The sequence below is a fragment of the Ochotona curzoniae genome, unplaced genomic scaffold (genome assembly GCF_017591425.1).
Source record: "Ochotona curzoniae isolate NIBS_2020 unplaced genomic scaffold, NIBS_Ocur_1.0 scaffold_3890, whole genome shotgun sequence".
Lineage (NCBI taxonomy): Eukaryota > Metazoa > Chordata > Mammalia > Lagomorpha > Ochotonidae > Ochotona > Ochotona curzoniae.
In genome coordinates, this window is record NW_024467115.1 from 11,243,433 (window position 1) to 11,531,790 (window position 288,358).

The 288,358-nt window shown below is 41.1% G+C and overlaps 2 protein-coding genes across 2 annotated transcripts; both read right to left on the reverse strand.

The window, feature by feature from the left end:
• Nucleotides 1-906: 906 nt before the first annotated feature.
• ARHGAP18 (Rho GTPase activating protein 18) lies at nucleotides 907-128,081 on the reverse strand. Its single transcript, XM_040965220.1, has 15 exons — nucleotides 127,874-128,081; nucleotides 59,103-59,299; nucleotides 53,760-53,995; nucleotides 49,944-50,007; nucleotides 44,248-44,423; nucleotides 36,068-36,233; nucleotides 33,256-33,347; nucleotides 29,522-29,599; nucleotides 26,191-26,350; nucleotides 24,495-24,577; nucleotides 20,532-20,738; nucleotides 17,578-17,718; nucleotides 7,083-7,207; nucleotides 2,960-3,021; nucleotides 907-1,135 (listed from the first exon to the last, which is right to left on the reverse strand). The coding sequence occupies exons 1-15, from the start codon at nucleotides 127,984-127,986 to the stop codon at nucleotides 1,044-1,046; spliced, it is 1,992 nt and encodes a 663-aa protein (XP_040821154.1). The 5' UTR covers nucleotides 127,987-128,081; the 3' UTR covers nucleotides 907-1,043.
• A 117,508-nt stretch (nucleotides 128,082-245,589) lies between these two features.
• Nucleotides 245,590-269,371, reverse strand: TMEM244 (transmembrane protein 244). The gene is made up of 5 exons (XM_040965652.1): nucleotides 269,270-269,371; nucleotides 254,397-254,482; nucleotides 251,863-251,936; nucleotides 248,229-248,354; nucleotides 245,590-245,669 (listed from the first exon to the last, which is right to left on the reverse strand). Exons 1-5 carry the CDS (start codon nucleotides 269,369-269,371, stop codon nucleotides 245,590-245,592), a joined length of 468 nt encoding a protein of 155 aa, XP_040821586.1.
• Nucleotides 269,372-288,358: the final 18,987 nt, after the last annotated feature.

Genomic DNA, 288,358 nt, shown 5'->3' on the forward strand with positions numbered 1-288,358 from the left:
ACTCTAAACGCATAAAATATTTAGCAATCCTCTGTTGCTTCATTTGCCTTATTTACAGTATAGACACTCCTTTCACAATACGATTGGTGAATTAAAATTCCTGGGGCTAGTGCTGTCTGCAGCATATTAATACATTTATTCTGAATTCTTCCAGTTGACTTATTCAAGAGTTAAAAAGGAAAAAAAAAAGGCCCTCTTTCGGTAGAACGCATTCTCCAGCCATGACTGGGTTATGTATTTTTCTCATGCTAACATGACAATAAGTAAAACCAGTTATGACTTTCTGATTCCGTTCGGCCAGAGTGCAGCATACACAAAATGATTTGCCTTTCACTCTCCAGTTATCTATAATCCAGCTATTCCACATGGGTATATTCTACGCATTCTTAGTATGTAGTTAATGGTTTGGTAATAATTGTCAGTTTCAGACAGTTCTATTTTCTTGACTGTGGATATGGTTCTGTGCACACAGTTGATGAAATGAACCAAATGCGAATCATCCCAGGGGATGCAGCAAGGAGCGGGAGGTTATTGTCTGGATATGAATAGGAACACTGGATGGTGACCGGAACGGTGCCAAACTAGGCTTGTTTGAGTTTGTGAGCTCTTGACAAACTGACTTATCTCATATTGGACGTCTTTTTGGTTAAAAGCAATCCTAATTGTGGGAAAGCAAATGTGAGGAGGTAAAGAAGGAGAGAGAGCAGTTTTAGAAGAAAATAGGCAGGAAGAGAATATACTTTCATCTTAAAGATTGAATAAAAAACACTGCTGCTGCATCTGGGTATGTTTACAAAGTATACAGGAGCAGTGCACGAGCTGGGGAAATCTGTCCTCATACTTCCGAAACACTTCCTAATAACAACGATAAGACGACGATGCTGGCAGCAGCACAAAACCATAGGCTTCAGGTTTGAGAATGTCGCTTTTTAATAGTTGGGTACAGGTAGTCATAAGAATGTCGCCATTTCTCTTATTTGCACTCTTGGCCCAGCAAGAATGACCACGCAAGTCTTCACGGCTGTGTGCTGTTGGGAAGTCGTCTACGATGGCCTGGACTTTATAACCCACTCAGCGTTAGGGTTGAGCTGATACAAGTCCTTCATGTAAGTGTCCTCATCCAGGCAGCGTTCCCCTGTTAAAGACACATTTTTATCAGTGTGATACAATGGCCAGACTGGGGTGCAATGTGAAATTTAAGCCCAATAATTGTTCTTTTTTTATGTTAATTTTGATGATGTTTACATGTAGCCGATGATGGTGGGAAGGGTCCAGAAGTAGGGGAAAGTGGGCGAGATCTTTATTTCCACATTTGCTTTTCTCTTTTCTTTTTTTGTTCCTGTATCTGCAGGAAGGGGGTGGGGAAGAATGTGCACCCAGAGTCCCAACCACCCCAGTCCCCAGGGAAAGGAAACAGACACCCAATGTCATCCCAGGGTCCCTGGTGTGGAGCATGCTCTGAGGGTTCTGCTCAAGTGGTTTTCATACTTCAGTAGTTCTGCGATGCTGTTTGTCTCGTCAATCAACTCTGAATTCTGAGGCCACAAAACACTCATCTTTTCCTGCCTCTCATAATAGTATTAGAAGAATCAGCCAAGGGGCCAGGATCGTGACAAAGTAAATCAACCCACACTTACAACACCAACATCCCAAATACGAGAACCTGCTTTGTGTTCCCGCTTTGCTAACATGTTCCCTGAGCTAACGTGCTGGCATAGCAGCAGAGGCAGCCAGGCTGTCAGGGCTCCTCCCAGCAACCTGGGAAAATGGGATGGAGGCTCAGGCTCCTGATCTCAGCTTGGCAGCCCTGGCAATCGCAGCCATCAAAGGTGCGAACCAGCGGATGGAAATACATCTCTAACTGCCTCTCAAATAAATAAGAGCATAAAGATTTAAAAATATTGACTATTATATTTGAAAAGCCAATTGATTGTATTTTCTCTAAATGAATATGTTGCAAATTAATTGAGGAAGCTAAAAATATTATGTGCGGTAGATTTTCATATGGTTCCACAGAAGTTTAGTCACTTTCATTAAGAGAAGTTAATAGCTTTGAATCCACCTAGGAAAGCATACTTAATTCCTAAGATCTAGCAGTAAATTTAAGAAAATATTTTAATATTTAAATATCTTTATAAACAGGGCTATGAATTCCAGGTTTCTAGTGCCATTGTGGTTAACCTGAATTTTAAGAATGAGCTTTTCACATTCTCATACTCAAAATTCTGTGTGTAATTACATTTTAAGGTTCCGGGCAAAAATAAAGTTATATCTTGAAATTATTTTCAATTAAATATAATTTTAATGATTTCACTCTTGTCATTTTCAACAAAAGTTTATTTTCAATTTTAAACAGGAGATGAGTTAAGCCCCTGATAATTGTATAAGTGTAAATAAGATACAGCATATATTCAAAACGAATTCATTTGTCCTATTTCTGTTTGCTAAATTAACAAGTATGAATCTATATGTAAATAGATAAAACTTTGTAGGAACTCAATTATATATTTAAAAAAAACCCTATTTTTACTGAAGCCATAATTCTAAAGACAAAATAAATCAACGTTTAGCTTTGTAACATTAAAAACAGTTAATATCTTAACTGCCCCTAATAAAAGTCTTATCTTGGTCTTAAATATGCTTAACAACTTCCTTCGGTAGGATGTAACTCAAGCCTTTCAGAGTTACGACAAACCTCCATCATTCACCGTTCTAGAAGTTATTCCTATTAGAGGCCTGTCTGTGCTGAGGCTGGACACAGATGGGTGTGGGTACAAAAACACCGCACTGAGTGCCTGAAGAGTCGGTCATTAAGCAAATCCATGGTATCCAGCCGCAATGTAACATTGGATGCATTGTACTCCCAAAGACCTTTCCCCCCCCACAGATATAAATAACTACCATTGGCAAGGTCAACTCAGCATGTGGAATGCAGAGAAAAAAAAAATGGTGTGCTTACCAATATTTCCTCCAATTTCATACAAAAAAACTTCCTCTTTCTTGAGAGTCTGGGCAACCCCACTATTGGGAACAAAGCAAACTGATTAGTTGTACCGTTAAACAGCTTGCAAGTAAATCACTTGAACATGTTTGGGGAATGCTGGCTGGTACGGAAAATTCCTAAGTTAGACACAGTGTAATCATCTACACATTTGTATTTTCCCATCTGCTAAATGTGCCAAATAGGTAATAAAAATGTCATACCTGTAAATTAAAATAAACAAGTGGAGTCATATATCTGAAGGCAGATAATAAATTAGTATCTAAATTAGTAAAATTAAAACATTAACATTTTAATTGCCAATCAAATTATTAATACGATTATCTACAATGCTTAGGAGCCAAAAAGATCCTCATTAAAAATTGTGAGATGTCCAGCTTAATTTTCACACTGCATTCACTTAGTAAGTATTTATCATGGATTTTCTGCACTTTTTCACGTGATGCCAGATGAACGTTAGAAAGCAAGGCATGATTCGCAGTTGGCTCTCCCCCCACCTCCAAATGCAGGAAACCCGCACTGTCAGAGACAACACAACCATTACAGGGACGACTGGACTCAACTGTGCGGATGGCATTCACAAGCTCCTGGTCTCCAAAGAATGAACTCTCCCAGGACATTAGGTTCAAACATGAAATCTAGTAAAACTCCATGGGTTTCAAATCTGTTAAACCAGTGCATGGGAAACATCGTAAATATTCAGACTCAAAACTCTGTCAACTCTAATGGACTACACGAAGGCCAAGAACCGGTTTTGGAAATGGTCCACGGAGCACAGGAAGCACGAGCAAGTTTGTGAACTACTACAATAAGACCGTAAGGCACTGTCTCTGGATTGTCTCTGATGTAACTTGCATTCGAGCCACCCGGATGCGGTGCGCGTTCCTCACCAAGCACTCCCAGGGGCACCCAGCTATGCAGCCTCGTACACCTAGCCGCCTTCTGTCGTAGGACAAGATGAGCAGGCCTACAGGCATTCTCACACTGAAGTTCCACCTGCCACTGCATCCTAACCAGAATTCACATTGTTTCCCACCAAGTGTATGCTTAATCTTTAAATAATTTAATAACCATCCTATTCATTTACAATATAGCACATGACCCGATAAATTATGAGATAATAAGTGTCACTGTTGCTATGAAAACAAAATTGAACATTTCAAGAAAGCGCATTCAAAAAACGAGCCAGACGTTGTCCTGATTTTCAGGATCTGTATTGCAGCTCTAAATGAAAGCAAGCAGAGTGGGGTCCCTGGTATATGGCAAGCTTTCATATAATGATAATCAACAAGTTTATGATTAAATGTAACAACCTTTATCGTGGACTGGTGAGTGTATATGTAACTTACTGCTTCATTTGAATGCCTATGTTTGTTGACTTCAATAGAGAGAGAAGGAAGAAGTAGGAAAGCTGGTTTCCAACTGCCCCTAAAAAAGTGAAACACAAGCAAAACATGTGCACCATAGTGTGTGTGTGTGTGTGTGTGTGTGTGTGTGTGTGCATGTACTCATTTATTGCAAATTTTATTCCCACTGTGGCACAGACTGCTGAGTACATGCTATCATGGTCACTTCCCGAGCTTATTATAGTAAGACAAGAGGTGGGTCTCTTTATTGTCCATAGTTACAGGGATGACAAATAAGGAACTGGACTTAACAGAGATTCTAAGGGATTTTCTACAGTGAAGTTGCTAGGTGAATCTGGATTGATAATGTGTTTCCAGCATCCCCCACGTATTAGGACAGGGACTTGGACTGAGGGGGGCTGGGCTGTACTGGGAACAGGGGGGAAAAAAGCAAGGAAAAGTTTGCCAGGCCTCCCTCTGGGTGAAGTGGAAGAAAGGAGTGAAGAGGATGAAGATGGGGTCTAAGGGCCGAAGGCAGCCATTGCTTACTAATGAAAATCATTCAGGTAGAAAATCCAAAACTGCAGAGGACAACAGTCAAAACACTTGTGCTTGCCACAGCAATGTGCCTTCCTCCATTGCATGCTGTATCCCCAATAATAAAGTCATGAGCTGTGTAAATTCATTGTCACATCTGAGATTATCAACAGGTAGAGAAATCAAAGTACACAACACATTGTGCGCTTGAGTCCCAACAGCGGATGTTGTGTAAATTCACCCGGTTTAGTCAGAGCTGCTCGCACCTGCAAACAGCAAACTTCAGAGCAGGAGAAGACAACAAGTGCTGACCTCACTGAAACGGACACTCTTAGGAAAGAGCAAAGACATCCAAGAAATGCCAACTGCTGCCAGAATTTACTGTAGAGCAACTCAACTGCTGCAGTTCTACAAATTTCCATCTACTCACCCTTGGCACCACTGGCTCCCAGACCTGTAATCATTTCTAGACTCTCTACCCAGCGAGGAAACTTTGTTCAACCAACTTTGAAGGCAAGCACGTTACGCCGCAGCTAGTGTCCCGTATCAGAGTACCTGCTTCACATCCCACCTACGCCATGTTTCCCATCCAGCTTCCTGCTAACGCTTATGGGAGGCCCCAAGTGATGCCCCAAGTGTTGGTTTGCCACCACACACAAGGCAGACTGGATGGAGTTTCTTGTTCTTAGCCTCAGCCCCACTTACTCCCAACTACTATGGACATTTGGGCGAGTGAACTAGCAGATGGACTTATGTGTCCATCTCTCATCTCTGTCACCTGGATATTCAAACACACGAATGCATAAGTCTTTCAGAAAGAAAATAAACTGCATTTGGTGGCAGAATTTGAGCCCTGCTAACATGAAAAATGGGTGACACTGCACATTTCACTTTTCTTATTGGTAGTGTTTGCCTTGGCGTGTTGTCAGAAGGAAGGTTTACAATGATTTACTGAAAGCCCAGGGATTACCACTCCATTACAGTCTGTCCCGCCTACAAATTCATCCTTTCTCCCAACTTACTAACCCCAAGGGGAGGTACTTTAAAATACATGCATATGGCCCTGTTGACACCTAGTGGAGGGCATTAAACAGAGCAGAAACATATCCACTGCATGTGATACTGTGTTAGAATTAGAGACATATTGGCATAAAGCTTGACTGAAGCCAGCAAATGCAATAATGAAAAGATTAAGTTCAATAAGAGCAAAACAGAGAATCATTCACCCATAAGAGCACCGGTTCATGTCTCAGCTGCTTCACTTCCCACCCAGCTCCCTGCCTAAGGCCTGGGAAAGCAGTCGAGGATGGCCCAAAGCCTTGGGATGCTGCCCCCAGGAGAAGGGGGTATCTGACCTAATGACCTCAAAGAGGTCAAAGGGCTTGGTTTCCGCCAAGGGGAGAGTGTGTTCTCTCTCCATGCACTTACCACTTGAGGGGCAAATAGCCCTCTCAATCTTTTGCTCTTTCAAACAACGTGTTCACTTATTTTAAGGGCAGCACATCAGACAGGGAGCTACAGACAGAAAGAAATCTTCATCTATAAGCCCCCAAAGGGTTACATCAGCCAGGGCTGGGGTAGACAGGTGTTACATGGCAAGAACTCCATCCAGTCTCTCACATGGGTGCCAGGGACTCACTGCCTTCCCACACACAACAGCAGGGAGCTGGATCTGCAAAAAAAAGCCGCTAAGACTTGAATCAGTGCTGCTCTATGGGTTGTGGGTGTTGTAAAAGCAGCAGCTGGCTTAACCCGCTGTGCCACAATGTTATTCCCACTTTCTGCTTTCAAGGGGACATTTCTTTTATTCATGATATTCCACAGAAAACAGTTGCACCTTGTCATTGCTTTAATCCCACTGCAACCTAATTAGTAATTTTCCTACATGCCTACAAATAACAATTAACCTCACATCTACATATTCTGGAAAGAATATTAAGCAGCCTCATTTGCCAAGCCCACTGCAGGCACAGTGAAGAGACACTCCGTCATCCTGCTTACACCGAGCTCAACTTAAACTCAAATAACATCAAACAAACTCAACTCATTCCAACAGTCTCATCCTTAAGTCTGCTCCTCTCTCCTTCTGGGAAGATGAAAACTCTAAACATCTGACATCAGCCCATAGTTAAAATAAATAAACAGAATGCATAAAAGTAAGTACGTTATACCATGGAATAATTAAAGGAGGTCTCTACCTTTCTTGGCTGAGAAACCTGGCAAGTACATCACTGGCTTTTAGTTCTTCAGTTAGTTGGATTGCCATGGAAACTTTCGAAAGATGAGGAGCTTGCACTCGAATCACTCCCTGAGGAACGTCAGCCTGCAAAGCAATAATGGCATTGGAACAAAGCTGGCAGCAGCTGGGATGTGCAACTCTGTACAATGCATTATACGGTAAGTGTGCTTAACTACTATGCATTTTACTTCACTACATAAAAACCTTAACTACTGTATAATGTAATTTGCTAAATTACCTCAAACCTCAAATATCCTCTTAATGGTGATAGGGGAACTTTATAATGCCGGTGCAGTAATGCTTAATTATTTTTAAAGATGTAAAGAATGACAGCAATAACCATTACTGCCATATTAAGTGCTGATTTCTGAGTATTATCTACTGGAGGGTTCTTCTTCATGTAGCAATTTATGAAATTGAATCAGAAAGCAATTATTTCATGTGCTATTGTGATACGTGCATTTAAAAACTCTTTCCATACATTTACAAAATTTTTCCAAAAAATTGGTCTCAACCAAAAAATATATGTTTTTTCTAATATATCTGTGTCATGTCTGCTCCCCACTTGGTTAATGACCTTATGCCTTTGACCATAATCGCTGAACCTAAGAGGACTTAAGTGGAGGTGAAGACCACTTTGTGAATTAAATATCAATGAAAGATCCTGAGGTTTATAATATCAAAATGTCAACTGAAATGTTAGACACAGTTAATTCCTAAATGATTTTGCTAAAATAAATACTGATTTAATATTTATAACCATATGTCTTAAACAGACTTGAAAACAGCATGCCCAAATTATGCCTAAAGATAAAAGTTTTAAGTACTACAAATAACAAGTTCAAGTCAATTGAAATGCACTAAGCACCTTCTGAGCACCAAACAGCTTTCAAGGTCTACTTACCTGGTAGGCAAGGCACAATGCTTTGAAAGGCAACAGCATGCATACATTCACAGTATCACATCATTTGTTTTAAAGGTCCTTTTTTAACATTAGACAGAGATACACTATAGGAACCATTAACTTAATTTCTTTCCAAATGACAATTTTTTTTCTAAGTCATAACAATTTCTTTCTAAATAGTAACATGCCTTGGGAAACTGGGCAGCACAAAAATGTAGCTGCCCACTAAAGATCTGAAAGTCCTTCTCGTCACCATCAGATCTTTCCTGTGGAAATGTCAGAAATGAAGCAACATGGTACTGATGGAAGATGGTCCAGGGAGCTCAAGATGATAGGCCACAGACTCTCAACAGCAACTCAACCATGAAGACACCTTTGAGGTCTGACTACAACCTTGGATTTCTGGCGCTAGCGGGCCACACCACACCTGCAGCCTCAACTCTTCGCTTGGGGAAAGGTCCCAGAGTGCACTTACACACCACGCAGTGATTCCACTGCTGCCAGAGGAACTGTGTTCATCACATTCCCATCTAACTTTTCTTCCACGGGTACTAGGTTCAATACTATTCTTGAAAGTCACCCCAGTTCCTATCCCCATCCAAATCCATGCCTGGACCCTCAGTTTCTGCATCATCTCTCTATTCAGACTGGACCCTTGGTTTAGGTTTTTGACTTTTACTTTCAAGGCCTTGTAATCGGTCTGATTGCCCTAGTCTGGTCTCTGACCTTGACCTCTATCTTGTCCTCAGGATTCAAGTCTAGTACAGCTATTTATTTTCCCTTGATGATACAACAAACTATTGTACTGGTTACGTTCTGGGAAATATTCTTTTTATAGATATGGAATTTCATGTGCTAATGTTTCCTTCTTCCTTTCAAAGCAGTTAAGTCAGTGGGGAAACCTGTAATTTAGGGGCCACATGCACTACCACCTGACCTTGCCCCCTGGGTTTGAGTTCCAGCTTCTTTCCTAATGTAGCCAATCAAGTTGCTGATCCAGCCTTGCCAGTTTTCTTTCAGGAAACAGAATAAAAAGCTCTGGCTCTGACATTAACATTTCAGTGAAAACAACCATCCAAAGCATTGGTGCTGCTTAAAAATATTCTACCTTGGCTATTCAGCAAGCAAGGCCAGCACATTATTTTTGTTAGAGGATATGATGATGACGACAATGACATTGTGTAAGGACATAAAGGGGCGAGGCCTTGACAATAACCAATACTTTCATGTCAACATTAAAAGATAGGCAATCCTTGTCAGATTATGATGCCAAAACTATTTACAAAAAAGGTTTTGTAGGGTGACAGTAATCATGATAAAAATTGCTTACATATAAATCTTACTCAGCCCTGGAACCCCAGAAAGGCAGTGAAATCCATGTTAACATAGAAAGTGAAGAAGATATAATTAGATTTTTATATACAGAAGGACCAGGGTGGGTTTAGTGGCAAAGCATACCAATTCTTCCGCTTTAATGCTGGCATCCCATATGGGCACTAGTTCAAGTCCCAGATGCTCAACTTCTGATTCAATTCCCTGCTAATGGGCTGGGGAAGAAGTGGAGGATGGCCCAAGGCCTTGACCTACATTGGAGACCCAGGGGAAGCTCCCTTACTCCCAGCTTTGGACCAGTTACATGTATGTGTGTAGTAAGTTACAGTAACAAAATGAACCAGAAAAAGTAACAGCCATTGAGAATTCATAGATATTTCAAATCTCCAGAAACAATTTTTCCAATAAAACATTAAAGCAAAAAAGAGAATTCATAGATATGACAACCTAGTCCGCTCTGTCCTGTCATATTAGATTGCTTATTGAAAAGCTCAGTCAACATTAATTACACACCCAATACTTTCCAGTTTCTGTGTGTGTCTTACCCTCTGTTGAAACATGTCTGTTATCACGTTTCAGGATCCTATGTAACCACTCAAATGTCATAAAACCTTAGCTTTCCATGTTTCATAGCATCAAAATGAAACTCTTCCTTCCCAAGCACCCTCCATGCAATCTCCTTGATGACGAAGATTCTACTATGTAATATATATGTGTGCTCTTGTTACTGGTCAAATATTCAAGTGATATGGACAGCCACCCTTCAGTGTCCGTGATCAAATAATCACTCAAGATATTTTTCACTAAAGATGATATACTAATGATAGCAAAGTTTCTATAGAATAAAATAAAATGCATTAACGTACACTCCCTTAATGGGAAAAGGAAGGAAGGAATGGAGGGAGTGAGGAAGATAGTTTCTTCTGTCATATGATGCTTCCAAAATAACTAGGACAGGACAAAGCCTGGAGGGAAGGAATTACAGAGGCTAAAAGAGAGAACTCAGTTATTCCTGCAGGGAGCTATGGGAACATGCCAAAGTTAGGAACATTAGCATGCACCTGCTGAAGATGTGGCATCTGTTTCTTAGACCTCCTAGGAAGACATGAAGAACTTCAGTAATATGGCCACAGCTCCATGTTGGAGAAAGCACAGCTGTGCAGCAGTGTGGCTCACTGTGGTGGCAGGACCAGTGAGGCAGCCTTACACCCAACACAATAATGCAGATCACTTCTTACAGTTACACGTCTGAAACAAAATGTCCCCAGCACTAATTTAAGAGGCCATTGGATTGCTCTCTGGTATAGCAGGGCACTTCAAAGATTTTGTGGAAAGTTGAATTACAAAATCAATTTTGGGCAGGCATTTTTTGAAGCAAATTAAACCACCACATGGGTCACCTGCATCTCCTGTTTAGAGTGGCAGTCACTCTGTCTGGGATCTGACTTCCTGCTGGTTACACGTTCTGGGAGGCAGCAGGTAACAGCTCAAGGACATGGGTGACCTCTACTGGGCTCCCGCCTGCTGTCTTCAGTCTGATCCCGGGATGTCTGTGTCTGTCCATTTCTCTCTTGCCCAGCCCATTTATTCTTTCAAAATAAATAATGTTAAAAGACTAATTTAGTAAAGCACACTTTGAAGTCTATACACAGAATTTTCCATAACATGCATCTTTATAAACTTTTGGATGACCACTCTACGTATGGAATTTTAAGAGCTTTTTTTTTTTTATTTTTTGGCTCTAAAATAAAGCCATGTTTTAATCTCATTTTTCCACGAACTTTTTGAAGTACCCTTGAATGTGTTATGCTGCAGACTGCACCTTTCCTTATGGCATAGGTGTTGTCATTTACCAAAATGGAGAGCAGCATGGGTACTCCCCCACTGGCTATGAAATAAAGCATTTCCACTTCTTTTTCCCTCAATGAGCAGGGGAGTCCAGACCAACCCAGGTTCAGCATCAATCCTTCCCAAGACATCGATTCATTTCACAAGGTGTTCGAATGTTAGTTCTCTTGAAAAGCCTTCATTAGGTCAACAATGCAAAGCCACTTCCCACATTGGCTAGCCTAGCTCCCTGACAATTAGACACCCTTTATTTTAGGTAAGGGTGTGTGTGTGTGTGTGTGTGTGTGTGTGTGTGTGTGTGTGTGTGTGTGTGTGTGTGTGTGTGTGTAGTGGCTAGGGATGATCCTCACTATTTCTGCAGTGACACATCCCATCTGAACTCTTAGGACACAGACATCGAGACCCTACCTTCACACAAATCTACCATGGTGTTCACCTTGGCAGAAAAATGAGTTTGGCCAGTAGACACAATGACAAAGATGAAGAGGTTACAACTCGAGTCTAGGAAGATTTTTACTGGATAGGTCAGCAAGAGAAGCCCAATGATATTTATACAAGGCTGGTAAACCAGCAGTGGTGCCAAAGCTCTTGTTTAAATGGTGTTCGACAACCACTATTAAGCTCCGGAAGCACACTGTCTCAACTACGACGCTATTAGTACACTAATTACACCGAGCTGCCAAGCTCTGCAAAGCCAGTCTGTAGTCAACTTAACTCATAAAATGTTACATAAAAAGTCAGCAACTCATACACAATGTATTTTTGCAATTTTCCAATTTTATAATTTTTCTCCCAACAGCTGTGATTCTGACCCCTACTGTTTTGATACTGAATTATTTGCGAGCTTAAGTTATGTAAAGGAAGAGAGGACTCACGGGGCAATCCTTTACTAATGCCTGTGAAGTTTGTCACAATTTACAACTGAAACAGGGTGAATTTCTTCTATATGAAAAGACTATTGTGAAAGAGAATGATTTCATCAGATATTCACATGTTTTACATGCAGTTCCATGCATCTAATTCTACCTCATTATTTGGCTAAAGAATAATTTCCATTATTTTCCCACAAAGTATATATAAACACACTACCCATTCTTTTGCACTCCAAACATTAGAAACTTAATGTCAACCCTTCAGAAGAAACATGAATTTCATGAAAAAGCCACTTTTATTTTCAAAAGGGCAAATTGGATCCATAGTTTTCTCTGAACAAATGCTAGATAGAACACTTACTTTGTAAGATTGAACAAGGACATTTTAGCAGGGTATCTTAAACTACAAGGGCATGCTCCTCACCTTAGTCTGAACTGACAGTGTCAGGAAACACTAACACAGAAGGGATTCTCTTCTATCTGAACAGTCTAGGTCCTGATTATAACTGGTTCTTTGTTATTCCAAATGCCTTAAACCTTTACCCAAGTCACAGATTCAGAGAATTTTAATGAAAGACCTTAAATAACTTCCATAGTTAATAAGCATTTAATCTCCAATGAAACAAACCCTGATATTTTGCTTTTAATATGGTATTTGTACGCACTATAAAAAAGTCAGAGAATGTCGGAAAAAGGAACAAGATTTTATACTTGATATTGTAATTTGATTTTCCACTTGGGTCCCCAAGTAAATCCAGTGACTGCGTCCAGACCTAAAGCAGGCGCTTGGAAACAATACCTGTGACACCACAGTGGACTGAACGCTGCTAAATGAAAGCAGAGATGGAATTCTAATAAAGCTGTGATTACAGGCATTCAAGCCAGGCCACCAATAACCCAGCGCCTCCACTGCAGCGCTGCCTACCAGCCCCAGCATTCTCCTGCCAGTGGCAACAACAGATCTCTATTTTGTGTGCTGTCAGGTCACTCTGGCAAGTCACTGAAGCTCTCTGGAACTTCTGTTCCTGTATTGTGAATGAAGGCTGGGACACCACGTTATCCCAAATCAACACAAAAGTTAATTATACAGGAGCAATCTTGCACTTCATGAAGCAGTTAGGTCACAAATAGTGAGCGGTGTGGCTCTGTCACATCATCTCAGAGCATGGCTCAGGTCTCCCGTGGTCCCAGATAGCTACAGCTTCCACTGAGGAGGTGAGCTTGACCGGCAGAAGTAAGACGGTCCAGACCTAAGTCCACAATGGACCCTGCAGCCTGAGGAGTCAGTGATTTAATAAAGGCCCATCACAACCGCTCTTCCACCCCGGTTAGGTGGAGATACCATCCTAGGGAACCATGAGCAAAAGGATGGGACACCTGCGAGCTTCTGAATGCAAGCACTCAGAGAAGAAAAGTGGTCTGGGGAACAAGACCAGAAATATGCATCTGACATTGGTGATGGACTTGTGGAGCCCATCTAATTCTGTCTCTACTTCTGTGCGCATCAGAAAAGCTCCATGATAAAAGGCCACGGGTGTGCCTTTGGTATGTACTGATCTGGGGAGGGAGGGAAAGTCCCCGACAGTTTTTACTTAACACATATTCTCAGATTCATGACTTAAAGGGTCCCAATAGACACCTACTCATTTTCTTTGCTTTCTTAAAATTTAAAAAAAAAATACCATACTAAAAATATTTTGCTGCAGACTTCCGGATCGTCCCCTAACATTTGGGGAAACAATCTGAAGAGTGTAGGATTTGGTGCAGTTAGCATGCTGCCTGATGCCCACACCGTGGATTACTGTCCCAGTCTCTGCACAGTCCAGCTCTCCCTCACACGCACCTTACAGGGCACATGACCGCTCCTGCTGCCCACACAGATGCTCTGGACGGACTCCCTGGCTTTGGCCTGGACTGACCCTGGCTTTTATAGGCATTTGAACAGTAAACCGGATGATGAATGATCTTCCCATTCTCTCTTTCTCTGACATTTGGCAATTCCAATCGAATGAAAAGTAAATCAAGGAATCCATGTTTCAACGTGAGCGGATTTACGTTTAAGAAGTTAGAAACTGAAGCACAGAGAGATAACATGAGCAGAGAGGCTCATCAGCAACTGAGAGAGAGCTAGACTCGCAAGTTTCCCAGGTCATGTGACTTCCAGGGTGTATGAACACGCATGTGCAAGAGATTAACCCCGACAATAACAGTGTCAGAAAGTGCCTATCTTTAATGGTCTTTAATTTTGTTATTTTCCTCATCTTTCTTTTGATTACAACTAACACATACTACTTGCTACTATGTAAGAGCATCTACATTTGTTCCAAACAATTCTTACACTGTAGTGATGAGAAACATTTGCTCTGGATTTCCACTGTTGCTTAATGTGAAGAAATGGCGTTCCTTACATCCAATCAGTGCCCATGGTTTGTGGGCTCTCCTGTTCTAAAGTATTTCCCTTTCTCGATTGGGCCTTGGTTCTTTTGAAACATTTATTTTACATATTTGACAGGCAGAAGGATGAGGAGAGAATGAGAGCAAGTGAGTGAGTGAGAGAGGAGCAGGAATCTTCTAGCCATTGGTTTACTCCAAAGGTGAACACAACAGGGCCAGAAGCAGGTCAGGCTGGAGCCAGTAGCCAGTAACTGCATCTGGGTCTCCCACATGGGTGGCGGGACCCAAGAACGTGGGCCATCTTCTGCTGCTTTCCCTGGACCATTTGCAGGGAGTTGAACTGAAAGCAGAGAAGCTTGCATTTGTACCTACTTTGCAGATAGAGGCTTAACCCACAGTGCCACAAAACCTGCCCCAGACAGCTTTTAAAGCTACATATAAAATGGGTTTTATAACAGTAGTTCTTCATATTTATTGCAACACGGTTACGCCATATTGAAGGCAGGGCTACCCACAGGGTTTAAGCCAGCTGATATCCCTGCTCCTGCATCAGGCTGACCCAGCATTGGCAGTTCTGGGCAATTAGAGAGTAAGCCCGCACCTCAAAGATCTTCCCCACCTCCATACATCTGCCTCTGCTTTGGAAATAAATGATAAATCTTAATTTAAAAAGATCACAGTCCAAAATTTTACAGTGAATCTGTTAACTGTCACATTTTGGCATCAGATGGAAGCTCACACCCAATCCTGATACTTTAACGCCTTTTCCTTATCAACAGCACTTGACCTTAGCTGCCACTCACATTTGCTGTTCTGTAACTGTTTTCTGAGTTTTTTTTTTTTTTTTGTACCTAATAAAATGAAACCAAATCAAAGCCAAATCCTGGAAATGGATTCAAATTGTTCGGCAACTATAGCAGGCCTAATGCATCTATGCTAGGGTCTTGGGGCTGGGCCACTTCCCAGTGCAGACTAAATTAGATTCACACAGTCTGGGTTAGATCGCTCTCTCCCAGTGACATGCGGAGATGTCACTACAGGGTTTTCACATCTCAGCTCGGCTCCCCTGTGAAGCCCGTCTGGGTACCTCCTCTTTCTCAGTCACCCACTTTTAGACAGCGGGCTCTCCATCTCTCCTGCACATCTCCCGGGCTTCCTCACGTCCTCAGCCAGCTCTGACTCCTTCTGAACAGCCAGCCTCGAGGGGGGGTCTTGGCACAGAGGCCACGCTGAATAACATTTCATCAGCCACTGGCTGAATTTCCCCCAAGAGAAAAACCCAACTCTGGAGAGATACACTTACAGCCGATCACTATAAAACTCAGATTTAAATCCCAACTCTTAAAGTGGCAGGCAGTACAGCATGGTAACTGCAAAGATGAGGCTCAGATCAGCTCGTGTTCATTCAGTCCCACGCGCAAATGAAAGAAACCTGAGCTAATGACTATTTATCTGGAAAGGACAAAAACCAATGAAGTATTTTAATTTCAATGAACACTTTGAAGTGTCTTATTAAAAGAAAAAAGATAACACTACATTGTCATGTAAAATACATGGGTAATTCAAAAATTTCTTGCAAAATAGAAATAAAAATATGTTTTGGTGCAAAAAGATTGAAAATTCATACATGTAAGCAATCTGCAAAAAGTTCATGAAAATGTGAAATTAAGGAAAAACTATGCAAGGATTTCAAAATGTATTTGCACCAAGGGTCTTAATAGTCCCATGAAATTTTTGAAGTGCCTCTTCTAAATAAAGTGGGATCATAAAGCCAAAAAATATTCACATTAAAGGTCAACAACATTCTAAAGTTAGGAAAAACTAACATCTCATTCATTCTTTTTAGCCTTGTGATAACACCAACACCTTTCTCAGGAATATAGATATTTATAATTTTGCTTTATTAAATTTTACATTTCTAAACATAGTAAAAAATTGATCTTGAAAATTTCACAACTCCTATCAAAGTGTTATTTTAAAAAGTAGGAATTGGGCCCGGCACGATGGCACAGTGGTTAAGGTCCTCGCCTTGCACCCCCGGGATCCCATATGGGCGCTGGTTCTAATCCCGGCAGCCCTGCTTCCCTTCCAGCTCCCTGCCTGTGGCCCGGGAAAGCAGTCAAGGACGGCCCAAAGCTTTGGGACCCTGCACCTGCGTGGGAGACCCGGAAGAGGCTCCTGGCTTCGGATCGGCATAGCATCGCCCATTGCGCTCACTTGGGGAGTGAATCATCAGATGGAAGATCTTCCTCTCTGTCTCTCCTCTCTGTATATCCGCCTTTCCAATAAAATAAATCTTTAAAAAAATAGGAATTATAAAAATTTAAGAGAAATAACTATTTCAAAAAGGAAAAATGAATTACTGAAATCCTTCAATTGGCCAAAGCAAAAAAAAAAAAAAATCAAAGGCCGGCAAGCGCATTTTCACATGACGCCACAAGATGGCAGCATGCACCTGATCAACAGGAACAGCGGTAGTTGGGCGCTCACTCCCTTTAACAGAACAATAGAAACCAGTTCATTTCACGATCTTGCTCTAGAGCTTTGATATCCCTTTAATGTATTTTCATATCTCTTCTATTCATGTGAACCTACTTCCTAAAATAATCTCACAGTAGTTTGAAAATACTAACACGATCAATTTTTGGAGATGATTTAATTTTCTTCTAATATCTCTCTCAAAATTCTTGTGATCAAATAAATGAACTTCAAATACACACTGAGGTCCAGAAAGGACGCGTCTTACACCATGAGCTTTATGCTGTTCGCTCTCTCGATTTTCCCCATCTTACTCATGAACAATGGTTCATGCAATGAATTCTTTACTTGGACAATGTACATTTGGTGCGCAACTAGAAAGCAAGTGCTGTGTGTGTGTGTGTGTGTGTGTGTGTGTGTGTGTGTGTGTGTGTGTGTGTGTGTGTGTGTGTGTGTTTTCACTTGTCTTCCATCATTCCCTATTAAAGAATCCCCTTGCTGAGTTTCCAACCTCTGACTAATGGCACTGACCACAGGACTCACGGCCTAGGAGACGGTACCAAGGGGAAGCATGAAACATTTTCAGTTACAAAAAATAGAGAAAAACATCTTCAAGAGTTCCTCACGTCATTTGTATTCTTCTCTGGCTTCTCATATTTTTCTCGATCGTAAGCCATTTTCTTCAGCAATTTCTTCATGGCTTTTTTATCCTTCCTATGATTTTCCGTGTTTAGCTTCCTTACTTGGTTGACAATGAACTTGGGAATCTACAGAGAAAAGAAATGATGTTGGGGAATGAAAAATGCAGCACCATTTTCAACTACAGAAATAATTACCTTCATTTGTTAAATCTCAAAATAAGTAAGGTTTTCTCTTCTGGATGAGTATGCCATTTCTAGGCACAATTCATTAAATGTGTGAAAAGAAAGGGCACCGCACGCTCCACGTAGCAGGTGCACAGAGCATCTTCATGATGCTATTTATCCCGTTGTGAAAGGTTCTTAGAGGTTTGCAGAGTTCAAGGCAACAGTAGCCATCCTCCAAGCCAACAATGTCAGGATGGGAGACTGCCTGAGGTGAAGGGCAGGGGAGGCCACCCCTGGGGCTGAGTGCCCCCTCAGCAGTGACCTTCCCACAGCCCCTTCCTCAGTCAGCTTGACCCTTCACAAGAGAAGGAAAATCTCACCAATTAACCAGAGCCAACGGCGCCAATCCAGGAGGCATTCAGCTCAGAAGCCATGGAAGCAAGAACCAAGTATCTGAAGCGTTAGTGTATCAATCAAATAATTATCATCAAATAATGTGGGCTTTTCAAAACTTGACATTTAACAAGTGCACATTATGTTTTGAAAAATTTTTTAAATTTAACACACTTAGTTACCCTTTATATAAATTTTTTATTACAAAAAAAAAACAGCATTCAGAATCTAGATATCATCCTTTTAAACAATGTAATAGTTTGCGGTCCCTCAAATAAGAGAATGAAATATAAGATTATAATTTTGCTTGGGATTTCTTAATATGTATTTTTAAATGCGTAAAAAAAAAACACCTCACTCAAAAATTCCCCATTTTCCAGGCAAAGAAAGCCTTAATCAACCAAGCAGCTCATTTACCGTCACACTGTTCCGACTCTGCATCCAAACTCCAGCTCGGCCATGGGTGTTGGGCAAGTGGCTAAGACTGCTCCCGGACATCTGCATTCCACAGTGAAGGGACAGGTTCAAGGCTGGCCTCCTGCTGGAGTGTTGTGGGAGGCAGTTGTACTGGCTCCTCTGCTTGGGTCCCTGACTCCTCCACGGCAGATTCAGACTGGATGCCGAGGTCATGGTCCTGGCCCAATCCCAACCATTGTAGGAATTTGGGGAGTGAATCAGCCAGCCAAAGACTAATTGCTCTTTTTCCTTCCACCCCCTCTTTCTCTCTCTTTGTAATTACCTTTCAAATAAAATAAAAAGCAAAGCAAAACAAAACCTCGAGCTCAAAACAGAGATAAAACAGAAATATCCTCAGCATCCCGGGTTCAAATGGAAATGTGGCACCTGTGACTACACTATCGAGATAATGCAGGGGAAATGGCAGGAAGGGATCGCAGGGATGGAGGGGGCGCGGGGAGGGATGAATTCCTGTACTTGCAAAACTGTGCTGAGGAAAACTAAAAAACAACAAAAAAAATCTTTTAAATCTATGAAAAATAACTGAATGATCTGAGATCAAAACAGTGTTCACTGTCAGAAAGACAATGGAATTCCATATTGAGAACAGTAAAACTGGCCAGAATAAATAATGAGTGAAATACTTCCTAAAGAATATCTTTTCATGACATAATGTCAGAATTTTAAAATTAACGTTTGAGGGGCCAGCACCATGGCTTAGTCATATGGGCACCAGTTCAAGTCTCAGCTGCTGCACTTCTCATTGAGCTCCCTACCTATGGTCTTGGAAAGCAGTGGAGGGTGGCATAACGTCCTGGGCATCCACGACCATGTGAGAAACCTGGATGAAGCTATGGCTCATGGCATTAACTTAGCTTAGCCCAGCCACGACAGCCATTGGGGGAATGAACCACAGCCACCTGCAGAGTAAGCCAGCACATAGATTTATCTATTTTTTTTTAAGATTTCTTTATTTATTACTGGAAAGTCAGATATATAGAGAAGAAATCCATCTGCTGATTCACTCCCCAAGTGGCCTCAATGGCCACAACTGAGCTATCTGAAGCCAGGAACCTAGAGCCTCTTCCAGGTCTCCCACACAGGTGTAGGGTCCCAAAGCTTCGGGCTGCCCTCAACAGCTCTCTCAGGCCACAAGCAGGGAACTGGATGGGAAGCAGGGCTGCCAGGATTAGAACTGGTGCCCCTCTGGGATCCTGGCACTTGTGAGGCGAGGACTTAAGCCACTAGGCTCTCATGCTGGGCCCTTTTTCTATCTTTGCAGTTCTTCCTCTGAAGCAAATCAAATCTTTAAAAAAATATAAACATCTGTGGTGGGTGTTGGTCTACAGAGGGTTGAGTTGCTGCTCGGGGCCCCTATATTTCAGATTGGGGTTCAGCCTGTCAGCCAAGCACCCCAAGAAGCCGCAAGTGACAGCCACAGTGCTGGGGCTCATCCATGTCACCGGAACGGGAGCTGTGGCTGGAATTTTGGGTTCTGTGCTTCCGCCCGGCTCCGTCCTGGTTGCTGCAAGCATTTAGGGAATGACCCAGCAGATGAAAGAACGGTGTGTGTGTGTGTGTGTGTGTGTGTGTGTGTGTGTGTGTGTGTGTGTGTGTGTGTGTGTGTGTGTGTGTGAATCTCTTTCTGTTTTTCAAGTCAATGAAAAAATTAAGCAGACATTTAGAAATGACTAAGACCCTTTAGTAAGCAGAAATCAGAGGATCCTCACCTAACGGAAGAGGACGTCTTTAGTACCTTCTGCTCTCAAACTTTCCCATGAAGCTGCTGTAATGACACAGTACGTTCCTCAAGCATGAAGAAGAAAGTACATTTTCTCCATCCACTTTAGGAAATTCTGTTCTTAAACCGCTATGTACAATCACAACAGGAAGTCACAGGGTCATTAACAGAGCTTAATACTCACCGTCCAGAGAAGTTTCTGATACTTAATCAATAAGTGCATGATATTTGCCGTTCCGGCTGCCATCACGAATTCTCGCTGTTCGTTGGATTTCAAACCCAACGCGTGACACATGAAGAGATTTGGGGCCATGACCATAGCTACATTCATGACTGTCATCTTATTTTGGTCTTTGTTATCTACGACTCTTTGGAGAAATTCAAGCAGCGCCTGAAACAGAGATGATGCTTTGAGATTCCGAACATACATGAGGAGATGAAAGCAGTGCAGCATACAGGATTTTTCTCAAGTCCTTTAGAGAGGCGGTCGTGCATGAGGACAGAGAACTGGCTGCATCCATCAAAGCGGCTCCCTTTGGCTCACTCGGGAGACGGCCCTTTGCTGCTCTTAAGGATGCTGCTGGCCCTGGTAACAGAGGCAGCGAGCGCCTCGGTCTGAACAGGGAGCGTGGGAGACACAAGGAGCGGGGGCCGGGAATTCAGAACGCCATCAAAACACCCACCTGTGTCAGGATGTACTGTCCTTGCAGAGATTAAAGTGGAAATTGCTTCCAAAGGCTCAATCAGCCTCAGTTTCAATTGCTTTAAGGCATCCAGTAGCTGGCTGACATGGCAATTACACAACAGGAAGATGGGTTTCAAAAACAAGCCAGTGGAATGAGTGGAAAGGGTTTTACCAGAGCAGGCTAATCAAATTGGTAGCAGCACACCTCCACATCTCCAGCTGAAACTCCTCCTCTGAGGCTCCCCTGGGGCCAAGGGCAAGCTACGGCCACCTGCTCTGAAAGCACTCCAGGTGACAAAACGGTCCTGTGCTCCCTTCAACTACTTTGGTCCACAACAAGAGTGACCATCATTACACGGGCATTCGGTGTTTTCCGTCGTGACCCACATGACAGAGATCATTTCACTTACTCCCTCCGAGAGGCAGATGCTCTAATTATTCCCATTTTTCAGCTGACAAAAAAGCAACTTTTAGATAATGTAAGTCCATCAGTGGAGGCCACGCGGCTGGCCAATGGTGGAGGAGGAGCATCACTGCAGGTGTCTCTGGCATTTTGTTGCTGAAATCCTGACCACTGAGAGCGCCAACGTGTCAGGGCTGGCCTAACATCCCAACCTGCAGAGGCCAAACGGACTACACTGACACGGAAAAGCAGAAACGACAACCATTCTTTGGCCAGATTCCTGGGAAAGAAGAATTCCTCTAAGACAAGGATGTTGATCTCCATTTAACTGGAGCTGCACTACAGGCCTCCAATATGTGTAACTACTGCACGCCAGAGCCTTAAGAACTACCAGTGAGATTCTTTGTTCAGAGAGTTTAATTGCAATGTAAGCCTAAGTTTATACATGACCAGTACGTGCTCAAATGAGGACAAAAGATTAATTGGTGATGTTTGAAAATATATATATATATTTAATTTTGTTCCACAGAGACCAGAATAATTGTTCAGGGACCACACTATCTCTTTTTTTATGAGCATAAACAGATTATGTAATAAACTATTTTTAATTGTGGTGTGCATATGCAATAGATTATTCAAATTGTTACCACCAGAAAGCCAGACATAGGGAGAGTAAACATAAAATCAATGAGATGTTTGCCAAGCCCTTGCTTTCTCTTTGCTGGGGCTTCCTCTTCTCCAGAACTAGCAGAAATGGCTCTTTTTAAGAGACTGTCCACGTTAGCACCGCCCTGATAGGCGTGCGAGTCATTGGACATGCACAAAACTCCGATCTGAGTGGCAGCAGTTACCTAGTCACTAGCAGTGATCTTGGAGGAATCTATCTCTGTTCCCGGAAGTCTTCTCATTGGTAAAATGGGAACACTCATCTCCCAGTCCGCAAGACTGATGCAGTACAAATAAGCCATTCCTTCCAACCACGGACAGGATCAAGATCAACAATGACACCAACATGGTTCGCCTCTGGAATTGTCCTGCTCAGTCTTCATGCAAAGTCAGACGGGGAATGGGCACCGGTCCACAGGGTACCACCATCCCTGGTAACACATTGTTCTGACTTTGCAGCTAGCCCAGAGACACCCTGCACCAGGATCTGGGGTTGGGCATGGCACCTCCCACCTGTTTGTTGGTGGAACTCCTCTTCCCTACAGCACAGCGGAAGGAAGGCTAGAGAGGCTGAGCAGCCTCGTTTTCAGCTCCCTGACATCTTATGGTGATGCAGTTTCCACTCTTTCTTACAGAACTAATTTTTTCTTGTTGATTCTCTTGTACATGGTCACATATTCACTAAAACGTTGCTACTTTGAGAGTTCTAGTTTGAAACTTTCATCAAAGATGATTAATTAAATCAGTGAAGCTTAAGAAAATAAGCAAAACGACTTGCCTATCCCACAGTATTTCCTTCTGTAATTATGAAATTATGCTTCCAGCAATTTCAATGCAAAAGATAAAATAATCCTAAATTTAAAAAATATTTTCTAAACAGAATTGTCTAAAATATGCCCTAGACTAGGAAGGAAATGGCCAAAGATGAATTGTTGACAGGTCTTGTCCAACTGCAATCCCAACGCACTCAATGCTTCCTCTCTCATCCTGATGATTTAAAGTGACCATAGCTATGTTTTTTTTTTCAGCTCCCAAACTACACTGCTCATTCAGGCAGTAACTTTATGTGAGGAAGAAAAGATATGCCTTCTGCTTTCTGGGTAGTTGAAGCCCCATGACCATGAGAGCATGGCTGTCTAGCAGAAGACACACTGGACATCATCCCCTCTTTGTCCTGGGCCACTCAGCCACGGCCTGATCACACATGTGCTCAGTATGGTCCTTTCTGAGGTTGGCTCCCTTTCAAAAACTGATTGAAACAAAACCATATTGTTTCCCAAATTACACATTCAACAACAGGTGAATAAAAACCCTTTAACTTAGCAGAGGAACTAGCTCTTTGGAAACTCCCCTGTTTGATGGTGAATGCAGTGTTTCAATCCAGCAATCCTCATAAGCTGCTTTAGCAGGAGAGGTTGAGTCCATCAACAGCAATCCTGTGGACGTTACAAAGCTTTCACTCCTGTAGGTATAGTTCAAGCAGTTTTAATGAATTATAGGAAAGTGTTCTAATATTCACTGCTTTTTTTTTTCTTAGTGTAACTTTCTGTTTTAAAGCCAAAACAATGTAGACAGTATTTCAGCAAAGGCCCCACCCTACTTATGCGGGAAAAATATGAAGGTGAAGGAACACTTGAGCAAGTACTCCTTCTAAACCACATAGTAACCTGCTCTCTTTTGTCTTATTAAAGTTTATGAGTCTTTGTGACTACTCTATCATCTTTTCTATTAGGGAAAGGAAGTCTGAACATTAATCCGCTGTTTATAAAGTCTCTGATAACATGTATAATAAAAAGCAGGAGGTCACAGATACTAAAACAAAAATAAAAAATTACCAATGAGAAACTCAAGCTTTTAAAAAAGTACCTAGACTTGCAGTGGGTTTATCTTCTAGCTAACAAATATTTAAAACCAGCATTATGACTTATCTTGAACGTGTAACCTGTAAGTATAAAACACAACACCTTGAGCCATCAGTGGTCTGTAGATAGTCTGTAGATTTAGTAAGCTTTAGGATTTACACTGTAACTGTTCACTTTCACCTCACAGAATAACATATTAAATAAAACTTAGAAAATGTAGAAGAAATTTTTAAAACTACTCAGATTTTGATTAATGAATGAACTTCAATAATCAACTTTTGATAAGAGAAATTTTATAATGGAAAGCAAAAAATAAGCAACCCCCAAACTCTCAATTTCATTGATAACACACCCAACGTCATCGATTAACAAACAGTTCAAGACTTTCTATGATTATGGGCCCTTAAAAGTGGCCCTTTCCTTATAGATTTTAGCACCACTTCCAACCTGAACATCACATTGCTTTGCCACAAACCATGAAATACCATGTTCAGCTTTAAGGAAGGCTTCATGTAAATGAGGCCAGCTGACCTTGAGCGTGTCCCTGTTTGCGTCAGGCAGGAGGATGACCAGCAGATTCAAAGCCTGCAGTTGCTGCTTCTTGGATGGCAAATCTACAACAGAGCACATGAACCTCAACTCATTTTCATTGAATGTCTTCCTTTCCTCTTCCTTCTCCTCTCCCCCAACCCCCATTTTGTAAGAAAAGAAATGATTTCACATCAACATTCCTGGGGAATGGAAGACAGGATGGGTGAACAGCCTGCCCTGTTGTGAGAGTGTTTGGGGGAACTCGGAAGCAGCAGCTGCTCTGAGGAGCTGTCTCCGGTCTCAGAACGCCTGCTCCAACTGTGATCACATGACGTGCAGCCTAATGTTTGCAGACACACAACACAGCTTTGGAAATCATTTTCTCTTCCGTGTCACAATAGTTAACCAATGGGAAGCCGCAGAAGATGAGACCTTTCACCACAAGGTAACAGGGCGCCGTCCTAATAGGGAGGTTTCTTTCATTTGGCAGGGACTGAACAAGTCATGCCAACAATCCATTAATTCCAATGGCGATATGGACTGCAGGGCTTAGAACATGTTAGGATTTCAATAAATGTTCGTGGAATGAGTTACAATGCCAAGCGATAATTAAGGAGTCTAAGAGATGTGTACCCCTATTAATCTATTTAAGTAATATTCATAGAGTGCCCAAATCATTCCAGCATTTCTTTACCAACAATAAGGTTGGTTCCTTAATCCATACCCAGGAAACACATGCAAAGTGGCCCTATTCAATAATTAAAAAAAATGTTTTAAACAGAAGGTAATATTGATTTCTCTTTCAAGAGAAAAACATCTGTTAAGAAAAAGGTAATTTAAGCGGCAGATAATTTCAGTCATAGCACTACGTGAAATTCCGAAGAAATGTTATGATAAGAGATGACTCATGAAATTATCTCAATATTGCATGGAATAATTCTGGCTGTCACCATGGCTCAGTAGCTCACAGACATTTTTAATAGCGCCTCTGCTTCACTCTCAGAAGTGTCCCAGTTTGGAAATTAAAGACATGGTCACTTGAATGTGGTGATGGCTTTCTCCTTCCTGAGTTCCAAGAGCAGAAGGGACAATCATGTCAGTGCATAAACCCTAGAAGGTTTCTGTTGGCTGGAACAGGAATCAAGAACCATTAGAGACATTAACTTGGAAATCGCCTAGGACAGCAAGAAGGCAGCACATCAGAAATTTGCACCTCTCCACCTCTAAGGCAGCAAAAAGCTTTGTTCTAGGTCTCGGTGTGAGAGTTGCAGAATTTAAGTTTTACAAAAAGCTCACAGACTCCAGCCTGTCCCTTGTTTTTATGATAACTGTTGATCCACAGCTTCTCCGGTAAGTGTTGCTTGTAATGCTTGGCATGGAACATGTGGCAGGGCTCTTCCATGAGTCACTATTGTAAGAGAAGCGTGAAGTCTCCAGGCTTTCGCTCTAAAATACACTGTGCTGCTTAAACACTGGGCAATTAATCTAGCCCCAAAGAGAACATCCTGTTATCTGTTGACTCAGAGATGTAAATGTATGAGACAGGAGAAACAAGGCGTGGTGGTGAGCACTCATGAACATCAGCGAGTCCATATGGCCATCCAAATATTGGTTCTACTTCTTGGGGAGGACAACTGTCATCACAATTTGTGTGGACAGCATCGGCACCAGGGCTGCTTCAAAAGCTGCCACTTACACTGAACAGCCTGGAAGGCTTTGAGGTACTCTACGCTGAGCAGGGGCTGGGGCAGCTCCCGGACGAAGAGCTTCAGCAAGCTGGCTGCGTCATGTTGTTTGACACTTTCCCAATTAAAAGTCCCTTCATAAAACTTTGTTTCCAGTTCTTGGCAAAGATTCTGAAAGGCAAAAGGAAAAGAATAAAAGAAAAATCCGTGAATTTTCCTTCAGAATGAGATCAAATTTCCACTTCACAAGAATCCTCCTCTATAGAAAACATTGTAAAATACTCACATTTAGTATTTGCTGTTACTGAGAAAGAAAAATAACCCCTCCCAACCATGACTGGATTTTACCAAAGAAATATACCTAACCTTGTAAGATTTCTTTAATGTATACCTTTTACTGGATACTCAACAAATCTTAAGTGGTAGAGGAATCATGAGACAAACTGTTACAGTAACCTTTCTATTTGGGGCTTCAAGCAGGCAATCAGGTCTCCATGAGCAAGAAGGGCACCCAAAACAATCCTGTTGCGGCACTGTGCACAGGGGGTTGCAACCTGGGAGTCCACATCCCACACTGCAGTGTTAGGGAGCCAGTGCTTCTCAGGCAGCTGCCTGCTACTTTGCCTGGAAGGCAGCAAATGACAGCCCTAGGAGCTGGCTTCCCACCACACTCGGGAGCTAGGCAGAGTCCTGGCTTCCTGAATGCATCCTGGCCCATCCCTGCTGCTTACAGACATATGGGGGCGGTGGTGGTGAACCAGCAGATGTGTGAGCGCTTTCTTTCAATCACTTTGTCTTTCAAATAAATAACAAAAGCTTAAAAAAAAGAAACCATGTTTCAAATTATTTAGAACGTTCATACATAACAAAATACATAAAGCAGCTGTGAGTCTACTGGAGAAGACTACCAATGATTAGTTTCCTCTGGGAGATGGAAAATGAAATTCTATCACCAATGAGCCATGAAAATGCATCCACATCGCTGTCTGTAGAGCCTAGCCTTCCCTGCTTCCAGCTGCAGAAACAGCTTGTGTCCACGTAGAATCAGAAATACCGAGTGCCTTTACCCCAACGGCCTTACGACATTTGCAGAACAAACTGTTACCAATACGTCAATTTTGTTTTGTAATTACTGTTTTCTATGTGCTACTTCACTGCGACATAAATCCTATCATGTTAGAAATCTTTTCAAGTTTGCGTCACTTCCTTCTGTTATCTGAAACCATTCTGCTAAAGGATGTTTTTGGTTTTGTGGGTAAGGTGAATTTATCACAACAGGACCACAGTGGTCCAATCCCGCACTCCAGCTTTTTCTGTAACTGATGAGCTACATGAAGGAATATGAGGCAGGAAGATGGAGAGAGGTTAGAAGGGATAAAAGGAGGGAAGAGAAGAGAGAGAAAAATAAGAGGAAAAGATGAAGTGGAGGAGGGGGAGATAAACAGAATCAGAGGGAAAGAGAAGAGAATGAGAAAGAGGGAGAGAAAGGGAAGAACATGAGAGAGAGATGGAGAGAGGAGGGGAGAACAGGAAAGGAGAGAAATAAGAGAAATATAAGGATGCAAGGAATACAAGAATACAAGGAAATCTGATGAGTCAGGGAAAAATAGCCAAATTTTTTGCATGTTATCCTTAAATTATTTATAATGGACCAGCTGCTGTATAATTTGGTGCACCACACCAGACTGGGCCTACGAGTTGAGCCAGCTGAATCTGTTTAATTAGGCTTCTTAAAAATTACATTCAGTTGAACTTGTCTTTCTGACAGCTTTCAGGTCACGAAGTAAAATTCACTTTTCTGCACCGTGATTAACCTGCTTTTAACCCCCGTGGAGTTGGCCATGACACTCCGCGAGATCCCGAGCACCCTGCATCCAGGCTGCAGGAGAAGCTGTCATCCAGCAGACCCGGGGAACATGACGTCACCTTGTCTGTTTCTAAGGGACTATTTCCTGGTAGGAGAATAGGTTGCTCAGCTTATCCTAGGATCCTACACGCTGTCCCTGACTAGTGCCAAACCTGCCATCGGCTAAGTCGGTGGAAGTTTGCCAACTTACAAACACATCAAAACAGTCTCAGGGAGTTCTTAGAACCAGACACCCAACTCAGGAGACACAAGCTGAAGTTTGTGAACAGAGTATCAGCTTACTTGAATCCTATTCAAATGAGATCACTTAGGAGAAAGAGTCAAGTGGGATGGAACTAGCTGTCTCAACTGAAGAAACTTTTCACTAAGCTGCTGATGCAAACGGTGCAATGTGTAGCGAGCCACTCGGCTCTCAGCAGCACCAAAGCCTGGCACTCATGGAACATCCGCCTCCTATCTAGGAATAATCATTTCATCCTGACCCAGCTCTGAATATTTCCTCTGGATGAAATGGACAGAGAAGATCTCTTCCTTCGACCCTGTTTTTGAATTCCAAGATATTATAGGTTGGATTTGGGTAGGATTAAAGCACAAGGATGAAGTGCTATGCAAAATGCTCTTGCAGAATGGGAAGGAAATGCTACTCAGAAGGAAAAGGAGAAGGAAAGTGGAGAGGAAGAGTTCAACCTAGGAAGTCTGAATCTCCTCACCTGTTCCAGTGCCCTCCTGGGTGCACTAAGACAAAGGACCATACACACCATGAAGGTGGCTGCCCAATCATCTCTCCACTAGGTCACTAAAGACAAATACCACATGGGGACTCAGGCCAAAGTGCCTCATCTGTTCCCTTCCAAAAGTCTAACGTCTGCCTTCTACACAACACCAAATTACAATTACTCGTCTAGATCTATCTATCATGAATCCCCAATACATATTTTAACTCATCATGTTTTCTTTATCACAGAAAAGAGTAGTTTTGAAAAATCAAAACCTACAAATCAACAAAAGACAATATAGAAGATCTAAATATCAATCCAATGTTGATGGATTTTACTTTAAAAAAATTTATTTTTATTTGAAAGGCAGATTTTACAGAGGGGTCTTTCATCTGTTGGCTTTTTACCCAAATAGCTGTAACAACCAGAGCTGAGCTGATCCAAGGCAAGGAACCAGCAGCTTCCATTAGCTCTTCTATCCAAGTACAGAGGCCCAAGGACTTTGGCCAACCTCCACTTCTTTCCCAGGCCATAACCAAGAAGCGGGGTTGGGAAGTGGAACAGCCAGGACACTATCCAGCATCCATATGGGATGCCAGTGCTTGCAGGTAGAGGATTAGCATGCTACACCACAGTGCCAATTTTAATTTTATTTAGCCACTTTCTATAAGAGAACAAAGGGGTGGGAAAGATAAAGCTGGATTTTAAAATGCAAAAGCATAAATCACAAAATCTGACATTAAAGAATTAAGAAGTTACCTTGATTCGGATGGCAGCTCCAGGGACTCGCAAGAGGCCTTCTGTTTCCAAGCCTCCATCTTCAATTCGAGAAATCAGCTGTATGTAAAAAGAAAAATGCTCTGACTTTGATATTTGTAACACGTACAATTCCAAATTTTGTATCTATTTCACATTGAAATAAATGAAAACCTATTACAGGGACAGAGAAATTGGGATTTATGAAGTTTCAAATGAATGAATGATCAGCATCCTTCAAAACAATGCATCACAAGTTCCTGTTCTGATTTTGAGAAGTCGGATCTTATTCTACTTGTGACAAAAAAATGTGTAATTTCATACAACAGCTATAGAAGTCCTAACTAGGTAAAGATGTTCCTGGTTGAAAAACCACAGAGGACATTCATTCCTTCTGGTTTTTCTGAGACATCAATTTGAAATCAAAAGAATCCTATGAAATCCTAGTTTTAAGCCCGAAGAATCTAATTTTTAGTTTTTCTCCAAAAAATAATTACATTTGACTCAAATTAAAAAAAAAACCCCAGTTGCAAATATTCATTTTTAAGCCCTTAGTGGTTAACCAAATTATTCTTGTACAGGGTCTCCACATTATATCTGATACCCAATGAATACATACAGATTTGTGGATCTCTAGAACCCTGCCAAACTCACCCACACTCAAAGGCAAATGGAAGAATTACCAAGACAAACTGAAACAAAGAAGATAAAATTGTTTCTTGGCAGAATCATCTTCCAACTGAATATGCTATTCCTTGGGCAGCACACAAACCCTTACCTGGGGGTAATCCACTATTTCAAGGAAATCAATTTCATGTTCTCATCTTAAAGATAAAGCAATTTACTAGCATTTTCCAGCTCTCCCTCCTTATCACCCACCACCCTCTTTCCCAGCAGCTTTCTCCTACTTTAGAAACGCAGAGCTATTTGGTCTTCAATCATGCACCAATTTATTACCATACTCTCTGCATATCCTGCAGCATAAAACCTTCCAGAATGCCAAAAGAACGTAAGATTTTATTCTTTTTTTTCCCAAGGCAGCCTCCTTTAATGATTTACCAAAGCTCTATAAACTGCATGGAGCTGATTTTTTCCTCTCTTCATAAAAAAGTCCATGAGAAGAAAGCATGGCATCACAAATGAAGTCTTCTGGCCTTTGCCTAAATATTCTAAATTTAGACAAGGTGCAACATGTAGACACTGGAAAAGATGGCAGGCTTTTCCTAAGATCTTACATACTCTAACCCGGAATTAGATTATTGTCAAGCGAAGCACTAAGGGGAAGGGCCTTGATTTAAACAGACTGCACTCCACTTTTCCCAAATGATTTATTATTAGCCGAAAAAGGAAGCAACTTTGACCAGTCAAAATAGTACATTATTTTTTTTTCTAATTCAACTGGAATATTTTCCAACTTCATTTTTAATGTTACACCAGAAAAAAAACTACAGCCATACTTTAACATGAATTAGTATAGATCAAATTGACATTATGCAGTAAAGCATGTGAAGTCAAATTTGTAAGCAGACTGTGCACAACCAATTTTCATTTTATATCACCTTTAAAATTTTAAATATTTCTATGTTCAGTTAACAAAAAATAAAATGTTAGATAGTGGAATAAAGTAATTTTCAGTAACATATGCCTTTTGCTTACATTAAATATAGAACAATTTATTTTTACTTTTACATAGCCAAATGACCGTATTTTCTGGACATTTTTTGTTTGGGTCTTTTTATTTTATTATTATTCTTCTTCTCTGAAGCTGAATGCCAGCACCTAAGATAGTTATTTGGATAGATGGGAAGGAAGGTCAAATATTCTCTCACCTTTCTCAATGTGAAAATAACATTTTAACACAACATGTTTGGTTTATGTGATTAAAATGTACATAAGACTTAATATCATTCCTATTATTTCCAAGTCTTGACATAAAAATAGAAAGTAACTGTATTGACTATCTTAACTACTCTGTATTAATTCATCTTCTATTCTGTAACTTTGTAATTTTAATAGCATTTCTCAAAGCACATATCAATCACAACAAATGAAAAATAAAATGAAAATGAAGTCAGACTCTCTGAAACAAAGTATGTCTGATTTGAATGATTAGTCTGACAATAAGAACATTGGATTTGCTAATGAGATTATAAATCAGATTTTTCCATGAATTAAATTTAACAAGATTTTTACTTCCTAATCCCTACTGAGAATATGATTGGAACAACATGCTTCTGAGAAAAAAAACAAAAACACATTCCATCCATCGATACAGAGAAGCTCTGCTCCTTGCATATTCTTCCTAAACAATTAAAAAAACAATCCTCCAAGCCTACTAATGATACTGCGGGTCACACTCCCCATGTATTGTCAATCAGTACTTTCTAACCCATTCCTTTTTATAAAATTGAGGGAAGATATAGTTGAATTTTCAGCTAATAATTTTTTGAGTCTTGCGTAACACACTGTGTGATGTTTTGCATTTAACTCCCAAGGGACGCGACAGAGAAGCATCACCTACGAGTCAGTTCTTTGACATCCCCCTTGAGTTCTATGGAATTAGATCTTAAGGATGTCATCAAATAGTCCTCACTGGTGGATGGCCACGGTCTCCAGGATACTGAGTGCATACCGCAGTACTGAAATACTAATATTTCAAAAAACTCAACAATGATTTCAAGGAAAAATGAAAAGCGAGATTATTCTCGAGGGATCAAACATAATCTCTTCCAGGCTAAGCAAGTCATGGAAACCAAAGCCGACTGAACTTTCCTGGCTTCATGGTGAACTGTGTGTGTCAGCAGGGCCAGGCTTCAGCTTGCAGCCATTTAGTTATAATGCCCATCCTAGCTGTGACAATAATATTTCTACAAATGTGAGACTGCACAGAACAAAGTATCTTCAGGAGAAATAAGGTTGGCACATAATGGTGGGCATGAGGAAAGCTTGGAAGGCAAGACAGGTGGATGCTGGCTGGGATAAAAGAAACAGCACCAAGTAGACTATGCTTAGCTTTAGATGTCTTTGTTGAGTCAGTCAACTGTAAATCAATTTCCACTATGCCTGGACATTGTAGACATTGGGATGTTGCAACAATTCTATAACTTAGGTGGTCTACAACTGACATGACTCCTTCCTCACTACACTCTCTCTAGCTTTTATCAAATGTAATCTGGGTTTCCTAACACCGATGGCTCAGAGGTTGGCCTGAAGTTTTTTTATTACTGCAGATAATCCCTTTATGAATAATTGAGTGTTGACTGCACAAGTGAGTTGATAATTTAGCAATCATCTTTTAATTCCACGTTACAGTTTCTTTGCCTACTCTAGAGTAGGCACTGGTAAATTAAATTGGACATCCTCACTGTAAATAGGAAAACCTGGGAAACACACACAGGCATGAAATATTCATGAACATTCAATTCCCCAGAAATTCATAAGCAGTTCCCACTCCCTATGTATTATAGAATTGAAATCTCAATTATACAAAGCCAGTTGATATGAGACAGGAAAATGATGCCAGGTAATCACAGCTAGAGTAATAACACAGAAAGCATCACCCTGAAATAAAAATTATGAGCACTGGAAACAAATTTGCTTCATGAATAGAAAATTACAGTACAAAAATACAAGAGCATACCCATTGGAAAACTCTATTATAATTGTACAATCTCAAAAAAAAATCACTGTTAGTTCAAGTGTGCTCTCTCCACACCGATCAGTTCAAGCCAACTTACTTTCTGAAAGATCAAGGGTATTCGAGTTCCCGGTACTCTCCTCTGATCTTGCTCTAACAATACCGTCAATGGAACACCAAAAATACCAGAATCTGAAACACGAAAACAAATTCTTCACTTTGGTCAATAAAATATCTATAAAACATTCATACCAAAATGCTTAAGCATCAACTTGGCATCGTCAGCCAAACAGGTCCTCAAGTAACTACTTGGTGGATGACATCATCTAAGCAACACACACACTTAGGCCAAACAGAAACATTCTGGCTATGCCTCAGAAAGATCTGGCAGGGAAAGGCAACTAGAAAAAAAATGCTGTTTCATAAGAGAAATAGAAAGTTGGGTAAATGTAAAAAATACCCAACTGTCTTTAAAAAAAAAGATTTATTTATTTTTATTACAAAGTCAGATATACAAAGAGCAGGAGAGACACAGAGAGGAAGATCTTCCTTCCAGTGACTCAGTCCACAAGTGACTGAAATGGCCGGAGCTGAGCCAATCCGAAGCTAGGAGCCCAGAGCCTCCTCTGGGTCTTCCACGTGGGCGCAAGGTCCCAAGGCTTTGGGCTATTCTTGTCTGCTTTCCCAGGCTACATGCAGGGAGCTGGATGGGAAGCAGGGCCACCAGGATTAGAACCGGTGCCCATATGGGATCCCAGAGTGTTCAAAGCGAGGACTTTATCCACTGGGCTACTGAGCTGGGTCCACAAATAATTTTCTAATGCAAACTGCACCTGTTGTAGAAAAAGCAGTATCACTCATCTTTTCCACACTAAATGCACATTCAATATTCGACAATATACAAATATGTCAATATTGGGTTTTTGAGAAATCAGTTCATAGTGTATTGTTCTACAAACTGTTCCTGCAAAATGTGGCAGACACTTTACATTTAAAAAATCACAGTTCTACATGCTTGACAACAGCTCCAGAGAAAAATGACACGTAATGTTTATAATCTCTCCGCATCACCATCCTGTAACTTGAGTCCTGTGTGAGCACAGCTTTCACGTGGCATGTGTACTCCATCCCTAACACTGCGTGGATAAATAGCACAGCAGTGATGGGTACTTCCTTAGGACACAGTCATCTGGGGAAATAAAAATCATCCAAGAACGCAGAAAAGGGATTACCTTGTGGTGTGAGGAACACTGGACAATGACACTGAGTTCAATACTGTCAGCACTCTGCTAAATAATTTGGTAGTTCGAGGATTCAGAAACATATCCTCAGAAATGCCAATAGTGTAGTGTTTAAGAGAAATATCTCGGATTGACACAAGCAGCTTCAAAAAAAAGAAAAAAACAAAGACTCGGTCCTGTTAACAGTGATCAACTTAATGAGAACAAGCCAAAATTTCTCCATGAGGATGCAATTTAAAAAACATTTTTCTAAGCCACTTTAAAAATCTTGAGCACTGAGTCATGGCCATTTAAATTACACATCCTCCTATTTGTGAAGGCTTTGGGATAAGTTTCTAAGACAATTCAACATTTCATTCCCCATAACACATTTATGGAAAACCAGAAAGACAATTTAACTTGGGAATTTACCCACCAGCCTTTAGGGGCAAATACTAGCATAGAATGAGGGACAGCAAGACAAGATGCCATGAGAAGCGGCACACCTCAGCCCTGCAGGAAGCTGCCTCTAAAACTTAACATCAGGTGAATACTTGTCTTTGCTAATGTTACCATAGCAACTCAATAATCCTCATTCTTGGGTATCTCTTTAGGAGTTTCCTTTAAGATGAAAAAAGAGGACAGAGATTCTGAGAGTCAATCTTCGCCAATAGACAATCATCGGGGTTTCCAAGCCAGTAAAATCTTGAAGAAACAAGAACTGAAAAGGTGTTTGTTTTTTATCATGTTATAAAAACTGAATTCTGCTGATGTAAAGCAAACAGCTTGCAAAATAAAAATTACACATTCTCAAGATGAATATAATCTAGTGGCACTACGTGTCACAATGACATTATTTTCTAGGGGAAAGAATGTTCTTGCAAAACAGTTCAAAACAGAATGTAAATGAAAAAAGGCACAGAATGGAAACTATTCCTATGCATTTCTTATCTACCAAGGAAGCCAAGTGATCGGAGTCAACCACGCTGGAGTCATTTTTTTAAGAACTGATTTTGGAAATATATGTGTATGAAATGCATCTTTTAAAATACAGTCAGCCTGTGTATCCAGGGCACGGGTTCCAACACTGCCAGATTCAGCTAACAGATCGAAAATAGGGGGAAAATTACATCTTTACTGAACATACAAGGACTGGTTTTTTCTTATTACTGTTTAAATAGTCTAGTATAACAACTATGTACATAGTATTTGCACTGTACTTTTGTACTGTATTAGAAATGCTAAATATTGAGAAATAATTTAAAGCACATGAGAGTACATGCATACTCTAGACCATTTTGTATATTGTACTTGATAATGTAAGGATTTCATTATCTGTAAGGGCAGTGGGAGAGCAAATGTTCTAGAACCAATTCTGCAAGTGAACCAAGGCATGACTGCAGGTTGTTTGCAAAGGAGAGGGAACAAGAGTAAATTTTCCTTGATTCAGATTTTCTTCTCAGTGAGTTAGATTATTTGGCCCTCTTTTATTTTCTGTAATCTAGGATATTTTATATTTTCATAGAATGTATACAATTTATGAAAGTAGTGATTTAGAATCTGAATGTCAAATAATTCCAATTTGTATTTAATTTTGTGAGTGCTCCCCTGGCCCTCCAGGACTATCACTAGGAAACCAACTCTATCCCTATTATTTTAGAAGTGAAAATGTTTTTCTCATTTCCAAATTACCTTTCGTTTTCATTTTCACAGCTTTTTCTTGTTTCAGTTCAACCCCCAATACATCATACAGGGCAGTCAGTTCAATTAGTGCTAGAGAACAAACTTTCTTCATATCCTGGGGTGCAAGGTCGCCAATTCTTGTCGTCCCCGTTTTATCCTTTGGCAATCTGTAATTCTAAAATAGATACCATTAGCAGAGTAGAAGTTTACAGTATCTAACTTCTTAATGCAAGAAGAAAAGTTGCATTAGAAATAAGTCAGAATGAAGAGCGATCCTGCTACAACACCCCCAAAGCTGTGGAGAGCTTAACAGGCGACACCGTAAGTCTGGTTGACAATGGAATCTGACCATGCATCCAAAGCACTGATGGCCTAATTCAGAGAACAAAGAGACACTGAATCCAACGACGCAAATGACTTATGCTGAATGAACCTTAGAATCAAAAGGGAAGTTGGCCACGAACAGGAGGGAAGAAAAGTGGGAAGGGAGGAGGAAGATGGCAAGACACAAAGATCAAGAGAAGGAAGGGAGAACGGAACGGGATCCGTGAGCATGTGCTCAGAATGTGCCAGCCCTCTCACTTTTTCACACGTTATGTACCAAGGCACACTGGCACAGAAAGGCTGTGGTGCATGGAGTAGTGGAACTGTGCAGAGACCGACACGAAATCGCAGTCATCTAGCTACTGATTAGCTCCATGACTGCTAGCAACTGTTTAACCTTTCTATTTATAAAACAGGTGGAGGGGGCAAAGGAAGGAAAAGAAGAGGGGAAGAAAAAGAGCAACTTTTCAAAGTCGGTGATACGCTTATACTTCTAAAGGTTTCTCAAGCACTCTGATATATTTGCCACTGCTCCTTCTATCACTGCTGAAATAAACCAAGGCATACAGATACTACCCAAGTTCACGGGCCAGGAAGTAGCACATTGGGTGTTTTTCAGTTTTCTCAATTATCTTAACTACCAAGTCAACCTCTATTCACATTAAACCACAAGAAAATACCCTGTGGTGTAAAAACTAGGAATATCTCTGAAATATTTAGTGCAAATTTTGGTTCCATTATGTTTAATATAAATAATGGTCATTCTGTAATAATCAGATAAAAATCATGACTAGATTGTATCTTTTGGGTTCACCCTTGATTGTCTCACTTAATTTACTTGCCAAGCATGTTCTGCTGAATCCTTTGTCTTTGGAGTCTTAGGTTAATTTTCATCACTGTTATGAGTGGCCTGCAGGGAGCAGTGCATAGGGGTTAAGAGCATGGAAATAAACTGCAGGGGGCAAATCGGGTCTCCATCATTCGCTTGGTACATCACCTTTGGCCAATACAAACACTTCCTGTACCTCAGCTTCTGCATCAGGAAAATGAGCAAGTCAACAGAACCACCTTGTAAGATTATAGTGAGGCTCAATACTCACCAAGTATTTGGTACTAGTACCTGATTTACTCAGACAGCTTTTAAAACAATTTCAACAACTCATCGCTATCTTTATTTCCCCTAAATTTTATGGGAAAGCAAGAAAAAAGATACACAGCCAGTGACATTCTACGAAAGCAAATGCAGATTTTCTAAGTCCTAAATAAAGTCACCATTCTGTGCTATTCTGCCGACCCTGTCCCCAACAGGCAGGGGGAATCTAGGTTGATGGGTGCGGATTTGCGACTATGAAGCCTGAAAGGAGGGCATAGACCTTAATCACCTTTGCAGCCCTGTTGTACCATGAGTCTGGCACACGTCAGGTGTTCTGCACGGTCCACTGACCAAGGCAGACACACAGCCTACAGGGAGAAAAACAGAGCCTCAAATCCAACAAGGCTAAGGGCTGGTGGCTTCTGCCTTGATTTGTACTGAGGTTAACTGATCCTTTTTTTCGCCCTAAACTTTGTTTTCTTGAAAAGGAGTTCAAAAGAAGAAGGGAGAAATAGACCTTCCCTCTGTTCCTTCATTCCCAAGATGGCTGCAATGGCTCCAGTTGGCATAGGACTTGGCAAGGAGCCTGAAGCTTCTTCTGGATCTACAGCACGGGTGGCAGGGACCCAAACACTCGGGCCACCTGTCACTGCCTTCCCAGATGATTAGCAAGCAGCTGGATCAGAAGTAGAGCATCCAGGACATCAACAGGCACATAAATAGGATCCAGCGTTGCAGAAACAGTTTTACCCACTGTGCCACAATGCCTTCCCCAAACTGCTCGTTTTTAAAGTGATTATTTTTTACGGAGAAACAGAATTCTTCTGTCTACAGATACACTCTCCAATAGCCCACAAAGAGCAACTAGAGCTGGGTCAGGAAGAAGCCACGAGCCAGGAGCCTCAATCCAAGCCCCCTATGGGGCTGGCAGGGACTAAAACACCTGAGCCAGCAACTACTGCTGCGCAGAAGGCAAATCATGCAGAAGCCAGAACGGACAGCAGAGCCCGTTCAAAACCCTGGCTCTTGGAGATGCGATGCAAAGGTCCTGAGCGCAGTCTCAACCACCATGTCAAATGGCTGCTCCTGTGCTTGATTTTAAAATGAAAAAGAAAATCTAATGTCTTTTCATGTGTGGTCTCATATCTCTGCTAGTGGCTTTCTTTTCTGAAGGGCTGAATCAACCGGATTTACCAGCAACTTCAAAATTCCTTTGCTTTTTAAGAAATTCTGAATGTTTCATTAACAGCAGTTGCTTTTGGTCTAATAAGATGAACTCATGCAACACAATTATTTGAAGTATTTCCCAAGGTAAATATTTAGAGAACGTTGAAATGTTATTAAACATTTGATTTACCTAGCAATATGTCATGAACTTATTTGTCTATTTATTTATTTATTTAAGCATTGTGCTTAATGAAGGAGTTAGTTCTTTCTCCAAATGTTTAATTCATAGCAGCAGTTTTAAATATTCAGTAAATTTCCTGTCGTTTTTGTTTAGTTAAAACACTGGGTTCTTTGGCTAAGAGAAGGCAATAGAATTTCAGCAAGAAAGATACTTTATCTTCCAAAAAAATGTGTTTACAGGAAAAAATGAAATAGAATGTCTCAAAAACTGTAAGGGCCTGGATCCTCTGTGTTCCCATAGGTTAACAACGGTGCTTTCCCAAACTGTGTTTCTCTGTGACAGCCAAGATACAGGAGTGACTGCGAGAGGCACCTTATCACCAATCATCAACTTGTTACTTATCACTCCAGCTCCAACAAAGAAAGCCAAAGCGAAACTTCCAAAGTCCAGTCCCTGAAGGGAGGCTTCGTCTCCCTCGGATGAGGAAGAGGGACAGTGTGGGCTCACTTAAGAGCTACACGAATTGCAGAACACAGCTTGTGCAATACGTGTGTGCACACCATCCCTAGCTGTCAAATCTCCAATCGGAGTGCTTCCCAGGTTTATAAAACTCAATCTCTCAATGTCAGAGGTGAAACCCAATTCCACCATGAGTGATCATAAAGGATTAACAAAGATCGCTCAGTGCCTAAGAAAACAGGAGTGACTACGCCAGGAGGTCACAGACGGTGTTCTCACACAGAGTCACCTGCGCATTTACAGAAGCAGGGAAGCATGCAGTAGCAACAGAACTCCAGGTTTTCATCTGCTTAGACGCCTACTGTAGAGTGCTGCGTATCAATACTCCTCTAGCCCTGCTAAGGACTTGCTCAATGTTTACAACATATCCACAATTTCTACAACACAACGATTCTAACAAATGGCTGTATAGTGGATGGATCCAGATAGATACACAAATGCATAGATTAGTGAAAAGGATGAAAAGCATGTATCTCAATTGTAAAAGGTTGACTTATATTTTTATCTAATAAAAAATATTCAGGAGCCTGACTAGATAGCATAGCAGTTACAGTCCTTGCCTTGAATGCGCCAGGATGCCATATGGTTGCTGGTTCTAATCCAGGCAGATCCGCTTCCCATCCAGCTCCCTGCGTGTGGCCTGGGAAAGATGTTGAGGATGGCCCAAAGCCTTGGGATCCTGCACCTGCATGGGAGACCTGGAGGAAGCTCCTGGTCCTGGCTTCGGGTCAGCGCAGCTTTAGCCATTGTGGCCGCTTGGGGAGTGAATCATCAGATGGAAGATCTTCCTCTCTGTCTCTCTCTGTATATCTCACTTTCCAATAAAAATAATGAATAAGTCTTAAGAAAAAAAAAATATTCCGAAAAGACTGTCTTTGAGTTAGTTACTAAAGGGTAACTTAAGCATCCTTGGCAAATACAGAACACTGGGCCAGAAACAGAGAGGTCATTTTGAATTGGGAACAGCACAAACTAAATCAAGCAAGTGGATGCACCCAGGATAGTGTGTTAAAGAGAATAAAATGGGGGAGGCAGTGCTGTTTTAAAACATCTCCCAAACATAGATTGAATTATTTTATCCCTTTGTTTGAATCAAAAGTCAAAGGTCTTCATTTTCTTTAGATTCCACTGACTATATTCATCTTTCCATCTTCAGAAATGAAGATATCACTGTGAAGTCATACTTTCCTGAACAGTCTGGAAGGGACAGAGATGTGGCCTAGTGGGTTAAGTGACCACCTACAATGCCAACATCCACTAGGGGCACTGCTTTGTGCCTCACTGCTCCACGTGTGATGCAGCTCCTGTTAAGGTGCCTGGGAAAAGCAGTGGCAGATGACCCAAGTTCCTGCACCCTTCTACCCATCTGAGAGACTCAGAAGTTGTTCCTGGCTCCTGGCATAGGTCCAGGACAGTCCCAGCCACTACAGCCTTTTAGGGAGTAAACCAGCTGATGTGAGATCTCTTTCTGTAACTCTGCCTTTCCAATAAATAACTCCTTAAAAAATGGAAAAATGGACTATCAGGGAATGCATCTCATCACTGTGGGCCAAGTTTTACTTTTTCCACTAGGTATAAAAAAAAAAAAACGATCCTTAAAATCATATGAGAAAGCCTGGAACTAACTTAGTTGTCTGACATTGGGGAACTGATTAAACAATATAGCAGATCTTAAAAAGAGGTTTGGTATTGTGATACAGTGAAGTAAATCTATTTGCAACATCAAGATCTGTTCCCAGGGCTTAATTCCAGCACACATTGCCTTTCTCATCTAGATTTCCTGTTCCTGCATCCTGCAGGGCAGCCACTGGTGACTCAAGCACCCGAGCTGCCGATTCACGCAGGTGACCCATCTGGCTCATGTGGGAGTTAAAAAGGGAGTAAAAAAGCGGATGGAAGGTTTCTTTCTCGCAATGTATCCCTTTGTTCTGCCTTTAAATCAGATGAAAATAAATAAGCAAAACAGCTACGTGTGTATGATGTCCAGAGTACATTGCTAACTCTGCAGTAATGAAACTCAACAAGGTAGAAAAGTATGTGTGAGGGCTACCCCGAGGTATGGATTTAAAGGATAATGGCTCATGAATGGAAGTTTAACTTTTAATATGCCTTACTTTTGTATTTGACTTCTGGACTATATACCTATTTTATACACTTATAAATAGTTTAAATGTCAAAAAAGCAATCTTTAAAAATTGAAAATAAAATGAGGGAAATGAACTCGACCATGTATGCAGGTAGTGGCTTAGTCATACAGAGAACATTCCATCTGAAGCACTGCAATTTTTACCATACAGAATTTGAGAACAGTTCTCCTCAGCCAAGCAAAAACAAGTCTAACCCCTCTTACAATAGAAATAATCACATGGTTGATGGTGTTTTGGGTTAGCATTCTTATTCTGACGGAATTATGCATTAACACAGGTTATGCCAAACAAGTAATTTCTTAATATTGTAGATGTATCATCTGTATTTCCTGAAGGTCATAATTCTCATCATGAAAGGAAAAAAAAAACCCATAGATTTCTGTCCTCTAAGCAGGCTTGAAATTAATGACCAACTCAGAAATGGACACTTGCAGTGTCCCTGCATCAGGAAAATGTTCTTCTATTTAATGGAACTAGGCTTCTTGCAGAAAGACAATTTTAAGTCTGGAGCAGAAAACACATCAAGTAAGCATGGGAAATCTTGTCTAAGGTCATATCAAATGCGCAGAAATCCATCTGTTAAGATGCTATTTTTGTCATATGTATATAGACATTAACCTGCTAATAGTGAAAAAATGCTGAAACAAAGTTATTAAAAAATAAAACAATGGTGAAAACTGAGCATTCTGAGAAAGTTTGTCTATCTGCCTACCCCCCCCCAAAAAAAAAAACAAATCTTAAGAAAACATGTTAGGACACAATGACTTCATATCTATTAATAAATTAATGAATCCAGGTGTTCAGCAGCAGCAGCAACTGCTAGTTTAAACAACAAAAAGGAAATAATCAGATGTGTCTCCTGATAGAGAACCCACAACCACAGATTCAAACGTGAAGTACTCTACATACAAAAAAACTGAACTAAAATGTGCTACATTCAAAGTCAACCAGTTGATAGGAAAGAGAAGTTCAAGCGACCAGAGAGAGACAAAGGAAGAAAGTGCGGTTGTGGCAATGGGAAGCAGGAAGAGAGAAACGGGGGAAGCAAGTAAAAGAATCTTAGAAGACATGTGCACAAATTCCATACAGGGATCATATCTGGCTCATGACTGCAACAGTACAATTCCAACACTGTATGTGACATGAAGACCTGTTATCCATTTCTTAAGAGACAGCCATGGCAACGTGGAAGTATGTTTCAGAGTCCCCTTCATCTTTCTGCAACAAAAATACTTATCGATGAGACAATAGGATCAGAGACGTGTTTCAAAAAAACACAGAGCAGCAAGTCAGATGTGGATATGGAAGGGTTAGGATCGGCTTGGGTTGATAACAGTGGGGTGGGTGCCAACTATTTAGTGGTTCATTCTATTGTTCTTTGTGTGTGTGGAATTCTTCAAATAAATGTATAAACATTTCTAAACAAGTAGATGACATTCAGTGGCAAAGAGAACACTCAGTACACAGAGCTTGGTTTCTAAATATAATATGTTGCGTGAAAGAAAAGTGAAGTTCTTGAAGACATAGATATCGTCTGTCCCGAGAAGAGAACATTACCAGGTGAGCCACGAACATTTTGTGCTGCAAAGTAAGAAGTAGCAGACTGATAAGCATGTGAACAATGAGACAGGAACCAACTCTGGAAGGGGTCACTAATGGTCGAATATATGTAAACATTAACATCAAAGAGAAATGATGATGATTTATAAACACCGAGCCAAAAGGCAGCCATCAGTCTGTAGAAGTGAAGCGAAGAAGCAGAAGTGGAAGAAAAGCAATTGTTACAGAATAAAGAAGAGTAGATTGGAAAAAACCTTTCACAGACCTCAATCTGCTGTTTTAGGCAAGATTTAAAAATGGAAGGTAAAATACTGGCTAATGACAAAAAAGATTTTTGCCCAACCCTGGGGCTACAAAGTAACATGAACTACACCTAGAAATCGATCTTTAGATGTGAGATGCAGTGAACATCTTAGTCAACATCTGTCGCCAAGAACTTCTTCCGGGGACACAATTAGAAGTATGTTCACCACTGATGCAGTAATACAGCTCCTACGGTCCAAAAGATTTAACTGAAACCAAGTCATGAGGAAACAAAATCAGAAAACTGCTTTGGACTCTGACCTTGTGGTCAGACATCCACAGATGAGATTAGAGTACCTGGTCTCAGTACATGCTGCCACTCCTTAGTCCAACTTTCTAATACAGACCCTGATGGGCAAGTTCCTGCCACCTTTAGGTGTGACGTGGAATTATACACTGGCTCACGCCCCCAGCTGGCAATCATTACAGACATTTGTGAAGAAAACAAATAAATCCAAATGATTGCTAGCCTATACTCAAATAATTTTTTTAAATATGTGTGTATATATGGAAAGAAAAACCAGGGGACCTAGTTTCAAGGACATCAGAAAGATGAGAAAAACCAATGTGATGTGTTCACCTTGTTTGAATCCCAAAAAAGAATAGAGAATTTTAACACAGACAAATGGAATTATCACTTCAATGCCTAACTTCTTAAATACTGTAACTGAGCTTTGTTTTGTGTTTGTATCTGATAGCACAACATATATAAAGTTAGGTGCAAAAAGAAAGGAATGGCTAAAAAGTGTTCATCACGGATAGATCTATCTGTGAACACTAAATCGTGCTCACCAATTACTCTTTCCACTTTTCTGTGTGCTCTAAATTTTAAAAATAAAAAGGTGGTAAGACTTAGGTTCCGTTGTTGGTCAAAATCATGCGTCATGTAACGTACAGGCAACGAGGAATCATCAGCTTTGCGCTTCTCGGTCTTATCCTTGATGCTCTCCTGATTGGCTGCTTGCTCAGCAAATGATACTTCCAGGTTGATGTCTGTCTCAGAAGTGGGTGCATCTTCAGCTGTTGGGAAGATCAACTTCTTTGGCCCAACCTCAAGGTTAGATGAATGGTCTGAGGAAAGGGGAAGATGAAATTTATATTCTTTGTTTTATCTCCTATTTTTTTTTTACTTTGTACGTATCAACCACATGAAATCTTTTGGAAATTTGTTTTTTGTCCAAACAATTACTACTATTTTTTTAAAATTTGTATACACACACACAGAATCCTGCCAAGGTGATTAGCCAAAGGACAAAGAGATGGTGGTTAGCAGAAAGCTATAATTCAACTGTGAAATTACAGCTCTTAGACTGGACCTAATTCCAAAACATTTCCATAAGATACAAAATTCTTAATGAAAATCTTTGGGCCTGGCTAGATAGCATAGCAGTTAAAGTCCTTGCCTTGAATACACCGGAATCTCTTATGGGAACCGGTTCTAATCCCGGTGGTCCTGCTTCCCATCCGGCTCCCTGCCTGTGGCCTGGAAAAGCAATTGAGGATGGTCCACAGCTTTGGGACCCTGAACCCACATGGCAGACCCAGAGGAAGCTCTTGGCTTCAAATTGGCTCAATTCCAGCCACTGCGGTTCTTGGGGAGTGAACCATCGGATGGAAGATGTTCCTCTCTGCATCTCTCTTCCTCTCTGTATATGTCTTTCCAATAAAAATAAATAAATCTTAAAAAAAAAAAAACAAAGTCACAGAATTTTATAGATTCAAGTGCTGTTTTAATCTACACTGGAGAATTGACCAAAAAAAAAAAAAAAAAAAAAAAAGAGAGAGAGAGATGTGATCAGTAGTACTTGCTCTTAAAACTTTGGACATACTATATCATTTCCTAATACCAAGAAACAGACTTCTGGACCTAATCTCTTATCCACCCTACATTTCCTTGATGGAATGTTATCTGCCTATCATAGCAAAAATTCCAACACAAGAGTTAATGCCAAAACATCACTGTGGGAGTCAAAGATAGAGGTACCTGGTACAGGAACCAATAAGTTTTGCACTTCATTCCAGTAAAGACTACATTAGTCTCCAAAATTATAAAATACCAATTAACTAAATTTCCTGTTTACATCAACATATCAAGGGCACACCTTAACTGTTTGGTACTTTTGGTTTACTCTTTCTCTTTTGGGTAGTTTCGGCTTTGTTACATTTTTTATTTTCAAAAGGCTAAGTTAGAGAGAGAAAGGCATCCCATCAGTTAGTTCATTCCCAACAGCCAGGGCTGGGCCAGACAAAAGCCAACAGCCAACAATCAGGAGCTTCCTCCAGGTCATCCACATGGGTGGTAGGGGCCCAAGGACTTGGGCCATCTTCCACTGTTTTCCCAAGAACGTTTGCAAGAAACTGAATTGGAAGTAGAGCAGTCAGGACAGGAACGGTTGGCATATTCCACAATATGACACTGCCAGCCCCATTTTTGGCTTCTTCATTTAAAATCCTCTAAGAATGAACATTCAAAAACTTCAATTCTGGAAACACAAGCTTGGGGATGGGTGTTATGAGCAGCAACTAAATAGAATCTTGGAACATTCACAGCCATGGCAGAAGTGCGTGCTTGTATGGAGTCCCCCTACTACATCCAACATAACTTCTCACTGATGTGCACTTTGGGAGAAACGACGAGGTGGCTTGAATCCTTGGGCTCCTGCAGCCACCTCTGGCACCGGGAGAAGTTCCTGTATCGTGTCTTCGAACTTTCCCAGCTCTGGCTGTGACAGGTGTTTAGGTAGTCAATCATCAAATGGAAGAGGACAGACAGCAAAGAGGAGAATGCTGTATTTAAACTTGGAAAAAAACTATTCCAAATGTGATTGTTAAATTTTGGCTTTCATGCAACAAACATCAGAAAATTCCTGGAACCGGCAACCAGGAGCACCAACATTTTTCTCATTGCAGACGTTCTGACTCATGGTAGTAAGCTCTGATTTAGAAAATAAATTCACATGGCCCATTTACATGCTTACCAATTAAGATGATCACATAATAACACAGCAAAGTGATAAATGATACATTTGAATATTTGGCAATATGTCACATATATTATTAAAGTCTTCTCTTGAGATAATAAGTATTTTGCTTGAGATAAGTAACTGTCATTACCAAAATAAAATTAAGGAAATACAAAATTTCACTTTATTCCATCCAATTAAAAAACAGAATAGGACTCACAGACATGTGAGCTATAGAGTGATGCCTGGCTGAGAGTCCAGTAGGTCCCTATGCTGGCCTTAACGCTCCAATTTGGAGCAAAAAGTCTGAACACAAGAATCTTACATTTCAGTTTGTGCTGTCCTTGCCAATCACATGATTGAAGCTAACAGTATCTCATAGTTAAGAAATTAGCATGTGCCTGTGTTAGTTCCAAACATAAGAATACTTGATAATATTTATGTTACCACCTACGTTACATGTATGTTTTCAATCTGTGCTAATATTTGAAAAGAATGACAAGACTTCCTTTTCAGGACTTAATTTTTAAATTAATAAAAAAGGTCAAAGTGCACTTTGACATTTGTGTGGTTTTATACCGCGTTGTTCTGGTGGATGTGTATATTGGTTTCCTAGGAAAGTGCTCTGAAAGGAAAAAAAAACTATTTAACCCCTTTCTGAAACTAGAGGCTATCTTTCCCGTGGCTGAGTGCTTATTGAGAAGAATTTGAAAACTGCTTAGCAGGTCCGTATCAGACACCTCCACAAATAAGTTTGGAACTGAATAACAGTTGCAATTAAGCTAGCGCACATTTAAAACATATCAACAACCTTTATAAACCATGGTAAAAATGAAACATACACTATACAGAACGCTGAATTTGACTGCAAATTCAAGACAAGACAGATATTAGGAAAAATAGTTGGCCGGCTAAGGAGATGTTGCAACAGAAATGGGCAGGTCCCTGGATAATACCACGCGGAACCAATGATTCTCAGCGAGACTCACCAAGAAGACAGCTGGGGTAACACTGCCAGTTCTTAACCTCCTCAAGTATAAATAATCTGATTTCTTTAATCTCTGATCTTTTGAATTGGCTAAGAGCATTAGGTTATAAAGACTTCACAAAACCCTAAAGCTTCCAAGTTGTTCAAAGTGTCCTGAAATACCTTTATATAAAACAGATTTTTTTTCTTTCCTCATAGAAATCAAAAGAAAGTCTATCTACTAAAGGAACATTAAATAAATCCTTTCCATTTGCAATATATCTAAGTACAGTTAGCCTTCTGTATTAGTAGGGTTCACATGTAAGGATTTGGCCAACCATGTATGGAAAATACTGAGAATAGAGCAGGCATCTTTTACAGTAACGATTTATTTTCAGGAAAAAAATGTACTGAACATTTACAGATGATTTTTTCCTAGTCATCACTTCCTGAGAAATACAATATAATAACTACTTACATAGCACTTATGATGTGTTAAATATTATAAATATTCTAGAATTAATTTCAGTTCACTTCTGAAGAAGTATATGAATGTGTTACGTTGATGTAGTATGGGTTAGATGAAAATATTAAGGGACTTGAGAATTGATGAGTTTTGATCGCCATAATGGATTCACAAACCACCTACAATTCTGAGAGATGATCAAACACACAGACAGAGCCTTCATAAACAGCTACGTGGTTTGACAAAAAGCTAAGGTTGAAACTTGGAAGTGGATTAATTAATTTAAAATGCAGTAATCCTTGAATCGTTAAAACATTGTAACTTTTTCAATTCCAGTAGCTATCACTGATTGAACATGTCTGGAAATCCAAGTGTGTGAAAACATCTAAAATATATTATGTCATTCAAATCTTTGGACTTTAATCACAAATCGTTCCACTCCAGAACTTCAGAAGCTGTGTCCATCTACTTCATACTGCATCCTCCTCAGTGAAAATTCACTGCTGAGGGACAGAGCCCAGCATTGCCCGGAACAGGTGCAGAAGCCCCTGTTTCTGGGATTGCCGGCATCCCGCACACATATTCTCTTGTTTTGATTGAAGGCCCTGTGTTCACTTCACAACATTCCAGCAAAAGCAGATGTAAATCAGGCAGCAAGTGTGTCACATTTCATTTGCCTGCTGGAAGTTAATCCGGAAAGAACCCATCTAAATGAGCTTGTCTTCCAGAACTGTTGCGGATACTGCCTACATCATGATCTCAGGCCAGGGAGGAAAGCACCAAGAAACGACAACGTTTTACTCAGGATCCATTAACCAGCTGCCAGTCACTCTTCCCCAAGGCCCCAAAGCATATTGACGTTGGCACAAAAGACTGGTCTGTGTCTGCCGAGGACCCAGCTCTCCAGCAGGCAGAGGCCAGCTATGCCAGCTTGCCTGCCACTGCAGTGTCTGCTGATACCAAAACTTGAGGAAATACCCAGTAATCGCACTCTGCTGTAACAAGAAGCCTGCACAGAACAGTGAAAAAAAGCAAGGGTGTTACAAACGCAGAGAGAGCTATTCATACACGAGGGTAGGTCAAAAAGTTTGTAGAAAAAAAATGAAATTATAGAGAAAATTTATTTTGGTTTAATATTTCTTTAAGGTCTTATACAGATCTTTCATATTATACATTTTCTGTGGATTTTCTGAAAATCCCCGATGTATACTTGGGTGTGTGTACACACCCACACATATACAAGCACATGTATTTTTTTCAAAGTTGGGGTGCTGGGGATGAGTTCTGAGTAAAGCAGGGAAGGAAAAGCAAAGACACTGGGCCCTCCAAAAGTCCACAATGTTCCATATTATCTGGTCTTAATGCACAGTTTTCCCAGCTAGAATGGAGCCAATTTCCGGGCCTCAAAAGCTTGACCCTTCATTCTTCACTAACGACTTTCAACCCAAATTCTACCCTTTTCACGGCAAGAACACCTCAATTGTGAAGTTTTAATAATTAAGCAAACAATTAAGGTTTCAGTTATTAAGTTTAACTATATGGAATTAATTTTGACTACTTCTTTTTCTAAAGTGTGTAAGCTATATTATTTTCTGGTAAGTACTAGGAAAGCCACAGTAATAATTTTTATTCATGTCTCGAAGTTATATATCATTTATGAAATATAAAAGACACAAGTATGAAAAGAATTCTATTCAAGTGTTCAAAAGAATTGTAATTTTGGTATTGAAAGCTTTTCTAAACTAGCTGAAAATTAGCCCATTGACAGATTACTAACTTGTAACGTGGGAGCAAAACTTTCCCTTTGCTGGCTGCATTTTATAGCTCTCTGACCTTGGAAAGGTGACTTTATCTCTCGAAACCTCGGTTCTCTTATCCATAAAATGGGTTAAGAAGAGTACCTACTACACCGAGTTCCTGAATGCATTCAATGAGGTGGCCGTCTCTGCGCAGTGCCTAGCACATGGTAAGCACACGGGCAGAGGCAGATCCTCCCTGTGGCTGTCAGGTCAAACACAGATACACATGAAAACAAGAAGGTCAACTATATGCAAGTAACACCTTGGGAATGCATATTAATATTTTAACAGATTTTGCTTAGTAGAATGCAAGGTGAATGTTCTAAAGATAAGAAATATTTGTAAGACTAATTAAAAAAACACACACACACACACAAGAGACCAGGTCCAACATACCATCTTTTCCTCGGTATTTGTTTTCATTTGTTCCGACTGACTGCAATGCAGTGCCATCTGGAGCCTAAACATAGAAAATGGGCCATTTAGTCATCCCCAACTCACAACCAGAGAAAGTGGAATCGTGCATAACTATTACCAACATGGAGAGGACAAAAAATGTAGTCAGAATTACAATATACACAGTGGAGGAAAAACACATGCAATTGCTATAGTATAGCGAATATTTGATGACCAGCAACTCAAAAGACCCAATGCAATGTAAAAACGCTGAAAATATCCATAACATGAGCTCATCGAGTGTCATCTCCATTCGTACCATGGAATACTATTCAACAAGAGAAACTGAAGCAGTGATGCATGCTAGAATCCAGATGGATTCTGAAGACATGCTAAGTGAAAGGAGCCAGTCACAAAGGGCCACATATTTTTTGATTCTGTGAATATGAAATGTTCAGAACAAGTAACCATGGAGACAGAAAGATTGCTTTAGAGTAGTGAAGGGAATGGGAAGAGTGACTGCTAATGGGCATGGGCTTTGTTTTGGGCACAAAGAACATGTGCTATAATTAATTGTGATGGTGGTAGGAAATTTGTAAGCATACTGAAAACCTTTGGATTATACACACCGAATGGATGAGTCTATGTCTGAATTATATCAATAATGCAGCCATAAAACCAAATTACAGGCTGGCATGCTGGTTGTAAAACAAAAAGTATCCAAATACAGAAAAAGCTAATAATAATGAAGGTGAAATTAATTAAGACTAGATTATCACAAAGATCTAACATGTTCACAGGAACTCCCTCTGTCAAGAATTAGCGCAGCGACACCTACAGAATGCCACTCTCCAAGGGGTTCATGGCCATGGTAAACACGGCTGGCCCCGCTCTCATGTGCTGCCAGACAGGACTTCTCTCTTTCCAGGACAGGCTTTGGAAGGAATTCAGAGTTCAGGTGGTTCGGGCTGAATCAATCACACAAAGAATAAATCTGAATGCATTATTTTTAAACTCCATCATTTTGTTGGATTTCAACTGTACAGAAGGAAACATGGGCTTTCTCGTCTCCTCAGCATGTATTTCAGTTCAAGCTAGCTATTGGATGAAAAGGATGCTCTTGTCACCTGCAATCTTAGATGCTAGAAAAGCATAGGAGCAGCAGGTAGGTAAGATCAACAGTACCCACCACAGTGGACTTGGTGCCACATTTCTTCTCTTTCAGGATATAGAATATACAATTCTGCTCTCTCCCACAAGCCTACAGGGGGCCACGCTTGCAAGGGACAATGAAAACAGTGAGTGATTCTAACCGTGCATTGGAACACATATTTTCAAGCATGTGGTCGGGATTGTTTTCCTTAGCAATAGAAGATGGCAGTGCAGATGGTACTCATTTCTGTATCATATTTCCTAGTGTCAGCAGGAGATTCATGAGAAAGCATTTTAAATGGAATGGCTGAATATGCACTTATTTGCGAACAGAACAATTGCAACTGAAGATGGCCAGCCCATGCTTGCTTCAGGGATTGGGGACGTAGAGTGAATTTCTAATGGGTAGCGTGTTTCAATTAGAGGCATGCAGTGTAAGCAAGCTAACATTATTTTAATTTATTTGTACTATTTCTTAATGACTCCATCAGATGATACAAACTACCAACTCTTAGACTCAAACCTTATGTTTTAGACATCATCAAAAATTTGCTCAAAAAGACTGCTTCTAGTACTGAGTAGCAACATTCTTTGGAGCCAGACAGGAAGCCTACTGTGTATATCTTGCTTAAAGTTCAGCTTGCTGCTCCCTCCCGCTTTTAGCTTCCTCTTTACTCCCTTAGGAGTTAAGTTTTAACTGGGAAGGAAGTGTCATAATATTATATTTCTTCCTTACTATTCATTTTTCTACAGCTGCACTTAGTCAAGTCCTTCCAATAAATGGTGGTCCCAAGTGACCACTGGGTGGTAAGCGAGTGATTAACTTGAGCTTAACTGCATTGTCTGAAACAATGCAGATATCCCAGAATTCACCTTAAGTGGACTGCAATTGATTTACAATTGGCCATGCAAATAGAATAGCAATCTGCAGCCAAAAAGGATTTCTTAGAAGCAAGGGTTGTCTGCAAAAAGCCAAAAGCCCCTATATGACAGAAAGATAACTGAAGGCCTTTTATCTCATTTTTCCAAAACAAAGGATCATAAACCGTTTATGATCCTTTGTTTACAAAGTGCCAGTCAGACCAATATTCAGAACATTTAACATTGGAGTCATGTATGGAAAGAAAAATACAGCAAGATAGAGGGTAGTTAGAAGCAGGCACTTCAGAATGAGACAAATCTGGGTTTACTATCTATGGAACATTGAACAAGTTGCTTAAAGTCTATGAGCCTCAGCCACAGAATGGAAATGCTAATACCTCCCTCTCAGGACAGCTGTGAGGATTTAATGAGATGCAACATGGAAAGCAGTTAGCCCAGTCCATGTTCACTGGGGGCAGGAGCAACTGCTATTGTACAACTACTGCGCAAGTCCGTCTCCTCTGTTGCCACTCTAACCTCCCCACTGGGTGTTCGAACCCAGAGCTATTCAGGGCAGAATGCAAATCAACTTTGACCTGAAGAACACTGGTGAGTGCATTTGACTTCTTTGGTGTTTTTGGTAGCAAGCCTTTTTTTTTCTTTCTTTCTTTTTTTTTTAAAGCAAGAAGGAATGACAATTTAGATTATGTGTAAGTTTTATTATTTCCTCCAGGATAAAAAATAACCAACAACCAGCTGTTTTAAGTAGGCCTCACAGGTCTGATACTTACACCATGCTTCTCATGATACCTTTTATTCATCAGTTCTTTGGATTTCACCTGACTGCAACAGCTTCCATTCACATGTATTAATCACCGTCTAAGTGCTAGCCACAACGCTAAGCATCCAACACAAAGGGGAAGGTACTTCATGCACTGAGCTCCTCCCACTCCACTTGCATCTGTCTCTAGATGAGTCTAAGGAAAAGCAGACAGTCCTACAAGTGTTGACAGATAAGAGAAGGAGCCTTCTCTATCAGCCCTGGGTGGGTTAGAAGAGATTCCAACACCCGAAGGACAATATTCCCGACCCAGGATCATCACACTGAGTGTTAACAGCCACACTTTTCTGAACCATTCTATAGAACTTTCAGAAAGGCAAGGGATCCAATCTTTTGTGCTCACTGTCGATACAAAGTATTGGTGACTACTATGCCAGGAACTTCCAAAAGTCTGTGGAAAATGGGAATACAAAGAAAAATTGAGGGACTGGCATTTGGTGCAATATTTAAGATACTATTGGGATCTCGGCAAACGGTGCTGGAGTGCCTGCTTTGGAGTCTGGCTTCTCCCCTTTCCATTCAGGTTCCTGCTGACACTGATGGGGCCAGCAGGTGATGGCGTACGCCAAACTCCAGTCAAATGGGACACCAGGAACAAGTTCTTGGTTCCTGGCTGCTGCCTGGCCCATCCTTCCCTAATGCAAACACTCAGGGAGTGAACCACTGGATGGAAGATGTTTGTGTCTTTGCTTTCCACATTTAAAAAAATGAGGACAATGCTGAAATCTATATAATTTTTCAGTACAACAAGGAACTTCTTAAAAACTCCTCATCTATGATCTCACAAAAATATCTGCACCAAAATAAACTTATCTTTTCATTCCATTTTTCTGTGAATGTATCTTGACGTAGCCCTGTACAACAAAGAGACACACCAGCATTTTTTAATGAGTGGAACTAAACCGGAATGGCACAGAGGTTATCAGCAAGCATTTCCTTTAACATCCAAGAAGACCACTTACCTTTTCCTTGGATTCTTCCTGTTGAGCAAATATGTCTCGGACATCTGGGATCTGATGCTGTTTATTTTTTTTCCTCAAGGTCTGGGAGACCGTCTCCACACGTTTCTGTACCGCTGCGGCCTGGGTGCGGGTCAGCGTTGATAAAAGGAGTATGCTTTCTTGAGGATCGTCTGCTGACTCCTCGACGAGATTGGACAAGCCGGCCTTCTTCAGCCACTGTTCTTCCAACTCTCCCTCTAAGACAGCGGGCAAAGGAGCACTGAAGTCATACGCCAGAAGAACGGTCGCACTTTCAAAACTGCCAACTGCTTCTTGTAAAACCCTTCTATCACAACCAAGCCACAGTGCTGAAAATCATTATCTCAAACTTGGACAACTGCCACCTGCTTTAGCCACAATGATACCGAGTTTTAACTTGATTTCATATATGTGCAATTAGGATTCGTAAATGGCTTCACTTGTAGTAAACCTCCATAACTTCCACACAGATTAAGTCATAAGGATGGCACTGTTCCTCTGGCTGAGAAGAGCGGGCAGTCAGGGCTGGGAAGGCAAGATGAAAGCCCACGTTTTTGGCTTATGCTCAGCATTATCTCAGAGTCCAAGAGCAATTTATGCAAAGATTTGTTTTCTCTGTTCCCGGCAGCTGACAGGGCGTATGGCAAAGAAGCACAACTGGACATCAGGAATTAATCAATGCCAAGCGAAATAATTGCTTGTTTATTTGAAAGGCAGAGAGATACAGAGAGAGGGAGGAAGAAGAGAAGGGACAAAGAGAGAAAGAATCTTCCACCTGCTGGTTCACTCCCCCACATGACCACAAGGGCCAGGCTGACTACAAAAGGTGAGAATTCCAACCAGGTCTCCCCATTAGTGGAGGCCCTGGCCAAGAACCTGGGGCATCACCTGCTGCTTTCCCAGGTGCATCAGCAGGGAGTTGAATCAGAAGCCGAGCAGCCAGGGCTGGGACCAGAGCTCCTGTATAGGATGCCAGTGTCAAAAGCAGCTTAGCCTTCTGTGCAAGCCGCTCAAATATTTTTGATCTGAGGATGGATGAACCCATATATGCAAAAGATTGCCTGTATCATGTGAGACATGAGGAAAATTACAAAAAAAAAAGAGACAATAGAATAAACTGATTCCAAAAACCATGTGTATAAAGCAACAAAAATTAATTTAAAAAGAGGATGGAGCCCGGTGTGGTAGCTTAGTAGCTAACAACCTTGCCTTGCACACACCAGAATCCCATATGGGCACTGGTGTGTGTCCTGCCTATCCTGCTTCCCATCCAGCTCTCTGCTTATGGCCTGGGAAAACAGTCAAGGTCAGCCCAAAGCCTTGGGATCCTGCACCTGCGTGGGAGACCCAGAAGAAGCTCCTGGCTCCTGGCTTCGGATCAGAGCACCAGTGGTTGTTAAAGCAATTTGGGGAGGGAATCAACAGACAGGAGATCTTTCTCTCTGTCTCTCCTATTGTCTATATTTCTGGCTTTCCAATAAAAAATAAATATTTTTTAAGAGGATGGGAAAAATGATGTGAGAGATAAAAACCTGAGTCTTTCCCCAATCTCTATACCTTGATAACTAGGTCATGTTGGATAAGCACTTAGCCGCATGCTCAGGCCATTTTCTCAACTACAAATAAAAGCAGAGCGTTCGGGGCTGCAATGCTGGCGTACCAGGCTTCCTCCACCTGCAACACTGGCATCCTACATGAGCACAAGTTCATGTCCTCATTGCTCCATTTCCAATCCAGCTCCCTGATTTCAATCTGGAAAGGCAGTGGAAGATGGCCCAGTCCTTGGGCCACTGTAGCCACACGGGAGACCCAGAGGAGGCTCCCGGCTTCTGACTTCAGGCCAGCACAGCTCTCGTCATGGAGCTCATTTGGAGAGTGGACTAGCAGATGGAAGTTTTCTCTTTTTCTATCCTTCCCTCTGTAAATCTCCGTTTCAAATAAAAATCAGTAAATCTTTAAAATACGTAAATAAGAATAAAAGCAGAGCTACAGAGGCTATGTAATAACCAAATCTCAGAGTGTGATGGGGAGGGCTTGGCAAAGCACCGCATCACGGTGCGGAGCACGACCTTGTGCTGCGTGTTCACTCCTTGGTGGCAGAAATCACGTCTGAACTCGGCTCCAAGAACCGTCACCTGGTGTGGGGCACTCTGCACCTCAGCACACAAACCCTGCTCACTGACTGATGGCAAAGGCAAGTCAGCCGTTACTATTCACGCTCTGAAAGCAGAGCTCAGTGTAGGTCAGTAAACACAATTACCAGGAAAAGGAACCTGATACCGTCAACACAAGTGACTCAAGACTATTAGACAACTTGCTCCATTAAAAAGTAACAGGCAAAAGATAACTTCACGTCTAAGAAAAAACACGGGCATATATAAACTTTTCCAATCTTTCGGGGATCACATGTGTACACAATCTTTTAGGAATCTAGCCATGAAGTTCAGAGGATTATTAGAGATCTCATTATATGTTCCAATGTAGGAGACATACATTTTGTTTTCTCCAGTAATTTCTCTTCTTACTCAGTGGACTACCAGTATGATGTTTCTATCCCTAAAACTGAGAAAGAACAGCTGAAGTGTTCTTACGGTACAGCAGGTTAAACAGCTACCGAAGACACCCATACCTCATCTTGGCAACTGCTAGCGTCCTGGCCACTCCATTCGTGGCCCAGTGGCTCACTAATGCACCTAGAAAGGCAACGGAACACGTCCACATACTTGGTCCGCAGCCACCCTTGTAAGAGGCTCAGATGGAACTCCAGGCTCTTCATTTTGGCCCAGCATAGCCCTAACTTTGCAGCCACCTATAGGATGAACAGGTGGATGGGACATTTCTTTCTCTCCCTCTCTATTCCCTGGCCATTTTGGCTTTCAAATAAATAAATATCTTTTTTGTAAGAAAAAAAAAGTTGAATAATACTGTTAAATATCTCTACTAAGCTAGATCAGGGAAAAGCGAGGCTGGGCTGATTGTTCCTCCTGGTGCAAAGCATAAAATGGAGTGGGTGAGGATTAGTTGGACTTTCCCGCAGCATCAGTTGGCAGAAGCTGGCACTGGGGGCTAATTCTGTCAAGTTAAACTGCAGAAACACCCGGAGAGTGCATAATCCGGGAGTAGGAGTGGCCTAGAAGGGAAATAGTGGGCTCCTATCTCTTGGGTTACCACTCTCACTGGAGAGCATGAAAACCAGGACAGGCGCAGAGGTGGCTAGACAGAAAGGCACCCAACAGCATGTGTGCGGCCTGGATCGTGGAGCTGGTTGGGTTGAACTAGGCTTCAATGCCTATTCACATGTATGAGAGCTGAATGGGATGTGGGACAGACTGGATGACTCTGCTGCCCATAATGGCAAGCTCGGGAACCAGGATAGTGGGCAGGCCTGGTGGGGGTTATTGTGGGTTGCTCTGACTAGGCTGTAGCTCCCACTGGTTTATGTGAGGGCCAAGAATGTGCTGAGCAGAACCAGGCTGGACTGCAACACCCATTGGTTCCAGTGGAAGTCGTGAGGGAAAACAGAACCAACCCAGCAATTGCAACCACCAGCTGATCGTGGTGATGGACTGTGCCGGGCCCTGTACTTGCTAGTACATACAAGAATCTGGTCTGGGAACACCTCAGACAAAGTTTCTTTGGAGATCCCCTCAATTGAACTACCGGACTTAGATCCCTAACCATGAAAAGACAGAGGACAGAACAGATCAATCAAGTACCCCAGCCATATGTTGGCAGTAAAACATAGGGCAAATGGAGACTCTAAGATGGACTATATCAACCAGTAGATTCTGCAGCAATTTCTTCATGCTTAGAATAGCAAGATTGGCAGTAATTTATAACTGTTGAACTATCCAAAACACTTGGGCAAGACACTCGGAGCATGCCACACATCAGGGACTTGGGATGGGTGGGAGACTGGGTGGGACTTCCCCTTTTACCTCCCCTTTACCCCAGATATAGAAAAATGATAGTCTTTTTATGTTATGTGTAAAAATGATAGTTTTACCCACTTTCCTGTAGCCCTTGAACCTTTGTGCCCTAATTAACTATGTAAAGATTGTCAAAAATAAAATTTAAAAATGGAAAAAAAAAACAACATCTCTGCTAAGCTAGATTTTAATGATCACATTCCTGGGAAAGAAAGATGAAAAAATCAGAAATCAAAAGAATGAGGTTATTGCAATTTGCATTATAAATCCTAAAGCTGTTAAGAAAAACTCTCAACGCTTTTTCCTTCCAAGCAAAACTGTAGCAAAGGGCAAAGTCCTACTTGTGCAGATTTCTCTAGATCAGTCCTAACCATTGAGTTAAGCATGACGCTGCTGAGAAGGAAGTCTCACTGGCTCTCATGTTCTCTGCCATGTATATATACATACAAACTTAGAAATCAAAGCATATGTACAAATTAATGGGAGACATAGGACACAAAAACAAGGTTAAAATTAAAAAATGACAGATTTGGGCACTAAAAACTGAGAGTTTCCCCGAATTTTAAGATGAAAAGAAACAACATGAAATTTAAGGGGATTAAAAAAGGTCGAATTTAACGTTCTTTACAGTGTATCAAGGTGGTAAATAGGGTATGGCTGAGGAGACTTGAGTACAACGTGGACCAAAGACAACAAAGAAAGCAAATTTAGAAGCTCAAAATTTTCTGGCCAAATCCATATATCTGTGGATTAGTTAGTGAATCAAGTGGCATTGCACACCACCTGGGGTACGATACTATGAATGATGCAACGGCCAGGACCACAGTTTGAAAAATACCCAGAAAACTGGTTACTTTTCCTCCTGGAAAATTCCTCCTAGATGTGACTGCTGATCGGATAACCATCCTTACATATTCAAAATGCCATCAACCAAAACAGGACATGCTTGGTCTACCTAGAAGCACGAACTCCAGCAAGAAAAAGTTCAAGTCAAAGTGAAAAGATAGCAGGTGGTAAACCAATCAATAACAATCCAAGCAACTCAAACAGCCTGCGTACTGGAAGAGCAGGCTCGCTGCAAAGTCATGTTCTTCCCATCTCCACCTATATTTCCCCAAGATCAGAGGACCATGCAGCCTGGGTATCACTAAAGAATTCCAACACCAGGGCTAATGTTGTCTTTGATCCAGTTAGCTTAGCCCATGGTCTAGTTGTATGCATGACCAAGTAGATTTACTCATTCCACTTGTATTTAGCAGCTGCATCCATAAATCTATCACAAATAAGTAATTTTCAAGTTGAAGGGCAACCATCAGGTTTGTCTTGGTTGCATTTCTCTCCCTTTCCGTGCACCTATTTCCTTTAAACATAAGCCATCAAAGCTATGTTTATTTACCATCAGGCTCCTTGACAACCACCACCTCCTGATCTTGTCTGTTTTCATTGGATTTCTTGATGTTTTCTAGTTCTCTGAAGTAGTCATCCATGCATGCTTCATCCAAGGAATCCTGGGAACTTGATCGATCATACGGAGGCTTCTCTGGAACTCTGGTGCTGCTTTCCTGATTCATGGTGTACTGGCCACATCTGCGGCTACAAATGCAAAAGAAAACATACTTCATTTTGGCACCAAGGAAGTAGTACCATTTTTCAAATGCCACATAATTGAGCTAGATAGTTTGGAAATTCCAGACATTTCTCTAACAAAGGCAAAGAGACATACACATTTCAAAACTGACTAAACTGATAAAATATCTGCAGAGTGTACCCTCCTATGCTCTGCAGAGAAATACAATGTAGAACAAATGGCAATGCGGTAATTCCTTCTCCACTTACATAACACTTCGGTTACTTGAACTTGGGTTTTTAGAAAGGAACAAGATGGTTCACAACGATTAAATACTAAGTAAATAGGGAATGGATTTCAAATTACCATTTATCATATAGATTTATAAAGCAAATTCAATCAGTTCACACAGCAAATATTTATAATCAATAAATTCAGCACTAATTTCCATTTTATTTTTTAAATAGAAATAAAAGGATAATTTTTTAAACTTTTCTATCATGTTCTATGTAGAAATTACTTTTTAGGGCCCACCCAATAGCCAGTGGCTAAATCCTCGCCATGCATACACCAGCTTCCCACACAGGCACCCCTTTGTGTCCCATTTGCTCCATTTCCCATCCTGCTACCTGCTTGTGGACTGGGAAAGCAGTAGTGGATGGCCGAAAGCCTTGGGACCCTGCACCTGCATGGGAGAACCAGAAGCTCCTGGCTCCTGGCTTCCAAGTGGCTCTCTTGCAGAGAGAACCAGCAGATGGGAGATCTTTCTGTCTCTCTCTGTAAAATCTGACTTCAATAAAAATTCAAAAATCAATATATTTTTAAAAAAAAGAAATAACTTAAATTTCTACTTATAAATATTCCAAGGACATGTATGCATTATAATAACTTTATAAGTATTCATGTTTTGTCACTTCTGCAAAACTTAAAATTATTTAAAGTATTTGTTTCTTAATTACTATCTATAAAGAAAGTAAATTAGATAATAGTATTTTATTAGTTGAAGATAACTTAATTTTTCCTTACAATTTATATCTCACCATTAAACTGAATTACAGGAGGTAATAGCAAAAATCCATATACAAAGGAAAGACATTTAATTTATTATTTATACAAAAAGAAAAGAGATTACTTAAAAGAAGAGAATTGACAGACCTGGGACCTATCCTTTATAGTCCACAAGAACTTGATTATTTTAAAAAGTGTAGTTTGAGTGGTGACAACAATTGGTAAGTATTTCTATATTCTAATTTTAGATTCTTTTATCTTCCAAAAAGGACTTCTAACAAATACTTTTCTAGATTATTTTTACTTACTGTACCCATCAAAAAGTAAAATGACTGTAACAGAACTCTATCGATGTATGAACTGACAATTAAACTACCCTTTCTGGTAATTGCTTAAAATACTATTTTAATGTTACACAAGAGGGTCCTAAAACACTGGGACAATCTCCAAAACATTTTTTAATAAGTAAACTTAATTGCTTATTATTACATATAGATGCAAAATAATTTAATATGCTGATATAATATACTAATAAGCTCACTTTACTCAGTAGTTCTCCTTTAAATATTTTACTAATGATAGTTTCCTAAGTGAATAAACAATTATAATCTCTCCTGTACTGCAACCTTGGGATAGAAATTGGCGGATACCAGGACCATGACCATGTTTGTGAATCTCCTTCCAGGGTCACCATTGTGCATTGTCTGTCTACTCCATCCCTTCATTCAAGGGCTACTTCCTCTCCCCTTCGCCCTTAATATCCTGTTGACATCAGTATCCCATAGTGGTCCCTTCATATGCCCTAATGGTTAATATTGAATCAGTTATTTTATTTTTGATTCTTAAAATGCAACTGAGAAAGTCATCTCCTAGAAATGAAAAACAACACGTGTGTGTGTGTGTGCGCGCACGTGTGTGTGTTATTTCTGGGATCAGTAGTCTAAGTTTTCAATAGCTAACATTCTATAATCCTGCCTTACCAGAACAGCTAAATCTAATTTGCAGGATGTCCACCTCATACCTGTTTTGTGTAATTTATGTCAAGTATATAAATGCCCTATCCTTGCTTTTATTCTGTTCTTTTATCATAGGATAAGGTTGTCTACCTGATTTGTCTCCTGCAAGTCTTAAACTCCACAGGAGATCACAAAAAGCACTCTGAACTATGTGAAGTGTAATAGCTAATGCCAAATAATTTGGTTTATCTGCTCCCAGGAAAGAGGTACAGTTGAACTAGAAGTACATTAAGCCTTTCAGTTCTTAAGGAATGTGTTTATTCTGGCAAGAATTTTCCAGTAAATTTCCATTAAGATAGCATGTGCAGAAAAAAGCAAGGCCATTGAGTAACAGCATTGTTACATAAATATACCTTCTATATCAAGTTCTGCTTTCAAAACACACATAAAGCAAAAATCTAATAGCTTAGTGCTGATGAATTGACTCAATATTTTGACTTTAATAAGATTCAGAAACTGAATAGGTTTATGATAACCTGAAAGTACTGAGTCATGAAAAGTAAGTACTTTGTTTTTGGGGGAGGTTGTTGGGGAATGGCTGGTAAATACTGAAAAACAGTGTTTTGGGTTTCAAATACTAGAAGATAAGGAATGCAAGGAGGCAAGTGTTCTGTAATTGACCATTATTTCGAACCACTCTCCGCCATGTATTTTTACACCTTTCAAAAACATCAACGGACATTCTTTCAGTTAACATCAACTTAAATGCTGCGTCACTTCTTTTTTTCAGAGCATATACTCTACTTCTGTACTCCTGAGAGGCAATGGTTAGAAATTCCAGACCTGCTAAAATCTGTGTTGGTCAGAGGCCAGCTAATTTCTTTCCTCTTTTCTATTTTTAGCAATGTGTTTTTTTGATTGCATATTCATTCTGCAAATTGGGTTCAAAAACATAAAGCACCATGTGTTACATCCATGAGCTAGATGTAATAAAATGTAGAGAAGAAATATTTTCCTATTTCCAGAAGAGCCACACAAATACAGTGTTCAAATCAAACAGTTTATACCACAGGCAACTACTAATTATTCTCACCTGACCTACTAGCAACTGGCCGTTCCAGGTTTTCTCCTCTCAGAATCTTCTGTGGCAATCATCACATGGTCATGCTTCAAAAGCTCTTATCATTTGTCACTTTTCGCAATCAGGATGCAGAGTTACACCCTGTGCTTGTGTTGCTCTACAAAGAATGCATCTTGGGGCAGTATTATGTCATATCAAGTTAAGCTACCACCTGCAATGCCAGCATCACAAATGGGCACAGTTTTGTGACCAAGGTACTCTACTGTTGATTCAGCTGCCTGCCAATGCACTTGGGAAAGCAGGGAAGGAGGATCCAAGTCCTTGGACCCCTGCTACCCATGTGAGACCAAGACAAAACTCCTGGCTCATGCCAACATCTGGGGAGTGAACCAATGGATGGAAAAACTTCCTCTGTTTCTCCCTTTCACTCTGTAATTCTGCCATTCAAATTAACTGTTCTTTTATAAAAGAGTCGCTCTTTAGCTTGCTAAACAAGATTCATCCTTTTCTAGTAGATCACAGTATTACCACTTTGCCTTCTTTCAGATTCTTATGGACTTTCATGGAATATTTCTTCTTTTTCTAATAGCATGTCCTCCATGATATGTACAAAAATTAGGGGCTCACTGATTGCATTTTTTCTGGGTATGTTATCCCTCTTTCCCATGATAATTTTTCCACCTGATCAGAGATTTTTCGAAGGTATTACTCATAGTATTATAATTCATGTGCACCCTTTACTTTGTCACAGGGACAAAGCTAGTCTGACCCATGCTATTCTTCACTGAGATCAGAGTTGCCATTCTCCATACTGTGGTCTGAAGACTTCACGCTGACTGAAGATTCCTTCTAGAATCAATGCTGTCAGGGAAAAATGGAAACATGGAGCTGGGATTTACAAGAAACAGATGTTCCAACTCTAGGTAATTCTGTGGACTGTCAATTAGTTTCTCCTAAGGTCTCCTATCTATAAAATGGGGTGAGTAGCAAGAGCCTCCACTGCTTTGTGTCTTGTGAGCTTTCAAATGGGAATTGCTGCAAAAGTGCTTCACCAGGCACCAGGAAGGGCACAGCTGGGCTCGCTACTAACACTCAGCTGCTCACTACACATAAATGCCCCTCCTAAAGTTCAAAAAAGTCACATCCCCCCTCTTGTAAAACTCAGAGGAATCATTTGGCCTCTTGGACAGTTCTCAAAGTTTTTGTCTCTGAACTCCCTTATTCAACTGAAATTTCTGATGAACCCCCATGAGCTTTTGCTAATATTTACAGTATCAGCTGTTAAAACCAAAAAGTATCTTAACTATTATTCATTTGGCAAACACACACACACACACACACACACACACACAACTAAACATTTTAAAACTTTTTTTTTTTGATGGGGGAAAACTAGTTTCCAGACCAAAAAAGAAGTGAGATGAGTAGCATTGTTCTACATTTTTCAAAGCTCTCTTTAATGTCAAGCTTAATGAAAGACATCTGGATCCCCACATCTGCTTTGGCACTCAATTGTTTGTGATATTGCACATCACTGTCTCTGGGATACGCCACTATATTTTCATGAGAGAATGAGAACCAAAGGAGCAAATAGCATCTTAAGGACAATTTTCATCTCCAGGACTCCCAACAGGGTCATGAAGCCCCCAGGTGTTCCTGAACCACACTTTGAAAGCCCCTGCTTTAATATTTCTTTAACATACCATCTCATGGATCTGAAAAAGAGCTTTTCAATCCTGTAGGCAACACTCCAGAAAGCCCTACTAAAGCAGATACGCTTTCGCGGTGACTCTTGACCTACTTCTTTGTTTATTTTTGTTCAGTTTTGCAGCCTTTCATAAAAACTGGGACTTGGTCCAATGACATCCATATTGCATTTATACTATAACGACGAAGAATAAAAATATCATATAAAAAGACCTGCCTTGCCAATGTCCTTAATCATTTGCTCAGATCCAGCACGCGTGGTGGGGTGGGGTTGGGAGATCTTTCTCAGCTTCCACTGCTTGTCAAGACACTTGAAAATGCCCATTTTCCTCAATGCTCTGTTGTCATCTATACCTCCCTGCTTCATTCAGCTCAAGGCAGGTTTGTAAGGAAGATGTGTCTTTTCTCCTGCTTATCTGTCCATGTTGACACCTGTGTATGCTGTTTTAGGAGTCTATTGGGACCCAGAAAACAACATCCCCATATACAAGAGGTTGGCATCCTGAGCATTTTCCAATGGCAGGAAACTGAAATGGACAACCCACAAGAATAAAAAGAAGGGGCTCACCTGAAAGTACCCAAGTCTGAAGAAAATTCTTCCCAAAGAAAGGCAATTATCTTAAACACCCTCTTGCAGGAATCTTAGCAATCAACCAGGAAAGATGAACAAGATGGGTAATGGGGTAATGGTCTTTCTTCTCTCTTTCTTCTAAGCTGCTGAGGGCAGGCCTGGGGGATGACCTGGGAGTCCCAGTGTGATGGTCTGCTATACAGTAAAGCAACAGCGTTCTGCTGCTTCCCTTCCCCACCTACCTACCCACAACTAAGAGGAACCTTTCAATTACTACCTCTTTAAAACTGTCTATACAATTACCCTCACCTGCTCATTTCCCTTTTCCCCATAAAGTTATTTTGTATAGCCACTTTGCACACATGCACATAAAGCAAATGCGTATATCTTTCTCCTAGGACTCTATCTATTGCCAGTCATTTCCACAAAGCGGCAGAGGATGTAGGGGAAATTTCTTTCACTGCTACAGGTCGCAGTCTAAGACTCCGCAGGCTACATCCTGACTTTGCCCCTTCCAGAAGCATCTCTGCACCCCCAAAGTCTGCATTCTTGAAGTCTTCTCATGCTGGGAACCTCCGTATTTGTTTTTCTACAAGACCTTTTCAAAGGACCACCATTTCTTTCATGTTCCTTATCTTACCTTTATTTCTGTGAACGAGAAGAAGTAACTGGCTGGCATATACAAGAAAGAATAAGGCTTACTTTTGCTTTAACATGAAAGAAAATTCAGAATAAGAAAAGTTCTTAAATCAGAACTTACCATCATAAACTACAATGACTAAATGGATGTTGGATACAGTCAAATTTACTGAAGCATAAACTTCAGAACAGTGCTGGATCTTAAAGATAAAAACCCATCTCATCCTCCTCCACATAAGGTCATGGAGCCCCAAGATTAAATCTTCAAATCACCCAGCCAAAGCATGGCGAAACTCAGGCCATTTTTCTCATTTCTTCAATGTTATATATGTCATTAAATCCAACAGATTTACAAGAGCAGAACTGATTTTTCTCTCTGATCGAGTATTTCCATAATCTAAGTTTACATTACACAGAGCCAAGCCAGATAGGATTTTATTAATATCTACAATCAATGTTTTCAGGTAAACCATTACATTGAGAAAGAACAGTAATAGTAGTCACAGTGGCCACTGCAGCAGTAACAATATGGACTTAGGCAGGCAGCTAGTTCAGGGTCAAGAATTTGGAAGCCACACTTTCCCCACCTGCTGAATTCTTTCTGCCCACCTGTGAGTCAAATGATGCTTATCTGTCATTACCTGGGACTTGAGGAGGGCAGTGTTGCACAACCACTCCACTCTCAAGCCCCATAAAAGCTCACGCCCAGGAGGGGTTTGCTCTCTTATCTCCCAAGGATGGACTATGAGGATGGACTCTTACCCTTCTTGGCCCACACTCCCTGAACACAACCCATGTGTGTGTCTGTATCCTTCACCTTCTAAATAAACCTTACCACTTTCTTAAGCTGTGTCCATGTCTGTGCTTTAAAAAAAAAAAAAAAAAAAAAACACTAAGAGACAGGAACCTAGGAAATAAATATTAACCTAGATCACAACAGTAGAAGTATTAGCAGAAGAAGAGGAACCTTTGTAAAACATCACAGCACATCTCTTGACAAGCATGAGCCATCTTTCCCAATATACCCTGTAACACAGTTTGTGTCACACTGGAGCCTGATTACAAATAGAACCAACTCAAAAATTATTTTGCCTAGTAAATGTTTAAAATTTTAAAACAGCTTTAAAAATCCACTCTGGCTCTTCAATCTCTCTATATGGGGGCAGGGTAGGGGAAAACTGTTTTCTGATGTGTAGATTTTCTTTTCTCCCTTTTCAGTAGCAATATTAAAGAAGTAATCACTACCTTGGTGAGATGATAAAGCTATTAATACTGTGTAATGGCCCTGTCCATCAGAATTCATTTAATTTGAATGACTGAAGAGCTGCAGCCTGTGAGTGACCCCATCATTTGCTTTGCTTTGGAAGTGAATGCCCATTCTTATTTAGCTGAAAGCAGTAATTAGCAGCAGCTCTGACATCAGGAAGAAAACACTGACAACACCTGAAGGCAGAAAGAAGCTAATCAGAAAGCAGAGCCACAGTGCCCCTCCCCACCTCCCACGCCATCCAGAAGGGATTCCCATCTCTGTTCTCCAACCCAAAGGCTATAGTTTCAAGAAAGTATTAAGCTAATCTTCACATTTTTTTTCCTAAATTCCCTTTACTCTTTACCAATTTCACTCTTTTCATTTAGGGGTAGGGACATATTAAACATGCTCATTTCTTTTGGGCTGAACAAAGTCACTAGACATCTTGCATCTACATTTTGGTTTTCCAAAGAGTCCGCACCCACGTCGGCACACAGTAAAACACTGAGCAAATGAAGATGTGACGATCCTGTTTAAACTCAACCGAAAAGAGACACCCATAGGCAACACTGTTGATTGCTACCTTTGAACTCTAGCATGTTTACACAAGAGTATGGAGAAAAAAAATCAAACCTATGTGTTGATTTTGTTCATTTTTATACTGCAGTTTTCCCATGCTTTTTAAATAAAAATAATGAAGTTATAGGCACCAACGACTAACAAGTCTGACTCGAAAAATGGGAAGGAAATCAGAGGCCAGAAAAGAATGCAATAAAGGCGGGCATCAAAGCTCACACTGCTACCAGGGGACACTGGCACAGAACCTCCCTCTGGCTCAGGGGAGCTTCCAACTGCTCCAAGCTTTCTCGGGCGAGTTTGTCCTCCTTCACTGAAGATAACACTCACCATGTAGCTACATGAGAATCATGGAATCTTAAGGTGAAATTTCCCTCTAAGGTATCCGCAGTGGCACTTTGGTTATAATACCTTGGGATTCTGGAATGTTGTTTCACACTGAGGTCACATATCCACTTCACTATCTCTTACCATGACTGAAACCACCTGACATTCTGGACCTGATGCATCACCAGGATTCCTTTCCTTTTCGAGTTCTGACCAGCTGCACAGCCACCTGGAAATAAGCACTTGGTAGCTATTTTGCATTCTGAGCATAGGGGGTTCTCTAGCATAACCTGTTTCCAGCTGTCATTACTCAATTTCATGTTGACACCTTTCACAGAGGGGATCGGATAACTTGTATGTAACAGCCCGCCCACAGCCCTTACCACATCCTGCACTGAGATGGGTGTCCACCAGCAAACTCTGTGATCCTTGAAGCAAGCATCTACTTTTTAAAATCTTGGTAACGTGTTTGACATGGCAGATGCTTGTGTTCTGTTCAATTATTAATTGCTGAAACATTGTTATCTCTGAAATAATGTTAGCTTCTAGTGTTGCATGGCATGAAATTATAAAACAATGAGATAGACACATACAAAGTAGACAACAAAGCAATCAGTCAAGAAATCCTATCAATAAGGCAATTGTTCTGCTCTTGGGTGTTTCACCTAAAATTAGGCGAAACAGAAACAGAAGAGGCTGATTTTCCACCAGAATTGAACTGATGCTTACCTAACAAGCAAGCTCTGGAATGTATGTATTAAAACATACACTCCATGGTTCCAGTCTATTGCCTCAATCTCTAAAATAAACACAAATGTATTGAACACCTGACCCCATGAAGAGCATATTATGAGAGATGTCTGTTTAAGCATCACCTTCAAGTCTTTAATGTGAGCTAGCAGCGATAACACCAGTTATAGGTGGAACTTTCCAGATCTTCGCTGAGCTAGGGCTTCTAGACCATAACCTCTGCTTCAGCCTTGGTCCTAACAGCTCATGATTCCTTCCCCACAGTAATTTCACTTCCTCTCTGCGACTTTCATGCTCAACTATTTCCCTAGGCTTAGAAGATTTTTTAAAATATTATTTATGTAAAATAGATAAAGAGGAGACACAGACTCTACTGATGGCTGCTTTTTCATTAGAAGGAAATTGAACTATAACAGGTGGGACATGAACCAGTACCCATATGAAAAACCACTGACACAGGCCAGTTTTACTTACCACATCACAACACTGCTCTACGGTGCAATCATGTCAGGTTGCTTCCATAGTCCCTCCCTATGGTCAAAGATTTGTGGCCTCCCCTCCCCCTAAAGTTCTTATATTAAAAATGCAACCCTCAATGTGCCAACATTGGCCCTAAAGAGGTCCCTTTGCTTTTTCTGCCATGTGAGAACATGGGAAGACACATGATTAATGAAAAGGCAGGTCCAGGTCACACATGTAATCTGCCACAAGGCTCACCTAGACTCCCCAGCCTCCAGAATGGCTTTCAATCAGCCCAATCAGTAGCATCTTGCTACAGCAGCACTAATGAGCGAAGGGCAGCCCTCCCAGGGTCCCACCGTCTCCCCTGGTGTTTCACAAGTTCCCTCATGTTTGGCACAACCCAGTCACTGCCCAACATCAAAGCCATGCTTCTGTTTTCATCTTTCCTCCCATAGGCTGTCTACTGCCTGCTTCTCATTCCACAAGAGTCAGCACCCAACATTTTCATGAAATTTTTTAACATTTTGTTCTTGGCAAATCAAAATTTTTGCCTTTTCAGTTTCGAGCCTGTACTCCCGTTTCCTTGCTTAGGCATCTACTAAGTTCTAAAAACCATTTTCAGAGATGGAGAACAGGATTCACTAAGGGAAATCCAATGTCAGTCTTCCTACTTTCTATGATAACACTCTTGAAACTTACCACTCAGAAGTAGCCTATCTAATTTTGTTAGCTTGCCAAATTCCCTTACCACAGTTTACTAAGCATGGATTATTACACACACACACACACACTTACACCTAGGTGCAAAATCTCTCAAGATGTTAGCAATACAATTAGAGATTTCAGACCCAGATAAAGTACTTAAATGTCTAGAATTTCACTAAAGAGTCTAAAGATTAACAAATTATATTATTGTGATCTCTCTAAGGCATAAAGAATGTTGTTATTGATTCATAATACACAAAGATATAGACACAAAATATTTGTTGAAGTGACACAAAATTACAAATAATACGTTAATGTTGGAAAAGTACTGGCTATAAAAGTACTGAAGTACTGAAGAAAATAATGGTGTGACTTACAGATAACATCAACTTTGCTCAGATAATAAAAATATGGACACAAGTTGGATTTTTAAAAAACTATAGTAACTAAAGTTCAATATTTGGGCATACTGTGGAAAAAAAAATAATTGTCATTCACCTCTTTTGGTTCTCTGATTATTTAGTGCAACAAGGCAGAAAAATAATTTCCTATTTCAGTGGGACTATAGGGGTATAAAATCAACCTTCTATCAGCAACAAAAGGAAAACCATAAGCAAACATTGGGCAAAAATGTTAGAAATATATCTGAAACTATCTTAAGTATTAAGAGGCAAAGGTTATTTGAAAAATAATGTTCTAGAATAATAGAACAGTTAAAAACAGTGTGGCAAAAAAAATCTGAATAGGAAAATAAACTTGTTTTCTATAAGCTGCAAATATATTATAAAATTCCAAATGACCTTTAAAGATCATCATATCAATAAGGTGTACATATGTACATCACAATGCAATTTTTCCCTTTAAAGTGAAATTATCTAAGGTCACTTTCTTTTTAGTTCATTTTAGACTTAGAGAGATCCCAACACAAATGTGAATGGAACTTGTCTAAAACATGAATGAAATGCAAAATAAGAACAATTTAAATGAGATTAAAAATGCCTATGAATTAGTTAGTTTAGTATACTCTTAGCTTTGGGTTAAATAAGAGATCTTGGCTATAAAATGTACAAGAAAATTGATGTAAAGAAATTGTACAAATTGTGACACATGTATCTTTTGCATTTACAAGCCTCCAATTACCTTTGTCCTGGTAGTTTCCAAAGGTACTGAGTTTTGTTGAAAGATGGATGAAAAGTCTAAAGAAAAACCTTTGCAATGAAAACAACTCTGAAGTTTTAAACATCAAATGTACCAAGAGCATGGGCTGCTTTGCTTGAGGAATGTTATTAAAGTGCTTTACTCAATCTAGTTCAAACTATTGCTGGACGCCCATTATAATGTTCCACTAAAAATGGTGGAGAGGCAAAAAATTACACTACAGTCATATTAAAAAAATGAAATATAACATAAGAACATAAAGACAATTTCCAATTGCAAGACAGTGTTTGGGATGCAGGCACGAATAACATCTAACAGTAAACAGAATTTTTTAATCTCACAACAAACCTACCTAGTAAGAACCACGAAGCACTGTGTCAAGGGCAGGACCAGGAGTCACAGGGCAGGGAGAGTGGACCTGAGCATGGGGGTGGGCAAGGGTTTTATAGGAAGTGATTAGGGGAACCTGAAAAGGGTGTGATAAGAAATGCACAAGGTAGAGAACATAGCACATGCATAATCAGTATGATTTCTGAGAATGACTGCATCCTCTACAAGCAGCAACATACACTAAGGTCTAATAAATGCCATCCACAGACACACCAGAGTCCAAGAGGACCCAGTTCCCAAGGGGAAAACCTCGGGACAGGGCACTGCGGTGTCACAAGTGAAGTCACCACTCAGGATGCTTTCATCTCAGTGCTTCTTTTCTGACCCAGCTTTGTGCTATTGCATCCTGAGAGACATCAGTGGAGGCCTCAATGCTGGGCACCTGCCACCCATCTGGGAGACCCAGGTAGAACTCCAGGCTCCCAGCTTTGGCCCGAGCCAATCCTGACTGTTGAGGATATTGGAGTGTGCCAGCAGATGGAAGATGTTTCTCTGTCATTATGCCCTTCTAATAGATGAAAACAGATAAATAAACATTTACAAATTGAAAATCTATGAAGCTGCCCTAGCTTCATTTTTCATCCGGGCCTTCTACAAATACTGCCATCTTTCATGCAGTATTTAGCATTCATCATCAGGCTTATTCCAGCCTACTATTTATCTCTTCTTTTTATAAGGAGGGAATAAAAAAAAATCTTAATTAAAAGCAACAAGGCATCCAGTTCCAACATACCCTTGCATCTGATACAAGATAGGAAGTAGTTTGTACCCTTAATAGCTCCCTTGCCATTCACAGCAAGGCTGGTTGATACTCTGCAATCAGTGCCCTGTTCCAGGAGGTTCACCTTCAGGCTTCTATTTTCCATCCCTCCACAGCTGGAATCTCCTCTCAGTCCATTTGCTATAAAAAAACAATCCAAGCAGACTGACGCTGACTTCTCCCCAAAATGTTACCTAGTATATCACCTTCAGGAGCCCTAAATTTCATACTGGCCAAAACTTCCAGGCCCTGATACTGTTGCTGGGTTGCAAGGGTACACATGTCCTCTATTTGGTAAGAGACCTCAAACAAGGAACTGCTGCATCAGAAAGCCATCATGTCAAGAGATTAGTCAGCAAACTCTGGAATAGAGAACTGATCCCAGAACAGCCTGTGTACCAAAAGGAGAAAACACATAGGTTTAGAGCAAGTAATGGCCACGAGGAAGAAGCCATATTTGTGCCATGGGTATAAAAGCAGAGCTATCAGCTTCATAATGGCACCTAGTATGGAACTTCCTATACTATCTGGCCAGATTATGTCTACAAAACGGGGTATGCTGTCAAACACTCAAAGATCCAGGGCTTAGAAAATCTTTCTGCACATCTTTCTTTTCTTTTTGGTTTTTCTTCTTAATTTAGGTGTTTGAGGGATAACTACATTATAAAAACTCTTGCATTTTTTGCTATAGTGTGGAGCTCTAAACATTCTTACATATGCCTACCAAATAAAGAATGATAGATTTTTTAAAAATCTAATGCTAGACAATGTCAATAAGCCTATCTTTTTAAATATCTATTTTTAATTTGAAACAGTTACAAAGAGAAGAGAGACAGAATCTTCTATCCACCGGATCACTCTACAAATAGTCACAATGGCTGGAGCTGGGCCAGTCTAAAAACCAGGAGCCAGGAACTTCTTTCAAGTCTCCCATGCAGATATGGGGACTCAAGGATTTCAGCCAACCTTTGCTGCTTCCCCTGGCTACCAAAAGGGAGCCGAGTCACAGGTGGAGCAGCCAGAACTCCAACTGGTGCCCATTTGGAATGCTGGCCCTACAGATGGAGGCTTAACCTGTTACACCAGGGCACTGGCCCCAGAAATACTACTTTCTGAATCCAACAGGTTAATCAATATTAAGTTTCACTAAACAACAGTATCACATTTATTCAGTGCTCTTCTATATTTAAAAAAATAGCAGCCAGAATGGCATATTCTATTCAGGTGTATTTTTTAATCATTGTAGCCATGACTTTAAAAAAAAAAAAATATTCTCCCTGTGGCCAGAGTTTGGAGTCCCGTGTTCTAATTGGGGAGTCCCAAGAAACCTCACTTGAGGTGACCTCAGACCTGACTCTTGCTTGTGTCACCAACCTATGCACACACTGGTGTTTGTGGTGGCCTGGGAAGCTCTGCCTCTAGCCCCATGTTTCATGCACATCAATGCGTGCTGTGACCCAGCCCAGCCCAGTGTGTCAGAGACCTGGCTCTTGCATACATTAGCATGAAGTGCAATCCAGTTGTGGCAGCCCCCAATAACCCCTACTAGGCTGGCCCAGTCCTGGTTCCTGCACATGCCAGTATGTACAACAGACTAGTCCAGTCCATGATGCATTCCTATAGGCTCTCACATACATCTATGGATGTTGCAGTTTAGCTCAGCTCACCCCACCACATGAACCAGTCCACACATATGCGAACAGGTGCTGCCACCTTGTCCAACCTGGCCTGCTCCCAGCCCTGGCTCTCATGAACACCAGCAGGAACCGCAGCTCAGCAGAGGAGTGCTCAGTTTTCCTTCTAGGCCCAGTCCCCACCCTGCATCTTGCACCTTCCAGAGTACTGTCTTCCAATCTGACACAACTTGTACCAGCACTTAACTGGCACTTGTTACCAGATGCTGCGGCAAAGCCTGGCCCATCTACACTTATCCGGGATTAGGCCACCTCAATTGCTGATGCCTATGCAGTCGACAGCATGCCCAGGTGCATTAAGAGGGACATGATGGCCAACTCAGTTGGGGCCTGCAGAGAACACTGAGTGTCATGTCAGAAGATGGAGAGTCCAAGAGACTGGACAACTCTCCTGGCCAAGCTTTGGTAGCAAGTGTCTGAGTGAGAGGATGCATTAGCATAGACTTTGTCAGCAAAGGGAACTTGGAAGGATTTTCTAAACCTTCTTGGAACAGTGAAACCAAGAGTGACGTGGAACTATCAGAACCACTCAAGCAATACCCCTTGGAACACTTTCTCCACATAGGTGTTTCTAAGATGGTATCAAGTAGACATCTGCATGATCAGGTCCTGATACAGTTTGGCACACCTCTTTCCAAACAGGAGAAAAGGAAACAAAAGCAAAATTGGAAGCATTTGTCCTATCTGCCTTCTCCTATACCTCAACCCTCCTAACTCTATTCAGTGGTCCTCATGGGCGTACATTCTTAACTAAGCAGCATCAAAAATAAATTTTTAAAATATTCACAATTACATATTTACCACCTGTATACCACTTTAGATAATGAAGGGAACTCTTAAAAGAACAGAAGTGGACTGGATTCTGTGGAGTGATGCTACAGAACCTGAGCTCTTGCTTGTTAATAATAAACAAACCACTAAGTTGTGATTCACACATGCATTCATCAAATACTGACTCGCCTTTACATACTAGCATGCTGACGTCCTAAGTCCAAAGTAGCACTGGCTTTCATCTTGGATCACGTGCGTCTACATTCTAACACTGAAGATAAAACACTGGAAAAGAACCATACAGGGCAGCAGTGACTTCATCCTAGAAGAGTGGTACAAACAACAGGTGCAACAGTGCTCCCTTCTAGTTAAACACAAGGATACCAGAAAGTGTAAACAAACCAAAGGTGTTTGCAGTACAGTAAGGAGAGGTAAGAAGGGAAATTCCACTCCCTTACTGTGCCTCATTCTAATTTTATAAAGCTCTCTCCAGAGCCAACAATATCTTCCTGTTGTTTGAGTTGATTTTACTTCCCTCTAATGTAAGCCTACTTCCTCTTGGCAAATAAAGAATTAATCACACCCTCTTTGTATTAACCCCCTTTTCTGGAAATAATTATGTCAGTCCTTCACTACACCTTGAGTTGGCCAATAACTATTACTCCTTCATATTTCCCTCATGTATTTTATATAACATGGTCTTAGAAACACAACCTATATTATATAGTCTTGATGATGGCTGAATCCAAAAGAATTACCTACAGCATACCATTTTTGTTCAGCAGTTGTTCCTAGGAGCTGTTTTAAGACTGGCTCTAGCTATGAAAATGAAAGCTCCTAGCTGACACTGATTTTAGAAACAGATACCTGTTTAGATCAATGTGGGAGGTTCTTGGCACAGATACCAAAGTTAAAAGCCTAATCACACATGCTTATTTCTTTCATACTGAGGAAATGAGCATTGTTATTAATTACTTTCTATGGTTCTGTATTATTTTTAAAAGCCTTTACTGATCATTTGCATTAATATTATGTTAATAAAAGTAAGAGGATGCTAACGAATTCAGTCACTGCAGTAGTAACCAAGGATTAGAGAAAGAGAGGTAATTTGCATATTTCCTTGATTGGAGTGATTTGGCATTTAAATATCCATTGTCACAATTTCTGAGAAAATAATAATGTGTTAAGCCAGCCTGGGCAGAAGTAATTTCTCCAGTGGAATCATCTCAAACCCAAGTAATTCGAGAGACATTTTGCTTCTAAGCATAAATCTCAGATGACAAGGATGAGCATTCAAACACAGGGCGACCATCTGCATCACACACACAGTTCAGTTCCCCCTTGCAGAAGGAATTCATTTACTGCTGAAGGCCATTCACTTCCACTTCTGAGTGCTTATTCCTCAAAAAGCTTCCAAGTATTGTGAGAACAATGATTAAAAGAGGATCTTTCCATCTGTGCCACATTAGGCTGCAAGACAGCCCCTCCTACACAAACAGTTTTTGCATAATTCATTGTGCCATTTTAAACCCTAATCAGTGAATTGTGAGCAGCGATGAAGTCCAAGTGCAGATATTTATTAGCTATCTTCCAAGCATTCATCTAGTCCTCACTTGCAGCTATTGCTCCACGAATCAAGTTATATGAATGCACATCTTATCTCCAGTAGGTTCTTACTCACATGTCAAGTGTCGTCATCATTCTTATCCCATAGTAACACCCAAGGAGAGTATTTCTTAAGTGACATTAGTTACAAGATAGCTTTGGAGAGAAGATTCTACTAGGAGCAAAATAATTTGGCCTGTCGCCAGCTCTACTGCCCCATATAAAAGCTTGGAAGATAGATTCCCCCCCACCCCATAAAAGGACAATACCTAAAGTCCCATCCAGTTCTGCAAACTAAATCTGATAATACTCATCTTTCACCTATGAAACCTTAATTAGCTTGCCACTTCGCCTTTGGGCTACATGGTGGTTGTTTTTTTTTCCAATGGGCAAGCCCAATTGCCAGGGAAGGTCCTCTTGGAGTCTTTACTTACCTTTGAGCCACTGTAGCTTTGCTTTGATTTATTGCACTTGTATTTGAGATGCACTGGCAAAACAATCTATAATTACAGAAAGCAATGGCCTTAGGCATCTGTATTTAAAAAAATTGTTTGATAGACTCTTTAAGCGTTAGCCTTTAAACACTGAAAATTGGTAAGAAAGGTATCAACATAGATATCAAACAGATCTGATTCTGAAGCAGCAACAATGAAGGTAAAGGTAAACTATGCAGTTAGAATTAAAAATTTATGAATTGAAACATCTTTCCCCAGGTTTCTTGATTAGGTCTTCAGTGTAGTAATCAACACTTGCATTACACATCGGGAATGTCTGGATTCAAGTCCCAAACGTACTCCTGATACTAACTTCTGCTTCCACCCTGGGAAGCAGCAGCTCAAGATCTTGGATCCTAGCCACCGATATGCACCGATATGGCAGACCAGTATTGAGCTTCTGCTTTCCGGCTTCAGCCAGGCAACCTGGGCTGTTGTAGAAATTTGGAAACTGGTGCAACAATGGGGATCAATCACTCCTTCTCATCTCTCCACCCCTCTTTCTCTGTTAGTATGTCTGTCTATCTTTCAGATACATTTAAAACTTTTTAAAGGTATAGTTTCTCACATTCAACTAATTAAACAGTGGATTTTATGGGGCAAAAGAAAAATCTTGAGTTTTATATTTATAGATGACATCACTATCTGACACATGGTGAGATTTGTCTGCTAGTTCAGTGAGAACCAATAGGAATTCTTACAGACACAACTTGAAGGACTAAGTTCCCTATTAGTATCTTCACATGAATTTATTTACAGATCAATAATCCCAAAAAATAGAAACATAACATTATTAACAGTAGGGTTGGGGGAATCCTCCTGACCAATGTCAAATATGACTAGCAAATTGTTACTTTAAAACATGACAGGCTGGGCCCGGCGCGGTGGCGCAAGTGGTTAAGTCCTCGCCTTGCACGCCCGGGATCCCATATGGGCGCCGGTTCTAATCCCAGCAGCCCCGCTTCCCTTCCAGCTCCCTGCCTGTGGCCTGGGAAAGCAGTCGAGGACGGCCCAAAGCTTTGGGACCCTGCACTCGCGTGGGAGACCCAGAAGAGGCTCCTGGCTTCGGATCAGCATAGTATCGGCCCGTTGCGCTCACTTGGGGAGTGAATCATCGGATGGAAGATCTTCCTCTCTGTCTCTCCTCTCTGTATATCCACCTTTCCAATGAAAAAAATAATAAAAATAAATCTTTAAAAAAAAAAAACAAAAACATGACAGGCTGATAGAAATAAAGAAAATTTTAAATTTTCTAGTGGTCACATTAAAAGTGACAGGTAACATTTATTAAACTCCTTAATCTTGACATAGCCAAAGTATCACTGTAGCATTGACAATAAAAAATTTGAATTTTTAGAATGTGAAGAATTTTGTAAGTCTTTAAAGTCCTGTGTATAGTTCATATTTCCATTCCAACACAGTCTGGAAAGAACACATCAAGGGCTTCGTCAGATGCAGAATGCATCAAGTGATATGCATGGTCTCATCCACAGCCCAACATATCCAACTGATTGAATTCCCTCTGCTGCTAACACAGAAGCTCCCTGCCTCCTTGCCTACAGGATGTTTCACTGACTTAGCAAATGTTGAGTGAAAATTCACTTTCCTCCATGCTGTGCAAAATATGGAATGCACGTGTACTTTGGATGAGGTAGGGCCAGCGTTTGGAAGGCAACAATGACATCTGCAGCTCAACACAATATCCCAAGTGGTAACTGCTATGGAAGTCCAAGTTCTAGAGGAGAGAGCAGGTGAAGGGCAATAGAAGCTGAATTTTCAAGGCTGATTAAAGGCTGGCTGGGTAGAATCTGGCAAGAAAGGCATTCGTGACCATAATCACCAAAAAAGTAAAGATAGAATCACAGACCCCAAGCTTGAAGAACTGTGAATGGGGTGACATGGGCCTGCGGGAACAGAATCACAGACCCCAAGCTTGGAGAACTGTGAATGGGGTGACGTGGACCAGCGGGGACTAATCAATGCTACTCCAAAGCATGGTATTCTGGTGTATTGAGCACTTTGAACTAAAGGAGAACTAAGGCACCTCTGATGGTGTCCCAGCCACCCTATTCCTCTCGTTCCTCTTTCCCTTCTAAAGCACAAGAAGGGGTTTTCTGAATTTCCCCTTTCTGCCTACAAGCAGGATGCTCAAGGACATTAACTCACAAGAAAGAAATCTGGAGGTGATGCCACCACACTCAATAACGAGGCAAACGATGTCCCAGACTCTTACACCCAGTTACCCTAAAAATCATTTACTTCACCTTTTTAAAAGAAATTTTCATTTGGATAGAATGTCATTTGATAGAGGGTTTTTAAGACTTATTTTATTTAATTAATTAATTAGTTTATTTATTCATTGGAAAGTCAGAATCACAGAAAGAAGGATCTTCCATCTGCCTGTTCACTCCCCAAGGGGCTGCAACGATCAGAGCTGAGCCAATCTAAAGCCAGGAGATTTTTCCAGGTCTCCCGCTTGGGTGCAGGGTCCCAAGGCTTTGGGCCGTCATCAACTGCCCTCCCAGGCCACAAGCAGGGAACTGGATGGGAAGTGGAGCGGCCAGTATATGAACTGGTGCTCACATGGGATCCTGGCACATGCAAGGCAGGGACATTATTCACTTCATCTTTAAAAGCACCTGCAGCTCCCACCTTCATCTCCCCCATGAAAAAGAGTATACAGTCTTTTCCATTTCATTGATTGTTTGACACTCTTCTCTGATGTCCATTCTCAACTCCATAAACAGGTGTACCTTTTCTCTTGTTATCTGCCCACTGTCAGATTATTTCAGTGGACTTAATTATACAGCCTTCACAGAGGAAAGTTCCCTGAGCCCGTACAGCTAAGCAGTCCCTGACATAAAGGTTATGAGACACCCCTCACCCTCCAACTTGCTGAATCCATGTGATGCTGACACACACTGAAGTTAGAGAGGCACAGCTGCAAGCATTTGAAAATGATCAGAAACTTCCAGAAAAATTATTGGCCAGAGGGCAATTTTTTGAGCCATTATGATAAACATGAGTTAAAATTGTGGGAGTGAAAGAGTACTTCCTTGCAGAAAACAAATTTACATAGGATAAAAGACTGTGTGTGCAGTGTGAACAAAGTTGCCTATTTGGAACTGAAACCCAGAATGGCAGAATCATAAGGTAAACAACACTCTCTTGGTATGCATATTAAATTAAAGCTGAACCAAGCACAAAAAAAAGAAGGAAAAGGGTAAATAAAACCTTTAAAATAACAATCACAGCAGGGAGTCCCCATTAAAGCTATAAAGAGCTTCTATTGATGAGTAAGACAAGCTTACATTCAGGCTTCTTAATATTCAGGGATGTTAGGCACAAAAAACAAATTTGATGTGAGTGGAGGCAGAAGCAAAAGCAAATTCAAAAAGATGTAAGACGACCATGACTTTGCCAATCTTAAAACAAAATGTTAAGATATCAAAGGGGGTCAGATCCTTGGCACAGAGGGTTAAGCCACCAGGTGTAATGCTGATATGCTGTAACACTATGTAGGTTAGAGTCAAGGCTATTCCACTTCTGGACCCAGCTTTTTACTGCTGCACCCGGAAAAACAGTGGAAGATGGCCCAACTATTTGGGTCTGTGTCACCCATGTGGGAGACCAGTGTGGAGTTCCTGGCTTCTGCTTACCTGGGCCAAAAGTAAAAGGAAATAGAAAACAAAGATCAAATAACCATAACAACACATGTCTTCATTAAAGCAAAACAAAGCCCCTATCATGATGGTTTTCCTGTGGCCATTAGGGGAATAGCCCAGTGCATAGAAGTTTGTTTTCTTTCTTTCTCTCTCTCTCTTTCTCTCTCTGTGTCCCTTTCTATGTTCCTTCTCCCCTTCAAAACAAGAAATCTTTAAAAATGGGAGAATATGAGGCCCAGCTCAGTAGCTCGGTGGCTAAAGTCCTGGCCTTGCACATGCCAATATCCCATATGGGCACCAGTTCTAAGCCCTGCTTCCCATCCAGCTCCCTGCTTGTTTCCTGTGAAAGCAGTTGAGGACGGCGCAAAGCCTTGGGACCCTGCACCAGAGTGGGAGACCTGGAAGAAACTCCTGGCTCCTGGCTTTGTATGGGCTCAGCTCCAGCTGTTGCAGCCATTTGGAGAGTGAATCAGCGAATGGAAAAATTTCCTCTCTGTATATCTGACTTTCTAATAAAAATAAATCTTTAAAAAAAAGGAGACTATGAATATAGTATTCGTGGTTAATTTGATAAAATGATGGGTGACTTTCTTCTTTCACTTCAGTATTTCATTTTCCTGATTCACCTTAATAAATGTGCACTTTAAAAAAAATCTCTGCTTGGGCAGAGGTAACAAAAGCCAGGAAAGAATCAGAAGGCCTGACTTTCAGGTTGGTTTCATCCAAGAGCTATCTGGTTTCTGGCAAGCCTTTCACCCATCAGTCTCTCCTCACCTGTAGCAAGAAGAGATTGCGAACAAGATGTCCTTTTCTAAGAGGATCCCCAGCTGTGACAGCCTAGGTTCCAAGTTGGTAGCAAAATGACACTCATCGTTTGCTTCCAGACTCTCCCTCGACAAGAGCAGGAAAAATATGCACAGCAGCTCCCCCATTCTCCACCTCAACCCATCCCAACCTCCTCATCCCACCTCTCACCCAGCAAATAACTTTGCTGAAGTTCTGTTCACGGCCCAGGAACGGTCTTCAAGTCCACCCGGCGGACATCTGTGTCCTGTCTCCCAGGTGACACTGTTGGTGGCTGCTAGGCATTGCACAAGCACACGCCCAAAACACTGCTGCCTTGCAGCCAGGGCCGCTACCCAGACCCATGCTAGCCACTGCTCTGCATGCCCCTTAACCAGGCTCTGTGAGTGCTTCTTGCTTGATGTCAAATGGTTAAAAACCACAGTGCACCGTTACGAGTAAAAGCCTGGAAATGCTTTTTTAAATTCCTTGTTAAAGCCTGGGAATGCTTTTTCAAAGGACTTCACCACGGCTGACAGAAGCACAGGCAGCAATGGCCAGCTGTGCTCTGTCACGTGGAAGATAGCACATATGAATACAGATGTGGCAGAAGATGGAAGGCAGCTGACAACAGCAGGCTGCTCTTGAGGTGCAACAGCAACCCCACGTGAAGGCCGTCAGGCTGTGATGCCTACTTCTCCGCTCCTTGGAGCAGATACCGTGCAAGCGCACACTTCGCCTTTTGAAGTGGGTGTGATTTGTCTGTTGTCCTCCGCTAGCCTTGAACTGTGCTCCCTATCAGGTTTTTCTGTTCTTCCATTACAGAAATCCTCCACATTAGCCCGTGAGATCTCAAGCAGCAGCATCTCCTTCCATAAAAGCCGTCAGACAAGCCTCCTGAGTGATGCCCCAGCTCCATGCTCAGTGCTCCTCTGCGCAGCGCAGGCATTTCTGCCCAGCCACATATGCCAAGTTTGCTCTTTAGCAAATGCCTACCACATGCCTGCCACAGTCACTGGTCTCTGTAGCTCCACCAGATGGTACTGTTCAAATAAGGAGAGGCACACTAGGTTAAAACAAATGTATCAATGAGGAACACTGCTGATGAACTGTACCAACCATGAATGCCAACACATTTCAAATCCTAATGAGAAATTTAAAAGGCTAAACTCTGCTGGGAAAGGGAAAAAGATACTAACAGTGCATTTCAAATATACATGTGAGGTTTTCATTATTTATGTCATGTGGAGGTTCCATTATAAAAATAAAAGGAACTTCTGATCATTTTCCATGAATAATGGCTGCCGCTACAAGACATGGAGGCAGTTACTATACTAACTCCCTTGTCCCTATTTTAGGAGTAAGGACACTGAGACTTAAAGAAATCAACAGGGTCACAAAAGCCATGTGGCCCTGGACCTATGGCCTCTGAGTATGCATGATCTGAAACCTGTCCTTCACAGGAGGCAGGCAAGAACAGCTGAAGCTCGGGCTACAGTGACCCTAGAGATTGCCGAGTCCTCCAGTCACGTGCTATCGAGGTGTGGCAGCTGGCTCACGAGAGGAGGCGCAGCCACTGCACGTGGCCATCCATGTGCTCCAAGAGGCCACTGATCAACACCAGGAAGCCAACCCCCATTTGATAACACGTATTGTTTTTATTTCCTAGAAACCAAAAGAACCAGGTTCACATGCCACACCAAGTCCCCTACTCCTTATTTCCACAGACTCATAGAATTCAATGAGGCTCCAATGATCTAATGTGGAAATGACAACAGAGAAAAACTGGGGGATTCATTCTGTAGCACCCAGAAAGCCAATGTTTAATGATTGGCTATCAATTATAGAAGGGGCACATAGGCAATTTGTTTTATTTTGTTTGAAAGGCCAAAATACAGATTCTTTTACCCAGGTTCACTCTGCAAATTCCTGCATCAGGCAGGACACTCTCTGGATACCCAGTCAAGAAACAGCACAACCGAGTAGCCTCCGTTGGGACAGATGGCATTCTCACTGAGAAAACGCATTACTCTTGAACTTTATCACCAGGGCAATAAAGGCAGGTGATAGAGACGCTTTTATGGATAATTATTTTTGCTTTGTGAACTTTGATAGCCCAACCCACAGGGCCTTGGGCTAGTGCAAAGAACAATCTACCCCAGCCACACACTGTTTCTGCAACATCTTCCTATTGACTGAAAATTACTCATTGGGGAGAGGAGGGAAGAAAAACAGGGCAGTTAGCATTGTGACTTCAGAGTCACAGACAAGGAGATCTGGCGTGTAGTGATGTGATGTTTGGCTAGCAGGGTGTTTCACACTGTTTGAGTAGAATGACAGTAACACTCTCTTGAAAGGTGCTTCTTTGAGTAGGTGGTAGGTGCTGTGGAGCTGAGCTTGACACATGCCCCTCTCCTTGCTACAGTTCCCGCCAGCCCTACTTGCATGGTATGCCACCTGCTGCTCCTGCGGGCATGTGAGCTCGCTGTCTGCTTCACTGTAGTAATATCATTGCGTTGGAAGAACATGGCTTATAGTCTCAAATTCGTTACTGATGGTGCCATCTGAAATCTGCAGCAAAGTGGAATATGATTTCAAAAAAAAATAAGTGAACAATCAGGCCTACACAAAACCGTAGGTAGAGCTTCAGTACCTAGATTCTGGCCCTTCCCGTCTCTCAGGAGCAATGCTACTTTGATCAAGTCAGCTGGATTCAGTGGAGCATGGTTATTTCCTCATTTGTAAGACAGGAAACTTGAGCAGCCTATTTAAAAGGGTTTGTTGTTGTTGTTTTGGTTTGGTTTTGCCCTAACTCAAACATCCCATGAGATGCCTCTTACTCAAAATCACAAACAAAGGAACCTGCCCAGGCAGGCAGACATGAGCGATGAGGGAACACAGCCGGTCGGTGTCATTGGAATGTCAGACAGGAGCAATGGATGGCACCAGCATCCCACCACATGGGCACCAGCTGCAGTCCCAGGCAGGGGGCTCTCCTTCCAATCCTGTGGCATGCTGATGGCCTGGGGAGGCAAGGGAGGAGGGCCTCTGCACCCACATGGGAGTCCTGCAAGAAGCTCTTAGCTTTGGGTTGGCACAGCTCTGGCTGGTGCGGCTATTTGGGGAGTGAACCAGGTGATCAAAGATCTCGCTCTGTCTCTCTTCCCCTCTCTAACTTTTCCTTTCAAATAAAAACAAATAAACCTCAAGAAAACTACACCAAATGTGTAGATATATTCTAATTGGGGACTCAGGAGTGAACAAAACAAAGTCACTATTACCATGAATTTTACATTCCACTGTAAGAAGACAGAAAAAGAAAATGATTTATAACCTCTCAGGCAGTAAAAAGCGCTACAAAAGTAAGTGGGCTCTGAGAAGGGCTCAGGGTCTGTTCCTGCAGATGGTAAGAAAAGCCATCTGATAAAGCAACACCTGAGGAGAGAAGCGGGCCAGGCAAGCCTAGCAGTTACCCTGGGTATGGCCCATGCCAGTAACGTAGCCAGTATCTGCGGAAATTCAGTGATGAAACTCCCAGTGGAACACTGGCATGCTTTAAGAGTGCGATAAATTCCATTCCTTCCCCTTCTTTCCCCCACTTCCCATCTTCTAAACATGCCAGGCTTCAGAATGTTTTTCACAACAGCAAGAAAGCATCCAAGAAAGGTAGACCAAGAACAATGTCACCTTTAGCTTCAAATTCTAACCAGTGGAAATCTACCCTGGTCAAATCCTGTATTTAGCTTTTGGTAGGGAAGAGAGTAAAATCTTGCCCATGCTATTGTAGCAAACAACCCACATAAGAGTTTAATATTTAATATCCTTTCTCCTTGAAAGGGGAGCAGCAGAGCAGAGAGGCTCAGCTTCTTGCAAAATCTCCATTGTCAGTATAACCTCAATTCAGTCACTCAGACTTTCTGAATCTCAGCTCTTACAGAAAAAAAGGTTTACTTATTTATATTGGAAAGGCAGATATACAGAGAGGAAGATCTGTCCACTGAATGACTCCAAGGGCAGCCGCAACAGCAAGAGCTGTGCTGATCCATAGCCAGGAGCCAGGAGCCTCATATGCATCTCCTACGTGAGTGCAGAATTCAAGGCCATGGGTCGTCCTCAACTGCTTTCCCAGGCCACAAGCAGGGAGTTAGATGGAAAGCGGGGCTGTTAGGATTAGAACCGGTGCCCATATGAGATTCTGACGCTTGCTAGACAAGGACTTTAGCTTCTAGGCTACAGCGCCAGCCTGAATCTCAGCTTTTTCACCCATGCACTGGAAACCCACCATTTTAACTTTTTTCTGAGCTATGATAAACTTGGAAAAAATCATGTACATAAGACACACTCAACTTTTTGGTACTGAGAAAAGGGGTTCCGTGCTTTATGTCTATGCATATCAGGATTTTTCAGAAATTAACAATGAATAAGCCAAGGAGCATTGCATTACAAGGCTTTACCAGGTGGCTCTGGGAACATCTAACAGCCTTCTTTGACAAACCATGACCCCATAAGGTCCAGGAGTGCCATGCAGCGGCAGGTGCTGCTTCTTGCATACCCAGTGTCTGCAGCACCAGACACAGCCTGAGATCCGCCCGGTAGCAAAGAGCAATAAAGTAGAAAAGTGCCCAGTCCCGAGTGCATGGACAGCCCATGGCTCCAAGGCTCCAAGCCCACCATCGTGACCAACAGTAACCCCTTGGGAGCATCAACTACTCTGCTTAAGTACTGCCACTCACCATGATCGTCCTCACGGCCTCCCCAAGGAAGCCCTTCGACTTAACCTCAGCACTTGCTTCCTCACACTGCAAGCAATTATCTCACAAGACACCTTTAACATAAGCTGACTTACACCATCACTATGCATACACGGAGAGTTCAAACACAAATCCTTTTGACAGTACTCCGGGTAGAGATTAAAAACAAATGCATACACAGTTACAAATCACACTGCTTGGTCCACTAATCATTTCACACACGCACTCATCCCACAAATGAAGTCAGAAATTCCTCTCACAGGAAACACCACTCTTTCCTCCTACACCTGTTGGAAGTCTATTTCCCACTCTGCTGATGTTTGCTACTTCGTCCTTTACATTTGGCATGAAGCACAGTAAACTGAAATCCAAATACGTAATTCATCTGAAAATACTGCCTTCTAGGAAAAAAAAAAAGAATTTAAACTTCCATACAGAACAGGTGATGTCAATAAATCTCACAATATTGAAGCGCTTGCCAATTACAAGAAATTGTTTCAACATTTTTAATCTCCTCGTTTTCAGATTTAAGATAAAATTCACCTCGCCGCTTAAAAGTAGAGACTTTCACAACACCTTCCCCCCCACAAAAAAAAAAAAAAAAGGAAAAGCAGGCTTTGTTCACCTAGAGTAACATTCCTGTGCTGTGGTACTCCAGCTGAACATTTTCAAAAATCAAGGTAGCATTTTCAAACACTGATCTCTCAATTCATTTTACAGAGGGGCAGAATTGAACTGTAACGCCTACCTGGCCCGTAAGCCAGAAATTCCATCTATATTTTAAAAGTACTTTCTGAACAAAGCACTTAGAAATATAAATAGGAGCCAGTATGCTGGCATAGTGGGGGAAGCTGCCATCTCACAGGGGTTTCACCTCTAGTCCCCCACTTCCCATCCAGCTCCCTGATTACGACCTGTAAAAGCATTAAAGCATGCCTCCAGTACTTGGGTCTCTGTACCCACATGGGAGACTCAGAAGATGCTCCTGCTTCCAGGCTAGCCACCTGCAGCCATGCGGCCTCATGGAGAGTGCTCCAGCATACGGAGATCTGTTGTCTCTCCTTTATCTTTCTGCCTTTCAAATAAAAAAATGAAGCTTTAAAAAAAAAAAACAAATTTTAAACAGTCAGAAAAGTCGACAACCTCTACTCAGCTATCAGTCACACACATCTGCACTAAAGGAATCTGAATATATATGTACACACATATATACATACATATACAAACACATAGACACTTATTTTCATTGACAGGTACCTGCAGAGAAGATTTTCTCAAGAAAAATGTCTTCTTTCCTGAGTAATGAACTCATTCAGGAAACATTTATTGAGTTGCAGAGTCTAGTACAGCAATGGCTATTTTCAGGTCAAGATGTGCCAAGCACAGGCAATAGATACCGGGAGGGCAAAGAGAAACTGACAAGAACTCCGTGGTTCCCAGCAGGCTGCTGGCCAAGGGCAGGAGGCTGATAATGTCTGCCTGGGCTCCTGGCCAAAAAGAGGAAGGTTACTGGGCATTCATAAATACACACGAACAAAAGAACTGACAAACAAGAAGGGAGCCGAGGGTGACGGAACAATGGAACAATGAAACAGCAAGGAGAGGAACCCTCACTGGTGTGCTTTTCATCCAGGGGAAGGAAGGACTCTACCCCCTCGTCTCTGGAAAGGAAGTAAAAATGGAAAGTGAGGAAAGAAGCTGTTCCCTTCTTCCCCTGTCACTTCAAATGCCCCTGGGAAATGCCAGTCAACCTGCAGCTTAGAGATACCGCGGATACTTCAAGTTCCTTGGCCTTATCTTGTTTTATTTACATTCATTTCTCTCAATCAAATAGTCCTTTTCCAGAGTCACAAGTGTTTCTCCCCAGTCAAGACATGATGTAAACACAGCGCTGTAACTTATTTCAGAATGACCTTTTTAGTTAACAAGGTTATCATTGCACGAGGAAGGCCATGGTCACTGTAAATGCCGCATCCTCGACCGGACGTTCCCTAATCATCAGTTTACCCAGATACTCGCTCACTCACTTAGACACCCGCGCACACACACACACGCAAAATTGTGAAAACATTCTGTGGACACAGCACATTTTATTTCTGAATTCTTTCAAATCCAAGAGCAGCGAATTCATACGCTGCTTTGTCCCTTACACCTCCAGATTCTGCAGTGTTGGGCTCCAGACCCCAAGAACCCTGCCCCAGCTTCCCTGGCCCAGGACTCACACTCATCCTCGACTGTTCATCTGGCAGCCCTGGCTCACCCAGCCCAGTGCAGGCCGGGCACACCCTCGGCCTCTAGAACCCGGCCTGCAAAATTCCCATTGCATTTCCTGCACCCTCGACCACCCCTTTTGGCCACCCCACACCACAGCCCGTATGCTGTGCTCTGAAATCCATGCAGCAACATTTGCTAGCTTGAAACAGTTTTCACAAAAATGCACTTTAATTTCAACACCTCAATATACACTTTAGAATTTCATTTGTAGCCACAGTGAGGGTTAATGTTGGGTATCAAGTTCAAACATGTGTGATATTAAAAGAGCTTTAAAAAAGGAAACAAAAATCTTAAAACTCCCTATTGTGCAGCTCCGTGGATTATCATTCTTCTGATACTCCTAGTTTTTCATATCGTGTCTACAGTCACCTGCAGTTTTAACATTAATATTTTAAATATTCTTTATTATATAGACTTAATGTTCAAGCAGAAGACAAATTTCTCACTCAAAACTAAATTGGGGGCCCGGCGCGGTGGGTTAAGGTCCTTGCCTTGCACCCCCGGGATCCCATATGGGCGCCGGTTCTAATCCCGGCAGCCCCGCTTCCCTTCCAGCTCCCTGCCTGTGGCCCGGGAAAGCAGTCGAGGACGGCCCAAAGCTTTAGGACCCTGCACCCGCGTGGGAGACCCGGAAGAGGCTCCTGGCTTCGGATTGGCATAGTATCGGCCATTGCTCTCACTTGGGGAGTGAATCATCGGAGGGAAGATCTTCCTCTCTGTCTCTCCTCTCCATATATTCACCTTTCCAATAAAAAAATAATAAAAACAAATCTTAAAAAAAAATAAAAAGGGAGCTCACATATCATAAATTTTCCTTTACATTTGGGTAGAGAATATTCGTATTAATGAGAGTTGATGGTATTATCTCCTCATTTAAAAGCAAAGCAAACCGCCAGACAGAAGGGATATGATCGAAGGTAAGTGGTTTGAAAGTCTCCGATACCCGCTACTACCACTGCCACAAAAAGAAAAGCATCCATTGGCTGGTACTGTGGGTAAAGATGAAGCCCCAGGCTGAGTTTCAATGGTTACACTCAGTGCAGGTGACTGGCAAGGGCACAGCTGGCTTCAGAAACAAGCAGTATCATCCACACACACGCCCTCTCTCTGCCTTCTTTCTACTCCAGGGTCAGATTTCTCACCCCCTGCCCTTTGTAACCATTACCCTTCAAACTGAAGCATCTGTGCCCTCCGACCCCACCCCTCAGCCAGTCCTCCCTCACGCCGTTTGCTGACTCTCCACTGCACATCAGTTCTGGCCGGTATGTCCACAGCCTGAGTTTAATGAATGCAAATAACAAAAGATGTTGAATGCAGTGTTCCTGTTCTTGCACCAAACCACCTTTATTATTGTTCGAGACCTTCCAGTTCCCAAGCAGCCCATGATGTCAGTGCCTCCCTCCCTACTGCCAACTCTCTCCTCTCCTGAAACACATTCCAAATGGCCCCATCACCTGGCATGTATCCTGAGTCTTTGCTAGCACCCCTGACTACTGGCTTTTTCCTTAGTGCTTACTGCACAGTAACAGGAAGTGTGTTAAATTCCATATCTAAGTATATCTTTGCTATTTTATATTCCTCAGCTACAGCACAATTCTTCGCAACATAGTCCTAGCTGTATGCAAGTTATTTTCATGGAGTGCCCCAAATATGCTGGGCCAGTCCCTGGGGGAACAAATGGAACATCTCCCATCCCTGTCTGAAGGCTAGAACTAAATAAAGTCTACTGAAATGATTTGGCAATTACCAGTTGAACAGAGAAACAGTACCCAATGTGTTTATAAACAGAGGTGCCAAAGGAAGGTTACCTTTCAACAACCGAATGAGGTTCCGTAGCTTCGCTGCCCTTCAATAGAAAGGTTAATAGGCTCTTTAAGTGGTGGAGTCAATTATTTCTGGAAGAGATGAAAGAGCCCCAGTGCAGACCAGGTCCTAGAACAAAGTGTCTCTGCATTTCTAGGCATGATATGTGACTTTCTGTCTCTTCCTTTGGGATGGGAGGGGTCAGCCTTGGTTCATAAACTTTCTCTAATACTGAAGGCAATTGTGTGGCAATTTGCCGGATCCAGTCTTCAGGCAGGTCAAAGAACTTGATAGTAAAACTCATCCTATCCAGCATCTGCCGATTTCCAAGTACATGTAACTGAAAGTAACTGGCATACCAAGGCACCACATTTTTGGTTAACAGTCCCTGAACCTCTTCATCATAATTCAATCCACTTAGAAGAAGCCAGTTAGCTTTTTTAATATAACAAAGAAGCAATAAATCATGAGGCTGGTTGCCTCCAGCAACAGCTTTTGTTCAGGTAGAATGTCTAGTTTTTTCTGGGAAACTGAGTTTTATTACAGGTGTCCAAATCCGGTTGCTGTTAATACTTTCAAGAAGGCTTCCAGGTGCTGAGCCCATACTGGTCCGCGCAGTCTCAACCATGAGCAACAGCTCCGTGGAGACAGACGGGATCAGCATCACTGATCTGTCCTGCTGGAGTACAGCAGAAGGACTCGGAGCAGAGCAGGCACCTGGGAACAGCACTCGTCCGTGCTGCTCTGGCCTCTTCACTCCCGCCAAGCGAGCTGCTTCATAACATTTACATACCATTCGAAATAAAAGAAAAACGCTTTTCTCTATGAGCCCACTTTTACACACATTTCATAAAATTAATCCTACTATGTTTCATATTCTAATCGAAGCAGTACTTAAAAACAGAATTAGTTTTCTTATATATCTTTATTCCAGATGGAAAGTTACTACAAATGCCCAGTTTCTATTTTCCAGGTTAATATCTATATTTCCCCATTCCCAAATTAAAAGAGCATCTTCTCCTTGTGTCCCAGAAAAAAAGTCAATGCCCAAAAATTAAGATCCAAATGAATTTTTTTAAATTTCTGGGCCCAGTGCCATGGCATAGCGGCTAAAGGCCTCGCCTTGAACACCCAGGATCCCATATGGGCACTGGTTCTAATCCCAGTAGCTCTACTTTCCATTCAGCTCCCTGCTTGTAGCCTGGGAAAGCAGTCAAGGATGACCAAAAGCCTTGGGATCCTGCACCCACATGGGAGATGTGGTTGAGGATCTGGGCTATGGCTTCCGATTGGCACAGCACCAGCTGTTCTGATCACCTGGGGAGTGAATCATCGGACGGAAGATACTTCTCTCTCTCCTCCTCTCTCTATATATCTGACTTTGCAATAAAAAATAAATGTTAAAAATTTGTAAATTTCTAAATAAACCAGGTATTTTAGAAGTATGTTCCTATTTTATGACTTTATAGGAAATATCAAATCACAATATCTGTTATTAATATCAGTCCATTTTAAATTCTAACATTTAATCTAAAATTTTTTTAACCTCCAAAATGTACCCAGCTTGCCTCAGCCAGGATTCCTTAGCCAACAGTGATCCCACAGTCTCCCTATCTCTGCTACTCCTCAGCTCTAAGCTAAACGGGTGACAAATCTCAGATGATCAGACAGCATAATTTCCCTTTTTTTCCACACCTGCTTTTTACCATTTGCTTCTCCTAACTTCCTGTACCATCAGCTAGCTCTTTTGAATAATGTCTAATAGTGAAGAGCACAGTGAAAACGCAGGGTGTGTCAGCTCATTTCACACCTGCAGGCACTTCTCACTGTACAGGATGAACTTCACCAGCTTTGAGGATCTGACATTTCTATCATTTGAAGTCATCTTACACTCTATGTAAAACACAATCAAAGCACAGAAAAGCAAAGTAGATTTGTTACCCCGGTCCACTCCATGGAAGGAGAAATAGGGAAGAGCCTCACAGTCGCCGTCTGAAGCTACATTTTCTCCTTTTCCACCTGCCGAGTTTTCTTTTCTCCCTCTCCTCTCCCCTACGCCACCCCAACACGCTCCTCTTGGAAAAGGGAACAGCTGAATAATCCATCCTTTTTCCCAGTTATGCTTCAAGCTTCTATTCTCTCCATCAGTAAAGAAATATATTTATTGGAATGTTTTACAAACTATCTACAAAGTTCCATTAAATATCTTCATCCTTACGAAGTCGCTTTAGAGAAACCTTCATTATTACAAATACAATGTCTGAACATGAATTAATGTCAGCTACGGGGCAGGCAGGAGATGCTCACGAGGATCTGTCACGCATGTGTGCCACTTAAGGAAACAGGCCTGCCTGGCTCTGTCATTAGTTGGGTAATTGTTGAGTACATCACATCACCTCTTTGATGGTCTATTTCCTTGCTGGTGTACCATGAGAATGGAGAATGTGAACATGTTACCTGTTTAAGCATTAAAATCTGTTGGTTCCCAGAAGTTATAGAAAAAATACTCAATTATTTTTCTTTAACATGACTAAATGAAGATATTGCTGTAGATAAACCTAAGTGACCACGCCCTCAACACATGGCATTTCCTAAGAACTGAACTTTGACTTGGATGTAACATCAGTTCCATATACATTAAGTGTGACCAAATGAAGCTATAATTTACAAATTACGCTTCACCATTCCAAAAATTCTGATGAAAATTGCATTAAGAGAGCAAAATATCCAAGAAAAAGTGGAGTGATAATGATGTTGATAGCACAAACAGAATTCTCACCATCCTCCAGACGTTCCCAAACATTCGCATGAGGATTTGCATTTGTATCTTGAATGTTTGACAAACAGGGACAAATTGAACAAACTTACCCAAGGTTAAAGCTTGGGCCCTAGGCCATGCACCTTCTGCTCATCGAGGGGCTAATTCATTCATCTTGCAGCCTGTACTTAAATGGCTGAGTGACAATTTGAAAGTTAGTCCAGACTATAGCCTATGAGCTATGTAAACTTGGAACTCACTTTCCATCTACTGGGAATGGGCAAAGAGAGAGTAGGAGCTTTCAGAGCAGTTTTAATATTTCAATGGTGGTGTCATTTGGAAAGCTCAAATACACATTTATCACTCTTATCTAAGAAAGACCAGCACATCTCTCTTCAGTTTTTCATCACTCCGCCATTTCTTCTTTCCCCTACTTAGTATAAATCAATCTATAAGCAGCCTTGGTTTCCAGACTTGAGATGATGAGACAGTATCTCAGAAGGAACAGGAAGCAGACTTTTCCTCATCCTTTCTTACGTAGGATCCATGAACTCATTCCCCTTCCCTAACACACTTTGCCTACTTGTGTAATAACAACCAACTGCAGACCAGCTTCCCCACCAAGCGCAGCCAACAACCTCCTCATTCTATGCAACTCCACCCCTCCCTGTTCAAGGTTGCCCCCAATTGTAAAAGCTATTGAGTCACCATTACCAAACAACAGTGGATAACACTAATCTGAAATGGCAATTCTTATTTCTACTGGCAATATAACACAGTTCCACCGAAACTCCTTGCTGGTTTCACTTGGTCTGGCACTTGAGCAAATCAGTCAAGTACACTCACATCCCACAGGGTGGCTCAGTGTTCCTGCTGTAGGAACTGGAAAGGTTGGGCTGGTGCGGTAGCCTAGTGGCTCAAGTCCTCGCCTTGCACGCACAGGGATCCCATATGGATGACGGTTCTAATCCCTGCAGTCCTGCTTCCCGTCCAGCTCCCTGCTTGTGGCCTGTGAAAGCAGTTGAGGGCAGCCCAAAGTCATGGGAGCTTGTACCCTCGTGACAGAACCAGAAGCAGCGCCTGGCTCCTGGCTTTGAATCAGCACATAGGTGTGAATCAGCAGATGGAAGATGGTCCCTTCTGTCTCTTCTCTCTGTATTTCTAACTTTCCAATATAATAAATAAATCTTAAAAAAAGAAAAAGGTGGAAAAGTAATGAGGCTGTGATTTTACAAGTCAATGTGAAAGTAGAACGGATCCTTACTTCTGCTTTCCATTCATCGGAAGGTTATAATAGCCCCCATAAATTGGAGAAGTAACACTGGATCACATATCACTAGAACCTACAAAGCAATGCAGTAAATACAGCTGAAGATAACAAGTCACTCACTGCTCCTAACTGTGACACAAGCAACAATTTCAAAATAACCCACTGGCTTTCTAAACGGGGCTGAGCTTTCTAGGTACACTGTGTGTCAGGCCATTACATGCTGTTTCTGAGCCCTCATAAGCTTAGCATCACTGAAAAACATTCCTTTTCCCTCCTTGGTGGAAGTGGAACAGAAAGACTCAGCTCATTCGTGGAGCTTCATGCAAATACTACACTTCATAGGCTTAGATTGGAAATTGTTGTGATAATAACAGCATCCTTTGAAGTGCCTGGAAAGCAGGTTGCGATAGCAGCCTCCTCATGGAATAACTTCATCAGACATTCTTGGCCCTGTTTGGCGCATATAACCTGGGTGTGCGTTACCTGGGGCTGTCATCTTACTTCCCTGGATCTTAGTTTGCTCATATGTGAAGGGGAAGGCAAGGACCAAACACCACCCAAAGTCCTTTTAAGCATAAAAATCTATGATGACCAAGTAAAAGTGCCCTTGAAAACTATCTACAAAAACGTGATTTATTTGAAAATGGATTAAGAATTACTTGTACATTCTTTTAAAGAAAGCAAAAAATATATTTATTTTATATACAATATGTATATTTATATGTATATATTATATATATATGCAGATGTATTATAAAGAAGGAAAACAGAATATACAGGGACAAAACCACAAGTACTTTCTCTACTCTCACACTTAGATAAACCACAAAGCTAGATATCAAACTAGAGAGACATTGTCAGATAATCTGTCAAAGGTCAAATGGAAAGAAAACATTACTTTTTGTGACTCAGATGTTTTCACTGTATATTTTTCTTCTTCCTAAAACTCAAATTTGCTTAAAATTTTGTGCTACTAGTTTTAGCCAGTTTGGGAAACACTCATTGTCATTAAACATGGCAACTTATAGTTCTGTCTCTAAAGTAACGAAGATGCTGCTTTACACCATTAAATACGAGCATGCTATTCAGAAACCTCCTGGAAATGTCCTCAATACGACTGTCCATGCTTACAGAGTACTCAGTGACAACATAAAACACCAACTGGTAAGCTACTTGGTAGGATTTTGTCACCACCAGTAATATAAAAGCATCTTGGTTCTCTCCCGGGCTCTTTTTCCTTTGTGGTGTCTTTTTAGCAATTCAAGACACAGTTTATTTCTTCTATTCACCTATCATCATTTGTCTTTGTACTTATAAAACCTTTGCTTCTAAGCCACACCAGTCTCACCACCAGCAAGCTTTTAAGCATCTTGCACAGAATTACCTATATGAAACCTATGAAAGATTTTAAGGCGTGAAGTGGAGAGCGAATGCAATACAGCAACAACTAAAAGGCAAAAAAATAAAACTTGAGTAGAAATGGCATCCCATATTTCCCTTCCCAACCATGCCTGACAATCTAACAAAGTACAAGTAAACTTGCTATGGCCACAGATGAGAAAAATTATATGTCTATAAGTATACTAGCTTACCCTGGGAGAGAAAGTGAGTTCTTCCATACACTGTTCAAAAAGACTGCAGGGGGATCCACACACAGGCCCTTCTGGGTCTTTTAGCAATGTTTACATAAAACATGAACTTAAACTCAACCTTATATCTCTGTCCACATATTTGAACCTAAATGCATTATTGATTAGAAAATAGCAGTTTTCCAGTGATCTGTTTTCACAGCCTACAACCATACAATTTTTGTGCCCAGAAAAAATCTGTGTAAGCAGTCAACAGGTGCTCAGCCAAATGCTGCAGCCCTTGGTGAAGTCCACATTGCCTACAAACAGGCAGTCTCATACGGCACCATCACATCTTACTTAGGCACTAGGGAGACTGCAAAGAACATGGCCTCAATGGAGCCAACCCCATCCCAACACATAATAGCTTGTAAAGAAAAGCAGTTTAAAAAGGCATTGAGGGGAGGGGAGGAGGATGTAAAAAGTTTAATATGGATTGTATAATAGGCCCTGATCATCCATGCTGTGATCATGGAATGCTCAGTGGTTGTTCAGCACATCTCCATATTGGAATGACCCAGGTTTACCACTTGAAACATTAACCAATGTCTGCAACTCCTGTTAATACTCATGTGTCTGGCCAGAGCTTTGGAACTTCACATTTCTTCTAAGTGTGAGACATTGAGCAGAGATGTAAAATTAACATACATACGTTTACCAGATGCAAAAATTCTTTAAAGTGCAAGCATTGGGAACCCATAGGGGTGCCAGTTCTTGTCCTGGCTGCTTCTCTTTCCACCCAGCTCCATGCTTATGGCCAAGGAAAGCAGTAGAGGATGGTCCAATCCCCTCCACTGGTTTGCTCCTTAGCTTGCTCATTCTGCCTCATCTTCTGCACTCACTCCAAAGATAATATGATTGAGTCTCATGTATGCCAATGACTTTCAAAGTTGTATCTCCAGGAGACCTACCTGAACTTCAGCTGTCTTCCTAATCTGCTATAAATGCAATGTGAGCGAGCTGGGTTTCTGATCTCTCTCCCTCTCCCCAAGAACTCTGCTTTTCCCACAATCTTGCATAATTCAGGGAAGAGTAACTCCATATTTCTAATTACTTAGTTTCCAGTTTTAGGTAACATCCTTAGTATATGAGGCCATTTGAAAAAAATCTGTGGAGAAGTTGAATTAAAAGACAACTTTGTATTTGATGCAGAAAACTTTTGAAATATATTCATAGTTTTTTTCTATATGTAAGATGTACTTCCATTTGTTTTTTCAAGGAATTGTAGCAGCCACAGCTGTAGCGTATCACATTAAGCCTCTGTCTGCAGGGTCAGAATGCCATATGGGTGCTGGTTTGAGTCCTGACTGCTCTATGTTTAGTCCTGCTCCCTAATGTACCTGGGAAAGCAGTGGAAGATGACCCAAGTGCTTGGGTTCTTGTATCCAAGTAGGATGCCTGGAAGAAGCTCCTGGTCCCTAACTTCAGTCTGGCCCAGCCCTAGATGCTATGGCCCTTTGAGCAGTGAGGCAGTGAATGGCAGATCTGTCTCAGTCTCTCCCTCCTTGCTTGTAATTTATTCAAATAAATTAAAAATCTTAAAAATTTTAAAAAGTGCTTAAATTTGTCACCAAAAACGTTGAGTCACATTATCAACTCTTTTATACATCAAACCACCTAAGCTATTGTGGTGAGCAGAAAACTCAGTATATCATAAGCAGCAAATTACTTCCAGATGACGGAAAACTAAGAATTCACAGGCAATTGCAATGTCTTGAACAGTTTCATATTAAACTTTGTTTCAATGCTTATTTTTTAATATTTTTAAAAGTTTCAGTTTAGTGCCTAACATCATTCTCAATATTAGGTGCTTCTTTAGAACACTGCAGACACTGAGGGTCTACTGAGGTTTCATCTATCTCAACCCCAAATCTATATTTGAAAATAAATCCTTGGGCCAACATTGAGGCACTACAGTTTAAGCTACCACTGATTTCAACCTGGCCCAGCCCGAGTTTTTGCAACTTAGGGTAAACCAGTAAGCAGAAGTTGGATTACTCGTGTACTTGGACTCCAATTCTCTTTCTGTCTCTATTGTTCTCTCTTTCAAATACATACATCTCAAGAAAATAAATCCTTAATACATATTTATTTTGTCACAGTTTATCTCTTTCTCTTAAAAGATGTTAGGAGAAATGTTACAAAAATGTTCCAATGAACATTTATTACTCAATCCGTCTATTCTAACACCATCTGTCATCTGGACAGTTACTCCTCATAAGGGGAATTGTTCCCTGACAAAAGCTTACAAAGGATACTGAGCAAAAATAGCTGAAAAAGCAGATCAGACCTCTGATTAGGAAAATATACCTAATTGAGCATGTGTTCATTCGGAAAATATTTACTGAGAACCTACTACATGCCAGGCAATGTGGATACAATCATAAATGGGCCAAACACAGTCCCACACTTAGAGTCACCCTGGGAATACAAACATGCATGACACAATTATATGGTTGCTTTTGCAAAATGATGATCAGAATTCAACTAAACCAGGCTTGCATGTCAAAGTTTCTACGAAGCACAAGAAAACAGTGTTCTTTCACGAAAATTAAATTTGGTGGCCAACTCCTCCTCACCAAGTTGTTTTCTGTTTCACTCCTACTGTCCTTCTCTCTTGTATTACGTTTCACGAGCTTGATTTTTCTTTTTGGATGATGTTCCAAAAAGTTGATTTCATGGGTTTAAGAGATTACAACACACCCAATGGCTTAAAATAATGAAAGTTCATTCCATCAGAGTTTGCAGGCTAAAAATCCAAAAACAGGATCTCTGGGCCTCTGAGACCCATTCTCCCATCTTGCACTGTCTGGTGGTATCAACTTTCCTTTGTGACCAAAGCATTCTGATCTCTGCCTCCATCCTGACACACTCCTGTGGTATCAGGCAAGCCTCTCCTTCCGCCCACAGAGACACTTACACATACATCCTGGGCTCATGTGGATCACCCAGCATAGTCACCCATTTGCTTAACTTAGTCACATCTCCAAGTGCCTCATTTCCAAATCAGGGAAGATTCAAAGGTTCATGAGAGTTGGACTTTAATTTTCAGATGTCCTTATCAGATGACCACACCTTCACAAAAAAATTGGAAGAGCAAAAATGAATCATGTAGGCGGGCTGAGCAGGGAAGTTGCAACTAGACTAAATCAGAACAGATTGTCCTCCCCACATGAATCCAAAGAATTCTTCCACTTTCACACAGGCTCTCACAGGCAAGGATATGTACTCCTGTTACTGCATGTATTTACAATGAAGATTTAACTAAATACTGAAAATATGTTTGTAATGACAATATGATTTCTGATGCTAATTTTATACACATTTTAAAGATCTATTTGGTAAAACAAAATAGAATGCTAGATGCACCAAGAACAAATACGCATCATCACAGTGAGTCGGTATTGACTGAATGTGGAATGCCTGGCAAGGATAAACAAGGAAAACAGCAGGTTTCGAAGTATTTAGGAGTTGATATCCTACAATGGAGGCAATAACCAGAAACATATCTGAGAAGAAACAGGAGTTTGAAAGCAAAATACACAGAGTTGGATTTTTTTAAAATCTGAACACAAAATGCATTTTTAATCAAAGACTGTTTTAAACAAAATTCAATTTTAAAAAGATGTATTTCTTTTTAATTGAAAGTCACATTTACAGAGAGAAGGAGAGACAGATCTTCCATCCATTGGTTAATTCCCCAAATGGTCACAACAACCAGAGCCAATCAGATCTGAAAACAGGAGTCAGGAGCTTCTTTCCGGTCTCCTACACAGGTGTAGGGTCCTAAGGCTTTGGGACCATAATTAGTTTTTCTCTTTTTAAAATATTTTATTTCTTTTTATTGGGAAGGCAGATATCCTAAGAGAATGAGACACAGAGAGAAAGCTCTTCCATATGCTGGTTCACTCCCCAAGTATCTACAATGGCTGGAGCTACCCCAGGTTCAAAGCCAGGAGCTTCTTCCAGGCATCCCACATGGGATGGCTTTGGGCCATCCTCTACTGCTTTTCCAGGCTACAAGCAGGAAGCTGGATGGGAAGCAGAGCAGCCAGGACACAAACTAGTGCCCATACGGCATACAGGTATTTGCAAGGAAAGGATTTAACCACTGAGCTATCACACAAGGCCCAATAATTCATTTTCTATTGCAGGACATAGCTTGATAATATCATTTCATATGAACTGCTTTATTTTGTTCTATTTCCTCATTTCTTTTTTCTATTCTGTTTGCCTTTCAATCTTCTCATCTTTCCTTCTCTTTTACCAAAAAAAAAAATAAATAAATTATGAAAAGCAGAGCAAGGCAGAACAAAGCCAGTAGAGGGAAAAAACGAGTGTCTTCCTTCAAGTTCCCTCTTCAGATGCCTCAGCAGCAGGGGCCAGGCCAAGCTGAAGCCAGAGGCAGGATCGCAATTCCAGTCTCCAACATGGTTGGCCACGACCCAGCTCCCCGAGCCGTCCATCCCTTCTGCCTTCCAGGACACACCTTCACAGCGAGCTGGAGGCACGAGATGGGGCCAGGCTGGACTCCACTATGATCTCCCGGATGTGACTAGCCAAATCCTATGCTGAACTTATGCTATTTTTTTTTCACTGCTATGGTTTCAAATTTGTTTTCAAATATTTCAAATTGTTTCAAACTTACAGACTTAGGAAAAAAAACAAAGACGAGCACCTTTGTTATCTGTCAAATGAGGACTTTAAAAAAAATTAAAACTCCACATATCAACTTACATATCTTCATTTTGTTAAAACACTTTATCACATAAAAGGACTTGCAATCTAATTCACTCAAGAATAAACTTTCAGTGCCATTCTGACTAGAGGTGTGAATTAGAAGCATGACTGCTACCAAGCATCAGAGGAGCGAAAAAGCCTGATATATCAAAAATGAAAAGGAGAGGTTGGAAACAACAAGGGCATTCCTTATTTCAGTGTTTATCTAGGGTCAGCTCAGCTCCCTGTTACGTGGCAGGAATCTCGCATGCTCTCTGAAGGCCAAGTGCATCTGCCCTGCACGGAGTGCAAGAGCTGAGAGCTAATGGAACAGCCATCAATAGCCTTAACAGGATCTAAGGAGACCTGGAATGTAACATGGACATGGTGTTGTCCTGGGCAAGTTACATTTTGAAAAACGAAAAAAAAATACAAGCAAACATTTAGAGAAAAAGACTAAGTGCAGATCAGAACAATAACGGCTGAAGGCCACGCGACACACACTACCCGCAGGAGACAACTGCAGGGAAGAAGAGCATCGGCTTGTGGCCCTGAAAACAAAGCCCAGACCTGAAAATCCACGGGAGAAAAAAATACCGAAGTGCAACAGCAGGCCTGAGGGGAGAGATGCGGGAGATGACTCAGACGTCACGAGGGGCAGGCCCGCGGCGGGTGTGCTGGTGCCAGGGGAAGCAGGAGAGGAAATGGCTGTGAAGCTGGGAGCTATGAGTGGTTACATGTCTGTGGTTTCTCCTGCAAGATGCATGTGTAGAAGGTCTGCATCCTCACCCGTCTGTTCAAATCTAACTGTGAGGACAACAGCATATGAACCAGGCGAACTGTAATTTTAAGAGGAAAACTCAAATTCCATAGTAGTTAGCTCTGGTGTAGTATTATAATAAAACCTAATTTTCTCTGTTGCAATGTTATCGTGCTTAAGTTTTCTCTAATAAGAATGTTATCTTGTTGTTCGAAGCTTTTAAATTTCATCACTCAATATGTCAGGATGTTTATAAGTTTCATAGATGGACATGGACACAGACACACTCTAAGTTGTAGGTTTTCGCCTTACAGAGGCACTCCAAACCATCACTAATACGCCCACGTTAGTTAATGCAGTCATCATAGTCTGTCACAGGGTGACAGTCACACATTATTATGTATCAGATGTACACAGATTGATCACACTTCCACCAAATCATGAACGCCACAGAATTTCAGCTCAAAAAAAATATTTTTTTTTAACCTAAAGCTTGACATTGCCCCCATGGCATTTTCCCTGAGATCTGTGAAGATGTACAAAGCATTTCAGCAACAAGATTTTCTGGTGCTAAACACAGCTCTTCGTGGTTGCAAAAGAGTAGATGTGGGCACTTCCAAAGTGCACTGGACACATGTGGCCTGCCAGGGCCCTGGAAGGCAGGACAGCCATCACTCCTCCCTCACTCTCGGGCTGTGGACAGTGGACACAGGGCAGCAATTAAGAGGACAGACTCCAGAAACAGACTGCTGGGTAGGCAACCCAGCTCCACCCGCTTCTCAGCAAGCCACCCAGAGAGTTTAAGCTCTGTACCTCAGCTTCCCAAACTGTAAAAACAGATCGCAATGACACTGCCCTTATACTACTGTTAAGTATGTGGACATGAAACAACATTGCAACAGGGGCTATCATAAAGCACGGGGAACAGGACCAGGCAAATGGAAAGTGCAGCATAAGGACAGGTATTACACATGCTCCCCCGTTAAATGCAAAACTAGAAAAAGGCCAATCTCCCCTCAAAAGTCTATCTGCATGCAACCATAAGCTGTGCTAATCAGGCTGCTGACCACTTGATACGGGTTTTCCAGATTCAAAAATACGAGGCTGTTTTTTCTCTTCCACTTCCTGCCCCTTTTGGCTCTGACTCACATACAAAGATGAATAGGGTTGATACGAGAGTTCCTCAAATGAACAGTGTCCCCAACAGCGAGAGGCTGGGCACTTGGGTCGCCTCCACTGCATCACGTTCCACCTCCGCCCACCATCCCTCACCCCCTCCTGGGCCAGGAGCCAAGGAAACTACTTTATTCAATAACCCTGATTGTGAACAATGACTTTCAAAGTCAAAAGCAAGCTGGCCCTACCATAAATGGAAAAGGCTGCACTGGAATACAATTAAGTAAATGAATCACATTTATGATTAAATAAATTAGAAAACAGTTTACCAAAGCCTGTACTTTCCAAAAAATGCCACACGGTCTCTCAGAAACCAGCCGAGCATTTTCTCTTGGCCACCTCTCTGAATTCAGGATCTTTTCGTAATGAGGCCATCCACCCTGGGATAAAAGCTAGCCCTAATACCAACAGCCAAAGTGCCAAATGCCCCCAGGGTGGTCTGCTTTGCTTTTTGTCCTCTGCAGGGTAGACTGCTTCCAGTAAGATTGTTTCCCCCCCAACCCCACCGCCATTCTAAGGGGCTTCTGCTTCATTTGCTTATCAGGAGTGCCACAAGCCCAGCCCACCCTCAAATCTCATCCATCAGAGAAGCTTCCAACACAGCATTCCACCAATAAGATGCCAGGCTAGTTTCCATATGCAAGTGAGCAGGCACATGTCAGAAGCTTTCCTAGAATTCCCTTAGTTCCTTCCAGAGCACTGTAACTTCTGACGCTCAGCTGCGCGAGGGTAGTAATAACCACTTGAATATGCCAAGCAGTATGAACGAAGCACTTCCAGAATCCTTAACCTCTGGTACCACCACAGAAATGCTGATACTGACATCTGTGCTGCCCCAGACTCACATTTCTTTCATAAGCCAGGAGAGCCATGTCCTCAACTTTCAATGAGTTTTCTCGCTAAAATCCTTTTTTCATAATTACAGTTTCATCACTTGATTGGGACAATGGACTGCAGGTGCTGGGCCGGTAGTTGGATCGATTTTTATGGCCTGGCTTCTATAACTTTCAGGGCTTGAAATTGGAGGTTCTGGAATCTCAAAGTATAAATCTCCTCTAATTCCAGTCTTCCAAGCTACTGCATGTGATACACAATTGCAAACAAGCTCTCTGGAAATGCCAAGCATCTAAATGACTATTGACAGAACATGAAGCTGAACATTCACCACCCTACAAAGTTCAGAAAGTTTCTTGGAATGCAGGTTGTGGCACACTGAGTTCAGCCACCACTGCTTTGCGATGCCCACAGCCACCATCAGACTACCAGTTCAACTCTTGGCTTCTCCACAATTCCTAGGAATGCATCTTGGGAAGTGGCAAATGATGGCCTTATTGATTGGATCCCTGTCATCCACATGGGAGACTAGGGTGGAGCTCCTGCCCCGGATATTGCAGCCATTTGGGGAGTGACCGACTGTATGGAAAATCATTCTCCCTTTGTCTCTCCATCTCTCTCTCTCTGTTGCTTTGCCCTCAAGTATATGGAGGCAAATATGTAAACATGAGAAAAGACGTGAAGAATTTCCTGCCTGCCTGGGGCTGTGAAACTACATTTTTTTCCTCCTGTGGGATTGCTGGGGGCCCTCGAGCTCAGCCTCAGAGCCTGCAAAGGAGGCCTTGCCTCAGCATGCTCTTTTCCTTGTCTTTCCAGACTCAGCAAAGGGAGACATTAGAGAACTTTGTTCCAAAAAGTCAGACTCCATTACAAAAAGTGGCAGCCCCTTACGTTTCATACAAAAAGCAATACTTCCCTCAGACATACCTGTTGACCATTCGCCTGCTTTCTCACAGTTTATTTGAAACTCATTCCCAGATTTACTGAAACTTAAGTGTTTGAAGGACAGAGAAGGAGACTGCCCCAGATTTCACAAGAAGTCCACTGGCACAGTAGGCTAATCCTCAGTCGTGTGGGCACTGGTTCATATTCTGATCCAGCTCTCAGCTTATGGCCTGGCAAAGAAGCAAAAGAAGGCTCCAGTCCTGAGATCCCGCACTCATGCAGGAGGCTGGAAAGAAGCTCCTGGCTCCTGGCTTCTTATCGTCTCAGCTCCAACCATTGCAGCCATTTGGGAAGTAAATTAGAGATGGAGGACCTTCTCTCGGTTTCTCGTTTCTTTGTAAATTCTGTCTTTCAAATAGAAATAAATAAATCTTGCAAATAAAAGAGTCCAGTAAGTACCAGGTATGTGTTAGTTATTTGCAAAGGGCCTGCACACTTTACATGTGTTAACTCATTGAATCCCCAAAATAAGGCACAAATCCAACCAACATGCCTAAAATCATCTAACTGGTAAGTAATGAGTCCAACACATGAAATAATATTTCATAATGCACAGTTTCTTCTTTCACCGCATGCCAGTCCATTATATCTGCCCTAATTCAGCAGGAGCAGGTATCCATGACGGTAAATTTGAGAATTCTGAAAAACAAGCAGGGCCCAAGAAGACATGGATCACAAGGCTCTCCAAGTCATCAGATAAGATTAATCTGTAAGGCCCACCACCAATTGGTATTTCCTTCCTCTTTCTTCAAATATCCTGTCTTCTGGCCAAATTCACATCTTTGTAACAGTATAAATCCTCCATCCCAACACCGCTCTCCCAGAAAGCACTCCTGTGTTTCCCTAAAGCTCAATCCTACCCAAGCACTCAAGCAAGACAAAATGTGACATTTTTCACTCTGATCCTCTCAGTTGGATGCACAGATCACTCCTCTGTAAAGCTTGCTATGGAAAAAGCTTCTTTCTAAGCTTGTCAGTGGCAACTTTCTGTCCTGTATCTTAGAAATGAGAGCGTTCATCCTCTTTTAGTGGAAATCTATAAACTCCACAGATGTTTTAGCTCACATAGTACAATGGACCCAAATCAGGACAGTTCACAATGTACCTGTTCGAGGAACTCCGAGAAGTTGACATAGCAGAGTTTTTAAAAAGTATGCTTGATCATTGATAGTTGGCTGCCCTGGGTCATGAAAACAAAAACAAACAAAAAAATGTACCTGCCACCAGTGATGATGGTTTTTGACTATTATCTGACACAAAGATCTGGGTCAGAGGGAATAATGACAACTTCAGTGCTTCAGGGCCTGCGACAGGCAGCGTCATGAGATTCCTTAATATCCTTAGATTCCTTACCATGTGTTGTTCTTAACTAGATTATGTCAAACAAGAGGGACCAAGAGGGCAAATGATCAGTTTCAAAAGGCATAAATGGGTAAAACCACTAATGACTCATCTCTGGCTTCCTCTGGAGTTTTGAAACAAACTCAGTTCCTCGAGGAGAGATGCAAAACCCGAGCCACTATGATGACCTGCAGGATGAAGGTGGGAGCCGCCCACAAAAGGGGGTTTGGACATGCATTCTTTCTGCATGCAAAAACGTTAGAATACTTAAAAAGATGTGCAGACAACAATCCACTTAAAGTGTTGCATGGAAATGAGCTTTTGACGTAACTTCAGAAATCACGGATTGTGAAAGCACACACGTACATTTGTACATCTTTCTGTTCCTCTGTTATCACCCAGAAAAATCAAGACACCTGCTTTCAGGGGGCACCTGAAAAGCAGCATCCTTAGAAAAACACAGTCTATACCTCCCTTGTTCCTCACATTCTACAACATAGACTTCCATCCTGAACTTCAAAATGACACAGGTTTGGCCATAGAAGTTGAATTGCAATCTAAAAGCAAGACAATTCGTTCTGCTTCAATTAGTTCCACGAAGATGTTTTAAGCCTAATGCAAACAAGAGATACAAGTGCTTTCGCTAGTAGTTTATTCAGAACATATTATTTACTGCAAAATCAGCTCATGTAATGTGTATGTAATGATTTGTACAGAAATTATAATTCTAAATGTGCCAATGATTTATTCATAACACTATCTTCCTATAGGCATAGTGCTTAAAGTGGTACGATGAGAAAAAAGAAATAAAATCACTACTTAATGAAATACGATTAGCTATATTCCTACTTATATTCTGTAAAAACTGGAAAGCACTTAAATATCTGAAGTGGTCTAAACAAAAGTTAGATACTTTTACTCATTTCAAATTATTTATCATTATATACAATATAAAGATTCTCCAAATAAAAAATGATTCATGTTCTAACCATAGTAAAACATAACATTAGTCACAAGTACATGCTTAGAATCCACACTTCATTTTCAAATAAATTTTTTTCAAGACATAATAAAAATAAAATATTGAGTAATATGGATATTCACTTTGAAAATATTTGAATATAGAAAATGCATTTGCAAATTAACTTTATGCAGATTTATAGCATTTCATATTCCTCTTAAAATGAGGAAAATAATATCATGCTATGATTCCAGGAGCTTAACAATATATGTTAAAGTCTAGAAGATTTAGGAGGAATAAAATTTTATACACTTTAACGATGCAGAAGTTTTTTGCTAAGTTTCTTAAGTTGTAAATTCACTTCCATGCCATTATTATGTGTTTGTATCAAACTACTTTAGAGTTAGGTTAAAAAAAGATGCTAGTCAAAGACAAAAACATTACGTAACAATTATTTATCATGACTGTTTCTATGTTGGACTAAATTTAACCTGTTTCTTTGAAGAGTAGTACAATAAATGTTGCATTACTATACAAAATCCTTACAATTTAACAAATGAATTACTCATTTAGGTCACTACTAAAACGTATAATGAGAAGAGATGCAGTTTCGAAGTGTTAGGGTCAGAAAAGCAAGGGAATGGCCAACTTCAGCATCAGTATGCTAACTTTTCCTTCAGCTTCAGTCCTTGGTAAGGGACTAGGCCAACTTTGGCCCTAGCTTTTACCATTTTGGAGGCTTTGGTAGCCTTAGGAACTCCACTGCAAGCGTAAATTAGAACCAAAAAAAAAAAAAAAAAAAAAAAAGGAAATAGCAACGGGGGCTGAGTAGATACAGGATCATCCTGAGCACGGTGAAGAGCCTCCTGGAAAGGTGGATCACAAGCTGAAACAGATTCTCTATCCTGGAACATTCTGCTGAATCAGCTCACTATTCCTAACAAAATTCACTCTTTCCAAGATGCTTAATTCTTTTAGGCAAATATTTGAAGAGCTGTCACCAGGCATTCACATTTACTGACCAAGAGCACACAGAACAAAATTTTATAGGAGTGGTGTTTATTTTTAACTTCAATCCTACCAATTAAAAAGAAAACAAAATGGTTACATCCGAATAGGTGCTTTCCTGGCAGCCGCCTACCAGGAAGCAAAAAACAAGGGGCTTGCAACTATGACAGTGGATAAAACTGATCCCCACTCACAGGACTGCTGTGGGGTCACGGTCTGAGCTCTTGGCAAGGTTGCTCCCAGCCTGATGCCCCAGTCCTGGCCAGCTGCATCACTGCCCACGCAGCCTCTTCATGTGGCCACGCAGGCCTTCCTCAGTACTGACAAAGCCAGCACCTCTGGAAAGTGACAGGAAAAATTCCCCTCCTTCCAAAACTGTTTTCTCCTCCAGTACCTGCTCATTTGTTTTATATTATTTTTTTAAGACTTGTTTGGGCCCGGCGCTGTGCCTAGCAGCTAAAAAGTCCTCACCTTGAATGCACCAGGATCCCATATGGGCGCTGGCTGTGATCCCAGCAGCAACACTTCCCACCCAGCTCCCTGCCTGTGGCCCGGGAAAGCAGTGGAGGACGGCCCAAAGCCTTGGAACCCTGCACCCATGAGGGAGACCTGGAGGAAACTCCTGGCTCCTGGCTTTGGATCAGCACAGCACCAGCCGTTGTGGTCACTTGGAGAGTGAACCATCGGATGGAAGATCTTCCTCTCTGTCTCTCCTCCTCTCTGTATATCTGACTTTGTAATAAAAATGAATAAATCTTTATAAAATATATATCTATTTTTAGAAAGATTTATTTATTGGTAAGGCAGATCATATTTACAGAAAAAGACAGAGAAAGATCTTCTGTATGCTGGTTCATTCCCCCAGTGGCTGCAAGGGTTGGAATTGAGTCAATCTGTAGCCAGTAGACTGAAGCTTCCTCCAGGGTCACATACGTGTACAGGGTCCCAAGACTTTGGAACCATCTTCCACTACTTACTAAGCTACATGCAGAGAGCGGGAGGGAAGTGGAGCAGCAGGGACACAAACCAGAGCCCACACAGGATCCTGGTGCTTGCAAGGTGAGGATTTAGCCATTGAGCTATCATGCCAGTTACCCCTCTCCGTGCCCCCCATCCCACCCATTTATTATTTTTTTTCACTGTTCTTGACCTTGGAGCCAGGAAGTGTGAAATTTCCGAATCTACAGGCCCAAGACAAGAGCAGGATAGCCGGAACATAACTCTGAGTTTTGTTTTCACATTGTGAAATGGTTTACTCTTTACAAAATGTGTGTGTCCTTCCTTCCTTCTTTTCAAAGAGGCTAACCAGGGAGCGGGGCCTGCCTGAGCAGGCCGCTCTCCCGACATGGACACATCCTGCCATGCCTGGGCTCTCCTTCTCCCTCCGGGACCACGCCCTAGTCCTCATACTGCTGACTGGGCACTTAAGAGAATATGCATTTGGCAATCCAAGTGCTTGGGAAGGGGCAAGCGATACAGCACCGAGGATCTGAATATACAAATGTGGAAGCATACAAGCGCCGTCCAAACCACTCTACCTGGTAGGAGTGGCACAGGATGGCATCCGAGGAAAACAAACAGTTTCAGTGGACAGAGAATTCTATTTTCACCAAAATGTGCACTTTGTGGCAGCAGGACATTTATGGGAACGTGTCATACAGGGACATCTTGGCCTGAAAATCCTCTATTTATAAAACAGGTCTATGTTTGGGATCAAGAATCAGCCAGTCCCCACACTTGAAGCTTCTGTCAAATTTCAAATCCCTTTGCCTACAAATGAGGAAGCTCCTTAAAAGACCTATTGTAAGGATAGTTAGGCTCATGGCCCCTCGAGAAAGTTTCCATTGGGATATAAAATCTAGGTTTTCCCCTATGAACTCTTTGGGAAGCCAAATTCTTCCCGGCTCCAGGTTTGATCACAAGGATTAGAACCTATTGGGCAGCCAGAAGTAACCCCTATTGAAATGCACACCCCTCTTCCCTGAATTTCTCGTTTTTGTCACCAAATAGCAAAAAAAGGTCAGGAAGTGTTTTTCAGGCAATGTGAAGGGCCTGTAGCCTCAAAACCATCTTTGAGTAAATCCAAGTGTCAACTCCCATCTTGGGCTTTTCACATGTGGAATCAAGAAGGTGTCTGATATTGAAAGGAAGGAGGTACCTGCCACACTGGGCTGATGGCCTTTTTTTTTTTTTTTTCTCTCATGAACAAGGTAAAATTAGAACTCTGGCCTAAAATTGCTAGTTGGTGTCCTATAGTTTTTGTTTTGTTTTGTTTCTCTTTCAAAATTGTGCTTTAAAGACACCACTTTCACCAATTTTTTTTTCTCTTGAAACTCCCCTCCCTCCTGAAACTACAAGAGCCTTCCATCTTTAATATATTTAATAAATTTTGGGCCCAGTGCGGTGGCCTAGCAGCTAAAGTTCTTGCCTTGAATGTGCCAGGATCCCATATGGGCACTGGTTCTAATCCCAGCAGCCCCGCTTCCTATCCAGCACCCTGTTTGTGGCTTAGGAAAGCAGTTGAGAACAGTTCAAAGTCATGGGACCCTGCACCCACATAGAACTGGAAGAAGATGCTGGCTCCTAGCTTCAGATCGGCACAGCACCAGCCATTGCAGTCACTTGGGGAGTGAATCTTTGGAAAGAAGATCTTCCTCTCTGTGTATCTCTTTGTGCTACAAATCTTTAAAAAAATTTAAATAAATCTTGCATTGATTACTGAAATTGTCCACATGTAAATTCTTATCACAGTTGTCATTTTGCCAGAAAATTCTCCATGACAATACAGTGAATCAATCACTTGGCCAATATGGTGAACCAAGTACTCGATTCTACATACTAACAAAATCTGAACACAATGAAAGGGACCCATGCCCCAAGACAGTTACAAATACCACTCAAGTCAGTTCTCACCACCTTGTATATTTTCAGTAATTTAATCAGAAGTGCTTTTGAAACATTAAGTCGTTTGATGTTGTGACCTTTGGGTCTGAGGCAGGCCAGGACTTTCATATCCTTACTGCCCAGAGAAGTATTTGAATGCTTTTATTAAATGAAAAGGAGCTGCTCATTGGCAACTGCTCCGTCGGCTGGTTCGAGGAGTACTGTTCACTTGGATTGCCGTGGAAAGCTCTCAAGCAAAAGTGTAATAAAAAAATTCCAAGATTGTAGGGGAAGATTTGCGGATGGGGCGGACTGAACAGAATTATAGCCCCACGTGTGGGTCTAAGAAGGAAAATGAGATCATTGAGGCTTAAAAACAGTGACAACCGCTGGCAGACATTCCTTGTTGCTGTGTCAGGTTGGCTCTAGGAAGCTTTTAATGCATTTGAAGAATGTTTCTGGTTCACGAATGCTGAGTGACAGAGGAGAGGTCCTCTCTCAGAATAGAATCCTCTGCTCTATCTCCAGGAACCCTGGCTTCCCTGTGGGTTCCGGTCTCCCCGACCATGCTGAGGGCACACCCAGACTGATGCCTTGGAAAACCAAGATCAAGGCTTGCCAGCGCTGACATTCACTCCATGAATGGAAGCCCATTCAGATACACCTGTTTAGAAGGAAGCAAAATTATAACCATGCTCACGCCACATCGCTCAGCAGAGCAAACCTGATCCGGGTTAGCGAAGCCGCATACAAATTGTGATCTCACATCAATCATTCTGTAGATCTTGAGTTTCACCTCATGAGAATTACACAAATACAATTTTAAAGCACTTGGAATGTATAGAGTACTCAAAAAATATTTGCTTTTCTCTCATCCATGGTGTAATTTCATTCTGTTACATGAACAGTTGACCACAAAGCACTTGAGACACTTTGAAGGCTATATACGATGGCTAAATTTTTTTAATTATGTACTATTTTCTTGCAGCAAATGGTATCTTGGCATCTGAAACCAAACAGGTGATTTCCCCAAGTGCCTATTTTACAACCAATGAATTACATCATATCCAGATTCACATAAGCTCTCAATACCAAAGGGAATAAGTTGAGTTTTCATTATAAAAGCAAACACAAACTATCAGAATCCAGACATGCAATTTGCTCTGTAGACACTACCAGAAATCATAATCACTTGATTAACTATGGAAACAATATCACTTCTATAAAAGAAATAATGGTAAAAACCGTAAAGACCTTGATAACAAACTGCCCGGGTCTAAATTCCAGCCTGCCACACCTTAGCAGTCTGACGTCAGACAGGTTATCCTGCCTTCCGTAGGTGCTGTGTCTTTATAACCCACATGGGGCTAATCCCATCCAGCCACCTGGCCTAGCCCTCCAGCTCAGAGGCAGTGCTCCTACTCTGAAAAGCAATCATTTACAAGAACACACAGAGATCAGCCATCTCCAAATGGAAGAACTGGCCCAAGACACAAACCAGCTTTCCAGAACACACAACGTAACTTGAACACAGAATAAACTATCACAGTAGGATGTAAAATGGTCAATCGGCTGCCCGCTGAGGACCACACAATTAGTGAGATGAAGTGATATTCCTGGCAGCAACATGGCATTTGATCTCTCAAGTGACACTGTCTTTCAACATGTTTATACTATACTAAAAATGCCACTTAGAATATTTTTTGCAGGTCTGTGATTAAAATTTCATATCAGCTTTGGGGTAATAAATGTATTTTTGTCCCTATACAAGCATAAATTAAAGATGTTTTGTTAGAAGACTTCTGTTCTATGACACTTGGGTATTAATAAGCAAGAAAAAATTTTTTTACTATGGAAAAGAAGTTCACCAAGGAGAGACTGCAGAATCAGCGCACATCTGCAAAATGTATGGTGGCCAGCACAAGGACATCTAAAAACTACTGCTATTCTTATAAAAGCTTAGAATACTAAGTTACAATTAGATAAGAGTAAGAAGTTCTGGGGTTTTACTGCACAGTAAGAGACCACAGATAACATTCTATATTTCCTCTTACTATTTTTCACTTGAAAGAGATAAAAAAGAGCTCTTCCATATGCTGGTTAACTTCCCAAATGGTTGCTATAGCTAGAGCTGAGCCTATCCAAAGCTAGGTGCCAGGAGTTTCTTCCAGGTCTCCCATCTGGGTGCAGGGGCCCAAGGCCTTGGACCATCCTCTACTACTTTCCTAGGACATTAGCAGGAAGGAGGGTTGGAAATAGAGCTCCAGAATTACAGCCAGAACCCATTTAGGATGCCAGTACTGCAAGTGGAGGCTTAGCATGTTACGCCATTGCACCAGCCCCATGTACTTCCCTATTTAAAAAAAAAAAAAAAAAAACTAAGGTAGAACTTTCTGAACTCAACAGGCTAGCAGCTCAACAGGCTAATTCTCTATTTTGCAGCACCTGCATCCCATATGAGCTGCTCCACTTCCCATGCAACTCCCTGCTTACAGCCTGGGAAAGCAGTGGAGGATGGTTCTTCAGAACCTTGGGACCCTGCACCCATGTGGGAGGATATGCAAGAAGCTCCTAGATCCTGGCTTCCATTAGGCTCAGCTCTGGCCATTGCAGCCATTTGGGGAGGGAGCCAGAGGCTAGAAGAAACCTTTCTGTCCCTACTTCTCTCTGTAAATCTGCCTTTAAAAAAAAAAATTGGACTTCCTATGCTTTCACCATGAAGAAACAAACATGAGGATGTAGATACATTTACTCCAACAGGATCTTAAGCAATACATACACGCAGCACAACTAAAACCCCATTATTTTGTACACTTTTACATATATTTTGGAAAATGTTTTCAAATTTAAAAAATTAAACTTACACCTATTATTGCAAAGCATCTAATTTCAAACCATCACATATAAACAAATATATTTTGGAATTTTACAAATGATGCCCCCTTGAATGATGGTAACAAGTATTCCACAAAAACCTGAAGGCTCCTAAGTCAAATAAAGTTGGAGTATACCATCCTACCACAAGCTTCTGCACCTATTTTTTAGAGATAAAAAATATTCACTATATCGTTATAAGCTACAAGAATTCCTGGAGCGTGTTTACACCAAACTACTAGACCACAAAACTCTTTCTAATGGAACATCTATTAATAGTGTTCTATGCAGACATTGAGAAACAGGGATCTAACACTAACTTAGGGAAGAAATTTTGCTTTAAGCAGATTAAAAAGCATTAGCCTCCCCCGAGTTGTGTAAATAGCTATTGAATGGGTCTTTCATTTTTAGAGCCCCCAGCCAGGACTTTGCCTTCAAGCTTCAGGCCTCAAACTAAGCTCAAAGCAGGATTAATCTTTTCCCTTGACCTGTAATATGGACATGACAAGGATTTTCAATCTGCAACATATGGCATGTCAGAATTGGAAAAAAAATGTATTTTTCCAAATGACTAATTCATAAGGATTAAATGCTCCAAAGAATCTCCACCCTTTCTGTAGACAAATAATTTGTAACGTATGTGTCTGTAGACAAATGATTTGTAATTCATGTACTAACTTAACTAAAACCGACAGTCCTAAATTGAAGCTTCATTCTATTTTACATATATACACCCCTTCTAATCTTAACATACTGCTTTATAAAACATCTTTATTTAAGAGAAAAATCGCTTTAAACCTAGAACCAGAATCTCTTAGCTTTTTTAAGAAAGTGTGACAAGCAGCAGAAAGGTAACAAATACAGCAAAGCAAAACTTCTTAGCAAGAAAGAAGGAAAACCTTTCAGAGATGCTATGGAGGCACATTAAGACTCAATGATAACAGAGGGGATGACTGCTACATGTAACTATTACACAGGAGTTGAAAAACCAAGTAACTCAAATACTGGTAATTAATTTTTAAATAGCCTCTGGGATATTTTCCACATGTAACACACAATCTAAGAAATACTATGCGCTTCAACATACCACATCTGCACCCAATAGTCTTAGAGTAAATAAACATCACTGGATGTAAACAACAAAGGCTTTTGGCAACTTGGTTGCCAACAAACTGACAGAACCCCTTAATTTCCCATGCCAGGAAGAATAAGAGCAAGTCTACAAGTGAGAACTTAGTGGGACAGTCTGTCATAGTCTTTAAAAGAAGTATCCCTTTTTGGTACTCTACTCTTCTCAAGCCCAAATCGGCACTCATGTCTAAAATCAATTTCTAAATTTAGAAACTGCTTTGGAAAACATTTTTTGAAACGCAAGTGTAATTGTTGGTAGGCAGGTACGCAGACAGTAAAATAAATTGCCCTGCAGACAATAAAAATCCAGTCTTTCGAAATAGCAATCATTTCACAAATAGAGTTGAGTCCCATTACACACAGGGCACTGAATCCATCAAATACTTAGGGTAAAGAAAAATTAATATCAGGCTCTTACTCGAGACATTGTTTTTGATAAATAGAAAATGTTCCCAACAGAATCTTACTAAAGAAAGGAAAGGTACATATGAATGCACAATTTTAAAGTCAAGCCCCAGGAGACAGACATGTAGTAGACAATTACACTAGAAACAGCAGGTAGACCCAGAGAGCCTGGTGATAATAAAGAGCTGACAATGAAAATGGCTACCAGCAACCCCTTCGCTTTCCCCATGGATAGGTGCCTGTGCTCTTGAATTTGGGCTGCCCTAGGATCAATGGACCGATAGAACCCAGCCTAGTGAGTAACTCCTGGGGCTGGACCATAAGAACCCTGGTAGGTTCCACACCAACTTCTTGGAATACCTACTCTGTAGGTAAGGCAGAAGGAATGTCAGCAGGTTGAATGCCTCAACACCACCATATCCTGAGGCAGCTCAAGCTCAGCCACGTAGAAAAGTGGCACACAAAGAAATAGCCAGTTAGCCATGATGCCAAACACACAGAAGAAGAAATATTTGATGACCATGCTTTGGCCTGTGTTGCATGATCGCCCCAAGAAAGAACTTGACTTTGATCCTCCAGGCTCATGAAGGAAAAAGTAGTTTTTAGCCCATTGGAGGGTATTGTGTTGCACAGAATGAGACGACAAACCTCCACCTGCTGCTTCAGGACAGAAGTCACAAGACAGTGGAACATGGAAAAAAATCTAAGCTGTAGACAGCATTTGGAGTGACATGGACTTACTCTAGGCTTTCAAAGTTCCACCTGAGATTTTCTACCAGAACCCACATTTTCCAGAGGTCTGTACTGTTGATTCATCCACTTGTCTCATTCATTGTTATCTGTCCGGACTCTACTGATTTCAAGCAATATAATCCTTGCTCTAAGACAATGGAAGCAAGACATTAACACACTTACATAATTACCTAATTATATCCAGTGTGACAGCACTGTCACACAGAATAATTTTTAAATATGTTAAAATGTTACAAGAAACTTAAATCTGAAAAAATCACTTAATAACAAAAAAATGGCAGTCAATGATTTAACTTTAAGAAAAAAAAAAAAAAGCCTATCCAGATGTGAAGAAACAATGCAATATGCTTCCCTACTTCCAAATCAAAGATGGACTCCCAATAAAACTAATCTGACACATCCAGACAACGGGATGCTGGATTGTCTGCCATTGTCTGCACCAGCAATGCCTGGGCACACTTAAATAACAGACTGATGGAATTATAACTCCTTATGAAGGACTGCACTATTGTAACAATATGGGGAAAATCGGTTGGCAGTAAGAACTTGGGGGGAGGAAGCCCAGGCTCTGGAATTGTACCATAAAATTAAAAATTCAAAATGATTTTTTTTTGTAAAACTTTTTAAAAGACTACACATCTTTATTCCTATTTTTATCCAAGTAATTTCCATCAGATAAACACAGCTTTACCTGTACTATTGGAACACAGAGCAATGGACAAGCACACACTTAGTAACTCTAGTAAAAACATTAATTATAGAATAAGTTGGTCAAGTTACATGTTTCTAAACCATCTATAAATAGCCTAAGTTCCTTTCAATCTTCAGTTGCCAACTTATGTTTTCTTACTCAAATGCTATCTCAATTAACTTAAATTCTGTTAAAAGTTTTATACTTCAAGGAGGGAATAGTGTCAAGGTTTCCTTACTGTGACGATGAGACAGCTGTTTTAGAACCCAGTTGGATTTTATAATATGCACTCCCAGAACTGGAATTCTTACGTACATTTTCTCCAGGCTCATCAGTTGTAACCAGCCAGCACCTTCACAGTTGTTACAGTCGTTCATAATTAAACCACATTGTAAAACTGTCTTATGATTTAAAACTTAAGATATTCCATATCTTTATCTCTTTCAGGCATTTCTGAGCTACCCAAATCTGAGATTTTAACTGTATGGTGTTCAGTAATACATAATTCTTAATACTTGCCTCAATTATAAATGATTTCATAGTCATTAACATTCAGACACACCAGATCTGTGACCCCAAACCACACAACCTTCAAAATACATGTTAGTGTGGACCCCCCCGACATTCCCTGAATGGTTCTAATTTTATAGCAGCAAGTTGATAAAGCATTTCTCACTTCACTTAGTTATACTAGTTCTCATCTACTCCAGTAAGGGTATGTTAATTTCTCCTTCTTAAAACTTTCAAAATGAATGACAAAGGCAGGTAAGTATTTAATCCCTGGTGAAAGACTGGCACACGCTAGAGACACATGGAAAGACATTGGCTGGGCTACGGAACACTCCCAGGCACCTTAAAGATGAAACTGCAGTCTTACAGTGAGCTATACCTGCAGGCAGCCACACACCAACACTTTCACATCTCCTTTACCAAAGCGGGGATGTGGCAGCAGGGAAAAAAGAAACAGTTTCTTAGTAAACATTAAACATTTTCTTTGGGTTTGCAAAACTGATTCCTAAACCTGTTGCTGGGAACTCAGAATACAATTTCCATAACAACAATACCACAAATGCTGGAGTTCCAAGTTCCCTGGCTAGTAAAGAGACATCTTTTAATATGTAATACGGCAGAATTAGGAGCCAAAGCTCTGTGAAACTCCAATATCCTAGTGCCCTTTTTCCCCCACTATGCACAAACACTTCTGCATTTCTATTTGGCATACAATTGTACTCTCCCTCCAATTCACCCTTCCTCTGCTGTCTTCCAGTTCTATAAAAAGACATTCCCCAGGTTTGTAAGGGGCTGAAGCAAAACCAACCAGTTCACATGAAGCACTTACAAGCAGGAACTACCAAGCTTAGAGGAACTTGAAATGCAAGTGCGGCAAAGGATATGAAAGGAGCTGGTTACAAAGATAGGGTTTTCTGCCTAGTGCACTGCAGGTATTTACAATAAATATAGCAGGACTGGTATTATGCTGTACTGGATTAAGCCTCCACCTGCAATGCCATATCACATATGGACTCCAATTTGGGTTCCAATTGGTCCATTTCCAAACCAGCTTCCTACGAATGTGTCTGGGAAGACAGAGAATGACCCAAGTGCTTGGGCCCTTGCACTCATACAGGGGACCTGAATGAAGCTCCTGGCTTTGACCTGGTCCCAGTTGTTGCAGCAACCCAAGCAACATACCAGTACATAGGAGAGGTCTCTCCCTGCATCTCCCCTCAGCCCCTGTGTCTGTCTTTCTCTCTGTAATTCTGCCTTTCGAATATCATACATAATAAAAATATAAAATATCAATGAAAACAACAAACCTAACAATACAGTCCTTCTTTAGCAATACATAACAAGGGAGATGAAGGGAGATAAGGAACAGGGTTGCAGAGAAAACATTCCTCCAGAACTTTATCCTGGATACACCGCCCTCAGCTTACTTCTGCTCCATAAACACTACTCAGTTGTGAGATCAACATACAGTAATGACCTCTTCCTCAAATAATTTACAGGCATTGAAATTACAATAATTTTATCTGCAAGTATCCAAAGAACCCAAAGTCACTCACTGTGCCTTTTCTCTTTATTTGAAATAAAGGGAAAGCCAGGAGCCTGGATCTCCCTCCAAGGGCTTCATGTCAGCATCAGATACCTCAGCATGTGGGCCATCAATGGCTTCTTCCCAGGGTGAACATCAGCAGGTGGCTGGAATAAGGACTGATGCTGGAACTCAAGGCACTCTGACGGGAATATGGACATCCCTAGTTCCCAAGTCAAGTCCTTTTTATTTGAGAGTTCTTTATTTGGAAGGCAGAGATTCAGAGACAGAAAGGAAGAGAAAGATTTCCACGTAGGGTTCACTCCAAAGGGCTGCAACAGGTGGTCTGGACTAGGACAAATCTGGAAGTTTTTTCCAGGTCTCGGACATTGTACTGGGGTCCAAGAACTTAGGTTGCTCTGTGCTCATTTCCCAGGTCATTAGCAGAGACCTGGATACAAACTGAAGACGCCAGGACTCAGGCCGACTCCATGCGGAATACCAGTACTGCAGGCCACGGCTTAACGCACTATGCCACAGTGCTCAGCTGACCCACCATTTTGTCGTCTTAGAAGAAAAACAAAGTTTTTGTTTTAACTTATTTGAAAGGCAGAGAGAGAAGCAGAGACAGAAAAATAGACCTACCATCTTCCAGCTCATTTCTCAAATGGACATTAATCCAAACATGAGAGAGAGCAAGCTTGGAACAAAGATCTCCATCTGGGCCCCTCACACTGGTGGCAAGGCACAAGTACTTGGGCCATTTTCCTGGGCTTCCTCTCATTAGCAGTGGAACAGTAGACTCAAACTCTAATTCTCATATAGGATATTGTCATCACAGGTGATGGCTGAGGAGCAGGTGCTAATAACACTTCCTGGATCTACAGTAGATGTTCCTGAATATTTCTAACAAATGATTTATAAACATATCCACTCACACTAAATAAAAGCTCCTCAAAAATCAAGTGACCCTAACAAAATATTGATGCCTCAATTCCTTCTAATAATCTTATTTTCTTTGTAGTTATTACAGAAATTATCTGAAATATTTATTCTACAATTGCCTCAACAATACATGGATTAAGCAAATATTTAATTTTTCCATACCATTTACCACTTAAGTTGAAATGCTCTCCAACACTATACTGGACATTAATTCAACAGTTGGTTAAGAGCTTTTTACTTCCCTCTACCGTTGCAGAAAGCATCAACATCACAAGCCCACCACGATGGCTCAATGACTAAATCTTCACCTTGCAGGAGCCAGACTCCCAAATGGGCATGCTGCTTCTTGTCCCAGACAATCCACCTCCCAGCCCAAAACCTTGGGACCCTGCACCTGCATGGGAGACCCAGAGGAGGTTCCCGGCTCCTGGCTGTGGATTGGCTCAGCTTCAGGCATTATGGCCATTTGGGGAGTCAATCTGTGGTGGGAAGTTCTCACTGTTTATCCTTCTCTCCATAAATCTGCTTTCTAATACAAATAAATCTTTAAAAAATGAAATTCATACCATGTACTTTCCTCAGTAGTTCACAGGCATTAAGTCATTTACTCCTTTGTTATCACTATTATTTATTTGAAAGGAAGAGTTACATAGAGGGAAAAGGGAGAGAGAACTTCCATCTTTAAAAATAAAAGATTCATTTTGATTGGAAAGTGAGATATACAGAGAGGAGGAGAGATAGAGAGGAAGATCTTCCATCCGATGATTCATTCCCCAAGTGACCACAAAGGCTAGAGCTGTGCTGACCCAAAGCCAGGAGCCAGGAGCTTCCTCCGGGTCTCCCACGCGGGTTCAGGATCCCAAGGCTTTGGGCCATCCTCAACATCTTTCCCAGGCCACAGGCAGGGAACTGGATGGAAAGCGGGGCTGCCGGGATTAGAACCGGCACCTATATGGGATCCTGGCGTGTTCAAGATGAGGACTTTAGCTGCTAGTTTACCTACCGCACTAGGCCCAAGAACCTCCATCTTATGGTTTATTCCTGAAATGGCCCCAACAGTTGTGGTTGGGCAAAGCTGAAACCAGAAGCCTGGAACTCCATTCAGGTGCCCTATATGGCCTACCTTCCTCCACGTTCCCCACGAGTAGCCTAAGTGGAGCAGCTTTGGGATGCCAGCACTGTATATAGTGGCATAACTTGCTGTTCCACACAACACCAGCCTCCTCAATCTTTTTTTCTTTTAGAGACTTCATTTTTTTGTTTATTTGGTTTTATAGTTGTTTTAGAAAAGGCAGATATGCAAAAAGGAGGATATACAAATAGACCTTCTGTTGCTGGTTCACTATCCATGTGGCTGCAACGGCCCGGATCAAGCCAATCTGAAGCAGGAGCCAAGACACTTCCGAGTTCCCCACGTGGATGCAGGGTCCCAAGGCCTTAGGCCATCCTCTATTCCTTTCCTAGGCCACACGCAGGGAGCTGGCTGAGAAATGGAGCAGCTGGGTTACAAACCAGCACCATATAGGATCCCAGAAGATGCAAGGTAAGGACGTTAGTCAGCAGGCTATCACACCAGGCCCAATTCAATCCTTTTAATTACTCCAGTGAGAAGTGATTATAATCCATTTGAAACAGCAAGACACAATGAGGGATTTGAGACAGTAAAAAAATGGCCCATGGTCACACAGCTCCTAAATGCCAGATCCAGGACTCCAAACAAGTCTTTAGCTAGATCATGCACCCACTACGACCACTGCCTCCTCTCACACCAACTCATGACTTCATTCATTCACATTGTTTAATTGCCTTGGAAGACCAGGGGCCTTACTAAGGCTTAGGTATAAAATGACTCTCTCTCTCTCTCTCTCTCTCTCTCTCACACACACACACACACACACACACACACACACCTGTCATCCCTTCCCACTTTCCCACGGGCTCTCCTCCCCACAAAAACACTTCAATCAACTGGCTTCTGACCGTTCAGCAAAGCACTGAGCACTCTGTTCAGGTAACATGCCTGGGGCAGACTTAAGTTACACACCGAAAATAATTTAGCAATGATACTCCTTATCTAGTGGGTTTTTTAGCATTCTCCAAAGCTACGCATTCTGAACCCATGAAGTAGACAGAGGGTTAACTCATTAATTTACAGATGAGGAAACAAATAAAGATAGGTTGTCTAAAAAAAATCTTAGCAAAGATGCCACATCCTTTCTATAGGTATCTGTCCAAACCACAGGTCCTGCCTCCCAAAAAGCCCCAAAGGCCCAATAAGAAGCTCTCTGAGGATACACTAAAGCCTGCCAGGAAAGGTTAATTTGACAAATCAAGTGTCCTTTCAAAACTGTGAATTAAGGCAATAAAAAGATGGGCCAGGTGGTGATTAGATGTCATAGGGCTGGAATAATGAGGTTAGCAACCAGGGGCAGAAAAAATGGTCTTCTAGAGAGAGCAAGTGAATCAAAGCTGAAGGGAGTACACGCTTTCTTTCCTGCCCACCCAGACTCCTGCAAACACACTTCTCTTTCCCAGAAAAACTCGAGCGTTCCAGAGGCCAAAGGCAGGTGGTGTGCTGTGAAGGTGATGAGGTTCCACACGCCTCTTTCCACAGAAAAATCTAGTTCCTTGGACCAGGGTGTGGAAGATTCCAGATGTAGTAACAGACCACACAGGTGTCCGTGGCTTCTTATTTCTTTTTTCAAATAAAATTGGCACACTCACTGTGACAAAAACAGAGGCAAAAGGATGCATCTTCAGGAGAGTCCAGAAATCAAGCCTTCCTCCCCTGCCCGAAGCAACTCCCAATGCTTAAACTGATGTTCTTCCTACACAAGGACTGGCACTTCTTGCATTCTGACTGCTTTTATCAAGAGAAATAAAAAAGCCTGTTGAGGGCCCGGCACCGAGGCCTAGTGGCTAAAGTCCTCGCCTTGAATGTGCTGGGATCCCATATGGGCAACAGTTCTAATCCCAGCAGCTACACTTTCCATCCAGCTCCCTGCCTGTGGCCTGGGAAAGCAGTCGAGGACAGCCCAAAGCTTTGGGAACCTGCACCCACGTGGGAGACCCGGAAGAAGCTCCTGGCTTCGGGTCAGCTCAGCTCCAGTCATTGTGGTCACTTGGGGAGTGAATCATCAGATGGAAGATCTTCCTCTGTCTCTCCTCCTCTCTATTTTTATTGCAAAGTCATTATACATATGTAATATATATAATGTGCATATAATATACATACACAAATATATAATATATATGATATGTATAAATATATGCACATAAATCTTTTTCTCAAAAGCCCATTGACTGTCCTAAAATGTATTGTCACAATAGGATACTGCATCTCAAAATGTTCACTTCACATTAAAGGTTTGAAGCAGGAATGAAAACACCTACGAGAAAGTTCAGGGGAGGCACGTGCACACCTCTCCTAGCGCACTGTCCCTCATATCAAGCAGGGCGATGATCCTATTATGCCGCCCCACTTCCCCACTGGGGTCAGCACCCCAAGGCCCTGAATCTCCACCATTCTTCAGGGAGGGAAGGCGGCCAAGGGGAGCCGGGAGGAGGAAGCTCTATGTCAGCCAGGTATAGCCTTGGCAGCTTGAATGCTCTTCTTGTTTCCTTCTCTATTCATTGGAAGGCAGTGCAACAGATCGAGACTGAAGGAAATCTTCAATCTGCCAGCTCTCTTCCCCAAATGCTCGCAATATCTGGGGCCGGGCCAGAAACTCCATCCTGGTACCCCTCATGTATGTCAGGGATTCAGCCATGAGCTAGTATTTGCAGCCTCGCAGGTCATCTGGCAGGACCGGGATCAAGAGCAAAGGCTCAGGGGTTGTCCCATTGTGAATTTCTGGAAAGGAATTTTGCCCAGTAAAAGTCTAGGATGCCCTCTACCTAGTAACAACCAGACAGGGAGAAGGATGGCAAAACCGAAGGCCCACATACTTATAAGAACTCCAGTCTGAATGAAGACTGGTCTCTCCCATTTTTCCTGAGATGCCCACCTGATCTACGAGGTATTTCTCTTCATTAAGCTTGGCAAGCATCCTTACTCCTAAAAAACACACAAAATAACCATAACAAAAGAAGCAGGAGCAGAGATGGGACTCAATCCCGTGATTCCAGCATTGGTTCCAAGGGGCACCTTACCCTCTTGTGCCATGATGCCCACCGACTGGTTTGTCTTTCTAATATGTAAGACTGATGTTTACAAGTAACGTGGAATTAAATAGAATCATTTTTGATGGTTAGTCCAATTATTACAGTTTAACCTCAGCCTCCATGCGAGCCATTAGCAAGGACGCATATTGTTAAATACATCAACTATTGTGAGCCCAGTGCGCTGCAGCACTCAGAGAAGGACAAATACAAAAAGTCAAACTATAAAAACAATGTAAGTGAACCTTGAAACAAGAGCAAGCTCCACTTCAAAGAAATAAGCATGCCTGATGCACTTGTACAGCAGGTAGAAGAAGTAAGCTTTGAAAACAAGGCAAATTTTCAGGAGGTGTTTCTCTCCTGGGAAGGGGGTTGTAATTTCTGGTTCATTAGATTCAAAATACATACATCCAACAGTTGAAAAATTAAATAGGCACACAGTCACAGGGTTCCTGGATGAAAGCAAAATAAACTAATAATAAAGAAAGTAATTAATAAAGAAAATAAACACAATAAAATACACAAATACATAATAAAAACAAACATATAAAATGATAAATAAAGAATATAAATATAAGAAATATATAAAAATAAATGAATAAAATAAAAATTAAAAACACAAAAAATAAATAAAATAAATCAACTAATATTAAATAAACAATAAAAAGGCAAGCTTTGCCTGTCTCAGAAGATATTCATTTTTCATAAATATTTTTGAAGATCCTCATATATACAGATTTTAAACTTTTTTTTTTAACACCAAATAGCTTTGCAATTTCATTTTCCATTAACTTTTTGAAAAACCCTAAGTGACTGGGAACGCTTATTGAACCAAGGAATGAGGCTTGAATAGGGCTAGAAGAAAGCTAAGCATATGAGAACGGAAGCATTCTTCCCTTGGGCTGCTGGTGCTGGGCGGCATACGGAGGGGAGAAGCGTGCAGGCAGGTCCAGGTCCAGCTGCCAGAAAAGGACCCACCCACATTCCATCTCACCATAAAAGTCCAAGTCTGCACACCTCAGTGCCCCTCCGTGCCCCAGGGCAGGTTTGCTTTTGGTGGCTCTTGCTAGTTCAAGTTGTACACATTGCCATAGGCCAAAAAAGAACCTTCAAAGGCCAAGATGTTTATGTCATTCTTCGTTAAGCACGTAGCGTATGCCTACGTTTCTGAACATAGGACAAAGCAACATCTACAAAAAAAACTGCTCCCGAAATAAGCAAAAACATGCTGTGAACTGCAAAAATAAGACAACTTCTTTGCTTCTCTTCACACAGTGTTAGAAGTAGCAGCTTTCAGGCCTGGCGCGGTGGCGCAAGTGGTTAAGGTCCTCGCCTAGCACGCCTGGGATCCCATATGGGCGCCAGTTCTAATCCCAGCAGCCCCGCTTCCCTTCCAGCTCCCTGCCTGTGGCCCGGAAAGCAGTCAAGGACGGCCCAAGGCTTTGGGACCCTGCACCCGCGTGGGAGACCCGGAAGAGGCTCCTGGCTTCGGATTGGCATAGCATCGACCGTTGCGCTCACTTGGGGAGTGAAACATCGGATGGAAGATCTTCCTCTCTGTCTCTCCTCTCTGTATATCTGCCTTTCCAATGAAAAAATAATAAAAATAAATCTTTAAAAAGCCTGTGGCCTTTACATATGCCATCCCACTCAACAGTTCCAAAGAGAGCAGTACATTCACAGAACAGGAAAGAAGCTAAATAACATCTTCAAGGCTGTATCATTGATGAGCTGGGATGGGAACCCAATAATTTCCCCAGGGCCCAAGATTTATGTCCCAACAGTGTAGTATCTCTTGGATCTCCCCCCACTCCAGTTTCAATGACAAATGGACTTAACAAAAGGTTCCATGGTGAATTCCACATTCCTATTTGTAATGACAAATAATCTCATTATTCAGCTTTATTAGTTAAAGAGTTTAAAGACTCAATTAGGGGGGAAAAAGGTCACTGACATTAATATCCAAATATTTTTTAGAAATGGTACCTAACGGGCCTGGTGTGACAGCACAGCAGTTTAAGTTCTCGCCTTGAATGCTCCAGGATCCCATATGGGCACCAGTTCTAAACCCATTTCCCATCCAGCTCCCTGCTTGTGGCCTGGGAAAGCAGTCGAGGATGTCCCAAAGCCTTGGGACCCTGCTCCCATGTGGGAGACCAGGAAGAGGATCCTGGCTTCAAATTGGCTCAGCACCGGCCTTTGCGGCCACTTGGGGAGTTAATCGGATGGAAGATCTTCCTCTGTCTCTCCTCCTCTCTACGCATCTGCCTTTCTGATATAGTAAATAAATCTTAAGAGAAAAATTGTATGTAACAATTGGAATAGTTTTCCTTCATGAGCAAGAGAACAGAAAGAATAGACAAAGAGCATCATTCTTTGAAAAAATCCTTTCAAAAATAAACACTAGGAAGCCTACTTGAAAACAAGTAAATAAAGTCCTATAAATATAACCACTCAAAAAGTAGCTTCCTTTGGAAATATTTGGCCATGTACAAGTTAGCCAGAACAACTAGTGTTAACACATTTTTTCAATACACATGTTTTGAGCAGAAAATATCACAGCGATGATGAAAACAAGAATTTACAAATGAACGAGGCTCTAACCCAGAGCTGGAGGAGGAATTCATTAATCTAATACAAGCTCTGACAAGGAGGAGTCATGGAATGGAGGGAATTTTAGACTAACAGATTCTTCAAGAAACTAAAAACTTTTTAAATGAAATGCAAGCCAAATTGTTTTATAATATTCGAAATCATATACATAGCTCCTTATTCTTGTCAAACAGCATTATAAACGCATGCATTTACCTTGCTGAATTAAATGAGTAAATATTCATCAGAACACACGTTCCTGGGGGGCAAAGTCAGCTCCCTCCAGCTCCTCTGAGAAGTCAGTGCAGAATCTAATTTATCCCTGTTTTCAAAGTTTCATTTGCTTTGTTTTGTTTTTACATTTTGAAAAATGTTTTCATATAGGCAACTTACAGAGTACCTTCCCATGCTACTGATGCACCTGGCCAGAATCCAAGCCCAGTGGAAACCACCCCCAAAATCCCCTCATCTTTACAAACCACAGGTGATAATAGACCCTAATCCTCCAGACCTGGTCTGGCCATCCAACCCCGCCCTCATGCCATTCCAGTATCTCAGCCTTTCTAAGCTAAACAAGTTGCCTCCCAAAGTAACATCATCCTTATCAGATAAATTATTCCCTGCTTACAGGTAAAAGTTAATCAGAACTGTCCCCTCTTGCCTTCTTCCTGCTTTTCTTCCCAGCCCTCAAACGAAGCTCTCATTTCTCTAGCCAATAAAAATAGTGTACCTTGGAGTCCAACCCAACAGTAGGAATTTGGGGCCCTGTGGGCTTGCAATCAGAGACTCAGTGGGGAGTGACCTGGAGCTGTCACTTCCCCTCCCCCACCCCGAGAAAGTTGTCACTGTGCAGGTCCTGTCCACCCTACCACCTCAGTGCGTCATGGTTCTGCTTCAGCTTAAGTTGAGAATGACTTGTTCTTCTCTTTTGTTCTCTCAACCTACTCAAGTCCAGGCCATCTACAATAGGGGCAAGGAAAACTGCAAAGGTTATAAAGTTGCAAGAACTGAACATTCAGCCACAGGCAAAAGCCCAGAACAACCAACTAACTTTACAGCCACTCAAACGCCACCAGGGAGTGTGGACCCCCAAGAGTAAATGAGAAGCTTGCGATCCAGGTCCCTAAATGTTTCCTCACTCACATGCAGCACCCAAAATTCCGCTTAGAACCTCAGGACAGTTCAACCTGGAGTCCACAGAGAACATGCTGAGCTGGCCCAATTTCTTCCACTGTGACTACCAGGTAGAATCCAAGTTATGGTACACTGGAATTGATTACTACTGACAGAGTACAATACATGATGTTCTACAGCAAAATGGAATGAAAACATGTGATCATCTTTGCCAGGAAACACTTCCAATGACTGAAAATAAAATACGAAAACATCAAAAGCATAAGCAACCCTTCTTTTTCATCTGTGGACATGAATTCATTTAACGGAAGGCATCCTGTGGATGCTAGCTGAGCACAAGTTCTAGTTGGCCTGAGCATCCAACACGGAGTCTTACAGCCAATGCTTTGATTTCCCTCCCTCCCCCCATGTTTGAGGATTTCACAACAAATCAAAGAAGGCATTATTTCAGCTCTTAAGGCACAGACATAAGTCACATAAGAACAAAGAAGGTTTTATTATCACATTAAACATCAAGGAGGAAATGTGCTTACTGATAACTAATTTAGTGTCCCGGGCTATTAGAATAGCATTTGCTTTTTGCAATCTTCTGGGCCAATATTGACAATTTCTATCTAAGACCGGAGGGAAAAATGTCCAGCTAGCGAGAAGGTCATTAGGGGAGAAAGAGGGAAAAAGCCCTTGGAAAACAGAACAAAGTTCACAAAGAGGGGAAAGGTACTCTGCGCCTCAGTGGTCTATAGAACATTTGCTCTCTGCCTATAAAATGATTTCACATTAACCACATTTCACTTTGGCAGCAGAGTACTACTTCCTGACAAAAACTCCTTGTCAAAAGCCAGAGGGAGTTGCAGGGGCCGAGGCGGGGGAGGGGGGTGTCCCCATACACAAAAGAATGTGAAACAGACTGCCACGGGCCAGTGTCCTGGGCTTTCTGCCTAAGAGCTTCGCTTTCAGCCAGGAAAGAGGAAACACACACACACTTACGCACACATGCATACTCACACTCCAACAACAACAGCTTGTACAATGAACAGCCTCCCTCTTTTTTTTGGCAGACTTTCCCAACTAACAGTTCCAGTGGCTGTGCCTTGAGCCCATTCAAGAATTCCATCTCATAGGAAGTGTGTCAAATACAGTCATTCGATCTTTCAGCATTTGCAAGTGCACCTGCTAAGCAAATGGTCTGAGAGCCTTGCAGCCATCTCCCCAGTTTCACCAGGAATGACATGGGCTATTCTGGATCTAAACTAGAGGGGCAACACACAGACTCCCCCCGCAAACAGCGCTGCTGTTGCACGAAGTCAGGTGCCTGCGACGTGCAGAGGTAATCCCCTTCTCCCCCACACCAACTTCCCTGTCACTTTTTTTTTTTCCTGGAGCAGGTTAAAGGGTTTGGTTTTGTTTTCTGGCTTACCTCGAGGTGGCTTCCTCACCTCCCTTGCCATGGCTGTCCCCCACGGCCTGGTCCTTGCCGCTGGGGTGGTAGGCAGTGAGCACAACTCCCTGGGAACTGGAGAGCCAGCTCATGGTGACAGAAGGGGCATAATTTCTGCGATCCTGACACGGAGAAGGGGAATGAAGTTCCTGCCTCGCCTGGCAACTCGCTCATTAGCATCGCCGGCTCCACCCCCCCTGAGGCCGGGCGATTCACACGGGGAGGGCGGGGTTTCGCCCAGGGAGAGCTTCCTGGCTCGAGGATTAGAAGCTGTGACTCAAGAGGATTGTTGAAAGCCAGGGCAATTTCAGTCCTAAGAGGCTGTAGTTAGTGTGGGGGCGGGGGAGGGAGGGGTCTGCTTCCCCTACACCAAGTTGTTCTGATCTGATTAGACTGCCATGTTACGCATTCGGGTTTTAATATGAGCACAAACCTTGTAGATTAGTAAACAACTGAGTTTTTGCAGAGCCTTACCTCCCCCCACCCCAAACCTTCCCAATTCCTGTTTCCATCTGATAATTTCTGCTACCTCGTGAAACGTGAGTAAGGGCATTTCTTAACTCCTTCTCTTCAGCATTGAAATTAACACCTGCACTAGCTAGCGCAGCAAAACTGACTTTATCTCATGGGTTCTGTACAGAGTACTCTTATAAAAATTACTTGTGTGCCCTGCAGTGTCACTTTCTTTCCCATAAAAGTCAATGCCAAAATTTACCTCTTGTTTAATCAAAACACTTTGCAGGGTGGCAAACAGACACATCTCCCCACTGTTTTTTAAATGTTATTGCTGTGGATAAAAGAATTACTTCATTGAGCATCTACTATCCACTATGTTTTCTGGAACAAGCATGTCATACATGTATTACATGCTCATTTACATACTTTTATTCGCTGTGTCTCACCCTACAAAACAGGCATCATCATCAACTACATTTTAAAAATGAATTAATATAAAGACCAAGCACCAAATGATTGGTTCACTCTCCAAAGCCACACAGCATCCAGGGATGGACTGAGCAAAAGCCAAGAGCTAGGAATTCTGCCCGCTCCTCAAAGGAGCAGGGGGCCAACTACTTGCTAACTCCTATGGGTCTGCAGACGGAATTAGGAATGGAGCTGGTATGGAATCCACCCACTCCAATAAAGCATGTGAGTGGCTTAATGCTTAGGGTCCAACACACCACCCCAACATTTTATATGGTAGAAGGAAATTAAGGCTATTAATGTGATGATGATCTATTGGTCTGCACTTCTAAAATTCCTCCTAAACAAGCTTTCAGTTTCATCATTCTGTTCGCATATTAACATAGGAACAGGTTAGGTATCTGGACAAGATAGTAGTTATATGCCTGGATTTGAACAGAATTCTATGTTATATTCCTTTTAACCAGCATATTATTTTGTTTTGCAGATTAATAAACAGGCTCAAGACATGAAAAAAATGGAAGAGATGTTGCTCTTTTTTGCATAAAAACTAAGTCCTTAGGGTCAGTGTCATGGTGTCGTGGGTTCAGCTGCTACCTCAGCACCTGTTCCACCTCAGATCCAGCTCCCTACTAATGGTCTAGGAAAAGCAGCAGAAGATGGTCCAAGTATTTGAATTCCGCTGCCCATGTGACACACATGGATAAAAAGCTTCTGGATCCTGGCTTCAGCCTGGTCCAACCCTCGTATTGTAGGAAGGAAGTGATAGAAGATTCTCACTGACTTTCACATAATCATTTTAAGAAAAACCCTCCCCTTTTTTGTGTACCTGCTGGTCTGAAGTGAAGTGCTGTGTTGATCTTCATGATTGATTACTGTACCTGTCTAAACTCCCTAATAAACAAGCTTTAAGTTTCATTGTTCTGTCAGTATATATTTATACAAAACAGCAAGGAATAAGCAATTTGTTCATTTCTACTCTATCAGAAAAAAATTTTAAATGAAGCATTTTAATCTAAAAAGAAGAGACAGAGGGAGACTGACATTTGTTTACCTTCCACCTCCTCACACATCAAATGCCTGCAATCACATGAGGCAAAGGCCACTCAATGCAGGTTTCCCACGGGTGGCAGGGTCCAAACCAACTGAACCATCACTTACCGTCTGCCGGGATGTGTGTTATTAGGGAACTAAAAGCAGCAGCAGATTCAAGACTTTGAACCCTGATGCCAACTATGAATGTGGGATTCAGGGACCCTAACACCTAGGCCAAATGCCCACCTCTTTCTAAAATTTAAGAAACATGTCTTTGTTTCTACGATAGACATTCAGTAACACAAATCTGAGTTGATTGTGTCTTTCTCCCTCCTGTTCCACAATAGGTTGCTTCGTTTTTCCATTCCCGTGTAGGGCTCTCCCTAATGGTACCTTTCTATTCTCACTGCCTCAGCCACTTCGGGATCCTATAATTAAGTACTGAACCTTTCAGGCCATGTCCTTGCTACCTTCTCCAATCATCCCGCACGCTATAACCACCCTACAACAGCCTTCTTGTGGCCGGAAAGGCCTTCATAGGCTCTTTATCAAGGATGCAGTTCTAAACTCGGGTAAGTCAAGAACATCCTGTACTGTCACCCAAAGGACCTTCCACTGCACCTGCCACACATGGTGGTGTGGTCCTGCCGTCACTCCCTGCCCCTCGCTCACATCTACTTCACTTCTTCCACATACCAGAATTTTAGTGAATGCTGAATTGAGGAAGACCTGACTGGAGCTAAAGTGTATCTTAAAACGATTCAATAGGAATGTGAAAGGAAGAAATACTGGACAAGTGGTTTCTATACACGAACCGATACACACCAGCAGTGAGATGTTCACCAACTTTAGTAAAAAGAAAAAACAGAGAATCAAAAGACAAATAAGTCAGAGTAGACACGTTATGTCTTTTGAATGCCTTTCTGTGGGAAAATGACTCATGCCTCACCCCATATTCACCCACGTTGTGGTGGCTATTCTGGAATGTGAGCATTTAGGAATCCTCTTAGACAACTGTTGGTGATCATCCCTAGAGACTGGCTTCAGAAAAATCCTTCCCCTTTCCTCCTTCTGTTCTGGACATCCTTCTCATCTTCCTCCTTTATTTGTCTCCTGTGTTTCCTCCTTCATCTTTAGTCTGTTAAGGTCATGTGCATCATTGGCAGTCACTGACAACTCTGGAGACAGTACATGGTCAAGTGATTTGTCCAGCTGCAATGCAGATAATGATTAAGTCGTATCTTTGCCCACTTACATTCTTTGCTTGTTCAATAATAAATCATACTGTGCAGGCTGAGTTGTAGTTATTTTACAAGTTTACAGTAGTAAGTGGGTTCATAATAAACATGCTATATAAGTTCCATGAGGCAGAAAATTAAATGGGAAACAAATTGAATCACATGGTTTAGTAACTTTGGAATCCTACTCAGTTAACATTCAAAATCATGACAGTTCTCTTGACTCCTCCTTTTCTCCCACTGAGCTCTCCGTGCCTGGACAGGGGATGTTGCCCGTCCTATGCAAGCAGCAGCTGGAATTATGATGTGGTACACAACTTCAGATATGGATCGCAAACATTTGACATGATTTTTAGAATTTTCCTGTGCCTCAGGGAAGCAAATCCAACTGACACCACCATTTTTTGAAGGCAATTCTTACTCTACACACTAAACCTTGGCAGGCTTTAATTAGGTTCCACCCCTTATATTATAGACATATTTTAGGAAATTCCAAGAAATACGCTCTTTTGCTCCCTTGCATGAATATTTTAAGCAAACACTGAAAATCAAGTCCTTGAAGATGCTAATTTTCCAATCAGCTGAGGACATATCAAATACTTTTCTGTTGTGAAACAGCTTACAAAATATTTAAAAACATCAACACTGCTTAAACATTTCATTTATGTTTCTTCAATGGGTATACAAGATGTCAGAAGAAAAAAGAAGTCATAATTTGTGTACTCAGATATGCTGTTAAATGGGGTCGAGTTAGTATCAAAGCATCTGACAATTTGACAACTATGCTCAAAAAAGAATGAAGAAAATGTTTTAGGTTCAGGGAAAATCCTATCAAGTGTCTTTTCAACTAGCTTTCATATGACTTTCATATGAGCCTATTTACTAATGTGTTTATATTTGATGGGGATCAAATATTCATTGAATTAGATTGTAATCACTGTTTCCTAAAAATTTCTCAATTGCTCTATTTGATTCAAAAGGAATTATCTAAGGGAAAAGTGTACACTTGATCACTGTAAGATGATGGAAACCAAATTTTCTGATAAATGTCCTTTCAACTGACAACGTAAAAGCCAAATTACATTCATAGAACAAGAACTTGCACGCATTAATCAGTGACGAAGTTTTACATAGTTGATAATACCAAGATTTATAAAATGACATTAACTAATGGAGAGAATGTTCTAGGGCCTTCCAACTGATGTTTTACTAACCTTTTGCAGGAATAATTTTTTTTTAAATATTTATTTATTTTTATTGGAAAGGCAGATATACAAAGAGGAGGAGAGACCGAGAGAAAGATCTTCCATCTGATGATTCACTCCAAGCAGGTACAACGGCCAGGGCTTAGCCAATCCAAAGCTAGCAGCGGGGGGGAGCTTTTTTCAGGTCTCCAACGTGGGTGCAACATCCCAAGGATTTCTGGCTGTCCTGGACTGCTTTCCCAGGCCACCAGCAGGGAGCTGGATGGGAAAGGGGGCAGCCAGGACTAGAACCAGTGTGCATATGGGGTCCTGGCACATTCAAGGCAAGGACTTTAGCCACTAGGCCACAGCACAGGACCCAGGAATAATTCTTGGAAGCCTGCATGGTAGCTATTAGTGTGCTGGGGTACTATGAATGAAGAGCATCTCCTGTATAGACTCTAACTTACTTCCCTAGAAATTGTACCGTTACTAATTCTGTTTCTAGAAGGAAAATAAGACAAAACAGAACAAAATAAAACAAAAATACTCCTTGTCCCAGTGCAATGGCTCAGTAGCTAAAACCTCAGCTGGTAAGCACCAGGATCCCATATGGGCACCCCTTTGTGTCCTGGCTACTCTGCTTCCCATCTAACTACCGACTTGTGGCCTGTGAAAGCAGAAGAGCATGACTCCAAGTCTCAGGGTGCAGCACCCACATGAGAGAGCTGGAAGAAGCTCCTAGCTTCAAATCAGCTCAGCTCCAGTGTCACAGCTATTTTGGGAATGAACCAGCAGATAGAAGACCTTTATCTTTGTATTTCCTTCTCTCTGTAAATCTGATCTGCCTTTCCAATCAAAATAAATACTTAAGAACATGCATTTACATGCTTTTCCATCCTTTCTGGACAGCCCTAAACATTTCTGTACTATCGTCAAAGCTATTTTCTTAACTGCTCCTCCAGGGACAAAATTCTAGCCATGCCTAGATAGTTCCCAGCTGGTATAGCCAGAGGCAGACTTTAGCTTCCTGGGAGATATCTATACAAAACTTAGTCACTGTGTTTATTATCAATAAGCATTAACTACAAATATTTGGACCTTTCTCTTTGTCAGGCATGGACCACAGTCCCATCTTTAATTGACACAATACTAAGACAGATATTAAGATTATTCCTATTTAGGAGATGAGGTATTGGAGGTCACTCAGTTAATAGGTGGTAGAACAAGAACATGGAAGCCTGAATCTGTGTAACCCCCAATCTGAACTCTTCCACATTCTGTTACAATCGTCATGGAACTGACACTGTATCATGCATGAATCCTTCACAAGGCAACAATCATCTAGAACAAGTCTAATGTGTTTAACCAAATGGAATATTGATAGAAATGAAATGTAATAGAAACTTACATTCAGACATTAGCTTCTGTCACTCTGAACCTGGCCGGTTATGTCAAACTATGGCACGACAACATACGTACCACACTGAAATTTGTCAATAACTTCACCACATCTGAAATTGCTTTCAGTGATAGAAATAAATGACAAGTGATCCAGCCATAATAATTAAGATCATCCTTCCTCCCTCCTCCTTTAAAATATCAAATAAAGAAATTAAGTTTGCAAACACTGAAGGTCATACGATTTGTTTTGGCCACAGCTTTTTGGAATGGTCCGTGCACACGTGGGACTACGAAAGTTTAACTTCATTTAACTTCAGGAAACACCATACTAAAAATGAACCAAACCTGGAAGTTATCCAAGGAAAGTACAATCACCCTAACTTTTCCTGTGGTTCTCTCCGTGGAGTACACTGAGACTCACATTGCATACACAGACAGTTGGAAGCGCAAAGTCAAGAAAGACAAAGCATATTCTAGATGCCAGAACATTCTTTCTTCATTTTGGTAAAGAAACAGCTCAATCAAGAAATCATAGAATTACATCAATATTTTCCACAATATAACTCTCACACTAAAGAGGACAAAAGCTGTTCATCTCATTATATAAAGAAGTCACAGTGACCGGGGAAGACTTGAAGATGTGTGGCTAAGCAGAGACATGGGTCGATTTGTGGCTGGTAGAAACAAAATGGAGGCCATGATTCGGTTTTTAAAAATGACAGGTGTTGCTGTGCAGATAATGTTGAAAAGACGTTCTTGGAGAGGCTATCCCTTCTTGATCAAACTGTCTGATAAACGACAGAGAGGCTGGGCATTTAATGCCATGGTGAAGACACAGCCCAAGATGCTTACATCGCATACACAAGGAGGGCTCACTGGAGTCTCAGCTCTGCTTCCATTCCCAGCTTCCTGGAAGGCACCCGGGAGGCAGCAGTTCACTTAAGAAACTGGGTTCCTGCTGCACATCAGGGAGATCTGAACTGAGGGCAGGTCTCCTGGCTTCAGCCTGGCCCAGCCCTGGCTCTTGCAGGCATTTGTTCAGCTAGCAAATAAAACCATGTCTGCTTTTAGCATAAAAGGAAACCTTTTTTAAAAATACAGACTCGAGCCTGGCAGCATGGCCTAGTGGCTAAAGTCCTTGCCTTGAACGCACCGGGATCCCAAATGGGCGCCGGTTCCAATCCCGGCAGCTCCACTTCCCATCCAGTTCCCTGCTTGCGACCTGGGAAAGCAGTCGAGGACAGCCCAAAGCTTTGGGACCCTGCACCCGCGTGGGATACCCAAAAGAAGTTCCTGGCTCCTGGCTTCGGATCGGCATAGCATTGGCCATTGCACTCACTTGGGGAGTGAATCATCGGACAGAAGATCTTCTTCTCTGTCTCTCTTCCTCTCTGTATATCTGACTTTCCAATAAAAATAAATAAATGTTAAAAACAAAATACACAGACTCTTGCAAGTAACAATTTCTATTTAGTGAGCTTTGTAGGAAAAGCTATGGTTAGAAATGGCTTCCAAATTTCCCTGGAAAAGATAGAATCCTAGGACTGTACTTACAGCTGGAGCCTCTGAAATGCTGACCACAGCACTTAGTTTGGTTAGAATCCTGTGTCCTCATGGATCAGTGTTCTCTACAAATACACACGGAGGGCACAAACTAAACTCACGCCCAGTATGCTGCCAGCTTCCTCAGAGCCTGGGCTTTCCCTGATGACTTCACAGAAAGGGGCTATACAAGCACAATGGGGAAATGCTAGCACCCTTCATTTAACACAGAGCTCCTGCAGGTTCCTAAAGCAAGCCAGACACAACAGGCAAAACTTCACGGAGAATTTTTTTTTTAATTCACACGCAAATACATTTCACAGAGCTGCAGTATCTTTCTGTCAGTTCACAAAGAATGCCATTTTGTACCTCAACACAAATATGAAAATCACTGTTATTTTGCACATCAGCCACCAGGTCAGAAGCTGGACACTGTAATCCTTGACCAATTTTCACATGCTACACGATTCAACACTGGTGTGAAGAGTAATAACTTCTCAGCGTTTAGAGAATTATAATCAAAATGAAGTAATACACAAAATACAGGCATCACTTTGTAGGGAAAGCAGCCTTTATGCTCTAGAGAACCTATATTGTCTCCTATTTGATCATTTGAGTTTTTATTTGCTTGCTTACTTCTTTTAGAAAATTACGAGGCCAGTGTTGTGGTATAGCAACTGAAGCAGCCACCTGCCATGCCGGTATCCAACAAGGGTGCCGTTCATGTCCCTGCTGTTCCACTTACAATCTAGTTCCAGTCTAATGGCCTGGGCAAAGCGGCAGAAGATGACCTAGCTGTTTTGGCCCCTAGCACGCGTGTGGAAGACCTGAAGTAGGCTCCAGACTTGGGCGTGGCCCAGCCCTGACCATTGGAGTTGCCTGGGGAATGAATGCACCTATTATTCCCTCTCTGAAACTCCTTCATATATTTAATCTTTAAAATAATGACTTTTGAGCCCAGTGGCATGGCCTAGCAGCTAAAGTCCTCGCCTTGAACGCAATGGGATCCCATATGGTTGCCGGTTCTAATCCCAGAGGCCCCACTTCCCATCCAGCTTCCTGCTTGTGGCCTGGGAAGGTAGTCGAGGACAGCCCAGAGTCTGTGGACCCTGTACCAGCATGGGAGACCCGGAAGAGATTCCTGGTTCCCGGCTTCAGACCGGCGCAGTATCGGCCGTTGCACTCACTTAGGGAGTCAATCATCAGATGGAAGATCTTCCTCTCTTTCCTCCTCTCTGTATATCTGACTTTGTAATAAGAATGAATGAATCTTTTAAAAAATGATAATAATGACTTTTTTCAAATAAGTGTACCACAGTTCCTAGAAAAGAAATTTCATACAATTTTCCCTCTAAGAAACCGATTTCTAACTTTTGAAATTAATGTATAACCCCAAATCCTTCAAACTGTTTCTTACAGTGACAAGACTCTTATTTTGCCCAAATCTATTAACTGGACACATGTTACAATAAACAACATTGTGATATTAAGAAAATATTTTGTCTTTGCAAAATTTTGGTATGATTTACTATTTATAACTACGGGTTATATATTCATCACTTGTTCAAAATAATGCAGTGAGATCAGTGAAGTTTAACAAATTGCAAATTAAATGCGAGTACTGAATTTTTGTTAACTTGGGACTCCTACGTTTCAAGCTTCTCCTCTGTCTGTAGCGAAGGTGAAGTACTTTTGTTCTAGATGTCATCGCCAACCATTTTCGTCCAAATGCTCTGTGTCTTTCTCAACCTGATAGAGAGTCCTTATATCATAGTCTAGGTTCAAAATGATTTGTCTTCAATCATGCTCTGAACATACCTAGAAAGGTGATTTTCTTTGGTTCGACTGAATAATCTGGGTAGCTGGTTTGTGGCAAAGACTCAAAGAACAGTTATTAACATTAGGAGTTTTGCCTCCTGAAATGTTAAACCAATTAAATTACATGGTAGAGGTTGTCCCGGGGTCATTTCTATTTAATTCAAGCTAGTTGCTCTATAGCAGTGGCTGCTTAGCAAAGAAAGGTTAGGCCATAGATGGTCAAGCAAATGGTTAAACAATCAAGACTCTAAGACTGGAGAAAAACTCCATATCCTAGCCCCAACATCCTTGCTTCTTCCAGTTAAGAGACTGTTTCAACCCATTGTCCCTGGCACAATCAAAATATCTATTTTAACAACTTCAATCAAGTACTCAGAGGTCGAGCCTAAATAACAGCTTCAAACTTTCTCCTTCACTCTACCATTCTCACAAAAACCAAAAAAGAAAATGCAGAAGATTTCCTATGAATCAAATGATTTTTAAAACGGATTTTACTATAGAGAATTGAAGTAGCATTATTTCTCTATCAAGCTTTCTTTCCCAGGAACTACAGTTCATCTTTGTATTTTCTTAGAAGTATCTGGAATATGTATTTTCTCTTTGTCAGATTACTGCAGGCAAGAATATCAATATAATAAAATTGCATTCAAGGACAAACACATTTTCACACATTCAAATATCCCAAAAGCTGCAGACTAGATATATTCACGAAAAACAGTTTTTATCACAAATTGGCACGAGAAGGAAAGCAGGAAGAAAGTGCTTGATGTGACAAAGGTAGAATATTTTCCAGAGTTTTCACACGTACATTCTAACATATTGCCTCTTCCGCTGAACAGAGTAACTTCTTCAGACTTCCAGAAGGTGATTATAACCTTCCAAGTCTGAGTTTAAATCATGCTCGGTGATATTCAGGGAAATTTATATCGCTATCAATTATCAAGGATTCAAATCAAGGCAATAAAGCCACATTTTGGGGCATGAAAAGAGAAATATATCCGCATTCTCCTTGCTGAAAGTCTGCCCAGTTCAGAAGTAATACTTGTCTTAACCTTGCAAGCTCATCAAAATGAAGCTCCAGTGAGCCAATGGATACCTCAACCTCATGGGGGAAAACAACAACAGTGCATAGAGTCCTCCATGATTTCATCCCTTTTAAGTGAGGCCATCTTTACCATCGTCTACTCAATCTACTGAGAACCTTCGTATGTCGGGGGAATATAAAAAGAAATTGAGCAGAATTACTACCAAACATTCCTTAAAAGACTTTTTCAAAGGTTTCAACCTACAGCCAAAATTCTGCGTAACCTTAGCATGAACGAGACACAAAACAAACCCAGTTGTGACTCTCCACTGACCCGAAGCAGGTGTAATGAGGCAGGCTCTTCAAGTTGTTCCTGGGAGTCCAGGAAGCCGCTTCAGACAGAACGCAGCAATTCTGCATCTGCCCATACTTTCAACACCAAGGTCACAGTGGAGGTCACATGACATAGTCAGGTGTCTCACTTCAAAGAAATACCTGAGAAATTTTGAGAAGTCAGAGACAGCTCAGCCCCCAGGGTTATTTTCAGTCAGAGGGACAACTGTGCATCTGTTTATGATGCTAAACAAACCAGAGGAAATGATTTCAACATCAACCAAGGTTTCAAGGAAGAGAGCCCAAGTGCAGTGTATGATTTTCCCCAGCAAGTTTTCTGCACTAAACACCATTTTAGAACTAGAGAATACAAGAGTAAACACAGAAGATGATAGAAACAACAAGACATTAGGTCTTGAATGAGCACATGAAAGAAGCTAAAGCACAGATTCTGACCAAGGACAAGGCAGAGTCACAAAAATGGGGGAGGCAAGATCGGATTGGACAATCCCACATAATGCAAAAGGTAAATTTGTAAACAAATTTATATAACCAAGAGTTTTGCAAGTATCACATTATGCAAGCAACAGGGAATACTCCAAGGTAATTGGGCAAAATAGATTATTAATGTGACCAGATGGACACTATGAGGACTACGGAAGTTACGGACAGATAACGTGGTTGGCAGGAAAGCATGAAGAGACATCAATCAGGAAGTTACAATAGTGAAACATATGGTTTAGGAGGGTACTGCTAAGAGCCCACAGTGAAAAATCTTTCAATGCTTCATCTTTCCTTTCCATCCCAGGCTGGAGCTGGTGTAACTTCCAAAAGTTACAAACAGATGAGCTATAGGGTGGTCTTATAGGTCTATAGGCTGGTGTGATGCAAAGAGACATTGTAGCCCAGCGTGGTAGCCTAGTGGCTAAAGTTCTTGCACGTGCCAGGATCTCATATGGGCAGCAATTCTAATCCTGGCGGCCCTGCTTCCCATCCAGCTCCCTCCTTGTGGGTCTGGAAGGCAGTCGAGGACTGCCCAGGGCCTTGGGACCCTGCACCTGCACGAAAAACCCAGAGGAAGACTCCTGGCTTTGGATCAGCGTAGCTCCAACTGTTGCGCTCACTTGGGGAGTGAATCATCAGATGAAGGATATTCCTCCTTGTCTCTCCTCCTCTCTGTATATCTAACTTTCCAATAAAAATAAAGCTTAAAATTGTAAAAAATAAATGAAGATGGTGGAGGACACGACCTAATATCACCCCACAGTAAAAAGGCCTCAGGGGACACATGGTTATAAAGTATTGGAAGACAGGTGAGAAAAAGTGTTGCAATCCCTTTTCATGCTCAAAGAATAGATGTCTTACCAATGAAGAACCTAGGCGTTTTCTGCCTTTTGTGCTTTCTGCCTTAATTGCTCGGCTGGGGGCTGTGTGAACTCCAGGCCTGACAGTCTACGGGACACCCATCAGGACACCTGGCAGGTCACGTAGGCAGAGCACTCCTCAGGAAGGCGCTCTCTGGCGTTAGGTAAGACCCATCACCCTATAGCTCATCCGTTTGTAACTTTTGGAAGTTGCTTGCTTCAAACATGCCAATAGAAGCCTGCCAAACTTGATCTTATCAAAAGTTAACAGTTAAGACTTACCAGTCATGACTGTATAATTATATGGAATTGTCCTGAAATGGATAAGAACCCTGTGCTGTTCAACCTTGGCCCTTTTGCCTTCCTGCTCTTTTTCCACCCTGCTACTCCAGCGGCAGCCTTGGCTGCAGCTGCCCCTCCCCCACCCAGGCCTGCTGGGTTGGGGGAGGTAGCTGGGAGACCTGGGCTAACGTGCATAAACCATAAACATGAATAAATCACCTTTATGCCTTAGCACCGACTTCAGACTCGATTTTCTGGGGATATCAAAATGTGCCACAACACCAACTCACGCCAAGAGAAGTAGTTGCCAGGAGACATTTTCTTTTGTCTGCCCTATTGAGGGGTGCTGTGTTTACCACTTCTGAGGAATTCTTGATTTCCGTGCTGGGAAACCCTAGAAGTCCACAAATTCTCACATCTATTTCAGTTTTTAGTCCAGGATAAAGAGAGTAGGGAAGAAAAAAAAAATGAACTTGCTAAGCTCTTTGAAAGACTTTCTCTTCATCCCCAGTTTGACACACAGACTTGCTAAAGGTCAACAGTCCAGCAAGTGGCAGCATGCAACACGCAGACCACAGCACAGTGTGGAAGGAGGTGAGGTTCTGATTTCCAACAGCACCTCGAAATCACAGGCACCCACAGCTTCTTCCTTTATGCTTGAGAACATTCTGTGGTTGAAATAAGTCTGTTTCCTAGTTACTTGGCCCATTTGTAACCCAATTAAAATGTGATTACTAAAGGGAAATACTAAGATCAAAGAAAGAAAACAAGAACGTTGTAGAACTGAAAATGTTCAGACTAAATGTGAGAAATGGTAAAAGCAGCATCAATTGCACCTACCCACAATTCCACAGGGGATGCTTAAGGCCTCAAGCTCCAACACGCGTTCCCCATTGCTCCTTCAGTCACACGGTGAGGCTTGTTTCCATGTTAACACCAAAATTAAGGTTTTCACACTGCTCTTTGATTGTTCCCTCCATCCTGATAGTATTGTTCCACCCAAACAAAAGAGCAGCATGAGAAGTTGCTGGATTCCAGCATTTTTCAACATCCAGTTTACACCATCTTGAACCAATTTTCTGTGAACAATGAGGCAAGGAAAACATCTGCTCCCCCAATTGCTAGGCCAGGTGATATAATATCCTCTTCCCTCTTCCTCTTCCCTTTGCTTTAAATAGAGGCCCATCCTTGTTTACAGGATGAGGGCAAGAGGTAAAATCCTTTCCAGAAAGGATACAGTGTATGGCATTGTTATTGAGCTATTATGTAAAACTGCTCTCTTGGCCTCCAAAGGAGAGATTACCAAGAAAAGAGTCACTAAACTCTGCCCGTGTCCATGGGGTTACCTATGAGAAGCTGAAGGGAGCACTGGGAAATACCCTAAAAGCACAGTCCCAGGGGAGCTTCCTGGCTCAACTCCTTCAGGCTACGTTTCTGAACCTGCAAAATGGGAAGAACAGATCCCACCAGTTAGCTCTCGGGTAAATGCAGGCTGGTTGAGGGGGTAGCGGAAGGAGGATCCGGGCTCACTGGAGTTAGTTCATTGTCCGTGTACACAGTGCTGGCATGAAAGCTTTCATCCTATAGTATCCACAAAAGTACCACAACCTGAGATAAACAGTGAGGCAAATTCTTTGTCCAAATTAAAAATTGTAAGGCAGAGCCAACATTCACAAGATTTTTTTTTTAATTTAAAAATCCATGCCTTTTTTCATTTACACTGTAAATAAAGCACTGTAGTTAATGTGAACTTAGTGTCATTATGATTGCTTACCCAAACACAGAAAAACCATCCTTGTTAGAACTATTAATTTGTAAACTTAGGATAAAGGAAAAACGTAATACTAGGAACATCAATTATTATTCGCACCTCAATTTTAGTGATGCCCAAACGCAGATAAAACAAAACAACTTCCAATTAAACACATCCATAGAAGGACTACATGAAGCAATTTTGTAATTTCACTAAAAAATCCCCTAGATTTGTTTCCTTCAAGATTAACCCAGTGATTAAGATGTATCACAAAAGATATTGTTAGGCACATTTGTCAACAATTTATGCATTTAAACATTACATGAATGATAACATCTTGAACTTCGAAGATATGTTCCTGAAAAATAGCAACCAAGAGCTGTGCCTAGGAAATAAGATTGCAAAGGCACGAGGGTATACAGAGCATGAAGAAGTTAATTCTCATGTGGACAGAACAATTCAACCTGCTGAGGGTATACCCAAAAGCAAATTTTTAAGCCCTCATTTCCTGACAAATATTTGTGAACTACACACATAAATGGACAATTCCCTTCTGCTGGCATACTCTCAAAATGTTCACAAAGACCAGGTCACAAAAAAGCCAAAGGCAGGAACTCAATGCAAGGATCCAGCGTCAGGGACAGATACCCCACTACTGGAGTCATGACTTGCTGCCTCAGGGTGCAATTCAGCAGGAAGCTGGACCCAGGAGCTGAGCCAAGCTCAGGCACTCTGACAGCGGTTGCAGGCATTTCAACTACTGGATATCCAGCCAAGCCAAATATGAATTTTCAAGGCACCCATTTTTGTGATATAATGAGCCCGTCCTATAGATTCTTCATCTCTCTTCATCTTTAAGACGACTCACCACTTCCCAGGGTGGTACAGAAATCCTGGCAATGAGACGGGGTTGGGGAGGTTGGGCAGGCTTGGATAGCCAGCCTCCAGACTGGGTATATCACAATCTCACATTTTCTGTCTTGATTTTTGGCATCCTGGACAGACTCTGGGACTGCCTCTTGACTAGCTAATTCATATCTCAGCATTTTTGCTGAGCCAATCCTGCTTTGACAAACTCCTGGGAGTTGATCTAAATCCATTAAGAAGTCCTGGCGACCATCTGGATGCCTGAGTGTCTAGGAGTGAATTGCTTCCTTCCAAACTTCTGCTTAGCAGCAGCTCATGAAATTACTGTAGCCTTACCGGCTTCAGGTAGAAACACAGTCATTTGGGCCCAGCGTGATAGCGTGGTGATTAAGGCCCTCAGCTTGCACGCACCAGGATCCCATATGAGCGCCGGTTCTAATCCTGACAGCCCCACTTCCCATCCAGCTCCCTGCTTATGGCCTGGGAAAGCAGCCAAGGACAGCCCAAATCCTTGGGACCCTGCACCCAAATGGGAGACCTGGAAGAAGCTCCAGATTCCTGGCTCCTGGCTCCGGATTGGCTCAGCTTCAGCCATTGCGGCCACTTGGCAGTGGACAGATCTTCTTCTGTCTCTCCTCTCTGTACATCTGACTTTCCAATAAAAAAAAAAAAACGTTAAAAAAGAGTCATCTGATCCTGGACAAAAAAATTTCTTTGTCCCATGAGTTGAGGTAGCACATTTTAGTTAATAAAAGAGGAAAATCTGAAATACTAGTTTGATAGTCATGGATTTTCCCCTTACCTCCTCATTTTCTACATTAACGGGGAATCATTGAATTAGTCCTAACACATGCACGGCACACATGTTGAGAGTTCACATGTTTTTCTATTGGGATGATTTCCTTGGCTACTCGTTAGTTTATTCATTCTGCAAACATTCTGGGCACCCACTTACAGTGCCATGCAGCGTGCTAATACAATGGTATATAAGATAAAGTAGCAAATATACAAAAAAAGCTAGCAGGATCAAATTCTTATTTGTCTCAGTTTAAAAAATGCATTTGTTTGTTAAACTACCAGTTACACGCTACTCAGTAGTATTCACCTTTGCTAATCCTTGTCACTTTGCTTCTGTCTGACAAATGAGATAACAAAGATTAATCACATAGATTAATTTACAAGTGATGGAGACAGACGTCTTGAATGTAAACCGTGCTCTCCTGCCTCTAAATCAGTTCTGTGGTCTTTTCACTGAACCGTGCTGCTCATGACATTAATTCAGAAAGGAATATTTTGGGGCCAGCACATTGGCTCAACTGGCTAATCCTCCACCTCCAAGTACGGCATGGCATCCCATAAAAGGTGCTGGTTCATGTCCTGGTTGCTCCACTTCTCATCCAGCTCCCTGCTTGTGGCCTGGGAAAGCAGTTGGCTCAGCTCTGACTGTTGTGGCCATTTGGACAATGAACCAGTGGATGGAAGATCTTTCTGACTATCCTTTCTGTAAATCTACCTTCTTGATAAAAAAAAAAAAAAGGTTCTTTAAAAAAAAGGAACATTATTTTGCAGTCCCAGTGTCAAGCAGATTTGCACAGTGTCGTGCTATTGAAAACCTGAAGCATAACATATAAACAACTGGAGTGACAATATTCCAAATCCTCTTCAGTATTTCAGTTTAATAAACAGGAGAGGTACCTTTCACCATTTTTTACATTTGACAAAGAAAGTACCATGGATAAAGAATTCCAATACATATTTTCCATATATTCTGTGACAAGCTAGCCCTTTCCTTTTAAGGGAACCACTAACATTATCATTTCCAGACTATGTTAATCTTACAATGCTTTCATTGCAACCTCATTATAATAACTGGGTCCATAACAAAGGACTCTTTCAAAGTTGACTCACTCTTACTCACAGGTAACACTTATTCTAAAGAACTAAATTGTTTCAGATCAGAATCAGCTGAACAGCTAGTCGGCTACCTGGGCTACCTGTCAGCCTGTTTGCTTTCACTCTCAGAGGCTGTTCTTTCAAGTGTTTTGGGTAAATATGCGCTAAAACATACACATAAGCTTAGCATTAAAAAAATTGTCTATTTTTTGATGTGCAATGAGGGGATTTCTTTTAATTTTTTTAATTGGTAAGGCAGATTTACAGGAAGAAAAGAGAGACAAAGATCTTTCATCTACTAGTTCAGTTCCCTAATGGCTGCAATGACTGGAAATTATCCAATCTGGAGTCAGGAGCTTCTTCCATTTCTCCAATGCTGGAATAGTGTCCCAAGGTATTGAGCCATTCTCCTCTCTTTCCCAGGCCATAAGCAGGTTGCTGGATCAGAAGCAGAGGAGCCAGGCCAGGTACCAGCACCCATAAGGAATACTGGCACTGCAAGCAGAGGAGTAGCCAGCTGAGCTATTGCACCAATCCCAGGAAGGCGCTTTGAACTCTGATCTCGCTTAGAAACTCCCTGGAAAGGACCGATTACGCACAGCACGTCAGTATTTTATTTCATTTACGACATGTTCCCATGGAATATGTCTGGCCTTTTATTCTGGTTATCATCATGTAATATTCAAGTTATTTGGTTTTTTCTGACAATCCCTCTCCGAGAGAGAGAGGGACTGAGACACCAATTCTAAGGATTTGTTCCTTTAGAGTACGAAGTCCCAATGGTCTCTCTACTCTCAGTGCAACATCTGGTACAAATCACTCCATCTTCACTACCAAAGGAAATCCCATTGATCTGGCCAAGTTTGCAAGGACCTTTCAAGAGCCCTGTTTCCCCACAATAGGAAACAACATAGTAGATAAGTGACATCAACTTCAGTCTCTGCTAGATTTCTCTTTTGGCTGAGAAATATTAGAAATCTCCCAGAATGAGCTTCAACATTGAATCCATCTTTGTTAAGAGAATCCTATGTGCCTGTGAAGGTAAAGTCATGTCAAGTGCACTTCTGAAGAGACAGAAAAATCATCATTTTCTGTCTGTTGCCTAACCTTCCCTGTCCTAAAGAAGCCAGGCTCATCACGTCATTAGCATTGGAGAATTTGTCGAAAGCCGCAACGTGTCTTTACCCGGGTTTCAGAAAGCAGTACGTGATCAAAACACAGCCAGCAAACAGCACACCCATGATGCTGCACAGTACAGCACTAAACTACCACTTTCATCACTAATCAACAACTATAATTAAGCTTAATTATAAATTACAAGTATCTAATCTTAGAAGACATTCGCTTTATAAAACCTACATGGTACGGATGTTATTAACTTGGCTTCCTAAAATTATTTCAGGACCAGAAACCTGCTTTGTGAATTCCTACCTTGTGTACCTGGCCTAGAAACAATCCTGTAATCAGGCTTCCTCCTTCCGGTTGATGGGAGCAAGGGGCGGGGACCCCTTTGATATATACCAACCCTCACCCAAATCTCTCTTCTACTGAAACACCTGAAATATCATCTTAGATGTGACTTGGTTTTGATCTTTCCCCTGAAACATGGCAAATTCATGTCCTGTAAATTTTACAAACACCCGAGTCAGGGAGATGACTAAAATGGGGAGTCTCAAGAAAAAAAAAAAGAATTTGTTACAGGAGAAGCATGAGAATATGACAGAACATAAACTCTTTGCTTCTAGCTGTGGGCCACTATCAGCTATGCTCATTTCATTTGGACAGTTTCAACTAGAATTGAGACAGCCCAACATAACTGTAGCCAGATCCCCGGGATGCGTGGGATGCGTGGGAGGCTGGGTGGGGCTTCACCCTTTGTCTCCCTCCTCACCCCAGACACAGAAAAAAAAAAAAAGAATGTGGAAAAACAAAAGTCTTACCCACTTTCCTGTAGCCCTTGATCCTTTGTGCCCTAACCAACTATGCAAAGATTATAAAAATAAATTAAAAATGAATAAATAATTGAAAAAGAATTAAAAAGGAGATACCATTAAAGCCACTGGAGATGTGTTGGCTAATGACTTCTGACTTGTTCTGATTTGAGAATGAAAGTCAGCAGTGGCTCTTGCGGACCTATGCATTCCCTTGGGTGCCTCTATGGGGAGTCCATGCTCTGTCAATGACATTACCTTCCCCAATGGTGCAATGGACCACACTTCACACATGGGCAGCTTGCGTAGACATGACCATAGCGGTCAAGGACTGCTTCAAGTCTAACAATCCCCGACTTCCGCAGATACTGGATGGACAAGAGTGGTAGGCAGCAAACTGAATCACAAGGGAAAATGTTTGTGGACTCCAATTCCTCAGAAACCCTCTTACAAAAAAACTGCCAATAATTAAGGAAACTGCACAATAGTAGCTGTAGCAAGTCAGCATCAGGCTGTTTCACACTGCAACACAGCAGTTGTGGTTAGCCACTCCTAACAATTATTTGATGCTAAACATACTCTAGGATTAAGTGCAATGGCTAATAGGCACTATCCCTTGGTGAAAGAAAAGGTGGCTCGCAGGACCTTGCAATGGAAGAGGGAGCAAGTCAACAGTTCAGAGTTGACTTTTTCTCAAAGACTCAGTGCAAGTATCATATATATATGATAAACTACTGAAAAGTATCATATATGTGATAAACTACTGAAAACCTGAAATATCTTCTTAGATGTGACTTGGTCACAACACCTGTTCTAGACGAGTCATCATGGTGCCTGTCATACCCAGCTGTCATACCCAGCTCCCTCCTCACTGTATTGAGCAAACTCAATAGCCTGGCTCTACCATCCACCTCCTTCCAGGGATAACAAGTAATCCAGGGATATCAATGCGAAAAGCTTGAGCAACTTCAGGAGTTTAGGATTCCAGATTCTGGAATATGAATCAGCTCTGTAAAGCTGTGCAAGTGGTTTGCCCATGGCTCCATTTCCCTAGCAAACAAGGAAAAGGATTAGCTAGCTCACACAGGTTTCAAATTTCTTCCATATTTTAAAAAAGTATTTTTTGAAAGATACATTTGAAAGGCAGAGAGAAGTCAACATAGAGAAACAGACATAAAGAAAGCTTTCATCCTCTGATTCACTCCCCCAGGTGTCAGTAATAGACTAGGCATGGAGCAAACTCCCTGAGCCAGCTCTGCTGCCAGGGAGCTGGCACTGGAAGTACAGCCTCCCCTCAGACGCACACATTCTAGTGGGTATGCTAACCATGGTGCCCAGCACTTGCCTCTCCTTAAACTTTGACAAATATAAACCATTGAAGTGGTACCTTTTATTACGCTTGCTCACTTGCAGGCCATGAACCATCCTGTTTTTGATACATTAATCATCTATTTTAACAAAGGTGAGGATATCATTTTCCCTTTCCAGGTTAAAGAAAGACTCCAAGATCAAGTTTACAAAAGGTTCAATCCTACTTTATACGTTTTAGCATCTCAGAGGGCATATTTGAAAAAACCACATACCAATTCCTAGTAAGCAATGGCACGCAAAATTTACATAAACCAGATTGGAAATGAAATTTCATTTTTATAGCTGTTCTATTTTATCAACTGGTAACTTCACTTTACACTCTGCTCTTTAAACTGCCAAATCAAGTGGATAGATTCATTATTTTAAACACAATGTTGCATAAATCTGGATAATTCCTCTGTCACGGCTCTAAGAAGGAACGTGACAGTGACACGCAGAAGTGGCAATGAGAAGCAGCCTAAGGAAATCTGATCTTCTGTATCTAGGATCTGAGGTTAAAAATGCCTTCGTCGGGGTGATTCAACATCAGTGCTGAATCTTTCCCATTCACTCATCATTTCCATCACGCATCAGAAAAAGGCGATGTTTTAGCTCTCATAACAATGAGGCGGATTTTTAGCTTTAATTTGGTTGCCACCTGCTGGCTGAAAGACAAAATCTTCCCTCTGCAGCAAGAACTTCTTGGTAATTCAGAAGGACAAATGCAAACAAATGAAATCCATGTCATTAGCAAAGCAAGTAGGAGTGACATCGACGGGAACTAATACTGAAGGTGACTAATGCGTGTCAGGCAGTGTGCTGGCGTTTCGGAGAGATTATTACATTCAATTAGCCCCAAGTCACATGACATACTGCCATTTTTGAAGCGAGAATAAGTAAGTGGCTTTGGATGACACCAGCAAAAAATGACAATGAATTCAAACCCAGGTTTCAGACATTGACTTTTTCCCCATCATTACATGGGCTCCTTCCCTCACCCCATGATTCTCTACCACTGCATGTGCAGGTAATCTCATCCGGAAACAACATCCTGAGCGAGCTGAGGCTTAGACACAGAGCCACAAGTCACTGCAGAGGTCCAAGGCCGACAGAAAGCCACGGAAAGACTCATAACTGTAGCCGAGATTGGTTCATCAATAGTCATTACTGTGGGTCTTTGGTAGAAGCAAGTTCAGCAAATTTAAAAAATAAAGACTTTTGGGTGATAATTCTTTACAAAATTTTTTTTTAAAAAATTCAATCTTTTTCTTGGGTTTACTTTTGAACTATGCACCTGGTCATCCTCATGGCTACCAAAGTACAAGCCAGTAAGATACATACACAGCCTAGGGCCTAGTCTGGAGAGCTGTCTTTGTCTTTGTGAGGCATTATCAGTGAAAGTAGCAATGAGTTCTGTTTGAGAGATAACTACAGCAGACACTGCTCTTTGTACTTACTATACATTAACTAACTTGGTCTTCAGACACTGGTAGGAGATAACTTTTTTTAGATGTGAACGTAAGTAATTTGCCTAAGATCACACAAACCCAGGCACTTTGCTTTATAATCTTTATCCTTAAGAAATCATGCAATGTGACCTTTAGGAGAAATACAACTATTGTAGTCTCACTGAACAATAGGAATTAAAAGGCCAAATGACTTCTCACATGTCACAGTGAAGTAGCAGAATCAGAAGTGAATCTAATCAGCCAACCATTTGTATGTTTCTATTACTAACTTCACCTTGCTGCAGAAAAGTTGACAGCAAGTGCAAAGAATATTCGCACATGTCACATAAAGGAGTTTAAGGTTTGATTGTTCTGAGCATTAACTACAGTGATGAAAATGGAGTGGTCTAGCTCCCTGCTCATGGCCTGGGAAAGCAGTAGAGGATGGCCTAAAGCCTTGAGACTTTGTACCTGTGTGGGAGACCTGGAAGAGGCTCCTGGCTTCAGACTGCATCGGATCGGACCCATTCTGCCTGTTTCGGCCACTTGGGGAGTGAAACAGCTGATGGAAGATCTTTCTGTCTTTCCTTACCTCTGTTCATCTACCTTTCCAATAAAATTAAAAAAAAAAAAAAAAAGAAAGATAGGAAGGAAGGAAACGGAGCATAGAGGCTTAGGCCAGGCCTCTTGGGGGCGGTGAGCTGCTTGCAGATCCAACCTGTCAGACGCTGAACTCCTCCCCTATCTTGGAAGCCAGCCCTGTGTTCCATAAGGCCTGGCAAGAAGGCACCATTCTCCACGTGTGAAAGGATTAACTAGACATCTCAGACAGCTCCGTACTGGGAGGAAGCATGTGAACTCCATTTACATGGCTGATCAAATTAGAATGCTCCTCAATTTCTGGGGCAAAAATCAGATGCCAGCTTTCGAATACGAGTGAATGAGAAAGATGCGAGAATTACAACCCATTCCACACCTCCCTGAGAGTAATACCTATGCTGAATCATTAACCTCAGAGGAACCTGCACTGGAACTTTCAGAAGGAACAACAATGATCTTTTAATAACCATGCCTCACATGTTTCTGCAATTGATGTAACTGAAGGATACAGGTATAACTAGCACTTATCACCAATCAAACAAAATAACACTGAAGACAGCACATAATGAGACAGATCAGGAAATTAACCTGTCCACAATCAAAAAGACACAAAATCATGGCTAATGAGAGCCAGTGAGTAGACCCAAAAGAATTTGATAAATTGGACTTCTGTGGTTCTTGGTATTCAGTTTCTCATGATATTAACACCTGTGTGATTTTGTTGCTTTCCTTCACCAGCATGTGATATGCCTGTTTTCTTAGGAAAGCAACGGGCAGAACAGGCAAAATGTCATGTAGAGACAGGAAAAGAGTACAATGATAAACGCTGGTGATTTAACAGGGAATTTTGCAAGTAACTTATTAGTCTGATTACTCCAAACACTTTTATAATCACTGCCAGTAACATGAAGACAAAAGCATCAGTACTCTGTCAGTGAGCTGAACAAAGTACATTTGCTTTTAAATCCAACATAACCTGCTACGACAAATGTGTATTTAAGAGGATGAAAAAAAAACATAAAATTCCCAAAAGTTTAGTAAACCCAATAAGCTTTTGACTGTAAATTGAAAACGCAAAGAGAATGTTCTCAAAAAGGTTTTGAAAAGTAAAACAAATGCAGTTTCCAAAATACATCATATGAGAAAAAGCAGAGATGTCTGTCCTTGAGAAGGAACACATTTAAAAACAGAACATTTGCTGAATGTGGATTATGCGCTAGATACCACGAGAAACAGTTTGTATTGTCTCATTTAATCCTTACAAAAACAATACGAAGTATGTATCCTTACAAAGAACTGAGCGTCAAACACTCCTCACCCACGATGCTAAGTTGACCAATGGGGAGGGCAGCATCGTGCTGCAGGTGTGCCTTAGATAAAAGCCACATTTCAACCCTCTCTATTAAAGCAAACAGCAGCTGTCCCGGGGCCTCTGCCGTAGAGGAAACACAGACAGGAACTGTGCCACTTCTGCTACCCCCTGGAAAGAGTACTTCAGATAAACAGCATCTTCATTCATCACTGTGCTGTCATCTGCAAGGGCTCACACACAAATTCTGTAACTCCAAATACTTGGAAGCATATTGAGTAAGGAAGATTTTGTTACTCCAGACGGCAGAAACAGAATGACTGGGATTACAGAGATTGCTTGTCTAAAACACACAGATTTTCTGACACTCTATAAAGTAACATGTAACAGACAGATGTGAAAAAATAACAATTTTATGAGAAAGATCTATCTCATTCAGTGCTGAATACGTTTATGTTTTTGCAGTATTGTGATACGTTTGCTCATTATGGTGCAGTAGGAGAAAACGAACTTGAATTCAACTTTCGTAACAACATCGATTCCTAAAATTATACGTTGTGTGCCTTCTGTTATCTTCTTGCCTTTGAGGTAATATTCTAAAAGAATCAGATTCGGGTCTCTTAAACTGTAAAATTATTTTAGAAATTTACAGCAGCTTAAATATAATTTGATAGCGCTGGCGACAATTGCTTTGAAACATCCATAATCAACGGAAAAGCTCTCTATTGTTAACATTTATGTGAACAATCCGCTCTCAAATAGAAACATTTTAGATGACATTTTATTTTTGTAGGAATAAAGAAAAAATATAAAATACGTACCAAAAAAAATCTATACTGTATAAGCCATCCTACTCTAAAAATTCAGTGATCTCTGATGAGAGGACTTGTCTTGGTAGCTTTTGGTGCTAATTCTCTCACCTGTGGCTACCTGTGGGGTAGCTCTGCTAGACAGCCCCTCCACATTTCAGCCCTAAATGTCCGTTTTATCAGTTTGTGCAAATTAGATGGGTGTCCCCAAAGAACTTTCGAAGTGACAGCAATGGGTAACGTTCCATCCCTGATCCAAAACAGCCTGAAGGAAAAATCAAATCCTAGAGCTGCAAATCTTATCAATGGAAATAGTTCATAATTGTTAACGTGGCTCGGCAAAAATGGGAATCAAAGGAGAGGCCAGTGCAATGGCTTGGTGCCTAAATCCTCGCCTTGCAACCACCGGGATCCCATAAGGTCGCTGGTTCATGACCTGGCTGAGCCCTTCCCATCCAGCTCTCTCCTTGTGGCCCAAGAAAGCAGTAGAGGATGTCCTAAAGCCTTGGGACCCTGCATCTACATGGGAGACCTGCCAGAAACTCCTGGCTTTTGGAGTAGTCATTTGGAAATTGAACCAGCAGATGGAAGATATTTCTATTTTTCCTTCTTTCTGTAAATGTGATCTGTCTTTCCAATAAGAATAAATTAATCTTTAAAAAAGACATAAATCAAAGAAATGAGGGAGGAGAGGTATTAGATGGGGAAAGCAGACAAGGGAACAGCGGCACCTATTCCAATGACCCTGTGGCTGCGGAGGGTAACTAGACCTCATCATTCAGAGGACTATCCCAAGTCTGTTGCAGCTGGCACCTTCCCCCTTGTTTTGTACCAATACATCGTATTGTTATTTTGAATGGCAAGGCTTCATACACTGGTCAAATAGCAAGTGTGCTCAAACTCTCAAGAATCAGTTTTTGGGGCCCGGCACGATGGCGCAAGTGGTTAAGGTCCTCGCCTTGCACGCCCGGGATCCCATATGAGCGCCGGTTCTATCCCCGCAGCCCCGCTTCCCTTCCAGCTCCCTGCCTGTGGCCTGGGAAAGCAGTCGAGGACAGCACAAAGCTTTGGGAACCTGCACCCGCGTGGGAGACCCGGAAGAGGCTCCTGGCTTCAGATCGGCATAGTATCGGCCGTTGCACTCACTTGGGGAGTGAATCATCAGACGGAAGATCTTCCTCTCTGTCTCTCCTCTCTGTATATCTGCCTTTCCAATAAAAAAAAAGAATCAGATTATAGTGGTGGGTCCCCAATAATGTATCCAGAAAAATGATGAACCGACCATTCCTGCTTGGATAAACATGTCCTGCAGCAGTTCAAATATAACACATGAAGAAGTATATATAAGACATAAATATATACTTGTGGCTTCTGAATTTCTCATTAAATACTCCATCACTTCAGTCAGGTATACCGCCAGCCCTCCGAGGTCTTGTGCCACGTCCTTCTGATCACTAACCCGTTAAGTGAATGTAGATAGCCAATTTCTCATCTTTCTGAAAACAGGATTACCAGCTAAGCTCACATCCCCCAAACCACGGTTTAGGTTTTTTAAGATTTGTTTTTATTTTTATTGGAACGTCAGAAATACAGAGATAAGAGAGACAGGAAAATCTTCCATCTGTCCCATGACTCATACCCCAAGTGGCCGCAAATGCCAAAGCTGAGCTGATCTGACCCGAAGCCAAGAGCCAGAGCGCCTCTGGGTCTCCCGCAAGGGTGCCGGGTCCCAAGGCTTTGGACCGTCCTCCACTGCCTTCCCAGGCCATAAGCAGGGAGCTGGATGGAAAGTGGGGCCACTAGGATTAGAACTGGCACCCAAATGGGATCCAGGTGTATGCAGGGTGAGGACTTTAGCCACTAGGCTACCGTGCCAGGCCCCATGGTTTAGTTTTGCCTGCATTGTGAGCTTTCAGTTTTCTATAAAAAGATGTGAATATTAGGAATGTGAAACCCAGAGCCAAGAACTCCATCTGCGTCTTCCAAGTGGGTGTTGGGGTCTTAGTACTTGAGCCATCACCTATTGCTTCCCAGGCATATGAGAAGGAAGCTGGACTGGAAGCGGGTGGAAGCAGGCCTCGATCTCAGGCACTCTGACACAGGACATGGTCATGCACGGCTGCCGCTGCAACTGATGGGTCCCTGTGCCCGTCTCCATTCATGTGGCGCTAAGTGTTACAGGTACCAGAGAAAGCTTTGACACAGAACAGGTGACAATTTTATAAGGAAGTTTTGTCAGCTTTGCTGGATTCCATTCATCAGGAAACTGCTAGTGTGGCTATGTTTTTAAAAATATTACTACAGGGCCTGGCAGCGTGGCCTAGCAGCTAAAGTCCTCGCCTTGAATGCACTGGGATCCCATATGAGCGCCGGTTCTAATCCCGGCAGCTCCACTTCCCATCCAGCTCCCTGCTTGTGGCCTGGGAAAGCAGTCAAGGACGGCCCAAAGCCTTGGGACCCTGCATCTGCGTGGGAGACCCGGAGGAAGTTCCTGGATCCTGGCTTTGGATTGGCACAGCATTGGCCGTTGCGCTCACTTGGGGAGTGAATCAGACAGAGGATCTTTCTCTCTGTCTCTCCTCCTCTCTGTATATCTGACTTTCCAATAAATAAATCTTTAAAAAAATATATTACTACCAAGTTGCTCATAATATCCTGTTATCTAACATTTTCAAGATTTACATTGAAAGTCTTGACATGTTTGCTCTTGACATCAATGTTTGAAACTTTTCCTTTTCTTGCATTTTTTTCCATCAAGTGCTTACTTTAGGATGCATGATTGTTCATTATTGCATTGTTTCCTATAATTCCTACTATCTTTTTTCTTTTCTTAGGTTAAATTAACTATTCCCTAGCTTCTTCCACTTAGATGCTTGGCTCTGCGATATTTAGACTATTTTTTTTTTTACTGTTAAGTAGGCCAGCATTCCTTTCTAGAAGAATTTAGGTTTAGTTATACTGCACTGGGGGTCAAATGCTGAGTGTTACTATTATTACCGGGGGATAAGGTCAGAATGTTTTCTAAATCTCAATTGGGTCAAAGAATTGCTTATTACCAAGCAGTTATTTCTTTATCCAATCACACACGCTTTTTCTCTTGTCCTGTTGTTGTAGAGTATTTGGACTGTGATCACACAACACAGGCTGCAGTCTTCATCCTCTGAAATTTGAGACTTACCTTTGGCCCAGTTAAAAGGTAATTTTAATGAATTTTTTGCTTATACTACAAAGAAAGTATATTTTTCCATTTTTTGGGAGAGTCACCATGTACTCATCAGGTCAGGCTTACTTATTAACCATGCTGTTCAATTTTCTGCAGCTTTGTTGTGTTTTTTTGTTTGTTTTGCTGTCAGCTTGTTCTATTAGCTATTCAGAAGGATTTATTAAGATCCCTTATTATTGGAATATTATCGCACACTGACTTTCGATTTGTTTGTTTCTCCTTGTGGCATTGTAACTTTTAGATGTTATTATTACACATTCCAAAGGCTACAATCCAGAAAGTATTACGGCATTTTGTTTACATCAGTCTTCCACAGTATTGCTCAGATAGGATGACTCAGGCTCCGATTACCAAAGCTCTCTGGATCCAGCAATTCTCATGCATTGTGTGCTACAGACCCTTGCCAGTATGGGGAAATCTGGGACTAAAAATGCAAAAACCAGGTCGGTGCATGACATAGCAAGTTTATCCTCCCCTGCAGTGTCAGCATCCCATATGGACGCCCACTGCACCCTGGTTCCTCCACTTCTTACCCAGCTCTCTGCTAACGACCTGGGAATGCAGAAGGTTAAGGTTAACAGTCCCAGTTCTTAGGGGCCTCACACCTCAGTGTGAGGCCCCTAGGAAGCTCCAGGCTCCTGGCTTCTGATTCACCTATCTCCAGCAGTTGCAGCTCCTTGGGGAATAAATCGACAGACTATTATGCTCTATCAGCTCCTTTTCTGTAATCCTGTCTTTCAAATAAAAAATAAATCTTGAAAAAAACACAAGCATAACTAGTAAAATAAATGCCTTTAACACAGGTATCTAAATGTTTTTAAATAACTAAGATATATGGACAGACACACCTATAGAGAAGCTGGGGAAGCACCTGGGATACCCACGTCCATGGCCAAGCGCAGGAGTTCAAGCGCCAGCTTTCTTCCCAACCCTAATTTTGTAATAATGCATAAGCTGGGATGCAGCAGTGATGATTCAAGTTCTAGGTCTCTACCATCCATGCGTGTGTGAGGCCAGAACTGAATTCCTGCTTCCTGAATTTGGCTTCACCCAGCCCAACTGATTTGAGCATGCGCAAAATAATCGGGAGATGGAGGATATCTGTCTCTCTCCCACTGTGTCTCCACATTTCAAATTAATACAATGTTTAAGAAAAATTCAAAAAGAGAAATAACTCCATTTAAACAAAAATTATGATATTGGAACACAGTTTTCTTTACTAGTGCATTCAATTACAAGATCTAACGATATTTCTTATCCTAATAATTTGAAACTAGTGATAAGCATAGATTTGTAACAACCATTATGTATGATGAAAATATCAGTCATCTAATGGTTTTCTTGCCTCTAATTTGCTAACCCCTATTTATACAATTCTCATTCTTGTATATTCTTTTTCTCTCTGGCTAGTTCTCATTTTTCAGTTTAAAAAAAATATATATATATAAATCTGTTTTAAAGATTTATTTTTATTATTTTTTCATTGGAAAGGCGGATATACAGAGAGAGGAGAGAGAGAGAGAGGAAGATCTTCCGTCCGATGATTCACTCCCCAAGTGAGCGCAACGGGCCGATACTATGCCGATCCGAAGCCAGGAGCCTCTTCCGGGTCTCCCGCACGGGCGCAGGTTCCCAAAGCTTTGGGTCGTCCTCCACTGCTTTCCCAGGCCACAAGCAGGGAGCTGGAAGGGAAGTGGGGCTGCCGGGATTAGAACCGGCGCCCATATGGGATCCCGGGGTTGCAAGGCGAGGACTTAACCACTTGCGCCACCGCGCCGGGCCCCAGATTTATATTTTTATCCAATTCTCCAAGCATCTCTGCTTTTGTTAATATAGTCCTTGTCAATAGGATGATGGACTCTACCATTGTCCATACTTACAATGTCAGGATACATTTAAGAAGCAGAATGATGGACTTAGGACTGTTTACAAAGGACTAAGCTACTGTAATATGGGGGTTCAGTATGAGGAGGGGATTTTAGGAAGGGAGGAGGACAATCCCAGAGCTTATGGAACTGTATCATAAAATAAAATGCTAGAACCGCTTCCTTTTCTCAATCCTTAGAGCCATTCATTTCTCATATTTATCACTTGCTATTCCTTATGGATATCTGTGTACAGTCCTATCAACCTGAATGATCAATTTACTGAGGACTTCACTCCTTTTCACCTTTCATGTAGTACAAATGTAATAACCTACAGTAAATGCTTGATGAAAGTCTATATACTTTCATATTTCATTTCTAAAACTGTATTCATCCTTTAGTTATCAAGTGATCTATTCTGTTTTTCTTGAACAGTTAAATCAAGAGCCTAATTTTATGTGTACCTAATACACCTATTTTTCTGCTTAATATAAAGATGAGAAATCATCCAAATGCTCATTTCTATAAGTAAATGGGTAGGGATTAACACTGTCAAAAAATCAGCCATAAAAATAAAAAGTTAGGTCTTGACATAAGAAGTCATTTCAAAAACACAATGAATAAAATAGACACATAAAAAAAGCTTTGCGGGCCCGGCGCGGTGGCACAAGTGGTTAAAGGTCCTCGCCTTGCACGCCCAGGATCCCATATGGGTGCCGGTTCTATCCCAGCAGCCCCGCTTCCCTTCCAGCTCCCTGCCTGTGGCCTGGGAAAGCAGTCAAGGACGGCCCAAAGCTTTGGGAACCTGCACCCGCGTGGGAGACCCGGAAGAGGCTCCTGGCTTCGGATCGGCGTAGTATCGGCCCGTTGCACTCACTTGGGGAGTGAATCATCGGACGGAAGATCTTCCTCTCTGTCTCTCCTCTCTGTATATCCGCCTTTCCAATGAAAAAATAATAAAAACAAATCTTTATAAAAAAGCTTTGCATAAAAGCAAAAGGCATTTTCTTCTAGAAGAAGTTTATTAATACAAAAAAGATTTCAGTCTGGTGGGGACATAGCAGCAAGCTTTGAATGAAATCAGCATAGGACAAACGTCTAAGTGAATGGACATGGACTTTAACTTCGTCTAGGCCGTTGGCTACACAGCTGTACATATTCGTGTCCATCCCTCAATCTGTGCAATTAACACGCCTGCACTTTGATACAGGTAAATTATGCCTCAATAAAGTTAATACAAAACAAAGGTACAGTCTGTAGAAGCAAGGCTACTACTGAACTCTGTTCTAAGCACTGATGACACAGCAGTAACCCAACACTTCAATATGAAAGACAAATGAACTGTATATGATTATAAGCTTCCTATCACAGTAAAATATGGGACTCATAACATAAATTTGAATTTCAACCTTTCAGAAATACTCCTCTTGTTGGTTCCCTAGTTTTATTACAGCTTAATGTCTTTTTGAATACTTTAATATACAAGCAGTAGCTGTTATCAAAAATACAAAAAAATCTGAATCATAAATAATATTAATTACCTATCATCCCACCACAGAACACATTTTCTTTTTATATTGGCTAAAGAAATTACTTGCTCTGCTATGGGCTATGTCCAAGTTAAGAGCGAGGTCTAGGTGGTACATTTCAAGATCTCTTCAACACTGAAATTATTGCATTCTAATTGATCCTGATCACATTAAAAAACAAAATAAACATCTTCGATGTTTCATTTAAAACCTTTCACAATACATAAAGAGAAACTGGACCTATGTGACATTTAGAAAGTTGGTTTCAACCACACTAAAAAAATATATACTCATTCCATGTAGGTTTATTTGAGAACCCACGGTGGCTGTCATTACTTACCATCAGGGCCTGGGAAAATTTTCAGCAGATATACAACCCAAAACTTTAAGAATGGGGTGAAAATAGATTCAGAGCCTCTCTCAGAGAGGGAGATGATCAAAGATTCTATGGTCAGTGCATTGTGGAAACCGTCTGCCCCTCTTTTCCTGCTCTGACGTAAGCATTGACACAGTACTGTGATTCTCTGATGAATTCTACAACCACAAAGCAAGCTTGCTCTCTCTCCTTTCCTTCCTTTCTCCTCCTTTCTCCCTTTCTTTCCTTTCTTAATGATCACTCCTCAACACACGCTTGGCTACTTAAAATTCTATACTCCTAAACTATAACAATCACTTAGAACACCTCAAAGCAAGATAATATTGTCTAAACACCATCCACATTGGGTCTACAAGAATGGTCCCCAGCAACAATCTAACCTCATCACTCCATCATTCCCAGGACACAGTGTCACCTACTTACACATGTCACCCTGCAGCTAACACCAAAGGACATCAATTGGCACATGCTGTTTCCACAGCATGAATCCTCCGTCTTCCCCTAGGTCTCCCTAACCAATGGGTATCTTGCATTCCTTAATTTGGAATAAAACACTGCTTTGCCAAGAAGGGTGAATAAACCTTTATAAAGTTTCTATGGAGTAATTTTTTTTATTCTAGAGATTGACAAGATAATAATGTCTTATCACATAATTCCCTGTATATAAATCTAAAGTAACATTTCCAGATAATAGGCCATTTTCATTTTTATGTCCTGCTAAGATATCCTGACAGTTACAAGAATCCTACATACTGGCTAAATGAATTAACAGAGCAATAAATTATAATTATAAGCTATTTTCAGAGTGGAATCAAAATGAAATAGCAGATTAAAGTATCTACACTATTATCAACTAACATATACTTACAAAAGATGTATTTCTGGGTTAGACATTTGCCAGAGTAGTTATCACTTGAGATGCACATTTATACTAGAATTGCAAGATTCAAATGCCAGCTTTGTTTTCAATTCTAACTTTTTCCACACCTTAGTAGGAAGGACTGATGGCTCAAGTTGGTGAACCATCTGATAGACCCACAGGGATTGCCAAATTCTTGTCTTTAATCTGTTAACCTTAGTTACTGTGGATTCTGTTTCTCTACCTTTCAAAGTAATAAAAATATATATTTTTTAAAACATACACACACACGAATCAGAGACAGAGGCAGACAGACCAACTGATCTATAATAAAAGCTGTTATATACCTACAATGGCCAGGTCTCTGCCTGTACCTAACCAGGATCTGAGAACTCCATCCAAGTATCCTGGTAGGTGGTAGCAACCAAGCACTTGAGTCACCAGTGCTCTCACATAGGGTTGGCCGTGGCACGAAGCTGAAGTCAGGAACCAGACTAGGAAATGAAACTGAGGAATCCAATGTGGGATGTGGGATGTGGGCCTCCAAAATGTAGGCTAAACACTCCCACCTACAAGTGTAGCTCAGAATAGATTATAATCTCATTTCTTATACAATGAAAAAAAAATTACTAACTGAATTCCATTAATCACACATGTAACATTTAAAACTATATATTTTATGCTCATTTTACAAAAATACACAGATTAAAGGAGTGGAGAGAGGGAGATGGAGATCAAAAGTGAACATGTGTAGCTACGCTGAAAAACCAAACACTGTAAAGAGATAAAGGAGGATGTTGTATTTTGACAAAAGGCTCAACTCAGCTAAAGATCATGATCATAAATGCACATGCAGCCAAAACAAGGTCACCTGGATACGTACAACCAATACCCACAGACCAAAAGGGAGAGAGACTCTAAAACAGGTGACTTCAACAAACCAGTCTCGGATTATACAGACATAAAATCAACAAAGCGCCATTGGAGTCGAAGCACACCATTGAGTAAATGGACTGCACAGCTCCTCGTACATTCCACCCAGTAGCTACAGATGCACCTTCTTCTCGAGCACACGGAACACTTTCTAGGGAAGATCACATGTGAGGTCATGACTCAAGTTTCAGAAAATTTAAAAAGACTGAAACATGTCTTTTCTCAGATCAAAGACTAAAACTAGACAGCAGCGAAAACAGAATACTCATAAACACTCAAAAGTGAACATATTAGTACACGACCAATGGGTCACTGAATAAAAAAGGGACCAAAACTTCCTTGAAATAAATGGACAGAGCCAAAGCAATATTAAGAGGGAAATTTATAACATTAAGTGCTTACATTAAAAAAAAACAAGATTTTGAGACCAAAGACAAGGAAGTTTCTAGAGGGAAACAAAAGGGAAACACTCTAAGACAATACTGTGGCGGATGATTTTTTTTTCACAAGATCTGCAAAGCAAAGGAAACAAATGCTAAACAAATGAGACTATATCAAATTCCAAAGCTTTTGTATAGGCAACAATCAATATAGAACGAAGAGACATTCAACTGAACAGGAGAAAATATTTGAAACCACCTGACAAAGGGTTAATATCCAGAATACGTAAGCACTTTAAAAAAAAAAATCAATTGAGAAATGAGCAAAAGACTTCAATAGTTCGATAAATGGCTTTCAAAAGAAATATAATTGTCAACAAGTACATGAAAAAACGCTCAACATCACTAGCCATCAGGGAAATATGTATCAACACCCAATGAAATATTTTCTTGCCCACCAGAATGGCTAAAATCTAAGACACAGAGTAACAAACGCTAGCAAGAATGTAGAGAAAGGGGATCTATTATATACCACTAGGGGGATGTAAATCAGTTGTCTCTGAAAAATGTTGTGAACATCTCTTAAACTAAGCATAGTCTGGCCATGTAATCTAGCAGTCCCACTACTGTATATATAAACTCTAAATATTTGATTATAATATATCAAAGAGATAGTTGCACCATCACATTTGCAGCAGCACTGCTCACAATAACCATGATTTGGAATCAACCAAAGTGTCTATCTTTTCATTCATCTGATGGTAATGTAATCTATATGTATATGTGCGTGTATGTATTTATATATATGTATGTATACACATACACAATTTTCAGCTATATAGTTTTGTGAAACTTTGTTTCATAGCTTTGTCAAATTAATGGTTAATTCAATAAATGCTGTTGGGATAACAGGTTGATAGCATGCAGAAACAAGATAGACCCACATCTTTCACTATACACTAAGATCAAATCTAATTGAATAAAAGACCTAAACCTACATCCAGAAACCTTCAAACTTTTGGAAGAGAATGTTGGAAACACCCTGTAAGATTTAGGTATAGGCCCAGACTTCCTTAAAACACACACAGACATACACAAAAGCAATAGCAATCAAGACCAAAATAACTAAGAAGCTTCTGCACAGCAAAGGAAACAATCAACAAAGTGAAAAAGCAACCCACAGAATGGGAGAAGATCTTTGCACACTACATAGGTGATAGGGGGCTAGTCTCCAGAATATACAAAGATCTCCAGAACAACCAAAACACCAAAACAAACCAAGAAATGGGCACGGGAAATAGGCAGACTCTTCACAAAGGAACAAACCCAAATGGCAAACAAACATGACAAAATGCTTAAGCTCTTTGGCAACAAGGGAAATCCAAATTAAGACATCAGTGAGGTACCACCTAATGCCAATAAGAATGACCCACATACAAAAAAACCAACAACACTTGCTGGCGAGGATGTGGGGGAAAGGGAATCCTACCCCACTGTTGATGGGACTGCATGTTGGTACAGCCTCCATGGAGATCAGTATGGAGAACTCTAAAACAACTGAAAATCTGCATACTACAATCCAGCACATCTAGGAATATCTCCAAAACACCTGTAACACCAGAAACTAACATGCACCCCTATGTTCATAGCAGAATCAATAATTGCAAAAACTTGGAAGCAACAAAAATGCCCATCAACAGAAGACTGGATAAGAAAGCTAAGGTTCATCTACTCCATGGAATACTACTCAGCGATTTAAAAAAAAAATGAAATGTAGTATTTTTGTGACCAAATGGGCCCAAATGGAAACCATTACGCTAAGGGAAATGAGCCAATCCCAAAAGGTTAGATACCACATGTTTGCCTTAATTTAAGATGAAATGATGTCAATATGAAAAATAGTACCTGTAAATTTGTAATATTTCAACCTCAAACAGTCTGTATCACATGCAATAAGATACTGTAATGTAACCAATGAACCAACAATCAATGTGAGTCAGACTGCTTATGATCTACATCAAAGAGCTGTAAAACCTAATATGCTTTTAATACACTATGTTATTCCGTAATGGGTGGGAGAGCAGAGAAATCTTCCACCTTCTCAGAATGTGTGGGGAAGAGGTTAAGTATAACCTATCAAGAATAAAATGGGTAACTTACAGACAGCAGACTCGAATCTGCATTAGACATTAGCAAAACTGAAGACATACAGGGGGAATCAGGAGCGATCCTAACAGCCTCTTAACAGGAGGTCATATGCACAGAGCCGGGGGTGACCCCAGAGTGGAACAGGACTGGAGGAGGCTTGTATACCAACCCTGGAGACTCCTGGATCCTCACCTAGGACTTTCAGTATGCACACCAAGGGCTATATCTCAACTGCGAAGGAGACCACAGGAAATGTACTGCCCTCGGAGGCCAAAAGCTCTGAGGTCATCCACTATCTTTCACATCTCCCACACAGGATGGAAGAAGCCCAGGTCCTCATAGGATCTAATGTCATCGGAACAACAGCCAGGAGCCCTGAGCAGTCCTCAGAAACAGGACAGTAAACTTCCTTCAGGGCTCAGGAGGGGAGCTTTCTCCGGTCCTTACTTAGTTCCAATTTTGGATCCCCACCCTCTCTTGCAATGATCATCAGGGTCACTTCAGAGCTCCTCTCCCTGACCCCCCAAAAATTAGACAGAGACCAATAAGGAAAGCTTAGAATAGACCGGAAATGGTCAGCTTGGACCCACATACACCTTACTAGGTAGGACACAAATATTAGTTACTCCTCACTAAGGTATTGAAGAATTCTCTACACACCCCTCCTAAAACTTTTGCGCCTCAATTGTTAACATATGCCTTGTTAGAGTTATAAGCCTGTTTGGACTATCCTAAAATTTGCCAAGTTCAGTAAAAATCATGCTTCAATACTATAACCTGCTAAATATAAAAATGAAAATAGACACAAGACAGCTGAATAGTACCCTATAACCACTTTAAGGTGTATAGCAGCCGGTTGTGTATAAACTAAATTGAAATGTCAATGAAGTAGTCATAGGATGTGGTTAAGAACTTGCATTTTCTAACATATTGGTCATTCAATACCATGTCGATTAACTCCATAATGTAAATTATTGATGTTATGTTGTGGCTTTTCATTGGATGGGATAATATTCTGCCAGCTCTACTTTCAGACCAGGGATGGTCTCCCAAGGAAACTGTTGAATTTATCTGGACAATAAGACGCTGGACTCTATGCATGGTACATGCTCACAATGAAGGAATCTTGACTGAATTTGAATTGTAGTACTGCAACAATATGGAGGAATCCAACATGGGGAGAGGGCATGAGGAGGGGTTGGGGGAATCCCAGAGTCTATGAAACTATCATAAAACAAAAAACAAGAATGCTATAGTGGGGCTGGCGTTTGTTAAGCCTCTGCCTGTGGTGCCAGCATCCCACTGGGAGCTGGTTCCAGTTCTGGCTGCTCCAACATCAATCCAGCTCCCTGCTTATGGCCTGGAAAAGCAACACAGGATGATTCAAGTCCTTGGGCCTCTGCACCCACATGGGAGACCCAGAAGTTTGGAAAGGCCAAGCATCAGACACTGCAATCATCTGATCACTGCGGGAAAGTAGGATAACACTATGTGCAATTTTCTACACTTGATCTCAGCTAAAAGGCAAGAAGCAAGTCTAACTTTCTTATACCCATTTCTTGAATAGACCAGAAAAGTCTAAATGTGTTGAGCTATAACAGGAAACAAAAGAGCAAAACAAAGCAGATTATAAAGAAACTGTAAAGATACATGATTTTATTATGAAATAAGGCGTAAAAAGCCATGTAACTAGAGAATACAGATTACTATCAATCACATCCCTATTAGCATCAATTAAAGTGCAAGGGCAGCTTTCAGCTGACGTGTGACTACAAAGCAAGTTAACTGGTTTTACAATAACACTCTACTATCACAAAAGGATTATCCAGGGAAGATTACTATATACTATATACTATATACTATATACTATATACTATATACTATATACTATATACTATATACTATATACTATATACTATATACTATATACTATATACTACTCAGGAGCCTATTCTGAAAGACATCCCAGCAGCGCTCCTGGGTACCTTGACGGCTCAGGGACAAGTTCAACAGATCCCCAAGCCTTTTACTCCCCACATGTTTTCTTCAAAGGGGACGTTTCTGGTTTTAGACCATTCTGTGGTGACTTTAAGGTAAACTGCCTTTTTTTAAATTCTAGAACATTAATCAAAATCTCTAGCCTTTTAATTTAGTATAGTCAGAAAAAGCAACTCCATTTGCAGTGTCCATGATTCACACAACCAGGTTACTCAGGTCAAACACATTCTGCTTATTTTATCTTTGCATTTAACGAAAAAATCTGAACCATTGAAGATGCTAAAATTTGCCCCGTGATGAAGGAGGAACTGAAACCCCCAGCAGCATCCGTGTAGGACCCCAAATGGGCACGACCCCAAATCTGCACACTGGTGCAGGCCCAACACAGATTGGGGCACAAAGCGATTGGGACCCAGACCTGTCTTTGCTCCCAAAAGCTTCACATTCCATCATGCACCAGGCCCCAGGATATCTTCCTGGAGATCACTATGTGCCCTGCTGCCCCACCCAACATTCCAGCTCCTTTGATCATCCAATCAGGCCCTGTCCCAAGCACCATGCCCTATGGACAGAAGAATCACCTGGAGCTTTCCAAGTTCCTGTTCATTCTCTTTCCCCAAGTTGCTCTTGTTCTCACTCATATTTGCATGTTTATTATCCCTTTCGATAAATGCTTTCAATGTTTTTCTGTCCACCTCCATCTTAACTTTCTCCTGGAATTCTTCTCACATACAGGCAAGAACCTAAAAACTAGTCAGGGGTTGAGTTCCCCACAACACAGGTTTCCCTTAAAAGTTAGAAAACAGTTAACTCTTGAAAAATGATTCATACAAAATCCAGTTACAGGGGCTGGAGAGATGGCTCAACTGGCTAGTCCTTTGCCTGCAAGCACCAGGATCCCTTATGGGCACTGTTTATGGCCTGGAATAGCAGTCAAGGATGACCCAAAGACATGGCACCCCGCACCCACATACGAGACTCAGAAGAAGCTCCTGGCTCCAGGCTCCGGATCGACACAGCTCTGGCAGTTGCAGTCACTTGGGGAGTGAGTCAATGGATGGAAGATCTTCCTGTCTGTCTCTTCTCTGTGTATCTGACTTTCCAATAATAAAGTTTAAAAAGCAGGCCTGTTGGAAGATTGATCACCCAAATCATGTTAATAGTATCTGGAGATGGCAATCTTCAGGAGTTTAGCATGAGATGCAATTACAAGGGTGGGGACGCCAAGGGTGGTATGAAACACCTTGGATCAGGAAGGGTCAGCAATCACACTGCACTATCTTGTCTGCCATGTGATTCCCTTAGCCCTTTATGATGCAGCAATGATGCCCTCACCATATCCATTGCTATGCTCCAGGACAGTGAGCCACATAAACATCTATCCTTTCTAAATCTCTCGGGTATTTTCTAATGAGAAAGGATGAACTGACATCAAGATCTTCCCTGGGTCACACTGAGTTAATAATTGCTTTTTCCAGTTTTTATAGACAATCCAGGATCACAAAGAAGAAACCAACTCAAATGGAATGAGTGTAACTAAGTGACCATCATGTTCTTTCTCTACCCCATGAAATTAGCACTCAACAATGCCCCATGGGCCCTAAGGAAATGTCAGTAGCTCTCACTTCCGTTTCTTGCTTCCAGTCCCTTTAGAGATTTGGACCAACTAGGTAAATTTTGTAGATACCCAAAAGAACCAATACTGGAATGACAAAGTAAATGTTTTCTACTAATTCTGTACAATCTGTTATATCCTGGCACACGGGATCATAATGCCCTAATGTCATAATTTTGTTGCTAATTGACTTACTATAAGGCCTACTGTTTACATAGTGTAACAGGAATTCATTAAATAATTCATCCTCCTCCTAATGCAGCTTCTCCATCTAGTACTGCGGCTTTCTCCCTCTGTATGGGATTCCAAACTTGAATTTCTGACTCATCCTTCTGTTGATTTCTTGGAGTTGACATTTTGTTTGTCTGGGATGTCAGCCCAGTAACTGCCTTAGCCAAATTTCCAACTTGGGCAACTTCTTCTAAACTTGTCTCTGGATTTAGGATATTAACAAACCTAACTTCTAGCTCATCAAATGTAAGACATGGCCTCCCTGGCCTGCCAGTTTCACTGTAATTTATCTACTGGATAATCTAATGATAATGGGTATTAACAGTAACATGAGCAGAAGATCTCTCCCATCTTTCTCTCTGCCTCTCTTCTGCCTCTCACACTATAACTCTGCCTTTCGAATAAATCAATCTTAAAAAAACTATGATACAATGGGAGCTTCCAAAAGTTCAAATACATTTTTATACAGTTTTTGAAATGTATTCATATTTTCACCATATATTTTTCACAAACTTTTTGAAGATTCCAGTACATGTCATATTAAATAAGGTTTACAGGCAAAGTCTAAGGAAGGAGAAAATAGAAAGTGGTACCAGAATGTCCTTTTCATATATTTATAAAAAGTCAACTTTCGGGCCCGGTGCGATGGTGCAGTGGTTAAGGTCCTTGCCTTGTATCACCGGGATCCCATATGGGCGCCGGTTCTAATCCCGGTGGCCCCACTTCCCATCCAGCTCCCTGCCTGTGGCCCAGGAAAGCAGTCGAGGACGGCCCAAAGCTTTGGGACCCTGCTCCCGCATGGGAGACCCAGAAGAAGTTCATGGATCCTGGCTTTGGATTGGCACAGCGTTGGCCATTGCGCTCACTTGGGGAGTGAGTCACCGGATGGAAGATCTTCCTCTCTGTCTCTCCTCTCTGTATATCCGCCTTTCCAATAAAAATAAAATAAATCTTTTTTTAAAAAGTCAACTTTCTATTTTTTTTTTAATTAAAGGCTAGCATTTTGGCACATTGGTGCGGCCATTGCTTGTGACAATGGCAACTCACATCAGAATGCCAACTAGAGCCCCGACTATTCTGATTCCAATCTAGCTTCCTGTTGATGCTTTGGTAAGGCAGCAGAAGATGGACCAAACACCTGGGGCCCTGCCATCGACAAGGGGCACTGGATGGAAGCCTCGCCTGCTTGCTTCAGCTTGCCCAGACAAGATCGCGTCAGTCAGCTGGGGAAGAGCAACAAGCAGATGGAAGATACTGCCCTGTCACTCGGACTTTAAGAAAACATTTAAAAATATATATATATATTTCTTTGTCAACAAATACTGTATTTTTTCTTATAGAACCACAAAGTTGAAAGACTGGCTGATGTCAAGGGGGTCACGGCGAGGAAGACATAGAAGAGCAGAAACGGTCTAATTGGATAAAGAGAGCATGAAACAAACATGAGTGCAACAGAAGCTCTCCCCAAAGCTCCATACAACTCAGTCACAGAGGCGGAACGTTCAAACGCAGAGGTTTCTAAGCGAGCAGAGCTCTTCTCTCATGATTTGGATTACATATTCAGCAAAAGTTAGTTCACTACTTTGGCTAGTCAGATTATTTTATAATATTATTCAAATGGACAAAATACAAGCTGTAACGGAATTCTTTCTGTGACGACATTGAGAGCATGAAGATCCTTCACAAAGACGGTCAACAGGAACAATGGTGAAAGCTAGACAGGAAACTCAGAAAAGCACGCAGATGTCAAAGTCTCCAGTCCTGGCAGAGTTCCAGATACCCAGCCGGGGACCCAGATGAGGCTCGTGGCTCTGGACCTGGCTCAGGCCGATCCTGGCTGCCAGAAACATCTGGGGAGTGAACCAGAGAGAAGACCTTCATCTCTTCTCATTCCCTTTCTCTTCCACCCTGCGTTTTATCTAAGTAAAACTAATGAAAGTAAACTTTTCCAAAAAGGAAAAATTTAAGGCAGAAATGCTCTCATTGTTTTTTTCTAAGCATTTGTTGGGAAAGGGAGAGTTACAGAGAAATAGAGAACAAACATTTGCTGGTTCACTTCCGAATAGCTGCAACATTGGGGGTTGGGTCAGGCAGAAGCAGCAAGCCTGGAACTCAATCGGGGTTTGTGACGTGGGGGACAGGGGCCCAAGCACGTGTGCCATGTTTGGCTGCTTTCCCAGGCTCGTTAGTAGCCAGCTAGATTAAGACAAGAACAGCTGGGCCCAGTGCAGTGGCCTAGCAGCTAAAGTCCTCACCTTGAACACCCGGGATCCCATATGGGCGCCAATTCTAATCCCGGGAGCTCCACTTCCCTTCCAGCTCCCTGCTTGTGGCCCGGGAAAGCAGTCGAGGACGGCCCAAAGCTTTGGGACCCTGCACCCACGTGGGAGACCCGGAAGAGGCTCCTGGCTTCAGATCGGCATAGCTTCGGCTGTTGCACTCACTTAGGGAGTGAATCATCAGACAGAAGATCTTCCTCTGTCTCTCCTCCTCTGTATATCTGACTTTCCAATAAATAAATAAATCTTTAAAAAAAAACCTAGAGCAGCTGTGACTTGAACCAGCTCTAACATGGCATGCCAGAGGCATACAGCTTAACCCACTACACCACAATGCTGATCCCAACAATATTTTTAATGATAACTTTGTTACAATATAAAATACTAACTCAAGAAGACTTAGGACCAAGATAAGAATCCAGCTTTTGTTACCACAGAAATTCTTTGGAAATCTTGGGAAATTCATGTATTTTTTAATCATTTTTCTTATCTTTAACCTTTTCCAGTAAGTCTCAACACCTGGACAGTATTTCGGCAATGATAATTTTGGCAATGTTATTGCCAAGAACAAGTAAAACACAAAGCCCACCATCTCAGTCAATTCATTCATTAAGTAATTCAATTACTTATGGAATAGCCTACAACAGCAGTGGCCACTGACTCACATTCTACCAACCAGAACAGACTGTTCTAAAGCCGTTACGGATTAGCTGCATTTCCCAGATTCACTGTAGAGCATGTCTATTTACTCCGAGTCCAAAGGCCCAGGTTATGGCGCAGTAGGTTAAGTTACCACTTAGGGCTGCTGTGAGACAGCTCTCTGTTCAGCCGAGCTTCCTGTACCATGCACGTTTGCAGGAAGCAGACGATGGCTCAAGTCCTTGGTTTGCTGCTACTGCACGAGAGACCCGGATGGAGCTCTGGATTCCTGGGGCCAGTCTGGGTAGTGCAGGCTTTGGAGGAATGAGCTAGCAGAAAGGAAATAACGCTTACTCATGCTTGCACACTCTTCTTGTCTCTTTCAAATAAACAAAAAGAAATAACAAAAAAAAAAAAAAACGACGAAGCCTGGAAGGAAAAGCCTTGATACAACAGGTCAGGAGGTTCATACCAGGCTCATACCAGACTCCGGTGGAAGCTGATGGAAGCTGATAGAAGTTGAAGCTCCAGGCGGTAGCCCATGGACTGCTTACGCAACAGCCGCAGCAGACAGGGCCCCAGCCTGTCTCACTCCAGGACTCTTCCCATCCTGTCCCAAGAGTCCATTTACTTTGGTTTCACTAACACATGAACACACATCACACAAATGTATCACTAGTAGTGGTGGTTGCTACACACAAATATGTCCCACAAATGAAGCACTAGGAATTAACGTCAATAGCATGGGTCTTGCACCCACTGAAAAGTGCGATTATTTGTGAACAAACCCATTCTTCCCCTGACATACATATTCAGGTGCTGGTTACTCCACAAGGCACAAAACCAGACCTTTATCAAGTCTTCCGTCCAAAGCAGAAGTCGAACATAGATCAACGAACTTGATGAGGATGGGAGAGTTTACAAAGCAGCTGCTTCCCACTCGCCTTCTCTATGTCCAGTTCCTGTGAGAACAGACAGTGCGGCAGGAGACGCTGCCGATCTTGGGGAACAGGAGCACTGCTTCCTAGTCCTCACTGTCCATTTCCCTGGTCTGTTTCCTGATGTGCAGAAAGGATGTGCAAAACTCCAGACACCCTGAGTATTTCTCACTTTGCACCAGTCCAGCCCATGCCCTGCTTTAAGCTCTCCCTTGAACCAAATGTGAACTCCCTGATCACGTTTATTAATCATTGTGTTACACAACTGACCAAACACCAGTTCCAATATTATGCACACATACCCCAAAACAAAACTGAGGGCGGCAGAAGCACCGTGCTGCCAAGTGCGGTGGGAAATTTGTATATCTTGAGCACAACGAGCAAAGGCCTTTGTCGGACAGTTCAGAATTACAAAGCAGGCTGGAGATATTAGAAGATAACGAAACTGGTTCTACCTCAGGATAATTAAAAAGGACACAAGACCTTACAACTACATCATACCAGAGATGTCTTTTGGCTGGGTTTTAGATATGCCAGGAAAAAAAACTGACTCACTTTTCTGGTTGCTTATCCCATTGCTGTGCTCCGGCAGGGGGAGGGGAGCAGGCAGAAGAGGATTAGTCATTTGCAAATTACTCACTGCCATTTCAAAGCTGTGATCATGGTTCCTTTTGAGCTTTCATCTAAGTATCTCTGAGAACTTTTGAGTATTAATTATAACAACCCTGTCTTGACGTAATTTGGGGCTTTGATTAAAAATTACATGTCCTACTTTCAGTCACCTTGTGCAGGCAGGCAGGACTCAAGAATTCTAGAGGAGGGAAAGCAAGTGGCTGTGGCATGCCAAGCCCCACCCTGTGTCACAGACCAGGTTTCGCAGTCTGCAGAGGTTAAGGGATTCTCGGTTCACCGCACCAGCTAAGCAACAGCACAGCGCGAGCCACATGCTGCTCTCCACAGCCTCCCCCCAGCTGGTGGCAGGAGAACAGTTCCTAACAATCTTGCACACACTCGTGCGTTACCAGAAGACAGGGGGAGTCTGTGGATCGGGGTCTTAGAGCTAAGGCCAGCCTGGAAGCGGGACCACCCGCGGCCACGTCAAGGTGAGGGTTTAAACAGCTACATCTCTCGTCCTGAATTTCAGTATTTGTGTTACCCTCTCAAAATTAGTGTAATCAAGATGGAGTTAGTCATCTCTACGTGATGAGTCACGTACAGTTCTGGAGAGGAATGAGATGACGGGTGTTCAAACAGAAAGAAAACAGCCCTAAGCGTTAGAAAACCCACGGATGTGGCTGGCAACAGTAGAGTCTGGATGAAGCGCTGTTATCTGTAAGGAGTAAGAGGTGAAGCGGCGTTTTAAGATGATTTCTTACACATTTGAAGGGCAGAGTCGGGGGGGGAAGGCAGGGGGTGACAGAAAGAGACAGAGAGAGAGAGAGAGAGAGAGAGAGAGAGAGTCTTCCATCTGCTGATTCACTCCCCAAATGGCCACAGTGGCCAGATCGAAGCAAGGGCGACACCCAGAGCTGAGAGCTCCTTCACGGTCTCCCACGCAGAAGGGTTCCAAGCCCTGTGTCATCTCCTGCTTCTTTCCAAGGTACACAGCAGGGAACTGGGTCAGCAACAGAGCCGCTGGGTCCTGAACTGGCACCCACATGGAATGTCAGCTTGGTATGCGACTGGTTCGCTTGCTATGCCACATCATGAGCCCCAAGAAGGCACTTCTGAAGATTGATCTACAGTGCTCGCGTTTTTCTGGGGCCACTGGGACACGAAGAGAAAGACACAGGACTCCAAATGCTAGAAAACATCAAGAGGCTTCGCTTAGTTCATAACAGGCGTAGGTCTGGCTTTCATATCGCCCTTTTCCCAAGGACAGATGATATTAACAAGGTCCAAAGCTGAGTGTTGAGAGTCAGAGCTGGCTCCTCCGCTCAGCAGCCACGAGACCCTAGGCTTATTCCTTCAACTCTAAGCCTCAGTTTCCTTATCGGACAAATAATAATTACACCCACCCACACCCTACACACACTGTTGGAAGGATGAAGCAAAGAACACTAGTACATGCTCCTAAGTCAATACTCAATAAAACTACCCTCCTCCTGCTTCAAAACAGCTGGCCCATCTTGATTCCAAGTGTTTGGCCTTAAATGGTGCATGTGGCTGTTAAGAACAAACACTTGTGGCATACCTACTCCCTTAAGGATACTCATTTTCTTCCCTCTTGGAAAGCTGCTTTTAAAAATGATCAGTTCTGTCTGAGGGAACAGATCTTACAAGAGTCCCTCTTAATCCTGACTTGTGTTTCCTTAGAGACATTGAGACAGTGAGGCAAATTTCATGAACCAGGTCCACGTGGAGGGGCTGATGTGAACACACTTCATTCGTGGCTTCCACTCCTGGGACAGCTTCCGGTGCGGCCTGCCTCTTCCTCTGCCTCACTCACTTCTATTTCTTAAAGGAGACACAAGGGGCGGTGGGGAAGGTGTAATAGTTAAAAGCACAAATAAATCGAGTTAATAGGGTACAAAGTCTAGAAGTTTCCTGCCCTAGAAGTAAAGCCCTCCAGAGAATAAACATAGACCTTTTTCGGTATGTTCCTTTTACCTTCTTGATCAGGCATTCCTCAGAACAGATTTTGACTCAAAAGCAGCACAGAAATGAAGTGCAGAGTCCCTCGCAGTATTCCTTTGACATCATCACCTCTTCCAAATACTCGGCTGATTTTGGCAATAGTTAAGTCAGAGTGATTTAACAGAAAGAATGCCAAGAGATGGCTTTGGCAAACGTACAACCAAAAATACAGAATGTCTTTCTGCCTAGATGTATTAAAGTGCTACTCCATATTGGAGATAAGGCAGCATTTTAAAATTGCAAAATATGAGGCCAGGTGTTCCCCACATTAGTTTTCAGCCTCTTAGAATAATTCATTTCACTTCAACAACTGAATTCCATCCCTGCAATAAGGGTTTACACACTCTGGCCACGACTCAGCCCTCTTTTGCTCTCACACGCCATCTAGTGTTAGAGGAGAATATTTTGCTGAATTCTCAGGCGTCCAATCCCGCCCAGCAAGACAGTCTAGATCATTGCATCCAATCTCCCCACCTTCATTTTTCACGTGAAGCCAATTCCCTGCTTTCTTGAAGTAAATCAAAAAAATTCCAGGTAGATCTAGGATTAGATTCTATTCTAGAATCCTGGAAGTCACTTACCATTTTATGTTTTATTTACTGCTATTCACGATCAGCATCATGTTGCCAATAGTTTTAGAATTGGATTTGAGATAGTCACAATGCTTACTAAAGAAAACTGAATAGGGTCCGGCGCAGTAGCCTAGCAACTAAAGTCCTCACCTTGAACATGCCAGGATCCCATGTGGGCGCCGGTTCTCATCCCCACAGCTCCACTTTCCCATCCAGCTCCCTGCCTGTGGTCTGAGAAACCAGTCAAGGATGGCCCAAAGCCTTGGGACTCTGCACCCGCATAGGAGACCTGGAAAGAGGTTCCTGGCTCCTGGCTTCAGATTGGCACAGCACCGGCCATTGCGGTCACTTGGGGAATGAATTATCAGACAGAAGATCTTCCTCTGTCTCTCCTCCTCTCTGTATATCTGACTTTGCAATAAAAATGAATAAATGCAAAACCAAAAAAAAAGAAAGCTGAATAGTGCAGAGATTTGGGAGTGAGAAAGGGAACTGATTGGGGCAACTGGTACACCTCACTCTGATGCAATTCCATTCCCTAGAAATGGGCGTCCTCATTGCTGTCGAGGTCACATGTATCCCAAGGGTTGTCTTAAAGGGGTAAAAGGACATGCAAAGTCTGACAACTGGTAAGCCAGATACAGGCAATTAAAGGCAGTCTTTTCATACATAGTTTTGTTCAATAGGTGGATAGGAACAGCTCTTTCCCCAGCAGAGACAGTGCGGGGTGCAGGGCTCCACTGATGATGGCTGGGACTGGTGGGGCTCCCACCCCCGTCTTCCACTTCCCAACCAAGTGACCTCTGACTTTCCACTTGACTTAGAGTGGTAGGGGCGGGGAGTTTCAACATCTGTCAAGTCGAGATAATAACGATGCCTTTCTAAGTTTTCATGAGGATTAAGGGATCCAAGAGGTGGACTGTATAGCAAGCTCTAGTATGAAGCAGCTTTATCTCTTAGCTGTAATTTGAGGCAAAACAGAAACAAGTATTAACAATATTCAATCACTTGGTCCACAGGCCAAAACATAATGTAGAACTATGATTGTTTAGCAGAAAAGGAATTTCCAAGTAAATGACTGCTAGGGTTGATTTCCTTCGTCACAAGCAACTAGGCAAATGCTATCTTTTTTCTTAAGGACTTATTTCTTTTTCTTTGAAAGGCAGATTGACAGACCAGAGCTGAGCTGGTCTGAAGCCAGGAGCTTCGTCTCAGTCTCCCATGTGACTGCAAGAGCAAAAGGACTTGGGCCATCTGCTGCTGCTTTCCCGGGCAATAAGCAGAGAGCTGAATCAGAAGTGGAGCAAATGGGATTAGAACTATTGCCCATAAAGGACGCTGGCACCACAGGGTGGATTAGACTGTTGAGCCAGGACGCTGGCCCCAACAGGACTTTTGATAGAAGTGTTTGTTTTAATTTAAATAACTTTCTTCATTGCCTTCTCATTTGTGCTTTGAGGTAGGAGAGCATAACCATTTCCATCCTGTACAGATGAGACCTGTAGCCTTACAGAGAAGTGCACAGTGGGTCCACAGGAGGCAAATCTAGGAGCGGTCAGAACTCACCACCACGGAAACGGCCTGTCCCTTAGGAGTGGCCGAAAGCCATTTCCAGCTGCCAAAGTACATTGTTCAGCTTCTCCAAGTCTCAGGTAGTCACAGATGAAAAGTGAAAGTGAGTAGATCTGTTGGCCCAAGATGCTTCAAACTCTAGGATTTTAAGCAACTATTTCTACTCTGTAAACCTGAATCATAAGTCTACAAATTATTTAAAGCTTAAAAGTAAGGGGCCTGGGCCCGGCGCGGTGGCGCAGTGGCTAAGGTTCTCGCCTTGCACGCCCGGGATCCCATATGGGCACCAGTTCTAATCCCGGCGGCCCCGCTTGCCTTCCAGCTCCCTGCTTGTGGCCCAGGAAAGCAGTCGAGGACGGCCGAAGGCTTTGGGACCCACATGGGAGACCCGGAAGAGGCTCCTGACTTCGGGCCGTTGCACTCACTTGGGGAGTGAATTGTCAGACGGAGGATCTTTCTCTGTCTTTCCTCTCTGTGTATCTGCCTTTCCAATAAAAATAAGATAAATTTTTTTTTTAAAAAAAGGGGCTTGCACTGTGGCATGGTAAGTTACCATCTGCAGTGCCAGTACCCACAGAGTACATATTCATGTCCCAGCTGTTCCACTTCCAATTCTGCAACCTGTTAATGTGTCTGGGAAAGCAGCAGAAGATGCTCCAATTGCTTGGGTCCCTACCCCTTGTGAGAGATCTAGAACAAACTCCTGCGTTTGCAAGGGCCCAGACCTGTCTGTTGTGGCCATTTGAGCAGTGAAGCAGCGTGGATATAAAACTTCTCTCTTCCCTTCCTTTCTATTTTTCTTACACTTGTCCTCTTCCCCCCCCCCTTCCTTTCCTCCTCCCTCTCCAGCTTTGTCTTTCAGGTAAATAGATTCATTAAAAAATCATAAGAGCAAATCTGGGGCCCGGCGCGGTGGCACAAGTGGTTAAAGGTCCTCGCCTTGCATGCCCGGGATCCCATATGGGCGCCGGTTCTAATCCCGGCAGCCCCGCTTCCCTTCCAGCTCCCTGCCTGTGGCCCGGCAAAGCAGTTGAGGACGGCCCAAAGCTTTAGGACCCTGCACCCGTGCGGGAGACCAGGAAGAGGCTCCTGGCTTCGGATTGGCATAGTATCGGCCCGTTGCGCTCACTTGGGGAGTGAATCATCGGACGGAAGATCTTCCTCTCTGTCTCTCCTCTCTCTGTATATCCGCCTTTCCAATGAAAAAATAATAAAAATAGATCTTTAAAAAAAAATCATAAGAGCAAATCTATGTAACAAAAAATATTGCAACTGGGTGGCTTATGAACAGCAGAAATGTCTCACATTTGTCGAAGCCAGGCCGAGAAATCCCAAGCTAAGTCAGATCAGAGTCTGGCAAGACCAGGGTTTCCAGCCCGGAGGCAGCAAGCACCTGCTTTAACTTCACAGGGCAGAAGTGCCTCCACACTCTTGGGGGCCTTTTCATAAAGGTACAACTTTTATTCATGAGCACTCTGTCCTGACAACCTTTGATCCCTGAAGACCCCACCTTCTAATACTACCATCACAGGGCCAGAATTTCAACAAATTGATTTGGGGGTGGAGGAGAAGCATACATTTTAGACAACAGGATGTTGTGTTGCATTATCTAGTTGGTGTTCTAAAAAAATACAAATCATCCCTCATATCAATGCGAAAAGATGCCATGTTGTCTTGTTTAGAATTCAAAAGGGTTAAGAGAATGGTTTCTTGTGCACATATCAAAATACACATGTGTTAATTTTATCTGAAATGTGTATAATCTTCCAACTCATTTCATTAATTTCACATAATCTAGTATTCCATAATACTTCATTGTATTCAAACGTCATCTCTGGGGTGAGATTTTTTTGGTGCAGCACGTGAACTACCATGTGGGCCACATCAGTATTGAATTGCCTGGGCTCAATTCCCGCCGTCTACACAGCTAAACTTCCTATTAACACACATGGGAAGGGGAGGCAGTAAAGCATGGCCCGCGCTCTGTGCCCCTGCCTCTCTCCCAATGGGGACTGCAACGGATCTCCCATCTCCTGACTTCAACCTAGCCCAGCTCCAGCTCTCACTGGTCTTTGAAGAATGAAGCAGAGAAAAATGCTTTTCTCGCTTTCTCTTTTTCTGACCATTTCTCAAATGAATAAATGTATTTTAATGAAGATTTATTTATCCTTATTTGAAAGGCAGAGGCGACACAGAGAAAGGTCTTTAATCTACTGGACACTCCCAAAATGGCTGCAATGACCAGAGCTAAGCCAATACAAAACTTGGAGCCAGGAACTTTTCCTGGGTTCCCCACATGGGTGGCAGGGTTCATGGGACATTCTCAGATATCTTTCCAGGAGACAGGAAGAGAGCCAAGCTCAGAAGCTCAGCAGCTGGGACACGAACCAGTGCCCATATAGAACATCAGTGCCAAAGGACAGAGGATTAGTCAGATGCACCACTGTACCAGCCTCCAAATGAATAAATATTTTGTAAACGTCATCTTCCTATTTCACTAGCCAATTCCATTTCTTTACTTAGGAGATTTAAGGGAAGGGCGGTGGGGGGATGAGTGTTGTAATCTACCGCAAGTCAATATAGATATTGGCAACACTAAACGTTATTGCTGAAAGCTTTGTGTTGGCCTGAAGGCAGCCACACACACTTATGAGGAATAGGATGATCATACTTCCAATACATACACATTCTTAAGCACACAATTAACACAACTGGAAGAGAGCTGCTTGCTGTGACAGCATGAACATAATGGCTACAGCATTGACTAAACTCAATCTAAGCCCCATCAGTCAACCTCGGCAGCCATGTCTGCAGTGACCTGGCTGAGAACTGAATTCGGCAGTGGATCTCAGATAAGAGAACTGAGCTCTTAAAGGAAGATGTGAGCGAAAGCCCAGTGTGATAGCCTAGTGGCTAAATGCTTACGTTGCAACCACAAAGATCCCACATAGGCACCGGTATGTGTCCCAGCTGCTCTGCCTCCCATCAGCTCCCTGCCTGCGGCCTGGGACCAACAATAAAGGACAGCCCGAAGCCTTGGAACTCAGTACCCGCATGGGAGACCCAGAAGAAGCTCCTGGCTCCATTGGGGCCATTTTGGGAGCAAACCATTGGACAGAAGATCTTTCTGCCTCTCTCCATTAATGTGCCTTTCCAATAAATAATTTTTTTTTTTAAAAAAGGCACCAGTGAAGCACTTGTGCCTGGTGCAGAAAGAAGGGACAAGAGTGTCCCACATCTCTCACCCAGGATCCCCAGGCACACTCGTCACAGCACTCAGCATTTGGATGTGTCCGTTTTCTATCTTAAATTGACAAGCAAACAAATACATTTGTGCTGTAAAACATGCTCTTTGGAAACAGGCATTATGTCTTAGAATAAATGGTTATATCAGGCTAATGAAACATATTCCTTGCCTCACATATTTATCATGACAACAACAGAGCATTAAAACAAACAGGCTCCCATTTGCATACAGGCAATGCATATCCATTTTGGGAAACCACTGACCTGAAACAATCCTGTGAGCAAGGTGCTCAACAGAAAATGCTATGGAAGAAAGCCCTCAGACCTCAGGCATGACAGTGGCCCAGTGAATGGATGAAGAAGCAATCCCAAGCACTCATGTGAGGAAAAAAATTCACCAAATAAACCAAAGTGATACGCTAATCAAAATGACATTTACGGTTATTAAGTAACGGCCTCCGTTTCAATAAGTTCTTCCAGTGGAATAAATCACTAATTCTAACGCTTCTAATGAGCATGCTTACAATTACAGAATAATGCATTAACATTCTCCATTAATTAACAGTTTTCCTGGGTGTTAGTGTCTTCTAGAAACGGGAAAAATCAATCCTTAAGAATAAAGCTCCTCTTGAAACAGCTGCCCAAAGCATGTGAAAATGAGATCCCGGGGTCAGGAAAAAAAAATAGGTCTTCATTTCTACTCAACTCGTAGCAACTTCTAAATATCCTTTCTAATCTTAATGAAATGCCAAAAAAAAAAAAAAAAAGGTATGAACACTTTCACTTCAGACAGGCAGGTTGAATTTGAATTAATCCAAACACGCTTAATAAATGAGCTCTTCCATACTACAGAACATTATTCTTGTTAAGTCATTTGTCAAACTCAGATCCTGACATTTCACATTAGTATTCATCATGATTCTATAATATAGAATTAGGTAGTTAAGACATTAATGGCTATTTTGTTGTATGGATTTACAGAATTATAAACCTGAAACTTGATATTTATCCTTACGTTTTTAAGAACGTAGAGTTTTTTCAATGTACACAAATCAAAAGCAGAGCATTTAAGCCTGAGTTTCACCAACACAGTGTATAATAGGTTTTCTTATGGCTCACAGTTATTGCACCAACGATAGTGGCTGCCCAAGTGCCATGTACTTGGGTCATTTTCACTTAAAGATTTATTTATTTGAAAGGCAAAGTGATAGACTGAGCAAGCCCACTGTCCCGGTGGCTGGTTACAGCAACAGGGACAGCTGCGAACTGACAGAGACCATGACACACTGGCTATAAGCCCTACAGGTGCTTCTGACATGGCCAAAGTTTGAATTGCTGTTTCAGCCAAAATCATGTCTTGTAATCACAGAAACAAAGCTACCAACCCTTTCGCCAGGTTTCCTTCCATGTTGTCTAAACACACAAACCCACTTAAAGTGTGTCTGTAATGGAACATCAAAGCTCTACCAACAAATCAAGTAGGAAAAAAAAATGCCTTTAAAGAACTGGAAAGAAGCCCCGCCTCACCTCAGCCAGAGTGTGGAGAGTGCCGCGGAAGGCGGTGCGTGACAAGCTAAGACCCAGGCGTGACCAGGGCTGCAGCTCCAGAAACAGACTGGATGGTGTCACTTGGGGGACAAGGACACAGCATATGCCAAAGGAGAAAGCCTGCGTAGATGCATGAACCTCAGTATTAACAGTATTAACACACCGAAGGGTCACAGCCAGACCACGAGAAAAGTGAACAGAAAGAGGAGACGGACTGCGACAAAGACCGCATTGAAACGTACCTTGTTCGGCTGAGAAGTTTGATGTTTACAAGGAAGGGGGCATTTTATAGGGGCAGACTGTCAGGATTAAACACTTGTTAGATTCGCCAACCACCAGAGAAAGAATAACTCAGCTGAAGATGTACAAAGAATTCAGATGGCCTTTCTTTCAGGAAACCAGGGACACGGGCTTCCCTTCCCTCAGCAGCAGAAACACAGGCGTGATGGAGCGGGCTACAGAGGAAGATCAGAAAGGAAGAGTTGGGGAAGGGGGCCTTTTTTAAACTCCCCTTGACAGGGAAGCAGAAACAGGGTCGCCTCAGCCCTTATCTGGTGGCGGGGTGGGGTGGGATGTGGGTTTGTGCCCCTCATTGGTGCGGAGGTGGTTTTACCGCCCCCCTCACTTCAGTGGCTTTTCAGCCTGGGGGACCCGCCAGAACTCCTCCGACCAGTCCTGGTTTGGTTGGAAGTAAACTCCGCCCTCCTCTGGTTACCGTGGTTACCATCAACTTTCTTGCTAGCCTCCAGGCAATTACCCTGGTTGGAGCACAGAGGATCCGATACGGTAATATTAACAGGTCGCTTAGCAGATCCAAACAAATAAATGAATAAAAATGGAAGATTGATCCAAAATAATGCTGGAGCAATGGATAAAAGAAAAAATTCACTGGCGCTTCCCTGATCTGAGATATCTTTTTCTTCCTCTCTTTATGTGGGGGAGAAAGAACTGAAACTCTTACAGGGGAGGCTCCCGGCAAGGTGAAGCCCTCAACCAAGACTAACTTAGAAAAGAAAGATCAACCCTATTCTATGGTGGGCAGGTGGAGGTTCAAAGGTCAGGCAACAGAGAAAGATGTGGCGTTTGGGGCAATGGTTAAGATGCTACTGGAGACTCCTGCATTAGAAATCACCATGTCTGGGATCAAGTCTCAACTCTACTCCAAACTCTAAAGTTCCCCAGGCGGCAGAGGCAGCAATTCCAGTGCTTCGGCATTCCACCATGTGGGGACTCTGGATTGGGCCGCAGGCTCCTGCCTTCTGCCTGGCCCAGTCCTGGCTGTACAGGCATTTCCAAAGTGAATCAGTACAGGGAGGCTCTGGGCCTTGTTTCTAACTCTTCCTTTCAAGTAAACATTAAAAAAAAATCTAACCAACAACAAAAAAAAGCACAGCTATAAATTATTTCATAAGGTAATTTTATGTGAAATCACCCTCAAAACCTGAAAATGCAAATAGTACTAATATTTTGTTTCTAACAATAATCAAGGCAGGACACACGAGATGGAATGACTGCATTTGAAATCAGAGGAGGTGGTAGGACGCACACAATGTCAGAGCCCATCCGAGCAGCTGCAGATCTTTCCCCTGGAAGGGTCAGGTGGCCCCTGTCTGAAGGAAGCCACCATGACAACTCCCACTGCAGCCGCAAGAACTTCAGGCTGTTGCAACAAAAAAAAAAAAAAAAAAAAAAATCACATTTTTTCCCCAGTTTTCTGCTTCTAATTGTGATTTTTCTCAGAGATTGTTTTAACGCTAAACACCATGATCAGCAAACTTTACGGCCAGCTAGGCTAGAAATAATCGTTGCTGATTTAGAGACTTTAAAAGACACCTTCTGGAAACCATTTCAGAAAAAGACCAAGAAGCCCAGGTAAGGGGATGGGAGCTGGTTTATCTCAGCGAAACCCTGGTGCTTGGGGCTTCAGGAAAGGCCCTGATTATGTTAAGCCCATTGAGAGACACCTGCCAGCCAGCCTGAGCGCTCTGCAGGGGTCACAGGTAAAGGTCGGAGGTCAGACATCAATCAGGCAGCTGTTGTCTTGCAACAGCGCAGCTGTCAGCTGTGACAGAGATGCTCAAGGTGCAAACAGCCTGGCTATTTACATCAAAAAAAAAAAGAGGAAGGCCGGTTCCCTTCAAGCTCCCAGGAAAGTAGGGAGACTTCATTATTTTTGAAGAACAAAGCCTGTTGCCTGAGTGTGGTTGAAGCATTGCTCTAAAGAACAAACAAAAATCAGATGGTTTTAACTGTATCCAAACTTGATCCCTCACATTTTCTTACACAGGTGGTGCTGAATCCTCAGCCCTGGCCTTACCTGGCTTTTCCTTTGCCCAGCCTTGTGAGAATTGGCTGTTGAGCCCAGTCATTCTCCTCCCTGACCCTTTTCACGGCGGGGACGCTCCTCCCTTGCCTTGACCACCTGTATTAAATCCCTACCCCGGGCATGTTCATAAGCTTGCATGAGTTTGCTCAGGACAACAACAAGTACTGCAGTGAATTGCTAAGTTTGCAGTTACAGAGCAGATTTGAACCATTATTCCATTTTCTCTCTAAAGATACTGATACTTATTGATGATTAAAAGGGTACATTAAGGAATAAACTGACTGTAGAAGGCTTTAAAAGCAAGCATCTAGCCAGAAACTGCAACTTTTTTGGCCAAGTATTACCACCCCAAATCCATTATTTCCTTGCCTTTCTTTAGCTCTGCCACATCTGTACCCTTTTTGAGCTTTGGTAAGACAAAAAAAATCCGAGACGTCTTGGAAAATAACTGATACTCTTTGTAGTTCTTTTCAACAAACTATCGCTTTAAGCAGGAAAAGAACATGTGACTGTTTATGAAGAGCTATGCTATAGTAATGATATAGGGAAACTTGGGGAGAGGGCAGGGGAAATCCCAGGGCCTGTGGAAAAGTATCACAGCATGATGATAATTTATAAATAAGTAAAAATTAAATTAGAAATGACAATCTATCAAGAACCTATCTTGTCCAGAACCCAAAGAACATCACAGGTGCTAATTTTTAATTGTTACAGCGTGTGGGTTCCTAGCTACCTTCCAAAGCTAAACCCCTGACCTGCTGTGCTTTTAACAAGTAACCAGACAGCTGTAATATGTTTCTGCTGATGAGTTTAAGTTCATTGGTGATCCAAGCTAATGCTGAACTCTAATATTAGTTATTCTCTCTGGGTCACAACTACCCTTCTCAAAAGGACTATCGGTGTACCCAGACGGCATGAGGTACTTTTTTCTAGAAGGAGCCAGAGGTACTAATTTGAAAGTACCCTTAACCTCACCTGACAGGCTCAAGGTAAAATTCCAACCCGGTGGTCAAATTTTCAGAGTCAAAAATGACAGAGGTTAGAAACAACATCAAGAGCTTTAACCTCAACCTGAAAGAATTTCTTCACGTCACGCAAAAAGTCCTTTTCTCCACATTTCGCTCACAACAAACTAGTAACTTGAGAACCAAAGCTAATAGTTGCCGAAGCCCTTCCCCAGCTGCAAAGGCGAGAGCCGTGCGTGGGCCGACGATAAGCGTGCCAAGGCACCGTCCTTACCTGAAGTGAAAGAGGCACCACAGCTTTGTGATCACCATGACCATCTTTTCCGGGTCAGGAGCAGCGGACGCCAGGGTCATCCCGAGTGAGGACAAGCAGCCGGTCATCACAGCCGCGGGAAGACGCCGCGCCAAGCGCTTCCTGCGCGGCACACGTCCTCCGAGTGGCCCTCACGCGCCCTTCATGCCCTCCACAGTCCCGTCATTTCTGCTCAGTCATCCAGCAGCTACCAGAGGTACCTGGCCGACGCGTGGACACTCGGAAGAGGAGGACGAGGAGGACGAGGAGGACCAGCGTGAGCGAGCTCGGGGCAGGCGGACGCCCCGGGACCCTGCGGCGGCGTGGCTGCGGGAGACGATTTCAAAGCCACTCGCGACTGGGCAGCGGGGATGGGCTTTCCAAGGAATCGGCATCAGCTGTGGCACAAACCCGGTCACTTCGCCAAGCCTGGTGCCAGCCGGCCGTTGTGGTGCAAAGCAAAGCTCCCTCTGTGCTCTGAAAGCTGCCCGAGGTACTGAGCATGCTCGGCTTCCCGCCTCGCACCGGCGCCCTTTAACTACTCTCCGGGTCTGAGACAGGAAGGATGCACAGGTGAGATTCCTTGGAGGTGCTTTCTTCCACCTGCAGGAAATTCCCTCCTCGCCCCACCCCCTCCTCAAAAGAAGAAAGAAAAAGGTGCTTTGCTCTTGCACTCAGCAAATAGTTGCTACTGCTAGGTAGACTGAGCACTTTGCAAGCTTATCAGTAGCATTTAGTCTGTAACTCTCCTAGCGCTCAATTAAGCTGCCTTTGAAGTCCAGTATGTGCTGTGGGCTGGGAAAGGATTTTAGTATCTGTTACTGCTAGACAACTTTGCTGAACAGCAAATATTTGAGAATGCAACTACAATTGTTGAAATGCTATGTGCTAACTACACTCACCATAATCACACAACGTTTTGAAAATTAAGTCTTACTGATTAAAAAAAAAAAAAGCAGCGAATGTTTGGCTAATTCATGATTGCAAGCCTACATCTTTTCTCAGGTGCAAATACCCTGAACGAACATGAGTGGTGAGTTTGCTGAATAAGTTATAAGTGACATGAAATGGGAAACTGAATTTTTCCATTTCATGCAGACCCACACATTCTGTCTCCCTAGCTTTCTACTTGGGGCTGGTCATGTATTTAAAGACAGGGACACATTATGAGCTTCTATCACAAATGTGTGCCATACATCAAGAAGTTGGCTTTTCAACACGGTTTCCATTTTTACAGCTTTATTGTAGGACCTCTTCTCTCCTTCTTTGCTCCCCCCTCCCCCATGGTGCTACCCCATCAAATTGGGCCAATTTCATTTCTGCTTTACATTATATCATTTGCAAAAATAAAAAGAAAAAACTTACATCCAGTCATCTCTGCCGAGTTTATGGAGGGTGAGTCCCACAAGTTTGCATCCTGAAAGGGAGCCTGCCAGCTGGGTCTGTGAGAGTTTACACAAACCAGGGGCACCTGGAAATCAGGTAGGTGGTCCTGCATCCTTATAAAGTGTCTCTTTGGCCAAGACCAAGTTGACTTGATGCCAACCCATAGCCTTGAACTCCCTGCTACACCTTCCCTTTTGTTTTTGGTTGTCATTTATGACTGTTGCCTGAGCCATTCAAATAGTCCAACTGTGCCCCCAGTCCACAGCCTAGCTAGCTCCCCTCTGCTGCGGCTCCCGCTGCATTCTGTAACACCACAGTTCTGCTGAATCTCGCCCGCAGCTGAATCTCGCCCCGCCTGCCAGCACTCGGAATTCCCTATGGAGAGAGACAGCACTGCTTGTTTGGCTCCACGCTCATGTAGCTACACCAATTTCTGGTGTTCACCCAGTTTGAAAAAATCAGAGGCACACCGGAGAGAGCCCTTCTTTTTCAGTGGTTGTGATTCAAGAAAGAAAACACACACACACATGCACACACACACGCGCGCACACACACACACACACACACACACTTTCAGCATCACCAACACCAAGATGTCATGACTAGAAAGGAGGCTGCAGAGCTGTCTGTGCAGATGTGGGAAGAGCAGAGAACCAAGATGGAGAACAGAAACAAATGTAGAGACACAAGACTCCTGTGCGCGCGTCTTAGGCATCCCAGCCGATGCCTTGCTTCATATCCCTCATTCACCACCTACGGTCATTTTGCTATTGATTAGACTGTAGCAAATCTGATTCTTAGAGTTTGCCCAATATGTCCTAATTACTAACCCAAGAATTTCTTAGATTTGATGACAAAAGCCTATCCGTTATTTGCACCTTCTTCTCTGCCAGACAGAACTAAATTCTTTTGTATATATTTCATTACCATTAAAAAATGGAAGCACCTTTTAATAGCATTTGCAAATTGTGGCTTTCCAGCATAATGTGTTCCTAACATCCAAATAAGAGAAAGTCAGGTGTTGTGGTATAGGGCCTTAAGCTGCCACTCACAACACCTACCTGCCATACCAGAATGCAGATTTGAATCTCAGTTATTCCTTTTCCCATGCAGTGTCTTGCTATGGTATCCTGGGAATACTAAGAATCTTTCTATTTTGAAAAGGTCAACCTTAAAAAGAGGCAGCATCAGATTGGCTGTGGGGTTGGGGCAAAAGCAGTTCCCTGCAGTATAGTGGCTGTGGGGCATGTCCCAGCCAGGCCAGACGCAATGCTGGCAACTCAGGCCAAAGTCCTAGACTTTGGGTGGCCAGTGTGTCTATTTGGCAACAGGCTCTGCCTGCTGGCTGCCCTCCAGTGAACTCTGGGGTTTTAGGATATGTAATGCTGCCTAGGGACATCCATGGATAAGGTCAGTGTGAGTGTTGGAGAGGGATGATTCCTGGGTGATTCCCAGCAATGGGACCATGGAACTTTCTGGCAAGCATGGGGACTGAGACCTGGTGGTTTGGAGGGGAGAGACCATAAGATCTATTTGGGCCAGACTGTTTCACCAGCCCAAATGGGAAAACTGAGATGGGCTGTTAGCATAGAGCATCACTGGCTGCCACACAGCTGTCCACACAAAAGCTATGGATGGGGGCCTGTCTGGGGGCTAGCTAGGTACCAGTACCTGACTGAGTGGTGGAACAGTAGACGGGTCACACTTGGCAGGGTCAAGACACTAACCAGCACGTGAGAGAACCAGATACAAGGGTAGATTCTGTGGGGGAAGCATGGCCCAACCCTTGTGGAAATACAAGTCCTGTTGCTTAGCTCGGGAGCTGTGGTGATAGGATGTGTTTCCTGTGACCATGGAACCTGTCATCACTTACAGGTAAAGGAACTGACAACAGTCTGGGCAGGTAAAGGCAGTAGCACCCAAAAGTGCATCCTAAAATAGGATGTGGGGTGGGTCGAGCTGCAACTAGAAGGGGGTGGACCAAGCAGGGCTGAGCAAACCTCAACTCACAAGGAAGAACAGAAATCAAGGCCTAGTAGGGAAAGAGTGGGCACCTACCTCTTGAGTTACCACTCCCACTGGAAAGCATGAAAACCAGGACTGGGGCAGGGGTGGCTAGCCAGAACAGTACACGCCAGTATGTGTGTGGGCTGGACAGTAGGGTTGGTTGGATTGAACTAGGCTTCAATGCCCATTGACATGTAAGAGAGCTAAATGGGATGTGGGACAGATTGGACAAGCTTGCAGTACATACTGGCAAGCATGGGAACCAGGGTAGGGGGCAGGCCTGGTGGGGGATATGGGGAGTCACCCCAACTAGGCTGCAGCATGAGTGTCGAGTATGAAGTGCACAGGATCGAGCTGGATTACAACACCCATCAGTTCGCATGGAAGACAATGCTGGACACAGAACTGACCCAGCAGGTGCAATGACCAGCATGTGCATAAGCTGATAGGGGCGATGGACTGTGCCGAATCCTGTACTGGCAAACTCACACAAGAATCAGGTCTGCGATCATCTCAGATGAGGTTTTTTTGGAGATCCCTCCAACTGAACTGCTGATATCAGAACCCCAAGCATGAAGAGACTATGTCAGCCACTGGATTCTGAACTGGAACGGCGAGATTGGCAGCAATTCAGAACTGTTGAACTATCAAAGCTGCTTGAGCAGGATTCCTGGACCATCCCCACATTGGGGACCAGGGATGGGTGGGAGGCTGGGTGGGGTTTCTCCCTTTGTTTCTCCCCTGATCCCAGATACAGGGGGCGGGGGAATGATATTAGTGTGAAACTATGATCTTACTCACTTTCCTATAGTCCTTGACCCTTTGTGCCCTAATCAAATATGCAAGATTATTAACAACAACAACAAAAGAACAGAGCTGTGAGTTTAACTCAGAAAAAAAAAAAGGCAGCATCCTTTACTGTGATGTAAAAACCGAGTCCTTGGTGACATAACCTAGTTGATCTACCCAAAGCTTATCTCCTTTTTTGAATTCTATTTAAACAGCATGAATTGGATCTTTTATTAGACATAAAGCTTTCTATCTGAGATATTATTTTCCCTTTCTTGTCCAAAATGCTGAAATGCTTACGAATTAAAATTTGCATTCTAGGGGTTGAGCACTTTCTCCTGGCCCGTCTTGGTCTGTCTCTGGCTCCCATTACACCGTGCCAATTATTTGACATTTCCCATTGCAGGATCCTGGTAGAGAATTGCTGTGTTACTTTATTCTCCAACATATTGCCTTAGTCTTCCATCTTTCTAACTGTTACTAAAGGAGAGTGCTTTGTCAGCCTCAAGTCTATGAGAACTTGCTACTGAGGCATGCAAGGTACTTTCCTAAGGCTGATGATTTTTTTTTTTTTAAGACTAACTAGGTCTCACTCACCTGTTAAACATAGACCGACGTAAGAAGATCAGTTCTGAATTCTCAGTGTCCACGAGGGGATGAAATGGGTCATTTGCTGATTAATGACTCATTTTCCACAAATTTAACATCTAAGGTTGAGGTTAAGCCTCTAAGGTTGAGATTTGGCGGTGAATTTATAATGCACTTTGGTTCTTGATTACAAAAATAACCTTCTCTGATATGATATTCCTTGTGTTATTTTTTTCAACGTACATTTTATGTGTGATATATTTAGGTGACACGAGAATGGATCTTTCAGGTACATTTTGCAGATAAAAGCAAAATGAATAGTGATCCCTAAGGAGAAAGGGGAGATCAGAAAAAATCTGTGATTACATGAGATAGACTAGTCATTATTAACCAAGGAGGAAAAGCATGTAAATATAGGTATTTGTGTCATTATATTGTGTAGGGGGAGAATTGATTGGCTATCATTTGAATGGGAACAAGTCATTGGATATACAAAGCAGAGAGGCTTTCAGACAAGGGTGTGGAGACAGTTGATGGGTTTCATAGGCTGATGGGAACTATGTACACGTCCCAATACTTCCTCCCTTGTCGTGTGTGACCCTCAGTCTAGAAAAGCCTGATGCTGTTAATAAACTTAGGCTTTTGACCATCAGTCAGCAGTCCACGCATGTGATAATCAGCTCATGCACCAAGTCCATTACTGAAGGACAGCGAACAGGGCTCCAGAGAAATAGCATTCTATGTATGCTGATTGATTTAGGGTCAATCAATTTATCTATGATTACTATATAGGATAAGCTTTTGACTAGCAGTTAAGATGTCCACTACCCGTGTCAGAACATCTGTGTTCAATCCTAACTCCAGCTCTTGATTCCAGCTTCCTGACACTGAGACCCTAGGAAATCGTAATGATAGCTCAAATAACCAAGTTCCTTCTACCCACGTGGAAGCCAGGCCTAGCCCTGCTGATGCAAACAGATGGAGAACACACCAATGGCTGGGCTCTGTCTCTCTCAAATAACAATGAAGTATAACATTAAATATATTTTTTAAACATGAAAAACTCAAATAATTAGTGCCGATGTTTGTAGTAGTCATAATAATCAAGATTAATAAGGAGAGAGAAACTTCAGAATAATTAAAAAGAGAACTTAACATAGAAAATTGTTAATTATTTATAGCAAAAACGAAAAGAGAATTCTACAGATACTCCAAAGCAGAGGGTTGGGGGTTACTAATAAAGAAGATTCTGCATCCCCAAGATTATGATTCCAGGCTTCTTGCAGTGACCACTGCCTGCTGGTTGGTGAAGTTAACTGGGCTACCCAGGCCACTGCTGGCCCACAACAAGCAGGTGAATCATCTTGATTTAGGGTCTGGAATCATCTCAGATGAAGTTTTTTTGGAGATCCCTCCAACTGAACTGCTGATCTTAGAACCCAACCATGAAGAGATTGTCAGCCAGTGGACTCTGAATAGGTTTCTTTGCGATTGGAACGGTGAGACTGGCAGCAATCCAGAACTGATGAACTATCAAAACTGTTTGAGCAGGACCCTCGGAGCAAGTCTCTCTTTGGGGATCTGGGATGGGTGGGAGGCTGGGTGGGGCTTCTCCCTTTGTTTCTCCCCTGACCACAGATACAGGGAAAAATGATAATATTAGTGTGGAAACAATGGTATTACCCACTTTCACCCTGTAGCCCTTGACCCTTTGTACCCTAATCAACTAAGTAAAATTATTAAAAAATAATTTAAAAAAACTGTAGAAACTTGTTACAGAGGCACCAATGTCCTGGGGCTGGTGGACAGGACACTGCCCTTTGGGATGCTACTGACATTTGCTGGGAAACTACCTGCAGGGGCTGCTGTTAAAGTGGCTGGCATCTCTAGAAACCACCAGCCAGAAACATGCAAAAGAGTTTGTAGGCCTCCAGGCATCAGCAGAACTCCACGTGTGGAAGCTGCCATTGAACTAAATGATGTGGGTTAGCTGGTGAGCCCACAAAATCATGCACATACCACTGCTGCTGAGAAGTGAGCATGCCAGCCAAGATGGGTGCAGACTCATCTGCAAACTACCCTGGGATGCACTGCTACGCCAGAGCTCGATCTGGAGAACCTCCGGAGGCAACTTTGAATCTCACTGCAGTAACTTCCACAACACACCCCTTCCACCTCAGTGTCCCTCCAGCGCCCTCTACTGACAACGTTTAACATCGTGCCTGCTGGCAAGGGGCACGGTTCCATATTACAAGCAGGCGATGAAGGATGGCTGTGGAGCCTGGCAACAATAAATTGATAAATAACAAAGTGCTTTTGTGGCAATCAGTATTTAATATTGAAATTTTCTCTTCACCCATTTGTCTTTTCCACTGGTTGATGATATGTAAGTGTTTCAAAGGGAAGGATAATTTTGATACTTTTTGAGTACTTTGTGGCAGATACTGTTTACTGAACATTTGTTTAAAATGTACTCAATACATAAATATTGCATCCCCTGCTAAAAGATTCATTTGCTCTGACAAGCAGTAGGTGTACTCAGATTGACTTGGGTGAAAGATGGCCATTATTCTCATTGTTTGCATACAGGATAGTGGCAACAACAATGATTGACACACTGTACATCTGTAGAGAAGCTATTTTCTAAAAATGGGATTATTTAAGTCACTTGGAATTTTGGTTACACTTGAATAAGTGAAAACCCTCCCTATTTTAAGAAGCAGATTTTTGACCAGGAAATTCACTGAGAAAATAAAAACAGCAGCTCCACTCATAAGATGAATGATATCCATTTCACACTGATTTGGTCCCATAGAAAAGAAAACCAAAAACTGTCGAATATAACAAAATTCATGCTGCTAATACACATGCTTCGATATTGAAGGGCTGGATTTCATCTTTTTTTTCAAGATTTTTTTTTTACTGACTTGAAACCCAAAACCATGGAGGGAAGAGAGGGATGGAAAAAAAACATGGAGGGAGGTAAAAGGAAGAGAGAGGAGAGAGGGAAAGATGTAATCTGACAGAACTGGCTCATGTGAGTGTGGAATTTGGGAAGCTGGATCTTGGGGCAGGCAGCAGGCTGGATTCCAACAAGCACGGCTGCCCGTGTTGGTCCTTGGAGGAGTTGAACAGTTTTCTCTTGAGGCCCTGCTTGCATGTGGATTTGCTTGGAGCACAGCTTCTAAAGTGTCTCCCACTGGAGGCTTGAGCTTCGGGAGGGCAACGTGAAGAAGTGATGGGATCCTGAGAGGCAGGGTTCAGTAGGAGATGATGAGGTGGCTGGGAGCACAGCCCTTGGAACGGATGAATGCTGGCAGCCGGGAAGTGACTGTTTGCTCTAAAATGAGAAAATCGGCTCTCTCCAAACCCCTCGGCCTCCTGCTGGTCTGTTCCAAACACTGGGCTTGCTACGGTGTACCCGAGACCTCCACCAGAGTCAAGCAGAAGAAGCACCAGACTCTCCGGCTTGAAGAGTTCACTAAGTAAATGTCCCTCTTTGCAAACTGCTTGGCCGAAGTATTGTGTGTTAACAGTGGAAAGCAACACACAGTCTTCAAGGTAACCTGTTTTGCCTAAACGCCTATGACTGATTTATATGCTAATCGTATGTTAAAAATGACATACAGCCAAGCTCACGTATAAAATTAACCATCCTCATTTACAAAATCAGCATGGCAAAGCACACAAAGTAGGCAGGATAATGAATGGGGAGAAGGGTAAGGAGAGAGAAAATATCACTGGAAAATTCTTACAATGAAGATTAACATCTGCAATTCAAAATGACATGAATGGTATACTGCACTGTAACCAAATTCATTGAATGAATGCAAAAACAGGTCAGCGTCATGAAATACATTCAAACCCATGAACGGATCAAAAGGCAAGAAGAACAAGAAGCATCTAGTTATTATAGTAGCAGCTTAGTAGCGTTATCTTTTTCTGGGCTGAGGAACCAAGGAAAAGGGGTTTTTAGGAGGCAGAGAATGTTTGGGAATCCTTGAAACAGGAGATGGGAAAGGGGACTCGGTAAGCATGACACAAGTTGCGGGCTTACACCTGACCTGGGGATATACGGAATGGGTCCCAAGAACTAAAGCAGGTTCTTTGAGGGCTGAGCTATTACAGAGAAACATGTTCCGTTCCCAGGCAGACGCTTGAAGGCTGTTAGCACAGCACAGCAACTTCCTGTAAGCGGAACCCACAGCCATCGTTGTGTCCACCTAACGATAAGGTTTTTTACCAGGTTCACAGTCTGCAGTATGATATTGAAAACACTCACAATAAAATGCAGATTTAGTCATGTTGCAGCATAGCCGGTAAATCTACTGCCTGTAACGCCGACATCCGGATGGCCCAAGTGTTTGGGCTCCTCTCCCCACCTGGCAGACCTGAAGAGACTCCTGCTTGCTGCCTAGCAGCCTGGCCCATCCCCGGCCTTCGTGCTCATCCGGGGTGTGAACCAGCAGACTCCTTCCTCTGCCTCTGCAACTAGGACTTTCAAATAAATGAATACATAAAAATAAATCTTTTTAAAGATGTAAATTTATAAAAAAAAAAGTACCAGACAAATCTAACCCAGAAGGAAAAAAGATCACTTGTAGACACCAACTCTGAGACAATCAGATGCTAAAATAATCAGGGAAATGCCATTACTAGGAAAAAAAATATCTGAAGTAGATAAATATTCAGCAATAGAAGTAAACTCCAATTGCATATACTCAGTGAAATAAGCTAGCTGTAAAAGAGTACACTCTGCATGAATCTATTTATATGCCAATCTGAAAAAGACAAAACTCTTGGAATTGTGATCAGAGTAGTAATTGCTCTTGGTTAAGAGTAGGGAGAGGGGATCCAGCTCAATAGCCTAATTAATGGTTGATATCCTCACCCTGCATGCGCTGGGATCCCATATGGGGGCCGGTTCTAACCCCAGCTGCTCCACCTCACCTCCCTTCCAGCTCCCTGCCTGTGGCCCGGGAAAGCAGTCGAGGACGGCCCAAAGTCTTGGGACCCTGCACCTGCGTGGGAGACCCAGAGGAAGTCCATGGCTTGTGGCTTTGGATTGGCACAGTATTGTCCGATCTTTCTCTTTTTCTTTCTGTAAATTTGACTTTCCGATAAAAATAATAAATAAATAAATAAATCTTTAAAAAAAAGAGTAGGGAGAGGCACTAAATAGAGGAAACGAGTGCAGTGGAACACGCTTGCGCAGTAGGGCGGTCTGCAACCTGATGGTAGTGTGAGCTGCTCAGAGCTAGGAGCAGGTGTTTGGTGCAGCCGTTAGGATGCAGGACATCCACATCAGAGGCCCCAGATCGTGTTGTTTCCTCAGCTTTCAATCCAGCTCCCTGTTAGTGCGCAAGCTCCCTTACTTGGGTCCCCATCATCCACAGGGCACACGAGGTCCAGATCCAATTCCTGGCTCCTGCCGTGGACCCAGCCTCGTCCCGCCTCTTCAGGGCATCTGGGGAGTGAACCAGCAGATGGAAGATCTCGCTCTCTCTCTGACTTTCAGATAAAATGAGAAACAAACAAGACATCCTCAGAACTGTGCAGAAAACAGTGACTAGGAAGATAAATACTTGAAAACATTTTAAAAAATTATTCTTTTTCCTTTTTTGTGAAGAATAATTTTAGCTGTATTGATCCTTCTGTTAGCTTACATGATAATGTTATTCATTTCCCCTTTACAGTTAGAGTTTAGTCATCATATTTAGTACTGTTTTTTTTATGTACTCAATTCCTTGTTTGTAAGATTTGTCAATACGTAATAAATTCTTACTTTCTTGCAATTCCTTCCTTCCTAAAAATATGCTCCCTCTAAAATACTTCCCATAATCATTTGGTAAAAGAAATTATATTAACAATAAATTTTCTGCTTTAAGTTTATCTTATTAGCCCTTTATTTTGGCCTCCCATGTGTTGTCTTTTCATTAAATGGCTGGCCAGGCCAAAGCCAGGGGCTTGGCACTCCATCCAGTCCTGTCGTGTGGTAGCAGAAACTCAAGTATTTGAGCCATCATCTATTGTTTCCTCTGGCGTGTTAGCAGAAAGCTGAACTAGAAGTGGGGTAGCTGGACTCGAGATGCCTGTTCTGCTATGGGATGCCACTGTCACAAATGGTGACTTAACCAGCTGAGCTACAGCACTGGCCTCCCACACCACACCTTACATGGCAGTTAATCTGGATACAAACTGTATCTTCTCAATTATTTTCCTGAATATTTTGAATGCAATTTCTACTGTCTTTTCCCTACTCTTTTTGTGATTTGCAAGTCAGTCTTATAATACCTCATTATAAATTTTAAAATGTTTCCTTTTTTTTCCCCCTCCATTTTATTTGAAAGATACAGAAAGGAAAGAGAGGGAAAGATATGTGCCAGCAGCCAGGTCACTTCCCAGATGTCTGAGATGGGGGCGGGACCAGGCCAAAGCCATAAGCCTGGAACTAGGCGCACATCTTTGCTGTGGAAAGCAGGGACTCAACGGCTTGGGGCTTCCTCTCCATCCGAACAGAATGAGCTGAAGGTTAGAATTGCAAGAGGAGCTAGGATTGCAACCCACACATTCCAATCGGAGATACAGTGTGTCAAGCACCATCTTAACTGTTTCAACTGGTTTACTTGAAAGGAAACGGTGAATATCAGACATAGATGGGTTATGATATTTCTAAAAATAACTTGTATTCTCAGGTAACATTCCTTAACAAATGAACCAAATTTTAGCAAGAAAATCGGCGTCAAATTTGAACGATCTAGGATGAAAATTAGTGTTTCTAAGTGCTTGCTGTTTATCAATTCTCAGAGATATAAAAATGATTTATCACAGTGTTGTCCTCCTGCAGGGAAATGAATGAATGCATTTCTGCCTTAGAGTGACAGAAAGTGTTGCCATTTTGCTGAGGAGCCAAAGGCAGCTTGTAACAAGATCTTCAAAGTGTATTTGTATCATTTGACAAAGCCAGTTCTGTTTCTCATTACATAGCTTTGGGTTTCTTTCATCCATCTATTCCTTATTTTCGTTGCTCATTGACCAGCAGTGTTTAGCGAACCAATTACCTGCCAAACCTTGTAAGCAGTTCTCTCCCTTGAGAAATCATAGTTCTGTCCAGCACATTTACCGTCCTCCCTTCACAGGCCTGCCTGACCCTCCCACGGACACCATATCTGCACAAAACTTAAAAGTTGATCATATCACAGCAAACGTTTGTCTACATAGCCCCTCCAATATTAATACAAAGGAATGAATACAATGAAAAATGAAAAAGCAAATGCGTAGAATCCTGCTTTTGCCAGGATGGGGTAATACAGTCCATAATTAGCCTCCAGCTTAAATATCTAAACAGGAAGCTATAGGGAAATCAATCTGTTTTAATTGACAATAATTGTCTATGTCTCTTTTATACAACATGGTGTTTTAAAATCGGGATATTTCCTGAGCAAGTTTCAGGAATGCACATACATTTCGTTGTTATCAACCTTTCACTATGGTATAGAGAAGAAAATACTCGCCACACTGGAGAGCTTGCCTCCCAGGACTGCGGATGACGAAGCGAAAGGTTGGTGTTGGAACTACCATCGTGACGCTTGCTGCTCTGACACTCTGGATGGTGTAAGCAGAAGAAACCTAGCATCGTCTGACAACCATAGGGAGCTGAGTATGCTAACGTCAAAATTCTAAGAGGATTCAGCCACAACTCATGGTGTGGGTCATCCACAAGGTGGAACATTTACATAAAAATGCCCGACACCTGGCTTTGTGTTTAGCTTGCCTACATGCCAAAGTGTTTATACCTGTAGTATACAGGTGCCATAAGGCCGGGCAAACACGGCTTGTAAGAAAGGATGACCTGCTTGTGAGGACCTGCAATTGATATGACCCCAGGGTTTCACAGCCAGACGTTGTCCAAACAGCCTGGCTCCAGAGCGGAGAAATTTCACTGAAGTCATGAGATTCAAAGATCACATCTGATTGGGTGGAGAGAGACTGCCCTAAAATAAGGAATATTCTAGATCCAACTTAAAAGAGCTTACAAATAAAGCAAATCTCAAAATAAAAATTGAAAATAAAAAAAAAACCCTTGATTATGTTATGGAAAATAATCAATATTCTAAAGTAGAACAAAATTGAGGAGTCAATGATCTAAAATTTCAATATGCATGATTTTATCAAAGTCTACTAGACTTGAAGATGGAAAATGCAACCCTGAATGTTGGGGGAGGGGGAGCAGAAGTCAATCACTAAGAAATGATTATGGGGCCCGGTGTGGTGGCCTAGCGGCTAAAGTTCTCGCCTTGCACACTCCAGAATCCCATATGGGTACCAGTTCTAATCCCGGTTGACCCTGCTTCCCATCCAGCTCCCTGCTTTTGCCTGGGAAAGCAGTCGAGGGTAACCCAAAGCCTTGAGACCCTGTACCTGTGTGGGAGACCTGGAAGAGGCTCTGGGCTTCTGGCTTCAGATTGGCACAGCTCCGTTCATTTTGGCTGCTTGTGGAATAAATCATTGCACTAAATATTTTCCTCCCTGTCTCTCCTTCTTTCTATAGCTCTTTCCAATAAAAATAAGTAAATCTTTTAAAAACTTATAATTTTTTTGAAAATAATTTCCAAGTATCTATCATAAAGGTTGTGCACACAGCAAAGAAAGAAGGATTGTAATGAGAATAGAAATTGAAAGTATGAAAAAATCCTGAATAAATATAAATTTGGGAGATGAAATACATAATATTTGAAATGAAAAACACACAAGAAGGAGAAAAATATGTTAAACACCACTACAATAAAAGGTTGGTGGAACTGACAACCTTAATAACAAAATCTATTTGAAATGAAGAGCTGGGAGATAAAAGCAAGGTGATATTTAAGAGAGAACAGTGGCACGTGGTACCGTCCTCTATTAGCCTAATACACACATCAGTAGAGTCCCAGAAAGAGGAGAGCAGACAGAAAAATACCAGTAAGAATTTTACAAATGGGACAACAATCATTAAATCACAAACTTGAGAAATTCAACAAGTTGTTAAGTAGAAGACGCTTAAAGAAAATGACGTGGGGCACGTGATAGCTGAATGTTGGAAGCTGGTGATAATGAGAACAATCTTAAACACAGGAGGCATAAAAGCTTCAAACGAAAAAATCCAGGAAATGTGAACGAAACCCACGGTGAGATATCACATCACCGCTATCAGAATAGCCCAAATCCCAAACACGGACAAGATGTGGACAAAACAGAACGCAGGCACCGGCGTGGTTGGTGGGAAGGCGAGAGCAGCAGAGCAACCGCTGGCGAGAACAGCGGGCGACGTCCTCAGCAACTAGAAACCGACTGGTCCTGTGGTGCAGTAATCCGATCCTGACTATTTGACAAAGACTTGAACAGAATGTGCCAAAGAATGTGCACCTCCGTGTTTACAGCAGACTGTCCACAACAGCCACAATTTGCAAACAACCAAGTGTCCATTAAAAAAATATTAAACATACATAACAGAATATGATTCAGTTATAAAAAAAGAATGACATTCTACCATTTCTGAAGCATGAGTGCAACCTGAGGACATCATGGTAAATGGACCCAATGAGTCCCTTATATGTGGGAGCTAATTTGTGTTAAAGAAAGAGATGCTTGTATGAAATGTATAGCTGCGTTTATAGTTTCACAGAACTTTGTTTATGCCTTAGTCAAACCACAGGTTCGCAAAGTTACATTACTATAGTTTTAATGCTCTGTGATTAAAGTGTGTAGTCTATGGGGAAAATGGTCATATTTCATTTGTCCATATTAGTAATAAGCTCAGGTTTGTTTGCTTTTTACTTGTTAAACTTCTTATTTGATAAAATATTAAACCTTTTTACTCTAATATCTATTTAAGATGTTATCTCAATATCAAACCCAGAAGGTAAGATGAGGGAAGGAGGTAGAAGGGACAGACTGGGAGTGAGGGAGAGAGACAGTCTTAGAATTGTATCTACAAATTACATTGAATCTGTTAAAATTAATCAAAAATTAAAGCAATATTCTGAAATACTATATTGACCACCTATTTTTTTCCAGTATAATATAAAAATTCGTATTTTTATGCATTTATAGAACTGAGCGAAAAAAAAAAAAGTTTAGGGATTGAAAAGGAAAATGCTACACAGATACTTTTTTTTAGTAAGGAAACACTGAGAAAAAAAGTCAATGTCAACAAATCTGATAAATAAAATGAAATTAATTTGGGGGGCAATTGCCCCAGGCCCCTGCCCTGCTGCCTAGTGGGCATGGCTTAAGCTTACTTTCCTATGGCCTGAGGTACAGCTTTCAGGCCTACACATGGAGTGTGCCCTTCTACATGGCTACAAGGTCAAGGGGAAGTCACGTGAAACATGACCTCTGATCAAGGGAAATAGACTTGTCATACAGACAATGGCAGTGTCTTTGCTGGGGGTTTTGGGGGTTCTGCTGGAAAGTTCCCTGCTGCCCTGCCCTTCTTTGCCCTTTAAAAGCTGTAACCTGCGCATAATAAAATAGACATTCCTCATCAGCGTGTCTCCAGTGCTTCTTATGACCAAGGAGCACTGTCACCTCATCCTGGGTGACCTCGCGGTCTGCTGGCAGGTTTAAACACCAAGAATAATTTGTTCCTTTAATGACACAAGCTAACAAAGTTCAATCAGGCAGAAAAAGAAATTACAGCACGATGTACTTTGGAATAATAAAATGAATCCTTTAAACTTTCCCCACTAAGAAGAATCTAGGCCCAGAAAACTTCTCTGGTAAGTTCTATCAAGTATTTTTTTCAAGATTTATTTACTTTTATTGGAAAGGCAGATCAGATTTACAGAGAGAAGGAGAGACAGAAAAATCTTCCATCCACTGGTTCACTCCCAAAATGGCAGCAACAGCCTCAACTGAGCCCACTGAAGTCAGGAGCCAGGAACCTCTTCCAGGTCTCCCATGCATGTGCAGGATCCCAAGGCTTTGGGCCATCTTCCCCTGCTTCCCAGGGCACAGACAGGAAGCTGGTTGGGAAGTGTAGCAGCTGGGACACAAAGAGGCACCCATATGTGATCCTGGCGCTTGTGAGGCGAGTATTTAGCCATTGAGCCATTGTACCAAGCACCTACCAAATATTTAAGATCTAAATAACTTTAACTGTGCATAAACACTTCCAAAAATTACACAGGATGGAATACTTCTTAGCTCATTTTATGATATACAATTTAGACACAGGAATTATAAGAAGACCAAATTCCACTGGCTGGCATTGTGGCAAAGCCAGTTAACCTGCTGCTTCAAACACCAGCATCCCGTATTGGAAGACCAATTCTTGACTACTCTGCTTCTGACCAGATGCCCTGCTAAAGCGCCTGGAAAGGCAGCAGAAGATGCCCCAAAGGTTTTCGGCCTTGTCAACCATATGCGAGACAAGGATGCCAGTCCCGGTTCTTGGGTGTGGCCTGGCTCAGACAGACCTGTTTTTGTGGCCATTTGGGAGGTGAATCACGGGATGAAAAATCCCTCTTGCTTGCATTAAATGTTTCAAAAAGAAACCTCATTACTATATCCTCATTAATGCAGCCATCAAAACATTAACGTAACATTAGCAAATAGAGTACAATATTAAGAAGGGTTGTCGTGACCTACAGTTTATCTGTGAAATGCAACACTGGCTTGTTGCTAAAAGTTCAATTAGTGCCACTTGAATGAAAGTCACCATGTAGGCAAACTAAAAAGTCTACAAAAAGAACAATTTTGTTTATTTATCCATTCTTTTATCTAGTGGTTCATTCTCCAAATTCCCAAAACAGCTGGGGCTGAGCTGGGGCTGACCCACATCAAGTGTTTGATGTGACTAGCAGGAACCCAATTACTTGTGCTCAATTGGTTATCTCCCAGTTTCTGCATTAGCAATAAGCTAACGTTAAGCCAGATTTGGGACTCAAACCAAGCACTCTACAGTGTGATGAATGCATCTTAACCACCAGGCTAAAGATCTGCTACTGCATAATACTTTTAAACATTTTTTTGATGTGACATTTTTAGATGTAAATCCATATTTAGAACATTACCTGATAATATTATAATTATTTCTTTGTTGCTTAAGGGTGCACGTTTTAATAGTTTAAAACATAAATGGTAAAGCTTATTCTAATAATGTACATTTACAATCCATACCCAGTTCAAAAAGCACAAATATAAAAAAGAACAGTGTTATTTCATATAGATTTGATAAATTTATTTATTCATTTCAAAGGCAGAGAGCTAGATCTTATGCCCACTAGTTATCTCCCCAAATTCCTCCAGCAGCCGAGGAAAGCAGGGCCAAATCCGGGACTGACTGCCCGCACACACATCACAGGCCCAACCAGCTGAGCCATTGCTGCTGCTGCCTCCCCACCCCAGCGTGCACATTACGAGGAAACTAGACTCTGAGTCAGAACACAGACTTGAACCTAGGCACTGTAACATGAGCTGCAGACGTGCCAACCCCTGGGAGGTTGCCATGTGCCAAATGCCTGCCTCGCCTTAATCAATCAAATTTATTAACACAAAGGGAAAATTATAACTTTTTGAGGATCTTCTGAAGAGATTCATCAAAAATGTCATAGACTATTTTGTCTTCAGTGAAGTCATATTTGGAGCTTGTCATTACTGCCACCTAATCTGCCATCGTGATTTCAACCTACTCTTCTGAGCACTCAAATTTAAAAAGAAACATTTTCAATGTATCGGAGAGCAGTTGCTCTCTGGGCTCTGATCTTAGAGGCAATGATCTTGGCTTTTCCCCACGTACTGTAACGTAGGCTGTGATTTGCCAGGTATGTCCCCTATAGTTTGCAGTTCATTCATAGAACTGTGCCTTTTGGGCTATCAGATGAAGAGACTGTATCAATGTGAATATATTTCTGACTTTCCCGTTGGTCCTGAAGTTCTAGCATGTAACCTCTTCTCTCAAGGACTATGAATTTCAGCATAATATATATCTGAAAAATCATAGCCTACATCACAGTACATGGGGAAAAGCAGTAAAAAGGCTTAAATCGTCACCACATAGGAAGTTTAACAAACGAAAAGACCCTGGTATATTGGGAACTTAGAAACAGATAACACCTCTAAATGACACTTGTATGGTATGCATTTAGCTACAAATGGTAGATTTTTCCCTTTTTGTTGCTGAATAATATTCCGCTTTTTGTATATGCCACATTTTATTTGTGCATTCGTTGATGATGCACACAATAGTTGATTCCAAAGTTTGGCTAATGTGAACAGTATTGCTATAAACATGTTGGTACATGTACCATTTTAATGTGTTTAGGTCTTTTGGGCATATACCCAGTAGTGGGGTTGCTACATCTATGATAAATCTATTTTCTCTCTTTCTCTCTCTCTCTCGTTTGTTTTAAAGAAATCATCATTCTGTTTTCCACAGTGGCTGCACGAATTATATTCCCACCAAAATTGTGTAAATACCTCCCCCCCCTTTGTCTACAGCCTCTGCAGCAGTAGTTATGCTCTCCGTGAATTTTAGCCATTCTGATGGGAGTGGAGTGATGCCTCATTGTGCTGATATCCCAGTTTGCAGTCTCCTGAGGACTAGGAATGTTGACCATTTTCGCCTAACTGCTACCCACCTGCATTTCTTTTGAGAACTCTCCATTGAAGTCCATTCCTATGTTTTAACTGGATTGATTATTCTTCAATTGTTCTGTTCTCTAAGTTGCTCACATATTCTGGATACTAATCCTCTGTCAGAAGATAGCTTGCAAATATTTTACCCATTCTGATGGATGTGTATCTGTTGTGTTGATCCTTTGACATACAGAAGTTTCTGAGTTTGAAATAGTTCTAGTTTAGTTTTGCTTTTTCTTGCCAGTGCTCTTAGGGAGATCTTGTCTGAGAAGTTGTACCCCGAGCTATTGTCTTGGAATGGTACCCTGATATTTTCTTCCAGCCACTTTATATTCTCATATATTAAATTCAGGTCTTTGATCCAACTTAAGTGTAATTTTATAAATGCTGAGCAATATGGATCTAATTTCATTCTTTGAAATACATATGCATATTGAGTTTTACCAGCACCACTTATTTAAGAAATTATTCTTTATGGTCTGAGAACTTTTGTCAAGTCATTTGGCTGTATGTACATGCATTGTGTCTGGACTTTCTATTCTGTTCCATTGGCCTATAAATCAGTTTTTATGCCAATAACCAACTGTTTTAATTACTGTAGCTTGGTACTATATTTTGAAGTCAGACATTGATATGCTTCCAGCTTGATTTTTAATGCTAAAGGTAGCTTTGCTACACTGGGTCTTCTATGACTCCATATGAATTTTAAAATGTTTTCCAATTTGGTAAACAATGTCATTGGTACTTTCACAGTGATTGCATTGAATCTGTAGAGTGTTTTAGGTAATATAGTCATTTTGATAATATTGAACCAATCCATGAACAGGGCAATATCTTTCAATTTTTTTTTTTGCATGCTTGGTGTTTTTTTTCATAAATACTTCATAATTTCATTGTAGAGATTGTTCATTTCTTTGGTTAAATTCATTTCTACATATTTGATTTGTTGTGGCTATTGCAAATGGGACCTCTTGATTTCGCCTGTGAGTTCCTCATTAGCATACAAAAAAGCAACTGTGGGTCCCCCATGATAGCCTACTGGCTTAATCATTGCTTACCAGGAGCCAGGATCCCATATGGGTGCTGATTAATATCCTGGCTGCTGTGCTTCCCATCCAGCTCCCTGCTTGTGGCCTGGGAAAGCAGTCTAGGACAGCCCAAAGCCTTGGGACCCTACATGGGTACAGGACGGCCCAAAGCCTTGGGACCCTGCATGGGTACAGGACGGCCCAAAGCCTTGGGACCCTGCATGGGTACAGGACGGCCCAAAGCCTTGGGACCCTACATGGGTACAGGAGACCTAGAAGAGGCTCCTGTGAATCAATCAATCCATTGAGTGAATCAATGGATGGAAGATCTTCCTCTGTCTCCCTCCTCACTCTATGTTTAACTTTACAATAAAAATAAAATTTAAAAAATATTTTAATTATTTCATGTTTATTTTGTAACCTGCAAAATTATTGGTTTATAAATTCTAAAAATTTTTCTGTGCATAACATCATTTAATCTACAAACATAGATAATTTATCTTTCTCTTTTTATAGTTTGATTTCTCTTCTTTCTTGATTTTCCCTAATTGCTCTTGCTAGAACTTTCAGCATTATGTTGAGTACGAGTGGCAACTGGACATTTTTTTCTTATTTTAGATATAAGTGAAAGTGCCTTGAGCTTTTTTTTTTCCGTTTAGTATGGTATTGGCTATTGGCTTGTGATATGATAAAGCCTTTGTCATTTTGAGGAATGTTCCTTCTCTATCTAATTTGTGAAGTTTTTAAAATTTTTTTCTCTAAAATCATGAAATGGCATTACATTTTATCCAGTGCTTTCTCTGAATTCATTGAGATGGCCATAAGTTTTTTGTCCTTTATTCTGTTGGTATAATTTATGATTTTGTTGATTTGTGAATTCTGAACCAGATTTCTCTTTTTGATGGGGGTTTGGATTAGATTTTTGCATTTTGCAAAACAAGGTAGAGTTCTGTAGTTTTTTTCTCATGCATTTTCTTTTCCTTTTGACCTTGGTATCAAAATGACACAGGCTCCTAAAAAGAGCTTGGAATTCCATCTTGTTCAATGTTTTGGAATTTTAAAAAATATTAGAGTTGCTTTCTGCTTTGTAGACTTCAGTAGTAAAGTCAGCAGGTTCTGGACTTTTTCTGGAGAGAAGAATTTTCATTACTGCTTCAATTTCATTTCTTTTTCTGGGTCTGTTTAGATGATCTATATCTTCTTGATTTTGTTTTGATAGGCTACATAAATCCAAGCATCTTTTTTATTTTTCTTAGTTTCTTCAGTTTATTAGCGCAGAGTCCTTCATAACAAATTTCAGTGGTGTCATGTGTAATGTCTCCTTTTCCATCCAATTTGTATTTGAACTTTTCTTTGTTAATCCAGCTTGAGGTTTTTCTATTTTTGTTTATGTTATTAAAAACCCAAATTTTGTTTTGTTAATCTTATATGTCAGATGAGATCAGGCGCGTTCAGGGTGGTATGGCCATAGACTAATCTCATATATCTAAAAATATATATACATATAGATTATATCACATATAATCACATATAGATTATATCACATATAATCTATATGTATATATTTTAATATAGGCATAAATTTTATATGTATATGTTTATGTGTATATATTTTAATGTATACATATATTTAAAGATCTATTTATTATTTTTATTGGAAAGATAGATATACAAGAGGAGGAGAGACAAAGAGGAAGATCTTCCGTATAAAGGTTCACTTCCCAAGAGGGTGCAATAGCTGGAGCTGAGCTGATCTGAAGCCAGAAGCCTCTTTCAGGTCTCCCACGTTGGTGCAGTATCCCAAAGCCCTGGGCCATCCTCAACTGCTGTCCCAGGCCACAAGCGGGGAGCTGAATGCAAAGTGGAGCCGCCAGGACTAGAACCAGCGCCCATATGGGATCCCAGTGCGTTCAAGGCGTGGACTTCACCTGCTATGCTATCACACCAAGCCCCAAAAGTAAATAAATATTAAAATATATATATATTATAATTATATTATATATTATATAATAATCCAGCAATCCCAGTACCTAAATCAAGTATAAAAGTGGTATATCATTTCTGTAAAAATCTGACAATTCAAATTCTAGTGCTCATTTTCCATCAAATAAATATACCTATGTATGTATAGTTACCAAAGAATTGAAATAGTGTGTCAGAGTCATCTGCAACTACATATTAATTACAGCATTATTCACAATAGCCAAGAGATAACATCAACTTAGGTGTCCATCAACAGATGAACAGATGAAGAAACTAGTATATTTAGACAATGCAATATGACTCAGTCATTTAAGAATGCAATGTTGGGCCTGGTACAGTAGCCTAGTGGCTAAAGTCCTTACCTTGAATGTGCCAGGATCCCATGTAGGCATCAGTTCTAATCCCAACAGCCCCACTTCCCATCCAGCTTCCTGCTTGTGGCATGGGAAAGCAGTGGAGGATGGCCTAAAGCCTTAGGAATCTGCACACACTTGGGAGACCCAGAGGAAATGTCTGCCTTCGTCTGAGCTCATCTCTGGCCGTTGTGGTCACTTGCAGAGTGAATCAGCAGATGAAAGATATTCTTCTCTGTTTCTCCTTCTCTCTGTAAAATCTGACTTACCAATAAAAACAAATAAATCTTTTAAACACACACACACACACAATGTTGTTATCTGTAGCAACATGGATGGAACTAAAATATATTATATAAAATGAAATAAATTAGCTTGAGAGACAAATAGCACATGTTTCCACCTGTATGTACAAGGTCTAATCTGATACAACCAGAGCATAGAACAGTGGTTATGGGATCCTGGGATTGGTGAGGGAATGAAGGAATGGAGAGAGCTGGTTCGTGTGCGGGCCAGGAAGACGAATTCCTATTGTTCTGTAGCACAGTAGAATAATCATGATTGTGAACAACTAATTACCAGAGGGCAGTTTGAATTCTCTCAGCATAAAGAAGACATTTATGTCCGAGGTGGTATAAGTACGTACAAGCACTCCTGGGAATAGGCACCAGCAATACATTTTAGCAGGAACTCATGCACAAGTAACTTTGAAATGACCCATTGTCCTTCCATTCCTACCTGTTGGATCTCCACCAAAGCGCACACAACAGGTGATACTTGGTAGCTTAGTTTGGGCCTTTTTGCTCACCTCAAGAGGGTAGGTCCCCAAGTTGTGCTGTGGAAAAGAAACATTGACTTATAAACCCCAGAGCAAGGTCCCAGCATTGCAGATTCCTGGGTACAGGCACCTTCACCAGGTCCGACCTGGAGGCAAAACTGTTAACCATGGGCTTGGAGGACAAGAAAAAAGAATACATTAAGCTCAAATAGCAGTAAGGTTCACTTCAAAGAGAAAATGACTCACATCTAAAAAAAAAACCCCTCAAAGAATCATACTATCAAAAACAGGGAGTTCTAACGAATTCACTCAGGTTTCCCTTTGAAGGTCAGAGAATTGCTGGTAATCATTTCCCAAAGGAACTGGGAATATGTGATCACAAAAGATGTGATTGAAGTTCATCAGGAATAAACGGGCGCTCAATCACCGGCTGGACATTCCTTTTTCCCTTTTACTTCAATCCTTTTAATTTGGGGGTTGGACATGCTTTTATTACTTTCATTTTCTTCAAATATTTTTGTCACAAAAATACTTCATTTGTAATGTGGTATACAAAATGAAATTGAAGACCACTGCCTCATCTCTGTAAATATATGAGAAGTCATTATTCACTCTGCTGATTTGTGGTGATTACGCCTTAACCTCCTTCCTAACATCCTCTCTTTTGAAAGACTGCATGTGTATACAGAGAGCTCATCTTTTCCAGAAGTGTGCCTTTTTAATATTTTTTAATGGAACATGATAACTTTACCTAATTTGGGGGATACACTGTGACATTTTAATATGAAGGAATCTTCAAGTAGTTCAAAGAAAATGTGCATATCTTTTAATTTCTTTTTCTATGCAGTTTCTGAAGTGCTCATTTGCATGTGTGCAATGTGAATGATCTGAGGAGAGTAAGCGTCTGGATGCTGACTTCACCCTGATGTCTCACACTCATTTTGTCTTCTCTCAAAAGTCTAACACCCTTCCCTTCCTCCTCTGCCCTTATCCCAACCACTCATTTCTTCCTCCAGAAGTGAGAGAACAAGGAAGAAAAACTAGACAACAGTGCCTTTTAATGTTTCTATCCCACTCCTCATTCTCTATACATCTTTATCTTTCTCCTTTCTCTATTCCACTTTTTAAGCCAACTGGGTAGTTCAAAGGCCCTTTTCACTTCAATGAACTTTAATTGCAGTTTATTTGTTATCCCTAAGCACTAGGTCTTATGGAATGAAATTATGAAGATACAGTACCAATACATTGAGATACAATATTAAGAATTTGGAGCTGGCATTGTGGTGCAGCAAGCTACATCACTGGCCAGGATGCTGACATCCCATATTGGACTGTCAATTGAATCCCAAAACATTTTTCTTGTGATCCAGCTCCCTGCAAATGCAACTAGGAAAGCAACAACAGATGACACAAATACTTGGTCTCGGCCATCACTATGGGAGACTAGGATAGATTTTTCAGGTTCTTGGCTTCAACCTGTTACAACAGCCATCTGGGAAGTAGACTAGCAGGTAGAATCTCTCTCCTTCCTCCTTTTAACTGTTCCTCTGCCTTTCAATACATAAAATAAATATTCTACCTCTAAGAACAAACTGTGCTTCTCTAATTAAGAAGTGAAAACATATGGAAGCAAATTTAGGCAGCGGAGGAACATGATTAGATTTGCATTCTTGACCCAGCAGAGTGAACAAAACAAGCACAGGAGGTTTCTTGTTCAAATATGGCAGGGTGACTGTGTACGGCATCTCTCTAGTACCTGTGCTCTCAATTCCTTTCTAAAATAATGGTCAATATCCTTCCGAAGGCATGAACAACAAAGGACAAGGAGAATGATTGCAAGGATCACACCAATAATTTTTCGAAAGCTAGAAAGCAGATGGTTAAATGGTAAAAGATTTAGCAAACCCGAAGAAATTTAGTCCCCAAGTGGCACTGGGAAAGTAGACAGGCACGCGGATTTGTACAACAGAATGTCAGACGTTTTAGCTGCTAGACTCACTGACTACACATAAACATTGATCTGATAGTGTGAGTGAGCATGCGGCTGATAAATGTTTGCATCAGAATCAGCCCTGGCCCCTTCTGTCTTCCCTCTGACTGACTGGCTCTGTTTCATCCCCTTACCCCTTGGGGAAAGAAAAAGGCTGATTCTATGGAGAGGGGGTGTTCTGGAATGAGGGACATTCAGGCACAGGACTCTCAACTACCTCCACTGTGCTTTGAGTATGAACGGGGCTGCTCGATGCCCCCAGTTTCCAAGGGCCGCAAGTATTACAAACACCATGAAAGAGCAGGCACTTCGGTCCTGTCGCTGACATAGCAGAACCTATCATCTAAAACATCCACCCTTGGAGGTGGCACTTTCTAGTTCCTGGGAAGCACTTCAGATCTCTTTTCCTATAGCCTCTGAACAACTGCTCACTGCCACTGAATGTCAAGGTTCCTGAGTTGTAGCTGATGCTACTTCTGAGAACAGTGAGGATTTGGGATGAGAAAGTACCCACAAACAGAAAGGACACATTCATCTCCTTGAGAAATCCTTCCTCTCAGCTAAGAGTGCAGCAGTAGACTCTCCCGTGATGAAGTGTCCCTTCTTGGTGCTGACAAGCGGACATTCTCGTGCTTTCCCACTCTTCCAGAGTCATGGCTTCAGCTGGCAATTTATACAAAAAAAAAAGTGTATGATTCTCACATTTTTCTACACATCTCTATACTAACATGTATAGGTTTAGATAACATGAATAGATTTCACAAAAAATCTAATTTTTCAAAGTGAGTACTAGATAGACAGTAGGTACTAGACTTGCAAATAATTTTGATGAAAGTTTTTGGGAGATCCTATTTATGCTAAAACAAATGTCAGATTTTTAAAAAATTCAGACTAAATGTTATAAAAGTATTAACTATTGTAATTTTATTTTCTATTTTATTTTATGCTATTTTGAATATTTTTGAACATTTTTGAAAATATAAACAAAGTTTTAACTTGTGCATCTAATGAACATACAAATTAGGCTCACTCTGATTATTGTTGCATTTTATTTCTTAATTTTTTTAAACTTATTTTTATTTATTATTTATCTTCATTGGGAAGTTAAATTTACAGAAATAAAGAGAGACAGAAAGAAAGATCTTCTGACCTCTGTTTTACTCCCCAAGTGACTGAAACGACCTGAGCTGAGCCGATCTGAGATCAGGAGCCCGGAGCCTCTTCTAGGTCTCCCATGCAGATGCAGGGTCCCAAAGCTTTGGGCCATTCTCCACTGCTTTCCCGGGCCACAGGCAGGGAGCTGGATGGGAAGTGGGGCTGCCAGGATTAGAACCGGCGCCCATATGGGATCCCGGGCGTGCAAGGCGAGGACCTTAACCACTACGCCATCGCGCCGGGCCCGAGCCCTATTTCTTAATTCTGTGTTTCTGAGAATGAGTTCAACATAAGAATAGAACATAGGAAATGTTCAAAGAAATAGCCTGCAAGGTTTTTTTAAAACTGAAAATAATAAAATGATTTTCATATTGAACATGACACACATAAATGTATAAATAGAGCTCCCAAAACCTTATTAAATGCAAATTTAATCACTGAGCAAAACAAAAATTGAAATGTGCAAAATTATTCTTTACTGAATCCACAAAAAGAACAAGTCAGATGAAATGTTTACAATTTTATAGAAAAGATACAAAGAAGATAACACTGTAAGACATGATAAAAATTAACATATAAGCGATAGGCATTTGTATACAAGAAATAAGTATTTGAAAAGGCTTTCTGTAATTATAGTACTATAAAAATTTTACTGTACTGCAAAGTGTACACAAATCTTGTGAGTTTTTATTAATGATTTCACTTGCTATTCCTTGGCTGAGTATTTTCGCCAAGTGTAAACTAAGCCAGAAGAGCCTGGAGCAGTCCTTTGGTGCAAGAGTCAGGATGCCTGGTTCTGGTTCTGGCTCCCATCCTGATGCTAGGCTTCTCAAACAGTGCACCTAGGCAGGTGATGGACGGCTGAGGGCTGAGTCCTCGCCACTCGCCTGGGAGAAGCAGGTGTAGTACCAGGCTGCCTGGCTGCTGGATTCTATTCTCATGATCCTGGCTGTTGGGGGCATTTGGAGATGTGCATATATATATATACACACACACTCTAAGAATGACAATGGCTCAATTTGGCCTTAGTAATGAAATATAAATTGTGAAAAATCTCAGATTTTTAACAACCTCCTCCTTCCCCCCAAAATAAAGGAAATGAACTATGGTATAATTATATAATAACATATTAGTTATGAATGAATTTTATTATTCACTCAAACATTATCAGCTCAATCAAAAGTATCCAAAGATCTGTAAAACTAAAACGCCATTTTCCTGAAATCTCATTCTCTTTTAGTTACGGCAAGATCATATTATACATATCTAAAAAGTATTGTTATTTGTTTTCAAGACAGGAGATAGAACATAATCTATTTAACAATCTGATCACCTTTTCTTTTTTTTAAAAAAAGCTTTATTTATTTGAAAGATAGAATGTCAGAAAGAAAGGGAAAAGAAAAGAAGATCCTTAATCTGCTGGATTACTTCCCAGACACCCAAGATAGCTAGGGCTGACGAGGCCAAAGTTAGCCCAAAACTTCATACCTGTCTCGTATGTGTGTGGCCGTGACCTGAGTCTCTAGGCTAAATTTGCTGTCTTCCCATTTGCATTAGTTACAAGCTAGGTGAGAACCAGGGTATCTGGATCAAAGCAGTGCTGCCATTTGCAATGCAAGCTGCTGCTTCTTTCTGCCTGATAGCTTGAGCTTCATTCATGTTATATGTCTTAGTTATTAGACAGTATGTGGGCTTCTATTTGTACTCTCCCTGAGGTCATTTAATAGTTTTAAATGAGAGACAGGTAAACAATGGTTGAATTATGGGGCTGGCCTTGTGGCGCAGTGAGTTAAGGAGGCCTCTGCAATGATGAGCAACAGATTGGGTCCAGGCTGCCTCATTTCTGATCCAGCTCTTTCCTAATGCAGTTTGGAAAGTAGCAAAAAATATCCAAAGGGTGAGCTCCTGCACGCATATAGGAAACCTGGACGAAGCTCTTAGCTTCCCAGCTCAGATGGCTGAGAGCATTTTGGGAATGAGCCTCCTGATAGAGGCATCTCTCTCTCTCTCTCTCTCTCTCCTAATAAATAAATAATCCTTAAAAAGTAGTTGTGGAACCAGAATCAATGAACTTAACTATGTGTGGAGTCATTACCTTAACATTTTTTTTTAATGCTGTCCACATAGTTGACAAAGGGGAAGAGGGTGTGACAAATGCTTCCAATTTTCCTTTTCTTCCCTTTTCTCATCTAATGGGGGGGGGTGAGAGAAGTGTAGCCTAGTTGGGAGTTGGGATGATCCCCCCAAAAACCCCACCAGGCCCACCCCAATCCCTGGGTTCCTTCAGGTGCCAGTATGTCAGCAGACTTATCTGGTCCATGTTGCATCTCAATAGGGCTTTCATATACACCTTTTGGTGTTGTGGTTTATCTCAGTCCACCTCACCCCATGAACCAGTCCACACATATGCCGACAGGTGCTGCAACCTTGTCCAGCCTGGCCTGCTCCCAGCCCTGGCTCTCATATATACCAGTGAGAGCTATAGCTCAGCAGAAGAATGCCCACAGTTTCCCCACAGGCCCAGTTTCTGTCCCACATCTTACACTTTCCAGGGAGAACTGCAGCCCAGTCTGACATGTCTTGTACCCTGTCCCAGCACTTGTTAATGGATACTGCACCAAACTCTGGCAGGTTGGCACATATTCTGGCCCTTGCATGCACCAGCAGATGTAGTAGCCTGGCCCAGCCTGAACCCTCTCCCTAACCCAGCTCATATGCAGGCTGATAGTTGTTGTAGCCTTGCTCAGCCTGGTTTGTCCCCAGTCCCACTTTTCATGCTCAGCAGTGGAAACAGTTGCCCAGAAAGGGAGTCAAGACAGCCCCTGCACCAGCTTCTCCTGGCTTGGGGTCTTATGTGTGCTGGCGGATGCCACAGCCCAGCCTGGCATGGCCCATCTTGACTCAACATTCACTGATAGGCAACGCAGCCTGGCTCTGTCTGACCTGCCTGCCACCTCCAATTCCAGCTCATGCTGCGGGGTCCTGCAGCCTAGCCCATCCTGCTATCTGCCCACATGCCAGTATCTTGACTCATTAACTTATGTTTTAAAAAGTCTATTGATTTTTATTGGAAAGGCAGAGGAAGAGAGAAGTAGAAATGTAGAGAAGTAGATGGAGAGACCCTCCATTTATCTACTGGTTCATTCCCCAAACTGCCACAACAGTCAGAGCTAGGCCTATTGGGAGCTGCAAATTTTTCTGGGTCTCCTGGCTGGGTGCAGGTTCCCAAGGACTTGAGTTATCCTTGGATGCCTTCCAGGCCATTAGCAGGAAACTAGAAGGGAAGTGGAGCAGCTTGGACTCAAACCTGTGCCCATATGGCATGCTTGTGTGCAAGTTTAGCTTGCTACCAGAGTCATGAACTTAACCAGGACGTTCTGTAAGACTTTTCTTGTTAACCAGCTTCAGTTCTTCACTGGGATAACTTGAAAAGCAACAGTTCAAACAAATTAACCTTAAGATTTTCAGCCAGGATAAAAGCAATCACAAAGGAAGGGTATGTGCACCATGCCCTTAAATCACCAGCTCCCATCAAGATGACCTTCATGAAACATTCAACAGAATGGGGGTAGACATGCGAGTGCTTCACCTGGAAAAGTCCTGGCCAATTGTTTCTCAGCTGTATGCAAACTTGGAGTCTTAATGAGGTGCTTATTTACTTTCGAATTTCTTTTTCACAAGAAAATTATTGTTCCTGATGTGTGGAGGCAATTGAAATCAAGTATGCTAGACATGAGTTAGCGATATCCTCTTCTCACTGAAAAATACCCAACCTCATCTTATCTATAATGCAATAGAGCGTGTCTTTAGTGCATGTAAAGGGAAAAAAAATTATAGCTGTCAGAAGTGATAGTCTAGACTAGCTTTACAAATATTGCCTTAAAGGTGCAAATCACCAGTATTGGCACAATCATGTCAATTTTCTTCTCATTTCTTTTTTATTTTTTCATGTGTTTGCCATTTCCTTTCTTCTAAGTCTTTACCTATGCTGTCATTTTAACTAACGCTTCTTATTGAAATGTTCAAAACATTTTTCACATTTTGGACATATTAAGCAGCAAAAACCTGTGGCCGTTGTTGTGTAACAATCTATGTTTGGATTTATGATATATTGGGGAGAAAATACCTTTATTTTTGATGTTGGAGAAGGTTTTCAGTAATATAGTCTTAAACATAGGTAATAATAGCCATTAGGATTGTTGTTTTCCCATGAAAAAAGGTAGTCAGTAAACAAACACAAGTCGCAGCAGATTATGTAAAGTAGCCTTAGGTTAATGTGAGCCCACCCTTTATCTGCTGTCTGATTCAACTTGTAGAATAACTGGCTTTCCCTTCATAAATATGAATACTAGTAGTTATAATCTCAAGATGTGTAAACATTTAATAAATTAATCTGTAAAAAGTTCTTAGAACTCTGCGGGGCAATGACGCAGGCCTATGAACATTAGGAAAGTATTTAAAAATGTTTACAAAAAATATGATTTGAGTTTTTTAATTGGTGCCTATGAGGATCTCACAAAGGTTCATGAAACCCATATTATAAAAATTATGCATGGATTTCAATTTTTTTGAAAAATAAATGTTAAAGATTTACTTATTTATTTGAAAGGGAGAGTTATAGGAGGGGGGAGATCGAGAAAGATAGATTGTACATGACCACTGATGTGTGGAATATGAAACAGTCAGACTTGTCGAAAGACAGTGAAATGGTGATTGCCAGGTACTGGGGGGGAGGGGTAAATGGAGATATGGTGGTCAAAGAAAACAAAATTTCAATCAAGCAAGAAAAATAAGGTCTAGAGAACTGGATGGCATAGGACCCATGATTAGCAATACCGTAAAAGATACGGAAAACCTTGCTAGGATGGTGAATCTTAGGTTCCATGCTCTTACCGCAAAAGGAACAGACAACAGAGCCAAATCAAAGAGAACGGGAAGAACTTGGGGAAGTGATGAATAAGTTCATTGCACTGGATTCATGACTTTATTTCACCTCAAAGCAGTAAGTTGTGTACATTAAACATTTACAGGTTTTGATGTATCAAGCATGCCTAAATAAAGACATTTTTAAAGAAGTTGAGCTATTGACTCTACCTCCCACTGCCATGGCTGTAAGAATCTTCTTGGAACCACTTGTTTCCCAAGAGGCAGACTGAAAACGAGTCCTTTAGTGGTGCAGAAATTTGGTCCAACAGTTAAGTGCCTGATAAACATACCATGAGCATCACTCACATTCCATATCACAGTGCCTACGTTCAAGTCCAGGTTCTTCATCCAACTCTAGTTTCTAGCTAATGCACATCCTGAGAGGCAACCAGCATTTGCCCAAGTACTTGGGTCCGGGCCTGCCATGTGGGAGACCTGGACCCACTTTCAGATTGCATTGGCCTTGACCTAGGCCCAGCTGTTGCAATCCGTTTGTGGGAGTAATGAGCAGATGGGTTCCCTCTCTCTCTTTCATTCTCTGTTTTTAGATAAATAAAACTGTATAGATAAAAATTTAAAGGAGAAAACTAGCCACTTAGTAAAAGTAAAGCAGCTTTTCCTTTACTATTTGTGTTGCATTTGTAACTTTTATCTTGAAGAATGCATATATTTCATTTAATAAGTATTTATTTTATTGGTACCTATTTAGGGACAGCTGCTGTGTTAGGCCAATAGGACACAGTGGCAAACCAAGACAGAGTTGTGATGTAGCCAATTCAAGTGCAGTAAGACAAAATGTTTTGATGGAGAATGATGAGGGAGTCATGTGGGTATCCATGGTCCAATATGAGAATAGGATTTTAAAATTTTTATTACTTATTTTAATTTTATGGTACAATTGCATAGAGTCTTGGATTTTCCTACCCCCTTCCCAAATTCTCAACCCCCAACTGATTTTCCCCATATTATTACAATAGTATAGTCCTTCATAAGCAGTCATATGTTCATCAGTCTGATATTTAAGTGTGTCCTGATATCACTGTACTTTCCCAAAAATGAGAAGCCATGAAACAAATTCAACAACAGGAATGAAGTTAAAAGAAAAAAAATTTACAACACAATGGAGTTAAACAACATGCTACTGAATAACCAATGTATCAATGAAGAAATAAAAAAAAAAGAAAACACAAAAGCTTCTTGGGTAAAACGATGCTACTGTGTGACACACAAGTCAGTGAAGAATTTGATAAGAGAAAAGAAACTATTTGGAAGAAATGAAAATAAAAACAAATCACCAAATCACATGGGTTGCAGCAAAAACAGTATGGAAAGTGTTATTGATCTTACGATTTGCATGAAGGCTGCCTTATATCAGAGAGAACATATGGTATTTGTCCTTTTGGGATTTACTTGTTTCACTGAGCATAACTAGAATAGGGTTAATGGGAAGGACAACCAAACTCAGAACAAGCAGTTGCGCAGGACAAGGATGAGTCTGTGAGGATATAGCAGGGATTGGACAGGTAAGAGGATGGAGTGTTGTAAATTATCAGCACAGGGAAAAAAAGACAAACAACAAAAACAGTATTTACAAACATTCAGAGGTTAAAGGGTAGAGTAAAATTCAGGACAATAGCAATAGTTAGGAATGGCTGATGCTCAGAAATCCATAAGAAAGCGAAAGATGATGAAGTAGAAGCTGTTGAGAGCTTTGTTGTTCCTGTGAGGTCACTTCCACCTTATTCTGTAATAGGTCTGGGAGAGGACTCTATCTCCATTTGGAGGAGTTAACTCTGATAGAACGTGGATGTCACAGGAAAGTGTGCAGTTCTCAAGGCAGGGAGAACTGTTCAGTGGCAACTGTAGGAATCAAATCAAGAGCCATAATGATGGTGTTCACAGACGCAAGGGAAGTTGACAAGATGATTACGTCACACACGTGGCAGGGTCTGGTGATGATTGGATTCGTAAGGGATATGGAAGAAAGTGAGAAGCATCAGAAAGACATCTGGATTCTAAACTTGACAAGGAACACAGGAGCCTTCCATTCTAGAAATATTGAATTTAAAATACTTACAATGTATTCTTTCAGAAAATTTCAGTAAGTGCTTGCATAAAAAAAATTAAACCCATAGAAAATCTGGGATATCGATATTTATGAATTGTTATAATTCATACCCATTAAATATGTTACGAACTCACATATGTTCAGTGTTGTTATAGGATGAGTAGGACTTGTCATCCCAAGACTCAATGCAGCCCTTTCACTCTATCATCATAATGTTAATGGTTGATTAACTAAGATTGAAGACTTGATCTAATGATGCTATATAAAATGTGAAGCTGACGAGAGCTCTGTAAATCTTAGTAGCATGCCCTGGAGGTTCCCATGTAAGGTTTGTGTATTTCACTTCAAGTTCAGCACAACCATCATGAGCAGCCTCCACCCAACACTCCATGATGGGGCCACCCAATTTTGTAACTGCTAACTATAAGATGAAATAAACCATTTATTTCCCCTAGAAACTCCTCTCCTAAAGTAGCAAAAACAAACAAGCAAAAACATAGTGGAAATGCTAAGCAAAGTAAAGGGAATAAATACAATCTCCCAGGAAAAGAGTGCAGAAGGGGAAGAGGGTTTAGGTTGATATTTTGAGAAACCAAGAATTGGTTATGGAATAAAGGAAGAGAAGAAGCCACCATAAGGCTGAAAAGGAGCTATGAAGGAAGAAGAAAAGTGAGATGACATATGTGAGGAAGTGGTCAGCAATACTGGATAAGATCATCAACACAAAATAACTCTCTTGAACATCATACTTAAGGATGTCTTCCACTAGAAGGTTCTGGTAGTATGAAGGGTGCATGGATGTGACTGCATTATGTTGGCAAACAACTGTGAACTGAGTACTGGAGGCAAGCAGTACATTTCATAGCACAGGTGGGAGGATTTACATCACAGTAGGGGAACGACACCCTACTGAAGGAGAACAGGGTGAAAGGATGATATCTGTATGTATTTATAAAGTTAAAATGTGAACATGTCTTCAAAAATTACAAAGATCTGACAGGCATGCCATGAGAAGGAGCGATATGAACTCTTGAGTTGTTTCATAGGATAGAACAAGAAAGAAGATTAATTTTAGCTTTATCTAAGGAGCAACTTGTGAATGTTTATATCTACTTAAAATGCAACACTTGTGTCAGTCAATTGCAAGTTCCTGTCACAGGTATGATTAAAACAGAAGCAATGAAACAGCGATTGGCAGAGCAGAGGAATAACCACATGCTCCCTGGTGTACTTTCCTGTCCTTGACATTCAACTCAGTAAACCACAGCAAGCTCCTCATGTATTGAGCATCACCCCTTGATTCTTTCCTATTCCAGCACCGTCCAACTGCCGGGGCTAAAAATTCCGTCTATCAAAGTCAGCCTCCAGATTCAGAAACAATCCCATGATATTAGAACTAAGACCTACATTGCCTCCAGGCTGTAATGCAGTCTGAAATCTGTGTGCTAAGCCAGGCTTGGTGTCCAGGCTGCCCAGCTGAGATCCGGAAGTTCCTGAATGCCTACAGTGCTCCAGCCTTTCTTCTAAACCACCTCCCATGCCATTTAAAACTGGGCATCTTCGTGTGGATTATTGAATCCCTACTACGTTCTAGGCACTGTGCATGGTGCTAAGTGTATGACTAAATATATGAAAGCACAATCTATAAAGATTTTCAAGTAGATTTTTAAAAAGTATTAATTCTGTTTATTGGAAAGCTATAGTGACACAGAAAGGGGGGGGGGGAGAGAATCTTCTATCCACTTTTTCATTCTTCTAAATGGCCTCAACAGCTAAGGCTGGGCCAGGCTAAAGACATAGGGGTGGTAAGTACCCAAGGACTTGAGCCTGACCCATGGTATCGTACCCATACTTACAGCTTTTATCCCCTATGGGATTTCAACGTGTATTCAATGAATATTACATACTCTGCCTTCAGGTTCATCGAAGTGCATACTGGCAATTTCAGTATAATATATCACATTTAAAAGCTCCGAAAAGTTCCTAGAACAACAGAATTAAAGAGATGGATGTATTTTATTATGTAAATATTTTGAAACAAATGCATGCTTTTTCATAAAACATATTTTCCATAAAATTTTTGAAAATTGTGAGTAAAATTAGGGGAAATCACACAGGAAACATAGGAGGGGAATACCTTCCTTAGGTTTGTTTGTCCTCTGTTTGTTTTTTAGTTTCCAGCTCACACTGAATTCTAGCCTGAATCCCTAAGTTCCCACAACCTGCTGTCCTCTACTGTTCTTCTCTATCTGGAAAGCAGAACTGTATCGCTCTACCATACACAACTGAATGAAACCACTCTGCAGTTGACAGTGCCACTGTCATGCTGCAATTGGATACTGCCCATCCCTAGAGGCAGGCTCTGCCACCCACCCTGTCAGAGTTCTTAGGTGAATCCCAATGTTAATTGTGCTTTTCTATTCATTGTGTCTTGAACAGCTGGTCAAAGTCTTAGAGGGCAAGGCTCACTGCCAAGCTCCAGCCACACTCTTGCCTGTGAGCTGGCTGCCCTGGGATTCCAGGATGACTCGCAGAGTGTTTCTCAAGCAAATTCTCCAGGAATTAACAATTTAACAGGTAACACATAGGTTGGTATGGTATAGAAATGTTATCACCGGGCAGGCAAGCTGTGGTCAGAAAACACAAATTTGAGCCTCAGATTCTCTTGTATATCATTTTGGGTCTCTAGTTTTCCATCTATATTTCCTTTTTAATTTTTCCCAATTTTGACATATTAGACTTACAGAAAAGTTGGAATAGTATGAAGCATTGCCTGAGTGAACCCTTTGTCTAGTTTTCCCAAATACTGCCAGTATCGGCAGGTGCTTTAACCTTTCCTTGGTTTCCATTTGTGTGTGACATAATACACAAGCACCAAGCAGATATTCATTCTGAATAATTTAAGAATTAGTTGCAGGGGGAGGGATTGAGGGAATCCCAGAGCCTATGAAACTGTGTCACATAATGCAGTGTAATTAATAATAATAAAAAAAGAATTAGTTGCAGGGACTGGCATTTGGTGCAGTGGTTAATACGGCAGCTTGAACACTCACATGCAACATTAGTGTATTTGGCTTCAAGTCTCAGTTCCATTTCCACTTCCAGCTTCCTGCTGAAGCACACCCTGGGAGGCAGCTGGTAACCAGTCCAGTGGCCGAGTCCATGTCACATACATGGAAGGCCCACATTGATTTCTGGCTCTTTGCTTTTGCATGGCACAGGGATGGTTGTTGCAGGCATTTGAGAGTGAAGAAGCTATCTTTTATTATTTTTTTTTCTTTTTAAATGTTTGCATATTTATTTTTATTTATTAGAAAGGCTTTAAACAGAAAAGGGTAAAAAAACAAACAAAAGCAAAAACAGAGAGGCAAAGAGATCTTCCAATGGCTGATTCACTCTCTACATGCCTACAACACCGGGGCTGAGAAAGGCCAAAGTTAGGAGCCAGGAACTCCACCCAGGTTTCCCACATGTGTGGCAGGAATCCAGGTACTTGAGTCATTATCTACTGTCTTCCAGGGTGTGTATTGTCAGGGCGCTTGGATAAGGGTTATCATGTGTGACAATATCTATTCGGTCCATATTTTATTGTTCTTGATGATGATTTCATTGTTTACAATTAAATGGATCCCTGAATCATCTGAAACTTCTTAATAAATTGTAGAGCCTGTGGATCTAATCTTACCTTTTCCCAAATGGCAACCAGTTATCCCAGAACATTTTATTAATATTCACTCGTTGCCTTAGTGATTTCAGATGCCTTTTACAATATGCTAAAGTTTCAGGTACATTCAGGTTTCTTTCTGGAACTCGATTCTATCCAAAATGTTAGTAAATATCCATGTATAAACTGCTATTTTAGATCCCAGCTGTAGGCAGCTGCACAAGTCACCTTGTACCTAGGCAACTGTTATATCGGTGGGATAAAATCAACCAACAATTGGGTACATTCTGGGGTTGGTTAATGCCAAATTTGTGTTAACTGTCCCACTGTGTCAACAAAGTTGCATATTCTGTTTTTTAAAAAGATATGTAGGGAAGGTAGAAAACTCTGGGCTAGGATGCATCACCCTAGCCCCCAGGCGGAGGTGGGCTGCAGACTGTCTGGGGAAAGGGGTCTGGAGCCATTCTATAATGGGAGCAGCTGAGGGCATGTTTCACAGGGGAGGAATGCTTTCTGGGATCTTCCACAGACTGGACCACTGCACTTGCAGGTAGACAAGGAAGCTGAGATGGAGTGCTTTAAAGGTGGGGGAACTGGCAGACATGTCTGCATCAGGCCAAGGCACCTGCCCACAAGGGAGATCTAGACTTAGCTAAGTAGCATCATCTGTCACCTACTGGCACACACAAAAGCTGGGGCTGTGGGGCATGCCTGACTGAGCTAGGACTCAGTAACTGCTCTCAAATGTTAGAGCAGGGGATGGGACACAACAGGCTGGGCTGCAGAACCCACCAGAATGTAAGAGAACTGGATTTTGGGTCAGACTCTGTATGGGGACATGTGGATTCACTTCTGTGGGACTGCAGCACTTGTTAGTTTGTGCAGAAAGCTGGAGTCTGAGCCAGGCACTCAGCTGACACTTGTGGGAACTGGGGCTAAAAGGGAACTGGGCTGAGACAGGTTATATTAGCCACAGATATATGCAAAGCCCAGCACTAAGGGCAGACCATATAAAACAGGGCATCAACATGTGTGAAATTTGGGTCTGGGAGAGGGCATGATAGGGGAACTTGGGAAACTCCCCTCCTAAGTTGCAACTCCCATTGGGGAGTTGGGACTGGAGGTAGGCCAGGCTAAACAATGCTACAGCCCTCATTCAGCATTTGTGTAGGTTGGGTCTGGGCACAGACTAGGCTGGGCCAGGCCAAAATACCCACTCACATGCATAAGAACCAAAATAGGGTGTGGTTTGCACTCAACTGGGCTAGGCTGCAATATCTACCAGTGAGAATTGAAATTGCCAGTGGGCCATGCCAGGATGGATTGAAGTACTGCTAGCATGTGCAATATCCAGGCCTAGAAACAGACCTGATAGGGCAACTTGGGGACTCCCACATTGGCTGCAGCTCCTAATGGTGAACATGAGAGCTGTGATCAAAGACAGGTCAGGCAGGCTGGGCTGAAGCACCCATTTGCATATATTTGAGCCAGATATGGCAGCAGGTCAGCCTGGGTCAGTTCACAGCACACACTGGAATAAGCAATAGCTAGCACAGGGTACAGGCTGATTTGGGTTGGACAGCAACACATGTCATTTCACATGAGGGCTGAAGATAGGCCAGGCAGGTATAGGCTGCTGAACCCACTGGTAGGAGCTGGGACTGGGGCTGGGACAGGTTGGCCAAGGCAGCAGCACCCATAGACATACTTATGGGCTGGATCTGGGGGCAAGTAAGCTGGAGCTAAGCTGCAGCATCACCCATGGATGTATACAAGAGCCAAATGCAATTCAGGATGGACTAGGCTAAGCTATAGCATATACTGACATATGCAAATACTAGGGGGGGGTGCCTTTCTGTTGGGGGTCCTGCTAGGCTATGGCACCCACTAATGTGTATGAAGACCAGGCCTATGGTTGGCTGGGCTAGGCTGGGCTGGGCTGCAGCAGACATTGGTTTTCATGTGAGCTGGGGCTTGGGTCAGAACTGACCAGGCAGCTGCATCCACTGGTCTATGTGTACATGGTAGAGGTGATGGTCCAAAACTGATTCTGCACAGAGTCAAGTCTGAGGTCACCTCAAGTGAGCTAGTTGGGGGATTCCCCAACTAGATGGTTGGACTTGAATGATGGTCACAAGGAAAATCATAATATATGTGGCCCGACCTTACAGTATATGTGTCAAGACTGGGTGTCCTTAGTTGCTGATGCCTGTGCAGTGGACAGAATACCCAGATGGAAACAGGGGACATAATAGCCAGCTCATTTAGGCAGGCACAGGATGTCAGGTGCCTTTTCAGAGGATGGACAGAACAGGTTGGACAACTCTCCCGGCTAAGGTTTGCAACCTTAGTGCTTATGGATTCACTAAGGTGAACTTGGTCAACAAATTTATCTAAGAAAGAATGTCTTAAAACTAGAACAATGAAGTTTATGACATCTCACAACTATCAAAACCACTCACGTAACACCCTCAGAAGACTCTTCACCATATCAGGGTCTCTAAGGTGTTATCAAATGACTCTTCCCTCACTTTGGACACAGGAAAAAAATTAGGATAATTTTCCACCCACTTGGCTCCAGACCTCAACCCACACCACCCTAATTAGAAACCCACATGGATGTACATCCCTCTTAACTATGTAACCAATATTAAGAATAAAATTTTTAAAATGATTAATAAAATAAGAGTAAAAATGTTCTTTTAATTGTGAAGGCTTCAAAGTATGTTTTGATGTCTTGTAAATGCTTCCTTATAGTTTTGTTAGCATTTTCCTGGATACTTTTACGTGTCTCTTTTTTTGAATGAACTTGATAGATATTTTTGGTTGTGCTGAGCTAAATCAACAAGCTTTTTAGGGGCTTGATAGTTTTGTGATATTGAGTTTTTCAATCTAAAAAAGTACAGTTATGATTATTCAAAATTTATTTTTGAAGTCTTCAGGAATGTCTTAAATCTTTGCTTACATGAGTTTTGAACATCTATTGTTAAATTCATTCTTAAGAACTATATCCTTTTTATCACTAATGTAAGTACATTGCATTCTCTAGCCTTTGTATGAATTTCTATTGATTTCTCTGTTAATTCTGTTATATTACTAACTTCTTTGATAGCTTAAGGTTTATCATTGATTCTAATTCTCTAGTTACATCATTATAACCAAGTACATAGAGAACATTTATTTTATTTTTTTTCTGATTGTTATGCCCTTAATTGATTTTTTTTGTCTCTGTCACTTTCAATGAGATGATGTAACTCATAGAAAATAGGCAGTACTGCATCTCATTAATAATTAGGAAGCAGGCACCTTGGAGCTTAATTAAGTCTCTTATAATGGGGCAGAGCTTAAGCCATCACCCGCTGCCTTTCCAGGTGCACATTAGCAGGTAGCTGGATTAGAGCTGGAGTGTGTCGGGCCTAGCCTGATAACTCAATGACTAAATTGCACCCTGCAAACACCAAGATACTATATGAGCCCTGGTTCATGTTCTTCCCACCCAGCTCCCTGTTTATGGGCTGAGAAAGCAGCAACTGTACAAAACCTTGGGACCTTGCATGGATGTGGGAGACCTGGAAGAAATTCCTGACTTTAAGTGAGCTCAGCTCTGGCTTTTGTGGCTACTGGGGAATGAACCAGCAGATGCAAGATCTTTCTCTCTGTCTTCCTTCTCTGTAAATCTGCTTTGCCATTCCAATAAAAAATAAATACATTTAAAAAGAACTGGAGTGTGAGTGTGGACCTGAATTGAACATTCTAATATCAGATGTGGGCACCTCTAGGTGGAGTCAACTGGTGCATCAACCCCCACCTCAGAAGCTCCGGGTTCTAATCCATTTAGAGTTATTTTTGTTTTGTTTTATAATGAAAATGAAAAGCCGAATCCACTTTTCTCTATATGAAAATCCATTTATTGAATAATGTATATTTACTCAACAACTTTATAATGTTGTCTCTGTCTTAAACTAAGTTCCATAAATTGCTTGTTTATGCACAATGTATCCTACACCATTTCTTTATTTGTTTCAAGTCCAATGTTATACTACTTTAATTGTTTCAGATAAATATTAATTCTTCATATCAGCCATAGCAAGTCCTCTTCTTGAACTTTCTTTCAAAATTATCTGGAATATACTTGGAGTTCTGTTGTTTCATAGGAATTTTGAGATTATTTTGGTCCACTTAATTGAAAATCCTAGCGGGAAGGCTTTTTGAACAAAAATAATGCTTTTGGAAATTAATTTGCAGTAAATTAACTTCTTTATAACATTGAATCTTCCAATCCAAGGACATCTGTTCAATTGTCCAGATTAGCTTGCTAATTTTATATGTTGAGTTTAAAATGTTTTCAAAAATGAGGTCAATCTGTTACTTTATTCTCACTTATTATATTTGTCCAGTTTTGGTATCACTGTTATGTCAGATTTTTTAAATTGATTAGATAATTTTCCCTCATTTTCTATTCTCCAGAAGTTTATATATGCAGAAATCTGTGGTCTAATGGTTAGGTACAAGTTTTACCATGTCTGATATGCTTTTAGGGAAAGGGGTTTTATTTTAATAGCCACATTAAGATTTTTTTCTATTTTATTCTTTCTTAAAAATTGTCCATTTTTTGAGTTCTCAATGTTTAACTATATGATTTCTGAAATTGCTACTGCATGTGAGTATAATCTTCATTCTCATTCCACATATTTTTATGTGCTCTCTCTCAGCCAGAAATGCTATTTTCCACATCAGATCAATGTCTGTCAAGTATGTAAAGATCAACATCATTTTAGTATCATTTCCCTTTTACAGCAAGGGATTTTTGGTTCCATTAAGAATAAAACACCAATATTTTGTTTGTTTCCTTTAAGGGAAAGTTTATAAACCCCAAGTTTTCTGTTCCATGAGCCAAACTCAGTATCCACAAGGCTAACTCCTCACCTGCTCCTGGGGCTTAGGATGTAGAGGGTGGAGAGGAGGCAGAGTGAGCCACAACCCTGACATGTTTATGCCTTCAGCTGGCCAACGTCCTGGAAAGTGCATTGTTTTACATTGCTTGCCTTTCTTTCACTTCAGTTTGCCTTTAAGAAGTTTTGTATTGTTATTATTCTTCCACCATTTCTGCTTTCCTGTGCACTTCTCGTTATCATCTCACTGGCTCAACATTTAAAAAAAAACACCTTTAATTCTGGAAACACATAAGCCTCTGAGTTCTGGAAGACTTGCTACCCATTACACTTGTTTACTCTGTGGGTTATTATAGTCAATGATTAAACCGATGTTGGGGCCTTTCAATGAAATATCCTCCATATTTTTCATTCCCTTCTTTTTTTTTTTTTTAGGTGAATGCTGAGTGATTCTTCCAGTTCTTTTTGATGCATTCATTTTTCTTTTCTGTCATATTTTGCACACTACTTAGCTTGCTTAGTTTTTTATAGCAATAACTGCACCTTTCACTTCCATGATTTCTATTGTGTGTGCACTGCTTTTATGGAATACCACTGCTTTTCATTGCAGAAGTGCTATTTCCTAATTGAAAGGAAATATGGAATCTATACATTTGAAATTGCTTTATGTTATCTGTGGTTGAAATACTTCCTTATTTTAATGTGCTTTCCCTCACAGAAGTATAATTCTCAATGGATTTGTCATTTGGGAGACAGCTCTATTATGTTGTAAAGGAATTTTTCCCATGCCTATTGGGTTCTGATTTATGTGTTCATTTCTTTCTTGGATCAGCTCTCTGTCTTTAGAGTCTTTACCAGGTGATCCATTAGATCTCCTTGAGAGGGGTCTTCCATGTTAGTAGGCTCGGGGATAGTTTTGGAGCTGACATAAAGGCGAAAGCACACTGCTAAAAGACTAGCTTTCCAGAGGCTATGGGAGGAAACCCATCACTTTCTATGCCCTCCTTATTTACTTCAATGCCGTATGACCCCTAGAAAGTGCAGAAGCCTATCAGTTTAGGCCCTCATGGTGATCCTAAAAAGCAAGGGGTGATAGCAATGGTTGGTGAGTGGAGGGGGGGACATTAGAGTATTACCTATGGATCGAAGTCACGTCAAAGCCTGTAGAAGTACATGTACCCTAGCACTTAAAATGATCCCAGAGTTTAGGTGAACTAAGGCTGTTGATATGGAAGTCATTGGATTTGCTTTCAATCTTTCTATGACTTTCACTACCCTACACTGGTCTGAGGACACCTTGTTAAAAGCTCTGCTCTTGGCAATAAAATTGTTTTTTGTAACTGGAAGCCTTCATGATGGCTAAGATCCGCTGCTGGCTTTGGCACATAGCTTCCTGGCATTTGGCAAGGCCAGAAGCAGGGTTCAAACCACTTTCAAAGGAATAATATTGCCTGAAGACCTGGCACATAAGGAGAGAGGAAAGAAGAGGAGAAGAGTAGCCAAATGAATACAATCCAATCCACAGCAGGTGGGTCCAAACAGCAAGGGGAGAAACTGCCCCAAATGCCACTGGTGACCCTAGTCCTTTAGACTTGGCTATAAACAAACACTTGTGTCTAAATGCATTTGTATAATGACACTTCATAATTACACTTTGTTTAACCTTTGGTACCATATTGTAGTTATCAGAAAAAACTTCAGGGTTTCCAGAAGATACCAAAAGCGATTTTTTTTTCATCTAATGTCAACCCTCATTTTATTAGCATCCTACTCATCCTATGACAGCAATTTCCTAGAAAGAGAAGCTTATAATTCACAAGCAGGTACCACCCATAGATTCATCAGCAGACTCAACAACTGCATTTGCTGGAAAACAAACAGCCAACCTAGCTTGAAAACTTCTATACAAATCTTCATTTACTGTTAGTGTGGAATAAGAGAATGAAAATCTGAACTCTCCAGAAAATAAAAGAGCAAGAATTTAAAGTAAGATTATTAAATGTTTTGAGACAAACAAAAGAGTTGCTATTGGATTATATTTGCTATTAAATATATTTGACCTTATGTTCTGGAAATGACTAATTAAGTCCAAATTCTTTCAGAGCTACAGAGAACAAAAAATGATCTTTAAATTCGTACACTAATCAAGATATTGAAGGCTAGTCATGGTGAAATCCACTATGGCTAGAAGTAGTTGCACGTTATACAAGTCATCATCTCATCAATTAATCAATTTCCCACACATGCTTTTTTGCTCATTCCATTAACTAAACTGGATATGAAAGGCTTGTAATATATTATCATTAACATTTGTCATTTAACTTTAAAAGTGATTTTAGTTATCTAGTAGATGACCAGAGGCCTAGAAAGGAAAAAGATGAAGAGTCTTGATTTCTTTCTTTCTTTAGCCTGTAAGCCTGTTCAAAAGATTTTCACATATAAGACTCACTAATACTATACACTCATGAATAGAAAAAAAAAATCAAAATTTGGAGGTGGCATTGTGGTATAGCAGATAAAGCCACTGCCTGCAGTAACTGCACTACCACATGGATGCTGTTGGTGTCCTGCCTATATTATTTCCCATTCATTATTTCCCATTCATCTCCCTCCCTGGAAAAGCAATAGAATATAGCCCAAATGCTTGGCCACTCAAGCCCATGTGGGAGACCTGGAAGAAGCTCTTGGCTCCTGTCTTTGCTCTGTCCCAGTTTCAGCCATTGAAGGCATCAGAGGAGTGAACATGTAAACGGAAAATCTCTTTCTCCCACCGCCCCAACTCTTGCTTTCAAATAAAATAATTTGGTATATATATATATATATATATATTGATTACATTGCATTATGTGACACAGTTTATAGGCACTGGGATTCCATTCCCTTCCACTCCCCAACTCCCTCCGCCCATGGTGGATTCCTCCACCTTGTTGCATTACCACAGTTCAAATTCAGTTGAGATTCTTTCATTGCAAGCATCTACCAGGTATAAAGTCTTATTATCCTAGTGGGTTCAATGATTTCTTGGTGAGACCATCTCTGGTCTGAAGGTAGAGCCGACAGAGTATCATCCCAAACAATTAAAAGCCCCGACATTACACCAGTAACTATTTATAACATTATGGAATTAGTTGGCATGGTATTGAGTAACCAATATGTTAAAAAAGAGAGAAAAAGAAAAAGAATGCAAGTTCTGAACCACATCCTGTGACTTCTACACTGACATTTCAATTATTAGTTTATATACAACTGGGTTCTATACACCTTAAAATGGCTATAGATTACTATTCAGCTGTCTCGTGCCTATTTTAATTTTAGTATTTAGCAGTTTATAGTGTTGAAGCATGATTTTGCTGAACCTGGCTGTTTTTCGGGTAGTCTAACTCTATAACTCTAACTCTGACATATGTCAACAGTTTAGGTGAACAGTTTTAGGAGGGGTGTGCAGAGTAATCTTCAATACCCCAGCGAGGAATAACTAATCTTTGTGTCCCACCCAGTGAGTTATAAGTGCATCCCCGCTGACTGCTTCCTATCTGTTTCTAAGCTTTCCTTGTTGTTCTCTATCTATTCTAGTTTTTTTTTGTTGATTTGTTTGTTTGTTTGTTAATTTTGAGGGATTTCCGGTGCTATCCTGATGGTCATTGCCAGTGAGGGTGGGAGATACACTATATATCCAATTGCTCTTAGTTTAAGTATTTTATTCCCTCATCGCTGGTATCTAGTTTCTCCAAGGGCACTCTTCAGCTCTTTGACCCATGACATTAAAGATTCTGATTGGTTGATCAATGCCTTCTAAAATGTGCCAATGTTTGACATTTGCCCTGAGTCTTCCAATATGCATTTCATTTGATGGGTTGCAGCTGACTGCTTAGAAGAAAGAAAATATAAGGTTTTCCTTCTCATTTAAAAATATTTACCATTGAAAAATATTTGCCATGTGCCTGGTATGTCTCGTCTTTCTCAGATACTGTTTTGGTAGTTGAGCATATAGCAGTGAATAAAATCATATCTTACTCTCAAATAATTTAGATCTCTCTTCATTTTGTGCCCTGTCATTGATCCAACAATAGATAGTTTAAAATAAAAATTAGTATGTATCTTGCTTTCTCTATGTTACCCTTAAGCATTTTGAAAATTAATTAATTTGGGGATTATATTTCATTTGTAAGACAGAACAACAAATGTTCCCTGGATCACAGAGTTCATAAAAGGGTTGCAACACAGAATTCTGCTTTCCTTGGAACTTTTTGCCTTGCTCACTTTACACTTGGGCAAACTAAAGTCTGTGTACTTTGCTTTTGTATTCCACATAATGCCTAGCATAGAACCCAAACCTGGCAGAATTGCCTGGCTTGTAGGCACTCAATAAATATTTGTTGGGTGGCTATACAAGGAGTTGGATGGATGGTAACATGTCATTTATATAGTAGCACTTGATCTACAGTTGCTGTTAATGGCTACTCCAGGAATAAGATAAATTCTTCCAAAATAAATTAGCTTACTGACTAGTTTAACTTAGATCTCAATCATACAAATAAGTTTTTGAGACTTAGGAGATGATATACATTATAAAAACATAATATAGATATATTAATATTATAAAAGTGATCATTGTTAATACAGCTAAAATGTATATGTATCAGTGATAAAGGAATTATTTTGAAAGTCATAATTCAACATTATTACAGAAAAATGTGTTACAAAAATAATTATTTCAGATTTCAAAATGTTTTTATTTTTACCAAACTTTTATGCCATTTTCCAGTAAAATTCTTGAAGTTCCCTTTAAAGCTATTAAAATTTTGTTTAAAATACGTTTTGGGGGTAAGTATTTAATGTTGGAGTTAACACACTAGTTAAGACACCTGAATCCCACATAATATGCTTGGGATTGATATCTGCCCCTCGCTCTGGACTTCAGCTTCCTGCTAACACAGTGATGGCTCAGGCAATTGGATGTCTGTCACCTGCCTGGACTTACTTCCCAGACCTCAGCTTCAGCCTAGTCTTGGCCACTTTAGACACTTTGGAGAGTAAACCAGCAGATGACCATTTTACCTATGATGTATTTCCGTCTCATATTAAATATAAACATGTTTAGTGAAATCTTTTGGTTATAATATTGAGAGTTTTCTTTTTTTCAGAAAAAGCATACTTGGAACGTATAATGTAGTTCAAAGTAGTCAAGAAATACATGCAGAGAACAAGCACCATGGCATAGCCAGTTGAGCTGTTGTTTGCAACAACTGCATCCTATATCTGCATACAATTCTAAGTCTCTGCTACTCCACTTCCCATCTAGCACCTGAAAACAACAGGTGATAGGTCAAATACTTGGGAGCCTGACATCTAAGTGAGAGACCTGGATGGACTTTCTGGCTCCTGGATGGCCCAATCCCAGTTCTTATGGCCACATACTTGTTATCAGTCAGCAGATCAAAATCTCTCAATCTCTCTCTCTCTCCCTCTGTCACTGAAAAAAAAAATTAACTTAAAATGTACACATATACATACAAGTTTATCCATATAAGAACGAGCCAGATTGTAGAATAATAAATTATTTTTTTTCTTGGCACTTATCTATTCTGTTTTTGCACAATGGAGAAGGTATTATGCAGTCATTTCCAGGAATGCTAATATTCAGGATGGAATGATGAAGAGATATGAGCTAAATTTTAAATAGTTAAAGAACATACAGCTTAAAAATAATGAAAATGAAACAAATACTGGTTAGATTACCAATCATTTTGTGAGGCTGCTCTTTAAGATAGAGCAATATTTTTAGTTTTTGGTTTCTTTTTTTGAATGTGAATATTTTTCACCAAGAAGAGGATCATGTGATACCTACCTCTGTTTTTAAGATGTATCTGAGCCTGATATAACTGAACCATGAAGAGGTTTTTAGATATAATAGAAGAGAATTTCAAAGAAACAGCTAAGGTGAGTAAGAAATAATAAACGGAAAATTGCTGTTTTATTGGTCTCTATTAAGATGCACAGTATTGCCAAAATTTCATATCTTGGAGTGCTTTTTTTCTGCAGTAAAAATCTTCCACTGCAGAATTACATTATCTTCATATGAACCAAATTGTTCTTTCTTTTCTGACAATTTTTACCATAGCCATATCTATGGGAGTTTTTGTTATGCATTCATTTTCTTAGCAATTCAAGTTTCTAAAGTTTATAGAGAATCAACTTTATGAAGTACTTTTATATTCCCTTAGGGTGTTTGTCATAAACAGAATTCTCTATCTCATAGCATCTATGTATTCTGACTCTCATATGGTAATCTCAGTAACTTTAGTGATACCAAACAGTTTTAGAACTTAAGTGTTCAGCAACTACAGTAATAGGCTGAACAAAATCCAAAACATTTCAGGTAACTATCTAATTTTTACACTGAAAAAGTGAAAACAGTGCTCATATATACTGAAACCATTTTGGCAAAATTAAACTACTCATTCATTTGGAGCACAATTTGTTCATGTAAAATGTGAATTTTTAAAGATGAAATTTATTTATTTGAAAGGCAGAGTGGTGGTGGTGGTAAAATTAGATATCTTTTACCCATTTTTTTTTTTACCTCCTAAGTGGCCACATCAGATGAAGCTGGGCAAAAGAGGGTCCAGAAAGCAGAAACTCCCCTCCTGGTCTCCCTTGAAAAGAGCAGGGGCCCAAATGTTTGGGCTATCTGTTGCTGCTCATCCATGTGCATCAACAAGCAGCTCAACTGGAAGAAGCAGCAGCCAGCATCACAAACAGTGATTAACCTGCTATGTCATAATGCTAGCCACTCAAATAAAGCACTATAGGAGTACTTAGATGGATTTAAATTATAAAATAACACAATGATATAAGTTTGGTTATATTTATAAATATGTTAGGCATAACACAAAAATATTATTTTCTTTAAAATAAAAATATTCTGAAAATATACACCAAAATATTGGGCGGGATTTTTATCAGTTTTTGATTCTGTGTGATGTACTAGAAAAGTAAGGTAAATGAACATAACTCTTAGGCTTTGTGAAGTTTTAGTGGTTTTTTGTTTTGTTTTGATTTGTTTTTGAATATGCAAGCTAATGCAATAAAAAATGGAATGGGGTTACCTAGCCCTCATTCCAGCATCCATGCAGGTTTATTCACCCATTCTTGGGCTCGGGAAGCATCCTGATAGCCAGCCCTGAGTGGTCTGCTTGGCCTGGTCAATCAAGATGTCCTGGAAACAGAATAGCTACTCCATCCATCTTCCTGCAGTTTCAAAAAGGTGTGTGTGTTGGGGGGGTGGAAAGCAGCTCTTTATCAGAGGTGTTATTCCCAGCACATATCTTCTCTGACCACAATGGAATGAAACTGTAACTCAAGAAACCAGAAACCAGGAGAAACTGGAAGCTTCTACTAAGATCTGGAACTAAACCAGGATGTCACTTTCACCATTGATATCAACAGAGCATTGGAAGTCCTTGTTAGAGCAATTAAGCAAGAAAAAATTCAAGGAATTCACACTGAAACAAGGAATTATAGTTATCTCTGTTCACAAATTACATGATACTATACACAGGAATCAAAATGCGCAACAAAGACATGACTGGAACTTATAAGGGGGTTTGATAGTGTAGCAGGCTTCAAAATCAAGGAACATAAACCGATGACCCTAGTATACATGAATAACTCCATAACTGAGAAGGGACTTATAAGTACAGTCCCCTTTAAAAAATAGCAGACAAGATTCTTAAGTGCCTGGAATAAATGAGTCAAAGATGTGGAAGACTTTTATGATAAACAGTACAAGACATTGAAAAAAAGTAATAGGCTCTGGTGTGATATCCTAGTCGCTAACGTCCTCACCTTGCATGCATCAGGATCCCAAATGGGCATGGTTTGTATCCCAGATGCCCCACTGCTCTTCCAGCTCCCTGCTTGTGACCTGGGAAAGCAGTAGAGGACAGCTCAAAGCCTTGGCACCCTGTATCTGCATATGAGATCAGGAAGAGGCTCCTGACTTCAGATTGGCTCAGTTCCAGCCCTTGTTGCTACTTGGGGAGTGAACCAGTGGATGGAAGATCTTTCTCTTAGGCCCAATGCAATAGCCTAGTAGCTAAAGTCCTTGTCTTGCAAACTACGGATTCCATATAGATGCCAGGTCTAATCCTAGCAACGCTGCTTCCCATCCAGCTCCCTTTGTGGCCTGGGAAGGCAGTTGAGGACTACCCAAAGCCTTGGCACCATGAACCCACATGGAAGACCTGGAAAAGGCTCCTGGTTCCTGGCTTCAGATTGACTTAGTTTTAGCTATTATAGCCACTTAGGGAGTGAATTGGCAGGCAGGAGATCTTCCTCTCTGTCTCTTCTTTCTGTATCCGACTTTCCAATAAAAATGGATAAACCTTTTTTAAAATATCTTTCTCTCTAACTCCCCTCTCTCTGTAAATCTGACATTCTAATAAAAAAAAAACAAATCTTTAAAAAATGCATGTACATTTTAAAAAGCAATAGAAGAAAACATTAAAAGGTGGAGAAATTTACCATGTTCCTGGATCAGCGGGATCAATATCATCAAAATATCCACATTTCTGAAAGTCATCTACAAATTCAATGCAATCCCAATCAAAATCCCAGCAACATTCTCAGAAGTAGAAAAGATGATATAAAAGTTTATCTAAAAACACAAGAGACCATGAATAGCCAAAGCTATTTTGAAGAACAAAAGTCAAGCTAGATGAATCGCAATTCCAGACCTCAGGACATACTACAGAGCAGTGGCCATCAAAATGGTCTGGTACTGCTAGGGAAAGAAAAGGACCAATGGACTAGAACAGACACCCTAGAATAATCGCACACATATGCAGCTGCCTAATCTGTGATGACAGAACTGAAAATATTCCACAGAAAAAGCCTTGTCTCCTCAACAAATGTTGTTGGGACAACTGGATAGCTGTCTGCAGAACTCCACCTGTCACCTTATACAAAAATCAGTTCTAAATAGATCAAGGACCTAACTCTGGACCCAGGAATCTTTGTACACTATGTAACAGTTAAAGGATTAATATCCAGGATTTACAAGGAGCATCAGAAACTCAATGACAGCAAAAAAAAAAAAAAAACAAAATTGTGAAGAAATGGGCAAAGGATATGAGCAGATATTTTTCAAAAGAACAAATCCAAAAGGCTAATATACATATGAAAAATTCAACAGGTTCTCTAGCTAATGGGGAAATACACGTAAAAACCACATTGAAGTTGCACCTAATTCCAGTAAGATTGGCCTACGTTTGGAACTCTACTAACACTGTCTGCTAGTGTGGATGTAGGGGGAAAGCCACCCTATTCAAACGTGGGTGAGAATGTGTCCCAGTGCAGCCACTATTGAAGTCTTCCTGGAGAGTTTTCAGACAACTAAAATTCGATCTACCTTATAACCCAGCTATCTCACCCCTGGGAATATATTCTAAGGAAGTGAAATCTGCATATGAGAGAGTGACCTGCATGCCTATATTCATCGCAGCACAAACAACAATAGTGAAAACATGGAAACAACTCAGACACCTGTCAAAAGAGGAATGGATAAAGAAATCGTGGTACATCTACTCTGTGGAATACTACTCAGCCATTAAAAAGAGTGAAATTCTACCATATGCAACAAAGTGGCTCCAACTAGGGACCATTATGTTCAGTAAAATAAGTCAATCCCCAAATGACAGAGATTTTATGTTCTTGCTGATATAAAGTAATCTTCTTGCAAAATATAAGCTCAATAGACATACAGGCAAATATATATAAATACATATATTCTCATAGATGAATTGTGTAATAGTCACTAGCATACTTGGAAGTGAAAGTATGCTGCACTATGCATTTCTACTCCCTGACAATAGGACGTTGGATTTTCTACCATTGTCTATTCCTACAATATCATGAAACCTGTAAATAGCAAAATGATGGACTTATAATTGTTGCTGAAGAACTATACTTCTACAGTAATATGAAGGAAAACTGTTGGGGGTGAACTGTTGGGGTGTTTGGAGGAGGTAGTGCTTATACCCCAAATTCTATAATCTAGAATGTAATAACGATAGCAACCAACACAAGGTACCTTATAAAAACAGACAAATACACTAATGGAAATGAATAGAAAATTCAGACATAAGATCATCACATTTAAATGATTTTAACAATATTTTTTTAAAGGGACCAAGAACATACAATGATGAAAAACTGGTCTCCAATGTACTAGAAGATTAAATATCGAAGTGAAGAAGAAAGAAAACAGAAGACTTCCTCTCACCATATAGACCAAAGAATTCTAAGAATTGAGACTATGAAACCCCTGGAATTAAAGGGGAGACATCTTTAAGACGTTTGTCCAAGGAATGTACTTCTAAATATAAACCCCAAAAGCCAGGCAACAAAAGTAAAAATTGAAAAATGGGATTATATCAATTAAAAAGCTTCTGTTGAGCAAAGGGCATAATTGATACAATAAAAAGACAGTTGACTGAAAGGAAGAAAATTTGTGAATTTCACCTTGTACGAGTTTAATTTTCAGAATATAGGGGAAACAAACAATTCAACAGAAAAAAACAGCAATCAGGTTTAAATGAACTGATTAAGCATTCCTTAATAAAAAGTACATGAAAGTGGCCAATAAGTACATGAAAAATGGTCAAAATCAGAAGAAAATGAATCCATAAGAAATATCATCTCATTCTCGTGAGAATGGCAATTATCAAAAGATTAAAAAAATGTTATCAAGAATATTAAGATTAATTCTCAAATGCAATTGTCTTAAATGTAACCTAGCATAGACATCAGAGAAAGCAATGTGGAGGGCCCGGTGCGGTGGCGCAAGTGGTTAAAGTCCTCGCCTTGCATGCCCGGCATCCCATATAGGCGCCAGTTCTATCCCAGCAGCCTCGCTTCCCATCCAGCTCCCTGCCTGTGGCCTGGGAAAGCAGTCGAGGACAGCCCAAAGCTTTGGGACCCTGCACCCGCGTGGGAGACCCGGAAGAGGCTCCTGGCTTCGGATCCGCCTTTCCAATAAAAAAAATAATAAAAATAAATCTTTTAAAAAAAAAGAAAGCAATGTGGAGATTTCTTAAATGCTAGAAAAAGCTACATATGATCTAGTAACCTTACTACTGGGAATTTATCCAAAGGAACTGAAATCAATATATTTAGCAAACATGTGTATCCATGTGTTTATTACAGCCAAGATATAGAAGTCACTTTCACATTCACTAATACTATCATAACATGTCATGTGTCCCCATGTGTGCATACAAACACACACACGCTGAAATATTATTCAGGCATAAAAAATGAGATTCTGTCATTTTCAGCTAGATGAATGGACCTGGAAGACATGTATGGCAGGAAGAGAAAGCAAAAACTGCATGTTCTCAAATACGTGGAAACTGAAAAGTTGATCCCAAAGAAGTAGATAGCAGAGTAGTGGTAATCTGTAACACCTGGGATGATGGTAGCAGAAAGAAGGTTGGGTTTACGTGTTATGTAACATATGGCAACATATGCAAAATCATCTATCTGGCCTTGCCAAGGCAACCACAGGTAGGATTTGAAATTCAACAAACTGTAGGCTGATTTTTAAAAACATTTATTTTTATTAGAAAGACAGATTTACAGAGAGAAGAGAGACAAAATCTTCCATCCACTGCTTTACTCCCCAAGTGGCCATAATGGCTAAAGCTGAGCCAATCCAAAGGAGGAACCAGTAGCTTTTTCTGGGTCTCCCATGTGGGTAGAAGGCTCAAGGCCTTGGGATGTCTTCCACTACCCTCCCAGGCCACAGGCAAGGAGCTGGATGGGAAGTGGAGAAGGTAGGATATGAACTGGTAACCATATGGATCCCAGCACATGCAAGGCGAGCCACTAGGTTGCCACGTTAGACTCTAGGCTAATTTTTAGGTTAATTTGTTATGACCCATGATGATATTATAAATAACAAAATGGCTCTTGGTAGAAAAAGATATCCTCTCCCCTTGACAGGATGCAGTTGGATAGGTGGAATAACTTATAATATTCTCTAGCACAAAGAATACTTTTAGAATTGACAATTGAACATTTCAAAACAGCTTACCGAGAGGATTTTATCCTTCAAAAATGAAATGATACATGTTTGAGGTGACAGGTATGCCTCTTATCCTGATGTTATAATACATACTATACAGATGTACTGAAATGTTACACTGTTAGGGCTTAAGTTGTGGCACAGCACATAAAGCTACCACCTGCAATGCCAGCATACCGTATGGGTGCCAGTTTGAGTCCAGCGGCTCCAATTCCAAGGCAACTCACTACACATGGCCAGGAAAAAGCAGTAAAAGTCGGCCCACATATTTAAACCCTTACTTCCTGCCTCGTGTCTTCAGCATAGCCCAGCCTTGGCCATTGCAGCCATCTTGGAAGTGAACCAGTAGCAAAAGATCTCCCTCTTCTGTCTCTCCTTTGTCTCAGTCTGAATTTCACACACAAGCTTATATTCTTTTTAAAAAACAAAAAGCAAAAAGAAATGTCAGCACCATGTCCCAAAATATGTGTATGTAAATATTATTTGTCAATTAAAAATAGTAATGTCAATATTTTGTTGATATGCTTGATAATTTCTTCAGCTAAAATATGCAATATAATTACATTTTAATTAGTGTGTCATTAGGAATCATTAAACAGTGATAATCTATTTCTTATACTTTCAATGCATATTTATGTATCGGAGAGAAGTGGGAGAGAAAGAGAGAGACAAAAAGCTCTCCTTTCTGTGGATTAATTCTTCAAATTCCCATAATATCCAGGGCCGTGTCAGTCCAAACCCAGGATCTCAAAGCCTCATTTCGATCCCCCACACTGGTGTCAGGGAGTCAGATGCTTGAGCCATCAGCTGCTGTCCCCAACTCCGCCTTGCACGCAAACAGGAAGCTGGAACCAAAGTGGAGCCAGAACTGCAAGCCAGGCACTCTGTTTCGCCTGTAGGTATCCCAACCACACCTTCGCTGCTGTACCAAAGGCCCATCTGTAGTAGTCATTTTAATAAGTGAAGGACAAAAAAAGTGGAGATTATTTCTGTGATCCAGAGAAAAAAATTAAAAGTGGGATTAACACAATAGTAATTACTGAGCAGATGGATTTCTAATCCTGGAGATAAACATGCTAATTAAGGTACTCTACAGAAAGACATGATAGCAAGGTCTTCTGAGTCTGAGGAGATTGTTATTCCAATTTACCAGCAGAATATAATTCTCATTATATTAAAAAGTATTTAATCAACCAAATCTTTTTTAATTAACAAGTTTGCACAGGCAGTGTTTCTGTAAATTTCTCCATGGGTGTGAGTTTTATAGGAGCACACATTCTCATCAGCACATTTGTGATTTGTTCATTATCTGCATTTTTCCTAGAGCAGAACTGAGTTTTGCTGTATCTCTAATAAGACACTCATCCCTGTTTACTTTCTCCAGGAGTTTCTATTAGGGTATCTGAGGTCGTAAGAATTCCATCATAGCTACCATATGTGGCCTTCTCTAAAGATGAAAAATAACTCCATCTGTAATTGAAATTCACAGTTTCTTGACTGATCTAGGTGAGTTACAGATTTTGATAATCTCGTAATCAAATAAACAGGAGGACAGAGAACAAGGTAGGGGAAACCAGAGTGTGTGACTAATGTAACAAGGAAGTAAGTGAGACAGAATCATTATTTTTATTCTCACAAGTGCATAAGTTCAAATTTGCTAGCCAGTTACTAATCAATGCAACATCATTTTTGGAAAGTCATCTGAAATACGTAAAATCGCATGACGTTCCTTACTGCATGAATGTCTTTATAGAGAAAATAGGTTTTTAGGATAAAGAGACTCACTGACAAGAGCATTTTAACAGATGTTCATTTTAGGTTTTATATGCATCCCAAAATGTGTATAGGGGGATATAACACATTCCTGTGTGTATACTTTGGTTTTAACCACAGTGCTCACTTATATTACATCAAGAAATATTTGAACCACATTAAAAAGTAGGAAATTCTTCAGAGTTATATAAATTTAACTCATCCCGAATTATTCCAATCTGAGAAGCATTGATTGAATCAAAATGATAGGAAAACCATAGGACTGGTGAGAGAGATAGAACAACTTAAAATGACATGCTCCAGGTTTTGCTGAGTGTAGTCTGGTCGTACCAGCACCAGCATGCGCCGAGAACTGCCAGCAACACAGAATTTGTTTCCACTGAAATCTGAGTTGTAACATGATCCCCAAACAAATCAAATGCATATTCAACTATGAGAAGCACAGTCTTCTAGAGAAGTCTGTCCAAGGAAAAAGTAGACTTGGGTGTTTTTTAAAGCAGCAACATTTTCATAATAAACGATTTAACACAAAACAAATACTTTGACACAAAAGTGGAACCTGGTTCCAGTTGCAAAGAACAGCAGTAGGTTTAATCTGTCTTCTATGTGTACTGCACTCCTCATACATAAGCATTTTCCTAAGTGTATCCCTCATCAAGTATGTTCAAGAAACACCACATGAGGCATATTACATTTCTAAATCAGGAACTAATCACCACATCATGATTACTTAAAGTTTACTTGGATTACAAAAAAAAAAAAAAAAAACCCCAAACAGTAATTGTTTATGGATAAGTGAATGTGTCTATGGAAGAAAAGCATGCATATTTATAATAGTATGCTAAAGATTTTGAGAAGTCCTTAAATAAATATAACTGATTTGCATAAGCCCAGGATTCCACAAACAGAATAAAATGCAACTTATTTTCCTTGAATAACAATATTAACATCGTTCAGAGTGTGATCATAACACGCTTTTGGGAAACCAGGGCATGGTTATAAAATTTGCAACAGTTCACCGATGTATTCTTCATTAGGGTTGTTCTGCTTTCCATTAGCTTCTCTTTTCCTTTTATAATTTAAAGTATCTAAGTATCAAATAAATTCAAACTTGTATATGCATATAAGCAAAATAAAGCATTTGATTCTGACACAATATATGCTTTGGCTTAAACATTCTGAGTTAAATTAGCCCAGCTGTTCACTTAAAAGTTATCCAAATCTGGATAGATAAAGTTGTCTTTACACAAACAATATGCTAAAGTCTGGCCTGCACATAACATTGAAATTAATCCGGATCCTGCAAATAAATGAAAAGGGAGTTTTGGTTAGTGATTAATAATGAATAATTCATTGGTGAGATGGTGAAAAATAACAATCGTCATAACTCATACAGCATTCCTGAAACTGACATACGAAATGAAACCGAGTGGGTCACAGATTCAGCTAACAAAGAGAACCAACATAATCTGAGGCTGATCCATTTTTGTGAAATTCTTAATTTTCTTCAGGAAATGGATGCTTGAATCTGTCAAATTAATAAAAAGGTGGTCATAAAACTCAAATTCAAGGGCAATGAAGTCACAGCACATGTCAAGAAATTCACTATGAAGTCTTCAGCTCTTCAACCTGTTATTTGTTCATGTTGTTGCTGCTTAAAAATGTGCATTTTCAAGTGCCTTTCCTTCTGAATGTGAAAGGAAATTACACTCGCTCACTTGTGAAATGTTTAAGGATAGAGAAGTCTTTAAAGACCAGAAGACCACATATCTGAAATATTTGATTTTATAAAAATGCCTTTAGTTCTGATTTCATTGGCTCAATAATTTATCTTTGTTTAAGAATATTGATCCAATAACCACTGTTAATCTGTGGTTCTTTGTGTAGTGGCACAGCATAATTTCCATGAAGTTCGATCGCTGAGGCAAGGAGCTCCAAAAGGAGTCACGACATTGCAGCACAGGACAATTGCCCACTGTGAAACCAGGAGAGAACTTCCAAGACATTTAATCACTGTTCTCTCACATCTTAATTTTTCAGTCAGGCAAACAGGGAAAGATACCTGACATGCCACATGGTACCTATTCTGTGGGGGATCAACAATGCCCACTGATACCAGTCACTCAACTAGTTCAGCAAATTTGATTCCATTATTCTTAAATTGATTTTCTTGGTAATCAGTTGCCATTTGTCATGGGATTGAGCTGGCTAAAGCATAGAAAATTTTATGACATTTTAAGTAAAACCCAAATGGGATTAAGTTTCAGTTTCTAAAGAAAAAAGTTTATTTCCACGAACTACATTCTTCCAGAACTCCTTCCAATGTATAACACACATATTTGGATGAGACATGCAAAATCAAATGGCATTATGTTCTTTCTTTTTAAAATTTTTATTTATTAATTTGCACTTACATTTTATTTGAAAAGCTAAAAGAAAGAGAATGAATTCTCCCATCCATTGATTCACTCTACAATAGCCAATTCTCCCCTGTGGATGACAGAGACCTAACCAGCAGACTCATCTTCTGCCTCTCCGGGTGTGCTTTAGCTGGGGGTTAGATCAGAAACTGAGTAATCAGGACTCATCCCAAGTGGTGACGTAAACACTACACTGAACATCGGCTCCTCCTATGTCTTCTGTATGTACTGGCGCCCATATGGGATCCAGGTGCATTCAAAGCGAGGACCCAATTCTTAACTCTTGATTGCAGCTTTCTTTAATACCAACCTTGGAGGGCAATAGTGGTGGCTGGAATGATTGGGTCCCAAGCCATCCACACTAGAGACTCAGATTAAGTTCCCTGCTCCGGCCCTAGCCGTAGGAGGTATTTGAAGAATGAGTAAATTTCTTTCTTTCTTTCTTTTGTCATGACACTCAAATAAATTAAATTAAAAAAACATTCTCACTTGGCTAGTTTTCATACTAGATATACACCTGATGAATTCTGTTCAATTTCTAAGAAATAACTGAAATATTCTCACTGCTCCTTTAAAATTATAAAACCAGCAATATATTCACAACAAAAAAGTCAGCAACATATGTCTGGTATTCTAATGATTGTAATTTCGGAATGATTAGGACTCAGACCAGTCTTTTGCTCAAATTATCTGGCCTATGTAAAAATATTTTTATGGCTCTATTTAAAAATATGTATTTGCTTTGAATAACTATTATACTATATTTAATATATAAAATGCTCTAATAAAATAATGGAACAGAATATACAAGTATACTATTATAACATCTATGTACATTAAAACACAACATGGATGGTTGGTCTCAAGACTGGGTGTCTCATGCCTGGATCTCAGACGACAGCTACCATGTGCACATGGTGAGTTGTCCCCCGGCCTGCCTGGGCTCCGGGGGCTGCTCCCTTCGGGGTAGGTACACCGAGGGGGCAGGTCTCCATGACTGGAAGGTCCAGGGCACACCCGCCGCCCTCATTGGGCAGTGAATGGGATTGGGGAGGGGCGTGACCTTGGGCCTGGGAGTTTGAACTTCCAGCAGCTTCCTGGCTGCAGGTGGGACTCAGGATAGGGTGCCTCATGCCTGGATCCCAGACGCCAGCCACCATACACTTGCTTTCACTATGTTGACTCATATTGTATAAAATGAAACTCTATGGAAAAATATATTTCGATTGGATTATTTAAAGCTAGAAATGAGCTAAATGTAGATGACCATTTTAATTCCCGAAAAACGACGTTTATTGAAAACAGCAGGGAGGATTACAATTGGACTCTGATGAACTTCACAACTGTTAGAACTTGAAAGCACTGTAAAGTAATAAAGTGAATTGTCTTTGTCTCAAGTTGGGAATTGTACGGGGTATTTTAAAAGGCTCCACACCTTCTCTATCTCATTATCATTTAATGTGGGAGTTTATCAACATTTCTGAGGCACTATCCAGACTAACCACATTTTTTGTGAGATGCTGAGGTGATCTGTATGCATTATGTACATTAAAGTTTGAGAATTTCTGCTCTAAGATAAGTTCTTTGTATTAATAGTAGAAAAGAGAGAGCAGGGGATAAACTCATTCCTATGTTTCTTGGTCCTTTCATGCTTTACTAATTTGAAAATACAATCACTTTTATGCAGTACTATGTAACAGATATTTAGGGACTGGATTATCTATCATTTGAGTCTTTTCTTAGAAGACAGCTTCAGCCAGTGAGGGTTCCAAGGGGTCTTCAAGACTTTCATGGAAGTGTAAGCATTTGGTGTAGTGATTGAGACTCCTGTGTTTCACATCAATGTTTCTGTTTGATTCTTCATACAATTTTCTGATTATAGCTTATTGCTAACATAGACCCTGGGAGACCACCAGAAGGCTCAAGTGATTGACCTGGATTAAGTTCCCATCATCAACAGTCCAGACCCAGCTGTGGCAACATTTCAGGAAGTGAACCCAAAATGACTGTTTCTCTCTGTCTCTCTCTCTCTTATTCTCACATGAATAAATAATTTTTAAAAACATTTCATGGAAAGCATATATTATAAAAAGTTATGCATGGTTTTCAAATGTTTGCACCAAGATGAAGTTATCTTTTAATTTCATTTCTATAAACTATTTGAAGTAGCTTCATATATTACATTCCAGCCTCTTTGTGCTATGGAAAATTTAAACTTCCAAGGATCCATGAACACTGAAAAAAGGATTTGTTTTGATAAGCTGTGTCTAATTAAAAACATTAGAGCTAGATCGCGGAGTATAAGAAACGTATGATCGAATTCAGTAATAAGCGAAGCATCTCCGCAGGTCTGAGCTAAACACGAAGCTCTCAGAAAAGATGAGACGTCAGAGAAGGGAAATCAGGACTGCATTGTTCAACCCCAGGTCCTGTGTGCCCGTACCTCATGCACTTTGGAAGCTTACCCACACTGACTCACTTACACACCGCCAATGGAACGGAAAGCATGTCCCTGAAAACTTCCAAATTAGTTTCCCTACTCATGCCAGCCCCATCCTTACTTTATGCCACAAGGCCAAAATTATGGGGGAAAAAGGTAGGTAAAATTGGTGTAGGCCAGATTTGAAAGGAGCCCAAGAAATCTATGGTTTAGTGAAAACTTTGCCAGGATTATAGAGGGTTTTTTTTGTTGTTGTTTTTGTTTTTTTACTCTTGTCTAAACCATCCATTACTGTTTAAAACATATAGTCAAGGGTCCAGCGTAGTAGCCTAGTGGCTAAAGTCCTCACCTAACATGTGCCAGGATCCCATATGGATGGTGGTTCATATCCTTGCTGCTCCACTTCCCTTCTAGCTCCCTGCTTGTGGCCTGGGAAATCAGTTGTGGATTGCCCAAAGCCTTGGGACCCTGTAGCTGCATGGGAAACCCAGAAAAAGCTCCTGGCTTCAGATCGGCTCAGCTCCAGCTGTTGCGGTCACTTGCGGAGTGAACCAGCAGATGGAAGATCTTTCTCTCTGTCTTTCCTTCTCTTTGTAAATCTGACTTTCCAATAAAAACAATTAAATCTTTTTAAAAAAGATATAAAGGAAACTGATAATTTAGTAAAGTAAAAATATTAAGATGGCCCATCTTCAGGGAAACGATGTGTGCTCTTTTGCATTTTGTTCCTCACGTTTATTTTTATTTTAATTGAAAGACATCAAGGTCAGTTTCCAGCCAGGGGCTCGGGACTCTGGAGCAGGGTCAGCTCCAGCCAGGGGCTCAGGACTCCATGTGGGTCTCCTACATGCACAGCAAGGGACTAAGCACCTGATTCACCAGCTGCTGCCTCCCAACACACATCAGGAAGTAACTGGAGGAAAAATGCAGTCTCCCAAATTAGAACCAGGCACAGCAAAACAGAAAGTAGGCACCCACAGTGGCGACTTAACAACTGCCCCAAATACCTGCTATGGTTTTAATTATCTTTTTTATTGTTTTAATTAAGTTTTTTTTTATTGTAAATTCAGTTTTATAGAGAGAAGAAGAACTAGAGAGAAAGATCTTGCATTCATTGATTCATTTGCCGAGAGGCTTACAACCACCGGAGCTGTGCCGATCCGAAGCCAGAAGCCAGGAGCTTTTTCTCCCAAATGGGTGCAGGGTCCCAAGGCCTTGGGCCACCCTGAGTTGCTTTTCCAGGCCACAAGTAGGGAACTGAAAGAGAAGTGGAGCAGCAAAGGTACAAACACATTCATGTGGGATCCCAGCTCATGCAAGACTAGCTACTAGGCTGCTGCACCAGGCCCGGTTTTAATTATCTTTAGACATCATCATCATTATCTTGAAAAATAATAAGAGAAATTAACACTAAGATAAAAATAATTTTTCTCCCTCCAAAATTATTCTACTTAACAGGTTTTGTGCATTAAAAAAATCCAAACCGGAACAATTCCAATATACCTAAGGCAGCCCACCAGTGTGATGTCCAGGGGAATTCCAGCATAACTGTAATAGAAGGAAAAAGGTGTTAAATGCATATTATGTTTTTGATCATGAAAACTACTCTTTTGTGAAGTCATATCCATGTCCCAAAGAGGAAGTATATCCATATTCTTGAAATCAGCACATTCCAAAGTTGTATTTTCTACGATCTAAAAGAGCCTTTGTTAAGTCAAATATTTGGAATGCTTCCCATAAAAGGATATTATGAATTGTCAGTTCTGGGATTAGTTTCCAAAGCTGACTTACGGCAGTAGTAAAGGTCCATTAGACCATCCGGAATAATCTCTTGTTAGATCTTGTTACTAAAGGAGTAATTTGTCTGAGGAAATTGATGCTGGGAGATTAAAATACTGACACTCTGAAATTTCTCAGAGAAACTGAAAAGCAACAATTCAGTTGGAAATCATACATTCCTAGATTGGAGACAGATTACATACGAACACATGAGTGCATTAAATTAACAAATAATAAAGTTCAAATCCTAAGTGTGGCTCATTGTTACTTTGATAATAGTTTTGCTAGCATACTTAAAAAATAGCGGAAGATAGTAATGAAGCAAAAGTTAGAGGCCAGAGTAAATTTTGAACAAATGAATGCATTACTGGATTCATTATTGTATGCTAGACAATTTATCATTATTTTATTGTGAAAGTTTTTTTTTTAGTTTTTAACATTCATTATAGTCCATAGATATAAGAATGTGATGATCTTTCCATTCTTATTCATTTATTCATTCATTCACTCAGGTCTCTGATAATACACTTTTAATTCACAATACAGTCAATAGGTTACTGCTCCTCCAAATAAAAAGTTTAGCAAGGACCTAATGCGGAAGCCTAGAGTCTAAAGTCCTTGCCTTGCATGTGCCAGGATTCTACACAGACACCGATTCACATCCCAGCTGCTCCACTTCCCATCCAGCTCCCTGCTTGTGGCCTGGGAAAGCAGTCAAGGATGGCCCAAATATTTGGGACTCTGTAGCTGCGTGGGAGGCCCAGAAAAAGCTCCTGGCTCCTGGGTACAGATCCGCTCAACTCCAGCCATTGTAGCTAGAAGGAACTTTCTCTCTGTCTCTCTCTCTCTCTATGAATCTGACTTTCCAATAAAAATAAATAGATCTTCAAAAAAAAAAAGTTTAACAAGTAGAAAGCAGAAATACCCTATCTTAGTGGTGATACAGGCAAGAATTAGAAATAATAATTTAGTGGAAAGAGGATCATTTCACAGTGCATTTTGTGATAATCACAGATCATTAAAACATTGGAAGTATTGGAATACTTTAATCACTACTTTGACAAAGGTACAAAAGAATGTTTGACTAAATGGTATTTGCAACAACTCTGACACACAAGCATTGTCTTTCTGTTTTCTTTTAGAATTTTAGCTCCCACAGGTAAGAGAGACCTGCAGCATTCGTCTTTTTGTGTCCAACTTATTTCACTCAACATGATGTGTAACTTTTTGTAGTAAATGGTACAATTTTACTGCTTTTTTATAGATAAGTAATATTCCATTAATTATAAACACACATACACACACATATATATATATAATTTTTCTTATCCATTTATCTTGATGGTGGATAACTTGCTTGATTCCATATACATTTTGGTTACTTTGAACAGAGCTGCTATAAACACAATGGTGTATGTTGATGCAACATGTTCATGTCTTTTGAATATATTCCCAGAAATGGGATTCCTGGCTCATTGGGCAGATCTCTTTCTCATAGGTTAGGAAATATTCATCGTGTTTTCCACAATGGCTGCACTCATTTGCATTCTCATCAACAGTGTGTAAGCGCTCCTTCTCCACGTTGTCACAGAATCCGTTACTTCCGTGCCTTTTGAATTGTATTCATTCTGACAGAGGTAAAATGGCATCTCACTACAGTTGTGGTTTTCAATTCCCTGCTGGCTAGTGATGTTCTCATTAGGCACTGGAATGTCACCAGATTGCCTGATCTGTAGAGAAGGAAACTTATGTGAAAGATGTAATTTGTGCAGGACTACCCTCCTCGTGGGATGTAAGACTGGAATTGGAGTCGATTTTCCTCTGACTCTAAAGGTCATAGGTAGAAATAAAAATCCCTTGGTCTAAAAACGGGTGTTTTTTGTTAAGTAGCTCTTGTTAGAAAGCTTGTTTGTTTGCAAGTACAGGTTTCTGTAAGTGTCAGTCCCCAGAATGTGGTCAATCCCTGCCTTGGGGAAGGATTTTGGGGCGGGGAGAAAGTATTCCTTACCAAGGCAAACCCTGTACAAATTGATGACAAGTTGAATGTGAAAAGAGAATGGGAAGCACCCACGACTCAGTAGAGTTGTGAATTCAAGATGGAGTGCATGTCTTGGCACAGTGCAAGGAGAGCCTGGCAGAGCAGGAGGGGTGAGGACTGTGGCTGAAGGAGCCTCATCATCGGTTTATATTGCAGTGTGTTGTACTGCACTGTATTGTGAAATCATCAGAAGAGAAATGCATGCCAGAAAGTTCCACTCTTAGGAAAGGTTTGAGGTACATCAGATTTAACACATTTTTTTCTCTATTTCCTAATTTTTTTTTGCTTACCAGCTGATGTGATGGCAACATGAAGAACAGTTACTGAAATGGCATAATCCCATAACCACTCCTCCACAACCAGAACAAAAAGCAATCCACACACAAAGTAGGTAACCTCTGTGGACACTAAAAGAACTAGACATAAAAGGGAGAACATTATTATCTAGAACTATAGAAACTAACAGCTACTAGCAACAAAATTATGATCACTTACTCTGCAAAGAAATTTTTTGTAAGAATTTTTAAAATGTTCTCTTAGCAGTCATCATGTTCTATCTCTTAACAATTCTCAAATTTGGCTGAGAACAATCAACATTTTCTGCCTCACAGCATCCTTAGAGCTACAGAAAAACACTGAATATTATACAATTTGTTTTATATTCTTTGTATTTAGCATTTTACAAGTAAAACACTTGTGCAATAGAGAAGTCACAAGGTAATCAATATAGATCTGTTATTGATTTGCAAATCTCTTTTAAAGTTATATTAAAAATTAATTAAAAATGTAGTTCTGAATTTTTGGAAATAAATTGTAAGGTTTTGTTGAGCCATAACATTACTTTAGTGCCAAATACTGCCTAACTTGGAATGGAGTTTCTTGTGATTTTATAATTAAGTGCTATGCTTGCATAGTCATTTGGAACACGTGACTGATTCCAGTGGTTGAATTAAATGACAAGTATAGATGGAGACATTCTTCTAATTCTCCTGGTTTAAAAACATGTACAAAAAGCTTGTAACTTATAGGCCAGGAGTGCAACTCTCAAACAGCTCTGAACATGCAGAGGGATAAACTTTGTCTCATGTCTTTGATACAATGCTTTAAGACAGGCTGGTTTCAAAGCAGAGACCAATCCAACTTTAAAGTGACAAATGTATGTGATGTATGATTACAGTCCCTTTGTAAATAATACCATTATTACTTTCCTTTTAAAACACAACAAACGATTGGTGTGTTTACATAATTTAGTCACCAGTAACTCTATATATTTCGAAGTAATAAAATAACCATCTTATATATTATGCAATAGTAATTTAGTAACCGGTTGCCAGTGAATACTTACTGGCTATGCAAGGCACCAAGTAAGCAAGGCCCAGGTTCAGTGTTTTTAAAGGCCCTACTTCTTTTTCAACTATATTTAGTTCTACAAGTTTTAAATATTGAAGGGAGAAATCTTATTTTTTCTTTCAGATCAGAATTGCTGTGGCCAAGACAGATGCACTCACAATGTGTTTTATCATATTGTTACCATTTCACATAACATTTTACTTCTTCCTCCATCAGTACCTCACTGGGCCTCCCCATTATTACTCGGAAATAAAGCTGCCTTTTTAGCAGGATTTAGAGATTTTGTAGATTAATTTGCAGCTGCTTGCAAACAGTGATTTTAGTCTTGCAAAAGCTATATTTGCATATACTGACACAGAATTGTCAAGCTTTATGACTTGCAAGAAAGCATGCTTTGAGGAAGTCATGTAAATCTGTAGTTAGGACTCCAGTAGTCCAATCTCGCCTTTAGAGTTTAAGAAAATTCAGCAGATCTGTTTCTTCCTCTATAAACTTGGAATAGAATACTACCCTGTCTACTCCCCCCACAAAAAATTATCAGGACGATATTAATTTAAAATGAAAGGAATTTGTAAACTCTCTGCAATGCAAAGGAAAGAGATTAGAACGAAAACGCTCCAGCTGGACTCACACATTCCAGCGCCCTTGCTAAAACTGGTCTCCTGGTGACCTCATTATCGAAACAGACAAGAAACCTGACCCTAAATCCATGCTCAAGGCTCTGAGATTACTTGCACACTTTATCTGTAAGATTAAACAAACCAAGATTCCCAAAGCAACAACTTTGAAGAGTTATGACATATATCTCCCTGAGCTCAAAATTAAAGATCTAACAGGCCAAGGGTTTATTGATATCTTTGTACAAATGCTCATGTTTCAAGAGAGGAAGGGACGATATAAACTGTGCCAGACATCGTGGGGATCTCCACTAATATCTGCTATGTGGAAACACTGCCCTCTCTAAGAAGCCTGTGACATCATCCTGTCTTCGCCGACTGACCCACAGGCAAGAATTAAGCAACAGTGAGCTTTAAATCTCTACCAAGTACCCAACACAAACACACAGAAATCACATGTGACTCGATACTGTGATTATCTCCTTATCATTTGGGGATAGTCTTGGTTGAAAACAAGCTTATTCAATATTCAATAGGGAAATGCATGAAAAGTGAAGATAAAATGTTGGACTTGTATCTCATTAGAATAATATCTCTTGCTCTCACCATAGCCTTTGCTTATCCAGAATTGAATCAATAATGGCACCAAGAAAGTTATCCATTTGGGCAGGCTGCTCTAAACCTTATTTAAGCTGAGTAATTCTAATGGACCAAATTTTCTATGCAAATCATATTTGGAATCTGGTTTCTCTGGCTTCAGGCAATTTTTGCATATTTGCATATTTGTTCTTAAAAAGACTGAATGGTGCTTGCCTAAGAACTTTAACATTTAAATACTTGACAGTAGATTTTAAAGTGTATGGAAAATTTTAACACAATGCTAAGAATAATTATATATGGAATACATGTTGGCATTTTATGTTTTTCTTTTTCTCTTTTCTACTTAGATATTTTCTGAACTTTCACTAGTTAATACATAGCCTTTAACAGTAGAAAAGTGACATCAAATATTTACGTTTTTTAGGATTGGACAAACTCACCATGGGCATCTGTGAAACAAATGTGGTTAACATATTCAGTACAAACAAGTGTTCTTATTAAATTAAAACTAATATTTATTCAGAAATGTTAAATTTAGATGGAGAAGTTCTTAATGTATTCATTCTATATTTCTTCTTTGGCGAGTTTATTTTTTAAGTTTTTTGGGATGAACAATAAAACAAAGCAGGAATATACATGGAAGAAAATGAAAGATCTGTCATCCCAGGTAGAAATGATAGCCTCTTGCTGGTTCTCCAGAATTTTTAGCATTGATATCACATATTTTACTCTAGTCTATAAAAACTACACAAACTCTTAAAGTTTTCATGTTAGCATTTTTCCACAATCATACGTTAACTCATTTTTCCTTTTTGAAAAATATGTTATGTGTCAGAGATTCGCCCTTCACAGCACAAAATAAAAATTCATATAAAAATTCTTGTTCCTTCCCCTATTTATTCTATTTTAATCAAGCTTCCAAATAAATAGCTACTTTTATTATTATTGTATTTGATAAGCATAAGAGAGAGAACATGTATACCAGTCTGCTGATTCACTTCCTGAAATATCTGAGATTGGGCCTGGGCTAGAGCTGGGAAGTGGGAACACGCCCATGTCACCCACACTGGGAGCAGGGACCGAGACACTGCCTTCCTGGGTCTGCACCAGTAGGAAGCCGGAGAAGGAATCAGCCCTAGGCTGTGGCATCCAATCACCCGGATCTCTAGGCTAAATGCCATTCCTCCATGAAGTTTGGTCGAACTTTTCTAATTTACTTTCACAGTCAGAGAAAACATACACATGACTAACAAAAAACCTGGATTTTTAAAAGTTTCTCTATGTTAAGAAAACAATTTTGACTTCTGGATGCATATAGTTTACCAATGGGCAAAATTTGGAATTTTAAAATCATTACCTCTATAATTTGTGTTGAGCCATGAGGGAGTTGTTTTGAAGTCAAATGGTGCCAGAACATCCAACTCATAGAGCCTGAAGATGTAGCAAATGAAAACAGTTTACCCTGAAGGAGGCAATTCGTAAGGGTGCACGCCAAGGTCTCTTAATCACTACTCATATACAAGAATACATTAAGATTACATTACCCATGTAGTACATTTAAAACCTAGCTGAATTTGGATGACAGTCAAATAACATTGTGTCCATATTGTCTTCTTGCTTAATCAAGTCCACTTGGCTCACAAGGGCCTGATGGTAATCAAAATCTCAGCTACTACATTGGCAGTCGCCATTAAGTTAAGAGGATCACCTCCTAGCACAGAGGATGAAGCAGCTTGGAAGCAATGTGCCCTGTGCACTAATCCTATTGTCATTGCAGCTATGAACTTGGACATGGCACTTAACTGCTTTGAACTTCAGTTTTTTAACTCCAAATTGAAGATGTTATTTTTTAAGTAATCTTCTTGTCCTAAATTGTAGACTCAATAAAGCAAATATCTAAAACTTACTGTTATGCGCAAGTTGATAATTGTGTGCAGCTGGTCAACCAGTTAGCTGTCTCCTGGAGATTTAAGGTTGTATTATTTGCTGTTGATTCATATTAACTACAAATTCTTGAATTCTTTTGCTCAGACAGCTCTAAAAAGTCTGTTGCTTCATCATCTCCAGTCTCCAGGTGCTAAGGCTAGCCTTGATCATTAGATATCTATGCAGTGGGTTTGCCTGAAAGCACGCTAAGTAGCATTCATTCCATCACAACTTTCAATATAATTATTTTCCTCTTAATATTAAAATAAACTCCCTTCTTGTACCATAAAATTATAAACTCAACTTTCAGAAAAATTATAAAAAAAATCTTTCAAAGTTACCTGGATTTTAGGGAAAAATTGCAACCATAGAGACAAAAATATTTTGTGAAAAAATATTTCACTTACAAAGAAATGATACAATTAGAAATACACTAGCTATCTCATTTTGCCCTTACCATAAACCTTTACGGTTCTGTTACCTCCATGTGACACATAAGATGGTGAATAAGAGAAATTCTGTTTCAACTCTGTTCACCATGATTTAGGAAGTAAGCAAGAAAGTGGCCAAAGCCAATTCTGGTGAAATCAGCCTAGCAGGACTGAGATGAAGGAAACGTTGGCCCTTACCTTGAGAAAACCAAACGCTGCTGTGATTTCCCAAGCTGCCTAAAAACGGTCAGGACCACGGTGCCACAAAAAGCACTTGTGTTACTGAGTGGGTGAACTCACAGCATTTTTGAGCCTCAATCTTCACCCACTACACGTTAGCTTAGACTCTTATTTTTTGAACAAAGGAGCATGTAGCAGATATCCACCTGAATTGGAAGACCAGCACTGCCCCTTCTTTGGCCAGTTAATCAACTCCAACACTTTATCTCCATCCTCTCCTTCATTTTTCTTCAAATATTTATTTTATTTTTATGAAAGGCAGAGTTATACAGCAAGGAGAAAGAGAAGAAGAGTAGGAGGGAAAGAGGGAGGGAGTAGGGAGGAAGAAGAGACAGAGTGAGAGAGACCTTCCATTTGCTGGTTCACTCCTGAAATGGCCGCATCCCTGAGGCTGGGTCAGACAGAAGCCAGAAGCCAGGAGCTTCTTCCAGGTCTCCTACATGGGAACAGGGGCCCCAGCACTTGGGCCACCTTCCACTGCTATCCCAGGCTGCCAGCAGGGAGTTGGATCAGAAGTAGAACACCTGGGACACGAAATGGTGATGCTGGCCTCCCTCCTTCCTCTCTAATGCCTATTTCAAAAACTGTTTGGGGAATACATTTTTTTGGTTTTTGGTTTTGTTTTTAGTTTGCAAAATATGATTTATTTAGGAAAGAAAGAAAGAAAGAAAGAAGGCTCCTATTTTAGTGACAGTATTGGACCCCAAGGTAGGAAAGACCTGATGAAATGGTGGAGATGGTATCTTAAGCACCATCTCAGCGAGGGGTATTCACATGAACCACCCCAAAGGCAGAAAGAAAAAAATGGGTATAAGATTTAACCATTACTCCTAATTCCTTACTTGATTGTATCATAATGAACTTTCCTTCCACAAAAGGCCATATCTTCGGGAATACAGCTTTCTCATGCACACCAGGCAGTTAAACTCGTATTGACTTAGTGACACCAGTAAATGTCAAAAAATGTTTAAACTGGATGAATATGATCTCTTGCTTTCCTTCTAGTTGGGACAATAATTCAATATTATTCTAAGGAGTAATAGTTTCGCTTTGTTTTCATGACTGACCTCCAACCAGGTAAGAATATTCCTGCCTGGCTCTATCCACTTCATTGTATGATTGCTACTTTCATCATTTCTAAAAATGGGACATTAAGCCAAAAGCTAAAACCTTTTACCATTACAAAAATCACATCCACTGCTCCAGGAAGACATGTAAAATATTAAGTGGAGACTCCCTTTGTGTTTTATGTCAGCTTTTAAATCCTGTTTGAAGACAGTGTGTTACTACTTACTTGAGTGTCAGGCAGCACAAGCTCAGAGACGCATAGTACACAGCGTAGAACAGGATGACGCAAATGAGGAGGTTCTTCAAAACAACCTGTGGAGAGAAGTGATGGGAGCTCCCAGAGCCTGGGCTTTTTCATGATTCTTGACAACCAGAAGTTTCATAAATCAAAGATGATGAATGACAGCTGGATTGTGTTGGCAAGCCTTTTATTGCCTACAAGATGGGAAGCACTTAAAAGTGCACAATGAATGAGCTGTAGACTGAAAAACTGGCATATTTCAAATTAGAGCCAAAGACTAATGCAGCATCTAAATCCATATCACCCCCACCTCCATGCATGCTAGTATTTGTATTTTAACATGACAAGATGGTTTTAAATTTCAGCTAAAGTAAAAAGATGGGAACACGCAAGAAATTTCAAAAAATATGAACAAGAAATCTGCATAATCACGTAATAATTCTTTCCAAGACTTTACAAAGCAATTGGATAAAACACAATAGATGACCTGAGATGGACTTTGCCACATCTGATACTTACCAAAGAAACATTGCAAATTAATAAGGACCAGATGGATTATTCAGCAAGTGACATTGTGAAAAATTGTCTGACTTCTAAATAGAAAATCCCATTAGATTCCAGTCTTGCTCCAAACACCACAATCATTTTTAGTTGGATTAAAGGCTTAAATGCCAGGGAAGAGGTTTGGAGAAAATGTATGTAGCATATATCACGGTAAAAGATTTGGAATATACAATACATAAATGCATACAAAGGAAAAAGGCAAATAAACCAAGAGGAAATGCACAAAACCTATAAATAGGCATTTAATGTGGAAAAATATTTAAAATCCAATAAGCAATACAAAATATTCTGAACTTCAGAATGAATACTTCAAAATGTATTCTTAAAATTTTTAGCATTTCACATGGAATCTTTCCACTTTATTTATTTTTTGCCTTTTAATCACTTGAAAGTCATTTTTGTTTAGCCAATACTTGGAACACATAAGAATTATTGACGTTTTCAATGATCAATTCACCAAATTTACTGAATCTGTAATTGATTGCGATATAGAAGCAGCCCTCTGCTGGGGGCAAGATAAAAAGTTTGTTAGTGCCAACAAAACACCATCAATTGGCTGAATGAACCAGATTTACAGATTTAAAAGAGATACTTCCTTCACCTGTTTAAAATTGCTCACACTGTTATGCCTCAGAGGGTCACGAGAAACCAAGACTTTAAAGTTCTAAGAGCTCCAGAATCTTCTCCCACTGTCCATTCCACAGCAGCCTCACCGCTCTTCCTTTTTGCTTATGTCCTACCCCACCCCCACCCACTAATCTCTCCTCTCTCAGACCCTTCTTTTCATCCTCCATTTGCCTCTTAGTATCTTGCATTTCTTGCCCTGTAATCTCTTCTTTTATGACCTTTAGTTTCTCTTCCTTCAGTCCTTTGAATCATCCTTCCATGCCCACATTCTCTCCCGAAGACAAGCATGCATGGGGACCGACACTATGCTTTGATTCTTTTTTTTTTTTTTAAAGATATTACAGAGTCAGATATACAGAGAGGAGGAGAGACAGAAAGGAAGATCTTCCATCCGATGATTCACTCCTCAAGTGACCGCAATGGCCGGTGCTGTGCCGATCCAAAGCCAGGAGCCAGGAACTTCTTCCAGGTCTCCCACGTGGGTGCAGGATCCCAAAGCTTTGGACCATCCTTGACTGCTTTCCCAGGCCACAAGCAGGGAGCTGAATGGGAAGTGGAGCAGCTGGGATTAGAACTGGAGCCCATATTCCCATATTCCCTGGGTGCGTTCCAGGCAAGGACTTTTAGCCACTAGGCCATGCCGCCGGCCCCTATACTATGTTTTAAAGGAAGAAGTAAAAGAATGAATAAAATTGAGACTTCATTTTTGAAGCTATTTTTTGTATTAAAATGTTTCTGAAAATCGCCCATCAGACTTTCCATTAGCTCTTACTGATCATCATCAGGCCATATACCTAGATATGGAGTAATCACAAACAAAGAGTAAAAAGGGCTTTCATGATGTGTTTAGAATATTGTGACTATTTTCCTACGACTTCAATAAAATTAAAATTGAACTCCATGTTTTGTGAGCATTTGGCTCAAATAACTTTCAACCAAATTGTTAAATATTATATACTACCATCATTTTAATAACCTATCACTATTTTTAAATGTGTGACATGTAAGTAAAATATATTTGGTTTCATTTGGAAAAAAAATCTTTCAAAGAAAAACAGTTCTATTAGCAAGAAAGAATGATAAGAAGTGAGCAACAAACAATGTCTAATAGTTGAACTCATTGTTCTAGGAAAATAGCTAGAAGCCCTCATTTTTTAGACAAGATTATTTAGAAGTCAAGAAAAAAAATTGAAAAGTTTACTTTGGTCAAATACTCTCCCACAGATAAACTAGATTAATATCTTCTTATCCAATGATCGTGATGAAAATCCTTTGGTGAAAAACTGCTATTTGATACAGAGAAACCGCGGCTCTTCTTCAGCACTATAATTTTTAAAATTGATTTTTGTTATTATGAAAGACCGAGAGTCCGAGACTGGGCCCCTACCTTTAGCCCCAGAGCCCGAGAGAGGAGCCAGCCCAGGTCTTTCAGTTCAGTGGTGTGAACCCAATGACTTGATCCGCTGCTGCTCTCTCCCAGGCTCTACATCTACAGGAGGCTGGTGTCAGGAGCCAGAGCCGCTCTTCACACCCAGGTGCTGTGACGCAGAAGATGGGCATCTGGACTGCCAAGTTAAACTTCCACTCCTCACTTCCATCATTGTTAAAGAAGCATGTCTTTGCATTTGCTTTACTCTCTATATTGCATGTCAATGTCAATTTTTGTACTTTTAATATTATCTTCTTGTTGAAATATTTCTCTCTCTTTTTTTAAAGATTTATTTATTTATTGGAAAGTCAGATATACAGAGAAGAGGAGAGACAGACGGGAAGATCTTCCATCCGATGATTCACTCCCCAAGTGAGCCGCAATGGCCGATGCTATGCCGATCAGAAGCCAGGAGCCAGGAACTTCTTCTGGGTCTCCCACATGGATGCAGGGTCCCAAAGCTTTGGGCCGTCCTTGACTGCTTTCCCAGGCCACAAGCAGGGAGCTGGATGGGAACTGGAGCTCCCGGGATCAGAACTGGTGCCCATGTGCGATCCCGGGGCGTGCAAGGCAAGGACTTTTAGCAACTAGGCCATGTCGCCAGGCCTTGTTGAAATATTTCTACGGATTACTTTATTTTATTTCAATCAAAATAAGATAAATAACATACAGTCTCTATGCTAATATATATTTTCAAACAAGTCTGAAACTTTTTTATATTAGTATTGAAACTTAAATAACATTTTAATATTCTCTACACTAATTTGCTATAACATTTTTAGCTTTATAAACAAAACAATATTGCGCACCCCACTGGGAAAATTCTCAAATATTAAATCTACATAAAATATTTGGAACTGTTTTGGAAAAATCAAATCATAATTTATGAACAAATATATTTATTGACACATGTGCCTTACAGACATTACATTTCTCCAAAAATATAAAACACCACTTACAAGTATAGTACCAGAGTACTACATTTTAAAATGATTTTGTGAGAAAAGATTTAAAAGAAAAGCATTGATTTAATATGCATTTTTTTACTTACTTACTTATAAATCCAGACTTCCAAATAATAATTTTCCTTTAAACCGACTCACTTGCCTTGAATCAGTTCTCACATTAATGTATACATAGCCTATAGCACTGACTTTCTAAAAACACCATCAGCCCATGACATCTCCCTGCTTGATACCCTCCTGAGGCACCACACTGTCATGAGGATTAGTTCATCTGTTAGTGTTTGATATAAACAGTCCCTGGGCTGAGAGACAATGCAAGTTGAACCAGATGTGTCGCAACCTTGTGGACCCATTGTGACTGCTGCTTTCAAGCGTCCGAGTAACAGATTCGCTTTGAGAGCATGTTCAAATGCAAAAAGCTGGGTCCCAGGTCCAGAATTTCCATTTCACTAGGTCTGAGAGGACCCCAAAATTTTCTTGGAATTTACATTTGTCATAGTATTCGAAATCTACATTTTCTACATCCACACTGCGAGGACTACTGATCTGCAGGCAAGAATGATGAATAAACAGATGGCTACAGTACAGAGGAGGGAGCTCCGACTGAGGAGTTAACAGAAGTAGGTTGTGTTCCAGCGCAGGGAGGGGTGGAGGGCACAAGGGGCATTCCTCTAGGAAACATCCAACAATAATATTTACCTTAATTTATTGTTTATCAGGCACCATATGTGCATTTCCTCATCTAATATTTATAAAAATTCTAAATTGTAGGCTCTATTATAATTATTCCTTCTTAAGAAGGAAAATAAGCTTCAGAATAGTTCAACAGAGTTTGACAACAAAAATGAAGAGCTAGGGCTCACATCTTGCTCCGGAGTTTTTTTTTTTTTTTAAATAAAAAAGAATACATTGTTTCAAAGTTATATTTGAGAAAGAGAGAGAGAGAGAGATCTCATTCATTGCTGACTCCCAGAATGCCATGCCAACAATGGGCAGGGCAGCAGCTGAGGATGGACCAGGACCAGAGCCAGAGCCAGAACCCAGGAACTCAGCCCAGGTTTCCCACATGGATGACAGAACCTAACCACTTGAGCCATCACTACTGCCTTCCTGGGTCTGTAGCAATTGGAGTCAGGGACAGAGTAGGCCAGGAATCTAATCCAGGTAATCTGATATGAGATGCTGGCTTCAAATCAGGCTTCTTCTTTTTTTTTTTAAATTATTAATTAGATTGCATTATCTGGCACAGTGTTATGGGCACTGGGATTCCCCCCCCCCCCCCCCCCCCCCCCGCCCCCCCCCCCACATGGTGGATTTCTCCACCTTGCTGCCTTACTACAGTTCAAATTCAGTTGAGGTTCTTTCATTGGAAGTATTTACCAAGCATAAAGTCCAACATCTTATTATCCTAGTGGGTTCAACGATTTCTTGGTGACACCATCTCTGGTCTGAAGGTAAAGCCGGCAAAGTATCATCCCAATCAATTAAAAGCCCCGACATAACATCAACAACCATGTACAACCTTATGGCATTAATTGGCATGATATTGATTAACAATATGTTAATAGGAAAATGTGGGTTCTTAACTACATCCTGTGACTTCTTCATAGACATTTCAATTTTTGGTTTATATTCAACCGGATTCCATACACCTCAAAATGGCTATAGATTACTATTCAGCTGTCTCGTCTATTTTTATTTTTGTATTTAGCTGTTTATAGTGTTGAAGCATGATTTTGCTGAACTTAGTTGTTTTTTCTTAGGATGGGTGTGCAGAGAAATCCCCAATACCCCAATGAGGTGTAACTAATCTTTGTGTCCCACCTAGTGAGGCGTGATTGAATCTACGCTGGCCATTTCCTGTTTGATTCTAAGCTTTCCTTGTTGTTGTCCATTCTAGATTTTTTGTTTGCATGTTTGTTCGTTTGTTTTGAGTGGTTTCTGGAGCAATCCTAATGGTACCGTGAGGGAGGGTGGGGACCCAGAGCTGGAGCCAGGCAAGGACCAGAGAGAGCTCCTCTCCCTAGTCCCGAAGGAAGTTTATTATTCTTCTGTTTCTGCAGACCAATCAGGCTTCTTAATCACAAGGCAAAACATTAAGCCCTGCTTGCTCATTTGTATCCAAGGCACTATTCAGAATGAGCTAGGGTGGATACCAGGAGTTGGTTACTGGCTAAAGAGCAAAGAATCCCAACGGTATGTTTGGTGCTTAGCTGGGGAAGTGAGTTAGAGTGTTTGCACTGAGGTCAGTTGTGAAGGGAATTTTGAGCCATGATGAATTCTTAACATCTCTGAGGACTACAGAGAGACTGAAAGATTTAAGGAGCCATCTAGATTGGAGAGATGCTGTTAGGTAGGGAAAGCATTTAAGTGACGTTTTAGTACTCTAGGGTCAATAGGGGAGATGGCAAAGAGGACAGATATGTGTGCTGCAAAGGAAGGAGACTGACAAATTTTGTGTGTTAAAGGAGAGAGGGCCTTTGTTATATTTCCAATCTTCAGATTCATTCAACTAGTCGGACAATTAAGAGGTTCAAGGTCAGTACAAAATGATTTAAATGTTAATTCATGATATAACCCAGTGCTGTCCAATGGATATACAACACAAGCCACCTATGTAGCTTCAAACTTTATAATAGCCAGTCATAAAAACCCTTAAAGAGTCAAATTAATTTTAGTAACATCCATTTAGTTTTATGCAATGAATGCGTTATAATTTCAAAATGCATTGAGCATTAGAAATCATGAATGGATTTTAATGTCATTCATCCTTACTACATAATAATAATAAACCAGACACTTACAACACGTCTCAACCCAGACCAGCCACCTGTGCAGTGCTGTGGAGCCGTTAGTGTCGTGGGTAGCTGTCACCACATTGGACAATGTCACTCAAGCTGCCTGTGCTCCAGACCCTCTCTTTCTGTGTCGCAGACAGCTGATAATCTTAACTACATTTCCCATATAGTCTCTGACACACTGAAGGGTTACTACCTGACAGTCACTGCTTATGTATCTTGTTATTCTACCCACCCTTCATGGTACCCCACAACTAGTCACTGAAAGATCCTGGGCTTGGTTCACTGTAATCTGCATTTCACAGGTTTGGAAACAAAAGGAAAGAATGGTTCATGTCATGTGGCCAGTCTGTGGCAGGCCTCTAGTCCAAATGTGATGAAGGTGAGTATTCTTCCTCCCGCCCCTGTGTTGCCCTGCCCCTCACCTGGTGGACTGAAATAAAGGCATGCTGAATCAGCTACACTAGCTTACTGCTTTCTTTTAGAATTTTTGAAATTGAAACTTGGACAGAATGAGGGAATGACTCAAGGACATACTTTATCTAGGGCAGCATTGAGATGAGGGAGGGAAATTGTATTGGATTGTTAAAAGAAAGGCATTTAATGCTGTCCAGATGACTGAACACATAACATATGCTATATTTATGATTACTGTGCTCTAGGAAAATCCAATATATAAGATTCAGAAGAGGTAGCAGTCCAGATATTTAGTTACTGCCAAATTTTTTCTTCTTTCATAAAAAATTCGGATCCTGAACCAAACTGTAGATACTATTAGGACATTTATGAGCCATTTGTCTATTTGACCTTGATTGTATATTAATGATATCAAAGGCTTATTATTGAGGCTAGCACTGTGGCATGGCAACCTAAGCCTCTTCCTGCAGTACAGCATTTTTATGAGTGCCAATTTGAGTTCTGGCAACTCCATTTCTGATCAAACTCCCTGTCCAGGGAAAGATGGGTAGGATGACCCAAGGGTTTGGGCTCCTGCACCCATGTGGGAGCCTCAGAGGAAACTCCTAGGCCTGGTTCCTGGCTTCAGACTGGCCCAATTCTGTGGCTATATGGGAGAGGTTCAGGGGGAGGATGAACCAGGAGATTGAAGATTCTCTTTCTCTCTTCCTCTCTCCGGCTTTCTATCTGTACAAGTGCTTTTCAAATAATATAAATAAATATTTCTAAAAGCCCCAATATCATAATAAATAATATAAAATATATATGATTAAATCCTGTATTTAAAAGAAAAGAGTTGTTATTCATGTTTAGGTTCTGGCAATGGTATTGTGGTCTTTAAAAATCTTCATCTTTAAAGATAAATAGATCATCTTCACTTTTAAAGATTATACAGAGATAGATAAAATAATATAATGTCTGTGTTAACTTCAAAATAAAAAGCAGAAAGTATAGGTGAAGCAAAGTTGATCATGAGTTAACCATTACCAGATCAGTTGAAAGTTTTTTTTTTTTAAAGATTTATTTTTATTATTTTTTCATTGGAAAGGCGGATATACAGAGAGGAGAGACAGAGAGGAAGATCTTCCGTCCGATGATTCACTCCCCAAGTGAGCGCAACGGGCCGATACTATGCCGATCCGAAGCCAGGAGCCTCCTCCGGGTCTCCCACGCGGGTGCAGGTTCCCAAAGCCTTGGGCCGTCCTAGACCGTCTTCCCAGGCCACAGGCAGGGAGCTGGAAGGGAAGCGGGGCTGCCGGGGTTAGAACCGGCACCCATATGGGATCCCGGGCGTGCAAGTCGAGGACCTTTAACCACTTGCGCCACCGCGCTGGGCCCAGATCAGTTGAAAGTTAAATGAAATTCACCATATTATTTATCCAAACTAACATAGGTTTTCTTTTTCATAATCATTTTTGTCGAAATTGCTCCCGGTAAATTTGGCTAGTAAACATATTTACATATTTTTTAGGGTTTATTTATTTTCATTGGAAAGGCAGATTTACAGAGAGAAAGATCTTCCATTTGCTGGTTCACTCCCCAAATGTCTGTAGCGGCTGGAGCTAAGTGGATCCAAGGCCAGAATCCAGGAGCTTCCTGTAGGTCTCCCACACAAGTGCAGGGTCCCAAATACTTGGACTATCATCCACTGCTTTCTCAGGCCACAGGTAGAAAGCTGGAAGAAGTGGAGCAGCGGTGACATGAACTGAGACCCATATGAGATGCCAGTGCTTGGGGGTGAAGGATGAGTCACATGAGCCATTGTCCCAGCCCTCATATTTACAAACTTTTAAATATGTGTTTATTAACGAAACTGTGATGAAAGTCTATTCTGCACAGGCCGGAATTAGAGTTAACCCTGTTGAACAACTGTATGTTCAAGGTATCCAGCTTGCCACTTTATAAGCCTTTTCTCCTTAATTCTTACAACAGTGCCAGTTAAGAAGCATAATCTCTATATAGGGTACATAATGGATGCTGTTGTTTTGCTCTTGGTGTCCCCTGGGATCCAGGATATATGGTTTCTTTAAGTTCACAAGTACTATGAACTTGTGTGTGTTGGGGGAAGAGATTCCCTGGGCAGTTTCAGGGACTGGAGGCCAGGTGGCTCTTGGATTGTCCCAAAACAGTGAGGAGGCAGGCAGCTTCGCTCACAGCAAGGAGACTGCACAGCCTGTGGACTGGATCAGTTGAGAGGTGGCCTTAGCCCTGTGACCACCGGCCTCAGCCACAAGGCAGTCCAGTGGTCTTTCCCTGATGGCTTTGCACTGTTAACTCTCACCATCGCCCGCTGTCACCTCTTCACCACCTCCCTTTCTTATCGGCTATGTCCTAAGGCGAGTAGCTAAGCATTCTGCAGCGTCTTTTCAGCCTAACATTGGAACACATTTTGGAAGTTAAGCAGACAGTGACTGCCAACACTAAAGGGTCTTTTTGTTGTATTCCTGCTGCGGCGTACTTAACTCTCAGGGGAAGATATCACCTTCTGCAAAAGAATTGGCCAAACCAAACAAAAACACACTAATATTTTCCTCAACATTACTCTTATAAATTGACTTCAAACATTCTTGGAGAGAGAGAGAAATAAACAATGAGTTTATTTGGGTGCAAAACTTTCTAAAAGTTTTGAATTGATTTTCATAATATACACCTCCATACACTTTTTTGAAGACTGCACACATGTATGGATTATAACTTTTTGCATCGAAGTAAACTTTCTGCAGTACCCTTGTACACATACAAAGGTCATATCTGGGTTCCGCTGCTTCCTTTGTGTTCATCCTTTCTGGCATGCCAGCGTCACATAAGCACTTTCTATTCCTGGAATGGTTCAACTCTGCTTGTCTATAACTAACTGTTTCAGTCTTAGGAAAGCTAACTGTTGAGTTTCAGTTCAGTTGGCACCTTATTTCCTCTAAGGTGATTTCATGATTTCTTATTCTATCTTGCATGCTCTCTATCTGTTCTCTCCCTAACATTGTTGTCATTAGGATGACTACTGTAATAATTGACTGTAACTGAAGATTTATTACTTTCTAATGCAGATCATCATAGATGCATCAGAAATAAACATTGAATTAGAAAAGTTCCACTCCTTTTGTTTATCCATAATTGCAAAAAATTATTTTGAAAAAGAAATACTTGTACACAGCTTGTAATTTGTGAAAATTAAGATATGATAGATGCTTTAAAAGTTGCTCTACTAAAACTACCTGTTACAACTAGTCTTTACATTGTTGGCTCTTTTTTTTTTAAAGAAAAATTTTATTTGAAAGACATAATAGAAAGCAAGAGAGAGAGCCTGCTACTCCATTTGCTGATTCACTTTCCAAATGGCTGTGACAGCCAGGGTTGGGTCAAGCCAAAGCCAGGAGCCAGGATTTCTTCAGGTTTTCTCACATGGTTACAAAGGCCTAAAGGTTTTGGGCTATCTTCTTTCAGTTTTTTCAGGCCCATTAGCAGGGAGTTGGATTCGAAGTAAAGCATCCAGGACTTGAATTGGCTCTCATATTGGGTGCCAACACTGCAAATGGCAACTTGATTTGCTACCTCACAATGCCGTTCCTATTGTTCCTTCCACCTCCCTAACCAAAAGGCATCCTGTGAGTTGAAATTAACGAAGGACTAAATCTCTATAAATGACTCATCCATAAACAGACAGTTCTAGTAGTTTCTAAATTTCAGTATCTTTGTAAGCACTAGGTTAGGCCCTGATTTGAGTGAGAGGATGTGCAGGTGACAACCCTGAAGACCCACAGAGTTGGTGTACCTGAAAGAAACCAGCGCCAGGCCCCAGCTGACTCTCCTGCAACTGTCCATATTGGCATGGCTGAGCAGTCCAAAAGGAAAAGCTCATATTCACCTGCTCTGCAGGAGCTTAGAGCATCTCATCCTATTTATCTCCTGAATTTCTCTTGTTGCATTCAATAATGCCACAAAGGAATGTCTCTCTGAGTTAATTGCTTAAAAGGTATAAAGTATGTGATACACCATTTTACATAAGAATAAGCTGGATTTCATATCTATATAAATACATATAAGTGTATGTATATTCATATACAACTGTATGTGTGTGCAGTGCCCTGGCATGGCTCCTGGCACATAGTACTCAATGAGTATAAGTTGAAAGATTCATTGCCTCATTAAAATTGATAGAGTTTTTCTAGGAAATCTCTGCTATAATTATTCACAATTCAGGTCACACTGAATATCACACTAAATAAAAAAATATTTGCTAAACAATGACATAGTAATCAATCATCCAAAAATTATCAAGTGTTGACATTTTGCCAAAGCTGTTTCAGATTTCCTGGGTAATACAAATGAAGGTGTAAAATAAGACAAAATAATCATGCACTACATCATTAGAGAAAGAGAATAAACCGACTATTTTATGGCTCTCACCCTTCAAAATAAACACTTGGCCTAAGATTACATTAAACTGCATAGATGAAGAGAAAGAAGCTCAGAAATTTTAGACTTTTTTTTTTTTTTTTTTTTTTTGCAAAGCAGGTCATTAAATGAATTGCAGTTTATTTTAAGTTTGTTGAATCTCAACTAGAAAGTAAATATTCTGGTATGATTACTCAGGCTAAGCTACCTCGTAGAGGAAAAGCTAGCCCAGGTTTTGCTTTCAGTAAGTGTTACAATGGTCTATAATTTCCACATTCAAAGTCAGTCTGTCCACACAGCATTCAAGGGTTCCCAAGCTGCACTCCCTCCGCTCCTGGGATCTGCATTTTAACAAACCTCTCTGATGATTATTATGCAAGGGTGTATGCAAACCTAGGAACTAGTCCAGTTTGTGAGAGAAGTCTCAGGTTCTCCCGAACCCTCAGGTGGGATTTTTAAGTAGGAATTTGATGGACAGCTTGGAGATCTGGGTTCCTGAGCTAAATGGGAAGGAAACAAATATCCAATTAAAATGAATCAATGTGACAATTGTTTCATGAACAATAAAGAAATACACACTAAAACCATGGGTCACTACTGTCCTCCTACCAAGCTAATTGGGATACCTTTAAACACTGAATAATTTGTTCTAAAAACGAAACAGGGATGGTTGGAAACTGATTATTATTCATGGAATTTAGCATAGGCCTGTTAGAAAGCAATATATCAACCCACATTTCTTAAAGTGTGGTTTTGAACCTAAGACACATATTTGTTCTAGGGACAGAAATCTTTCAAAAGTTTACTTATTTATTTGAAAGGCAGAGTGATAAAGGGAGAAGAGGAAAAGGAAGACAGAGAGGAGAGATCATTTGTCTTCATTTGGCTCACTCATCAGATCCCAGCCAGGTAGAAGCCAAGAGCCATTTACTCCATTTGGTTCTCCCAGATGAGGGGGCAGCAGCCCAATGCCTTGAGCCATCACATGGTGTCTCACGGGGCACATACTAGCAGGAAGCTGGAAGTACCAAGGCAGGACTTGTTTCCAGGAACTGACATAGGATAGAAGTGTTACAAGAAGAAGCTAAACATGCTGCACCACAATGCCTGCCCCAGAAACAGAGGTATGCATCGTGTTGTCCTTACATGCTGACATCATGAGTGATTTCTCTTTCATTAGATTTTCTAAACATTTTAAAAGACCTGTTTTTATTTATTTGAAAGGCAGACTTACAGAGTCAAGGCATGGCAGGGAGGGCGGGGGTGGAAAGAGACAGAGAAACAGAGGTCATTTCACATAGTTCTATATGACCAGAAAAGCCCGGAGCCAAGAGCCAGGGACTTCTGGGCGTCCATGTGGGCACAGAGGCCCAAGGCCTTGGGTCATCCCTCAGTGCTTTCACAGCTGCCTCAGAGGTAGCAGGACTGGACGGGGAGCAGCTGGGACTAGCAGTGCAGGCAGAACCGTTTAACTTGCTATGCCACTCCTCCTCCAGATTTAAAAAAAAAAAAATTAATAAGAGAAAAGGATCTCAACTTTAGCAATGAAAGCTTCTCTAATTTTGGCCAAATTTTTCTGTGTCTTTATCTGTAAAATTAGTGTTATTTTTAACCCTGTTTGGCACCTTGTTTTGGATATCTAACATAACGTATGGATTGTACATAGAAATTCAACGAATTCTGAAAAACACACCAAAATTGTGCATGGTTGCCATGTTTTCCCAGAGCCTCGGCAGCCTTTCTGAGGATCCAAGATTAGGAGTCACTAATCTTAAAGGATACTGCCACTCAGTACAGATGCCATGCAGAGAGCCTGACAGGAGAAGCTCCCCTGTAGCAAGATTATGTCCGTCCCCATTAAGAATTTAAGAATGCATCAGCCCACTTCTCATCTCTATAACTACAGCACATGTTGCAAAATGTGTAAATGTTAGTTGTAGAACCAGTATCTTGTATTACAAACTTTAATATATTTATTAAACACCTTCAGATTCAGATGAAAGGAAACCCACGTTTTTGTTGCACATAAAAGAAAATATTTCAAAATTAAGGAAACTATCCTAGCAGCTGTTTAATTCTCCACAGTAACTCGATAGTTAAGCATATTGTGGCATTGTTGAGCCACTACAATAATCTTCCATGCTAGGAATACGCCCTTCCAGTCTCTTTCTCTTGGATTCTTCTTGCAAAATTTCTGTCACGCAACAGATTCTCTCTTTCATGCAAATACACAAGAAACGAGAATCTGATTAGATAAGTGTGTCACTTTCTTCTGGGTGGCATCATGTTGGTTGGGTCTCTGCCAACAGGTGCTGAAAGACAGCTAGATTGTGGGGGACTGCATTCTGCTAAATGTACCCTGATGCAAACAGATGGATATCATATCCAAAAGTTCATCTCATGCATAGCACAGTGGCCTATGGAAAAGAAACCACACACAAACCGCTCAAGTAAGGGAATGCACCCAGATAACACAGAAAGAATCTGGGCAACTAGCAGGCTCTGTTGCTGTTAAGCTGTTAGTGAGGCAAACAGCAGGAAAAATTCAGACACAGGTGTAATTATAACTAATATGATCACATTGTTTATGAGAATCAAAGTAATTCCGGGAGGAGAGTCAAGTTACTTTTCTAATTTCCAACTACTTATTAGTAGTTTTCAGTCAATTCAGGACACTGTAATTCCTTTTTATCCTATAAAGTTAAAAAAAAAAAGTCTGAACTGGTTCGGACGCTGTGGCCTAGTGGCTGAAGTTCTAGCCTTGAACGAGCTAGGATCCTATATGGGTCCTGGTTCTAGTCCCAGCAGCCCTGCTTCCCCTTCACCTCCCTGCTTGTGGCCTGGGGTGGCAGTCGAGGACAGCCCAAAGTTTTGGAACCCTGCAGCCCTGTCAAGACATGGAGGAAGTTCCTGGCTCCTGGCTTCGGATCGGCGCAGCACTGGCCATTGTGGTCACTTACTTGGGGAATGAATCATCGGACAGAAGATCTTCCTCACTGTCTCTCCTCCTCTCTGTATACATATCTGACTTTGCAATAAAAATAAATCTTTAAAAAACTTCTGAACTAATTAGTAGGTGGCCATTCAGAGCAGCTTGTAAGGTACAACTGGATATATTTGCATGCCATACTGGAGTGTCTGGGTTTGAATCTTAGCTCCGCTTCTGATTCTAGCTTCCTGCTAATGTGTACTCTGGGAGGTATCACATGCTTCACTAACATTCTTGCTTCCCTTGTGGGATGCACGGATTGAGTTGTTTTTTTTTTTTTTAAGATTTTTTTTTTTTTAATTGGAAAGGCAGATAAGATTTACAGAGAAGGACAGAGAGAAAGAGCCCCCATCCACTGGTTAACTTCTCAAATCGACACAATGGCTGGAGCTGAACTGATCCAAAGCCAGGAGCCAGGAGCTGCTTTTGGGTCTCCCAAGTGGGTGCTGGGTCCCAACACTTTGGGACATTCTTTACTGCTTTCCCAGGCCACAAGCAGGGAGCTGGTTCAGCCTGGACGTGAACCTGTGTCCGTACGGTATTCCAGCGTTTACAAGGTGAAGCATTAGCTGTGGTAGGCTCTTCTGTTAGGTTCTGCACTGCCTCCTCCTACACCTGGGAGGAGAATGAACACTTACCGTGAATGAGGACTGCAGGTTGTAGGTTTCTGTGGACGGATTCATGAATGAGCGGTGAGCAAATGTGAAGGCCGAGCCACCACTGTGCTCTGTAATCCTCATACATGCTAGCATCTTAGGGTATGCATTTATCTAGACATTCTTCAGCAATTTAAAAATTCTCCAATAATAATTAACTTTATCTTACTATCCGTTTTATTTCACAAACTTTAAACTTTTCAAACCTTTTTATTCTTTCATAAGAAGTTTGTGCTTATGGCATAAACATATTATACAACTGTACAAAAGTATATTTTCTTTATACTTTCATTCCATGGACTTTTTTCTACTTAATTTCTTTCAGTTTTGGCATTGTGGCATAATGAATAAAGGTGCAGCCTGCAGTGCCAGCATCCCATAGGGGAGCCAGTTTGTCTTGGCTGATCCACTTCCAATCCAGATCCTTGCCAATTTGCCTGGCAAGGCGGCAGAGGATGGCCCAAGTGCTTGTACCGTGCACCCACGTAGGAGACCCAGAAGAACTTCCTGGATCCTGAATTCAGCCTGGCCAAGCCAGGCCATTTCAGATATTTCGGCAGTGTATCTGTGGATGGAAGAGCTCTCCCTTTGTCTCTCTTCTTTCTCTATAAAAACATAAGTCTTTAAAATTTGCTCTTTTTACTTTAATTTTTTTTTGTGTTGAACTAGGATACAGATTCACACATCAGCCTTGGTTTGCCCAGGGTGAGGATCCTCAGTCACTACCACCACTCTGCACCTGCACGCCTTAGAATATCTTCAAGGACAGTAGTCTACAGGGAGCTGTCATCGCTGCTGACCAGTGTCTTCTCCTGGACACCTGCTGAAGGACCTGCCTCAGCATGCTTGTTACAGTTAAGTTACATTTAACTTAACCTAAATTCAGCATAGCATAATGCAATGAAATCACCATTATAAAATTTGCTGGTCTATTATGCACTTAAACATCACTATGCAGCACATAACTGCTGGTGCGGATTGCAAGGTGAATTAATAAATGAGAATCAGTTAAGTTATATAAGTATAGTAAATATTTATCTATAATTTAATATATAATCATATAACAAAGCACATGTAATTCACATAAAACAATTATGCATATAGATAATTCATAAATAATACACAACCTTATAGTAAATTATATTGATAATTACGTTATTGAGTATGCATATGACATTATATTTGTGAGTTATAAAATCATATCAATAATTATACAGTAAAGGTGATTAATAAATGATATTTAATTAAGTTATTAAGTATGATAGATACATAATTACATATAGTTATATATAAATAATATATTATGTGAAAATAATAAATTAATAAATGCTTATTAATTCAGTCCTAAAAGTAGTCAAAGATAAAAGCATAAACACATCTAACTTTAAACTAATAGCTATTGTGAATAATTTAGGAAACAGAAAAGTAAAATAAAATAATGAAAGCCACTCATAATTGCACTACTCAGTATCAGTATCATTATGCAATCGTAAATTAAACTGATATTCAATAACTTCCAGGTTCTTCTGATCAACACCTGTAGCTTACAGAGATAAATAGTGGCGTCGGGTCTCTGCTCATTATTCTCAATTCAGTAGCATCCACTGGTTTTCTCCACAAGTGGCTGCAATGGTTGGCCTCAGGCCAGAGGAAAAGAAGCAGTAACATTATCCATGTCTCCCACTGTAGAGGCAGGAAGTCACCTGCTTGACCCATTATCCCTCCATCCCAGTACTAGCAAAAGCAGGTGTCAGGAGCCGGAGTTGGATGTGGAATGTGGGTACTCTGATAAGGCTGCAATGTCCTAACCTGCTACTTGAATGCTAGGACACTCACCACTGTTATTCATCAATAGATGCTGCAATCACAGATATTTCCTTTCAACTGTACTATATCTTACACATTTCTCATGAGAGAAAAAGATAAGGCTTTTTCGTTGTTGTATTTTGCCACAATAGCAAATCCTATTTAAATTGTGCCATGTGCACAAACACTTATGGGCAAAGAAAAACAAAATACTTATAAAATGTGTTCTTGGAAAAAAAGAGAGGTCTCCCTCTCTGTCTTGCAGCACCGTGCCAGCCACCTGGAGTTTGTTGGATTTGCTCCTAAGCAGTCACATGCACACCCAGAGGTCAGTGTCAGCCTTCTTGGCCAGGATGGATCACAGTGCGTGGGCAACACAAGAACAGAAAACTGTAGTTCTTGGGTGCTTTTCTGATTATGTGCAGGTGACTGAGTTTTGCAACTTCTCATATTTCATTCATGTAAGCGTGGTGAAGATGTCTTAGGTTTACCTATTTGCACTGTTTCAGTTGTTCATTAACAATGTCTATGGTGTACTTTTCAAAAACAATATTTGAAATGCCTGAAAATATAGCAGTATTTCAGAAGGCTAGCCAACAGTCACTGGATGGTAGATTAATAATAATTCATACTATATTTTATTAAAAGATTTTTGTCTCACCCACAAATGTATTTTATATTAACATTTATTTTCTCCCTTTCAATGGCTTAAAGCAGAGATATTTTCAGTGTAAAGATGAATAGGTATAATATATAAAGGTAGTATGAAATTACAATACCTTTATTTCTTAGTGGTAGAAAGTAAAGATAAAACTTGAGTGCTTTAGATAAAAAGCACTCAAGAAGTATCTTCCAAAATTTCATTATACCAAGGATATCCTGTTATACAACCACAAAGTTTTTTCCATACGCAAGAAATTTTTTATGGCTCTAAAGTATGATTTGTATTGTGTCCAGGTTCAAATCTTTCCAATGTCTTAAAATCTAATCAGATGCTCATAGATTACATATCATTGTCACTTATTTTCAATGTTACACTTGGAATCTATCTGATGATGTGATCATTGTGAGATTGAGAAAAACTCTACAGAGGTCATCTCGTGTATTTCATTGCATCTTATAAGGAAATATATAATATGACTTTGTGAAATTATTAATGATGGTCAGCTTAATCACTTGGCAAAGGTGATGCGTGCCAGATTTCTATTTTATTTCTATTGATCAGCTATCAAAATTAATCTGTAGGATAAGTTTTTAAGACTATAAGAATATCCTGTTCCCAAAAACTTACTACCCAGTGGTTTAACATCCATTGATATTTTTTGTCAACATAAATTACATTTGATAACTTGATTATCCCAAGCTCCCTTCTAGATTTTAGAAGGGAATCTTACATAAACATTTTAACACTTGAATATATCTATATCTATCTATCTATCTATCTATCTATCTATCTATCTATGATCTATCCATCTATCTATATATATATTCATTTATTTTGGTAACCCATAGTCTTTTTACTTTCTGCACATTATAATTCATTAATGCCAAATCTCTTAGAGAGAGCTTGGAGGAGAATGTTTCCGTGTGATAGCTTACTCCCTGAATGCCAGCATCAGCTAGGGTTGGGCAAAATCAAAGCTGAAAGCCGAGAATTGAATCCAGGTCTCTCACATGGATGACAAAGATGTAAGCATTTGAACCATCAACTGCTGCCTTCCACAGTACACATTAGCAGGAAGCCAGAACTAGTACTGGTGCTGAGACTCAAATTCAGGGACTTCAGTGCTGGATACTGATGTTTTAACTGGTACCTCAACTGCAAGCCCAAACACCCAACCCAATATCTTGGCTTTTGTTAATGTCAAAATTATGACATTCCTGACACGTTTGCGCACTTGGGGCATACTGCTTGTGTCCTTCCCACAAATCCTCACTATTTTTCTCTTCTTTCTTGCTCTCTTTCACATCCTGACAATAGGTGAGAAGCTACACTTTTCTTTATTGAATTTTCATATGCCTTTTGTTTGTGAGTTTTCTATTCTCTTAATTGATTTCTGATGTTCTCTCTATTCATGGAGCAATATCACAGTGTTCTAATAAAAAATTTGTATTATATTTAGAGAAAGCATTTAGTAAAGAGTAGAGCTCATGTTACCTGTTCTACCACCAAAAAAAGAGAGACAAAACTAGAGAGGAGAGGTACAAGGAAACTTGTGAAGATGAGGAATACATCTACTTCTATTCCATCGATTACAGTGATGCTATCGAAAGAGTATTTTTTTTTTGATCAATTACATTTCAATAAAATTGTTCAAAATATTTGGTGTGGTTAAGTATCCCTTATTTCCATCTGATTTCAAAGCTGTGTTAGTTTTTATTTTCCCATAATAAACTTCAAAATCTGCTTAGCATCTCCCATATATCATCTTTGCTATTTTTATTGGTCTTTTACTAAAATTATGTTATTAAGATGAGGACAATGGATGGCTTTAAAGTATTTACTCATGCTATATGCAAAGACAAGAAAAATCTCCAAACTTAATCTATTTTTGTATCTTCAAGGAATACTTAAATGTTTCTTCAAATAGATTTTATATACTTCTTGTTAAGTTTATTCAATAAATTTTCTTTTTGCTACAAATACAAATGAACTAATTTTGTGTTATGTCATCTAAGTAGCTGTTGTTTGCATATGAAAAGACTTCTGATTTTTGTATTTTGATTGTCTACTGGCTCATTGAATTTTGTTATTTATGTTACTGTTTTCATTGATTTTCTTGTATTTTTCAAATACATTATGAGATATTATGTGTGGAAAGAGACAATCTCAGACCTTTTACTCCAATTCTTATAGCTCTTTTGTTTATAATAATCTGATGAACCAACTAATACCTCCAAAATATTTTGAAATAATAGTGAAATTAGTGGATACCCTTGCCTTTTTCTTGGCCTTTCTGAGAAAATTGCTGGAATTCTCCATGAAGTAAGCTATTATGCCAACGTTAGGACTACTCTGTGTATGTGTGTGTATTTATATATATTTTTAATAACTCTAATGAGTAAATCATTTACATGTGTTGTAGCACAGCGGCTTAACTGCCATTTGTGATCCAGGCATCCTACATCAGCCATTTGAGTCATGGCTGCTCCACTTCCAATTCAACTCCCACTCCCTGAAAATGTACCTGGGAAGTGGCAGAACATGGCCAAAGTGCTGGGATCCCTGCCACTTGGGAGATCCTGACGGAGTTCCAGGCCCCTGGCTTTGGTCGGATGCAACCTCAATAAGTGTGGCCATTTGGGAGAGGACCTGAGGATGGAGGTCTCTGTCTGTCTCCCTCTCTGTAGCTTGGCCCTTCAAATAAATTAATACTCTGAAAAAGAAGAGGAAATCACCAGCTCCTATGTTATGTAACATTTGAATAAGGAATGGTTATCAAGCTTTGTCACATGCTTCTATTTTTCTCTGATATTTTAGGAGATGTTTTAGCACCTATGTGATTTTCTAGTAATAAAAGTTAGAAATGCATAGTTTATATTATTAGATTGTCAAATACCTAAGCACTATTTCATTTCTGGAACAAATATCTTTTGATCATTCAATGATTTATTTTGTTTACTTACAGACGACTTCTGTTTTTACCTCTATATTCAGTGATATTGATTTTTATTATACGTTCTATTCTATTTTATAATATTTACATAATAATCCAGCTCTAGCTTCATAAAAATGGCCTCTGCTTTTCTTTGTTTTCTTTCTTTTTTTTTTTTAAAGATTTATTTATTTTTTTTTATTGGAAAGACGGATATACAGAGAGGAGAGACAGAGAGGAAGAACTTCCGTCCGATGATTCACTCCCCAAGTGAGTGCAACGGGCCGATGCTATGCCGATCCAAAGCCAGGAGCCTCTTCCGGGTCTCCCACGCGGGTGCAGGTTCCCAAACCTTTGGGCCGTCCTCGACTGCTTTCCCGGGCCACAGGCAGGGAGCTGGAAGGGAAACAGGGCTGCCGGGATTAGAACCGGCGCCCATATGGGATCCTGGTCGTGCAAGGCCAGGACCTTTAACCACTTGTGCCACCGCGCCGGGCCCTTTTCTTTGTTTTCTATGTTTAGAAACAATTTAAATGGTATTGGGATATTGAATCAATCAAAATGTTTTTATACAAGAATGAACTAATAAAAAATACGATGTGTATTTACAATATATACAATAAAATATTATTCAACCATAAACAGAATGATATCCTGTTATTTGCAGCAAAAGGAATAGAACAAAAGGAAGGGCCTGGCGCGGTGACTAAGATCCTCACCTTGCAACTGCTGGGATCCCATGTGGGCACCAGTTCTAATCCCGATGGCATACTTCCATTCTGCTCCCTGCTTGTGGCCAGGGAAAGCAGTCGAGGATGGCTCAAAGCCTTGGGACCCTGCACCCACACACGAGACCCAGAGAGGCTCCTGGCTCCTGGCTTCAGATTGGCTCTGCTCTGGATATTGTGGTCATTTGTGGAGTGAATCATCAGATGGAAGATCTTCCTCTCTGTCTCTCCTCCTCTCTGTATATCTGACTTTGCAATAAAACTAAAATAAATCCTTTAAAAAAAACCAAAAGGATATTATGTTAAGTAAAATGAGACATAGATAAACAGCGCACATTTTCTCTCATAAATAAAAGCCAAAACTAAAAAAAAATAAATAGCATAGAGTACAAAAGTACTTTTAAAAATCAGAGGAGGGTCTGGCATGGTAGCCTAGTGGCTAATGTCTTCACCTTGCAGGTGGTTCGTATCCCGGCTGCTCCACTTTCTTTTTAGTTCCTTGAACAATTGCTACGCTCTCTTACAGTACCATAGCACATACAGGCTTTGGGTAATAGTTCCCCTTCAAAGTGACGGTGGGAATGAAATGTTCCAGTTAAGCTGATCCGATCCAAAGAAATACAGGAATGTGTTCTGAGATTTTTACACCCAACATTTGTGTGACAAAGCTAACTTTACAATAGATAAATGTAATCACTAAATGCATATTCCACTGGTATAGAATAATGTGTTCCGATTAACCGGACTTTGTATTTTGAACAACTTAGTGGTGTGCATGCCTGGGCTTTCTTCCCAGTTCTTGTGCTGTTTCTTCAGACAGCAAATTAGTGAAAGGCCTTTGGCCATGACTCTGTGCCTAGAGTCAGCTTTTCTCTCATTTAAAACGCAGAGATATGGGGGATTTAATTAGCCCAATGCCTGGCGCAGTGCATGCACTCAATAAATGCTTGTTGCCTCTTCAAATTTTCTTCGGGCGAAGGACATTTTGCCATTATTATTAATGGAAGTGCATGACAGTCATTTTGCCTTGCGAACACTGACAGTGAGTGAGGACTTGAGAAAGGCTAGCTCATAACGACACAGGATCATGCGAATTTAGATTTTCAACAACTCACCTGTTTTGAAAACATTCTTTATTGGGCTAATGTTCTAAGTCTGATCTTCTAATGATCTAAGTCTGTTGTCTGTGTCTAAAATCGTGAACAATTGCAGCAACAATCCTGAGGTCTCCTCTTCAAAGGCTGTGTGTGTGTGTGTGTGTGTGTGTGTGTGTGTATGTACTCAGACTAAATATAGAGTCCCAATTCTTTGTGTAAGCTACTTAAGAGAACGGATATTGTCTTCTAATTTTTATCTCTCCAGCAAAATTATCATTGCTAGCTCAAGCCCAAAATGACATATAAACAAGGGACAGTTTAAAATCCTCTTGAAAATGAGTTTAAGGAATATTTAGCCTGATTAATGTATTCTGTCCTAGAAAATTTTTAGCTATGAGCATACTCAACATTTCTTATGATCATATATGTGGTGATGACAGTGAACAGAAATAGCTTAAGGAAATACGCACACTGGTATTTACAAAAGTGAATGTAGCACTAATTTGTTATCATAATTCAATTTTTAAGCAAAAACTCTGATTTTGCAGAGTGTCATTCCCTGAAGCCTGGGTCTTTACAGACCCAAAGCATATGTGCATTTACACAGCTGTTTTGAGGCTTTTCATGTATTTCCTTGTTTCAAGTTCTTCGATTTTTTTAAGGGATATTTTTACACTGAAATGAAACACATTTATTAACCCCAGCTTTAGGGTTGGGAAGAAGAAAGTAACAAACCTATAGTTGAAAATGTTCCAAGATTTTGCCTTTAAAATCTTGCACATTCTTTAGAAGCTACAAAAATAAAAGCCACCCCTTTAAAAAAAAAAAGTGAGGACAAACGTTCATGATTTTAGAAAATGATAGCAGAAGTGCAGGTGTTTTATACCAGAGAGCTTGCTTCTGAGTAAAATGGGGCCTCTGAAACAGCCACTGTTTGAACTGTTCTAGGATTCATTCTTGGGCATGGGCATCTCTGGAGTCACACCTTTATGTCATGATACAAGCAATACAGTGGCATTTTTTTCTGAATGGTCCCTAGCCCAAAGGGAAACAAGCTGCTTACTGACAAAAATCACTCAGAGAACATATTCACTTCCATGCGTGCTAAGCAGCAATGAAAGACAACGCAGAATTTCTCTTTACCTTGCTCGGAGCAACTCTGACCTGCAGCGCCATATATGCATCCTATGTGAAGAAGGTGCTGGAAGCCACATCCTTATATCGACGACATCTGGAAGGAGAGGCAGTTGTCGCAGTGAGCTTTCCCATTATTGCTGGAGACTAAGTGTGAGTCGCAGTAGTGCAGGATGATTGGATTACAGAGAATGAGACAGAAGCCATCTGTGAGCCAAGCCTAAGCTGCTGAGTGCCAAAATGAACATCCTTATTAGACAACTAAGTTCCCATCCCATTTGTACTTTGGTCACATTTGAAAGAGGAGTTGATTGTTTTTAGACGGTGTTGCAGATAGCTCAAGATTTGGAATTCTCCCTGGCTTCTGAGTAATTACTGTCTCTTGCTTAAATGAGAAGCGTGGATGTTCAGCTAGGAGTCTTGCTGTCTCCCTTCCCGCTGAAGCAGAGCCTGTTCTCTGTGTCATTCACAAGGGCCAGAGGATTCAAGAAAAAGAAACCATTAGTTCCTTTCACAACATGGCAAACAAATGTTAAAGATACGACTTTCTCTTAGGAAACAAAAGGTCTCCATTCTCTGAAATAATGGCCCTCATACAACCAGTGAAAAACATCGGAAGAACGGCCAGGATGCAATGTTGGACCCCTGTCTCTCTACCATCCTTCATTTATCAGAGTTCATAGGCTCATCTGTCTGGAACCCACTTTAGATCAGACTTTATCCATGTTTTGAGATTCTCTTCCCCGTTACTGGACTTTGCAAATTTCCATTAATGACTCATTCTGCAATACATCTCATATGTGAAAGCAGGGTTTGATAAAGGGGAAACAAGTGTCTTTAATAAGCCCAGATCATTTTCTTTTTGATATGTTATCGATTTTAATATGCAGGATGCCTATTCATAATGCTATGAATGTGCCTTGATTGATTTACCTTAAACAATTCCTTCAAGATGTGTTTGCCTTGTTTTCTGCTTGTATTTGAATGCTTACAGAGAAAGAATATTTTGCCTACAAGTAACTCTAACAGTTCCCAGGGTCTGCTTCAAATTTTGGCAGCAGGAGGACCCCATAAATGCTGATTATTCAAACCCCATGCCTGGCTCTGTTAGAAACAATGGCAGGCCAGCTTTCCTCCCAGAAGAGAATGAGGAGAGCTTCCTGAGAGACTCCCTGCAGGACGCTGCCTGATTGCCACTCTCCCAACACACATGGACTGTTTTGTCTACTGTTATGGTTCCATCCTAATTAAGCACCTCAGGAAAGTGGCATTAAACAAAGGGAGCTAACCTTTATCTGATTCCAGTAACTCAGTTGTGTGAAATACACTACAGTACTCATTTTTATATGGTGAAACTGGAAAAATCAGGAGGTCAATAGAGCGTGTGTGTTTTTACAACCACGCTAGAAAGCATGTTTTGTTAACTGCTACAATATCTGTTGTCAATGTGGAGCACAGTGGACACGCACAAACATACACACACACACACACACACACACACACACACACATTAACAGCTCCAATTCTTTCTTCCAAGCTTGACAACAGGTTTATGAAATTAATTTGTTAGACGTATTAATGTTACCAATACTATGCATGTGTCATGTCTACATTAAACTGTTCTAATTTGCATCTGTTTCCAACCATGATTCTTGCTGAATGTGCTTCCCTTCAGAGCGGGCTGAGCTGTGTGTTGCCCTTCCTCTTTTCTGGTGATAAAAGCCTCAGCCCCGCTAGTTTCTCAACTGAAGCTGTGGCTCCTAATTTGCAACTTACTGTTTACCTATATAAAGCTATATTTACTGTTATTCTAAACTTTCACATTTTTCCCTTCACAATCCATAGCTATGTATTTTTTTTCATTCAAAACATTCACATGGTTGTTATAGGATAAACCACAGCAAACTACATGTCCTTGTGTTCTAAATTGTGCCCCATGACATTTCATTGGGTTTTAAAGTTCTTTCATTACCTGCAATGCACATCATTTGCATTCAAGCTTCTTTGTTAAAATCTAACTTTCCTATTTCTTTCTTGGTAGAGATATGCAGGAACTTCGAGTTGTTAAAAAAGATTCAATACATCGATCCTTAATATAAGGTTAACATAATAGCAGAACAAAATCATTAAAAATCCACAATCTCCAATCCCAAATATTTGGGGTTAATTGTGCTTTGATCTGCAGGAAATTATGAATTCTGGGTTGATGATGGGACCCATGTATTGTATCACATGACTAAAGTGTCTAAAACATCCCTCTGTATTCAAACTCATTGCTTGAGCAACAAAATATATGAATCTTCACTACAAGTGGGATAAATTAAACCATAATTAATTTTATGTCAATTTAGTTTTGCCACTAAATTCTTTCAGGTCAGGTAACACTCTGCCATCTATGGGTTATAAAAGTTGTTTTTGCAGCGTTTTAGAGTTTAGATTCACAGATAAGGGATTGTTGACAAACACAGGTTTAAGACTTTGCAGATTACTTGATGAGAAAATTCCTGTTATATCAATTTAAATTTGTTGAAATGAAACTTAACTTTGTACATAAGCTGCTACTAACTAAAAACCAGCAGAATCTCAGCCAACCACACTTATTGAACTTTAGACAATCCCAAGATGCCAAATGATGAGATCGTGCCGTAACTCAAATGACTCATCACACCATACCCAAATAAGGTCAAGCCAGGCTGAAAGGAATCAGACTGCTTCTCTCCATGCATGTCTTTCTCAGTCTATAAATGCTGCCTGCTTACACTGCTGGACGGAGTTTCCCGAAACCCTTCCACTTGCTCCACGGATCTTTACTAAGTTGACGTTACTGAAAGATTTCCTTTAATACTTAAAATACAACTTTAAGCACTATGGTAAAGATAGACACGCTCCTTCATCAAGGCCAAATAATCCATAAGAAACTAAACAAAAGTAGAAGCCCTTTGACTCCAGTGCCAGCGCTGGGTGAGGCGGATTCCCAGCCATGCATTCTGCTCTCTGTACATCGGCTGACTTAGCTCTGGATGCCTGACGTGGTGTCGTTTCACTGAATCCATCTAAACTGTTTCTCCAACTCGGGACTTTCCACCACATCTGTTGCTTGCTGCCTTTGTGAAATTAAAGTACTCCACAGGATATCACCAAATCATAAAGAAATACATATTAAGAACAGACTCCATTTTATTAAAGAAGGCATGGAAATAATGAGCAAATTTTGGGTGATTTTTAAATTTATAGTCAATGCAATTTCCTACAGATTTAAGCCCACATGAAAGATACACACTTGCAGAGCATGACTTATTAACTGATTGGTTGAGTAAAAAATTTTGTCTTGAAAAGTAAAATAACAGCAAGCCATGGTGCCCTAAATGCAAATGGGACAGCATAAAAAACCAATTAGTCTGGTTGAGGGGTTATAATCACCTAAACCCTGATTAGACAGGAGGTTTCATATTCCCTCCCATAAAACTAAACCAGAGCTATTAATACTTACAATTGTGGACATCATGTTTCTGTATCTCATTTGTCCTACATTTAAGTTAGTTGACCATATGCTGTGTCTTAGTGGGACATTACTGAATGAAAGACTATTAAGAGGTTATAGAAACATCCTGGTAAGTATAGACATAGCATCCATTTGAAATAATGCTGGAGTAAAATCCAAGTTTGCTAGTGCAGAGTGCTACACTGCCCGTCACACCAATTAGCTTATGCACATGCTGGTTTTTGCCATTACTGGGTCAGTTCTGTGTCCAGCCCTGTCTTCCACATGAACCAATGGGTGTTGTAGTCCAGCTCAATCCTACCCATTTCATACTTGAACCTCACGGAAACCAGTTGGAGCTGCAGCCTAGTTGGGGCGACTCCCCATATCCTCCACCAGACCTGCCCCCTACCCTGGTTCCCATGCTTGCCAGTATGTAGCGCAGGCTTGTTTAGTTTGTCCCACATCCCATTTAACTCTCATATATGTCAGTGGGCATTGAAGCCTAGTTCAACCCAACCAACCTACTATCCAGCCCATATACCTACTGGCATGTGCCTGTCTGTCTAGCCACCCCTGCTCCTGTCCTGGTTTTCATGCTGTCCAGTGGGAGTGGTAACCCCGAGGGAGCTGCCCACTATTTCCCTTCTAGGCCACATCCACTCCCAGATTATGCAGTCTCCAGGTGGTTCTGGCATTTGACTTAACAGAATTAGCTCCCAGTGCCTCCCTCTGCTAGCTAATGCTATGGCTAAGCCCAACCAACCCTCACCCATTCTAATTTTTGCTTGCACCAGTCAAAACAGCCCACTGTGGCCCTTCCCTGATCTAGCTCACATGAGGCCCACAGGTGTTATAGCCCTGCCTAGTCTGGTCTGCCCCCATCCCGGCTCACATTTTCCAATGGAAGCAGTTTTCCAGCAGGGGAGCCCACATTCCCCTGCTGGCTTTGCCTCCTCCCCTTGATTATCACATATGCTGTTTGGGCGCTTCAACCACATCTGGTCCGGCTCATCTCACCTTGGCATGCCTTAATGTGTACTGGTATGTGTTGCAACCGAACCTGGCTCAACCCACACTGTTCTGGTGCTCGGATTCGCCAGCGGGTGACGTGAACAGGTTCAGCCTGATCTGCCCCCAACCCATGCCATGTGTATGCCAGTGGTGGCAGTTTTCTTCTACAGCAGACACACTGGAGACAAACTAGTGGCGAGGCTATATATTTATTGGAGAGAAGTCACAAGCTTATATAGGAGAAGAGGGCAGGCAGAAGGGTGGTCCTGACAGTACTTCCAGTCAACAACAACATTGGGACTATATGTCTATCTTCCTGGATCCCACAATGAAGTTAAAAGTCAGGAGACACAGGAAATTGTACCTCAGGGCAGGCTCCTTACCTGCTGAAAAGCAGGATGAATGTAACATTTGACTTTCCAGTGTTAGTTTACAGAGAAAGTCCTAGCACAGCTCGTCAAAGGAACACAGAAGAGAGACTGGGGTGCAGCCCATTGCTCTTGCTGCATGCCCAGTGAACAGGCCACCTGGGGTCTGTTAGCCAAGGGCACAGTGTGCCGTGTGCCTATGGCCTCTCTTATGGGCTAGCTAGGCAGAGATCCAGGGCGATCTCCCACAGTACTTCACAATCTATTCCAGAAATTCCCTGTAACACTCTGTGAAGAAGTAGAAGGTGCAAATTTTAAAGGAAAGTTAATATGTCTACTTTGTATTTTAATTATTGCTAAGTACCCAGGTGCTTAAATGAAGAGTTTCATGTACATATAAATTGCTTCGGGGCCCTAACCCTAGCATATTTGTAGAAATCTAAATGAGATGTTTTTCCATTTAAAATTTAAATAACTCCCTTGAGAAAATGCCAACCAGATTGCTTCCAGTAGAAGCCAATGCATAAACATGTATTTGCTATTTACTTGTTAATGTGATCAGCATCTTGACACATTTTGGGGGGCTTTGTATGAAACCTAAAACCCTCTATAAAGTGATTTGATGATCCTGAAACGGTGTTGAAATTTTCTAGGAAGACTGTGATACATATAGAGGATGCCATTTACAGAGAGGCCTTTATTTCTTTCAGAGATAATGGTCACAACATCCAACTTGCCATTGTTCCAAAAGGGTTCAGACACACTCCGGTGTGCACTTTTTACACATCCAGTTCCAATTCACAAAGGCCATTTTTTAAAAATGGTGACTCAGTGGAGAGAAGTTGGCCTGAGACGACAGAGTGCTGAGACAGATTAAGGGGCAAACTTGGCATCCTTCAGCAGACTCATGCTGATTGAGTCAGCCTTGGCTCTGGCCAGGCAGCTGCTGGCAGAGACGTGCACTCCTCTCCAATTCCCTAACCTCTCATTGGATCTTAGCTCTGACAAGAATGATTGGAAGTTAAAATGAAGTCGAGGAGAAGCTCAAGTAATCTTTAATTCTTGAAAATGTTTCATTGGGGGAAAAAATTGGCTAAAAACAAATTCACACACATACATACACACACACACACACACACACACACACACATATGCACATGCACACATATACATTTATATAAATTGCCCCTAGAATTTCTTGGCCACAAAACCGGTTTTTTGAAAACAATATGATGAGTTAAGAATGAATCAGAAACATACGGATTAAATTTTCTCTGAAATTTGCATGGATTTGGAAGTCATGGAAAAATGGGGCACTTGGCAGAACACAGTTGGGATTTTGCTGAACCAAAAACACTTGAGAAATAATCTGAGGTGCTTTGGCCAACACAGCTATGCTAAATTCTGTTGTTTCCATCAACTGCACTACAATAAGTTTAAAAAGAAGTAAAAGTTATCTGATTGTATCTTAATGACGATCTGACATGCTGCAAGTGCAGTTACTCACCAACTTCAGGAATAAACCCCAGGATGTGGCACATAGGGCATTAAAGACCGGGCCAGTCCTTGGAAACACCGCAAATACAGTACCCCTGGGCACAACCTGCTGCTGGGAGGAGGTTTCATTTCAGGTTTTCTATCTCAACGTAAATAAAATTACAAAAACAGTTACAATGTGATTTGAAGAAAACACATAGTGACGATCCCCTACCTGCACTGTTGGGTTTTGTTTTCCTTTAGTACTTGGCATGCCAGTGAGATAATATAGCCTGGGGATGCGTCTGGTTGGTAGCAGGGCCTCCTGGTACTGCATGTGTCAGTTAAGATAAAGGTTTACACTAAGGAGGGTGCTTTAGCAAGTCAAAAATCAGTTTGAAGTTGCTTTACAGTTACATACAAAGTCATTAACCAAATGATACATGAAGAAAGTCCATTTCTAATGTTGCCATTGTGCTAAGTATTTTTCAGTCTTAGCAAAGATCTTGGTATAACATTTTCCCCTTGTTTTATTCTAATGAAACAAATACAGCGTATTATTCATGTATGAGTCGTATGAAATCATATTCAGTAGATTGTATTCAGTAACTGTAGGTACATAATGGCATATATATCTATATATATATATGGGAAGGGGCCTTGTCCTCTTTTTTAATTTTTGCTTTTTATGATAATGCTTTACAAAGTAGCTATACTGGAACTGGTATTTAGAGTAGTGGTGATGAGCTGGAGAGCACAAGCTGGGATGGGGCAGACCAGACTAGGCAGGGCTACAACACCTGTATGTCTCATGTGGGCTAAATCAGGGAAAAGCCAGGCTGGGCTGATTATTCCTACTGGTGCAACAAAATTAGAGTGGGTGAGGGTTGTTTGAGCTTAGCCACAGCATCAGCTGGCAGAAGCTGGTACTGGGGACTAGTTCTGTCAAATCAAACCACAGAACTACCTGGAGAGTGCATAATCTGGGAGTGGGAGAGACCTGGGAGGGAAATAGTGGGTTCCCCTCTCTTGGGTTACCACTTCCTCGGGAGGGCATAAAACTAGGACAGCAGCTGGGGTGGAATGGGGTGTGGGACAGACTGGACTACTGCTACACATGCTGTCAAACCATGGTAGGGGGCGGGCCAGGTGGGGGTTATTGCAGGTTGCTCCAACTAGGCTGCAGCTCCCACTGGTTTACCCGAAGGCCGAGTATGCGCTTTGCAGAATCAGGCTGGACTGCAACACCTATTGGTTCCAATGGAAGTTGGGGCTGAAAACAGAACCAACCCAGCAATTGCAACCACCAGCTGATTGGGGCGATGGACGGTGCCGGGCCCTGTACTTGTTAGCACATACAAGAATATGGTTTGAGAACACCTCAGACAAAGTTTCTTTGTAGATTTCCCCAGTCGAAATGCTGGACTCAGAACCCAAACCAAGAAAAGAGAGAAGACAGAACAGGTCAACCAACCATCTCAGCTATAGGTTGGCAGCAAAATATGGGGCAAACAGAGACTCTATGATGGATTAGGTCAATCAGTGGATTCTTCAAAGACCTCATGGTGCTTGGAGTGGCAAGATTGGCAGCAATTCATAACTGTTGAAATATCAAAACCACTTGAGCAAGAACCTCAGAGCATGCCCTACATCCGGGACCTGGGGAGGGTGGGAAATTGGGTGGGCCTTCTCCCTTAATACCCCCCTTTTAACATGAAGGAAACAATATGGAAAAATAATAGTCTTACCCACGTTCCTGTAGCCCTTGAACCTTTTTACCCTAATTAACTATTATACAATAAAAAACAAACAAACAAAAAATAGAGTAGTGGTGATGAAACCCATGTTTTCATGTGGAAACGTGGAGTTTTGTTCCCAGCTCCTGCTTCCTTCCAAAGCAGACCTGGGGGGTGGCAGGCGTAATGGTTTAAGTAATGACATTTCTGCCATCTATGAGTGAGGAATGGATTGAGTTACCAGCTCCTGGCTCCAGCTCTGCAGCAGCCCCGACCATGGCAGGCATTGAGGGAAAGAACCAACAATCAGGAACTCAATTTCTCTTTGCTTCTTAAATACCTATAATGTCATGATACACTTAAATAGCAGAATGCTGGACATGTGCTTGTTGCTGAAGGACTGTACTGTTGTAATATCATAGGAGAAAACAGTGGGTGTGGAGGAAGGGGGCATATATCTGCCTATGGAACCATGTCATGAAAAATAAAGCCGAATAAAATATAAAATGGCTATTTAAAGACAGACAAGTTCAAAGCAGTCACTGTGAAGTGGAAAAAAGCTAAAGAGATACAAAAGAGGAGCAGAATACATGATGAAAAGTTTTACATAAGACTCGAAATCAGAAAGCATGATAATCTCTATTGTCCTTAATAAGGGATCTGAAATTTATAAATGCCACCATAATGTGCTTTTTTCTATAAATCCAAAGCAATGATGCAAGGTGAGCATCTATGCATCTATTAAGATATACAATGATGAGGCTTGTTTGTGGTGCAGAGTGTTAGGCCACTGTCTACTGGTATCCCGTAGGAGCACTGACTCAGGTCTGGACTGCTCCGTTTCTGATATAGCTACCTTCTAATATGCTTCAAACAACAGTGGAAGATGGCCCAAGGACTTGGGCTCTCCCATGCACCCAGAAAAAACACTTGGCTCATGGTTTCAGAGTAGCCCAGCTCTGGCTGTTTGGGCAGCAAAACAAAGGATAGTAGGTGTCTCTTCCTCTCTCCTTCTATAACTCTGACTTTCAAATAAATAACATGCTCTTAAATACACATAATGATTTATCTTTCTAATTTAACAAGTGCATTTTTATTGCCTCTAGTACTTGCTGAATCAGTTTAATACTCAGCTTTTACTTGTTCTCATAAGGAATATACAAAGGAACTCAGTTTTCTTCAAGAGCAGAGCTACTGAAACGTCTAAATACCATATCTGTCTGCTTCTCTATCTGTCATAATGGTTGACTTCATCAGTATTTCCTTCTTTCACTTACAGTTTTTTCCAGACCTACATTTTTACAAAATAAATAAAAGTATCTTGGGCCTGGCGTGGTAACATAGAGGTTAAAGTCCTCACCTTGCATGCGCTAGGATCCCACATGAGCGCCAGTTCTAATCCTGGCAACCCGCTTCCCTTCCAGCTCTCTGCTTGTGGCCTGGGAAAGCAGTTGAGGACGGCCCAAAGCCTTGGAACCCTGCACCTGCATGGGAGACCCGGAGGAGCTCCTGGCTCCTGGCATTGGATTAGCTCGGCTGTGGCCATTGTGGCCACTTGGGGAGTGAACCATCGGACGGAAGATCTTCCTCTCTGTCTCTCCTCCTCTCTGTATATCCTCCTTTCCAATAAAAGTAAATAAAATCTAAAAAAAAGTATTTTAAATTTATTATTAGATTTACTGCGCATATCACATTGGCAAGAGAAAAGATGCTGAATTAAGGTATGGCTGCTGAATGCATGAATGTATGGGCAAGGTGACGATATCTTCAGAACAAGATTTCGGCATGTGCAGCTGACATGTGGCCTTCAGCATGACTGTTAGCCCCGCCTTGGTGCAACTGAAGATTATCTCAGCCCAGCCCACCCACCTTCCTGTAGGAGCCAATGGTGCGCTACCTGTTGCCTGTCACAGCTCTTGTCACTTTTCTTGGGGTGATTTCCTTACTTATTCTCATAATCACTAGATAGTAGGGCAAGAATACTGTTTGACCCAGTTTATTAATTTTACAAAAGAAGAACTTGGGAAAAAATATCCAAAAGATAGCAGTAGCCATCAAAATATTAATGCATGACTAAATATATACTGTATTGCATGCATGCATAGATAGATATAGATGATACAGACATGTATATGTACATATATATGTAGATTTATGGTTGTGCATAGCCTTTAGTAGACCGTGAATCTATTAAAAGGCTGTGTATATTTGAAAGCTGGGAGAGCATCAAGAATGTGCACAGACAAGTGTTTTTAGCCTTGTGCTTCAGATTCCAGTTATGACATTCATATCCGAGTGCCTGGATTCAATACATGGGCCCGGTCACTGATTCCAGCTTCCTTCAAATGCTGACCATGGAAGGTTGTAGTGATAGCTTAAGTAACTGGCTTCCTCCACTCTTGTTGGATTGAGTTCCCAGCTCCTAGCTCACGCTCAGCACCAACTCAGCTTTCTTCAGTCATTGCAGGCTTTTGCTGAGTGACCCAGTGGATGGCACATCTCTCCATGAGTCTCTCTCCTTGTCTTTTAAATAAATAAATAGGACGTCGTGTTATGCCACTGCTTGCAATTCTGGAATCCCATGTTGGAGTATCAGTTGGAGTCTCAGTACTCTGACAGCTCTTTGTTAAAAGCA

What these genes read in the sequence shown, in the direction of transcription:
- ARHGAP18 (XM_040965220.1), bottom strand. Translation starts at nt 127,986, where the DNA reads ATGAGCTGGCTCTCCAGTTCCCAGGGAGTTGTGCTCACTGCCTACCAC. An exon ending in TACCCTTGATCTTTCAGAAA is followed by an intron (nt 29,600 to 33,255) that starts GTAAGTTGGCTT and finishes TTTTACATACAG; the next exon opens with CTGATTTCTCGAATTGAAGA. An exon ending in ATCAGAAACTTCTCTGGACG is followed by an intron (nt 17,719 to 20,531) that starts GTGAGTATTAAG and finishes TTTTCTCTGTAG; the next exon opens with ATTCCCAAGTTCATTGTCAA.
- TMEM244 (XM_040965652.1), bottom strand. Translation starts at nt 269,371, where the DNA reads ATGAGGATTACAGAGCACAGTGGTGGCTCGGCCTTCACATTTGCTCAC. An exon ending in TTGTGCTGCCTGACACTCAA is followed by an intron (nt 251,937 to 254,396) that starts GTAAGTAGTAAC and finishes CTACATCTTCAG; the next exon opens with GCTCTATGAGTTGGATGTTC. An exon ending in TGTTGCCATCACATCAGCTG is followed by an intron (nt 245,670 to 248,228) that starts GTAAGCAAAAAA and finishes CTTCTATTACAG; the next exon opens with TTATGCTGGAATTCCCCTGG.